We start from the raw sequence: 288,358 nt of genomic DNA, 5'->3' as shown, positions 1-288,358 counted from the left end.
TGTCTGCAGAGGGGAGCCTACTGATAGGGTTGCCAGACTCAATAGAGGACAGGACTTCTGTGCCTTTAATTGCCCTGCTCTCTTTTGAGTCTGGAAACCTTAAAGATAAACCAGCAGACCCTTTGCGTGGAAATTAAACAAAGGGTCTGTTGGTTTCACCAGACTCAAAAGAGAGCAGGGCAATTAAAGGCACAGAAGTCCTGTCCTCTATTGAGTCTGGCAACCCTACCTACTGAACACACATGCTGACTCTCAATGTGATCTAGAACCCTGCGCAATCCATCTGGTCTGCTGGTAATTCCTTATGTTGCATATGTAGCGACAGATAAACAACTGCAGATTAAGACATGAGATGAGTTTCCTTTGGGAGACAGCCTGCAGTTTGGCGTTGTCAGCAAAAAGTCCCCACCAGCACCACCATATCAGTATCTCAAGTGAGATTATCCAGCTAGACTTCCCTTTTTTATGTGTGTGTACGTTGCACAGGTGGGAGACAGAGACCTTGGCGAGGGAGAATTCATGCATGTTTTCCAACGATAGGTATAGCTAAGGGAAAGGACTAGGGCAGTCTGAGATCACCCCTATTATCTTTTTGTTGACACTTTGTCCAAAAGATATATGCTGGGCTCCGGGAAGGTCATTTGTAACCCTTCTAATGATAATGACAACAAATACAGTGCAGTGCCCTCCAACTGACATGGAGACGCTGCACCATTCTTCACAATCTCCCAGCGAATAAATTGGTTGTCAACATATGCATGATGGGCAGGTTGCCCCTTCCCTCTCCCTCCCCCAATTTAATGAGCATAGATCTGTGACTTACTGAAGGTTGCATGCCCTAGTGATCTGGGAGAGGTAAGTGGGGGGGGGGGAATTGAGTGTGCAGTTCAGCTGGGGTGAGGAACAGCACCCCATTCTTGGGTCTGAGATTTGTTGCGACTTTATTTCACCTTCTACAGAGAGTGCCTGGAATCTGGGGGACATTGGTATTCACCTAGGGATGTGGATAACACCCACACCCACACCCCACACACAAAATGCACATGGTCCAAAACTTCTGAGAGAATTCTGGCAAACAACGACAATCATTTAAATGTGACTGTCAGCACTCCCATATGAATGTCAGTGGCGAGGATATTGTGGACCTTCGTTTTAATATACTGTATGTGTGTATTTATGGGACCCAGGTGGCGCTGTGGGTTAAACCACTGAGCCTAGGGCTTGCTGATCAGAAGGTCGGTGGTTCGGATCCCTGTGACGGGGTGAGCTCCCGTTGCTTGGTCCCAGCTCCTGCCAACCTAGCAGTTCGAAAGCACGTCAAAATGCAAGTAGATAAATAGGAACCGCTACAGCGGGAAGGTAAACGGCGTTTCCATGTGCTGCTCTGGTTCGCCAGAAGCGGCTTTGTCATGCTGGCCACATGACCTGGAAGCTATACGCCGGCTCCCTCGGCCAATAATGCGAGATGAGCGCGCAACCCCAGAGTCGGTCACGACTGGACCTAATGGTCAGGGGTCCCTTTACCTTTTACCTTTATGTGTGTATTTAAATATAAGTTCTGCAAACAAACAAACAAAACTTGATCTTTGAGATAGCACAGAATGCTGCTGTTTCCTGACTATTTATTTATTGAATTTGTATCCTGCCCCTCCTGCCAAAGGCACCTAGGGTGGCAAACAGCAAGTGACAAAAACATCTTAAAAACAGATGGAGGTATCTCACCTTCTTATAAAGATGTATTAACACCCTTGACCCAAATGTTTGCAACCAATAATATTTAATTATCCAGCTTGCTCGTTTTCATAGCTTCTTCAAGAGAGGCTAGATCAGGCATAGGCAAACTCGGCCCTCCAGATGTTTTGAGACTACAATTCCCATCATCCCTGACCACTGGTCCTGTTAGCTAGGGATGATGGGAGCTGCAATCCCAAAACATCTAGAGGGCCGAGTTTGCCTATGCCTGGGCTAGATGATCCAAGCAACTGTGACAAGCAGCAGATTCTGAAACTGCTGCTTTAGATTCTGTCATAATGTTTGCATCCAAGACAATCTGAATGTGAATGGCTTTATCAGAGTGAAGGCATCCAATTGAACTGCTGTAGGTTCGCCTTCTGGAACTGCAGCAAACCCTGTGCTGCCTGGAAGGGCTCAAATGGGCATAACTCCATGGATGAAGTGGTGGCAGAAGGAAGAAGAGGAAAACATCGCCGCCACCTCATAATGTGTGTGCTCTGTTAGCTCTGCATACTTGGTAAGATTCAGCATGAGTTTTCAGTCATTGGCATTCGTGCAGTCGGTCCATTCATTTCAATGATCCTAGATCCTCAGTAATGTGGGAATCTTGAGGAAGGTAGAAGAGGATATATTGATTAAATATTAGCCCTCCCCACTCACGCTAGTGAGCAAGCAGCAGAGCACATTCCCTTGCAGATTGCTGGAAGCAAATTGATGGATTTGTTAGAATCATTTCAATTAAGCAATCCAGTCTGGCTTCTCCAGTCTGGATTGTTCCTGGTAAGTTTCCCCTTTCATTTCCCTCTTAAAATGATAATAAAACGACATTCTTCTTTAAAAGTAAGAGTAACGTTTACTTACATTCAGTTCACAGCAGTAATCTGAAGGCAGGCTTTATCTTGTGGTTATAGTTACTGTACATTTGTAGGGAAAAGAAGTCTGAGCTAGGACTCAGACTTTCTACCTTGTGGTTTCCATCCTCTGTAAGGATGAGCCATGTGCTGCTGGCTAAGAGCCAGAAGAGGAGTCCGAAAGGAGAAAATGGAAAGGGGGAGGGTCACGCCCATCTACCTGGTCACACACAAGGGGAGGAGGCTCCAGAACAGGTATGACAGGAAGTCCTCCCTGTCTGGAGCCACATTCCCCTGTGTGCCCACTCTAGGCAGCAGGAAAATGTTGTACTTGACTGCTTCAGTGATGATACGCCCCACAAGTAAACTAGGGTGCTTGAGCCCACATGGTAAGCAGGAAAAGGATATCAAGAAGTGTATAGGCCAGGCATAGGCAACCTTTGCTCTCCAGATGTTTTGGAACTACAATTCCCATGATCCCTGACCACTGGCCCTGATAGCTAGGGATCATGGGAGTTGTAGTTCCAAAACATCTGGAGAGCCAAGGTTGCCTATGCCTGGTATAGGCCAAACCAAGCTGGTATCCCACCCTCTTATTAGCACATCAACAGTCATCATTGCCGCCATCTAGGCTGCACACACACAATACATTTAAAGCCCATGACTTCATCCCAAGAATCCTAGGAACTTTCACTTGTTAGGGTGCTGGGGACTGTAGCTCTGTGAGGGGTAAACTACATCTCCCAGGAATCTTTGGGGGAAGTTCTTTAAATGCATGATGTGTGTGCAGGCTGTAATCAGTCAAAGCATTCCGTCAGCGAGAACCCAAAAACTCTCTTGCACTCGTGGATTTGGGATAATGTGTGTTCTGCTCGGTTCTGAAAATGTACATTACATACCCCCTGCTACACCTCTGCCCTCTCTCTTTTTCTCTTCCCAATTTTCAGGGCCAATTTTTCCCTTTGTTTATATATATAAAAAATAACAACATGCTATTTTTCTTGCTACTTTCCCCAGCCAATTCCCCTGCTGCATGCCTTGCACATGCCTTCCTTTCATCCCTCCTGTTTTGCCCAGTGAAAAATGAAACGCTCTGCAAAAAGGGGACGGGGAGAAGCAGCAAAAGAACCCACCTACGTTATTTTCTCCATGTTAGGGTAGTAGCACCGTGTGACAAAGACAACATATTAAGTGAACCCCTGTTATGATCACCAAAGCAGACGATCAGAATGAAGTTTCCAGACAGATCGATTCTTATCCCTTACTAACGGCAGCCGGATGACAAGATGTCTTTAATTATACTTCTCTTCCCATGGAACATGAAAGATGGTTTGCTACCATGTATTGTGGATATGTAGGACTTTGCCATTTGGATTTCAAAGAGGCAAGCGATAAAGGGAGTGGTTTCCTTTCCTGATGTTTGAGTTGACTGTGAAACATATTAAGCAGCCATTAATGGAGGATGTAACAAAGTTTGAAATTCAACTTGAACCATACGTTTTCATTGGGGCTGCTCTCCTGGTTATGAAACAGTCTGACTTTAACGTAGGGTGGGAAAAGGGGTAAATGGATTTACTGGCCACAAAGCAAATACCTTGAGGTGCTTCAGATCTCCTCCTGGTTAATTTCTACAAAGTATCATTTCAGTTGAAACTTGTTTCCTCACATTATTTTCTAGAGTTGTATTTACAAGTTCTTTAAGAAAAAACCAAAAAACTGAGGTGTTAATAAGAAAAATGTCCCTGTAGCTGCAGTTATAGGGTGGCATTGGGCCAATAACTATTTATACTGTTGCACGTAGAAGAGAAGAGGAGTTTTGGATCTGTTATCTGGCTTTATCAGTACCCGAAGGAGTCTCAAAGCGGCTAACAATTTCCTTTCCCTTCCTCCCCCACAACAAACACTCTGAGATGAGTGGGGCTGAGAGACTTCAGAGAAGTGTGACTAGCCCAGGGTCACCCAGCAGCTGCATGTGGAGGAGCGGGGAAGCGAACCCGGTTCACCAGATTACGAGTCCACCGCTCTTAACCACTACACCACACTGGCTCTCATTTCCAAGCGGTGAGAGACTTCAGAGATGCCTGCACTTATCCAGAGTTCAGTTTCTTTGGAATGGAAGTCAAGGAAGACAGTGGTGTCTTTAGGATATATGGTTTCATTTACACATATTTACATTCCGAGCATAGGGTGGAGGGGCTCACAGCATAAACACTGCAGCAGACCTTGCTTCCCCATTAGGTTTCCAGGGAAGCCCCCACCCACAGCATGGGTCCAGCACGGAGCAAGACATGCCTCCGTCTCCCCAGCTTCCAGCATGAGGAAAACCCACACACGCCCAGCTCCCTGCCTCTTGTGCCCATTCTAAGATGAGGTGGCATCCACCCAAGTGAGATGGGGGAAAGGCCCGTCCATTTGACACTATGGCCACAGGGCTTGCTCTTTGGACATGTAAATTGTGGTACTGAACTGGACAACTCCAGCCATTTTCTCGCACAGAAACTTGTCCAGTGGCTTCAAGTTGCAAGAAAGGAGATGCAAGCTAAACCTCAGGAATAACTTTCTGACGGTAAAAACTGTTTGACAGCAGAATGGTCTCCTGCAAGAGGTTGTGGACTCTCCTTTTTTGGAGGTATTTAAGCAGAGGTTGGATGTCTACTCATCATGTATCCTTTAGTGGAGATTCCTGCATTGCAGGGGTTGGGCTATAGATAACCCTTGGGGTCACTTCCAGCTCTACAATTCTGATTCTGTGTTTAGAAAGTCTTATCATGCTTCCTTAGCAACAGGAGTGGAGAACTGCTTTATCTAGTCTAGGCATCCCCAAACTTCGGCCCTCCAGATGTTTTGGACTACAATCCCCATCTTCCCCAACCACTGGTCCTCTTAGCTAGGGATCCTTGGAGTTAAGGCCAAAACATCTGGAGGGCCGCAGTTTGGGGATGCCTGGTCTAGTCCGCTGGATCAAAAAGTGCCTCACCATCCACAGGCCAGTTTTAGGGCCTGAGTACATCTTAGGATACCTAAGGTCAGGCATCCCCAAACTGCGGCCCTCCAGATGTTTTGGCCTACAACTCCCATGATCCCTAGCTAACAGGACCAGTGGTTGGGGAAGATGGGAATTGTAGTCCAAAACATCTGGAGGGCTGAATTTGGGGGTGCCTGCCTAAGGCTGTGTCTTGGGCAGCACAGAATACCCAATTCATAGAAGAGAAACGGATGCTACTGAGAATTCCCCCTTTAAACATAAGAAAAACTACTCCCCCCCCCAAAAAAAACAATGCCCCCCAAGAAACAGAAAAGCCCATCCTATTCCTATGGTATTGAACTGTTTCGGATTGTAAATTGTTATAACCTGCCTGGGACCTGATGATGAAGTGTGGGTAATAATGATAAAACAACAACAGGCCACAACCACATACATAAAAATAAAGCAAGAAGAAAAGGTCACAAAGTCACAATTTCAAAATAAGGAACTAGAAGGGGCAGAGAGCCTTGGCAGTCATGAGGGGCATGTCTGAGGGCACTGTGGTGCCCCTGGTACCATGTTGGAGGACCTAGTGTAAAAATCAGCACCTTGGGTTGTGCTCAGAATTGTGCTTGGGAAAGGGGCCTCAGCCTTTACCTGACACTTGGCTTCCTCCCCGCCATACAAACTTGGTGCTTTCCGTGGAAATGTTCATTGCACAATGAGGCAGTTGTAGAGAACGGGTCTGCATCTGGGAATATGAGCCAAATCTTCTCTTTAAACGTTATTTTGAGCAAGAGCTGCTGTTAACCTTATAAAGAAGACGTCAGTCAGGGCTCCTGTTGCCGTTTCAGCTGTTCTGACTTTCTGTACAAGCTTGAAAAAGCCCCTTCACGTACGCGCCGTGCACTTTTTGTGTGGAGATTTCCAACCCCAGTGTGCCAAACTTTTTGGGAGCATTCTGTTTAGTAGCATTTCCTCCCCTCTCGCTCTTTCCTCTCATTTCTAGCTTTCCACTCCACCAAACAAGGTTTAAACTGAATCTATTTCTGCGTACTCCCAGGGAGGGAGACCGAGAGAGAAATCCTCAGAGGGAGCGCCTGTTCTGTTGGCCTTCTTTCTTCATTTATCCCGATTCTCCACATGCCACATATGCTAAACGGCATCCTACACACGCTGAAAAATTAATCCTGTTACCACAGCAGCAACAGCCGTCGAGGATTCGTTAAGGAGTTAAGGCCAACAGTACAGCGGGGACCCAGTATCTGACAATGCGTTAATTTCTTAGTCAATCTTAAAGCTTTCTTTTTTATTAATAAAAATCACCTTAAGCAATTGAAGAAATTACAAGGGGCCTGCAGGACCAGGCACTGACTTTCTGCTCCCTAGGGAATATGGCAGCAGTTATAACTGGTACATTCACACAACAACCCATAATTGCCTTGGCCCAAGATATCAGTCAACAGTGATGGCCAAGCCAGTGCCACTGTCAGATAGAAAGCTCCCATATCTTTCGCTTCTACTCATTCTGGGCAAATGGTTGCTGTAGGTTTTCCCTCTGTGGTACCAAATGACTAGCTTTTGGCCTTACTCATACCCTCAAGGGACGCGAGTGGCACTGTGGGTTAAACCACAGAGCCTAGGGCTTGCCGATCAGAAGGTCGGCGGTTCGAATCCCCGTGACGGGGTGAGCTCCCGTTGCTTGGTCCCAGCTCCTGCCCACCTAGCAGTTTAAAAGCACATCAAACTGCAAGTAGATAAATAGGTACCGCTACAGCGGGAAGGTACCTACAGATCGTGAAGCTGAGGCCCCAATACTTTGGCCACATCATGAGAAGAGAACACTCCCTGGAAAAGACCCTGATGTTGGGAAAGATTGAGGGCACAAGGAGAAGGGGACGACAGAGGACGAGATGGTTGGACAGTGTTCTCGAAGCTACCAACATGAGTCTGACCAAACTGCGGGAGGCGGTGCAAGACAGGAGTGCCTGGCGTGCTATGGTCCATGGGGTCACGAAGAGTCGGACACGACTAAATGACTAAACAACAACAACAACACAGCGGGAAGGTAAATGGCGTTTCTGTGTGCTGCTCTGGTTCGCCAGAAGTGGCTTTGTCATGCTGGCCACATGACCTGGAAGCTGTACGCCGGCTCCCTCGGCCAATAATGCGAGATGAGCGCCGCAACCCCAGAGTCAGTCACGAGTGGACCTAATGGTCAGGGGTCCCTTTACCTTTACCTTTACCATACCCTCAAACATTCCTGTGATGAACATCAGAAGATGTGCCTTTTGGTGCTGCGCTCTCGCAGGAGTCAACTGGCTCACAAGAGCTCGGCACCATTGCAAGAGCCAGCACTGGCTGCTTACGGATGGCGCTGTGGTCTAAACCACTGAGCCTCTTGGGCTTGCTGATCAGAAGGTTGGTGGTTTGAATCCCCGCAATGGAGTGAGCTCCCGTTGCTCTGTCTCAGCAGTTCAAAAGCACATCAGTGCAAGTAGATAAATAGGTACCAATGTGGCCGAAAGGTAAACGGTGTTTCCGTGTGCTCTGGTTTCTGTCACGGTGTCCCGTTGCACCAGAAGTGGTTTAGTAGTCATGCTGGCCACATGACCCGGAAAGCTGTCTGTGGACAAACGCTGCACCCCATAGTCGTCTTTGACTTGACTTAACTGGCTTATCCTCTTCCCCGAGCTCAGAGATGTCAGTTCTTGAGGGGGAACGCAGGGCATTCCAGGATCCCGTCAGAACCTAGGATGACTTCTTTAATTCTGGGGTGTCCCGGAAAAATTGGGACGTTTGAGGGTTATGCTAAAACATTGACCCACGGCTGTTTTCCAGGTGGTGGTTATAGCTACATGCCCAGAGTATTTTTGTCCAGCTCTCAGGCCGGCCTATGCAGGACTCATAAAGGACATGGAAAGATAAGGCGAGATCCGCTGTGGGCAGCAAATGCTCCCATTACAGCCCACCTCAATTTGGCAGGCTGCTCGTTCACAATTTCTCTGGCTTGGTTGTTACAATCACGCAGGTGGCACAGGGTCTCTGGTCCGCCTTTCAAAGCATTACCTAAGCCGTTGTTTCGATAGCATTGCTGAGATCTAATGCCGTCTGGAGTTGCAGTTATGGAGTTCATTTTGAAGCACTTGATTATACTTTGAGAAGAAATAGTCTCTCAGTACAAGTCATTTTCTCAAGCACATTCCAAGAAAGGCCAGTCTATGGCTCAGTAAATACAACAGGCTAAGAAGTTATGAGCTATCAGGCTAAGCTGAATTGACTTACTGATATTACCTGCAATGAATGAGTTTTAGATGGCCTCTCATAAATAGAAGGCTACAGAGCCTGCGATTTTTATGGATGTCTTGTACTTATCAATGTATATGAGGAATGATGCTGTCGAGTTTTGAGGTGATACCGTGCGAACCACACCACTGTCAGTTTAACTTTTTATGATTAAATATGCTGCTGTTAAAGGTTATTTAACATTTAATAAAGCTGCTCTTCTCGATAGCTGATAAGTGTCATCTTTTACATAATACTAGTGATGGAAATGGATGAGAAAATCATTTTTTCAAATAAATAAATTAATTAAAATTTACATTTAGATCTGTTCCAGTAATAGAATAATATTAGCTGGTTTTAAGATGCTTTAAATATTCTGATATGCACAAATTTACCTTTTAATGCCAACAACAGCTAGGTTCAATATATATATTTTGTTCAAACCCACAGTGGAAACTTTTACATTTTCTTTTATGAAATGGGAAGTCCCATCAAATTATTTCTGAGGAAGGGAAGAAGGACGATCCAGAAGTCATCAAAATTTTCTAGCCTGATTCTGCAGCTTTCTACTAATTTTCTTTCTTTCTCTATGCATGCCTATTTAGAGGCAAGTTTCGCTGTGCTCAATGGGACTTTCTCCCGGGTATTTATGCACAAAATTCCTGGCAATGGATATTTATGGGCAGCTGTCTAGCACTGCTCTCAGGGCAGCATGTGGCAAAATGATAAAATCACAATTGGAAAGACGCCGTTAAAAAAAAAGAACGAAACAACAGCGAAACAGCACAGTGCTAAATTGAAATGAAATATCAGGATAAAAGCTCCTGATTTTTTTCAGTTGTTCAAAGCCATAGGACACCACAATTCTCTCATCAAACATATGGCCCCAACATGTGCGCATTAACATAACATGCAGGCAAATGCAGGAATTAGGGAGGTCATGTTTCCATCTATATTGAAATGCAAATGAATGTGTACACCCCACAAGTAGTAAGTAGGGAGCCCACATCAAATACCTCATATTTCTCAGTTAGGGACAGACAGATATGTCAACTTTGGTCTCTCGGTTTCTCATTTTTCTGATCTTAAACTGCATTCTCCACACCCCACATCAGTTTGTGTGGGAGAAATGACCGTTCTCATGAAAATTTGTCAGCATTGTTGTGTGACTGCCTCCTACCGTACATATATCTGGTATGGAATTTGCCCTAATGTAGAGTCTAGGGCTTGCTGATCAGAAGGTCGGCGGTTCGAATCCCTGCAACGGGGTGAGCTCCTGTTGCTCGGTCCCAGCTCCTGCCCACCTAACAGTTCGAGAGCACATCAAAGTGCAAGTAGATAAATAGGGACCGCTCCGGCGGGAAGGTAAACGGTGTTTCCGTGCGCTGCTCTGGTTCTCCAGCAGCAGCTTTGTCATGCTGGCCACATGACCCGGAAGCTGTCTGCGGACAAACGCTGGCTCCCTTGGCCTATAGAACGAGATGAGCACTGCAACCCCAGAGTCGGACACGACTGGACCTGATGGTCAGGGGCCCCTTTACCTTACACATTTCTGCAAAGCAACTTCCTCTCGTACAATGCATTTTGTGTGCTGTTCTAACCAGTATATGCTTTTAAATGCATAATTTAATTGATACACAATTTTTGTACACATTGCTTGGCTGGAGAAGTGCATTGCAAAATGGCTGGGTTCCAGCTCATGTGTTCCGATGGAACTGGGGGATAACCCCATAATTCCGTATCTGAAGAAGTGTGCATGCACACGAAAGCTCATACCAAAATAAAAACTTAGTTAGTCTTTAAGGTGCTACTGAAGGAATTTTTTTATTTTACTTCGACCCAGACCAACACGGCTACCTACCTGTACCCATAATTCCCCCTATCTCAAAACAATTGCCCCCACCCTTCCAAAGTGATTGAAAGTCAGGTTGGAAAGGAGAGGTGCCCCCTTCCTCCATTCCAGGTCCCCCCCACTCAATTCAGCCTCCCTCCTCTGTTTCTTCCTTCTCCTCCTCTATCGCAACCTGCCATCCCAACCGAGTTCCAACAGTGGGATGCCCCTGGCATCTAGATCTGTACACAGAACGTGCGGCGGGAGGAGGAGGAAGATCTTGTCCTTCGCCTCAGGCAGCAAAACGTCTTGGGCTGACCAAACTCATGTCACGCCCTCCACCCCCGCCTGGAACCCCGGATGAAATTTATACTTCCCCGATGAAATATATATTCCATTTTGACAGGCAAATGTAGAAAATAAATAGGGCAGAAATACGGATCGCCTTTCCTCATAAAACACCCTGTGATTTCCTCCTCCTCTAATTTTTTTTTTAACCTTCTCAAGCACTTTAAAGGCCTCCCCTATCTCTTCGCGGCAGAGGCAAAGGAGGGCAGCAAATTATGACACAGTAATTATGATGATGGATGAGGAGGCAGTCCGCTATATTAGATACACTCCTTGCATAAAAATCCTGGCGCTATGAGATTGCATACCCCACTAAGCAGGATGCTCGAGATTGTAATGGCCAATATAGATTAACAACATTAGGTTAAGGCAGGATAATTATTCTTCTCTTTCCATTTGCCATTCCTCCTTTGCCTGCCTGCCTGCCTGCCTGCCTGCCTGCCTCTCTCCCTGTGGCCCCTGCGCTGCTTCTCTCCATTCCCGCACTCCTTGTTTGCAAGGTGCAATCTGTAGATCAAGCAGACACCAAGGTGGGTTCTCTGGAGTAAATCAAAAGCAGCTCTGTCAAAATCAGGAGAGACGAACCAGCGTAAAGTAAGGTGCGAAGAATGAAGGATAGGCTTGCCCTGCCTGCTGCTAATTAAAGGTTGTGTTCTGCTTGCTTTCTCTGTCTCGTATAAACAGTGGGGAAGAGCGATTGATGGACCCACAGCGAAATCTCCTTTGCCTTGCTCAAAATGTATGTATTAGGGTGTATGTGGCGGGGGGGAGGGAGGGGGGATCTGACAAACCTGTCTCAGCAAAAGAAGCACCCAGGAGCGTGTAGATTTTCGCAAGCCTGTCGCTGCTTAGGAAAGAAAGCATCATATATTTTCTCCCTTTCCTAATTAATTTAGCCTGCAAGAAGAAAGGCGTCGTCATTTCGCTCTCCCCCTTCTTGCTCCCACAATGCACCTACATGTTGACTCTTCTTATTCATAATGAACCATGATGCGGGCCATTTTCATTCCTTTCTCCCATATAGGGAGATTCCCAGCTCATCTCGGCCCTGGTTCACGAGGATGAGGGACAATGGCAGTACATTCTCCTGGTGGTGTTGCTGTGCTTATCGGGACACAGAAGTGGCAGGTGTTGTCGCAAGGCAAAGGGAGCTCCAGGTGTGTGGTGGCTCTGCAGGTGCATGCACACACCTCCAGGGTCACCACCTGCTCTCTCTACCTTTGTGAGAACCTTCCATTCGAGAGCCAGTGTGGTGTAGTGGTTAAGAGCGACAGACTCATAATCTGGGGAACCGGGTTCGCGTCTCCGCTTCTCCACATGCAGCTGCTGGGTGACCTTGGGCTAGTCACACTTCTTTGAAGTCTCTCAGCCCCACACACCTCACAGAGTGTTTGTTGTGGGGGAGGAAGGGAAAGGAGAATGTTAGCCGCTTTGAGACTCCTTCAGGTAGTGATAAAGCGGGATATCAAATCCAAACTCCTCCTCCTCCTCCTCCTCTTCTTCTTCTTCTTCTTCTTCTTCTTCTTCTTCTTCTTCTTCTTCTTCTTCTTCTTCTTCTTCTTCTTCTTCCATTCACTGTATATAGAGGAACTATTTACAGGCACTCTAATTATAGCGCACAGGTCAAGGATGGAATCTGCCGCCACAATGCCATCACATGCACCCTTATTATTCCCCAGTGGAACCCTGTGAAGAGCAATGATCTTCTTTCATGAAAACCAGCCTTTGTGAAGCTTCTGCTCTCAACCCAGCATTGGATGTTTTTCTCTTACTTCAGGTGCGGAGAACCCGCGACCTTCCAGATATCGATGGACTCTGATTCCCAGTGGGTGGGATGATGGGAGCTGGAGTTTGACAAACACCTGGAAGGCCACGTGTTTCCCATCCCAGTCTCACCTCACGTGGCTTCTCCCTTGTCCTTTGCTACTTGCATCCTTCCAGAAACTAGTTAAAGGAGTTGATGGCTATTAGCCATGCTGGCTATGCTTTGCCTCCGCGGTCAGAGGCAACAATGCTTCTGAATACCAGTTTCTGGAAACTGCAGGAGAGGAGAGTGCCCTTGCCCTGGTTGGCCACTGTGAGAACAGGATGCTGGACTAGATGGGCCATTGGCCTGATCCAACAGGCTTTTCTTCTGTTCTTAAAACCTTCACTGCAGGCATGGCATTTTGCATAGGATGTGGAGCCTGGAGTGCCTCGGTTTATGATGGACACATACGCTTGGGAGCAGACACACTCCATGAACATAGACTGAGGTGTGCAACCAGCGATAACATGCAAGAAAGCCGGAGAAACATATTATGAGGACGTTCTCTCCCTGCTTGTGGTGGCTGCAGAGCCTTTTGTTTTTTAAAAAGGCCCTTAAAGGCTTGTTTGCTTCCTGAGCCAATTTCTATCTGATTATGAGCAGAGAGAAGAAGCCAATTCCGCTAAGGACATAAAGTTAGGCTTGGGTGAACAAGAGTAGCTGATAATTATTCACCCGGCGTACTGGGGACAGTGGATATTGGATAATGCCATGGTGAGATATCACTCACCTCCTGAGAAAAGGCCACAGTAGACATGATACTGAATATTGAGTAATTGAGGCAGCAGTAATGAATCTCAGAGGGGATCATAGCCCCATGGAGGGCAGTTGGCCTCTTCTGAAGGCAGCGCAAAGGAACTTGGAGAATGCTGGACAAATGTGATCTTTGCAAATCCCTATACAAAATAACCCAAGAAAACTTGAGGAGCCCTGCTAGGATTAGACAAAAGGCCCATCGAGCATCTTGTTCTCGCATGGCCCTCCAGATGTTGTTGATGTTACTATTGTTATTGTTATTATGGTTATATTCCATACCCAGCCTTCACCAAAAGGTCCCAGGCTGGGTCATAACAAAACAATGATATCATTAAAATCAATTTAAAACAATGCAGAACACAACACCAAACAAAAGGGCAGTTTAAAACAGAGAATAAAGGTAGGTGCTAAACACACAGGAAGCCCACAAACAGAAGATGGGCAAAAGAGCAGTCTCCTGACTTGTGTTCCCCAGCAATGGATATCCATGGGTATTCCCAGAGTGCTAAACACACAGGAAGCCCAGAGTGGCTGAGGAAACCCAGCCAAGTGGGTGGGGTATAAATAATACAGTATATTATTATTATTATTATTATTATTATTATTATTATTATTCCATCTCGAGTCCTGGAAGCAGTGCACAGCTGTCTTACCTAGCGGCAATTGATCACTTCATCCTCCCTGAATTTGCCCAAATCACTCTAAATGCCAATCAGGTTTATGCCCATCTCTACCTCTTGAGGGAACTAATTCCATAGTTTAACTCTGTGCTGTGTGAAGGAGTACTTTCTTTTGTCTGTCCCAAATCTTCATTGAATGCCCCCAAGTTCTAGCGTTATGTGAGATGGAGGGGAAACTCCACTCTTTGACCACTTCCTCCACACACCATGCATACTTCTATACATTTGTGAGGTCAGCTGGATAGCTCAGTAGGTTAGAGAATGGTGCTGATAATGCCAAGGCTGCAAGTTTGATCCCTGGGCAGCTGCATATTCCTGGGAGTTGGGCCCCATGATCCTTAGGGTCCCCTCTACAATTCTATTACAGTCATACCTTGGTTTAAGTACGCTTCGGTTTGAGTACTTTCAGTTTAAGTACTCCGCGGACCCGTCTGGAACGGATTCCTCCACTTTCCATTACTTTCAATGGGAAAGTTCGCTTCAGGTTAAGTATGCTTCAGCTTAAGTACGGACTTCCAGAACCAATTGAACTCATACTTCGGATTAAGTAAGCTTCAGGTTGAGTACTCCGCAGACTGTCTGGAATGGATTAATCCACTTTCCATTACTTTCAATGGGAAAGTTTGATTCAGGTTAAGTACGCTCCGGGAGGGAGTTCATCACGGTGTGGATTTGCCTAGTGTGCCTTCCTCTTAGCACGTTTCTCCCTTGCATCCTGAGTTTGAGTGTCTTCAAAGGCCTATGACACCTTTGGTAAAGGCTGTTCTCCAACAGGAGCGCTCACAGGCAAGTGTTTCCCAGTTGTTGGTGTTTATACTACATTTTTAAAGACTCGCCTTGAGACAGTCTTTAAACCTCTTTTGTTGACCACCGGCATTACGCTTTCCATCTTTAAGTTCAGAATAGAGTAGTTGCTTTGGAAGACGATCATCAGGCATCCGCACAACATGACCAGTCCAACGAAGTTGATGTTGAAGAATCATTGCTTCAACACTGGTGATCTTTGCTTCTTCCAGTACACTGATATTAGTCCGCCTGTCTTCCCAAGTGATGTGTAGAAATTTTCGGAGACACCGTTGATGGAATTTTTGGAGTAGTTGGAGATGGCGTTTATAAGTGGTCCATGTTTTACAAGCATATAGTAAGGTTGGTAGTACAATAGCTATAGGAACCTAGGGAGATGCATTCTACCTAATCAGACCAAATGGTCCAAGCAGCTCACCATTGTCTACACTGATTGTCAGTGGCTTTAGGGGGTTTCAGACAGACACTCCTTTCCAGCCCTACCTGGAGATGCCAGTGATTGAAGCTGCAACCTTCTGCATGCAAAGCATACACACTATCCATGAGCTACAGCCCTGACCCTATGGCCCTCCAGCCTCTACTTATAATATAAATTGATATGGGAAGAGAGCCCACCATCTTCGAAGGCAGGCTGTCCCACTGTAAGACAGATCTTTCCATTAAAGCATGATGTTCAGCATAAATATATTTCCCTGCAATTTCAACCCGTTGGTTGTTGTCCTGCCCCATGGAGCATTGACAGACAGACAATGTGTCTGCTCCATCCTTTGTGGGATGGACCTTCATAGACTTGATGGCAGCTGTCATGCCTCCTCTTAATCTTCTCTTCTTTCAACCATTCCTTATAGCACCTGATTTCCAAGACCCCTTTGCATCCTCGTCCCCCTTCTCTGGACACACTTTAATTGGTCAATCTCTGTCTTGAAATGTGGCACTCAGAACAAGACACAGTGCTCCGGGCATGGCCTGAGCAGTGCAGAATGGAACGAGTGTTAGCGTGGAACAATTATTTCCTGTGATCAGGACCCTCTGTTAGAGCAGCCAAAGATTGCATGAGTTTTTAGAGCTAATATTATTCATACACAGGCTCACAGGGTAGTCAGAGCCCCAGGAACTGCTTCCCATAAAATAAAAAAAAGCTTCATATTGAAGCATCTCTGAATCCCTCAAGCAGCATGAAAACACACAGCATGTCACGGAAACAGAGTTGAAGCAAAGCCATAAAGAAGGAGAAGCTGTCTGTGAGTTAGATGACAGAGACTGAAAGGGCTAGAGATTACTTCTGTAGTACGTTATCAATCCTGAAGACTGAAGATAATAGAGATGATAATACAAAAAACAGGCTTGCCGTGAATTTATGAATTGGCAAGTCACTTTCTTCTAACAGCCCACAGTAAATCACCAGGAGCACCTCCTTCTCTGCATTCTACTCCTGTTCTTTTGCCTTTCTGGGTTTTGTTTTCTTTTTTTCACCCTATCCCGCTACTCAATTTGCCCTCCCTCCCCTTAAGCTGGGGGGGATATTTCTCAGCAAATGATCTCATTAAGCCAACTTGGTGCTGAAGTTTGGGTTTGCAGTATTGTACCACAGTCCTGAAAAGATTTTTTGCTCGCTTTAATTTCTCGCCCTACTGCAGTCCTTACTTGGGGAAAAGTCGCACAGAAATGGTAGAATCATAGAATCGGCAGGGCTCGCCTTCTGCGTAAATGTGCCAAGGTTTGGGCTGCTCGCTCAACTAATTGGCCAGGGTGAGCAGAATGAAACAAAGACAGCAAGGGTCATTGTTCTGTCCTATAAGAAAATATGTATCACATCCCACTAGGGATGGGCAGATTTTGTCAATACAGGCTCTTTTCCCCCCTCCTTCTCATTTTTATAGGCTTAAGTTCACTTAACAAAAAAATGCACCGAAAATCCACATCTTCATAAAAATTCATCAGTAGTGTGAATTTCCCCTAATGTACACATTTTTGTATGCATGCTTGCTTAATATAATGCATGTTTTTATTATATATATTTCTACTAACATACATTTTTAAAGCTTAAAACCATGCAGAGACCAGGTCTGAATAAAGATATTGGATTCTTATCTCATTATACAGAATAAAGCCATCTCACCCATTGCTTTTTCTTGTAAGACCAATTGCAGTCGTTAACAGTCCTCAACAGCTACCAGTCAGTCAATCACCCACTCCCACCACAAGGAGGGAGTAATACCCCTCCCCACCCTCTCACTATATATAAGCATCTGGTGATTTCTGTTTCAGTGTATCTGAAGAAGTGTGCATGCACACGAAAGCTCATACCAATGACAAACTTAGTAGATCTCTAAGGTGCTGCTGGAAGGAATTTTTTTATTTTGTTTCAACTACGTCAGACCAACACGGCTACCTACCTGTAACTAGTCATACCTCAGGTTAAGTACGCTTCACGTTGAGTACTTTCAAGTTAAGTACTCAGCGGACCCGTCTGGAACGGATTAATCCACTTTCCATTACTTTCAATGGGAAAGTTCGCTTCAGGTTAAGCACACTTCAGGTTAAGTACGGACTTCCAGAACCAATTAAGTACTTAACTTGAGGTACCACTGTACAATGGTACCTTGGTTCTCGAATTTAATCTGTTCCAGGAGTCTGTTCAACTCCTGAAACGGTTCAATGGCCACCTCATGAGAAGAGAAGACTCCCTGGAAAAGACCCTGATGCTGGGAAAGATTGAGGGCACTAGGAGAAGGGGACAACAGAGGACGAGATGGTTGGACAGTGTTCTCGAAGCTACCAAGATGAGTTTGACCAAACTGCGGGAGGCAGTGCAAGACAGGAGTGCCTGGCGTGCTCTGGCCCATGGGGTCACGAAGAGTCGGACACGACTAAACGACTAAACAACAACAACATGGTGCTGCTGGAAGGAATTTTTTATGCCTTTTAAGTCACACTTTACACTAGTTTTTTATTGTTGTTGTTCACACTGCATGGCTGGAGAACCACAAATTCACAGAAGTGCAAATTTTGAAAGATGAATGAGTTTCTGTTTGTATAATTTTTCGGGCACTGCAGATTAGGTAAGCTCGCATTTGAATTTGAACTGAGTTGAATTGCTCCTTCATTCCCTAGCGTCCCACGGTCTTCTGATGCTTCACACAATGACCCAAAGCAGACAGGGGCATCTACTGATTTGGGTCACTGGGATGTGGGTACCTTACAGAGGTTAACACGTTCTCAGGTGCCATCTTACCTTCCAAGTCCCGGACTGCAGAATCCGGGACCGGCAGCCGTGTGACACCGGAAGTTGCGTTGACGTACCTTCCGGTGTCGCTTTGCCCTTCTATGGGCACCAAAAATGGCCGGCGGCGGCTTCGAAAGTCGCTTCTACGCATGTCCGGAAGTGCATCGACGCAACTTCTGATGTTGCTCTGCCCATCTATGGGCACCAAAAATGGCCACCGCCGACACCGGAAGTCCCGTCTACGCACTTCCGGACATGCGTAGATGCGACTTTTGAAGCCGGCGGTGGCCATTTTTGGTGCCCATAGAAGGGCAAATCAGAAAGAAAAAAAATGGCCGCCGGCAGGAGAAAATAACAGAGAAAAACGGGAGACGAAGTGATACGGGGGACCACCAGGAAAAGGTAAGTAAAAACAGGGGTTTCCCGGGGAAAACGGGGTACTTGGCAGCTATGGGTGCCATTGAGCCAGCCAGGGGGAGAGGACTTTCAACACCTGACTCTGCCCTTGAGACTCCATGAGGTAAAAACTGCAATGAAGGAACCAGATGCCATAGTTTTATTTTATTCCTTTCCGATAATTCTTATGCCACCCCTCTTCACAAATGATCTTAGGGCAATTTACATGGATAACAAAACTACGTAGGCTGGTGGTCTCCGGCCTAGTGCAAGAGGTAAGGCCAAACCAATCTTAATTGGCCAAATCATTATTTTGTTATGAAATGTGCATTTACTCTTGATTTATTTTATTTTATTTTTAGGTTAAAGTAAAAATCGAATCGAGTCCAATCATTATTTTCTACTAGCTTTCTCTTCACAGAAGGTAAGCTTTTGACTGCTTCAGCCCTAGCAGCTAACATTATATCTTTGCCATCCTCCTGAGGACTCTGCTGGCTCAATTTTTACAGTTCAACCACATATTATCAGTATTACTTTTGAGCTCTGCTGGAAAAAATAATACAATAACACATACTGAGCAACTATGCCTGGAGATTTGGCCAGTCTTTCCTTCTCTAAAGCAATCATTCGCCTTTTGTGCTTCTGTCTGTTCCTTTAAATATAAATTATCAAATGGTAGCTCAGTTGGTTAGATCAGTGGTCCTCAACCTTGGGCCTCCTGATGTTTTGAGACTACAATTCAACCTTGGGCCTCCTGATGTTTTGAGACTACAATTCCCATAATCCCTGACCACTGGTCCTGCTAGCTAGGGATCATGGGAGTTGTAGGCCAAAAACATCTGGAGGCCCAAGGTTGAGGACCACTGGGTTAGATCACAGGGCTGGTAACACCAAGGTTGCAGGTTCGATCTCTATATGGGACCCTGTGGCACTTTTTTCAACCATTCTGAGCTTTGGCCCGCCTGACCTTCTTGCCTGCAACTTTTGGCTACTTGTGTATACCATTCCTTCATGATTTCTCCTTTCTTCCATTTCTTATACACACCCTTCTTACATCTGTAAGCTCCTTATGCAGCCACACTGGTTTCTTTAGATGCCTCTCACATATTTTTTTCCTTGTTGGAATTGTCTGTCTTTGTGCCTTCAATATTTCACCTTCAATAAACTCCCACCCATCATGGACTCTGTTCTCTTTGAGTATTTCTGACCATGGGAAGCTCACCCAGTAGTTCCCTAAGCTTTTTGAAATCAGCCTTCTTAAAGTCCAGAGTGCATGCAGCTGCGGGGTGATTCACCATGAGATGCACACCATGCCTAAACCTAGCTAACATATGCTTAAGCCAAAAACGTGTTCCTGAATAAGCATCTATTCTGTTTGAGCCACACGTTGGCTAGTGAGCAGCTGGCATAAAAACGAGAGTTTGTTGAGCCCTGGATAAATGTCTGGAGACGAGTTCAGTGGTAACACATATCTACAGATGGGGGAGAAATTTGATTCAGTTCACACGGAAAAGTGAACTTACTTAATTTGCACTTTCCGAAACTAATACGTGAACTGTAACATAGCCGTCCTTTGAAATCCACTCTTCTCTGAATTGTGCAATGCAGTTCCCCGGCCAGGTAATGTGTACCAAATAAAATGTGCATGAAAAGAATGAGAAACTCACAGAAATCGACAGATTTTCCCATCCCTATACCCATTCCGTTTTTTGAGACTAGAAGTAAAGGCCATGTCTGTCTGACTAATAATAATAATAATAATAATAATAATATATTATTATTATTATTATTATTATTATTTATACTCCGCCCATCTGGCTGGGTTTCCCCAGCCACTCTGGGCGGCTTCCAACAGAAATATTAAAATACACTAATTTCTTAAAGATTAAAAGCTTCCCTAAACAGGGCTAAACAGGACAGATCATGAAGCTGAGGCTCCAATACTTTGGCCACCTTATGAGAAGAGAAGAATCCTTGGAAAAGACCCTGATGTTGGGAAAGATTGAGGGCACTAGGAGAAGGGGACGACAGAAGACAAGATGGTTGGACAGTGTTCTCGAAGCTACGAACATGAGTTTGACCAGGAGTGCCTGGCGTGCTATGGTCCATGGGGTCACGAAGAGTTGGACACAACTAAACGACTAAACAACAACAACAAACAGGGCTGCCTTCAGATGTCCTTTAAAAGTCTGGTAGTTGTTTTTCTTTTTGACATCTGGTGGGAGGGCGTTCCACAGGGCGGGTGCCACTACCGAGAAGGCCCTCTGCCTGGTTCCCTGTAACTTGGCTTCTCACAGCGAGGGAACCGCCAGAAGGCCCTCGGCACTGGACCTCAGTGTCCGGGCAGAGCAATGGAGTATATTTTTATTCCTGGATATCTGCACTTTTAACATTCATTCATCCCTGCATGGAAATATTGCTGCCTGGTATTCTAGAAGAAGAAACAACTCTGAGAGCTCCTTAAAGATACTACAGCATTCAGTGGCCATCCCTTGCTCCCCATTAAAAACAAAAACACGCCTTTGCTGATGGCGTCCTTTTCTTTCAATTCACTTCACAGCCCCTGTGCAGCTTGTGCATCCGAATAACTGTCAATTCACTGGAGCCTACACTCTGAGCTTTGGCTGGGTTCGGAGAAGAGGGAGGTGTTGCTTTGTACAAGTGGTTTCTTGAAGAACCTTTTGCTACCCAAGCAGTGAATCAAGTAACAGATAATAAGGTCTTCTGGGAGGCTCTCTAAGGAGGTCCTGGGCTACTGAGAAGGTTTATAGCAGCTTCAGAAATGCAGGAAGCCAAGTGCCTGGGTTTGCCCCAAGAACCCAAAATACACAAATGTGTTCAGTTGGGTGAGGATTTGAGCAATTACTTGATGCACTGGTTAAAATCACTAAGGAGGTTCATGGGAGAATAACATCTTAAATTGCATTCTGACTTGCATGACTGACTTACATGCTAGGGCCTGCATCCCATTAGAATATTGGTGTTGTTTTTCCCCTTTAGAAACACAAGGAACTAATTCAGAGTAAGAAAATTGGATCTTTTTCTAACTGATTGCACTCTTGCAAAAGCAAGAGTCAATTGTGCTTCATGTGCAAATTCCTGTCACATCCAGAATGGTGTATGCTATTGTTTCAATTTATAGAGAAAGCAGGGCATGGTTGGAGGATAAATTGGCCCTTTGCAGATTTCAGCATGTACCTACTGACTTTGCACTTCCTAAACCAGGCATCCCCAAACTGTGGCCCTCCAGATGTTTTGGCCTACAACTCCCATGATCCCAAGCTAACAGGACCAGTGGTCAGGGAAGATGGGAATTGTAGTCCAAAACATCTGGAGGGCTGAAGTTTGGGGATGCCTGTCCTAAACCAACATAGGCAAACTGCAATGCAGCCCTCCTTTGGATTTCACTGCGATGCAATTCTCCAACCCAAGAATGTGTACAAAAAAGAGGCGATATTCGAGGAAAGTGTACCCCAAAAAAATCCTATCTGTGTGAAACAGATGCCATAGCTGCCAAGTTATCCCTTTTTTAAAGGGATTTTCCCTTATGCTGAATAGGCTTCCTCGCGAGAAAAGGGAAAACTTGGCAGCTATGACAGATGCATTAAATGGAGTAAACCTGGTTGCAAAAAAAATGCATATTAAGAGAACTGTGCATGGAAGTGAGCACAAATGCTTCTGCAAACTTCTTTATTTTTTTTAAAAAAATGCAAACAGGTGAACAAATAGGCTGACCTGAACTTACTTAAGATGAAAAATTGAGCAAAACTGAAAATGGCAAGTTTCTCCAAAGTCCAACCTATACAGAGAAGCAAGCAAGAATACCAGTCTAAGCACCCTCAGAACATAAGAAAAGTCGGCTAGATCAAGCCACTGGCCCATCTAATGGAGCATGCTGGTCTCACAGTGGCCAACCAGATATTTGTCATCTGAGATAAGAAGCTATCTACAGTATGTGAGTGCTGTGTGGATTTCTGAAGTGTCCTTTCTTAGATTAGGGTGGGCAAAGGGTACATCATCCGAATCTCTTGCAGGTCTCTGGGAGATTTGCAATAGATCAGCCAGTGCTTCTTTCTAATTTCCAATTGTTTGATGAAAATAAAAGGAATTTTTCCACCCCAATTAAGCTGCTGAAATGAAGACCCACCCCTTGCTTTGAGTTCTGGCAGCCTCTGTGGTGACTGCATGAAAGAGCACACTTGCACATTTACTGTGATTTAAATATTTTGTTGGGAGCCACTCAAAGTGGCAGTCAGATGGGTGGCCTATATAAATAATAAAACTATCACCATCATCATTATTATTACTATTATTATTATCTTCTTCTTCTTCTTCTTCTTCTTCTTCTTCTTCTTCTTCTTCTTCTTCTTCTTCTTCTTCTTCTTCTTCTTCTTCTTCTTAAAGAAAAGGTTAGGAAAAAAATAACCTACGGCAATAATGGAAGTAACAGATTACCATCTCTGGCCTTGATTAAACAAAAGGAAAAAAAGTGAAGTTGGAAAAATTCAAAGATGCCATAGCAAATGAATCATAATGAGCAATGAATAGTGAAACTTTGTCTGGAAGAATCTAGGGATTGATAGAAATGGGGAGAATGGACAGTGGGGTACAGAAATGTGTTTGTTTTTTTTTTGTCCTTTCTTTGTCCTTTCTTTTTCCTTTCTTAAGAGCAAGTACAGTAATCATTGGTTAAGAATGCAGACCCCATATCAGTTTTGCTAACCCCTTGTTAGGAAAGCACTCAGAAAGAGCTATCGCTGAGATCTGCTGGGTGAGTTCAATGGGGGCTCCATTCTGGAAACCGCAAAATAACAATAACTAGCAGCATCAGTGTGAACACAAAGATAAAACAGAGCGCACACATGGGCAGAAAGGAAAGAAATTGTTTTTACTTCTTTTGCCCCGGACCAAGTGATAGGATTAGCAATAGTTGGCTTCAGAATTTAGCTCGACTTAATCCTTTGAAATGATGAATAAAAAATGTTTAAAGAGGCCTCTGACTATCGAATGCAGGGATATAATGAGGGATGTCTCACCAAGCCAAGAGAGAGAGAGAGAGAGAGGAGAGATGGAGGAGGAGAATAAATATTCATAAGGAGATTTAAAGCCATCATATGCTACAGCCACTTGCAAACTTTCTTATTCTCTACAATAAGTATTCAGATTTTTAGATGGCACAGAACTTGTGGGTGTGGGGCACAACTATCCATTTCTATTACGATCAACTCACCACATTTCCACATCAGTTGGCGATTTTATTTATTATATTTTTTAAAAGTCCTCACGAAAATACTAGGATGGTGCTGAACATGGAGTTGTTTCTTTTGGGGGGGGGGGCTTTCAGGGAAGAAGTACTTCTTAAAACCTTTCCCTCTCCTTTCCTGTTCGCTGCCTATTCACTACCCCACCTGTTTCTTACGCCTCTGTTCCTTATGGCTTTCTTCCTCAGAATGTGATCCAAACCAGTCAGGAAATTCAAAGCAAGCATGATGAGATTGTGACGTTATCTGTAGCCAATCGGATTTGGCTTCACGCTGACATCATGGATCCAGTTCAGAATGAGGCAATGCTTCCCAACGTCCCCCTGATGAGTGAAGACTTTTGCCCCCTACCAGTGTGACTCCTTTAAAAATTGCCATAAATTGGGAGGGGGGGTTACTCTTGCTTTAAAGTTTTTTTTGTGAAACACACACACCGTTTCAACACAGCTCTGTGTAGGTTCTGTGCAGAAATACATTTTGTCTAATTCCGCTATTCTTTTAATTCTTGGGGTTTTGTTTTCGAGTCATGAGGTGCCCTGAGCCTTTGGGATAGTGGAGAATTAAAAAAATAAATACAAATGGTGTAAAAAAAACAACCCCAAAAAACCTCCTATTCGGATGTATCCTTAATAATCACCAGGATAGAGGTGCCTTGAAATTCAAGGTACCCCAACAAATTCCTAGCGAACTGATCTAAGGTCTGCAATTGAATTTTAATGCAAGGTTTCATCTAGGTCCATTAGTATACAATATTGCATTTCCCAAAATGTGGTGTGCCCCCCACCCTTGCTCTGTTTGCAAAGTGATTTACAAAGTGCAGGGCCAGGGCTAAAGTGCTTTGCAAAGAGGGAATAAATAAGTGATGAAAGCTCAGATTTGTGGTTTAATCTCTCCATGTGCACCAATGGGTATTAAGCATATTTGGCTGGCATTAGGAAGGGGGGGTGAGTTGTAAATTTGTTTTCCATCTAATAGAGACTAGCCAATTTTATCATCAGCAAAATTATTAGGAGTGCGCTTAAGAACAATTTTTTTCTCTCCCCTGCGTTGCTACATCGAGTTAGTATTATTGGAAGAACACATAATTTGCTTGACACATTTTTCATTATGCTTCAAAACAGCTCGAGTCCACTTTTTTTTAATGAGCTAATGGTTGATATTTTTCCTGAGCACTGTCTGCCCTTTAGTCATTAAGTAGCAAAATGTTTACTCCAGTAAAATGCATCTTTCTCAGGGATTATTAATCATCGTTTATTGAGAAGTAATCAGTTAGATAGTTTACTTTCCCACCCCTTTTTAAAAATTAAAATGCTGAGATATTCATTTTTTGTTGTTGTGATGAAAATCAAACCAGTAATTACCATATTTACTTTTCATTTATGGGGGAATAATCTGTTTTAATTAAGCCTAACTGAAGAACTTTTATCAGATGTAATTATCCCCGTCGATAAATATGTCTCCACTAATTACATTTAACCATGGGATTTATAGCTCTTAAGTCATTTGGTAGGAAACATAATAAATCTTTAGTAATACATGCTAAATTGCTATAAATTAATTCAGATCATTAACATAATAAACAAATTAGGATAATTTCCCTTAATTAGTTTGGGTGGTTAGCACAAAATCCCAGGCAGAAAACTCAGTGGTGGTAATCAAGACTTTCATCCACAGTTTTTGGAGATATGCTTTTATAATAGATCATTCGAAAAATTCAAACAGAAGCAAGATAGTTGCCACTACACAGCATGCACTTCCTTGCCTGAATATTTCATGAACAGACCCGGCTTTTACATTTTACAAACTCAACTAAATGCAAAATCTAAGGTAGTTCACACTTATTACGCTGTAGCACATCAAAAACTTCCCAAAAGAATTAACAAGGCTGCAGAACAAAGCTGCTTCTTCAACATAATCTGTTGTAGTCATCAGGCAACATGAAACAGTGTGTAATTTATTCTACTGCACAAAAGAACACCAGTGTGCCATTTGCAGCAGAACAGGGCTGTCATACTTCAGGTTAGGGCATGGGTAGGCAAATTAAGGCCCGGGGGCCGGATCCAGCCCAATCGTCTTCTAAATCCGGCCTGTGGATGGTCTGGGAATCAATGTGTTTTTACATGAGTAGAATGTGTCCTTTTATTTAAAATGCATCTCTGGGTTATTTGTGGGGGGTTAGGAAATTGTTCATATATTTTTTTTCAAAATTTAGTCCAGCCCCCCAGAAGGTCTGAGGGACAGTGGACTGTCCCCCTGCTGAAAAAGTTTGCTGACCCCTGGGTTAGGGCCTTTGAAGATATTTTGTTTGTTTGTTGCATTTATATTCCACCCCTCAAGATGCTGTATATGGTTTTCCCCCTCTACATTAAATCCCCACAGCAAGGCTGTGAGGTAGGTTAGTCTGTGACTGGCCCAAGGTCACCCAGTGAGCTTCATGGCCAAGTGGGGGATTTGAACCCTGTTTTCTCCACCCCCCCATTGTTCTGCCTGGACACTGAGGTCCAGCGCCGAGGGCCTTCTGGTGGTTCCCTCACTGTGAGAAGTGAGGTTGCAGGGAACCAGGCAGAGGGCCTTCTTGGTGGTGGCCCCAGCCCTGTGGAACGCCCTCCCATCAGATGTCAAGGAAATAAACAACCATCCGACTTTTAGAAGACATCTGAAGGCAGCCCTGTACAGTAAAGGGAAGTTCTTTATGTTTGACGTCTTAGTGTGTTTTAATATGTTGGAAGCCACCCAAGAGTGGCTTGAGTAACCCAGTCAGATGAGTGACTTATAAATAAATCATCACTAGTAGTGCTTTTTTTCTGGGGGGGGGGGATGCAGGGGTACGCATACCCCTAAACATTTTATGAATCTAAGTTTGGCCTCATTGAGGGGCAGTATTTCAATATGAGTAGGGAAATGAGAGTACCCCTAAACTTACTTCTTCTTTTTAAGCAAAAAAAAAAAAACCACTGATCATCATCATTATTACAATAAAACAGCAGCGTAAATTTATCTCACTGCACCACTGGTGGAAAAATGCTCCCAAGTCTGATATGGCTGAATTGTGGGCAGCTCAGCTGAAACCTGAGTTGTGGAAATTAATATGTATTGTGCTAGTTAACAACAGTAGTAGGAAAATTAGAAGCAGGGAGAGAGAGAGAGAGAGAGAGAGAGAGAGAGAGAGAGAGAGAGAGAGAGAGAGAGAGAGAGAGAGAGAGCTCAGCAAGAGCAGAAACACCAAGAAGCATTCGTTAGAGTGATGAAACAATAAAAAAGAGAAAAGATTAAGAGAAGCCTAGAGATGCCCTGCTGTTCATTTGGCACAGCTTGTCATAGGGAAAGAACAGTTTGCAGAAGTAGGTATTGAAAGCTTGCCAAATGCCTGGTACTCGGAGATGAAGACAGGACACCCGTTGGTGCTATCTGCCATGGTCTCTGATGCTCTAGCCCATCCACTACAGCCTTCATACTTTGCCTCTGTGCGCATAATGGGGCAGGTGCCTGCCAAGAGCTCAAACGCATTGTGTACACATGGGCTGTTCGCCACCGTTATGTGCTTCACTTTCCGCGAAGGACAAATCGTAGTCTTTGAGGTTGATCCTGCCTTCCCTGCCTGCAGCGAATGACTTCCGCTTGCAAGGCAGAGCCACACAACTTCTGACCCATCAAAGTTCGAGGCATCCCGCTAGTTTTCGGTGCATTTCCCCATCACTTTCCTTACAGCAAAAAGCCAGTTTCTTTTTTAAAGCGGACTTGCTCCACTAGAGCGGCAGGGTGCTTCAACCCACTTTAATCACACAAACCTAAATATTCTGGTATGTGCTTGAACCCCCCCCCCACACACACACACACAGAATACTGACAATCTGGAGGTGTCCTTAAGATGGATAGGAAGAGACTGCAGACCTAGTTGGATTGGGATCTGCTAGGTGTTATCAGGTCACACACAAGTCCCTTTCATCCATTACCCTCATGTAGGGCATTTCCGTGTTCACTGCAGAGTCTGGCCCCCTTCCTGCAACAACCATATGTTGCCCGTGATGAGGAATGGAGCAGAGATTTGACCCACTTTGCATTTAAAGGTGAACCTACACGTTCTGAAAATTCCAAATATGCCCACCGGCCCCAAAAGGACAATGTTTCCTTCGGGTTTGTTTTTTTAAGCCCATTGCCAAGTGTAGTGGACACTCCAGTCCTGCAACAGATTCATCCCATATGCTAAAAAGATCTAAGCAAAAAAAAAAAGATAACATATAGTAACATGGAAACTTAAAAACTTCAAGCGAGGTATAGGCAGAACTTGAGAGCTAGCGAGGTTCTCTAAGTTAAGCATTCTGGCTTTTGTACTCTAACCTCTAAAGCAGAATTACACACGTTTTCAATAATTACTTCATATGAAGAAATGCAACACCATATTTGCATTTTGGAACATTCTTCTCTTTTTACTCAATTCATTTCCCCCTCCCCCATTGTCATATTAATGGCAATATAATAATATCAGGCCATTAACTCCCCAAATAACGGTCTTGTAAATCAGAGTTAATTAGCTCCCCACAAATTCCACGATGATGACAATGAAAAGGGGGGAGGGGGATGATACCACTTTCACCAAGTATCACATGTACAGTTTTAAGAGGTATCTCAAATATTTGTCTTAATAGCTGTCAGGGAAAATGACGCCATGCGTTCTCCCAGGGAACATTATTTTCCTTCTGTCTCCAGGCCAGAAAATGGTCACCAGCCTCAAGGCAGCTGCACACAGCTGATTTCCCATTAATTTCAGAATAACCAAACCTTTTTCTCTTGAATGTTTCATAGCGAACCATGCTCTAAACCATTTCCTCTCAATATTGCATGCTGGCAAGGTGATCGGGTGCAAAAGATCAGAACAACATAGCTCGCTTTGGCTTGTTCCTGGAAAAAAGGGGGGGCATGAGTCATTTGGGAAGCAAATTAGACATGGAGGGGAAATATAAAGAGCGGGTTTGGTGTAGCAGATACAGGGCACTGAGTGTGAACTAATGTTGATGCCTGGGACTAAAGCCTTACCCAACCTGAAGCTCACTGAAACAATTCCTCAATGTAACCTGCCTCCCTGGGTTGTTTGGAGGATAAAATGGAACAATCCCCTATGTATCCCACATTGGAAGGGAGGGAGGGAGGGAGGGACTGCTAAGTACAGTGGTACCTCGCTTTTCGAACGTCTCTGTTGCTGAACATTTCGGTTTTCAAAGGCCGTAAACCCGGAAATAAATGCTTCAGTTTTTGAACGCGCCTCGAAGTCGAACCGGAAACACGGCTTCCATATTGAGTTTTCCGCTTTGAGCTTTCCGGTTTGAGGCTTCCGTACTGAGTTTTCGGTTTTCAAATATTTCGGAACTCAAACAGGCCAAACGCTACGCCAAAGGATAAATGGACATACTGTAAATCTGACATCAGGAATCACAAGACAGAGAAACCAGTAGGAGAACGCTTCAATGTTCCAGGACATTCTATACAAGATCTCAAAGTAGCTGTCTTATTACAGAAAAATTTCAGAAACAGACTGGAAAGAGAAGTTGCTGAATTGCAACTCATTACCAAGCTGAAAAACCATGGAGAGACCTGGTCTGAATAAAGACATTGGATTATTATCTCATTATACATGATAAAGCTTTCTTTAGCCACCTCACCCCTTGCTTTTTCCTGCAAGACCAATTGCAGTCGTTAACAGTCGTCAACAGGTTTATCACTCCTATCAGCCAATCACCCATTCCCACCACCCTTCTGAGTAATACCCCTCCCCACCCTCTGGCTACACATAAGGTTCTGGTGACTTCTGTTTCAGTGTATCTGAGGAAGTGTGCATGCACACAAAAGCTCATACCAATGACAAACTTAGTTGGTCTCTAAGTTGCTACTGGAAGGACTTTTTTATTTTTTGTTTCGACTACGTCAGACCAACACGGCTACCTACCTGTAACTAGTCTTCCGGAACAGATTATGTTCGAAAACTGAGGTATTGCTGTATAGTAATTTAATTCACTGGAATTGTAAATGCTTGCATGTGTTTGCCATGTGCTTAAATTTGATTGGTTGGTAACTGAATTCTAGAGAGTTCTCTAGTAGTTCTCATGTGATTGGCTAACAGTCACATGGGAGGTATCTAATGATGGAGAGCCTCTATTTTATGTGAAGCAAGATGACTCTGCTTTAGAATCCACTGTGAACACTGCTAAGTTGAACAGAATGTTGGGGCGCTTCTTCTCTGCTTGAAGAAAGAAAGCAAAGCTGCAGGAGATGCCAAAAGTTAAAATCTCTCACAGGAGCTGCAAGGCAAGGCTTAACTGATTTACAAAAGGCTGAAAGTGCTGAGCTCTATAAAGAGAGGAAAATACAGTTGTTTGGAAGTTAGAAGAAGAGACTGTAAGCCAGGCATCCCCAAACTTCGGCCCTCCAGATGTTTTGGACAACAATTCCCATCTTCCCTGACCACTGGTCCTGTTAGCTAGGGATCATGGGAGTTGTAGGCCAAAACATCTGGAGGGCCGCAGTTTGGGGATGCCTGCTGTAAGCCCATGTTTGGAGAAGCACGTCACTGTAATTATTTTGTTTTTAATTCATCTGTAGGTTTCTGTAAGTAAAGTTTTTGAATGTTTTAATTTCCAAAGAAGGGTGTCAGTCATATATAGATATATGATTTAAGCATCTTAGCCATGATTTCGTTACTCTGCTCAGTGCCTGAGGGCCCCAGTCCTGCCACTTACCACCTGGCCTAGGGCAGGGCCTGACGGGCTCCATAAAGGACTGCTGCCGCTGCTGCTGGGCAAAGATGGCTCCGTTTTTGTTTTTTGTTTTTTAAATTGCTGTTATTTTTTACCTACTTATGTCATTTTAAACTGTTCTATTAATGCTGTATTCTTAGTTTCAGATTTTGATTTATGTGGAAATGGTTTTCCATTTGGTTGTGTATTTTTTTGGTGTGGTTTATTTATTGTTTGTGACTTTTGTAATTATGTCAATCTTGTCATGTTGTAAGCCACCTTGAGCACTGTTTTTAACTGTGGAAAAGGTAAAGGTAAAGGGGCCCCTGACCATCAGGTCTAGTCGTGTCCGACTCTGGGGTTGCGGCGCTCATCTCGCTCTATAGGCCAAGGGAACCAGCGTTTGTCCGCAGACAGCTTCCGGGTCATGTGGCCAGCATGACAAAGCCGCTTCTGGCAAACCAGAGCAGCACATGGAAACGCCATTTACCTTCCCACTGTAGCGGTTCCTATTTATCTACTTGTATTTTGACATGCTTTCGAACTGCTAGGTTGGCAGGAGCTGGGACCGAGCAACGTTGCAGGGATTCGAACCGCCGACCTTCTGATCAGCAAGCCCTAGACTCTGTAGTTTAACCCACAGCGCCACCTGGGTCCCTCAACTGTGGAAAGGCGGCATACAAAAAAAATGATGGTGGTGGCGGAAGGGGCTACTGGTGGCTACTAGCTATGATGGCTGTGCCCTGTCTCCACAGTTGGAGGCAGCGACGCTCTTGAAGAAAACCACGGGAGGGGAGAGTGCTCTTATGCTCATGTTCTGCTCCCTGATTTCCCGCAGGCATCTGAATGGCCAATGTGAGAACAGGATGCTGGACCAGATGGGCCACTTTTCTGATCCAGTAGGCTCCTCTTACATTCTTAAGATGCCAGAGACTGAACTTAGGCCCTTTGTGCATGCAAAACAGGTGCTCTTCCACTGAGCCATGGTCCTTAAACAGCCCCAGAAAGTACCAGAAGAGCAAGCACTACTCATCATTCCACACTGAATGTAACTGAGCATTAAAAATCAATAGGTGTGGGAGAGATGGTTTTAAAAAATGCAGGCGCACTGTGCCTTACCTTTGTGCCGATACGGATTTGCATACGGACGAGGGCAGAATTCACAATCACTGTTGGAGTAATTCCTCAATTTTGTTTAAAGGAACAGACGAGAGCAAGACTTATGGGGTGATTTGCACCCTAGGAGGGAGAGTCGGAGGGGTGAGTTGCCATCTCCTTTAAGATCCGGCTGCGTCTTTTAACATTTCAAAATGTAAGTAAACCTCACGTACCAAGGCCTTAGAGATACCAAAGCCCTTAGACCTGGGTTCATGCCGTAGTTTTGACTATTCAGAGGACTCACACACAGCGAAATATTTGTGGCCATTTCCGATGGACCATTCCACGAAGCTGGGCAAGGAAAAGAGTCACTCTTTGAAGTCCTTTCTCTGCTGATCTTTAGTTCACAGGCTGTGTTTATCCATCATTTGGGAAACCAGAGCCTTTGATTAGAGCTGACAAGCACGGCTGTCTCTTGTACCTGATGGAGGAGAAGATTCATTGCTTAGAAGTATAGCAAGGGCTCCTATTAAAGGAAGTGACCTTTGGTGCTTCTAATGATGTAGGAGGAAAATGACTTCTCCATAAAGATTCCTATGGTGCCCTTAATGACAGGACTCTACTCCCATACCAAGTAGGCAAAGGGCAATGGAAGAAGGAGATGAAAAGGGCCCTCGTGACAAATTTTTCAGTGTTATTGCCAGTAGGTATCTTTGTCTTACTTTATTAAAGGCCCTCAGATTTATTTTTTTTATTAGGAGTTTGGCATCAGATCATTCCTTTCAAAAAAAGGGGGGGTGAAGAAGAATTAAATCAGGATTGGCTATGGAAACTAATTTTAGGTTACGAATACCCTATATAATGTAGGGCCTATGGTGAGAATTATATGTATTTTTCCCTAGCTGGCTTCTTTGTTAAAGGTGGGGCGAAACTGGTATACAATTTTTCTGAGAGTAACCAGGGCAAAGTTCTTTAGAATCCAGAAAAAAGCAATGCAAAGCTTTCCGGGTTTTGTTGGGTTCTTAAGAAAATTCTGCAATGCTCCAATGACACAGGTGTGGACGAATGAGACAGGCCTCAGCTTAACCTTCCTCCTCCTCATAATCACCAGGCACACAGCCAACGCCGTCTCGGACTTTCCTGTTGCTCTTCCTCTTGGTACCACCTGGGTGGCCATCACAGGTAAGCCAAAGAGACATCTGTGGGTGGGAATAGGGCCAGATTTAGGTTTGATGAGGCCCTAAGCTACTGAACATAATGAGGCCCTTGATATGTCCAGCTGTCCTTTGTCAACAACAAATTGTCGCTGTTTTTTGTGCTGAATACCTTTTATATGCTATATATATATGGGACCCAGGTGGCGCTGTGGTTAAACCACTGAGCCTAGGGCTTGCTGATCAGAAGGTCAGCGGTTCGAATCCCTGTGACGGGGTGAGCTCCCGTTGCTCGGTCCCAGCTCCTGCCAACCTAGCAGTTCGAAAGCACGTCAAAATGCAAGTAGATAAATAGGAACCGCTACAGCGGGAAGGTAAACGACGTTTCCATGTGCTGCTCTGGTTTGCCAGAAGCGGCTTTGTCATGCTGGCCACATGACCTGGAAGCTATACGCCGGCTCCCTCGGCCAATAATGCGAGATGAGCGCGCAACCCCAGAGTCAGTCACGACTGGACCTAATGGTCAGGGGTCCCTTTACCTTTACCTTTATATGCTATATGGTAATTTATGGACCTAGTAGGTATCTAAAGCCATTTGCACATAACAAATAGGAGCCAACACAACACAAAACACTGTTGCTGTATGTAGGTTTTATTTGATTTGTTTTTTATCTTATATTTTGTAAATGTACACCCAGCTTTCTTTTCCTTTAATTTTTTCGGGGGGCCCCAAGAGAGTGGGGCCCTAAGCTATAGCTTGTTTAGCTTAAGTGGTTAAGAGTGGTAGACTCGTAATCTGGGGAACCGGGTTCGCGTCTCCGCTCCTCCACATGCAGCTGCTGGGTGACCTGTGGCTAGTCACACTTCTCTGAAGTCTCTCAGCCCCACTCACCTCACAGGGTGTCTGTTGTGGGGGAGGAGGGAAAAGGAGATTGTTAGCCGCTTTGAGACTCCTTTGGGTAGTGATAAAGTGGGATATCAAATCCAAACTCTTCTTATTGTCGCGGATCCTTTGCATCCCGGTCATCATCTGTTTGATTTACTTCCATCTGGACGTCGCTACAGGACTCTATACACAAAAATGGCTGCTGGAACAGGAACAGTTTTTTCCCCTTGTGCCATCAAATTGTTAAATTTGTAGTTGTGTAGCGGAAGGGGAGGCCAGTTATGGGTGGGGTTCCTTTGCTGTGCTATTGTAATGTGCTTGGAACAGTGTTCGTATAAGGTACGTTTACATTGCAATGAAGTCGAAGCAAAATTCCAAGTATGTTGGTACTTAGCCAATAAATTATTCCTTATCCTTATCCTTATGTCAGCAGTGGGGGGCAGCGAAGTTGTACATTTCTTCCCCCTATGAACAGCACACACACACATGTTCTTTTAATGTACAGAGGGTCTCCCCCACTACTGATGCACACTCAATGGTTGGACTCCCTCACCTGAGGAAGAATGAAGGGAAGAGCTGTGCCCCATTGGTGGAGAATCTCTTTGCATGCAGAAGGTCCCCAATATCTCCAGGCGGGGCTGGGAGACGCCCCTGTCTGAAATCCGGGAGAGCGTCTGCCAGTCATTGTAGACAATTTGGGGCATAATTTGAGGTTGGCAAGGCCCAGGGTGGTGAAAAAGAATCACACCACTGTGGTTTGGAGTGGCTAGGAGCCTGCGAAAGGCAACAAAAGGCAAGCTTTTTGAGTTTCTTGTCCTTGGCTTTGGACAGCCAAGGGCACAAGAGAACCTAGGTAGACAATACTGGTCTGGATGGCTCTGTATAAGGCAGTTTCCTAATAAGGACATAAAGGGAGTCCTGCTGGATGAGGCCAAAGGCCCATCTAGTCCAACAGCCTGTTCTTACAATGGCCAACCAGATGTCTGCAAGAAGCCCACAAGCAGGACCTGAGCACAACAGCAATTGGTTTCTGTGTCCCCGTATCTGTTTGCTTGTAAATGGCGCTGAAGCTGCAGGGCAGCGAACAGGCAGCGAGTGCCCTTAAAGCAAGGGAGCAGTCTTGAAACTTTCCCCTCTCACAGCCCTAAGCAAGTTCAAGGGATACTCAGATCTATCAGCCCAGAGCTGAGCAGTCCCTGGTTCTGGCCATTTTGGGGCTGTGATCTTGTGTCATATCACACACACACACACACAAACCCCAAATAAATAAAGCGATTTGAGCAGGCTGCCGTGGCGTCAAACAAACCTGTCATTAATTACAGAGAAGAATCTGTGTGCGCTTTCAATAATTTATAAAGCTGGGTCTGGAGGAGCAAGATTCAAGGCAATTACAGCGGGGATATTAAATTTCTAATGAGATGTGTGCCTTTACATTTCCAGACATCCCATGAAAGGCTACAGAAGGGCTTTCTTCAATGATCAACAGGCCTATCCCCTGACAAGCAGCAGAAATCTGGAAAAGCTTCCTCTGAATTGCCCCCCCCCCGGGGGAGGGGGCTTCCTCTCTTTATATGGCAATTTAAAGTGGAGACCCGTTAATCTAATAAACTTGATGCATGCAAGATGCTTCCCTAAGAATTTTATCCCTGTGACAGGCGCCTCCTTAGAAAGAGCTGCTTTGTTTTAGCCTTTGAGGTTTAGCAGGGGGAGATGTATCTATTCGCTTAGGCTTTTTACCTACAGCTTAATTGGGCTGGGTATTATATTAAATATGAATATATCCATATGCAACTGTAGTGCTCTGGGTGAATTTCATTCCCCATAAATGTCTTCTTCCCCTTAACGTGCAAAATTGGATTTAGATTCTATTATCAAACATTTGCAATTGCCTTTTATAGGGAATTGCATTTATTTTTATGGTATTTTCTTTATGCATAAAAAGGAGAGACGGTACGGGGCGGGGGGGGAAATGTAGTCCATATTAATCGCATCTCTTTGCTTTGTTTAAACCGGCTGTCTCCAGTCATTGGCTTTCTGTTGTGTTTCAGTGACGGAAAAGATTTTGCCCCAGTTTCCGGCGCTATGAAGTTTGACGGGCAAAACTTCTTCTTTTTTTAAGGCTTAGCAATTCACAACGTGGCTCACAAGACACTGACAAGTGCCAAATTTGAGTCAAAGCCAAATGCTCCTGCGCATCAGCTTAACAAAGATACTCTGGGGTGTTTTAAAGGTTTGTTCTGCTTGCAGCGCATGGAGCATTTGCATGTAGCCCAATTACTCCAATAAGAAATTCAGTCATTAATCCTCGTGCCGAGCCGCCTCTGAAAAGCTGCCGAGATAGATCTCCCAAGCAGTAAGAAAGGAACTTCTCTCTATTTTTCTTTTCTTTTCTGATTCTGCTAGCTTTTTTAAAATTTGCTTTTATCTTCAGCATGTCATGTCTTTAACTCATGAAAAAAAATCAGGTCACTTCGATGTGACATCTAATGCTTTCTCTTTTTAGTGCAAAATTCACACAATGAAATGGCTAAAACAATGCTTCTCTTTCACCTAAGGTCAGTAACGTCATAGAGGAGGCACGTGGAGAAGAGACTTTCTTTGGGTTGGAAGTAAAACACCATGCACTAGAATGTGTGGATAACTGATGGGCAAATTCTGGCAGATGAATGAGGTGATATTGAGGCTTTCAAGTTTTGCTATTGAAAACTATCTAACTTATGTGCTACCCTGTCTTCTCCAGGCTGATAGGGTTTTCACAAATTATGTTGTTTAAGGTAGAGTCCCTTCGGGGAATATCAGTTGATCATTAGTTTTGAATAAATACACAGGGTGAAATTGGAATTCTGTTCTTCAAGCATTTGTATCCCCAGACAAAGTCCGCCATGCTAACCAATGGCTGCTATCTCAACCGTTGCCAGCTCACTATTCTGTGACGGCAGGAGAAGACCTTGGTGTCTCTAAAGGTCTTAATCCAGCCCTGCAAATAGATCTGAGGTAGAAGTGGGGATTGGTGAAATGGTTGCTGGTGTCACAAAGGTGTTTGCTTCCCAAAGCAGAGGGGAGCCATGATATTCCTCTGGATGGTTTTCCTTGACGGTAAGTTGAATGCTCTCCCATGTGAAAGGTTGCAGTTCCTCAAACGCTCTCGCCCTTTCTGTTGGCTAATGATCTCTTGGAAGCTATACGCAGGCTCCCTCGGCCAATAATGCGAGATGAGCGCGCAACCCCAGAGTCGGTCACGACTGGACCTAATGGTCAGGGGTCCCTTTACCTTTACTTTTTAAATAAGGTGTTTTGTCTGTCTGTCAAATGGAAGGTCACTTTTAACTAGCAATACCATTGGGCTAAAAATAGATTATTCTAGCAGTTCTCTCTCTCACACTCACACACACACACCACACACACACCACACACACACACCACACACACACACACCCCACACACACAGCCCACACACACACGTCTTGCAAAGCATAGCAAAGCTTTTCTTAAATCACGTTCCAACCAAAAGGTCTATTTGTGGGAGGGAAATGTGTAACCATAGCATTCCTTTACTTAAAAGTTAAAGTTGGTTCTCGGAGAGTTAGAACGCCCAAAGAGCATGTATCATTTTAATTATAGTTCTCCCAGGTAACTAAATCAATTTGTTTCTTTTTGTGTAGCAGAAACACTGGTGGTTGTTGTTAACATTGATTTAATATGTAACCTGAAAGCCAGCTCATCTGTTGCAGATCAACTAATTCCCTGGACGTGGGTTGCTGTGAAATACACCACGCTTTTAATTTACCAAAGTCGCTTGCTTCATGTTTGTCTTTTCTATGTGTTATGACCCACAGGAAGGTGTCACCAAAAATGTCCTCCCTGCAGTGAGATGAGCAGTTAAGTCTCTACAAAATCCCTAGCTATGCTCGCCAGAATCATGTTGTAATCGGTCTCCATCCCCTTCAGCAGCAGCCAATGGCATGGAACAGGCTGGGACAATTGGAGAATGGGGCTGATAGAGGTTAGTGTACTCGATCTCCCATCATTCCTGACCACTGACCATGCTGCCTGGGGCTGATGGGACTTGAAGTCCACCAACATCTGGAGGGCTACCCTTGGTCCATGGCATAAGGATGAGCTTATGCATCCTGTTTATCAAACAGAGGGCAATGGAAAATTACTCCTGCTGTGGTCATAGCACACAGTACGTCTTTTTGGCCTGATGGACATGTAACGCTCAAGGCACATCAGCCACAGAAAATGGGAGCGGCACATCTAGCTCAGCCTTCCACCTTGGTATCATCTAGTTGTATTTTTAAATTTTATTTATCTATTAAATTTGCAATAGCGCCCTTCATTCGTAGATCCCAGTTGTATGCTATGGCATCGTGGTCTTCCTGAGTCTCATCAGCTCACAATATTGGCTGCTATTGCTCTGGACAACGCAACAAGGAGCATCATTACATAACAACGCCAGAAGGTACTGCCATTTTTTCCATGCAGTGAGGGAACTGGATGATCGGCAGCGGTTTTACATGCCGAGACACAACATGGGCATCATGTTCATTTTGGATTTGAGCTTCCAAACTCCCTACCACGGTGGTTCCCAATCAACTAAGCACCGCGGGGGCCCTGTTTTTTCAAAAGCCCAAGCCATGGACCCTCTACTTTTGAAGTTTTTGATATTTCTTTGCAATGCCAAATTACGTATAAGCTAAACAAGCTATAGCTTAGGGCCCCACTCTCTTGGGGGCCCCAAAAAATATTTAAAGGAAAAATACATTTTTGTACATATTTGTACATTTCCAAATATAAGATAAAAAACAAATAAAATAAAACCTACATACAGCAACAGTGTTTTGTGTTGTGTAGGCTCCTATGATGTAAGTAATGGTCCCTGCTTGCTAGCCTGCTCCCTAAAATATCACTGGTTTGCTCATTTCTATATATATAGGGTGCCTGCATTTCCCATGGACTTTCATTCTGCAAGGACTTTTCAACAATTACTTTGATAAAATACATATTTTGTTATGTGCAAATGGCTTTAGACACCTATTAGGTCCATAAATTACCATATAGCATCTATTCAACACAAAAACAGCGACCATATGTTGTTGACAAAGAACAGCTGGACATATAAAGGGCCCCATTACCTTCAGTAGCTTAGGGCCTCATCAAACCTAAATCCGGCCCTGTTTCTATGGTGGCTTTTGTTATGTGAATGGTGCCACAGAACCCCTGGGTGGGCTATGCAGAGGCCCAGGACCTCCAGTTGGGAACCACTGACCTACCATATGAAGATCCATGGCATTGTATCTGGGACCCTCTGCATGCCAAGCAGATGTCCTACCTCTGAGCTACAGACCTCTGCAAAGAGCTTGCTGCAGTGCGGAAACGCTGTACAGAATAAGGAAGATAAAAATGGAAAAGTCATACCATGCAATGGTCATGGCTGGGTCATGGCTGCGCGACCGCGCAGACATGTGTCTAACATTTCCCACATGCTGAGCATAATGTACATCCCTCTCATGTTTGTGCTTCCTCTCTCCCACTCACTTGCTTTCCTTTGTTCCTGACGAAGATCCTTTCCTGGCCTTTATCAGCCCAGGAGGGGCTTTTTGAAGAAAAAAAACACCATGAGATTCCTTTCTTTTTGTCATCTAAAGGAAGCTGATCCCGCTCAGCTGGCGCTCTGGCGAACGATAAAGCGACTTGTGCGTAATGAGTTAATTGTTTCCTTGAAACATCAAATTGTCTCTGTTTAATTGTTATACAATAATCCTGCTGCTTTTGATGCTCTGTTAATTTAAGCTTCTGCAAGCAACGCTCCTCCTATCCATCTGCCGCAACTCATTTAGGTGGACTAATCTCGCCGCAGCTTTGTCGCCCCGCTTCCGCTGAAGATTTCGATTGGCATTTTAAAAGCAGTCAATGCAGGTTAACAAAATCCCGTCAACTGATCATTAAGGCACCAAGGCAGGCTTTAAGCAAATCAACTTCCCATGGATCTCAGGCAAAGGGGATTCAAATGTTTGATACCAGCATCCACAGGCTACTCTTTAAATGGCAGCGCTAACATAAGAACCGAAGAAGAGACCTGCTGGATCAGGCCAACTGCCCATCTAGCCCAGCATCCTGTGGCTAAACCACTGAGCCTCTTAGGCTTGCTGATCGGAAGGTCGGTGGTTCAAATCCGTGCAACAAGGTGCGCTCCCGTTACAGGTAGGTAGCCGTGTTGGTCTGGGTCGAAGTAAAATAAAAAAATTCCTTCAGTAGCACCTTAAAGACCAACTAAGTTTTTATTTTGGTATGAGCTTTCGTGTGCGCTCCCGTTACTCTGTCCCAGCTCCTGCCAACCTAGCAGTTCGAAAGCACACCAGTGCAAGGAGATAAACAGGTACCACTGCAGTGGGAAAGTAAATGACGTTTCCGTGCGCTCTGGCTTCCATCACGGTGTCCCATTGTGCCAGAAGCGGTTTAGTCATGCTGGCCACATAACCCAGAAAGCTGGCTGTGAATAAACACCAGCTCCCTCGGCCTGAAAGCAAGATGAGCACTGAACCCTATAGTTGCCTTTTACTAGGCGAACAGCACCTGAGTGAACAGCACTCTTCTTTCCTGTGGCTCCCAGCAACAGATATTCAGAAGCATCAAATGCACAGTGCTTCGTCTCTGTATAGGTCATAACCCTCACCATCACATGCATATACTGTAGAAAGTCTGTTGAAACAAAAAGGTCTTCAGTTGTTTCTAAAAACTACAAATTGTGGGCACCTGCCGTGATCATACCTGCCAAGTCTCCCGCTGAAAAATGCGGGATCAGCAGCAGCGCGGCACCAGAAGTTGCGTAGAAGCAACTTCCGGGGCCGCTCTTCCCTTGTGTGGGCACCGGAAATTGGGCAGAGCGGTACCGGAAGTCGCTTCTACGCATGCCCGGTGGCCATCTTGGTGGTGGCCGCATGGCGGCGGCCATCTTGGTGGCGGCTGTATTGTGGCGGCCATCTTGGTGGTGGCCGCTGCCATGCAGCCACCACCAAGATGGCCGCTGGGCACGCATAGAAGCGACTTCCGGTGCCGCTCTGCCAGATTTCCAGTGCCCACACATGGGAAGAGCAGCACCCGAAATGGAGGCTCCCTGGCAGGTAGGAAATCCGGGGGATTTCCGGGATTTTTCTCCATTCGGAAGAACAGAGGGAAACGGATTAAAATCCAGGGGTTTCCCACGAAAAACGGGATACTTGGCAGCTAAGGCCGTGATGGCCAGGCCAGGCTCGCTCCTGGAAACCAGTTGCTGGAAACCAGAGGAGGGGAAGAGTGCTCTTGTGCTCAGATCCTGCTTGTGAGTTTTCCACGGGCATCTGGTTGGCCACTGTGAGAACAGAATGTTGGACTTGATGGGCCATTGGCCTGATCTAGCACGCTCTTCTTACATCTTTATGTATCTCAACAGGGCAGCTGTTCCAGAAAACAGGGGCAGCCACACTGGATGTCTAGCATCTGATATTAGGCTCTCTGACCCTCAAAACTCTGCTCAGACCACACACTCTTGTTATGGACAAACCGTCCAATCCTGGGTATGACCAGCCAAATAATATCACACCAGTGGTGGAAAAAGAAAAGGTTTATTCAGGCTGCAGTAAGATGATGCAGGGGAATCAAGATCCAAATCCTGCACAAAAGGTAGACAGCAAGTCTCAAAAATTTATACACTTCATTGGTTAGACTTTACTATGATCCTATTGGCTATCAATGTTTAGCAAACCCTACGGCGACCTGCTATTTTTTCCCTTTATTATCTTGCAAAGCCAGCTGTTACCGCTTGGTAACCAGGCAGGATAAGGGGGTGACGGCATGTCTGAGAGTTTTCTAGCTTACTTTGCTGGCAATTTGCTGGTCAGTACAATCTTTAGGGAAGTGGGATGCAGTTAAAAATGGACAAGGTCTAAAATTGTCACAAACTAGGAGATAGAAGGTTAGCAGGCTTCAGTGACCACTGCAATGCAGTGTATATGGGCAAGGAGTCAGGAGGATTAAACAGTGCCAGAAAGGTCTAGCGTTTACACTAGTCCCCATTCGAGCTGGTTTAAAAGGTTACTGAAGAGACCAAATTTATGCTTTGCTAGCTTCTAGTTAATTCCTAGTCTATGATACAAAAGCTAAAGTCTGCTGTATGGAGCAAGATGCCTGGTGTATGAGACAAAATAGAGTTTCTTTGCTTTTCCTAAATGCATGTTCCCATTGCCCCCATTGCTTCAAGCCCTCAAATGCTTTTGGCTTCAGGGCCGTCTTTAGCATACCTGGCACCCTGGCGCGACGGATCCCTCCGGCGCCCCCACCCCGTTTCCCAGCGCGGCCAGCCGGGTGCAGCACAGCTGCCGCCTGGAGGGCCAGAGCCCTGCGCAACCCAGCCTGGCCGTAGGGTCGGCCCTGGACCAGGGGGCGCTGCCCGCCCCCTGTTGCGACGCTCCTGCACGCGGCGGAGGCGGCCCCAGGCTCGCGCACCTCCGGAGAGCGGCCTGAAGCCGCTGAACAGCTGAGAGGCGCGCCTGGGGCAGCCTCCGTCGCACCTCTCAACGGGCGCAGCGGCGCCCCTGGTGGCCTGGCGCCCCGCGCCACTGGACCCGGGCCTAAAGACGGCCCTGTTTGGCTTTCTGGAATATGAGAAAACAACTTTTGCTTGCCCAGACAGAGAGAAGAGGTGTCTAGAAACTTCTGACTTTTGCTTGGCGGCAATACAACCTATTGCACGAGTCACATCTTTTGCCTCTGGCCACTTTTGCCTCTGGCTTGGCCCATCAGCCACATGTTCCCGAGATAATTTGGCCCTCAGGTGGAGGAGATGTTTTCCCATGCCTGCTATCGAGTGTTTGAAGCGTATTGCCTTAGTGCTGCCCTAGGATATTGGATTATAAGGATTCTTATAATTACAATTGTATTCTTGCTAGTCCAAATCGCATGCAGCCAGAAGTGAGGGGAGAATGCTATTTGTATTTAATTTTCAAAGGTGGAGATCTACTGATCATTCCTTCCTCACTTTAAAAAGAAAAGAAATTACACCACTTCCCATGTATTGCTTGTGCTGAGTTGGCCCCCAATGGAATCGCGCTCACACAACATTGTGCGATTGCTGCATCAAAATGATGACATTAATATACGCCATTTCTAGCTCATTTAATTGCTTATGGCTCCTGGAGTATGTTTTGCTGTTGTTCAGAGCAAGGTGTCATTTTCATTCTTGCTCCCCACTGACCTATATGTTCAGCTGTCATCCGTGATAATAGGCCATTTGGTTACAGACTTTTGACTGCTGAATAATTTACTCGAGTTGCATTGCTTTCCAAAGCATTGCCTATTTCACGACTGAAAGGCAAATGTCACATTGTGTACAGGTTTCCAGTTGCACGTTCCCTGGCTTCTCCCCGCCGCCCCCCCAAATAATTTTGCTTGGGTGCGTTATCAATTTCCTGCAAGAGCTCATCTGTTCTACACTATATTACACCAAGTTAGGTGGTGAAATTCTGGACCAGACCATTTCAGGACTCAGGAGGGAAGGTCAGCTCCTTGAACGTTCCTTCATGCCAAAAAGCTTCCTGCACATAGTAAACCAATGAGAGGCCTGTGTTCAACATTTCTCCCTGATTTGCTGGTTTACCACATGATGGGTACATCTACCTGTGGGAAACATTCAAAAAAACGAGATGTTCCCATTAGCAGGTGGGTCTGCCCAGAGTTCCGCCACCTCAACTCAGGCATCACATGGTGTGGTGTTTCACCTCTAGGGGACCAGCAAGAGTTAAGTTGCATGGGAGGTGAATAGCCAATAGGAGCTCTCCAGGCAGAAGCAGGGGTATATAAGGAGAAGCAGGCAGTCAGAAGGGAGAGTTGATGAGAGAGGTGGAGAGGATTTGAGATAGAGGGTTAGAGAAGATAGTGAGGTGAGCTGTGGTGCAGAATCTGAGAGAGTAATAAGAAGGGAACTTCAGTCAGGGAGGAAAATACTAAATGTTAAGTTTAAGGAAAAGTACTTGACAAACTGTAAAGAATTTATATGCTTGTAAGATCATCACCTAAATAAACTTAATTGTTTGGTTTACCTTTCACCTGACTGGAATCCAATATTTGTGTACCAGTATGTAGACTTACTGGTTGGTGGCAGCAAGGGAAGAATATAGGCGAGGGAGGTACTGGGTCATAGACCGTTAAACGTCCAGGGGCCCTTTGCCGGTGTATCGCGCCCATAGCTGCCAAATTCTCCCTTTGCTTAAGGGAAATTCCCTTATGCTGAATAGGCTTCCTCGCGAGAAAAGGGAAAACTTGGCAGCTATGATCTCATCACACATAGTGTATCAAGCAAGGCCTTCAAAAAAGCTGTTGTTGTGTGGAGTGTGCCTCTTCAGGATTCCGGTCAGTCATGACCTTTTCCAAGATGCCCCAATCGTAAGAAAAGTCTTGTGTGGGATCAGACCAAAGCCCACCTAGGCCAGTAGCCTGTTCTCACAGTAACCAACCAGATGCCACTTTTAGAATAGCTGCTCAACCAAATAGATCGAAAGCCTAAGATAATCTCAGCTCAGTAGCACATAACCTTTCAAATTTTGGGAAACAAACTCTCCTCAGCCAAGTGCTTGAGACTTCAAGATACTGAGCTGGATCCTGTTTCCACTGGTATTATTGTATGGTATTACTCTCAAAAGGACTGACGTTATGATCCATCAAACCTTAGAAATACAACTTTTCTTAAAGGTTTCCACGCACTGGTGTAACTACACATCTAGTTTGGCCTCCAGATGTAGGATGCATCCAAATTATAGCTTCCCGCAGTTCTTAAATTATGGGGGAAGAGGAACCTCAATGAAATTTGCAAGCCTGAGCCCTGAATCCCATAGCCTTCTAAAAATTAAAGTGTTGAGCATTAACTGTAAGCCCCTGTAATTTAAGGATTGGATCCCTGTGTTCTCAGTGGCTGTGCGCACACACCAAACATTTAGAAGACCTTTAAAGCAGAAGACTTCCCTCAATGGCACACAGATACCATCCTGGGAATGGTAGTTTACCCCCTCACAGGGCAAAAAGTCCCAGCGCCCTTTAAGCAACTACAGTTCCCATGATTCTTTCGGGAAAGTCAAGTGCTTTAAATGTATGGTGCCTGCACAGTCAGTATCCCTTGAAAGGATTATTAACATGGGTAGGCAAACTAAGGCCCGGGGGCTGGATCTGGCCCAATCGCCTTCTCAATCTGGCCCACGGATGGTCCAGGAACCAGCGTGTTTTTACATGAGTAGAATGTGCCCTTTTATTTAAAACACATCTCTGGGTTATTTGTGGGGCCTGCCTGGTGTTTTTACATGAGTAGAATGTGTGCTTTTATTTAAAACTAGTGTAATTCAGCCCGTTCAGTAAATGTTCAGTGTCCGTGGGGCACATGCGCAGTAGCGCGGACACAGGGACACAGGGACTGGACGCAGAGACACAGGGACTTTATTATATAGGATGCATCTCTGGGTTATTTGTGGGACATAGGAATTCGTTCATTATTTTTTTTTCAAAATATAGTCCGGCCCCCCACAAGGTCTGAAGGACAGTGGACCGGCCCACAGCTGAAAAAGGTTGCTGACCCCTGGATTATTACCTTGCCCACAAGGGAAACACCTAAGAGCAAGAAGTCCACCACATAGGCTGCCCTACCTTCTGCACTGCACAACGTCAGCATCTAATCATTGGTGGTGTCAAGTTAGGACTTTTGAGCAGAAATTCAGGGTTCCGCTCAGCAGAATGAACAGAAGGTCCCACAGATGCAGAAGTGTTGGCTTACTACATATTTAAAAATAAAAAAATTCCTTCAGTAGCACCTTAAAGACCAACTAAGTTTTTATTTTGGTATGAGCTTTCGTGTGCATGCACACTTCTTCAGATACAGTGAAATGGAAGTTTCCAGGCACTTATGTAGAGAAGGGGTGGGAAGGGGTGGGGATGGGGAGGGGGGATCACTCAGAAGGGTGGTGGAAATGGGTGATTGACTGACTGATAGCTGTTGATGACCGCAAACGACTGCAAATGGTTTTGCATGAAAAAGCAAGGGTTGAGATGGCTGAAGATCGCTTATCATGTATAATGAGATAAGAACCCGATATCTCTGTTCAAACCAGGTCCCTCCATGGTTTTGAGCTTGGTGATAAGTTGCAATTCAGCAACTTCTCTTTCCAGTCTATTTCTGAAATTCTTTTGTAGTAAGACAGCTACTTTGAGATCTTGTATAGAATGTCCTGGGAGATTGAAGTGTTCTCCTACTGGTTTTTCTGTCTTCTGGTTCCTGATGTCAGATTTATGTCCATTTATCCTTTGGCGTAGGGTTTGGCCTGTTTGTCCAATATAGAGAGCTGAGGGGCACTGTTGGCATTTGATGGCATACACAATGTTAGAGGATGAGCAATTAAATAGTCCTGAGATGGTATGTTGGATGTTGTTGGGGCCAGTAATGGTGTTGTCTGGGTGTATGTGGCAGCAAAGTTGGCATCTGGGTTTATTGCAGGCTCTGGTACCAGTGTCCATGTTAAGTCTGGTGGTTGTATTATTGTGGGTGAGGAGTTGTTTAAGATTGGGTGGCTGTCTGTAGGCAATGAAAGGTCTTCCTCCCAGAGCTTGAGAAAGGGAGCGGTCATTGTCCAGGAGAGGCTGTAGATCTCTGATGATGCGTTGTACTGTTTTAGCTTGGGAGCTGTATGTGATGACTAGTGGTGTTCTGTTATTTTCTTTTTTGGGTCTGTCTTGCAGCAGGTTCTCTCTAGGTATCTGCCTGGCTCTGTTGATCTGTTGTTTAACTTCATCAGGTGGATATTTTAGTTCTAAAAAGGTTTGCTGTAGATCTCTTAGGTGAGATTCTCTGTCTGTAGAGTTGGAACAGATGCGGTTGTAACGTAAGGCCTGGCTGTATACGATGGATTGTTTGGTATGTTTGGGATGGTAGCTAGAACCATGTAGATATGTTTGTCGGTCAGTTGGTTTTCTGTATAAGGTGGTGTCTATACGTCCATCCTGTATTTTTATAGTAGTGTCCAAAAAATGTATTTCTTGCATAGATTGGTTCATTGTTAGGTTGATGGTGGGGTGAAAGTCATTGAATGTCTGGTGGAAGGTTTCCAGGGTCTGTTGTCCATGTGTCCAGATAATAAAAATATCGTCAATGTATCGCAGGTACAGGAGAGGTTTGAGTGGGTAGGAGTTAAGGAAACGTTGTTCTAAATCTGCCATGAAGATTTAAAAGTCACTGAAGTAGCACCCACAGCCATCTACAGATATATCTCACCACCACCCACCTTAAGAGCATCAAGTCCAGAATTGAAATTACTTAACTGCGTCCCTAGGGACGCGGGTGGTGCTGCGGGTTAAACCACAGAGCCTCTGGCTTGCCGATCAGAAGGTCGGCGGTTCGAATCCCTGCGACGGGGTGAGCTCCCGTTGCTCGGTCCCAGCCCCTGCCAACCTAGCAGTTCGAAAGCACATCAAAGTGCAAGTAGATAAATAGGTACCACTACAGCGGGAAGCTAAACAGCTGCTGTGGTTCGCCAGAAGCGGCTTTGTCATGCTGGCCACATGATCAGGAAGCTGTACACCGGCTCCCTCGGCCCATAATGCGAGATGAGTGCTGCATCCCTAGTCTTCAGTAGTGAGGAACCAGCCCATGAAGGAGACATGTTTTCCATTTTGCTGTGTGCTGGATTTCCCAGCGTAAACAGCTGTTTGAAGAAAAAACCTGTGTGTTAAAAAGGGGTTTCCCTACCAGGATGCATTTCTTAACTTTTATATGAAGAGGGTCGTGATCGTTCTATTCATATAGTTGCTGCCTTTCACCCACATATGCTATTAAAAATTATGCAACATATTTTTTAAAAAATGCTTGGGCAGGTGTGTGTGTGTGTGTGTGTGTGTGTGTGTGTACACGCGCACACCAGTAATTATGTGTTTTAGTTGCTCTAACCTCTCCACATCACAGTGGATGACTTTTGTATTTTAAAAATAAAAAACCAACTAATTACACAGGCAGCCTGGGACAATGGTTGCCTCTCTCAGTTGAAAAATGTCAACACCCCGCACTAATCTGTCACGACTGCTATGCCAACGTACTAATTTTGTTTGACAAACTCTCTGCGAGAGTTTGGCTCTTGCAGTGCAAGGCAAAAGGAAAGGAAAGGAAAAGCTTTCCTTTCGCTCTGCGCTCTATGTTTTTGATTCCCATGATTCTTAAGTAACCATTGGTGGGTGTCATCTCTGAAGCTACAGATCACCTGGGAGGGGCTGGCTCAAGTGGCTTCACACCGTACAATTCACTGCGGTGATTGCATGGGCCAGGCAGGCTCAGGTAGGTCTCTTGAACCCCCTCTTGTTAGAATATTGGGGTGTAAATCACCAATATTCTTGCTACTGCCACTGGCTTCGGTAAGAAGACAGCAAACAATCGTAGGGTGTTAATCTACGTTTATTCAGAGAGTGTGGTTTAAGTGTGTTCGCCATCACTCTCCAGTTCAGAAGTGAAAGTAGAAACAGAACAGAGAAAACATCACATGGCAGGAGATCAAGTTACACTGTCTCCTGTGTGTGGGAAAGTACAGCAATCTCATAAAGTAAACAATCAGCCACATGCAGCATCTGTGCCATGTAGAGGATTTATGCTAACACCTCTGTGTGCTGCATTCCATTTTAGGGGAAGGAACAGGAGTCCACCTCCAGACTCAACCCAAGTCACATGCAGTAGTCCCACCTAAACACCAGTGCATGAACTTGACTGGCCCCGCCCCTGGGTAGCCACATGTTTCACATCAGTATGAATGGGCCCTACATGGATATACAGTGGTACCTCGGGTTGCAGACGCTTCGGGTTACAGAAGCTTCGGGTTACAAACTTCACTAACCAGGAAGTGGTTGCTCCAGGTTGAGAACTTTGCTCTAGAATAAGAGCAGAAATCGCGCACCAGCAGCGCAGCGGCAGCAGGAGGCCCCATTAGCGAAAGCACACGTCAGGTTAAGGAGCTTTTCAGGTTAAGAATGGACCTCTGGAACAAATTAAGTTCTTAACCTGAGGTGCCACTGTACATGCATAGAACATTCCATGCATATAAAAGCAGGATCGCCGATTAGCCAGTGTTCCTGCTTGGATGGTGGAGCCCAATACAGGTGTGAATCTGTGTGCCCAAAGGGGCTCTCCACATCATGTAATCAATTTTATTAACAGTTTTCAACACAGAATACAATAAAAAAAAGCCAAACTAATTTTGATAAAAATGAAACAGAGAGAAAGGATAGGGGGCAAAAGAAGGAGGAGGAGGAAGAGGAGATACCTGGTTCTCTATCAAGGTTGTATCTGAAACCTTATTCCACACAAAGGAGGCGAGTCCTCCCAGCTCTCACCTGGGAGCTTCCCCCTCCCCCGCCAGCTTCTCATTTTCCTCCCTAAAAGTTGCCCTGCTCACTTTTGGTTCTGGACCCACCCACAGTCAGTTTGTGGCCCTCAACAGATTGCAGCTGAAGGAACGCAGCCTTACCTGCCAAGTCTCCCGCTGAAAAATGCGGGATCAGCAGCGGCGCGGCACCAGAAGTTGCGTAGAAGCAACTTCCGGGGCCGCTCTTCCCATGTGTGGGCACCGGAAATCGGGCAGAGCGGCACCGGAAGTCGCTTCTACGCATGCCCGGCGGCTATCTTGGTGGTGGTCGCATGGCGGCAGCCATCCTGGTGGTGGCTGTATGGTGGCAGCCATCTTGGTGGTGTCCGCCGCCATGCGGCCACCACCAAGATGGCCACCGGGCATGCGTAGAAGTGACTTCCGGTGCCGCTCTGCCCGATTTCTAGTGCCCACACATGGGAAGAGCGGCACCCAAAATGGAGGCTCCCTGGCAAGTAGGAAATCCGGGGGATTTCCGGGATTTTTCAGGAGAACAGCGGGAAACGGATTAAAATCTGGGGGTTTCCCACGAAAAACGGGATACTTAACAGCTAAGAACGCAGCTCTCAATTTTTTTTTTTTACAAAAAGGCTGCCTGATGTAGAGAGAGAAAAGGAATCCACTGAACAGTGTGATTAAGCCCTGTATTTCCGGTTCATTTGTGCACTCTTGCAATGTTGATAAGTATGCCATTGTACTCCTGTCACTGCTTCTGGGCATTGCTTGGTAATGGAGGCAAGATGCTGTGGGCTGCAGCAGAGTTCAAAAAGAAATCTTTAGCATCTGCAGATTATGGAAGGGAAGGAATCCCATGGGTGGGGCGAGAGTGTCTCTTCTTCAATGTGAGACCCTGCAGAAGCACCTGTGTTTGTAACCGCTTCCTGATATCATTCATTCACAATAACAGTAATTTATTTCTTGTACCCCATCCATCTGACTGGGTTGCCCCAGCCAATCTGGGCAGCTTCCCACAAATTATAAAGGAAAACACGAAAACATCAAACATTAAAAGCATCCCAAAACAGGGCTGCCTTCTGATGTCTGAGAAAAGTCATATGATTCTTCATCTCTTTTACATCTAACGGGAGGTCATTCCACCACTGCCAAGAAGGCCCTCTGCTTGGTTCCCTGTAATTCCACTTCTTGCAGTGAGGGAATCGCCAGAAGGCCCTCGACGCTGGATCTCAGTATCCGGGCTGAACGATAGGGGTGGAGATGCTCCCTCAGGTAGGATAACTGATAGCTGCTTATTTCCTTGAGATCTGATGGGAGGGCGTTCCACAGGGCGGGTGCTGCCACCGAGAAGGCCCTCTGTCTGGTTCCCTGTAACCTCACTTCTCGCCATGAGGGAACCACCAGAAGGCCCTCGGCGCTGGACGTCAGTGTCCAGGCTGAATGATGGGGGTGGAGACGCTCCTTCAGGTATACTGGACCGAGGCCATTTAGAGCTTTAAAGGTCAGCACCAACACTTTGCATGACACTAGTGTAAAGGAGGAGAGGAACCTGTCCTGAGGAGCTTATGATCTAAACTCAGTGACCCAGGAATGAGGTCCTTATGAGCTTTGGGCCTTGAAGCATCTCCCTCCTCTGAAGAGGAACTTCCCAAATGGATAGGAGCCTTGGCAATTTCATTTGCACATCAACTTTTTAGCATGGTCCATTTTCAGGTCCTGTTTGCGATATCTCAAAAAGTTGGCCAAGACAAGTGAATAAGAACTTTAAAAGTTGCTCGAGTCAAGCCAAGTCAGTCTAGGATTTTGCCTCCTCTTCCCCCAAAGAAATTACATCCGAACATTACCTACAATAGAGCGGAGGAGGAGGGAAGATTAATTAAGCAACAGTCTTTATGATCTCACAATACACTAAAGAAGGGTAAATAATGCAAGGGTGTCCCATTTTCCCCAGCATAATTTAACTAATTACACAGTCGGTCCTGTACCATAACCAATCTTATGTAAACATAATGATCTCTTATTTGCAGAGAATTCCCACAGTTTAGTTAACCAATTGCTTCTGTAATTCTTGAGTTGTCATTAAAATCTCCCTAATTTAAATACAAACAGCTGTGTACCATAACATCATTGTCAAAATGTAACCCTTGATACTTTGGTAAATAAGGGGAAGGAAAAAAATTCTATATTCCTCATGTGGTATTTAATTACATTGCTTGAAGAGGAAATAATGACTGCTAATGATGGGATTAAGAGCCTCCAGATCTAATTTGATCTAGCATGGCAGTATGTTTCTGGTGTCATGCTGTATAATTTAGCCAAATGATTCCATCCGTGTGTGTGTGTGTGTGTGTGTGTGTGTGTGTGTGTGTGTGTGTATGGATTGCAGCACTAGCTATTGAGCCCGTTCCATAGCTGCATAATCAATGCATTGTATTTTGTTTAGTTTATTTTTTTATATCGTTTCTATAAACAAATAGATCATGAAGCTGACGCTCCAATACTTTGGCCACCTCATGAGAAGAGAAGACTCCCTGGAAAAGACCCTGATGTTGGGAAAGATGGAGGGCACAAGGAGAAGGGGATGTCAGAGGACGAGATGGTTGGACAGTGTTCTCGAAGCTACAAACATGAGTTTGACCAAACTGCGGGAGGCAGTGCAAGACAGGAGTGCCTGGCGTACTCTGGTCCATGGGGTCACGGAGAGTCAGACACGACTAAACAACTAAACAACAACAACAATCGTTTCTATAGCACTTTACATTTCCAAACAGATTCCTAAGGGGTTTACAATCTATATGTAAAGGTAATGACAATACTCCGTAGAAGTATTGCCCCAGTGTCAAAGAACGTCATATCTCATTGAGAAGCAACATTGTCCCATAAGATAAGCCTGGGCTGATTCCCCTTTATATGGTAACCTGGTTTGCAGCAATGATCACACTAGTTCTGGGTCCTAGACCCCTTCCAGATTACATCCTATGTTGGTGACTTGGAGATGGCCCATATCAGGGATAGGAAACACATGACCCTTGTGGGGCAACAGCTCCCATCATTTTTCACCATTGGCCATGCTGGCTAGAGTTGATGGGTCCTCTGGACTCTGAGGACCAGAAGTTCTCACACCCCTGATCTAGCCACGTATTTACCAGCAAACAAGTTCCTCTATCCCAAAGAGTCTTGTATGACACCAGCTCTGTGAAATAGGGCACAGCTGCAGCTCACTATTATTATTATTAACTGAATTGAATTTATTCAGTAGTCTTCCCCCCCCCCCCCAGTTATGTCAACAGGCCACATAAGAAGAACCCGTCAGGATCAGACCCAAGGCCCGTCCAATTCAGCATCCTGTTCTCATAGTGGCCCACCAGATGCATAGAGGAAGCGCACAAACAGGACCTGAGCACAACATAATTCTCTACCCAACTTGTACGCAGGTGACATGCATGATGCTATCTCATGCTATCAATGGTTAGTAGCTATTGATACCCTCCAGGTGTCTTTTGAATGTCTTGTTTTCACAAAGGATCGCCACTTCAGCTAAATCAAAAGGGCTGGAGGAGTTGTTTATGATCTGCTTAAATCTAAGGGACACCCAAACTCCTCTTCGTGGGCAATTCCGGTGAATTATTGTGAATCTAAAAAAACAGCAATTATTGGATTGTCATCCAATATTTAGGCTTTCAGGTATATTACAGTTTAGCAAACACAGTAAAAACAATGAACAATCTCCTAGTAAGGTAGATAATGTGCAATGTGAAACACCCTCAAATGGATTAGAACACAATAAATTACTCAATTAGGGTGTATTAGACAATTAACAGTTTTTGAGAAAATGGTAACATTATAGTCTAGGAAACAGTTACCATCCTATTATAGCGATTAATGTAGGAGCCGATTTGTTAAGCTGCTTCTTTCTCCATAATTCCAGCTTCCAACTATCAACTGTTCTTGCTCCCATGCCTCTGAGAATGGCATCTCTCTTTCTCTTCCACAGATGACCTTTCAGACTAAGGAAGAGAGATGATCTTGACCAAATGAGGAAGGAAAGAGATGAGCTTGACCAAATCAGTTAGGTCACCATACCAACAAGGCCAGAGATGGGGGATCTTTTTCACCCTCAAGGGCACATTTCCTTCTGAACAACATTTCAGGGGCCACATGGCAGGGGTGGGGAGCCAGAGGAGAAAGGGGGCAGAGCGAAATGTGTAAATTAAACCTTTATACAGTGAACTGGTTCCTGTAGGGTTGCCATACATCATCTGTCTCTTAGCAGTGTCTGGGCAGAAATCGGTGAAATGTCGGGGCAGGGGGGGGCATACCTGCCAAGTTCCTCTCTGAAAAATAAGGGACCGGACCAAAAGTAGCATACCGGAAGTAGCATGGCGGCCATTTTGGAACTGGGTGGAGCATGCTCAGAAGTGACTTTTGATGCTGCTGTGCCCAGTTCCAAAATGGCCACCACACCAGAAGTCGCGCTGCAGCCATTTTGGAACTGGGCAGAGCAGCATCAAAAGTCACTTCTGAGCATGCTCCGCCCAGTTCCAAAATGGCCGTCGCGCCAGAATAAACTGGGGGGGGAGCAAAAAAATCTGTTTTTTCGGCTGGGGACAGCTGGAAAAACGGGGGTTTCCCGGGGAAAACGGGAGACTTGGCAGCTATGGGGGGGGGGAGCTGAACAACTTCACTGTTTGAAATATGGCAACCACATGCACACTTTTTTGTTATCTATCCAGGCCAGCAAACAGCATTACCAGAGTTCAAAGACATATTCCAATTAAACAAAAACACTCAAGTGGGGTATGAAGCAGAGCTGGTGATGGGTGTGCCCTGGGGTGAGGAGGTGTGGCTGGGTTGGGGGTGTGGTGTGTTCTGGGGAGAATGCTGAGGGTTAGATAGAGAGAGTCGGGGGCCTTGATTAGGTAAATAATACAGCTCTTACCCCCAGATTTGCAAGACATTGGGTTTTTTTCCCTTTTGAATCTTATTGGCATTAAATACATCGCTCCTGCTCCCTTTCTCTAGCAGTGATGGGAAACATGAGGTCTTCCAGTTGTTCTTGAACTACAAGTCCACTCACCTTTTCCAGTGAGTGGCATTGTGGCTGGGGATCTGGGACTCAACGGGGATCCAGCATGGGGACAGAGAATTGATGCCCCCTTCTGTGTCGTCCTGGCCGCATCGCCAGCGCTGACCGGTCAGCGCCAGGAGGGGCAGTGGTCATGGGAGATTTAACTGTGGTGCAGCCAGGCAGACCCCTCGTCTTTCGCCCTTTTGCCAGAACTCTCAACCCACCCACCTGCTTTCCATCCTTTGCTCTGATATGACCTTGCTATGGACAATTGTCAGCCGCCATATTGTTGGGACCAGGTAGGATTTTTTTTCCATTTGGCAGATTTGTACCAGCCATTTGGTTTTCGCCTGCATGGTAGCAATCATCACAACGTTGTGAGGTTAGGCATTGGGTAAGCCTTTGTTTGTTTGTTGTTGTTGTTGTTGTTGTTGTTTTTAAATTTGTATACCACCCTTCATCCGAAGGCCAGCTCTTCCACATTTCCTTGCCAACATGCCAAGAAAACATTTATTTTGCTCTAATGCCATTAGAATCCTCTGGTAGTGTGAAATGGGGGGGGGGTCCCAAAGGCCAATCAGGGGTTTCCTCTAAAAATCCTTCTCAGCCTCCAACTGGCAAAGCCCACACCCTATAAGGAAGGAGGGATGGCGTTGAGAATAATTAAAGGGGAATGGCAACTATAACTGGATTCAGGAATGCGATACAGATACACATACAGGAACAGAATGCAATTCAGTCCACATTGCCATTTTAAATTTTGTTCTTTTAAATTTTGTTCTCCTTAAAAAAAAAAAGTAAACCCTTCTTGTTCCCAGTTAAATCAGGAGATGGGACTCAGGGGCCATGCAAGAAACAGATCAAAGAAGATGTCGTCGTTTCCATGCATTCAAGTTGCCGCATAGAAGTCTAATTATATGGCTTGTTAATTACATGGTTTAAGTGCAGTCTGGTGCAAAATATATCTAAAGTCTTGGGCAAGGAGACCTGCTTGGAGATGTATTTTCTCTCCCTCTCTCTCTCTCTTTCCTTCTCGAAGCCATTCATTACATCTGCCAGAGCGGGTTGGGGGGAGGAATACAGAGGTTCTTTCAGGGACCAGATTTTTAAAAGCCCATAAACATAACTTCCAGGTGCAGAGTTATATAATGTGGTTAAATAGAAGGTGACTAACAGCCACTTCCACAAACCAATTAAGCTAAAGTACTCGGGATTCAAGTTGATTGAGTCCCATTAAAGTCAACAGCAGGAACCTGAGTTCAGTGCAAGTGGAAAAACTAAGATTCTGTTGCCCAGGCTGCCGAGTTCTCTTGCGTTCAAAGGACTCAAATTGCTTCAATTGCTTATTGGAAGTCATGTATTAAACTTGCTTTGCTCAGGGTACATCCAGACAGCAGATTCTGGCATTTCTGATGGCCTAATTGGGAGCCACTGCAGGCTTCATGTGGGAGTTGTATGTGTTGCAATGACCTCTCGCCTTGTCGACACAGCCATAAAGATGATACGTTATTCGGCTTGCATGGTGCGAATGGTTACATTTGTTAAATATAAACGGTCTGCTACTAATCAAACCCATTAACAAAATCATAGTACAGTGGTACCTCGACTTCTGAATGCCTTGACTTCCAAAGGTTTCGACTTACAAAGTCAGCAAACCCGCATGCGCAGAAGCGGCATGCGCGGTCTGCGGAAAGCGCAAAATCGCGCTTCGCACATTCGCAAAATGGAAGCTTCGACATCCGAAGGTTTTGACTTATGAAGATCGCTGCGGAACAGATCGCCTTCGTAAGTCGAGGTACCACTGTACATTCGTACCTTGGAAGTCGAACAGAATTCGTTCTGGAAGTCCGTTCGACTTCCAAAATGTTCAGAAACCAAAACACGGCTTCTGATTGCCTGCAGGAAGCTCCTGCAGCCAATTGGAAGCCGCGGAAGCCCCGTCGGATGTTCAGGTTCCAAAGAACATTCACAAACTGGAACACTCACTTCTGGGTTTGCGGCATTTGGGAGCCAAAACGTCTGCATTCCAACGCATTCGGGATTCAAAGTACGACTGTAATCCGAGCAGGTACGGTTAGATTATATGGAAGGCTTTGATCCCTCTCTGGGGCATGTTTACAGCCACAGTCTGTAGCCATGCAGCAAGGGAGTGGGAGTAGATTCATTGGGTATGTGAAGCTAACACACTTTTCTTGGCCTGACCCTCTGGCGTTCACCAATGTATGAATGCCAAGCCTAAAATAAAGGCTACCCCTAAGAACCACCCAAGCCAAGGTGGTAGGAAGTGACTGAGGAGTGCCCTTCAGAAAATAATGTTTCAGGTTTACCCATCCAGATTTCCAGATTTCCTTGTGGGCCCAGGCTAACTGCCTAATTGGCCACTCCAAAGCCAATTAGAATCACCCGAGGATCTAAAGTGGAGGGGGGCAGAGAGAAGAGGATTCCCAAAGGCCAATCAGTGGTTTCCTCTAAAATTCCTACTCAGTCCCATAAAAGACAACTGGCAAAGCTCACATGGTATAGGGAAAAGAAGGGAGGGCATGGAGAAAAATGGGGGGGGGGAGAGAACAGCTATTATGTGGCTCTTGCAAAAGTGCTATTTCTGCAAATTGAAGTGGTTGAGTGGGCATACATGGTTAAAGTACAGGGAGCACCATTTCATCTTTTGTTGTTGTTTAGTCGTTTCATCCTTTACCTCTGGCCTATTCTCAGATTGGCCCCTTGTACTCTGCATGGTTACTGCATGGTATCTATCAGTAGGGATATAAGAAGGCATCGTTTTCTGTTTTGCCCTCTTTTGGTCACATGCAGCTCTGTTTCTTTTTTGCTGCAGTTCGCCTCCTGCCAAAAACAACAGGTGGTATTCAACTAACTCCCACGCAGAGCAGACCCATTAAAAATAATGGACATAACCAAATTGGGTTCATTAACTTCAGTGGATCTGTTCCAAGTGGAATACCACCCAATGTTATATGCCTCGTTGTCAAGGTCTGCAAAAAGTATGTAACAAATTCCATAAATTACATTGTCGTTGTGCTACTCCATCTGTTTCCATATACAGTGGTACCTCGGTTTATGAACACAATTGGTTCCGGAAGTCTGTTCATAAACTGAAGTGTTCATAAACTGAAGCGAACTTTCCCATTGAAAGTAATGGAAAGTGGATTAATCTGTTCCAGACAGTCCGCGGAGTACTTAAACTGAAGTGTTCATAAACTGAAGCGAACTTTCCCATTGAAAGTAATGGAAAGTGGATTAATCCGTTCCAGACGGGTCTGCGGAGTACGCAACCTGAAGTGTACTTAACCCGAAGCATGGGTGTAATTGGTTCCGGAAGTCTGTTCATAAACTGAAGCGTTCATAAACTGAAGCGAACTTTCCCATTGAAAGTAATGGAAAGTGAATTAATCCGTTTCAGATGGGTCTGCGGCGTTTGTAAACCGAAAATTCATAAACCGAGGTGTTCATAAACCGAGGTTCCACTGTACAGTGGTGCCTCGACTTACGAATTTAATCTGTTCCTTCGTAGGTCGAAAAATTCATAAGTCGAAAAACGCCACTGGAAACGCAATTTCCCATAGGAATGCATTGGAAACGGAAAAATTTGTAAGCTGAAGCAACCCTATCTAAAAATTCGTAAGCCGAAAAATCCCTATCTAAAACTGCCGCGGTTTCCTTTCGGATGTCGAGACATTCGTAAGCGCGCGGCCATTAGCCCCATTTGTAAGTCGAAAAATTTGGTTGTCGAGTCGTTCGTAAGTCGAGGTACAACTGTAAAGGAAATGCAATGGGGAGGGGAGATACTTGCTTATGTATTGTTTGTGGACTGAAACAACAGCAGCAGCAGAAAAAAAATAAAAAATTTAAAAAAATGTGCAGTAGCACCTTAGAGGCCAACTAAGTTTGTTCTGGGTATAAGCTTTCATGTGCATGCGCACTTCTTCGGATACACCTGAATCAACAGCAGCAGCAAATACTGGTTGTATTTGCTAGACTGATTTCAGTTTCAGACACGGGACGAAAAAGCAAACACTAGCAATCTCCGCTCCCGTTTCTGTTTTCATTGGAATTCTCCGACACCCCTATCTGCCAGGGTGGGGGTGTCCCAGACTGTGCCTTGATGCTGTGACCAAACTCCAAGAATCTCAGCCCCTTCCAAGCCTACAGTTCATAGCCAGCTCTTCACTCTCTGCCACATAATACAGTATCACTTTATCGGTGCGTTATCTCCAGAGGAAGGGAGAGAGGTCCGTATGGTGCAAACACCCATTCCTCTTCATCTTGGATTTAAAACCAGGATTATTTATTCTGCAAGGGATGGTGCTAATGGAGCTGCGTGTTGAGACCAATTAATTCTCTCAGTGTTCGTGGAAAACCCATTGCAAAGTCAAAACATACAGCCTCATTAACATTTTCTCTTCATTATCCAAGAGTCATTTGTGCTAATAGTAACAGAGTGGAAAGAAAATATTTGTAGCTTCTTGCTTGTGCTAATAGTGTCTCTGGCTAGTGTTTCTTGATCGTGCTACTAGTGAGCTGATCAGGCCGGCTCTCCATAAATTAATGACCATCTCATTAAGCAACAATAATAGCCTGTAAGCAACTATCCATGCAATTAGTGCCCCAAAGCTTCAGTGGCTGTAACTCCCTATGGGCCATATTTTCTTTCCCCAGTGACACTACTCTCGCCTACTAGTCAGTAAAGGGCCATTACGTTTCCCCCGCTAAGAATGTTTGAAGAACATCATCATCATCATCATCATTTGTTTATTGGTATGCCACACTTGGCGCCCAAAACAGCTCACATCATACCAAGCATTTTTTAAAGAAACAATGGGAAGAATCGCAATACCAATAAGTTAATACAGAAATAATCGGTCCCTACAACATCGTATAAAACTGTGCCAATAACCTAACCTCATTTAACAGCTGAAACTAAACAGGAGAGAGAATAATACCCACATAAATATAGAATAGCAGCATACCAAAGAGCAGATTGTTCCGGGCGATACATCTGGATACAATAGTTTGGATCCAGGACTGAATCGCCAAACATCCAAAGACCCCCCCACTGCCTTCTGGGTAGTTGCCCTGCCCTATGGAAAGCCCTTCTGTCAGATGTCAAAGAGATAAGCAATCATACGATTTTCTGCAGACATCTGAAGGCAGTCCTGTTTCGAGAAGCTTTTAATGTTTGGTGTTTTTGGTGTGTTTATACTTGGTTGGAAGCCATCCAAAGTGGCTGGGGCAACCCAGTCAGATGGGCAGAGAGAAATTTCTTCTTCTTCTTCTTCTTCTTCTTCTTCTTCTTCTTCTTCTTCTTCTTCTTCTTCTTCCTCTTCCTCTTCCTCTTCCTCTTCCTCTTCTTCAAGAATTGTTACATGGAAGATGGAGCAAGTTCATTTCCTGCTGCTCCAGAGGGTAGAACCCCTGAACCAATGGATTCAAACTACAATAAAGGAAATTCTGACTAAACATTAGGAAGAGCTTTCTGTTCAACAGTGGAACAGACAGCCTTGGAAGGTTGTGGACTCTCCATCAGCGGAGGTTTCTTAGCAGAGGTTGGAGGGCCATCTTTCAGGTGAGATTCCTGCATTGCAGGGAGTTGGACTAGTTACACTTGAGGTCCCAATTCTACAATTCTAAATTGATGGCCATCACTGTCTCCTATGGGAGCGAGTCCCCTGGCTTAGCTGGACTCACTCTGGCCACCTTGGGCAGAAGAGACTTTGCTGCTCATGTGGCTGGTCTTCTCGCAGTTTCCTCCTTTGGCCAGAGCTGTGTGATGGCGCACAGACTGAATTACCCCTGCCTTGTATCCTTCCCATTGCTGGTTCAAGACCAGCCAGTCATGTCCCGGTCAAAGGTACCCAGAGGGATTTGCATGCAGCTGCGCACTTATCTCGGGCATCACTTTTGTTGTTGTTGCTGTTGTTGATATTGTACTTTCCTCACTTTTTCTGCAGCAGCAAGGACAAATGCAAATCCACCACATTTTCCAATTATAGCCGAAGTCACTTAAGTGTTTTGCAGTTCGCAGTTTTACGCTTTTGACTTCCATATATATATATATATATATATATATATATATATATATATAGTGTGTTTCCTGTACTTATTACAAGTCTCTGGTTTAATTCCAGCTGAGGCTTTAATGGGACTCATTCTGACAAGATATAGGATCCTGTCCTGATGGATCCTCATTTGGAAACAGGCCATTTGCAATTACCAGTGTGCAGAGCCTGTGTAAGATTAAAAGCACAGCCAGGATAATTTCTTCCTTGTGTCCCAGGCTCTGAGGATTTGTTACTCATCCTGGCTGTCCATCTGGGGAGCAAACAGCATGTACTCCTTGATGAGAAACTCTGGCCAACCGACCAGCTGTGAAAAAAATAGATTACTCTTGTCATTTTTTTCTCCTAGGTAATTTGCTGGGAGTAAAAATATAATTTCTTTGAAGGTATGCGGTTGAAAGAAAACCAGAGGGAGAGGGCTGATTTATATTTAAAAGTTCACTACACTTTTATTTGCTAAATCTCATTTTTAGAGCTATATGCCACCCTCGGAATAATATTTCCTGTCATTTAGGTCAGTGCGAAAGAAAGGGGGGGGGAATGGAGCAGATTTTTCTGTTCTTTGAAGACTTTGGAGGTGATCTTTTTAAACTACGAAAAATTCAGTACAAAAACTCTGGCGTGATTGTTAAAGGGAAGAAAGGTTCCTTGTCAATGCACCAGCACACTTGATAAAGGTGAAACAGGCATTATTAAACAGGGATTAGGAAAATGGCGGAGGAGAACACGACTGGCCCCGCTGTGTCCAAGAAACCGAAATGATAGATTAGTCTCTTATGTGACAGCATTTAGGTAATTCTGTGTGTAAAATTCAGGCGGTCTAGGAAGCGGAGGTTAAGTGCCGGCAGCTGACCCAGAACCATTGCTCAAAGAAGAGAAATGCAAATCGGATGGGAGACGGTTGCAATATAATATGCCAACGAAAGTGGGCGGTTTTTAATGCTCACATAGTGCTAAAATAGAGCAGTTGCAAGGTCTATTTCCCATGTATCTGGGACAAAGACAGGTGAATGGATACTAAGCCTGAACATGTAAGCAAGTGCTAAGCTGATCATCTGTAGCAATGGGTCAAAGCAGCGAGGACAATATTCTTACTTCTCTACATCCGTGAATTTGTCTGACCTGGTTAAAAATAAAAATTGGTAAAATTCTCTCAGCCATGTGGCATTATTGACAGCCAGCTTACTTCTGAGGGGAAGGGGCTGATAATCCTGGTGGGGTCTCAGCAGAAGAGGGAAGAGGAGTTCAATCCTCTCCTCACATGTGATGGTCCCAATGAAAATAGATTATAAAGAAATCTTCTCCTAGCCTGCTGCCCTCCAGATGTTGCTGGACAACAACCCTCATCAGGGCCGTCCCTAGGCCCGAGCTGGGTGGCGCAAGGCGCCAGGGCGCCTGGCCATCAGGGGCACGGAAGGGGCGCCGAACGCTGGTGTCTGCCTCTGTGCACCTCTGCTGTTGAGCGACTTCAGGCAGCTCTCCAGAGGCGCTTGGGGAGCGTGAGCCTGGGGCCGCCTCTGCCGCGCTTCTGTCTCAGCTGTTTAGCGGCTTCAGGCCGCTCTCCAGAGGCGTGCAAGGAGCACTGGCCTGGGGCCGCCTGAACAGCTGAGAGGCGCAGTGCGGCGGCTCCAGGCTCGCACTCCCCGCACGCCTCCGGAGCTTCGTGCAGGGAGCAGGAGCCTGGGGCCACCTCCTCCACACCTCTCAGTTTTTGAGCGGCTTCAGGCCGCTCTCCAGAGGCGCACAGGGAGCGCGAGCCTGGGGCTGCCTCCTCCATGCCTTTCAGCTCCCCGCACGCCACTCCTGCCCGCCTCACTCACGGGGGGCGCCGGAGGGTTCTTGGCACCAGGGCGCCAGATATGGTTAAGACGGCCCCTGACCCTCATCATACCCAGCAAGTGTGGGGAAATATCAGAAACAATGGGAGCTGTAGTCGAACAACATCTGGAGGGCACCACCAGGTGTCATGATCTGGCTGGATGCAAAAGAGTGGTGGGAGGCACTAGCTGGGGAAGCACCAAAGGAAGAAGGCTCAGACTCAGGGGATTGCTGGTGGGATGACGATGGGTGGTCAGAGGGAAAAGACTGGGAAGAGGAGGTGTCAGAAGCTGAAGAGGTAACAGGGTTTAGTGAGCAAGAGGAGGCTGTGTCAGAGAGCAGTCTGGACTCAGAGGCAGAAGCAGAGGCTGGAGGTGGGCCAAGAGGTAGAGATGAGGCAGGCAGGCTCTCCTCCCTCCCCCCTTGTATCCCTGAACCCACAGAGGTATGAAGAGGGCAGAACTAAGACAAACCAGGCAAAGAAGTATTTGGTTGCTTGGGAAGGACCCAGGAGAGGAGAGGAGAAGACTCAGGGAGCTGTGGGAAAGTGGGAACCTTCAGTCCTCACAACTGCTTCATTGGGGCAAGACCTGCTGGGAAGAGTTGTGCTCACTAGGCCTGAGTTGTTTGGCTTCTTTGAATAAAGAGTTAACTTTACTTGTGAGTTATTCCTGACCTGCTCCCGACTCCCGCCTTGACAGGAAGTTGAAGATTGGATTAAACAAAAGGTCCTGTTTTTTCTCCCACACCTCAACCTTTCCTCCCAGCTATGACATGCAATGTGACGCAAACAATATAAGGGGTTCAGCAGCCAGGCATGAGCAGAGCTTCAGACCTTAGTGGGAAGAATAAAGCTACAGCTGGCCTGGCCCAACCTGGCCTGGCTGGCCCGGAGGTTACTTGTTACAGGTAGGTAGCCGTGTTGGTCTGCTGTAGCCGAAACAAAATAAAAAAAAAAATCTTTCCAGTAGCACCTTAGAGACCAGCTAAGTTTCTCATTGGTATGAGCTTTCGTGTGCATGCACACTTCTTCAGATACTTCTTCAGGTTACTTGTGATATACAACTCCTGACACTATCTGATCTTTCCAGTTTGAAGCAGCAGTACTCTCTGGTCCACCCCACCACTCACCCCTTCTCCCCCTTCTCATCTCTAGCATGCTGAAAGAGCTGCAGAAGCAACTCCACAGTCCTCACTGACTGGTAAGATCTCCAACAACACCTTCACTGTCAAAAGAGGACAATCGCAGGGTGCCCATGCTACAAGGCAGTGTTGAGATAACCTCCCCCTGTGATGTCAAAGACAGAACATTTCCAAGAGTGGGGGGTGATGCAGAGGCTGGTGATTGATCCAGTGTACTCTGTCTAAAAATATTCACAGAGGTTTTATTCCACAGAAGATATGACCTTGTATTTTTTTTTTCAGAGAGAGAGAGAGAGAGAGGCTTTATCCCTCTTAAGCAAAGAGTGAAATATGTATCAGCCGAGATTCCTGCATTGCAGGGGTTGGACTAGATGACCCTTGGGCCCCTTCCAACTCTAAGATTCAACGATTCTATGGCATAAAAAATATTTAGCCAGGTTCTCCCATTCTACAGATCCATTACTGCAATAGACAGTTTTATCTCCCCACCCCTGTCCAGTGATATTTAGGCATTCAAATTAAGTGAAAGTCTCATGCCACCATAATTGAAAAGGCAACAGAAAATGACGACTCTCACCCCAGATGTTCAGTTGTCAGCTCATAAGACAACTTCCTGTGTTCCAGGTCCTTTCCCCTTGAAACAAAGACCACTGGAGGCTTCTGGAATTGTTGTTCGTTGCTTTTTTACCATGGTAACTCAAAGCTACCTATCAATATACTGTATAAACAAAGTAAAACTGCATGTGGGGTGTATGGGGCGCTAGGGGAGAACTAGTGCCTCCGGTGGAGGACACATTATGCTCCTTCTGAGGTCGTTTGGCCACTTTTTGTGCCCCACCCTGCACTCAGCTCTCACCTGTGGCTCCTAGGTGTCGGCAGGTGACAGCGGTCACAACCCAGAAATGGCTTTGACTGGCCGGCTAAGGGGGCATCACACCCCAAAATATGCTCCAAGCTCAGTTCCTCCTTTCCCTGCCTGACACTCTTTGCAACTTTCCAGCTAGCAGAAGAAGTGTTCAGCTAGGTAGCAATCTGCTTAATAAGGAAAAGTGCTTGATTGTTTTACCAGAACCACTAAGGTGATCTCTGGCAGCCCCCTGGTTTGGACAGCTTGGCAAAGCTCAGCCAGTGTTATAATCAAGAATCACAGGACCCTGGGCTTAGTGGGCCTTGCAGTTCTGTGAGGAGAATAGGGCATAGCTGTCCAATTTTCCCTTTTCTCGCGAGGAAGCCTATTCAGCATAACGGAATTTCCCTTTAAAAAAGGGAGAACTTGACAGCTATGGAATAGGGGCATCCTAACAACTCTCAGTAAAAGGGACCCAGGTGGCGCTGTGGTTAAACCACTGAGCCTAGGGCTTGCTGATCAGAAGGTCGGCGGTTCGAATCCCTGTGACGGGGTGAGCTCCCGTTGCTTGGTCCCAGCTCCTGCCAACCTAGCAGTTCGAAAGCACGTCAAAATGCAAGTAGATAAATAGGAACCGCTACAGCGGGAAGGTAAACGGCGTTTCCATGTGCTGCTCTGGTTTGCCAGAAGCAGCTTTGTCATGCTGGCCACATGACCTGGAAGCTATACGCCGGCTCCCTCGGCCAATAATGCGAGATGAGCGCGCAACCCCAGAGTCGGTCACGACTGGACCTAATGGTCAGGGGTCCCTTTACCCTTTACCTTTAACAACTCTCAGTACCCTGAAAAAACTACAGTTCCCAGAATTCTTTGGGGGAAGCCATGTCTGTTTAAAGTGACATCATCCTGTTTTGTATGCATGGTGTGGATGTTGTGTGAATCACAGCATAAGATGACACGATCCTCACCTTTTGCCATATTTTTCACTTGCTTCCTGAATATTTTTGTTTCGGAATGAGCAAAAGCTCGCCCAGATTCATGTCAGCAGAAAGGACCAGTGGATTCTGCAAACTGTCGGCTCCCTCAGGAATGGCAGCCCAAGTTCTGCCTCACACCTCATTTCCAGTTCATTAGACAAAGAGAAGTCCCTAGGTGTCTAGGAGTTATCCAAAACTTATGCTAGGAGATTGTGCTGCAGGTGGACGTGATGAATGGTTGATGTTATTTCCTCACAAGGAGGCCACATCCCTGCCATGTTCCCACGGTGGGCCCTGATGCAGCTCCTTCGCCAGATGTTAAGTGTCAGCAAAGAAGGCGGGCAAAGAGCCAGAATCAAGCCCAGATGCTGCTGTTGGGATGGTTCCAGAACTCGGCATCTGGATCCGGCTCTTGCCAAACATGCACCATCTGTAGAAAGAGTGATAAATGTTTTCTCTTGAAGTAGAAGCAGCAATGGGAGGAATGAAGAGGAAGTCAATAAAAGTTTTTTTCCCCCAGCTGAAACTAAATCTTGCTTGCCAGCCCCCCCAAATTCCTCTGCAAATGTTGATGTCGAATACGCCACAGATGTTCTTTGAATACTCGATCATTTGCCAAATACTGACTTGGATGTTTTGGGGGTCTGATAAAGCTTTGATAATGGGGTTTAAATATTTGCTCTTTGAGAAGACTTGGTTAGGAGTGAGGCAACAGTGACAGGAACACTGGGAGGGAGAGGCAGCCATTGCCCCCCTCGGCCTTGCCTTCTGGAAGCTGTGGAGATGGGGGCCAGAGGGATGAGACCTGCAGAAATAATATGTGACTTCAGAGGTGTGTGGCCTGGGGAGATTCCTGAGGATTAGATATGTAGAGAGGCCCGGAGGTCTGCATTTGGTCTCCAGCCAGGGCTGAGGTTCCCGACTCCTGTGATATATATGACTAACAGCATGTGACTAGATAGACAGATCGATATTAAACAAAAAACCACCCAAGAAGTGTAGGTGATGCTTTCTAGCGTTCAGTAAAGAGAGCGTGGACTTCTCTAATTTATTCATTCTCCTGGACTGCTAACACTTTGCTATGCTATTACCTCAAGACAGCAGTAAAATGGTTCTCCTTCTTAATAATAATATTTACAGAGCAATTTCAAGTGTTCAGAAATTACCTTGTTATGATTATTAACAACAGAAGCAACAACAACAACCCAGTAAGGTATTATTCCTTAATTCCCAATTTGCATTATTTCATAGTAGGGCTCTTTTGTAATGTTGATGAGATTTTCTTCGTTGCATTTTGTTGTTGTATCTCGATGCGCGTCAATGTTTTGTTAGTGAATCGTTTTGGTGCTTGTCTCGTTGATGTACTTGCGCACATTGTTGTGAGCTCTTTTTTGTTGCCTAGTTGTGTTACTTACAATGTGGAATGTGTTGTTATTGTTAGCAGCAGTATTAGGTGTGGGTTTTGTGTTCCGTCTTGTTTTTATTTTTATTTTGTTGAGATATGTAAACCACTTAGAGATTTCTGTCAATATATTAATTGGTACGCAAGTTTAAAAAAGACTGGACCATAAAGAAGGCTGATCGCTGAAGGATTGATGCTTTTGAATTTGGTGCTGGAGGAGACTCTTGAGAGTCCCATGGACTGCAAGAAGATCAAACCTATCCATTCTGAAGGAAATCAGCCCTGAGTGCTCCCTGGAAGGACAGATCGTGAAGCTGAGGCTCCAATACTTTGGCCACCTCATGAGAAGAGAAGACTCCCTGGAAAAGACCCTGATGTTGGGAAAGATTGAGGGCACAAGGAGAAGGGGACGACAGAGGACGAGATGGTTGGACAGTGTTCTCGAAGCTACGAACATGAGTCTGACCAAACTGCGGGAGGCAGTGGAAGACAGGAGTGCCTAGCGTGCTATGGTCCATGGGGTCACGAAGAGTCGGACACGACTAAAAGACTAAACAACAACAAGTTTTAAAAATACAAAAAAAACAGTGTGGGAGGGGGTGCTCAAAGAATGTGGTTGCTCCCAGTAATTGTTGGAACCTGCAAATCAGCTGTGCTATGAGGCAGGTCCATGAGGGCAAATGAGGCACTGCCCCACCTCAATCTTTAGCCAGTCCCCACCCCACTTGCCTGCCTTCTTTCTTACATCCAGGCCAAGGGACCACCCCTGTCAGTTTCCTCCTCCTTCGTCTCCTTGTTGCCCCTTGTAGAAGTCAGCAGAATGGGGGAGAAACTAGAACTGGTCTGTCATTGGCTCTGGCGCCACCTACTGTTGGCCTCCCTGCCTGCTGCCCTATCAATCCCAATGGGCACCAGCCACCACCAGCTACTGCCAATATACAGGGGACTTTTCTCTTCCCTTTTTTCCTCCTGTCTCTCTCCTCCTCCACATATGTCCTGTTTGCAGTGAGGCTTCACCAACCCCAAGCACAATGTGGTTGTTACGTGATCCTTTATTCACGCCGTTTTTATGGGAAGCAGCTAAAAGGAAGTAGAGTGTGCAGAAGAAATTCTAAGAGAGGGTAACTTTGAATCCAGTCCTATTTATAAAAAAAGAGACGGGGAAGCAAAGAAAGCAATAAAATACCCTGGCTTTCTACTCTCATATCCAAGGGTTTTGTGCAGTCACCTATTGCAGCAATATCTGAACACCTTAAAGGCAAAACAGATTGGAAGTAATGAGGTCTCTATTAGAGCTCCTTGTGTTGGGATATAGAAAATTCTGCTCAGGGCAAAATCCTCACCTGAAACCGAGGCAGCTGCTTTATAAATCAGCTGTTCAAAACGTTGGCAGTGGAGCTACAATTAACTAACAGTTAACATTTTTGTGCCGTCACCCCTGGAAAATTGTAATTACTTTAAGCTTTTAAGAGAGGCACACGTGAGAAGAAGAAGAAGAAGAAGAAGAAGAAGAAGAAGAAGAAGAAGAAGAAGAAGAAGAAGAAGAAGAAGAAGAAGAAGCAGCAGCGGCGGAGGCGGTGGTAGTTGGGGAGAAAGGGATGAAGCAAGAAGAGGCAGGTCTCTAGGCAGGCAAATATTCTCCATTCCACGCTAAGTGGAGGAAGCCAGGCAAAATCCTTCCACACGTTTCACAGCGAGTGGCCAGAGTTAGTCAAAGGATTTGTAAAGAGGAGGTCACACTCCGAGAAATCTTTTGTGAGACCAACAATAGAGAACTCTCTCAGGAGTGAAGCCTGAAAATTCAATGCGGTTGAACTTCAAGAAGGCTTTTTGTTGAGCGCCCCTTAAGACGGGGATAGAAGGTGAACTGGGATGATATTGATAGTACAATCCCTAATTGGACTCAGTGCTGAATCCAAGGGCAGCAGTTAGAGGCAGATGGAGGCAATTTAGGAGACTGGAGAGCAGAGATAAGCGGAACAATGCGCGGAGCCCAGCGCTGGGCCTGCTGCTCATGCTAGGTATGCCTCAGGCCATGTTCCCACCACACACACTATGATGCCACTTTAAACCACCATGGCTTCACTGAAAAGGATTGTGGGAGCTGTAGTTTGTTAAGCTGCAGTTTGGGGTGCATGGGGCTCTAGGGGAGAGCTAGTACCTTTGGTGGTGAATGTGCTGTGCTCCTTCTGGGGTAGTTTGTCCACTTTTGATCCCCCCCCCTGCACTCAGCTGTCACCTGTTGACTCCTAGAAGCTGTCAGCCTTTACAGCATTTACACACCCTGGGGAACAGCTTCAACTGGCTGGCGAAACCAGGTGAGGGTAACCAATGGGTCTCAAAAACCCTCAGTGAGTTGGTGACTTCCCCCTGCATGTGAAGACAGCCTCCAGTGGATTGAGTGGATGAGACCAAGAGTGGGTCCAATGGTCAAGAAGGTGGTTTCTGCATGTGCAATAAGAAGTGAGGGCAGATGTTGCTCATCAGCCTTGGAAGGTAGCGCCTCTAAAAGAAGGAAAACTCTGGTCCTAAACCTCTGCTGCCTTGTGGGATGTCTTTGAGAGAATAAATGGCTAAGAAGTAAACACAATCTGGAGTGGAGTCCCTAAGACAGTTGGATGGTGCCTTGTATGCCTCTTCCAGCAATTCCTGCAGCCAAGCTGGAGCTAAAAGTATTGCTCTGCAGCCCAGGACCTCCATAGATACTTCCCAGACTTGCGCCCTGGAGAGATCAACTCCAGTGTTGCTAACGCAACGGTTTGGCTTCACCCCCGGAGGTACAACCCATTGTCTCTTGAGGCAGATGGATGCCAAGAACCATGCCAAGAAGTTTGTTAAGAGAGCTGAGAGTTGTACAGAGGGCCCCATTCCCCTCACAGGGCGACAATTCCCAAAGTTCCCTGGGAAGGAGAGAGAGATTGTTAAACCAACAGCAGCTACATATGAAGGGCGCCATTTTGGCTAACACTCTTTTACACAAATGGCCAGTGCAATAGGTTCTATCCAGATTGGGGCCCTAGCTTGAGGGGTTGGGGCCTTTAACCCTTAATGTGCTCCAAATGAGCCACACACACACACACACACACACACACACATAGGCAATTTGCACTGGAGCTGGGGAGGGGAGAAAGAATTTCCCAACCTATTTGCTTTTCCCTCAACAAGTTAAAAATGCATGGTTCTGTTTCTTTCCAGGTAAAGAACTCATATCCACCACAAACAAACCTGCCTCTCTGCTATGAAAATGCAGTGTGCCCTCTCCACCCCACCCCAGGGCAAAGTCATGTAAACAGCCGGCCTATTGCCCCGAGGGTGGAATTTGCCACTCTAAATTATAAAGAGCCAGGTTGGTTGGCAGAAATGGGGAATATTTCTCCCTCAGCCACTTCGTGAGTAGTTTCAAGATACTGCTTGGCAGAGGCAAATCCTTATAAAGTGGAAATCAGCAAGCTGTGTGCTTAACACAGGCGTGGGAGGCCCAAGCCAGCAAGAAATAAATTTCATTATGTTAGCAAAGTCCTTTAATCGACTGGCCCAGATTTTTTTTTAGTAGCCTAAGGATAAACGGTGAAAAGTTACTGGGGATGTTGATGACAAGTGTTGGGATCAGATGGCCATGTGGACGATGCTTTCAGTTCAAGGCCAGAAGAATAACATGAGCACTTAGGCATACTGTACTGTCTGCTTATGACAAGCCACTCACAAGGCTTGGTTCTTCACAAGCACATTCTGTGCTTGAACCAAAAACAGGCCCTCATTGCTGAAACTCCACAGCTCTTGCAATTTTCACCTGAATCTGGTTGGAAAGGGGACACACTCTTTCAAGAGTCCTCTTTGCTTACTAGCTTCTTACAGCGGTGCCTACAAAGCTATTGTACTACCAACCTTACTCTACGCTTGTGAAACATGGACCACTTACAAATGCCATCTCCAACTCCTCAAAAGATTACATCAACAGTGTCTCCAAAAAATGTTACACATCACTTGGGAAGACAGGCAAACTAATGCCAGTGTACTGGAAGAAGCAAAGGTCACCAGTGTCGAAGCAATGATTCTTCAACATCGATTTCGTTGGACTGGTTATGTTGTGCGGATGCCTGATGATCGTCTTCCAAAGCAACTGCTCTATTCCGAACTTAAAGATGGAAAGCGTAATGCCAATGGTCAACAAAAGAGGTTTAAAAACTGTCTCAAGGCAAATCTTTAAAAATGTAGTATAAACACCAGCAATTGGGAAACGCTGGTCTGCGAGTGCTCCAACTGGAGAACAGCCTTTACCAAAGGTGTTGTGGACTTTGAAGACACTCAAACTCAGGACGAAAGGGAGAAACATGCTAAGAGGAAAGCACACTTGGCAAATCCACACCATGGTCAACTCCCACCCGGAAACCAATGTCCCCACTGTGGAAGGACGTGTGGATCCAGAATTGGCCTCCACAGTCATTTACAGACTCACTGTTAAGACTGTTCATGGAAGGCAATCTTACTTGGAGGAGGAGGAGGAGGAGGAGGAGGAGGAGGAGGAGGAGGAGGAGGAGGAGGAGACATAGGAAGTTGCCTTAAATGGAGTCAAACCATTGGTTCATCTGGTTCAGTATTGCCTACCCCATTTGTCTTCAGCTGGTGGGATGGGCCCCGTTTAAGATGTGTCACAAAAGCAGCACTACCACCATACAAATATAAGGCATAGCGCGAATTTGGTCACAGTCTGCCTTAAGTTCTGAACCTTGAGTAGTGGTTGAACTGAAGTACCGCAGTGCTTCCTGGGAAAATCCCTGGTTCAATTCACACATTGGCTATGACCTGATTATTCTGAAGCAGCTCCTCACATTCCTTACTGAGATATGAGAAGAGGTTTGAGTGCTCTCATGTGAAGGTGAAGAAGAAGAAGAAGAAGAAGAAGAAGAAGAAGAAGAAGAAGAAGAAGAAGAAGAAGAAGAAGAAGAAGAAGAAGAAGAAGAAGAAGAAGAAGAATGCTTTAATTTCTGAAGCTTCTTGTCGCCTCAGTGACCTGAGGTTTGTCTTGTCTTAAAGCGAACAGAGATTTATTTCAAGGGAGGGGTGTTTGTGATTTTGATGATGGCAATGATTTAGAGACAGGAGGCCTTGTGTTATTTCCCGTCCCTCTACGGTGCTTTATTGGCACCGATGGGCGCTAACGCAACCCTTCCGAGTTTCCAATGCTGAAAGGCAAAGATTTATATACACTAATGAAAAGTCAAAGTCGCTTTTATGACAAGTCACCGGCATGATGTGTTGCCAGGGGACGGCGTTTGCCGATTAGCGGCGGCAGCAGTGGCGGCACCATAATGCATTGCTGGCAAAGGGCTGAGCACTAGTAATTTCATCCTTTAATAGGAGATCAGGGCTGCATTTCTGTGTATCAGCCAGGGTGAGATTAATGCTTTCTGATGTCAGGCTAGCGCACACAGGAGGGGGCCTTCCATTGATGGAAGCATTAACTAATGTTTGTAACATGATGGGCCCACAATCAGAAATTCTCCCGTCTCTTTAACTAAGGGGGCCTTTGAATACAATAGATAATAAAATGACATTCTGTTTAATCCCTTCACCAACAATTTAAAGCCACGACCTTGTTGTTTACAGCTGTGGGTGGGTGTGCGAGATAGGCTGCGGAGATCTGCAAGTATAAGGAGTTGTGTGTGGGAGGATGCATTGACCGAAATAGTTGCATTTGGGTTTGCTTGTTTTTAGCAAGGCTGTTTTAAAACTATAAGCTTTGTCTTTTCACAGGTGCCGAAATTCCAGCAGCAGGTGCTCATTCAGATTGCTAGGGCAGAAGGCAAAGAGAACAGTGGCAGGCATAGCTGCCAAGTTATCCCTTTTTAAAAGGGATTTTCCCTTATGCTGAATAGGCTTCCTCGCGAGAAAAGGGAAAACTTGGCAGCTATGGTGGCAGGTAGAGGCAAAGCCAATGATGGGGACATATTAAGGAAAACCAAAGAGACTCCAATTTGTCTCAGACATCAGGCATTAGCAAGAGACCCCCCACCTTGCATCAAACAGCAGACTTTAGCAATGCCCTCTCAGCGCCCCAGCTCCAGAAGACTAGGGATTCTCTGGCAAGTTCTCATGGGAACTCAGGTGTTCCCGTGAAATCTCATGGAACATCCCAGAACCTGCACACTGAGAGGCCCTTGTCCCCCCGAGCAAGACAGGGGGCTTAAAAGCTCTTGGGGTGCTGGTTCCACTGGGGTGACCTAGGCTATCACCTCAGCAGGAAGCTGGCCTGTCTATTGCAGGCATTAGAGGGGACTTGGCATACAGCCTACGCCTCCCCAAACTCATAACAATTTGCATGTATATAGTCCCTACATGCTGCAAGTACTGCAGTCCGAAATTCTTCCACTCTTGCTCTCTCAAGCATTTTCCAAGAAACCTTTTTTCCTAGAACAAAACCACTTGCTCAGTAGTTTTACTGTAAAAATAAATAAAAAGAGGGGGAATTCTAGCTAAGCAGCACCAAGCAGATTGTTCAGATTATTGTCATGCAGCCACTTTTAGCTGTGTTATATATCAAAGTTATAGCAATTTATTTGGCAGGGGCTATGGGTAGGGATGGGGGAAGTATTCCTTTGGTAGGCTGCCTGAAGCAGTCTGATCCAATTTGATGGTCCTGAACATGCTTGCAGATCAGAATTCAACTCCTGACTGGATTAGGCACTTCTCAGGATTTAAGTATGAAAAAAAGGGGGGGGCACTTCTCAGGATTTTGCAGCACAGTTTTGGTGTGCATGCAAAAACATGTGTTTTATAGTTAAAATGCATATGGTATGCATTTGTTTAATGGGAAACTGCAGTCGTACCTCGGAAGTCGAACGGAATCCGTTCCGGAAGTCCGTTCGACTTCCAAAACATTTGAAAACCAAAGCGCGGCTTCCGATTGGCTGCAGGAAGCTCCTGCAACCAATTGGAAGCTGTGGAAGCCCCATCAGACATTCGGCTTCCAAAAATAGTTCCCAAACCAGAACAGTCACTTCCGGGTTTGCGGCGTTCGGGAGCCAAAGCATTTGGAAACTAAGCTGTTCAGAAACCAAGGTATGACTGTACATTGAAAAACTTTTAAAGATACATAATTTGTAGAAATGTGTGCACATTTATATGCACATAAATATGCTTATAAGGATGTATGTATTTCATGCATTCCCTCAAAAGGATCCACACAATACAGAACAGACAAGTGCCGGTAAAAATGAAATGGGACAGACTTAGGCCAATCTATCTATCCCCTTTGCTACAGAACGCTAGAAGAGTGTATTTGTGAGACAGAGACAGGCAGCACACAGGTATGTGTGTATTTGATTTGGGTTACTTCTGATCTATTTCTGATCTCCCTGTTCCTCCTTTTCTGCTACTTTCATGTCTCACTGCAAGGCAGTGGCAAAAGTCAAACAAATTTCTGTTGGATTTCTCCCTTAACCACAGTTCACAAGGGGCATCGCAGAGAATAATGTATTTGGCCTGTGGGTAGGGTCTTGGGTGGGAAGATGGGCAGCTGCTCCTTTACTCTCTTTCTCCTGGGAGCTTCTGAGGTGGCGGCCTCAGGACTAGCTCAAAGGCACACATGAAAAGCCGCCTTTCAAGCAGTGCTTGAAATCAGCTGATCTGGCTGTGCCTTTTGAATCCTTTCTGCTCTACCTTTTCACACCCAAAGCTCCTGCCACAGAAGCAAATATCCACCGGGAGAATCGAGGCGGGAGGCGGGGGGGGGGGAGGAGAGGCAGCAAGAGGAGGGAAATAATAAAGAAAAAAGTCTCTAAAAAGAGACTTAGTGTGCACACCAGAAGAAATTCTCTCCCATCACATTCACCGTGCTTCGGTTTCCTGGATTCAGTTTTGTAGATCTGTCCCTTTGGGACTTGTGCTAGCAGAAACAAAAGAAGATGGGTTAAACCAGGAATCCCCAAACTTCGGCCCTCCAGATGTTTTGGACTACAGTTCCCATCTTCCCCGACCACTGGTCCTGTTAGCTAGGGATCATGGGAGTTGTAGGCCAAAACATCTGGAGGGCCACAGTTTGGGGGTGCCTGGGTTAAACCATCACTTGCAGCAGGGCAGTGGGGAGCCTGTGGTGCTGCAGATGTTGTTCGACTCCAGTTCCCATTAGTAGCCGGTGGTCAGAGATGATGGAGGCAACCACATCTGGAGGGCCATAGGCTCCCCATTCTTGATTTACAGCAGGGTTTCCCAAACTTGGGCCCCCAGCTGTTTTTGGACTACAATTCCCATCATCCCTGAGCACTGGTCCTGCTAGCCAGGCATGATGGGAGTTGTAGTCCAACAACAGCTGGAGTCCAAAGGACTCAGTGGTCCAGCATCTGCTTTGCATGCAGAAGGTCTAAGGTTCCGTCTCCAGTTAAGGCTGAGAAAGACTCCTGTCTGAAACCCTGGTCGGTCCCCCCGTCTATCCCAGCATGCTGTTCTTACAGTGGCCACCCAGATGCCTGTGGGAAAACTGCAAGCAGGACCCAAGCACAAGAGTATGCTCCCCTCCTCTGATTCCCAGGAACTAGAATATTCTGGTGATTCACACCAAGAGACATGTTGCATCCAACAGCGGAGACAGAACTTAGCCTTAACCTCCACGAATTTGTCTACTCTTTTAAAGCCATTCAAGTTGTTGACCATCACTAGCTCTTGTGGGAATGAGCTCCGCAATTTAACTATGCACTGTGTGAAGAACTACTTTCCTTTATCAGTCCTGAATCTTTCAACATCCATCTTTAATGGATATCCACAAGTGCTAAGAGAGGAGGAGAAAAGCTTTCCTCTCTCAATGTCCTTCACAGCATGCATAATTTTACACACTTCTGTCAAGTCTCCTCCTACTTGCCTATTCTCTAAACTCAAGAAGCCCAGTTGCTACAACTTTTCTTCATGGGGAAGCTGGTCCTTGAGCATTTTGCTTGCCCTTTCCTGTACCTTTTCAGAAATGCTTAATGGAATGGATACAATTCAGAGGAAGCTGTGTTATATCACGTCAGACCAATGGCCCAGTCTAGCATAGTGTGGTCTACACCAACCTTCCCCAATCGAGTGCCTCCTACGTAGATCATTAAGACTGCAACGCCCATCAGGCCTAGCCAGCATAATCTGATGGAAGCTGACATGAGACTCTAATTGTATGCACTCAACCGAACCATGGTGAGGCCTAGACTCGGGTACATAACCACAGGACGATAATAGGAACATGACTGTCTTATGCCATATCTTACCATCATTTCATGTAGCTCAGGGTGGTACAACACATGGCCCAATGGTCGCATTCATCCTTCAAGGCATTTTTAACTGCCCTCAGCAACATTTGACACCTCTGGCCTTCACACTGCCTTCCCAAAGCCGTTAAGTGAGGCGATGGGCTTTGGGATTGAGGTGGTGAGGCATCTGGCCAACTCTGGCCAGCCCTGGCCAGTAACTGGACTCTTGACCAAAGGCTGTAGAACTGTAAAACTCCATTTTAGCTGTCCGTAAAACTGTAAAACTTCATTTGGGCTGTGTATCTTTGCAAGGTTCAGAAAGAGCTATGTTTGTTCAAGCTTGAAACCAAAACTCATCATGCATCAGCCAAACACCTGTTGTTATGCTGGCTGCTGGAAATTCCCTAAGAACAAATCGAAACAGGCTGACCACAGAAGATCTAAATTCATATGTATATGCAAAGCGATGTACAGCTGCACTTGAGTAGATAACTGCCAGCTAGTTAGGTGCAATAATAGTTATTCAGCACCCCCTGGGGGGGAGCAAAACAGCAATGCAGCTTGAAACTAAGAAGGCACTGATTGGCTAAAGGGATACTGCAGAGGGGTGGGTAGGGGGCAGAGCTTTACTGTATGAAAATCGTATTTAAAACTCTGTACATGCACATGGTTGGTGTGCAAGTAGAGAAGCTTTATTCTCACTGCACCAAATTGCTTTTTGTCTGACAAAAACAATAAAAATTGTTCTTAGTACTTTGAAACTTTGCTGCCTGAAGTTTTTCATCTGGTCTATGTCTGGAATGCTGGAACACAGTGCAACAGTGGGGGGACTCTAAGACCCTTCCAGACCACCATGCCTCGCTTTGCCAACTTTGGGAAGGCAGCCCGAAGGCTGGTGGGGGTGTCAAATTTTGGCCTCGCTCCCCTCTCTGCATGACAAGGCAACAGGTTGTGTTGCAGGTTGTGTGTTGAAATACTCTTGTGGCCCACTTGCTATGAAAAGTCAGACTGTTCTGATCTAGCTCATTGTTGTCTACCCCGACTGGTCCTTGCTCTCCAGGGTTTCAGGCAGAATATTTCCACGGCCCTATTGGAGATGTCAGAGATTAAACCTGGGACCTTTCGCACGCTCAACAGCCTCGCTTCCCCAAACTCAATACCAACTCAGTCCCCCATGAATGCATTTGGTAGCCTCACCTCAGTCTCTCAGTCCTGGGCCTGAATGGAGCCTAAGCGCTTTTTAAGCTTGTATGTGAGCATTGCCTCATCTCTGTAGTTGTTTAGGGCTAATGATTATTTGAAGGGAAAACAAGCAAACGCGCTCTGCAGTTGTGTTCTTCATTCTTCTCCCATTCCCTTCCGTTGCTAATTGGAGGTACTCGCCCAGCCCGATTTGCAACCGGTGGCACCGTCCCTTCCTCATGCCAGTCTTGTTTGATTAATTGCCTGCGTTTGGTAGGACCTCTGGCCTTAGGACACGTCGCTTCTCGCTACAATTAATGCCAATCAAAATGCAATGCAGTCATCAAGAGCGGACACTTGGACGGGCCCGTGAAGGGTGTGGTAGCAACATATCTTTGCATCCATGTCATTTGATTAATTGCCTCGTTGCAAAGCCTCTGGGTGGGAGAGCATGAAGAACTGTCACAACCAAGTGACCTGGAGAGTCGTATTTCACAGATCCGCCGAGTCCATTTATTGAATTTACCAGCCTCCCATTTGCTGTCATAAGCTGCTATAATTGCTGCCACTCAATACAGGTTTCCTGAGTCCCTTTGGCGAGGCCTCCTCCCTGCAAACTTACCTGCAAACATCCTCCAAGGGTTGTACAAACCCAGATACAAGGCGAGGGAACAGTTTTACTCGCTAATTGCTTGAGCCATGCAAATTTAATGCAGTTCTTTAAAGATACCAAGCTTTAATCAGTCAAATTGGAAAATTAAGCAGCTGAAACTTTGTGGATTAATTGGCAGGGGGCACTTTTGATCAATCAGCAAGGATGCAGGTTAAGGGCATTTTTGTTTATTTTGTGACTATTTTGATCCTGGCATGTTCGTGTAATAGGAAAGAGGAGGAAATTAAAGATGGCCTTTCCTTTTAAACAGGACTGTGAAATCATCTCACACTTCCCTCAATACCTCAAAAATGACACCTGCACTGAGGCCTGTGTGGTATGCAAATTTATTTAAATTTGACCGATTAATAATTTAAATGCTGCTTATTAGTCACCGGAAGATCCTTTAATCAGACAGCAGTCCTATTTCCCCCCTGTAAAGCCATGCGTTCCAAATATAAATGATGTTGCTGCAATGTCACAAAGATGAAAAAATGTTAACATTTGGTGCTCTTGGCTTTGTCTCGCCTTATTGATGCTACAGAAATGTTGAATTCCAACACCTGCACCCACAGTTATTTTTCAACATTATTATCAACATCATCATCATTATATGAAATTTGTATACCACCCATCATCCAAAGATCACAATGCAATTCACAACATTGAAAACATTTTTCAAACAAGGGAAATGTTGTTATCAATTGAATATTAGCCAACATGTTTGTTGGGGAATCACAATTCTCTCAGGCTTGCTTTAAGCAGGACGCAGGTAAAAGAATCTGGGCATGCAATCATTCAAGGCAGCCTCGCCTTTTTTAAAAGTGTTTGGCATGTGCACTGGCCTGTTAGCTGGATCACAGATCACTGCTGAGCTTAGCTTAGTTACTTAGGAGGCAACTCTTATATATATATATATATATATATATATATATATATATATATATATATATATATATAAATTTAATTGGGGTTTTTATTGGGTTTTGCACATGTTTTCCAAACATAACATCCCATCTTATACAATATAACAAACCTTTGGCTATCACAGCCTAGGACTTCTGTCAACCTCAACTAATGGTTCTCTAACTTTCTTTCTGGTTTTGCATTTTATTTTAATAGTTATTGCTATAAAATCCAAATCCTAAATAAACTCCTTCTTAGTCCTTTTTCGCAATAATTCATATAGTTCTCCTTACAAAACTTCTTGCAACCCTACAAGCGATGTCAATTGATTACAATTGCCTTTCAAATATATCATCAATTTCTTCCAATCTTTCAGGATAGTCTGGTCTTGCTGGTTCCAAATTTTCCCAGTTAATTTCGCCAACTAGGCATAGTCCATCAGTTTCAGCTGCCACTCTTCTTTTCGTGGTAGTTCTTCTTGCTTCCATCGCTGGGCTACTTAGGAGGCAACTATATGGTGAGATCCACTGGGGTGAGCAGCTTTGCATGTAGAGGATCTCCAACTCAGCCAGACTCAGCCAGTTTTAAGTCCCCAATGCCCAGCTCAGCCAAAGATACATCAGTATAACTTGCTTATCCTTGCTCAGCTGGTGTATAATGAAGGTGCCAGGTGAACTTCCCTGGAGAGAGCATTCCACAGATGGGGAGCCACTGCAGAGAAGGCCATTCTCGTGTTGCCACCCTCCGGACCTCTCGAGAAGGAGGCACACAAAGTAGGGCCTCGGAAGATGATCTCAGGGTCCAGGTCATACCTGCCAAGTCTCCCACTGAAAACTGCGGGAACAGCAGCGGCGCAGCACCAGAAGTTGCGTAGAAGCAACTTCCGGGGCCGCTCCGACCATGTGTGGGCACCGGAAATAGGGCAGAGCGGCACCGGAAGTCGCTTCTACGCATGCCCGGTGGCCATCTTGGTGGTGGCCGCCGGGCATGCATAGAAGCGACTTCCGGTGCCGCTCTGCTTTATTTCTGGTGCTCACACATGGTCAGAGCAGCACCCAAAATGGAGGCTCCCTGGCAGGTAGGAAATCTGGGGGATTTCCGGGATTTTTCTCCATTCGGGAGAACAGCGGGAAACAGATTAAGATCCGGGGGTTTCCCGCGAAAAACGGGATACTTGGCAGCTAAGGTCCAGGTAGGTTCATATGGAAAGAGGCGGTCCTTGAGGTATTGTGGTCCAGAGCCATTTAACTTGCTTATCTCTGCTCAGCCAGGGCTCAACCATCTGAACCACATGAGTCCTGGGGGGAAAGGGTCATTATGGGGGAAGGACCAGAGAGTTTGGACTTAGGCTGGATCTTAAGCCCGTTCAGCTTCACCACCTGACCTGGCAACCTTGCAGGGGCACCATCTATGAGGGTGCCCCCAAAATTTTCAATGAGGGGACCTCCTCATTATTCTGCAGCTGGGGAGGCTCTGTCAAGCCTGCCCCTGGCTGTGGCAGGCTCCATTAGGCCCTCCTGCTGCAGTAGCGGGCTCCGTCGGAGCCCATCGCAGCAGCGGGAGGGCCTGACGGAGCCCATCACAGCCGCAGCAGGCCCTACCGGGGCTTTTGGAGGGCACACAGGGGCTCCTCCCACCATGCATGCACAGCACCCACAATGTTGGGCGGAACCCAGTGCGCCTTCAACTTGGCATGGATAACTATTTCAATACCATTTTAAAGGCTGGTTTTCCTTCTGCCAGGCTTAGGCAGGGGAGGAGCAGCCCTGCTGCTGGTCAGGGTTTGGGTCTGGTGCGACTTTATGCCAGCTTAATTTATACCACCTTGCTTTGTGCCAACCTCTTAGTTTAGTTGTACGCTGCTTTCCCTCAGTTGACTGTTCCCCAAGCAGCTCACAATAAACATCATTTATCAAAATGCAGCATCATATATATGTCTTCTTCTTTTTCTTTGGCGATAGCTAAGTAAGATTGTCTTCCATAAACACGGTTTTAACAATGAGTCCGTAAGTGACTGTGGAGGCCAATTCTGGATCCACACGTCCTTCCAAAGTAGGGACATAGGTTTCTGGGCGGGAGTTGATCACGGTGTGGATTTGCCAAGTGTGCCTGCCTCTTAGCACGTTTCTTCCTTGTGTCCTGAGTTTGAGTGCATTCAAAGCCCATGACACCTTTGGTAAAGGCTGTTCTCCAATTGGAGCGCTCGCAGGCAAATGTTTCCCAATTGTTGGTGTTTATACTACATTTTTTAAGATTTGCCTTGAGACAGTCTTTAAACCTCTTTCGTCGACCACCAGCATTACGCTTTCCAGATACTGTATATATTGTGCGGCGTGGGGGCTAATTTGTTGCCAAACATCACAAAATTCAAACAAGCCCAAATCAGCGATTCAATGAGCAGAGAATAAATTCTGGACATGTTTAGATTGCAATGAAATGTGGGTTGGCAACCTGTTACTTCTTTAACCATGTGTTTAGAGTTGGGCTTTGTTTTGTTTTGTTTGTATTTTCTTTCTGCGAACTGTGTTATGGGCACTGGTTATTTTTTTAAAAAGCTTTTAAATAGATAAATAATAAATACAACTTGATAAGTCGAAGAAAGCTTGCATGCACCGGAGATTTTTGCAGTTATGCTGACGGCCAGCAAAGCGACATAGACTTGTTCCCCTTTGGCGAGCAGCGACTGTGATTACAGTGGAGCATTTTGCTCACATAGCAGTGTGCTTATTTACCAGTTTGATTTGCTAAAGCCTGGTTCCTCAGTGTGTATCTGAGGCTGGCTTCTTCTCCCACTTTTTTTTCTTTCAAAAAAGCAATAGATATTTCTGAGCCTTCTGTTTTCACAGAATGGAGGCAGAGAATCCAGACAGTGATATGGAGGACTCTCTGGCATTTCTGACTTCTGTATTGACATTGACGGAGAAGGTTCCGCCCGCAGTTCATCTCCTCATGGCCGCCATTTGCTGAGACTCCATCTCCTCACGCTGATCTAGCTAAGCAGGCCGTGAGATGACATGGGATTAAAGGGGTGACCGTCTGAGTGGCCGTTGCCTTCACATGGCCGCTCAAGCTCACCCTTGTTACTGCTGACAGGGAGGGAGACGAAAAGGGACAATAATAGAATCATAGAATCATAGAGTTGGAAGAGACCACAAGGGCCATCCAGTCCAACCCCCTGCCAAGCAGGAAACACCATCAAAGCATTCTTGACATATGCCTGTCAAGCCTCTGCTTAAAGACCTCCAAAGAAGGAGACTCCACCACACTCCTTGGTAGCAAATTCCACTGCCGAACAGCTCTTACTGTCAGGAAGTTCTTCCTAATGTTTAGGTGGAATCTTCTTTCTTGAAGTTTGAATCCATTGCTCCGTGTCCGCTTCTCTGGAGCAGCAGAAAACAATCTTTCTCCCTCCTCCATATGACATCCTTTTATATATTTGAACATGGCTATCATATCACCCCTTAACCTTCTCTTCTCCAGGATAAACATACCCAGCTCCCTAAGCCGTTCCTCATAAGGCATCGTTTCCAGGCCTTTGACCATTTTCGTTGCCCTCTTCTGGACACGTTCCAGCTTGTCAGTATCCTTCTTGAACTGTGGTGCCCAGAACTGGACACAGTACTCCAGGTGAGGTCTGACCAGAGCAGAATACAGTGGTACTATTACTTCCCTTGATCTAGATGCTATACTCCTATTGATGCAGCCCAGAATTGCATTGGCTTTTTTAGCTGCTGCATCACACTGCTGACTCATGTCAAGTTTGTGGTCTACCAAGACTCCTAGATCCTTTTCACATGTACTGCTCTCAAGCCAGGTGTCACCCATCCTGTATTTGTGCCTTTCATTTTTTTTGCCCAAGTGTAGTACCTTACATTTCTCCTTGTTAAATTTCATCTTGTTTGCTTTGGCCCAGTTGTCTAAGCTGTTAAGGTCCTTTTGAAGTGTGATCCTGTCCTCTGGGGTATTAGCCACCCCTCCCAATTTGGTGTCATCTGCAAACTTGCTCAGGATGCCCTCAAGCCCATCACCCAAGTCATTGATAAAGATGTTGAATAGGACTGGGCCCAAGACAGAACCCTGTGGCACCCCACTAGTCACTACTCTCCAGGATGAAGAGGAGCCATTGATGAGCACCCTTTGGCTTCGGTCAGTAAGCCAGTTACAAATCCACTGAATGGTAGCATTGTCTGAATGGTAGCATAATAATTAGGGGAATAAAGTTATCCTGCAAAACACACACACACACACACACACACACAGGCCAAAACACCTTTCAGGCAGCATCAGACCTCTCCGCTCCTGTTTGTTGCAGTTATGGAAATCCTGCCACGCAAAATCCAGGCAGGCACCAGTGCTGTTTATTTTCTATTTTTTAAAAGTTTTTATTTATACTTTTCAGGTTTATACATTTCATTAGTTTTACAACCAATTTGACGTTTCAAAGTTTGACTTCCTTCCCCCTCTTTCTGCGGTTCCTTAATTTTTTTTAAAATATCTTCTGCATATCCAAATTCATTTAATTTGCTCATTTAATTACTTACTTTAAATATATACTCTATAACACTACAGGTTATTACAATAATCCTGCCAAGGTTTTTATCTGTTTGCAAATTATCTGTAAATATTCGATAAGCCATTTTGCCATTTCTGCATATTTCATAAGTTTTTGTATTCATTCTTCCTTTGCTGGGACTTCTGCTTCTTTCCACTTTGGGGCGAGTAGCATTCTTGCTGCTATAGTAGCATACATAAATAAATTTCTATACAGTTTAGGTAGTTCTGTCCCTATAATTCCCAAAAGAAAAGCTTCTGGTTTGTTTTTTTAATAGAAGTTATTTTTGAACATTCTTTTCAATGGCACCAGTGCTGTTTGAACACTTAGAGCCACTTTGCCTATATATAGCAGCTTGGGGCGCTCAGATATGTGTCAAACATATTTTGGGAGCACGTGACTAAGCTGTTTTGAAATAAACTGGGCTGCTTTCTCTAGTTCAGTTCTTGGTCCCTCCCAACACAAAGTGCTGGCTGTTCTCGAAAAACTGTGGTGCCCCCAGATGTTATTGGCCTGCGCGTGGATCCAGAATTGGCCTCCACAGTCACTTACGGGCCCATTGTTAAAATCGTGTTTATGGATGGCAATCTTACTTGGCTACGAGTGATCGCCAAAGAAGAAGAAGAAGATTGGGCTCCCATCATTCCTACTCTTGACCGTGCTGACTGGAGCTGACGGAGTCCAACGACATCTGCAGGGCCTCGGGCCTCCAAGCGCTTGCTCTGAAGTGCCAAGGAGCTTATCTAAAATACTGTCTTCGATACATATCAGCCCACCCAGATCTGTAGGAGAGGCATCCTTTCACAGCCTGCCAACGCCTGAATTCTGCTTAGCTGAATTCAGCTAAGGACACTGAGATCCAGCGCCGAGGGCCTTCTGGCGGTTCCCTCACTGCGAGAAGCAAAACTACAGGGAACCAGGCAGAGGGCCTTCTCGGTAGTGGCACCCACCCTGTGGAACGCCCTCCCATCAGAGGTCAGAGAGATAACTACCTGACATTTAGAAAATACCTAAAGGCATCCCTGTTTGGGGAAGTTTTTAATCTGTGATATTTTAATGTGTGTTGGAAGCCGCCCAGAGTGGCGGGGGGGACCTGACCAGATGGGCAGGGTATAAATAATATATTATTATTATTCGCTGGGGTGTGGGGAGAAGCCTTCTCAAGAGCCACACCTGCACTGCAGAACTCCCTGCCGAAGGACACCATGAATGAATGAATGAATGAATGAATGAAACTTTATTTGCGTCAGCGACCGGCCATAGCAGCAAAAGAACATTGAATCATAGAATCGTAGAATCGTAGAGTTGGAAGAGACCACAAGGGCCATCCAGTCCAACCCCCTGCCAAGCAGGAAACACCATCAAAGCATTCTTGACATATGCCTGTCAAGCCTCTGCTTAAAGACCTCCAAAGGAGGAGACTCCACCTCCATTGGGATGTACACAGAACAGAATAAAAAGCCGATTATATAAAACACAGTTTAGGGTCCTGAATCAGCAATCAGATAGTGGACCTTATTCTGATTGCCCCAACTAGAAACCTTGCAACCTTTGCGGTCATCTGCTCCTCTTGATCTGCCAGGAGAAAAGACACTGTGGCAGTGGTTGGGCGACCCGGAACGGACTGTAAAAGAGGGGTGATAATCTCGTTCCTCAGGTCTTTGTAAAGAGTGCACGCCAGGAGGTGATGAATTGGAGGTGGTGGCTTAAAACAGGGGTGGTAACCCTGTTGGACTCCCATCAACCCAGCTTGACCATGCTGGAAGGCTAGCTACCCCTGCCTTAAAATCGCACAAACTCATTAAATGAGCAAATGTAGAAGGCCACTGGGAAAGTAGGAAATGTGCGCCATATCCTGATCACTTGGAGCCCACACACATCCATGGACCCTAAGTATCTAGAGAAGAAATGGAAATGGCTCAGGATGGAAAAACGGCCACTCCCCAAAATGGATTCCACGCTGCTGGTCTTTTCCTCCTGTGGCCAGATAGATCCAGTGAGGTTCCAGCTTAGATTGAAATCGACCAATGACATGCCACCTGCTTCTTTAATTGCAAAATAGGCCAAAAAAATGGAAATATCAAATTTTGGTTTAATTAAGGTTATTAATTGGTGCGCTGCCAAACATAGAAGAAAATGTTGAGACGTTCAGAGCCGAGGCAGGAAACATCAGGTGCCAGACACCTTCCTTGGTGATGTTATCTCTGCTAACCACACACTGATAAGAGCCATATCACCCTGACTTTCCCATTCAGAGGCATCACATCCTGACTTACAGTGTGTGAGTCATTTCACAGTGCTGTGGCACTGCTGCCATCCAGAGCCAGACAGAGTGGTTGTTTGAGAAGCCTTCCCCTTTCCAAACGCACAGCTAGACTTTTTTCCTTTTTAAAAAACGCTAAAGCCTTCCCGAGATTCCTTCCTTCCTATCTTTTCAAAGGTGAGTGCCACATTTGCAATGCCTTTCTTCAGGAACATCTTGGCTGAAAACGGTCCGGTGAGCGATGAGATGTTTTGTGTGCTATGCTCGCGGACGAGATATTTGCCACTGCTCCCTGAGCAGAGTCAATGGCTTTTTTGCTTTCTTGTCTAATGAGCTGCCCGGCTTGGTTTACATGCCTGTCGACATTCTGCTCCCCCTGACCCCTCCCCCTTAGCAATCTGGAGAAACTGGGATCAAAGAGTTCAAGCTGAAAATATCAGAGAGGCAAAGACGCATTTCTGGTTGTTATTTAGCATTCTCTCTCTCTCTCTGCACCGAAGGAGCACATATGGGGCTAAAGGGATGGAGCACATAATAAGCTGCCATTGTATTCCTAGTTAAACCTTTTCCTTTCTAAGGGCAGAGAATTAATGCCAATGTGTTTTCAAATGGGGTGTGTGAAAGTTGTGAGCACCCACACTGTGGTTATGGATCCTGAGAATCCACACAGCAACAACCGAGTTATATATCCTGGTTTTTGGTTAACAGAAAGTGGCCCATAATTAAAACTATGAAAATACATCAGAAGCAAAAAATAAATAAATCCTGCGCATACCAACATGTGTGGGAGAGGGAGAATTGGTCGGGGGAGGTAGAGATAGGTAGGTATGGGTATATGGTCTGTGAGAAAGAGCTAGAGGTGTACCTGAGCCAAGAGAGACAGGTGTATGTGTGAGGTGTGTATGGACTCAGCTATACAGCTGCAAATAAAACGTTTCAAGTGTGTTGCAAAGTGCACTGTAGATGGCAATGGTGAGCTATGGCAAATGCAATATATTTTTCAAAACTTTTTTTTTAAAAAAGAAAGCATTTTCATAGCATTATTTTCTATGTGTGTAGATTCCACCTATGAGTGTGAGAGAGATGCATGCGTGTCTTTAAGTGTGCGGTGAGCATTCACAAGAGAGTGAGGAAGTCACCTTGTATATTTTCCCTGTTATTAGACAACAGCAGCGCCATTTTGTTTGGTGTGGGTGTGTACAGAGGGAAGGAGGGAAGGAGAGGGAGAGGGGGAGAGAGGAGTGGTGGTCTCCACAATCAGGACCATAGAGACATGGCTGATATCCGGAGGCTGTCTAGAGCAGGCATCCCCAAACTTTGGCCCTCCAGATGTTTTGGACTACAATTCCCATCTTCCCTGACCATTTGTCCTGTTAGCTAGGGATCATGGGAGTTGTAGGCCAAAACATCTGGAGGGCCGCAGTTTGGGGATGCCTGGTCTGGAGGGTCTTTGGGGGGGGGGAAGCACAGCTGGCTGTGCTCAGATACTTTAAGGCCTTTCTCAGTGGCCACACCCAAACTGTAGAATATCTTGCCCTATGAAATTTAGATGATTAAGGGCCACCTTCCACTTGGTGGCTTGAGAAAGTGGTTTTTTTAATGATGTAATTTTAATTTTAATTGTTGCAAGCCACTCTGAGTGATGTGTATCCATTAGAAGGGTGGGGGCAGAAAATCTCATAGAGATCAATATTCCGACCCAGCAGGACTCTCCTTATGTTCTCAACGGTAGTCTGCTATTGTGCGTCCGATAGCAGCAAATCAGAAACAGGGTCGTGGGCCGTTAGAAGTCAGCTTGTTCTGTGGTCCATCAACCCAGACAGAACCTGCCGCGATGTTGCAATCCCTGGATAGCTTCCTAATAGCACAAATGGGCCCCACTGTTGCGTCACAGCACCGTCTTCTTAACCAGCATCCCCTTCCAACGGGTCTTAAGACAACTCATAAGTTGCCCTCCAGTAAAATGTCACTAGAGTAGGTGTCTCGGTGATTTCGAAGTCATTCCCCGAGTTTCTAGTGATTGATGTGGGACAGAGATGATTATTTTCCTTTGTGCATTCCTTGCAGAAAGCAATCAATATATGCAATCTGAGAACTGTATGCGAACAAAAGGGAGCAGGCAGGCACCTTTATGTACAACATGTGCAGCTCAATATCAAGGTAGTTTGCTTCATGTGTTAGAAATGTGGGCCATGCCGGAAGCTGTGTTTTCTCAGCTGTTTTTCTTTCCAAAATAACCCGTGCTTAATTATTGTGCTGGTTGAATTAGTTTTAAATGGTTATAATCTGCACAGATTTCCCACCCCACCCCCTTTAAGAAAAAGTATACCGTAAATGGTTGGCATCTGTCTGTCTTGGGAGACAGCCTTCAGGGCTGATTTCACACCATTGGAGAGTTGCAGCAGCTGCTGTGGCTGTAGAGACCAAGACAGGAGAGACATGTTTTGTTGCAGCTGGGGCAGATGAAGGCATCCAGTTGTGCTGATGCAGATGCTGTCAGGAGGTCCTACATACGAGTAGGAATCCGGCAAAGACACATGCCCGACCGGCACGTTCTCTCCCTCCTGGTCGGTCGGGAGCTTCAAAAGCTTTCTCCATCCCGAACATCACAGCGACTGATACCAAGAGGCATCAGCACACTTCAGGATCAGCAGAGTATAGGCAATCAGTGTTCAGACTCAGTAGCGCAGCGATTTGGCTAAACTAGGTTTATTTACATATACACACTTGGAGCATCGTAGCTCAGCTCCTTCCTCTTCAACATCAAACAGCAAAGAGAAAGGACAAAGGACAAAAATCCTACATCACGGAAACACAGTAATATAAACATCCTGTCTTTGTCACTTCTGACAATGTGGAATGAAAACATACACCGTCATGTGATAAAAACAACCCCATGACTGCAACACGGGAAAAGAATCCTAACAGATGCACCATAGTGTTTTCTCTCTCTGAACTCCTCCCAGCGGTTATCCCTTCTCCGGTCACTGCTGTGGATATGTGATCTGAATGATTATCTTCAGGCTCTGTGGTTGTTGGCAAGGGATTCCCACACGGTGGGGTTGATGCTGCCAGACTTCGTGTCATGTTGGCAGACAACTTAGTAACGCAGAGTTGGACTTCCAATGAGCCTGGTGCCTGGAGCCAGCTCCCCACAGAGCACATCCTTGGGGATCCTGCCTTCTTCCATTCTGTGGACATGACCAAGCCAGCGTAGACGTCGCTGAGGCAAGGGTGCGAACATGCTGGGAATGTGGGCTTGGGAGAGCCCATCTTTGTTAGAGACGGTGTCCAGAATCTTCTCGTCACTCCTGGTGGGTGTAAGTTGTCCATGACTCACTTCCATAAAGCGGCATGCTCAAAACGTTAGCCTGGTAGACTCTCATCTTGGTATTGGGTGTTAGCGTCACATTCTCCCATACCCTTTCGGAGAGGCAAGCCATGGCGGCAGCTGCTGTGCCAATGGGCTTGTCCAGCTCAGTGTTGATGGAGAAGTTGCTGGTTATGGTGGGACCCAGGTAGACAAAATTGTCTACCACCTCAAATGTGCGGTCAACCAATGCTGATGCAGGGAGTACTGGTGATGTCCTGACCCAGGGCGCTGGACGTCATCAGGCTCATGGTAAGGCTTGGGCAAAACTGTTGATGGGACTCTGTAGAGCTTCCTCAGAGTGCACTATCAAGGCTGCATCATCTGCAAGCAGCATCTCTCTGATAAGGATCCACCACATTTTTGTCTTGGTGTGGAGACATGCCAGGTTCAACAGACCTCCATCGCTTCTTGGATGGATGTGCACAGTGTCTTCAGTCGAGGAGAGCAACAAAGAGAAGGATATGCCAAAGAGAGTTGGTACAAGAAAAACGTAAAGTATCAAAATTTAAATCAATATGCTAGTGTCTGCTTGTGTTATGGGGAACCTTCTCCCCTGACAGTTCTGAACTGCAACTCCCATTAGCCTCAGTAAGCATGGCAGTCAGCAATGGCCAGAGTTTGTGGGAGTCATAGTTCTGGAACACATGGAAGGACATGGTTTCCCACACCTATTAAAATAATAACTTTGTTATAAAAAAAATAAATCCTAAATTCAACATAAGGATGGCTAATAACTAACAGGAGTGCCTGGTGTGCTCTGGTCCATGGGGTCACAAAGAGTTGGACACGACTAAACGACTAAACAAACAAACAGATAGCTAACTAGTACCAGAGATTAGGGGTTAACTGATTATTTTCAGCCTACCAGAGAACAAACTGTAAGGTGGTAGATTCATTGCAGGTAGCAGGTAGCAGTTGTGAAGGCTGTCCTAGTTGTGAAGGGAAATCTTCCTTGAATTTGCTGTTTTTGTTGACTGCTAGTCATGTACCCAGGGGCCATCTCTGCGAGTAACTGGCTTGGAGAAGTAGATGAAGCCATGATCTCAGGAGAGAACAAAGGATTGTATGCCAGGTTGGAGGGGGTATTAATTGGGCAAGTTGTACATAAGTCTCTAGACTTAGTAACAGCGACAGCCAGATGGCATCTAAATCTATGTTTATTTTGTTCTAAAAGGTGGGGTGGGGGAGCCGTGCGTGCTTGTAACTGATCCTTGTGAATCCTTTTTCCAAGGAACTGTTTTCTTTTCTTTTAGGAAACTTTTAATCCTGGTGCATTCTCTTTGAATATCCACCACTAGCCTAAGCCCAAACCAAGAGGTGTTTTTTTTTGGGGGGGGGATACAAAGGGAATTCTGTTTTGGTGAAAGGCAGCTAGAGGGTAGATAAGGATTTTTCACCTGATAGCAGAAATAAGTTAATGGGAAGGGCTGGGCAAGGAGCAAGCTATAACCTGATTTGGCCAGGCACTGCCTTACTTACACAGCACAGAACCCAGGGTGCATCTGGGGTGCTGTAACACCCCCAATAGAAGCATTCCCATACCTTCTCCTATCTCCCCCATAATATCCATTATCTGTTGTGGTAAGAAACTGAACGTTTTGTGGGGAATCACCTGCATTCTGAAACTCCCTGCCTATTGACATCAAGCAGGCATCTGCTTAAAACAGTTTTGTTTGGCCAAGTCTAACTTGACACATGCATGTTGACATGTTTTAATCTCTCTTTTTTCTTTTTACTGTTAAATTTTAAACTATTTCAAGTGCTTTTCATTTTTAAAAATCTGGGTTTTATCAACAATTTTAATATTTATTGTAAACCACTTTGAGGTTTTACTACAATCAAGTGGTCTATACATTTTGTTATATGAATGGGAAACAAAACTCTTTCTTGGCCACCACTTGCGTAGGGTAGGGAACTCTGTAGAAGAAGAAGAGTTTGGATTTGATATCCCGCTTTATCACTACCCAAAGGAGTCTCAAAGTGGCTAACATTCTCCTTTCCCTTCCTCCCCCACAACAAACACTCTGTGAGGTGAGTGGGGCTGAGAGACTTCAAAGAAGTGTGACTAGCCCAAGGTCACCCAGCAGCTGCATGTGGAGGAGCGGAGACGCGAACCCGGTTCCCCAGATTATGAGTCCATCGCTCTTAACCACTACACCACACTGGCTCTCTGTAGTGTGATGACCTCATGCCCTGCATTTTGTAGTGCCACACTTTACTTGGGACGTGAGGTGGAGATGGTGCCAGACATCTGCTGTTGTCAGCAGAGGCATTGCCCATTTTCCCCCATCCTAAAGTAGAGGGTATGTGTTTGTTATCTGTGCATCACTCTCCTTTCAGTCCAGATGCTTCCATTGCGATGCTGTCAAGCAAACAAATGCCAACATCATGATGGGGGTTGTATTTTTTCCCCCTTTTCAGAAAAAGCGCTTAATTAATAAATGGTTGCGGCAAAGAGGTCATAAAAATATCTTTTCTGGAAGGAACAAAGCTAACTACAGAGCAGCTGGTGTTCACTTCACAAATGCAGCAACAATTGCATATATAAAAGCCTCCACTTTCCCGCTTTGCTAGTGCGACCCTCTAATACATCACTGCTGCTTTTAGAATCGCTGCATGATTCATGCGTGTTGCAGGGTGGCCATTGTGTTTGCGGTTTCAGTGGAGTTCTTGAATGCTTTGATCTGCCTCTTAAAAGTTGAAAGTAACAGGAGCGTGCCAAGGTCTTGACTCAGACTCTGTAGAATCCTCCATGCTGAATGTCTCCATGGGTTTGGCAGCAAGCAGAAAGCCATACTTGATCCAGAGTGGCTCTTTTCGTGGCGATTCATGCCTCAATACTGCCCATGGAAATCGCTGTTGGGAACTCTCTGCAAGTCAGCCAATGTGGTTAGATGACCACAGGAATGTTCACCATTCATTCATTCATTCATCCATCCATTCATTCATTCCATTTATATCCCACTCGTCTTCCACAGAGCTGATTCCTCTTCTACCAGCCCTCAATAGCCTAGTACACATTCTGAAGTATAGTAACTCTGGTGGACTTATTTGCAAGCTGCCCATTGGCTCCCCCTGTCCCTGGGGAGGACTGGACCAAACTGGGATCTGTGCCTAGGCAACAACAATTTTTGATCAATTATGTCTCCTTATACCAAGATGAGGAATATATTGAAATACAGAGAAATTGTTTTAGTTATAGGAAATGAATCACTGTGTGGTCGATGGAAGTCAAAAAACCAAAAGTATAATAAAAAGAGATCCACCCCAGAAGGGTCAGCATTCTAGCTAGAGAAATGACATTCTGGGGTGTCTATTATAGTTACCTTGTATTATACTTATTCACTGCAGATGGTGACAGCAGTCACAAAATTAAAAGACGCCTGCTTCTTGGGAGAAAAGCAATGACAGACCTAGACAGCATCTTAAAAAGCAGAGACATCACTTTGCCTACAAAGGTCCGTATAGTTAAAGCTATGGTTTTCCCAGTAGTGATATATGGAAGTGAGAGCTGGACCATAAAGAAGGCTGATCGCCGAAGAATGGATGCTTTTGAATTATGGTGCTGGAGCAGACTCTTGAGAGTCCCATGGACTGCAAGAAGACCAAACCTATCCATTCTGAAGGAAATCAGCCTTGAGTGCTCACTGGAAGGACAGATCGTGAAGCTGAGGCTCCAATACTTTGGCCACCTCATGAGAAGAGAAGACTCCCTGGAAAAGACCCTGATGTTTGGAAAGAAGAAGGGCACTAGGAGAAGGGGACGACAGAGGACAAGATGGTTGGACAGTGTTCTTGAAGCTACGAACATGAGTTTGACCAAACTGCGGGAGGCAGTACAAGACAGGAGTGCCTGGTGTGCTATGGTCCATGGGGTCACGAAGAGTCGGACACGACTAAACGACTAAACAACAACAACATTATACTTATGTTCTTACTTTTTGCATTTGCTCTGCTTTGCTCTGTTTTTTTTGTGTATTTTTTGTATTCAGTTGAAATGTTTGTATACTTTGTTTCGTTTGTATCTGCATAATAATTCAATTAAAAAAATTATGAACCTTAATGTCACAGTGGCCGGAGTGGACTACTTCAGAGTAACGACGCTACGCAGCTCTGCATTTTATTCTTTTATTGGTGCTGCGTATTTACAGTGCTCAAGTCATTGCTATTTACACGGAGCGATGTTGTTAGTCGGTTTCAGAACCTCCTAATGGCTTTTGGCGCGTCTTTCTCCAACACAAAAGCTTTGGCAGACCCATCCTCTTGCCCCTCCTCTTCCTGCGTAATTCTGGAGTTGGGGGGATGGGTCTTCCCCCCTTACTTGCCCCTTCCTGTCCCACCTGGGACCCTGGCTCCTTTACCTTGCCTGAGCCTCGGACACGACTTCCTGCTTCCCCACTGGAATCGGAGCTCTCCCTGCTTTCCCCTTTGCTCGGGGACGGGCTTGAACTCAGGAGGGGAGGGACTTCGCGATATCCCTTGTCCCTCACATCCACCCCCCTCCCAAGCTCTCCTTCACCCCTCCCCAGGCCCCCCCCATGTGTCGGTGACGACTGGAAGCCCAAAAACTCGGTGCTCTCCGAGCCCGTTGGTGTGAACACCTCCCCCCAGTCCTGCGAGCCCCCCCCTTCCGCCTGGGAGGACGGGAATCCCAAAAAGTCCGTGGCGTCTGAGCTGGTGGGGGTAAAAACGTTCTGCCAATCTGCTCCTTCCTCTGACTGGGTGGATCTCGGTGACACCCATACCTCATCCTCTGGTTCCTCAAACTCCGCTTCCCAGCGCCATGGTGAGCTGCTCTCCCGTGCCTCCTCCTCCTCCCCCTCCCTTTCCATGTGCCAGGGCTTGGGTCTGTGGGGAAAGAGGGCGTGAAATTCTTCCACCAAGAATTCCTCCTGTATCTGAGTGGCTGGGACCCATTCATTCTGGGACGGTGGAGCATCCTCCCATGCCATGAGGTACTCCAGTCCCCCCACCCCCCACCTTGAATCCAGGATGGCCGTGGCCTCATTGAGTTGCTCCCTGCCTTCCCTCTCCCCCCCTCCCTCGGGGGTTAGTTCGCTGTCTCGGAGCCTGCTGCTTTCCCTGTACGGCGACAGCAGCGATCTATGAAACACTGGATGCACCCTCATGTCCTCTGGCAGTGCCAGCCTGTATGCCACCGGGTTTACCTGTTGCGTGACCGTGAAGGGGCCCAGCCTTTTGGGTGCCAGCTTTTTGCACCTCCCTCTGGTGGGAAGGCCCTCCGAGGACAACCACACCTTGTCCCCCACCCTGATGACCTCCCCTTGTCGCCTGTGGCGATCTGCCCCCTTTTTGTACGCTTCCTTGGCCCTCTCCAAGTGTTCTCTGAGCTGCTGGTGCACCGTCTCCAGTTCCTCTGCCCAATCCTCAGCCTGTGGGCCCTCCTCCTCCTCCTCCTCCCTCTCCCTCTCTGGGAAAGATCTGAGGTCGCGCCCGTAATTGGCCTTAAAAGGCGACACCCCTGTGGAGACGTGCACTGCATTGTTGTAGGCAAATTCTGCTAGTGGCAAGCGATCCACCCAGTCCGTTTGCCGCTGGCTGACGTAGCATCTCAGGTACTGCTGCAGAATGGCGTTGACCCTCTCCGCTTGTCCGTTGGTCTGCGGGTGTCTAGCCGTCGACAAGCTGACCTCCACCTGCAGGAGGTTCATGAGCCGCCGCCAGAACCTGGAAACAAATTGGCGGCCACGATCCGAAATAACCCTTAAAGGTAATCCATGCAGTCTGAAAATGTGATCAACAAACAGTTTGGCTGTCTCTTCTGCCGAGACTGCCCTGGCACACGGTATAAAGTGACACATTTTGGACATGAGGTCCACCACCACCAACACTGCAGTCTTACCCCTGGACGAAGGCAGATCTGTGATGAAGTCCATGGACACCACTTCCCACGGCCTGTGTGGTGTGGCTAAGGGCTCCAGCAACCCTGGTGGCGCTGCTCTGACCACCTTCGCCCGCTGGCAGGTGGTACAGCCCCTTACATAGTCTCTAACATCTTCCCGCACCCCTGGCCACCAGAAGTGTCTCATGACTAGGTGAGTGGTCTTGTCCCTTCCAAAATGCCCCGCTGTAGGGTTGTCGTGCATCTGCTTGAGGACCGTACGTCGAAGCTGGGTGGTGGGTAGGTACAGCGCACCCTTGTAGAAAAGCAGCCCTCTGCGTTCTGCAAAGTCTTTTGCCTGCTCCCTCCCCCCTCTCAGTTCTCTGAAGATGCGGGTGGCAAATTCATCCGCTGCCGTCAGTGCTGTGAGTTCTGCCTCGCTCACCACTGCTGCTCCGCAGGACCATGCCGACGGGGGGAAAATGTGCCTTGGGGCTGGTGGCGCCTCCTCCTCCATGTACTCTGGCTTGCGGGAGAGGGCATCCGCCCTGACATTCTGCTCCCCCGGGATGTAGTGGATGGAGAAGTTGAAGTTCGAGAAGAACTCTGCCCACCGTATCTGCCGCTGGTTGAGTACCCTGGCAGTTCTCCAGAACTCCAGGTTCTTGTGGTCTGTGCACACCTGGATGGGGTGCTTGGCGCCCACCAGGAAGTGTCGCCAGTGCTGGAACGCAGCGTAGATCGCGAGAAGTTCCCTATCAAACACTGTGTAGTTGCGTTCAGGCTGTGTCAGCTTCCTGGAGAAGAAGGCACAGGGTCTCCACTCCCTGTTGGCGTCCAGTTGCAACAAAATCGCGCCCACAGCTTTTTCCGAAGCATCTGTCTCAATGCGTAGGGGCGCGTCCTGCACCACATGGAACAGGTTTTGGTCTGAGGCGAACACTCTCTTGAGGCTTTCGAACGCTGCTTGCGCCTCTGGTGTCCACTTGAACTTCTGCTTGCCTCTCAGGCAGTCCGTGATGGGAGCCGTAACGCGAGAGAAGTTCTTGATGAACTTCCTGTAGAAGTTAGCGAAGCCTAGTAGGCGTTGGGCATCTTTGCGCGTCCTGGGGCTGTGCCAGTCCAGGATGGCCTGCACCTTGTCCTTGTCCATCGCCAGCCCCTTGTCTGACAGCTTGTAGCCCAGGAAGTCCACCTCTTTGGTGTGAAACTTGCACTTCTCCAGCTTCACATACAGGTGGTTCTCCTTCAGGCGTTGCAACACCTCTCTGACATCTTTCACATGCTGCACTGGGTCATTCGAGTAGATAAGGATGTCATCTAGGAAGACCAAGCATTTCCTGAAGAGGAGGGACCCCAGGACGTGGTGCATGAAGGCCTGGAAGCATGCTGAGCCCCCTTGCAAACCGAAGGGCATCACCAGATATTCAAAAGAGCCCAGAGGCGTGAACATCGTGGTTTTCCATTCATCTCCTTCCCGGATCCTGATCAAGTTGTACGCCCCCCTTAGGTCCAGCTTGGTGAAAATCTTGCCCCTGCGTGCCGCTGTCAGGAGATCATCCACTCTGGGCATGGGGAAAGCCACTGGCTCTGTCACCGAATTCAGCCGTCTAAAGTCCACCACAAGACGGCGCTGTTGCGTGTCTTTCTTGTCCACCCAGAAGACCGGGCTGCCCCCTGCTGCCTTGCTTTCTCTGATGAACCCCCGCTTGAGGTTCTTGTCGATGAAAGCGCGCAGATCCTCCAGCTCCTGGTCTGACATGGCGTACAGCTTGGCTGGGGGTATCGTCGCCCCTGGCACCAGGTTGATCTGGCAGTCAAAAGGCCTGTGCGGGGGTAGGTGGTCGGACTCAGCTTCGCTGAAGACCTCCTGCAGGTCCCAGTACTGCTTGGGTATTGCCTCACCCCCTTTGATATGCATGGTGGCCACCGTGGCTATCGGAGGCCCCTCCCCTGGTTGGTGCTGCATGCAATGTTCCAGACAAAAGTCTGACCCAAACGTGATGCACCTCTGGTGCCAACTGATGGAGGGGTCGTGGCGCGCCAGCCAGCTCATGCCCAAGACGATGGGGGGGTCTGAGATGGTGGTGACGTTGAACGCCAGTGTCTCTGAGTGCCTTCCCACCGTCATTCTCATGGGGGGGGTTTGATGTGTGATGGCCCCTCCCAGCAGCTCCCTGCCGTCAATGGTTGCTACGTGCAGAGGAAAATCCAACTGCAAAAGCTGGATTTGGTGCTCTTCTGCAAAGCTTCTCGAGAAGAAGTTGGCGGACGCCCCACTGTCAATTAAGGCGAGGACCGTCAGGGGATAGCCATTTGGGAGCGTTAGCGTCACTTCTAGAACCACTCCTGCTCTGGGAGGGGTGGGCTGGCTCTGCACCTCTCTGTGCGGGTGGGCGGGCTGGGGCTGTTGTCTGCTGACTGTGCCTGGCTGCTGCCCCTTGTCTCCTGCAGCCAGGCTTTCCCGTTTCCCTGCTGTGGTGCTGCGTCAGTGGGGGAGGGCACCACCGTTCCCGCCTTTCCTTGCCACTCCCTGCGATGTGGGCAGTCTCTGACGAGATGCTGGGGTGAGTTGCAGAGAAAGCAATTCCCGCCCCTTCCCTCCTTGCGTCTTGGCGCCGCTGGGGTTTGAAAAGCCCGCGCGCGCGCGCTATCAATCTGCATGGGCTCCTGGTCCTGGCTGGCTCCAGGCGTGGCCTGAAAGGGTTGTTGAGGGAGTGGCTTCTCCTGCGACCGTGGGAACCAAGCCCGCTTTGCGCGCGTCGCTTGCTTGTCGTTCCACCGGGATTCCTGCCTCACCCCCACCGCCAGAGCTGCTTTGCTCAGCTGATCCATAGTACTGGGCTTTGGACCTCTCGAGAGTTCATCCTTCACCTCCTCGCTCAAACCCAAGTAAAACGCAGCTTGCATGGGAGGCGAATCCAAAACCCACCCCAGTCTGTGCACCAGCATGGTGAATTTCGCCCAATATGCGCGAACTGTCATATTTCCTTGGCGTAAATTATGCAGTTCCTCCTTAGTCTGGTCCAAATGACTATCGGACGAATACATCGTCCTCAAACCTTCTAGAAATTGTTGGACATTTTTCATGCAAGGATTCTTGGTTGCGATTAATGGTCTTAGCCACTCCCTGGCTGCTCCGGTGAGATGTTCCACAATAAACGCTACTCTGTGCTCATCATCGGGGAACTCATTCTGGTGCAGCTCAAGAGCATACACGATCTCAGTCTCAAAGCCCTGAAACTCCTTCGGGTCTCCATTGAACTTGCTTACAAGGGTCCCTGCTCTCCTTCCTGGCAGCACTTGGACTTGGGGAGCCCCTCCCGCCTTGTTTTTCTCTGCATCCAGCTTGTTTTGGAGGTCTACCGCCACCGCCCTTAAATGCTGCTCTTTTTCCTGGAGCTCTCTCACCTGTTCCGCAAGTTGTAGCCGGTCGTCCTGGACCTTCTTAGTCTCCTCTTTAGCTGCCTTCAATTCTCCCTGCGCCTGCAGCGACAGCTGTTGCAGTTCTAGCTGGGCTTGCTCAGCGATCTGCCGCCACTTCTCCGCCTCGGACACGCTCATCCCGGCAACTCCGAAGTAGCCCAAAAATGATTAGGAGGTTGCTGTCACAGTGGCCGGAGTGGACTACTTCAGAGTAACGACGCTACGCAGCTCTGCATTTTATTCTTTTATTGGTGCTGCGTATTTACAGTGCTCAAGTCATTGCTATTTACACGGAGCGATGTTGTTAGTCGGTTTCAGAACCTCCTAATGGCTTTTGGCGCGTCTTTCTCCAACACAAAAGCTTTGGCAGACCCATCCTCTTGCCCCTCCTCTTCCTGCGTAATTCTGGAGTTGGGGGGATGGGTCTTCCCCCCTTACTTGCCCCTTCCTGTCCCACCTGGGACCCTGGCTCCTTTACCTTGCCTGAGCCTCGGACACGACTTCCTGCTTCCCCACTGGAATCGGAGCTCTCCCTGCTTTCCCCTTTGCTCGGGGACGGGCTTGAACTCAGGAGGGGAGGGACTTCGCGATATCCCTTGTCCCTCACACTTAACTTTATGGTTACTGACACCTGGCTTGCACCTCCAGTTCTTCACTTAACGGCCCAGTTCTGCAGAATTCTTATTAATCCGGACCAATCGGTCACGGCTTCAGAGCTGGATATTCCACATTTGGAGGATTAAAGCACAAACTCCAAGGAAGCAAAACAGGGGAAGAGATTCCAATCAGTACCAATCCTGGAAGAACCTCATTTCCCCAGAAGCTCCACACATGAGAAGTATTGAGTTCCTGCACTACCACTACCTCCCAGAGCTAAGTCGGGCTGTCATTACCCTCTGAGTCCTAGAACTTCAGTCCAGAAACAGCAACAGAGCCACAATGCTGCTCCCCGATGCTGTTGCAGCTGATGCTTGCTAATTCAATCAAGTCCCCTTTAACTAAGTATAAAGGCTTCCTAAAAAGGTAAAGGGGCCCCTGACCATCAGGTCCAGTCGTGTCCGACTCTGGGGTTGCGGCGCTCCTCTCGCTCTATAGGCCGAGGGAGCCGGCGTTTGTCCGCAGACAGCTTCCGGGTCATGTGGCCAGCACGACAAAGCTGCTTCTGGCGAACCAGAGCAGCGCACGGAAACGTCATTTACCTTCCCGCCGGAGCGGTCCCTATTTATCTACTTGCACTTTGATGTGCTTTCGAACTGCTAGGTGGGCAGGAGCTGGGACCGAGCAACAGGAGCTCACCCCATTGCAGGGATTCGAACCGCCGACCTTCTGATCAGCAAGCCCTAGGCTCTGTGGTTTAACCCACAGCTCCACCTGGGTCCCTAAAGGCTTCCTAAGCAGAGACAAAAATAGCGCCAGACATCTAGAGCGCTTGGCCATTGAAGGAACGTTTGAACATGCTAAGTTTGTGTGAAAATACCCAGCCAACTCCACTCGGAGCTGTCCAGGGTTCTGCACGTAGCTGAGCTCTTGCCTGGAGCTGAATGTCTGCTGAAACTCTCCACTTGAGTTCCCATTACTGTAGTTATTTTTGCTGCAGAGAGCCCGACAGTGATGACCAGCAGGTGCGCTGTAATATTACTATAATATAATAATTCCACTGTAATACCACTATATGTCATCTTGTTTTTTCAAAATGTATTGGAGGCTTCCTAATAACATAGACTGGTATCTGAAGCAGTGTGCATACACACGAAAGCTCATACCAATGACAAACTCTAAGGTGGTGCTGGAAGGAATTTTTTATATTTTGTTTCGACTACGTCAGACCACCACGGCTACCTACCTGTAACTAGAACATAGACTGGAATCAGACATGACTAAGCTAAGCATGAGCCTCATTGGGGGGAAATGAACCTAGGGCCACCAAGCAGATGTGGTGGAAGTCACTGAGGTGCTTTGAGAAAAGCGGAGGCAGATAATAATAAATTATTATTATTATTATTATTATTATTATTATTATTATTATAAATTATTATAATACCCCTGCCATCTGTAAAAGAAACAACCCAGCTGTTACCTGCTGCCCCTGAGGCAGCCATGACTTTGGGCACTCAGGTCATGATGATAACCAAAAGAAACTACTCATCTGTGCTCCCTCTTCCACAAGACAGGGAACTATTGTGCATCAATCTTTTCATTTCTCTCTATTTTATTTTTTCCCCTAATCTCACACACCTCTAGCATTCAGGAGAGCTGGGGCTTGTCGATTTCCATGTTTTCTTTTTTCTCCTTCCTGGTTGGGTTTAGTCTCAACACAGATCTGCTAGGTTTCTAAACACCCACCCTATACCTTTGTGCTAGGAACAGTGGGTTGGGTAGCCAGTCTAATTTGTCGCAACTAACCGTTTTACTATTTTATATTCTCATCCAAGGGACAAGAAGCCATTTTATTCTGTTAGCAATCTTGTGTAAATAAAAATGCTAAGCCTACCAAGTTGTATGGTTCTGGTTAATTTCCCTAAGCAACCTGTAATCTACTGATGTTTGCTAACTTTTCCCCAAACTAAGCAAAGCAATTTTAGCATTAAGAGAGCAGCTGCAAAGGAATATTTGTGGAGCAGTTGTATCCACTGCAATAACTTCTGTGGCTTGCAGTCATCTTCAGTAAGAATATTCACATGCATCTGTGTTTAGAGACATGTGCAGATCTGGCAACAAACATAGAATCATAGAGTTGGAAGAGACCACAAGGGCCATCCAGTCCAACCCCCTGCCAAGAAGGAAACACCATCAAAGCATTCTTGACATATGCCTGTCAAGCCTCTGCTTAAAGATCTCCAAAGAAGGAGACTCCACCACACTCCTTGGTAGCAAATGCCACTGCCGAACAGCTCTTACTGTCAGGAAGTTCTTCCTAATGTTCTCTCTTGTAGTTTGAATCCATTGCTCCATGTGCGCTTCTCTGGAGCAGCAGAAAACAACCTTTCTCCCTCCTCTATATGACATCCTTTTATATATTTGAACATGGCTATCATATCACCCCTTAACCTTCTCTTCTCCAGGCTAAACATACCCAGCTCTCTAAGCCGTTCCTCATAAGGCATTGTTTCCAGGCCTTTGACCATTTTGGTTGCCCTCCTGTGGAAATGTTCCAGCTTGTCAGTATCCTTCTTGAACTGTGGTGCCCAGAACTGGACACAGTACTCCAGGTGAGGTCTGACCAGAGCAGAATACAGTGGTACTATTACTTCCCTTGATCTAGATACTATACTCCTATTGATGCAGCCCAGAATTGCATTGGTTTTTTCTAGCTGCTGCATCACACTGTTGACTCATGTCAAGTTTTCTATCCATGTCGAGCAGCAAATTGAAGAGGCCATGAATTGTGTGTCAATGACTTTCAATGTGAGGAATGAGCAGAGGGGGGCAAATTAAAGAGGCCAAACATGCTTAAGTCTTAGGCCAGATATAGTAAGTCACATGCAACAGTTCAATCACTGCCCATAAAACCCTATGCCATGTGATCTGAATGAGGTCCAGATCAGATACCTCACATCTGAATATGCATTGTGATAAAGATAAAGATGTACATGGTGGTGGTGTGTGTGTGTGCGCACACACACACACAGAGAAAGAGAATTCTGCACACAGAGTTCCCAGCTCAACTGGGGAATCTAGAGAGCCAGTCTTGGTGTAGTGGTTAGAGTGTTGGACTAGGACCTGGGAGACCAGGGTTCAAATCTCTACTCAGCCATGAATTTCATTGGGTCACCTTGGGCCAGTCACTGCCTGTCAGCCCAACCTACCTCACAGGGTTGTTGTGAGCATACTGTAAATGGGGAGGAAGTAAGCTACGTATGCCACCTTGATCTCCTTTGAGGACAGCTGGGATATATAAGTGCAATAGATAAAATAATACTAATCATAGATAGAGATGGCAGCTGCTTCTGAATTTCCCCCAGCTGGGTTGAGATGTTGGTACCTGGGCACCAACCCATTCCAAAATCAGTCAGAGAAGTCCACTGCAGATGGAATGGGATGTATGATCCCTTTAATGGGAAGCAGGGAGATTTGAGAGACAGTGTTGCCAGAGCAAAACAGGTGATAGATGGGAGGCTTCAAGATTTAATGCATTTGCAGAATCTTGCTCCACAAACTGCTCATATTCATCTCAATAGGGATGGAATAAGCGGGTCATGCCATGCCAACAGGATAATTACAGGCAAAATGTATGAGATTCTCCCTCCCCCCCCCTCCTCTGTGCAGCATTGGTTTACATCAAGCATGAATGACAAGGAAGGTACAAGAGGTCAGAGCAGATTCATACAGTACAATAAAGAATTTGCAGGCTATTATTGTGTATTAAGGATTTGAGCCAGCTTGCTTTAAACAACAGCAGCAGCAGCAACAACAACAACAACAATCCATCATATTTTTTTTCTTCCAGGAGAGCTTTTCTTTTTTGAAAAAGAAAACAATCTTTTTTCAGGATCAGGCCCACCTCTCCACAGTTTCCAGTAAAACTCAAGGAACACAACACACATTTAAGCAATTTATTAAAAGCAATTGCAGCTGCCGCCCCCAATTTCCACACTTCTGCTGGGACTGCATTTCTCCACATTTTGTTATTTATTTGGCAATTTCGTTCTCATCCAAGTATGCACCGCTCAGACACAGTGTGTGGCTTTTGCAAAGGTCTGGCTTTTTACCCAATTTTCGAAGCTTGGGTCGCTAGAGCATGCAAAGGTCAGGGCAGCGTGTCACTCAAGGCCCCTAATATTTTTGTTCTCGTTATTACTTTTCACGGCTGAATCTATTATTCATGGAAGAGAGACTAATAATTAGAGGAATAATGAGAGCCATGTAGAGAGGTCTTCTCAATTTCCTAATCGGAGCAGAATGGGAGGAAGAGACCTCTCCATCAACCTTCACTTTTAAGAACGTAAGCAGGAGAGCCTGATGGAGGGGGACAATAGGCCATCTAGTCCAGCATCCTGTTCTCATGGGGGCCAAAAAGGCAACAAGCCGCACCCTGCCTTGCCTGTAATTGATTCCCAGCATCTGGTATTCAGAGGCATGCTGCCTCTGACAGAAGAAGTAGAAACAGCCATCATGGTTAGCAGCTGGTGATTGCTTTAGCCTTCATGAATTTGCCTGGTCCTCTTTTAAGGCTGTTTGAGGCAAGAACTCCTTTGCTTTTCTAGAGGAGAAATCTAACTAAATTGGTGGGGCTTTTCACACCCTGTAGAGCAGGCACCCCCAAACTGCGGCCCTCCAGCTGTTTTGGGACTACAACTCCCATCACCCCTAACTAACAGGACCAGTGGTCAGGGACAACAATTAGAATTTATATAAGATTTAGAGTTTACTACAGAGGATATGTAAAGAATCACAGAAGGAGGTGGAATGAGGAAGTCAATAGATTGGAAATAAGGGTTATAGTTAGAATTTATGTTTTTGCATTTTTGTATTTTTTTGTATTCTTTTTGTATTCTTGTTTTTTCTTTTTTATGTTTTGTAATTTTCTTTGTGTGTTTTGTATTTTTGTATGCTTTGTTGTTTGAGAAAATCTTTAATAAATACATTTAGAGAGGGAAAAAAGGACCAGTGGTCAGGGATGATGGGAATTGTAGTCCCAAAACAGCTGGAGGGCCGAGTTTGGGAGTGCCTGCTGTAGAGCAAGGATGGGGAACCTCAGGCCCAGGGAGCAAATGTAGCCCTCCAGGTCTCTCTGTCTGGGGCAGGCATCCCTCAAACTTCGGCCCTCCAGATGTTTTGGACTACAATTCCCATCTTCCCCAACCACTGGTCTTGTTAGCCAGGGATCATGGGAATTGTAGGCCAAAACATCTGGAGGGCCGCAGTTTGGGGGTGCCTGGTCTAGGGCTTGGGACTATTCCCCAAGCCAGACTATCACCAGCCCTGTCTTGCAACCTTCTTGGGTGTTTTCACCTGGCGGGATGTGCCCTTTAAAAATAGGGATAGAACGTGTCCTTGAATTATAATAGTAAGGTTCCAAAGTGGGCAACATTTCAGTTCAAAGAAAGGTGAGCCAGAAGCGCCATAATAGAAGTTCGTGGAAAGTATGCATGGCGAGGAGAAAAGCAGATAGAGAACAGCTTTTCTCCCTCCCTCATAACACTAGAATTTGTTGAATGTTGGGCAATTCAGGACGGACAAAAGGAAGAACTTTGTCACACAGCACGTGTCTAGAACTGTGGAATTCACTCCCAGGAGATGTGGCGATGGTCTCCAGCCTGGATGGCTGCAAAGAATTGGCTGCAAAGAATTATGCAAATGAGGTGCCGCGGAGCATTGTGGGGCAGCACTTTCTGTGCTGTGCTTGCTGTGACTTGAAGGAGTGTGGGCTGAAGTTAGTCCGGGTCTAGGTCCAGGTCCAGGTTTTTTTCAACGGAGGCAGCTTCGCTGCCGCTGCTGCCATTTTGCTTCAGCCAAGCAGGCTGAGGCGGAGCACAGCAGGCAGCGTCCCTGCCTGTCCTCTCCAGCTGCCCTGCTTCTAGGGGGGCAGCTCCCCCCCTGCCCCATGCTGGGTACGCCCATGTGTCATTGGCTGTTGGCCATGATGGCCATCTTTCTTCCAGCATCATCTCAAGAGGGAGGGTGCTCTTGCTTTTTCTTGAACCTGTTTGTGGGCTTCCAATAGGCGTCCACTTGGCCACTGTGAGAAGAGAATGCAAGACTAGATGAGCCTTTCGTATGATCCAGCAGGGCAATTCTTGTTTTCTTATGACTGACAGAAAGCAACAGGAAATGAAACGATATCATTGGAATTGGGGGGATCTCAAACTTGCGGACTCTAGCAGCAGGACTCATGCTGAAGCACTTAAACAGCTGATTTGCTTTGTGTCGAGCAATGGAAACTGCAATAAACGATCTTGCTCCAATCTACACGATGTGAATGCAAAAGGTACCCTTAAAAGATTTCTTCCATCTTCGAGGCTTTAGAATACGCTGAAGAGTCATTTTCCACACATTGAAGAGAAAGAGAGTGGAGAGGGGGAGGGGGAAAGCTATCTCCTTACATATATTTCCAGGGTAGGATACCATTTAAGAGAAAAATGCTCCAGAGAAGAAAAATGTTGGCCATTATAAATCTGTGGAAGCTTTGTTCTCTGGTTACCCAAGCTTTATTTTTTTTTTTTTTTTTGGTTGTTGTTATTTGAAGGCCTGTGGTGAAAGGATGCATTTGCTTGAAGGCCTGAGAAAGGATGTGATCTGTGGAACCGGGGGGAGTGAAAGAAAATCAATTCTGCCCTCCTATGTGCCACTCAAAAGGAAGCTGTGCCCATTTCTTGCTGTTTCATCTTCTGAACTCTCGTGGTGAAAGGAGTCCTTGCCTTGGAGAGATTGTAATGGATGCGGGGGAAATAAATGTTTGTGCCGGGAATCACAGTTGTCACAATGCGGCTGAAAAACGAGCTCATGGCTGGAACATGACATTATGGCAAACGCAGAGCTGCTGGCTAAAACATCTTAAAACCTAATTCAAGCCTCTGTGTGTCAGGAATGTTGCACATCCAGTTTGATAATGTGCAGGCTGATCCCACCTCCTATGAGAAGAACTTAAGAGCTCTGTTGGGACATGGGTGGCGCTGTGGTCTAAACCACAGAGCCTAGGGCTTGCCAATCGGAAGGTTGGCAGGAAGGTTCGAATCCCCACGATGGGGTAAGCTCCCGTTGTTTGGTCCCAGCTCCTGCCCACCTAGCAGTTCGAAAGCACGTCAAGTGCAAGTAGATAAATAGGTACCGCTCCGGTGGGAAGGTAAACTGGGTTTCCGTGTGCTGCAGTCATGCTGGCCACATGACCTGGAAGCTGTCTGCGGATAAACGTCGGCTCCCTCGGCCTATAGAGCGAGATGAGCGCTGCAACCCCAGAGTCGTCCGCGACTGGATCTAATGGTCAGGGGCACCTTTATATTTAAGAGCTCTGTTGGATCAGGCCAATGGTCTATCTAGCCTGGCTTCCTGGATCCCAACAGAAGCTTCTGGGGAACCCACAGTAAGACACAAGTGCAGTAGTCCTCTCTCACTGTTATTCCCAGTCAACTGGTGCTGAGTGGTATGTTGTCCTTTAACTGAGAGGTTGCTTATAGCCAGCCACTGATAAGCCTTTATCTGCATGAATGCGAATCCCCCTTTAAAGCCTGTTAAGTACAATTGTTGAATTGACACTGAAATGGAGAGTGCCTGTGTACTGCTAACACTGGGGATTTTCCATGGCAGCACACTGGGAACTCTTTCAGCTCTTGCTGAGTTGATAATTAGCTGTTGTTGTTCTCTGGTAGTCCTCACATGAGTGTTTAACCTTAGATCACAGGAGGGTATGCAAACGCAAATCTCCATCTTAAGGGAGATGATGATGATGATGATGATGATAATAATAATAATAATAATAATAATAATAATAATAATAATAATATATTTATTCCCTGCCCATCTGGCTGGGTTTCCCCAGCCACTCTGGGCAGTTTCCAGCAAAACATTAAAATTAGCTCTTTAGAAGTCTTTTTCTAGAAGCCACAGTGAGAACAAAGTATGTACAAATGAGCCTCAAGCTGGAATGCAAGGTGGATGGAGGCAGAGAGAGAGAGAGACCTTTGATTCTAGGTCTGTTTGGAATAATATTTCTAAGATGGCGCTGAGCCTATGCTTGAATAAGCATATGTTTTACGGAATTATTTGTCTAAATCATTGATGGTTTTGTACCTGTTTTGAATAAGCTCTGGTTAGTAAAGCTTTCAACAATACTTATGGCTCTGGACAATGCTTTATTCCAAAGGGAATCAGTTTTTAGGCATTCAGTTGCAATATTAATATCTGCAATAAAGACGTTTAAGCCAGTCTGTTGGCATCTGTCTATCTTGGGAAACAATGGGGAAGTGAGCCTTTGGGAGTGAGGTCAAACCGTTGAAAGGCTGTAGCCCCTGCTGTGGTTGTAGAGACCAATGCGGGAAAAGCAGATTTTGTTGCAGCTGGGGCAGATAAACGCGTCCGGTTGTGCTGTTGCAGGTGCACCATGGCTCAGTTAGATTGATAGCTGATCCCCAGTAACTAAATATTCAGGAGGATGTAGATTTTGAAAAATACCTCCAAACACAAGATATCAGAAGCTGTACAAGCTCCGACAAATTCTGGTATGGCCAAAATATTTGGTTGGATCTTGCACGTCTACTCAAAAAGTAAGTTCTACTGAGTTCAGCTGGAACTTAGGTAAATGTATATAGCAGGGCTGAGGAACCTTTTGGTTTCAAAGGGCCAGATCTTTATCAGAATTGCAAATTTGACAGGTGGGAGGCGCTGCAAACCTGTCAAATCCCTTGGCATCACAAATGACATCAGGTGATTTGTTTTTATTTTTGGTCCTTTGATGTCTGGACTTCAGGGCGTGACCAATGGCCAGGAATGATGGGAATTGTAGTCTGACAACATCCGGAAGGCCAGCGGTTCCCCCTCCCTAAACCCATGTGTTAGAATGACTTTTAACAGTGCCATTGTGCCTCCTGCAGATTCAGCTGTGCACTCCTTTGTGTCTGAGCCCTTTCATCACTCTTAATCCCCCTTTGTGTGGCAAGAGCTTTAATTAGAATTATAACTATCTCCCTTCTCCTGATGTTAACTTCCACTTTGGTTTCAGTGGAACAGGAGCCAGGAGGAATGAATAGCATTGCATGTGGCTTGTTAATTAACGGCAGCATGGTAAAATTAGAGTGGTAATGAGTAAAACATTGTTTAAACCTTTCGCAATGTCAGAGCTGCAGAATTTTTGGACTTTTCCTTTCCTTTCCTTTTTTAAATGCACTGCTAATGACTTGCAACAACCCCCGGAGGGTCCAGCACCTTTTCATCACCGCAGTCGGAATGCTGCTTGTCATTCTTGTTATTACTGATCCGCTAATGACACACAGGCTATTTCCAGATGCAATTATTCACTTCCCTAATATCTGGAGCCATGCTTTGACTGCTGCAGTCTCCCTGTCCCTCATTATCCCACCAGGGTCTCAATGACAGCGAGGGTGCACACCCCGTGTAGGGTTGCCAGACTCAACAGAGGACAGGACTTCTGTGCCTTTAATTGCCCTGCTCTCTTTTGAGTCTGGAAACCTTAAAGAGAAACCAGCAGACCCTTTGCTTGGAAATTAAACAAAGGGTCTGCTGGTTTCTCTTTAAGGTTTCCAGACTCAAAAGAGATCAGGGCAATTAAAGGCACAGAAGTCCTGTCCTCTATTGAGTCTGGAAATCCTACGTGTGTCTGCCGCCTGTGGTGATGTGAGCTCCAGGCCTACCTGTAAAAGGAGGCCAAGATCAGTGCCGGATTTACGTATATAAGCTAAACAAGCTATAGCTTAGGGCCCCATTCTCTTGGGGGCCCCCAAAAAAATTAAAGGGAAAAAACTGGATGTACATTTCCAAACTATAAAAATAAAATAAAATAAAACCTACATACAGCAACAGTGTGTTGTGTTGTGTAGGCTCCTATGATGTAACTAATGGGCCCCCAATCATTTTAAATTAGAGCTTAATTGTTGTTGTTGTTCAGTCGTTTAGTCGTGTCCGACTCTTCGTGACCCCATGGACCAGAGCACGCCAGGCACTCCTGTCTTGCACTGCCTCCCGCAGTTTGGTCAAACTCATGTTCGTAGCTTCGAGAACACTGTCCAACCATCTCGTCCTCTGTCGCCCCCTTCTCCTAGTTTAATTATTTCACTATTAATACAGTGGATGCTCGGGTTGCGAACATGATCCGTGCGGGAGGCACGTTCGCAACCTGCAGTGCTCGCAACCTGCAAAGGCGCATTTGCGCACGCACGGGTCACGATTCGGCACTTCTTACTAACTGGAGTCAGTTAGTTTGTATTGGGTTCTGGCGCGGGTGAGGCAAAGTAGCCTCATAGTAATCTTTTCCCTATTAACGGAAAAGACCCAGCAGTTTCACACACCATCTTTTCCCTTCTGAGTATTTCATTACTTTATGTGACAGTAATGAGAACATCCAGGAAAACTGACAGTTCATCGTAGTTTACTGCTCTGCTGGGGCAACCTATCCTTAGCTTTAGCAGTTAAATTAAAAGCTCAGACGGTTTTCTGTGTATCTGCTAAGCAGCTGCTATAGTAATTATACTCTTATTCAGACACCCTATAACTATGTGTCTGAATCAGTTGTTTTATGTCAATAGCAGGTGATGACACGCCGAACCCTTTCCTTGCATTCTAGTAGGCAAATAATAGCAAGGAAAACAACAACTACCGGTATGGGGAGTTGAACTTCATACATCAGCTCACTGCTTAGATTTGTAAACAATGGCTCACATTTCTAAAAGATTCATGCTAGATGCAACATAGCTACTTCTGTCTATTTCTGTCTATTTCCCAAAATTATTATTATGAGCAGTGAGGGAATCCAGATCTTACCCAGGGTTGAGTTTCCTCAGAATGAAGGCCTGCGGAGACAGTGGCACCTTTAAGATATATGGTTTTATTTACACTTATATGGAGCCTGAGCATAAGATGGAGGGGCTCACAGCATTAACATCCACAGCAAATCTTGCTTCTCCTATGTTGTTGATGTTTAGTCGTTTAGTCATGTCCGACTCTTCATGACCCCATGGACCAGAGCACGCCAGGCACTCCTGTCTTCCACTGCCTCCCGCAGTTTGGTCAGACTCATGTTCGTAGCTTTGAGAACACTGTCCAACCATCGCGTCCTCTGTCGTCCCCTTCTCCTAGTGCCCTCAATCTTTCCCAACATCAGGGTCTTTTCCAGGGAGTCTTCTCTTCTCATGAGGTGGCCAAAGTATTGGAGCCTCAGCTTCAGGATCTGTCCTTCCAGGGAGCACTCAGGGCTGATTTCCTTCAGAATGGATAGGTTTGATCTTCTTGCAGTCCATGGGACTCTCAAGAGTCTCCTCCAGCACCATAATTCAAAAGCATCCATTCTTTGGCGATCAGCCTTCTTTATGGTCCAGCTCTGTCTTTGGGTTCCAGCACAGATCAAGCATGCACCCATTCTCTCTTCATTCCTCTCCTCTTCCTCACACCCATTCATTTCCCCACCTGATATTATGCAGTTCCCGAGAACTCGGAGATCCCAGTACATATTAAGACACTGCCTCATCGCCATGTGGAAATATTAGGGGAATGTTTATACCTCAAAGAGTGAGTTCAGCTTGACATCGTGACAGAATGTTGGGCTTTCACCTGTGGCTTTTCTGGTTTTCCACTTCAACAGCAGCCTGATACACAAATAAGTCTCAAACGATCTAATCCAGACCTGTTTAGCTTCAGCACAGCTGCATCATGAACACTCAGACCATACCTTGTCCGAAATCCTATAAATATAGCAGGTAGAGCTCTTCTTGGCCTGGAGATAAGCCACCAAATATCTCTTTATCCAACTGTTACGATAAGGACAGCTACGGAGCCCAAAGGCAAGGACAAAACTTTGCTTAGAAATCTTATGCAGCAGTCTTAGTTTTTCCTGGGTCTGAATAAGAAAGCAGCATGTTTTCGCAGGATTATGTTTGCCTGCACGACATGAATTGCATGGCTTTAATTGCTGCGCTCTGCTACGAGAGGGATACGGATTTCTAGGAGGCCCACTTTAAGCTAATGAGCTCAGTATTCCAAGTACTTTACACCTGGTACGCATAAATGATTATCCTGAGAGGAGACACGGTTGGTGAAGAGCGACATCACAGACCTGCTGGGCAGGGCTGATAGTAGTGCCAGTATTGCTTTTCAGCATTTACCTGTTGCAAGAAGCAGCCTCCTCTATGCCTGTGCGGAGCAGAAACCATCGCAGGAATACAGAACTCTGCTTCTGTGGACAGTGAATATTCTCCCCTTCTGACTTGAAGGCACTTGCAAGGAATGCTAGTTGCCTGGTATCCTTTCATACCTGCTCTTTCTTCCACATGTGCTCATACCTGCCAAGTTCCTTCTTGAAAAATAAGGGATCAGACCGGAAGTAGCAGACCGGAAGTAGCGCTGCCGCCATTTTGGTACTGGGCAGAGCATGCTCAGAAGTGACTTTTGATGCTGCTTTGCCCAGTTCCAAAATGGCCGCCGCACCAGAAGTCGCGCTGCAGCCATTTTGGAACTGGGCAGAGCAGCATCAAAAGTCACTTCTGAGCATGCTCCGCCCAGTTCCAAAATGCCCGCCGCGCCAGAATAAACCGGGGAAAAACAAAGAAAAAATCCGTTTTTTCTGCTGGGAACAGCTGGAAAAACGGGGGTTTCCCGGGTAATACGGGAGACTTGGCAGCTATGCATGCGCTACAAGACCTGGAGTCCTTCTTACCACAAGGTGGGGTGGGTTAGATCAAGATAGAGATATGAGGACACACAGTGCTATTTTTCTAGAAAAAGAGGTGCCGGAACTCACCATGGACACCTCCCTCATTCTCTTAGAATGGCAACGGCACCCACCTGAGATGTGCAGGAACTGAGTTCCGGTGAGTTCCTGCTGAAAAAAGCCCTGAGGTCACATGTTTCTAGTTATTTGGGGGGACTTTCCAGAAGTATATAGTAATTTTGTCCCTGCTACTTTCAGTCAAAGCAGTTATTTAGTTCAGCCTTACCTTGGGTGTTGCCTCCAGCTGGGGAACTTGAGGAACAGCTGAAGGCGGCAGATTTACATGTGGTTGTTTAAACACCATCTACAAAAATAAGAAAGCAAAGAGAAGCTCAGTTTCTCTATAGAGAAACTACAGTGCCCACCTCAAAGGGCGAACATGCAGGAGAGGCCGCCACTGACCCCTGCAAGGCGTACAAGAGCCAAGGGTGCAATGTCCTCAGTTGGAGGCAGGGGGCTCCCCAAGCATCCCGCCCCTTGAAAGGGCAGAGAGATGGAGCAGGGGGCCCCTCACCTTGACCAGGAAGAAGGAGACCCTGTAGGTCTCCGTAGGTCTTGAGGGAGTGGGCCTGCTTTACGTAGTTTGCCCCTGACATGGTCAAAATGATTTAACTGTGTGGTAGAGCATCCATTAGCTGAGTGGTAGAGAACCTGTGCCCACCAGAAGTTACTGGACTCCAACTCCCATCGGCCCTAGCTGCCCAATGGTCTGGGATGATGGGAGCTGGAGTCCAGCAACATCTGGAAGGCCACAGGATATGTTAATAATGGTACACTGCAGAGTCTGTTTCTCCCAGGCTTCGTTAAAACACATAAGCCGCCCATAGCTGCCAAGTCTCCCGTATTCCCCGGGAAACCCCCATTTTTCCAGCTGTTTCCTGCTGGCAGCCTGGATTAAAAAAAAACAACCATAAATCCCCCGGATTCTTACCGGTCCGGGGAGGCTCCTTCTGCGCATGTCTGGAGTCTCTGGACATGCACAGAAGCGATTTCTGGTGCTGCGGCCATTTTGGAAATGGGCAGGGCATGCGTAGAAGCAACTTCCAGTGCTGCTCTGCCCAGTTCCAAAATGACCACAGCGCATACCTGCCAAGTTGCTGTCGGAGAAATAAGGGACCGGGCCGGAAGTAGCAGACCGGAAGTAGCGCTGCCGCCACTGATGCTGCTTTGCCCAGTTCCAAAATGGCCGCCGCGCCAGAAGTCGCACTGCAGCCATTTTGGAACTGGGCAGAGCAGCATCAAAAGTCGCTTCTGATCATGGTCCGCCCAGTTCCAAAATGGCCGCCGTGCCAGAACAAACCAGGAAAAAACAAAAAAAAATCCGTTTTTTCAGCTAGGAACAGCTGACAAAACGGGGATTTCCCGGGGAATACGGGAGACTTGGCAGCTATGCCGTAGCGCGACTTCCGGTGCCGATCCCGGATTTTTCAATCTGGGAGGTGGCACCTTTGAAGCCAGCACACATTTCTTTATATTGTTACTGAGCTCACACTTGAGACCCCAAAATGTGGCATCAACATGAGAAGCATTGCATAATTATATTTATTTCAAAGATCTCTATCCCTCCTTTTGGCTTAATAAGGCACCTCACAAATGAACAAAAAATTAATAGAGGCAAAGCAGCCCCTGCCCCCAAGAGAAAGGCAAACACTTAGGCACTTGTGTGAACAGGATAGTACCAATGCCTGAGAGGCAGCAACCGTGATGTATGCCAGGTGTCTGCTGGCATTTTCTTTTCTCAAAGACTTAATAACACAGGTTGAATTTTAAAAGAAAATTGGTGTGTGGGCTAGGACTTTGTCATGACTGTTTTTCAGAGAGCAGCTTTGCTCGTTCTAACACCCAGGCAAGTCAATGTGGGGGGGAGATATTCCTTCACATAGTTGGGACATAAGTAATATATGGCTTTATGTGTCAGTGTTAATGCCATAAATTGGGCTTGGTAGCAAATTGATAACCAGTGTAGGTGTACAAAACAAGCACAATGTGTCCAGCCAGAAACACCCACCAGTAGCCTAACAGCTGCATTTTGCAGCAGCTGTAGCTCTGGCTCAACCTTCAAGGGCAGCCTCATGTGGAGTATATTATAATAGTCCAACCTTGCTACCAGAGCACTGTGGCATCAGTTTTCTCATCCAGTAAGAATCTAGACTGGAAGCATTTCTGAAATAAACCCAGAGACTGCAGCCCATTCTGGAGACAGCATCTGTAGAGATAGTAAGGCCCAGGGACATCAGTTATCTGGTGCCGTATGTCTAGCAGGATCCAGTGCAGCAACAGAATGGAGGGCTCATCATCTCCCTATTGCACCATAGGCCTTTAGACATATAAAACCAGGTCCAGTGCTCTGCATCTCTAAGCATAAATGTCCAATTTTGAAAAACGCTGGCAGGCTTATGAAGACAGGCAGGCCCTTGACTATAGACATTCCTTAGACCCTTTTCAATACAAGTGTAATAGGAAGCAGCATGAGCAAGATAATATAGTGGCCTCTTTTTGCACTCATTTGTGAAGCGCATTTGATGGCTGTGCATCTTTTCAGGGGTGGGTATCTTGCACCGTCCTATGCAGAGCTAGGGGCACCGAAGCACAAGGGAATCAATGAGCTTAGGCACACCAAACTCCGCGTAGGATCGAGCTGTTAATGTGACCTTTGTAGAAGCAGATGAGGTTGAGAGTGCTGTGCATTAATCAGTTAGTTCAGTGCTGCTTTTGCTTCAGAAACTAATTGATCTGTCAGATGAATGCATAGCAATCAGCCAGATATCTTGAGTGTTTCCCCCCCTTTGGCCTGGAAGCATCTGTCTCAATTGTAAACACAGATAATGTTCTGGATTGTACAACGATGTATGTCTGAGGTGTGGGGGGGAGGAATCCTTGCCCCTCCCTGCCCCTTATCATACAGTTGCTTCCAATGTCTGCATTATCTTCATTTTGTCTTAAACTGCCCAATCCATACTGTGGATGCTTTTTGCTTACAAGGGTAACTTTATTCATCATATCTATAAATAAATTGTTTCTCCTTGGGAAAGATGCCATCTCTACACCAGGGTGGATTGGAGGTCCTCCCCCACATGTTTCCTGCTATTTCTCCTTAGGCTTATCACAACCTGCCCCATTCACACTTAGTTCTGTTGGCAGGACAATGGAAGGCTCATCACCAATGCAGGCCTCCTTCCCAGTGAAGAACTCCTGCAATGTCAGTTGACATGTAATAATGTTGCTTGGCTGGCTCATACATAGCTGCCAAGTTCCGGCCTGAGAAATAAGGGACTGGACCGGAAGTAGCAGACCGGAAGTCGCGCTGCCGCCATTTTGGAACTGGGCGGAGTATGCTCAGAAGCTACTTTTGATGCTGCTCTGCCCTGTTCCAAAATGGCCGCCGCACCAGAAGTCGCGCTGCAGCCATTTTGGAACTGGGCAAAGCAGCATCAAAAGTCGCTTCTGAGCATGCTCCGCCCAGTTCCAAAATGGCCACCGTGCCAGAATAAACTGGGGAAAAAACAAAAAAATCCGTTTTTTTCGGCTGGGAACAGCTGGATAAACGGGGGTTTCCCGGGGAATACGGGAGACTTGGCAGCTATGGGCTCATATTGGAGCTATTTGTTCTATGGTACGTTACTGTGGAAACCCTGTTCTCTGCCTGTGGTCCAACTAGAATATGGATTGCACATATGATCTGTAGCTATCCCTTGATGTGTCTACCCTGAAGCGGGGTGTTGGACTACAAGACCTTTCGGTACCTTTCTGATCATTAAAATCAAGACTAAATCAATTAAGTCTGAACTTAGCTCTGCTCTTCTAATGATAAGAGTGACAGTTCTAAATGGGACCTGCAACCTAATATTGCCATGTGAAATGCTTCTGCTCAGCGTCTGAGCCAGTCAGCCAACCAGCCATGCCCTTTTCCAGGATATTCCATTTCATTCCACCCCTTTTCCACTTCCCCTCCATCATTCTATGACCAGGGAGCATGCCCAGTCCTCATTTGGGGGTGGGGGTGGTGGTGGTCTCGTTTCCCCCATAAATGTTTTTGTAGTTCTGTAAAGCCCGGGGCTGCTGAAGTCCCTCTCTTGTGCATGGATGGTGGCTGCTTTGGGTACATTAGGATTGGTACTCAGAGATTTGAATTCACTTTTAGTAAACAGGACTGTTCTTGTTGTTATAACATTTTCAAAACAAAGCACTCAACAATAAATAAAATTGGGGGCATAGGGTTCAGCAGGTAGAGAAGCGCAGGATTTAACTTGTGCAAGTGGATTTTAATTGAATGTCAATGGAACGTTTTATGTTGGCTTTTAAATATATTGACTGTGCAAGCATTAGATTGCAAGAAGCCTCTGTGTTTTCTTCTTTACGTGCACCCCCCACCCACCTCCTTTGTGGACATCCCTTGTCTCAGCATTTTTGGGTATGCAGACCTCAGTTCTACAGATGACATCCTGATTTGCTCCAATCTGCATTTCATTATTTCTGTTGCTTCTGCATTAATCTATTGGCTTTGGTCCAGTGCGCTGACCTTTGGTGAAATGTGCGCATGATGTTGTTTATAGCCAGTACTTGCATGATGGATTTGTTCACCCTATTCATTTGCACATGGTTTTGCTTCAGTACACGTTGAGCTTACTACCCAGCAGTTAAAAAAATAAATAAACATTTCTTGTGGATTCTGTATGGGTAGCAAAAGCCATACAAGCATTAGCAAACCTGTTCTGTGCTCCTGTGATGTGTTGGCACATTCCTCTCCTCTATTTATGCATGTATTTATTGTACTTGGGACTTCTTGCATGCCACCTTGGGGGATGAAATAGCCATTGTATGGAAAGAACTTTCTAAGCTCTTGTTTAAAATATTTGGGTCTAATTTCCTCCCTGTGTCCTTTTCCTCATTACTTCAAAAAAGTTTAGAAGTGATCACAAAATATTCACATATCATTGAAAGTGATATTATACTAAAGAAGCCTTTCCATATTTTTTTTAAGCTTTCCCAAGAGAGAAATGCCAAATCTAAAGCCATTTGTATTTTTTATATATAAAAGAGTGGGTTTGATGTAGGCTATCTAGCTGATAGATCTTTGATAACAGACATGTTCAGAGACATAATTTTACAGATCAAAACTACTCCTGTAAGTGAACCAGATATATTTCAGAACTTTAATATGTGGCACTGTAGTTATTCAGACAAAGTAATCATGATCTAATTGGATATAATATTGTACTAATAAATTTCAGAGAATCCTGAAATTATCCAAAAAAATTGCTCAATCCTGAAGTGTTATTATTATAACCTTCTAGAAAATAACTGTAAACCGTACTCAATAATATGCCCAGCATATGGGCATTATAAATTGTATTTCTTCTATATCTTATTTCTGAATAATCCCTAAAATTGTGTGCCTTTTAGACATTATAATTGCATTATGATAGCCATGTTCAAATATATAAAAGGATGTCATATAGAGGAGAGTGAAAGGTTGTTTTCTGCTGCTCCAGAGAAGTGGACACAGAGCAATGGATTCAAACTACAAGAAAGAAGATTCCACCTAAACATTAGGAAGAACTTCCTGACAGTAAGAGCTGTTCGGCAGTGGAATTTGCTGCCAAGAAGTGTTGTGGAGTCTCCTTCTTTGGAGGTCTTTAAGCGGAGGTTTGAGAGGCATATGTCAAGAATGCTTTGATGGTGTTTCCTGCTTGGCAGGGGGTTGGACTGGATGGCCCTTGTGATCTCTTCCAATTCTATGATTCTATGATTCATTGGTTTGTAAACTAAACCAAAATGTAAAACACTGTTCAGGACATGTTTATAGCACAGCTTTGAAGAGGTATATTTAAATACATTTTTGGACCACAATCTAAGGCAAAACCCAAAAAATTAACCTGTGGTGCCACTGCCATCCTACACCCCACAGCATCCAAGGTATTCAGTACTGCTGAGCCCCCTATATATACGCAAGTATTGAATTGTATACAGTTAAAAGCGAGGGCTGCCTTGGAACCTTCGCGGAGCGCCCTTCCCTCGCCTCTCGGGTCACCATGGCAACCCAAACGCGAGGCGCCGGCCGCGGGCGCAAATCTCTCGGCACAACGGAGAGAAAACGAAATAAAACTTAAACTATTCTCGTCCCCCCCCCTCCATGTTGAGGGCGGCGGCAGCGGCGGGCAGAGCGGCGTCCCAAAGGTCAGGAAAGACCTGGGCACGGCTGTGGGCACCTTTTCGAGCGGAGCGCCCGAGGCAGGAGAGAAGGACGCGGCGGGTCCCTGGCCTCCTGCGCCCGCCGCCTCAAGGCTCCTCCCGCGCCCGCCGCCATTTTGAGCCGTTGCAGTCGCCTGGCCGGGCGGGAACCGCGCCGCCTTTAGTCCCTTTTCCCTCGCCTTAGTTTGGGGGCAGCTGGTTGCTAGGCCCGCATGCCCTCCCCACCGCCACCGCCACCAGCAGCCCTGTTCCGCCTCCGCCTCGGAGGAAAGCCGGCGGGCGCGCCTGCTTCTTCTCCCCTCCGCCTCCCAGGTAAGCGCCCCCTTCTCACGCCCATCTTCTCCATCCAGGGTGTCATCCCAAACACGCTTTTTCTCGGGAATAAAACCCCACAGGACTATTGCTGCATAGACATGCGTAGGATAACGTTGACACACACACACACACACACACACACACACACACACACACACACAGCGAGAGAGAGAGAGAGAGAGAAACCGGCTCCAGGGCTTGAGTGTTGTTGTTTTAGTTGGGTTTTTTAAAAGTTTTGGTTAGAAAGGCACACCTCTTCTTGATTTGAGTTGAAATCAAATCCATTTTTCTTTGGCTGCACACAAGGGCTGGGCGTCCTTTCGTTGCCCCCTGGAAGAGACACTGTGCCTTTAGCAGCTGTATGGCAGCTAAATCATTTTAGCAGGCCCCCCTCGCTGGAGATGCAGTGGTGGGAACAAACCCTGTTCTAGTACAGCTGCATTTCTGCCTGACACACAACGGTTTTTTAGCAGGACGACAACCCTGTTTAAGATTATGCAAAATCAATTGCAGGTCAGTCTTACACATGTGTTTGCTCCTAAGCAACCCCCAAGTGTGTACAAGTAGGGGGTTGTTCCCAGGTAAGTGTGTGCCGATGATGACAGCACTGCAGCATAAAATCACCCTCTAGGAATTATTATCATTATTTTTGCTATTATTATTATTATTATTATTCGTGCTATTTTACTAGAAAAAGAGGTGCCCACTAGAAAAAGAGGTGCCCAAATTCACCATGAACTTGCTCTCTCTTTTAATGCCAATGGCGTCCACCTGAGGGGTGCTGGAACTGAGTTCCAGTGAGTTCTGGCTGAAACCCCTCCACTGATTATTATTTTTATTTATATTCCCCCCTTTTCCTGGGCTGGGACTCTAGGCAGCTAACAGATAAAAAATAAAACACACACAGGGGATAAAAACCACCCATACACAGATAAAATAGAAAAGACTAAAAAGAATCCAACAAGAAGCCCAGTAAGGAGTTGTAAACAATTCCTTTCCCCTCCTTTCAATATATGCTTGTATGCAAAATAGGGTTTCTACCTCAGACCATTTTACTGAATGTGGTGGTGTCATTTATTTCTGACCCACCTGTTAGGTCTAACCTTCGCAGGGCTGCTTAACACTAGAACAAATAGCTTACAAAAAAAATCATATAAGATAAAGTTATACTGTATTGGGGGGCAGTACTCATATTAGTAAAAAGAATGGTTGAGTAAAAAAATGTTTTAGCATTCAAGAGAGGGCATTAAGTGGAGTTGGTGGGGGGAATTGCACATGTGCGGAGCCACTATTGGAAAGGTCTTCTAGGGATGGGCGAAGGAATGTATGTACGGTACTACTTTTCACTGATCCACACTGCAAGGACATGACCTTGACATGTGGTGTAAATCATATCTAAACTTAGCTGTGCTTTAAAAATATGACACTGGATATCATTGCTCACTTTCATGTTCTTATAGTAGCATATTCTACAGCCTCCATGCAGTTGGATTTGGGGGCAAAAAAAGGCAAAAAAAGACTGTCAATGAGACTAAGATATTTGTGTTTTCAGATATCTGACATGTAGTCTTGGAGAAAAGTTAATGTACCCTGTTTCTCATATTTTAAGACATACCCATAAAATAAGCCATAGCAGGATTTTTAAGCATTCAAGGAATATAAGCCATACCCCGAAAATAAGACATAGTGATAGGCGCAGCAGCAATGCCGGCCGCGGCAGGAGGAGGAGGGAAAAATAAGACACCCCTTGAAAATAAGTCATAGTGTGTTTTTTTGAGGAAAAAATAAATATAAGACATGTCTTATAATATGAGAAACACGGTAGATTACTAGCATAGCAACCCCTGCTGGCGTCTGGGGTGGGGGTGCAGTGCACATGTGTGCTGCGCCATGACGGCATGGCATCCCAAGTGGCAGGGGGCGCCGCCCAAGCAAATGCGTCCCTCCTGGACCAGCGCTGCCAGAAAAGCAGCCGCCGGGAGGGTGCCTGGGAGGGACGTGGCTGGCATGTGCTGGCCTGCAGGATGCCCCAGCCGCATCCCTTCTGGGTGGGCGGCCTGTGGCACGCCCCACACTGCTTTTTTGGACAGTGCTGCGCCCGCTGGGGGGTGCCTGGGAGGGATAGCGACTCGGATGGTCTGCAGCCAGAATGTTGCCCCGCCCCTCTCTTCCAATGCTACTGATGTAGATTATGCAGCAGCAGTGACTAATTTAGGCTGCTCGAGGGTCCTGTTTAAATGATTGCAGCCTTGTTCCTTGTTCTGGTAGGCCTACTTGTTTATTTGATGGCTTCTAAGCAAGGGTACATGAGGCTATAACCATGTAGCTTGCTTATTTGGAATTGAGTCCCAATTGAATTCAGTAGGATTTATCCCGAAGCAGAATCCCTAACTCATCAGAAAGAAAACCCCAAGCCCTCGTCCTCCCTGCTGTTGTGCCTTTTAATAGCACGTTGATCTACTAAAATCAGCTGGTGAATCTTCATGTCATTGTGATAAGCATCATCACCTGCTAATATCTTTATATCAAGCCACTTTTTAAAGAACAGGAACAATGAAGGAATAGGAGCAAAAGCAATGTAAGCTTGCAGAAGATTACAGCTTTATAGTCCAGTCCAATCCATATACTGTGGAAGTAATCTTATATAGAAAGGGCCAACCGAAATGATTAACGGGATGGAGCAGCTCCCCTATGAGGAAAGGTTAAAACATTTGGAGTGCTTCAGTTTAGAGAAATGATGAGTAAGAGGATACATGCTAGAGGTGTATAAAATTATGCACCATGTGGAGAGAGTGGAGAGAGAAATGGTTTTCTCCCTCTCTCAAAACACTAGAACTCTGGGGTATTCAATGAAGCTCAATGTTGGAAGATTCAGGACAGACAAAAGAAAGTACTTCTTCACACAGTGTATAGTTAAACTATAGTTAAACTATACTAAATTATGGTGCTGGAGGAGACTCTTGAGAGTCCCATGGACTGCTAGAAGATCAAACCTATCCATTCTGAAGGAAATCAGCCCTGAGTGCTCACTGGAAGGACAGATCGTGAAGCTGAGGCTCCAATACTTTGGCCACCTCATGAGAAGAGAAGAATCCTTGGAAAAGACCCTGATGTTGGGAAAGATGGAGGGCACTAGGAGAAGGGGACGTCAGAGGACAAGATGGTTGGACAGTGTTCTCGAAGCTACGAACATGAGTTTGACCAAACTGCGGGAGGCAGTGCAAGACAGGAGTGCCTGGCGTGCTATGGTCCATGGGGTCACGAAGAGTCGGACACGACTAAACGACTAAACAACAACAACAAAATAGTTAAACTATGGAAATCACTCTCACGCGAGGCAGTGATGACCACCAAATTAGATTACTTTAAAAGTGGATTGGACAAATAAGGCTATCAGTGGCTGCTAACCTTGATGGCTTGCCTGTTGTAAGCAGTATGCTTCTGAGTACCAGTTGCTCAAAATCTCAGGAGGGAACAAAGCTCTTGTGCTCAGCTCCTGCTTGTGAGCTTCCTCCACTGTGAGAGCGGAATGCTGAACTATGAGCCATTGGCCTCCTCATCCAGTAGACTCTTATGTTCATATAGAATTGTACCTGCAAGCCTTATTTTTATTTCATTGGATTAAGGTGTGCCTAATGGCATATCTAGAAGCCGTAAGTAAGTGGCTTCTAACTCGTCAGCCTTACACACTGATCTTAAATCCATTTACATGGAAGTCAGTCCCACTGACTTCAGTAAACTTTCTTCCAAGTTAAATATACTTAAGATGTCAGCCTTAGTTATTACCTAATATGACTGCATCATATGACTGCAACCACCCCATTTTCAGCTGGTGTTTTCATGCAACTACATTACAAGGAAAGGCAATGGGGTACAATATTAAAATGTCATTTCACCGCACATTCTTTTGTTCTGCATTTTGGCCTGGTGACGTGTTGTAAAGTTGCCATCCTCATATCTATTGTACTATCGCTGTGGCGTAAAGTTGTCATTGCTTTATTGGATATAAATGTATGGTGTTGCCAGGGTTGATAGGATACCCAAAATAAAAATGGAATTGTAACAATTTCATAACTGCAGTTTAAAATACGAGAACTTGTGGATTTATAAATCCTCAAGAAGTTGCTGGCCTTCTTCTACCTTTGATGTTCTTTACCAAGGAACTGAATATACAAGGAAGCAAAATACATATAGTCTTGAATGCCACCTGCTTCTTATTCTTCTCATTACTATTATTACAGTCATATGTGAAGTCAAGTCCTGCCATGATTTGTAAATATATTATTTTATATTATGTTCACTCTGGTGTGTGATCTACATCAGCAACACTCTCTCTCTCTCTCTCTCTCTCTCTCTCTCTCTCTCTCTCTCTCTCTCTCTCTCTCTGGTGTTGTTGTTTGTTCTTTTGAGCCCTTAACCAGCTTTTGATACCAGCAGCTGTGATATCCTTCTGAACTAACATGTTGAATTTTTCTTGTTTTTTCCTTGACACTGATCTATCTAGAGGACTGGCTCTAGAAAGTGATGTTGAGAAGCTACTATTCCTTCCTTTGAGTATTGGCCTATGAGTTACCACTGGATTCCATCTTGTCACCAATGCTATTTAACATCGCCATAAAATGCCTGGGGTAGTTAGTCCAGGGTTTCGGAGTGTGGTGTCATAAAATATATGGGTAGTGCCTAGCTTCTTTTTCATCAGATGCTAGGGAAGCAGTTGAAACTCCAAATTAGTGTTTTGAGACTATGGCATAGCTGTCAACTTTTCCCTTTTCTCATGAGGAATCCTATTCGGAATAAGGGAATTTCCCTTAAAAAAAGGGAAAAGTTGACAGCTATGGGCCATGATGAGCTGGATGTGACTGATACTTAATCAAAATAAGACAGGTACTTTTGGTTAAGAGGAAAGCCAACCCGGAAATATATTCCTATCCTGTGTACCCTGACTGTGGTTCTCGTTCTATGCCTTTAACCAGGAAGTGTACATTTGCTATTGTATACATATTAGTTTACAAATAATGTGCATACATTATACCATATGAAACAAGATGTTATGATGGACCCAAGAAACATTAGTTGTTAAGAGAGGCAGCAGTCAACAATGCAAAGAAAACTGTCAATTTATTGTTGTGTGAGGCTTTGCTCACTCTTATCATAGATCTGTGCCGTAAATGTGCAAATGAAACAGTACTTTCCCTCAAATATAAACACACAGAGGATCCCATTAACATTTATTTTGTCCTATATAGAGGCTTGCTTGTACCGGTAACATTTTTTGTTATTTGCTGTAAGTTACTAGAGAAGACTAAAATGTGACTTTATTTTCTGCATGAGAATTGGTAGCTACAGCAGAAATGCACTAATAATTTGTCTTTAGTGTTATGCTTATATTATGTAATACCAAATGGGAATACTTATGCTACTAACGCTAAGCGGGGGCATTTATAATGCTCTAAACATAATTATGCAGTATACATATTTCCCAATTTATTTCCATAGTGCAGGGTAAAATACTACATAAACAGAATAATAATTCCACTGTATTTTATTCTATTAAAATTAGGGATGTCATCTGATGAAAGAATTCTAGTCAATAAAGCACCTGTCTTTTAACTATACAATCAATTAAATTTAAGCAAATGTGCATATGACCAGAATCTCAATGTAGATACCTTTTTTTTTTGAGATTGTGAAACATAAAATTGCTTGCATCTTAAATAAAACTCATCATTCATTGGCATGGCTCTCATATAATGGTAAATCAAACAAACTATAGTTTACAGTAATAGGAATTAGCAAACATGGTGGTGCACGTTACTGAAGTCATGCCTGCCCCCCTCCTTCCTTTGCCATGCCAGGAGGAAGCAGACCAGAGCACTGGCATAGTGTTATGTGCAAACTAGTTCTCATGGCTCTTTCTCTCTAAACAAACCACAAGAAAAAGCCAAGAATAGATATGGGATGCAGGCGTGATTAACTCAGGCTCACTATTGTGTGCAAAGCCGGCCATTGTCTTATTTATTCACTATTGGAACAGAGTTGTTTACCTTCAACTCACAGGTAAACTTGATCTGGTCTGCCAGATCAATTAATCAACTAAGTTAGTGTTGATTAACAATGCAGTTCTGTGCATGTTTGCACAGAAGTAAGTTCCATAGTGTCCACTGGGGCTTTCTCCCAAGTAAGTGTATTTCCGAAATTACTTTGACTACTAAAATGAGTAATATTTCTTGAAAAGTCATCCTTTTATAAAAAGGGCCTATGATCCAGAAAGAACACAGGGATTTGCTTTGATGAAGTCTATGTCACCTTGAATTTTAATGCCTCCAGCCTTTAGCATATTTTTCAAATAAATTGGCAGCTTATGACATCTTTATAGGATGCAATAAAGTAGCCATTCTCTCATTTTTCAGCCACGGATCAAAATTCTTATTATTTTACTGCCCTAAAAGCATGTACTTTTAGCACAGCATACCAGCCCAACTGGGGATACAGAACCTGAGTGCTACAGTTAATGACAGATTAACGGAACAGTGTTTAAAGCTATGTCCCACTGAAAGACATTTTTTATTTTCTGAAATTTAGACAACCAGACATTATTCATAACCCAACTATCTGTATGTTAACGTTTTGATTATTGGCTCCATAAGGCTTCTAACATTAAAAACAGAGAATATACCCAGGAATCTCTTAGTACTTTTACCACAGACCCTGATTTTATCCTTATTGCACATGTTTGGCTCCCCCAAACATACACTATTTACTGCTAATGCCTGTTTTCCTGTCCCTTTATGTAGACCGGGAACAATCTGTTATGCAGTTTGTATTCATATCAGGGTGGATAAAAATCAATGATTTTTTTTAAAAAATAAAAAAAATCGGATTTTTTTGATTTAAATCGGATTTTTTTGATTTAAATCGATTTTTTTGATTTAAATTGGATTTTTTTTAATAAAATGCTTTTTGAGGAAAACATATTACCATCCAAAGGTTATTCCATCATGAAATAAAGATTAGTTTTTTAATTATGTAGTATAAGGTTGTATATGTTTAATTTTGGGGGTAAATAAATTCCATTAATCCATTCACAATGTCATGTTCTTCCAGAGGTGTTTTTTTTTTTTCAAGATTATTGGGCAGTTTCTCTGCCTACAAGATATTATCACAGGTGCTTGGTTTACTTTTGCAGTTCTCAAAACTGGATTTGACTCAACAGAGATCACATGCCTCTTCTTCACAGCAAAAATGTTATAACATGAACAGAGTTGAGAAAAAGACCTTAATCCTATTGTTCTACAAACCTATGAATACAGAAGCAGCCCCTTCAGTGCTAAGTTTCAAGAAGTTCAGTGAATAGAATAGAAACAATATTTTTCTGATTGTTTGGAGTGGACAGTATTTAAGTTTTTCATGTGTAGGCTGGGCTGACAGTCTAAGTTTCTTAAAATATATATATTTTGTTTTTGTTTAGCCAAATTAGTTAACAAACATGGATGTTTGTTTAAGCAAATAACATTTGCTGAAATGTTATTGTTTCAGTTGAATAAATCTATTTAAATTGTTATTATTAAGGTAATGATTATTTTTCTCCTTCCTAAGTACCGTACAACAGTAAAGTTGTCCAAATATGAATGATTAACCTATTAAACTGGGGATAAAAAAACTAATATGAAAAGTTGTTATTCTAAAAATCTTCATCTACTTGCATATTAAAGTTATACCAGCAAGAATTAGTCTTTATGATTTAAATCAACTATGATTTAAATCAAGCCTTACTGACTAGTGATTTAAATCGTGATTTAAATCAGTTTGATTTAAATCAAATCCACCCTGATTCATATCAACTAATTCCTCCTCATCTTTATTCAAATTTCATAGAATCATAGAGTTGGAAGATACCACAAGGGCCATCCAGTCCAACCCCCTGCAAAGCAGGAAAATTTAATTTAGTTAAGACGATAGCTATCAAGTTCTCCCTTTTTTAAGGGAAATTCCCTTATGCTGAATAGGCTTCCTCATGAGAAAAGGGGAAACTTGACAGCTATGGTAAAGGCCGATAGAACTTTACATCTCTGTTTAAGTTTAGTCTCTTTTGTGAGGATGGCAGATATAGTTAACCATGAGGGGTTGTTTAAGAGATGTGTTTGAAGACCAATGCCTTCAATAACATTCATACATCTTGCTACTATTATTATGGCCAATAAATTGGGCCTTTTCATTTGATAATAAGAACGTAGTTTTCTTATTCGATCAACAACTAGCGCCTACAGCGAAATGTTCCAGTGTACAGTATAGTACTTCTGTTTGACGTTGCATTCAGCCAGCCATACTACCATGAATTGGCAGGATTTTGGGGAGGAGGAAGAGGATCCTGGTGAGGGGTGCACCTGGGAGTGGGTCACACGCGAGCAAGCTGGGGATGGGGAAGGAGAGGTTGTTGTAGACAATACTTACAGGGTGACATGAGTGGGCAGGGGCTAGTGCACAGGAAGCCGAGCAGTAGAACCCAGAGCCAGAGAGGTCCCCACAAACATGATGGGTCCTAAGACGTTGGGAACAGCATTTGGGGCACTCAAGGAAGGAGAGGCAGGTCAAGGCCTGCAGCCTAGTTCACTAGCTGGCCAGGTGGGGAATGAGCCATGTGATTCCTCAGCTGGGACAAGGTCACATGCCTCATCAAGCCCAGATTGCTGCAGTCAGCAGACACAGTATAAGAAGGCAGCAGAGCTGAGTATACTGTGGCTGCTCAACTGCCCATGTTGAAGGGCCTTGCCTGGAATTCTTCTTGGACCTTCAAGGGTTTCTAGTTTGACTGCTGAACTAGCATCTTGGCTTACTGAGCCCAGACTGCATTTCCTGATCTTTGGACTTGGCTTCTAGACTTGGAACTTTGTCGTATGAATTAGCTTCTGGACTTGGAACTTTGCCTTGGCACACTGTCAGCCAGGGGATCAGGACACATACCCTCCTTCATGATACTCTTATTACCCCTCCTACCCAGTTTTCCCTTTCCCCCTCTCTGCCCGTAGCAGTCAGTATTCCATCACTACTGAGCATGCTCAGGTCTCATTAGGATGTTCTTGGAGTTTTTACTCCCTTATGATTCGCGCCCACCCACACTCAATATTTTCTGTACTTCTGTAAACCTTAGGCTTTTACTAAGCCTGCCAATGCCTCCTTCTAGTGTATGGTTGGTGCTGTTTGGGCTACAGAGAAGATTCACACTCGCCTCTGAACTTTGGAAACACAGGGAATGGTGATTAGCAGCATTGGAAGTTGTCTTATATTAAGTCAAGCAATTTGTGCATCAAGCCCAGTATTATCCATTTTGACTTGTAAAAATACTAATGGTGGATTGGAAAACAGCGATTACTGATTTGTTTGTTTTAAGCTAAGGAATGTATAGTAAATTTCAGGTTACTGAAACCACTCCATCTTGAACTTTAGTTTATGCAACTTATGCGCTACTACTAACATCTCCCTGCAGCATACTTTTCCAAAATCAAGTATTTAACAGAAAAGGTCTCTGTCCCTAAAGTCACTGCACATTTCCTGAGAAGGCTCACCCGGGGATCCTGGCCACAGTTTTATTCATATAGATTGATATTATTTCAGTATCATAGGCCTTAAAACAGTGTTGATTTATGTGAAGCTGAGACACAACAGAGGCAACAGTTTATCACATATGAAGGGTCATAGCATCTTTCAGACAAATGAATTCTACATATTGAATATTTAAAACTAAGTCTATCAAAATGACATACCATATATTCCCTCAAAATACAAGCTAACATAATAGATGATCTCAGTAGGGGTGTATTAATGTTCTTTATTGGCTATCATTGTTTCAATATCAAAGCAAAGTAAAAGTAATAATCTTTACAGAGAACTTCAGAAAGACAAAATAACACATGACACTGTTCATGAATTTAAATGCATGTCCTATCAGTTTTTAATACATTGCGGGTTTGTGATGCATGCATAATTTTGGAATGGGATCTGGTCGAGGATTTAGATGTTCTGTTTGCCATGTTCATGGAACAAACTTTGAAGAAGATGAAATTGCTAATGCTTCTGATGCATGGCATTCTGGCTGCCTGGATGAGGTAGGAACTACTATTACTCTTTAGGACTGTTACACTTTAAGAAAGGCTAGTAGCCGTTCAATATTTGCTCATCTGCTTGCAACACTATCCTAATACCCACGCCTATAAAACATTGGGTTTCGTAATAGAGGCAGTTAGTATGCACTATTGGAGCTATTTGAGTTGCTGTAGCAAGTCTTACATTATTATTGTTATCTCCACATAAAGTATTTTTTGCAGTTGAAAAATGAATACAAAACCTCTATGACTAGAATGCATATACGTATAATTAATAAGAGCACACATGGATCAAGACAGATGCCCATCCAGTCCAGCATCATATTCACAGTGGTTAACCAGATGTCTATGGGAAGCCAACAAGCAGGACCTGAGCACTACAGTTCCTTCCCCACTTGTGATTCCCAGCACTGGTATTCAAAGGCATTCTGCCTCCAACAGTAGAGGTACAACATAGGGCTATGAGTAGTTCCAGTCATCATGGCTGTTCTCCCATAGTTTGTCTTATCCTCTTTTAAAGCCCTCCAACTGCGTGACCTGTAATTTCCTGAATTCTATTTTTAAAATTGGTGTTATAATGGGCACTTTCTAGACCTCAGACATGAAGGCTGATATTAGGGGAAAGTCACATATTTTTGTTGACCAGCAATTTCACTTGGAAGTTCTTTAGAAACTCATGGATATATGTCATTTGCCCCTGGTGATTTGTCATTTTTTAATTTATCAATAAGGCCTAGAACGTCTCTATCACCACTATTTCCTCAGTTCTTCACACTCACTTCGAGTGAAAGTTAGTTCAGGAACAGGGATCTGCCCATTAGCTTCCACTGTGAAGACGGATGCAAATAATTTGGCTTCTCTGCAATCTTATTTTCCTCCTTTAGCACACCCTTGTTTCCCTTGTCATCTGTAGATGCAACCACCATCCTAGCTGGTCTCCTGTTACTGATGTATTCAATTTTGTTGTTGTGGACCTTTTTATTTTAGCAATGTGCTACTGTATTTGAATTCTTCACACACACTCCATCTCTTATTGTCTGCTTGCAGAGGATGTGGGTAGCACTGTGATCTAAACTGCTGAGTCTCTTGGGCTTGCTGATCAGAAGGTCAGCAGTTCGAAACCGCATGATGGGATGAGCTCCCATTGCTCTGTCCCAGCTTCTGCCAACCTAGCAGTTTGAGAGTATACCAGTGCAAGTAGATAAAAAGGTGCCGCTGTGGCGGGAAGGTAAACAGCGTTTCTGTGCACTCTGGCTTCCATCATGGTGTCCCGTGTCTAGGGCGGTATATAAGTTCAATAAATAATAAATAAATAATAAGTGGTTTAGTCATGCTGGCCACATGACTCTGAAAGCTGTCTGTGGACAAACGCCGGCTCCCTTGGCCTGAAAATCAAGATGAGCGCTGCAACCCCATAGTCGCCTTTGACTGGACTTAACTGTCCAGGGGTCCTTTACCTTTTTACCATTTGCATTTCTTTTACCAAACTTTATATTTTGTTTTGCGTTCTTCATTTGGACAAGGCTTCCATTTTCTAAAGGAGACCTTCTTGCTTGCAATAGCTTCCATGTCAACAACATTCACAAGCAATGCATCCCAGTCTAAAATTGTTGGCTAGTGGCAGTTGTAAAAGCATCTTTATGGCTGGAGTATATGGGAGGATTTTTTCCCACCAAGTCTGAGAAGCGTTGCTTTTGAACATTTCATCTTTAACTATAGATGCAATGTGGAAGTTGAGCTCCCAGGGCCTTTGCCAAAAAAAAGGTGCTCTTATTCCTGGCCAAGCACTTTGGTGCTCAACACAGAACATGATACTCTGAAAAGGTAGATTCCACCAAGACAATTCTTGTATTATGCTTATTATAGGAAGCCAGCTGTGTCATCACTGGCTCTATGTGTACACTGGTGGAGAATTGGGGCGTGATGAAGTGCCATTTGTTTGTTGGCATCTGTCTGTCCTAGGAGAAAATGGAGGTGCTACATGTCTGGAATGGGTACAAGTGTGATCACCAAAGAAAAGTATGTGCAAGTAAAAGCTGCAGTGTTGACTGTGAGATATGTTTGCTTTCCTTTACTAATAAGAATGCCTTATTTTAAATGTAAGGCACTACCAGACTTTTATTTAAAGAACATAGAAATTTTACAGCACTATTTAACCACATGTTACAGTTTAATTCATGCTGTCAATTTAGTAAAGCAATTTAAAGTAATTGCTAGATAATACATTTGCTTTTTAAATCAATGTCTTAAAACTTTTAGAAAACTGATATCTGCCCTGGGTAGCAGATGTGATGAAGTGTACATCAAAGTACTGGTAATAGACACTGTTGAATCAGTAACATGAAAATATGTACACTAGATTATGATCATAGTGTGACTGCTTTGAGATATTTTTTTCTTTTTAAAGCTCATTTTTATCTCCCAAATGTAATAGTGAGTATTCTTAATGCACTAGCTAAAGAGGAGGCCGTTGTTAATTTCTAAGGTATAGTAGACTTTTATTTCAAAAAGTATCACAAAATAGTTAATGTTAAAAGAAAAAAAATGGTACAGACATCATGTTATGGAAAATTGTTCCATTAAAGTTACTACCAGTGCTGAAGAGAAGCCATGCTAAGGCTTGATTTTCACATTCATGTATATTGCTTGATTTCTCTACACTTGATGACTTGGATACTTAACAACTCATAACTAGATGTTTGAACCATTTCTATTGAAAAGCCTTGCATTTGAAGTAAATGTCAGGTTATTCTTTCTGCAGTGTTCAATGATGATTCATTCATTCATGCAGGTCATCACTCCAAGTCACAGTTATCAAGTGATGGACAAAGCATTTCATAATCAGGACCAAGCTGTAGCCTTTCATGTGAATAGGCTAAATCCCAGTGCTCCTAAATTCCAAGGTACTTCCTTGACTCAAGTGCAGATGCTCTAGCTGAAGTTGCTCATAGAACACAGCAAGAGAGAAGTTTTTGATAAATGTGAAAGAAGCATCGCCATCAGTTTTAGATTGATTTGTTGAGCTTTATATGATATTGGCAGCACAAGCTTGCCCTACTGGGCCGCAAAAGGAATTGGGCCTTTTGAAAGTTTCATTCTAATGCATTGGTCTTCAGTTGGTGTACTGGAGCCCAGTAAAGTGTTGTGGTCTGATCCAAGGTGGGCTGCAACGTAAGTCCTACTACCATAGAAATATATGGTTAAAAAGTAAGGGAAAAAAATCCCCAAGACCATTTTTAGGTTAAAGATGGGTTCTACTTCAGAAAAAGTTGAAGACTACAGTTCTAACACCCAGAAGGGCCAAGTTCCTTCTTCTGCCGCCTAACAACAACAACAACAACAACAACAACAACAACAATAATAATAATATTTATACCCTGCCCATCTGGCTGAGTTTCCCCAGCCACTCTAGGCGGCTTCCAGTACATATAAAAACATAATAAAACATCAGACATTAAAAACTACCGAATACAGGGCTGCCTTCAGATGTCTTCAGTAGCCTGCTACTACCCTATCCCCAAGAGATAAAAACTTTCCTGGCAATGCCTTTTTCACCAGTAATCATGGCCATTGAACTACAGACCCCATGATCCTCAGTGGAAAAAGATGCTGGCATATTTATGTTAGGATGCTGCACTACAATTGCTTGAATATTTGTCAGGATTGATTGATTGACATCTAAGGTTGGATATTTGTCCTGTAAACAGAGAAAGCTGAACTAGCTAGTAAGCACAGCCAGAACCAAGAAGGTTGTCCAGAATAAAACACACTTCTTTTGCTTCAGGTATTACGGGATACTAGCTAGTGCTAGGCAGTATTTCAAACACAGTACCATTTCATATTTTAGTAAAGCTTTTGTGGAATTTCATGTAATGTTTTTTCTTTAGTTCTAGTGACTTCTAGAAGCATCCCATTGCTCACTGATGTATTGAAATAATTATTCCAGCTGTGAAATTGCTGTCAGGATGTTCAAGAATGAATATCAGGTAAAACAGAAATGTTTATTCATTAACTTTTACACAAACTTATAAACAAACTTTAAAAAAGAGCAAAATTTTGAAAACGTTAGTTTGAGCTTTTAGTTTGAACTTTTTAAAAGCTCAATTATTGATGTTCATTTCTGTTTTATAACGTTCTAGATCTTCTTCAAAGACTTGACCAGGAGTCCACAAACTTTTTCTGGCTTTTATAGTTAGTCAGGTTCTAATCATTCCCAGCCTGTAAAGCTGCATATACAATTATTCTTTTAAAGTGTATTTGAAGCACATTTTCCCTTAATGACTCTGCTGTTTCCAGCTAAGATCCTGCTCCAGCCCACAAGCAGGACATGAGAGCAATAGCAGTCTCCCCACTTGTTTTTCTTGGCAACAGATGTTCAGAAGCATACCAAGACTCTAACCCCTTTTAAAGCCATTCAAGTTGGGTGCAATAACATGGCCATGAATTCCAGTGGTGGTTTTTTTTGAGTGTTTTAAAACATTCTTTGCAATATTTTTAAATACTTGTTTTTAACTTTTTAATACAGAATGTTAATATTTTATTTTATATTTTTGTAAACTGCTAGAAGCTTTGTTGCAATGAAGTGGTGTATCACACACACACACTCACACTCCTTTTGTCTGTCTTGAATCTTTCCTAATTCAGCTTCATTGGATAACCTTAGTTTTTAGTATTGTGAAAGGGGGGAAAAACTGTTCATATTCTCTACAGAATGCACAATTTCATATGTCCTTGTTCCAGACTAAAATGAGCCAAATGTGTTTTTTATTACCAGCTCTTTGCCATAATTATACAACAATAAAATATATAATAAAGCAATCAAAACAATTAGAAAAGGAAAAAAAGAAAAGTGTAAAACCAGTAAAAACAAGACCTCTTTCCTAGTCAGTTACAACCAGATGAGACCCAATTTGTTCATATTTGAATTGAGGATCCCCCCCCCTCAATGTGCATAAAATTATACTTGTTCAAGTTGAACAGCATTACCTATTTTACTGCTTATTCACTCAGTTTGGAAATATTCTTTTGGAGCTCCTTGCAATCCCTTGTTGTTGTCACCCTGGATAATTTGGTGTCATCACCAAAAGTATATTTTTTCCCATAAGGGGGTTAGGTGGTGCACCTGCATTAGCATTTCTAATCACCATTGCCACCTGGACATCTTATTACTCTTGGTATCTATATCAGGAATTGGATACTATTTCAAATGGATACCATTATGATTAAATTATTAAGCAATGGGGTGAAAAAAAGCACAAGTGATACCATACTGGACAGTTCATTGTTTGCTTTTCTTACAGGGTGGCCCATTTGTTGAAATCTTCAGTGCTCAAGGCAAGAACCCTGGAATGAAGTGGAAGGTTTCTGGCAGTCCTTCAGTAATTGGGAAGGTACGTTTCATGCAGGAATGATAAGACCTTGGTATATAAACTAAAGAAAATGTACATGAAACTTAACATTAGAAAGTAATAAGGGCTTTGACCTGACTGTGGAAGAGTTGTCACTTTCACTTCTTTTACTGTGACAAAAATAAATGACCACAGAAGTTAGCGCTTCATACAGCTAAAAAATTCTAATGGCAGAAGGCTTAGAATAGTTTTTTCTTATTACTGCTGGTCTAGTCCAGTCTTTTCCTGGCATGAAAATAGGTTCACCGGCTTAAATTCTGCATGTTGGGTTTCTTTCACAAAGGCAGAGGAGGAGGGAACTAACAAAACAATTTTATTTATACCCTGCCTATCTGACTGGGTTGCCCCAGCCACTCTGGGTGGCTTCCAACACACATAAAAACTTAATAAAATGTCAAACATTAATAATAACAATCTGACCCAATACAGTATCCCAACTTTCAGCTTCCAGGGGTGGCTCACAAAACAGAATAAGTACTGAGTCCTGATAGCAGTCCCTAATCTCAATCAAAGACTCATTGTTCATGGAGAAAGCTCTAGGAGAGTGGTGGCAAACCTGTGGCCCATGAGCCATATAGGACTCTCCAAGATTTCCAACCATTTGATGTTGAAAGTGATTTCTTTCTTTTTGCAATCCAGAGAATAAGTATAACACATCATCCTCAGGGGGTTTGCCAATAGCAGATGCAGCCTATGAGTTAAAAAAAGGGTTACCCACCCCAGCATTGACAGTCAATTCTGCTGCTGCCTTTTGCTTGTGATAGGCTTCACAACCAATAAAAATCTTTGTATTTGTAGTAAATTGGTGTTTTGGGACAATTGCTTTGGCCGCCCCAAGTATAATACCTTCTTTGTTCGTTTTATAGGAGTTCGATAAGCAAGTGAAAGGCTTTGTCTTTGTGCTTGAAGGAAGCAGTCAAACAAACAAGATGCAACTTCCTAAGGAAACCAGGCAAACTCGTAAGTGTTGTTGTTGTTTGGTTGTTTAGTCGTGTCCGACTCTTCGTGACCCCATGGACCATAGCACGCTAGGCACTCCTGTCTTCCACTGCCTCCCGCAGTTTGGTCAGACTCATGTTCGTAGCTTCGAGAACACTGTCCAACCATCTCGTCCTCTGTCGTCCCCTTCTCCTTGTGCCCTCAATCTTTCCCAACATCAGGGTCTTTTCCAGGGAGTCTTCTCTTCTCATGAGGTGGCCAAAGTATTGGAGCCTCAGCTTCACGATCTGTCCTTCCAGTGAGAGCTCAGGGCTGATTTCCTTCAGAATGGATAGGTTTGATCTTCTTGCAGTCCATGGGACTCTCAAGAGTCTCCTCCAGCACCATAATTCAAAGCATCAATTCTTCGGCGATCAGCCTTCTTTATGGTCCAGCTCTCACTTCCATACATCACTACTGGGAAAACCATAGCTTTAACTATATGGACCTTTGTCGGCAAGGTGATGTCTCTGCTTTTTAAGATGCTGTCTAGGTTTGTTCACCATCAACTCGTAAGTACAAATGTATTAAATATAGTTGTAATACAGTATCATAAAATGTGATTAGGCTTTGATTTTTAACCAGTAGTGTGCTACAAATATAAAATTTGGCCAGTTGTGTCTTAAGCTAGGTTCTTCCAAAGTTAGAGGGAAATCTCTTTTTCAGCTAGAGCCACTTAGTCAAAAATTACTTTTGCTCTTGATATTTTAACCATTTCCCCCTAGGCCTCCTGCTGCTTTAAGCCAGCATGCTGCAGAGAATAGAGTGTGATGCATAGATGGAGGAGAAATGAATTCAAGCCTTCACTTGGTTATTGAGCAGACTGGTTCACTTTCAGCATGACATACTTCACAATGTAGTTAAAAGGATAAAATGGCAGTAGGAAGGACATGTACCCCACTCTAAATTCTTTGGAGAAAAGGCAGGATAAAGCTGAAATAAATAAGGAATACATGCATCGTGTGAACTCAGAAAATGGAAAGTCCCTTCCTTGTGAAGTCAAATGCTTCCCTGTACAAAGTGCTTCTTTTCTAAGGAACCAAATGTCTTCCTTCCCTGTTGGTAAGTTCAGCAGAGTTGACTGGCCAGATGTGATCATATAGGCCCTCTAAAGATGATGACCAACTGACAAATATGGGCACACATTGAAGAGGGTCTTTGAATTGTTTCTGTGAATTCTGGAAAAAGAGCTGTAATCCTGTATTTTCCATGTTATTAGGCTTGTTTAATTCTTATAAAATTCCTTTATAGGAGGAAATATTTCATAGAATTATGGAGTTGGAAATGACCATGAGGGTAAACCCTGTATAATGCAGGAATCCTTTGCCCAATGTGGGACTCGAACCCATAACCCTGAGATTAAGAGTCTCATGCTCTACCAACTGAGCTATCAGATAAGATTCTTATCATGAATTACCAAGGCATTCTGTTAAACCCTATTGAGGGTTATGCGATCTTTCCTCACATAATTTCAACTATTATATGGCAAGCCTTTCATACAAATCAAGCTACCTCTGTTTATTGTGCAACAAATGCATGGTACAATTATACTAGGCCACTTCTAGGGTTGCCAGACTCAATAGAGGACAGGACTTCTGTGCTTTTAATTGCCCTGCTCTCTTTTGAGTCTGGAAATCTTAAAGAGAAACCAGCAGACCCTTTGCGTAAACAAAGGGTCTGCTGGTTTCTCTTTAAGGTTTCCAGACTCAAAAGAGAGCAGGGCAATTAAAGGCACAGAAGTCCTGTCCTCTGTTGAGTCTGGCAACCCTAGCCACTTCCCTCAAGGAAAACACCTGTGTTTCTAGGTTATTGCCATTTTCCGCTGGGAAGAGAGACACTGCTTTCTTTCACCAGCATATTAATTTTTTCATGTTTCCTCCAAAGTGCCCAGCACCATTTTGTCCTCGCAGCAACCCTGTGTGGTAGGTTAGGTTGAGAGATAGTGAATGTCAGGGCAGTCTCATTATTTTAATTTGGATCTCCATCGTTCAGGCTGACAATGTAAGGTCACAGTAGACTGGCTTCAACAAAGTCAGGGTATAGAATTCATTTCAGATACTGATGTCGAACCTTGCTAGTCTTCTGTATCTTGCATTGTGCCTTTAAAAACAAAGAAATCCCAAAACATAGTTAGCTTGCTCTTAAATTCATCACATATGAGGCAATCAGACACACACACACACACAGAGAGAGAGAGAGAGAGAGAGAGAGAGAGAGAGAGAGAGAGAGAGAGAGAGAAAACAAGCGTTGGGGTTTGGAGACAGAGTGAGGGCAGCATGTCCTGCAAGTGGATGAGCTCTTAAAAACTATGCACTGACAGCAGCTGCGAAAACATGGGCAAAGATATGTCCTAAATAAAAGAAGGTACATTTTGAGCATTAATAGTGCATTTTTTATTTAGTGAGCTGAGAATTCTGGGAACTGAGAAAGTAGTATATGTCTATCTGCTAGTCATATCACAGCTTATTATTGTGCAAGTAAATATTTTCGGTGGTAGTCAAAATTACAAATGGGGTTGTAGCAATGAGTTACAGCATAACTTCATAAGGAAATAGTATTCAATAAATATGTCATTTTTCTGTATATAAAATGTTAATTTAAAAATGTTTGGCAGCATGTGTTTACGGTTTCTACTGCTCCTTTTTGTGCGCTCTCTTTGGGTGTGTTTTCTAAAGATCTAGAAAATGAGCCATCAGTGATTTTAAAATGGTTATATTTTGCAAACAAAGGAATGATTATTTGAGGAATATAGTATCCAGAATGTGGTCTAATAGCTCTGCTATTTTCTCAGGCAAGAAGGATCTGTCCCCATTTCTTTCATGATGACATTACAAATCAGCCTCTAGGCACTGCACGTTGTTTAGTCTATATTGCCTGTTTGTTTTGTTTTGTTTGCTTCAGATGAAAGATGTTAGAAGCAAATGTAAGAGGTAGCTTTTATTTCTTTTGACTGGAGTTTACATGGGCCTTTGTATGTCAAAATGGGTACAAAATTAATTTCAGCACAGGGAAAGAGTAAGCAGCTTTTTCAGCACAGATGAAATGTACTCTGAGCTGGTATGGTGAAGCTACCACATGTGTATTTCATTTTCATGGAACTAAGTTGATTAGAATATTTTTTCCTTGAACCTGTTTGATATCTTGCTATTAGGGATCTAACTCATTCATTGTGGCATATGGGAAAGCCCTTTTATGCATGGGATTCATGCACGCAATGGCATGCTTAGGGTTTGGAGCAAGTGAGATAACCAGTTGGTTAACCAGTTTCATATGCATGTTAGTAGTATTCAAATAGAGGAGAAGTGATCGAGTCTGAGTAAAGTATAAGCTGAAGGTGACTCAGCAATGTTACATGGCTGCTGAAAAAGCTAATGCAATCTTCAGCTGCATTAACAGAAGCGTAAGGTTGTATACTTAAGTTAAAAGGTAAAGGTACCCCTGACCATTAGGTCCAGTCGTGGACTACTCTGGGGTTGCAGCGCTCATCTTGCTTTACTGGTCGAGGGAGCCGGCTTACAGCTTCCAGGTCATGTGGCCAGCATGACTAAGCCGCTTCTGGCGAACCAGAGCAGTGCACGGAAACGCCATTTTCTTAAGTTAGTCATGACTAAAGTAAGCCCATTTACCTCGGTGGGTCTGCTTGGAGTATTTAGATAACAGGAGGTAATAAAACTCTGCTCTATGCTGAACTAGTCAGGCCACATCTGAAGAACTGTGTCCAGTTTGTGAGTGCCACATTTTGACAAAGACATTGGCAAACTGGACCGTTTGTAGAGGGAGGCAACCTTTTCTTTTCTTTTTCTTTTTTGCACCGAGGGACAATGGAATGCACTTCTGGGGTGAAGTCAAAGGGATAGTTTGTCCACTTTTGGTCCCCACCCTGCACACAGCTCTCACATGTGGCTCCTAGAAGCTGTCTGCATGCAATAGGGGAGTCTCCATATACACTGTCCAGGCTTACACCCCAGGGAGGTTACTTTGGTGCTGCTAATGCAGCGGTTTGTCTTCACCCCCGGAGGCACACTGTATTGTCTCTTGAGATAGGTGGATGCCAACAACAACAACAGTAATCTGGCAAAATCAAGCTAACACCTCTCATTGAGTTTGTATACTTAAGGTACATTTGTAATAGGCTTGTTTATAATTATAATTATAAACAGCCTGTTACAAACGTAACTAGAGGGCTACAAGGAGAAGGGGACGACAGAGGACGAGATGGTTGGACAGTGTTCTCAAAGCTACTAACTTGAGTTTGACCAAACTGCGGGAGGCAGTGGAAGACAGGAGTGTCTGGCGTGCTCTGGTCCATGGGGTCACGAAGAGTCGGACACGACTAAACAACAACAACAACATAATAATTATATTTTGGGAATGATTCGTGTTCTTATGTAGCTGCATTGGTTTATACTTTCTGGGTGTCCCACAATCATATTATAAAGTAGCTGTATTCTATGTCAGAAATCAAGCACTGCTAGGGTTTGTTTCTTTTTGTTTTTCAATGTATTGCTTATCAATAAAAAAAATTCAGCGTGTCACAAGCAAATTGTCATTCTGAAAGTGGCCTCGAGAAAAAAGTTGGAGAACCACTGCTTTAAATGCACTGACTCCCCCACTTTCCAAATATAAATCCAGAAACAATAATTAAAACCTATTTGTAGAAGAGAGGGAGGGGAAAATAAAAGTTTAACCTCAGGTTTCTGGATTTATCACTTAAGGCAGTGCTCCCCAACCTTTTTATTACCGCGGACCAGTCAACGTTTGATAATTTTACTGCAGCCCGCTGAGGGGGGAATGTTGATTGTTTATATTTTATTTAGATTGTTTTGATTTAATAATTTTAATTTAATTGTATTTAATGTTCCTTGGGCGGCCCAGTACCAATTGATCCATGGACCGGTCCCGGTCCATGGCCCGGGGGTTGAGGACCACTGACTTAAGGTATATAGAGGGTTGGAAATCAGACTCAAATTCTTAGGATTTTAATGAGAGGTCTCTGGGAGTATTTTAGATGCTGTCTGCTATCTTCCTTTAAGATAAAAAGCCGAGTTTAAACCTATCAAGATGATGGCCCTGTGGGCGAGTGATCCCCAGATCCAGGAGATAGATCAGCTGCTTATTCTGGAGAGGGTTGCACATTCCCTCTAAATCTACAGTTACATAGTTTGAGGGTGCTCCAGGTCCAGTCTTTGTCACTTTAGACACAGGTGGTCCAAGTAACTAGGAGCTTCATTGGCCAGCTTGGGTTGCTAATACATCTAAGAGACTGTCTCACAATATCTCACTGCCCAGAAACTGTGCTGTTCAGATGGGGCACTGATGAGTGTACCATTTGCCACAGAGGTGCACTTAATTGCTCATGGGAACCAGGCTTTTAGGGTTGCAGCTCCATTTCCTTGGAATCCATTACCAGCTGAAATGAGATAGACACCTACCATTGTGAAATTTAGGCACCGACTGTAAAGTTTACTGCCATTTGAACTGTATCTTGGATTGGGATTTGCCATTTTCAGCTATGTGATTTGGTTGTCATGTGATGTTCTGGTTAAAGGGAGCATTCCAATATTTATTGGATAGTATTTTGTAATTACAAATTAACTTTCCAAACACTGGTTATATGAGAAATGAGGCGCTTTAAAGTGTGCTACTGCATTAATGTTTATGGGTTCAATTAATTTTAAATTTCTGCTGTAAAATTTTCAGATCTCTAAATATTTAATGCATCTTTAATGAGAAATGGAATTTTGAATTGTATGTTGGCAGGGTTACAACAAAGTGCTCAGGCTTAATTTGAGAATTGTTAATTACTAAGATTGTTGCAATCTTTGTGTTTACAGCTTAAATTTGAATTACCATTTCCCTTGATTTTGCAGTGAACTGTAGAGTCATTCTGACTCTTACCACTTTGTATTTATTTAGAGATTTATTCTGCAGGTCAATTATCGCATATTTAAAACCAAAACATTAAACTAGGCTTTAAAACTGAAAGCAAAAATGTATCAGTAAACAGCAGGCAAATGTTGGAGAAATTGCTTTAGGCTATGTTAAACTTAAGACATCGGGCTTGTTCTATTGAGTGCTCTTGAAAGAAGTTTTTTGGTGTGAATTAAGGCAATCAAAAACTTTTGGAAAGAAAATTTAAAAAATTCCTTCCAGTAACATCTTAGAGACCAATTAAGTTTGTTATTGGTATGAGCTTTTGTGTGGATGCACACTTCTTCAGATACACTGGATCAGAAGTCACCAAACCCTTGTATATAGTCTGGTGATTTTTTTAGGATCAGCTCAAAGTTGCTGAGATTTCTTGCAAAGGGGAAAAATCCTGTTTTTATGGGGTTCAACTCACACTTCTGCAGCTTCTCTAGGAAAGGAAAGGCACCCATTTCTAATCAGCCAGTCACATGTCTCCCTCTGCAGACAACAATTGAGGCCTAGGCATGGGGCCAGACGGGGTGGGAAGGGAGCTAGCTCCTTTATCTCCCTCCCCAATCTCTTGCAATCAGCTGCTGAGCAGGTTCCTTTCAACACACTCATTCCCTCTTGTTAGCCTTTAGCTCTTTCTTTCTTTCTTTCTTTCTTTCTTTCTTTCTTTCTTTCTTTCTTTCTTTCTTTCTTTTTTAAAAAAGCATGATCTGCCTTTAGCCCCTGGGCAATTCGGCTACTGGAAGGAATTTTTTTTATTTTGTTTCGACTACAGCAGACCAACACGGCTACCTACCTGTAACAAAAACCTTTGGGATATGAACATAGGAAGCTGCCTTCTATTGAGTCAGACCATTGGTCCATCCTGTTCAGTGCTGTCTAAATTGAGTGACAGTGGCTCTTCAGCATTTCATTTCAGCAGGCAAACTGTGATATGACAACAGGTGATTTAAAGATCAAGCCATGGTTGCAAAGGAAGTTTTCTTTGCATCCCAGGCTCTTCATTTGCATCCCAGGATTGACTTCAAGCCGTGCCTGAAAGGAAGAATTCAAGCCAGGGATGCAAAGGAAGAATCAGAAGTGCACTCTGTAGACTCCTCATTGCAGACAAAAGTCAGCAGTTCTTGAATTCTCTGCCTTTGTGTCGCTGTGCGCGAAAAAGTGTAAAATTCAAGAAGTGTCAACTTTTGGCTGCAAAGGCAGAATCAGGAGCACATTGATTTCTTCTTCCTTTAGCTGTAGCGTGTAGCTTGAACTTTCCTGTGTCCAATGTCATATATGATGTCAGGCCCATGAAAGGTGGATGTGGCGAGTCCAAAATAATCTGATAGGGCTGCCATAGTATGGCAGTGCCATACCTCAGAGGTTGTCCAAAATGAGTAAATGGGTTGGCCTGAGGTTTCCCAGCACTGCTTTAAAGAGGCTTGTCCCCAAGGCCACAGTCCCAATTATGCTTACCAGGAAGTAAATTTATGACATTTATATACTCCCAGTTCAGCAAAGTTCTCAGAGGAATTTAAACATAGAATGAATGCAAAACACAACCAAAGTCCTTAAATAATTTTTTAAATCATTGAACCCAGTTAAACAGGCTTCTTAGTTAAAACACAAAATTCACAGCTGCATATCTATTAACTATTAAAGACACTGAAAGGGAAAAGCAAAAATGGGAAAGATTGAGGGCACAAGGAGAAGGGGCCGACAGAGGATGAGATGGTTGGACAGTGTTCTCGAAGCTACGAACATGAGTTTGACCAAACTGCGGGAGGCAGTGGAAGACAGGAGTGCCTGGTGTGCTATGGTCCATGGGGTCACGAAGAGTCGGACACAACTAAACGACTAAACAACAACAACAACATTGGCAAAGAAAAAGCGCTTTATATGTATTTATGCATTCTGACACTAACACCAGATTGCGCAGTGGAGTTCTTTTCTGCTAACCCGATTTCTCATACAGAGTTTGCAACACATTTAACTGAAATGCTTCTTTGTGTCTAGATAAGGGGTAGTCAACCTTTTTATACCTACTGCCCATTAATGCATCTTTCTTGATGGTAAAATTTCCTTACCGCCCACCAGTGCTTGATGGAAGGAGGATTCAGCTTGTGCCGTAGAACCCCCTACCGCCCACCTAGAATCCTGAAACGCCCACTAGTGGGTGGTAGGGACCAGGTTGACAACCCCTGGTCTAGATCATGCTTTTAAAAATAGAGATCCAAGCATAGGGTAACACAATCCGTTGTTTAGGGCTGATGAATCAGTTACATCAAGGATCACAATCAGCTGGTCTTAAGACAGTTGGAAGGGTTTGTTTTTTAGAATGGGGTTGGTCAATTATTCATTCAGTTGGTCATAATACGATAGTAGTACTGCATGGCTATTCTTGTTCATACAACTACAGAAACCTCCACCCCCTCCCTTTTTAAAAAAATTATTCTGTGGCCATTATTAATCAAAATCATTTTGTTTTTTCTGTCCTGAAATGGATTTTGATTTTTGCAAGAAACTTTGGCTTTCTGCTTTCCCATCTGAGCTTACATTTCTGTTTTAGACATCCAGCTTAGAACAAACCCTCAGTTGCCCCCAGCTGTCCTAATCTGAATTCTATTGTGTGGTGAATTGTTTAAGTGGTTCAAATAAACTTTGGATTTCTCATCTATGAGAGTAATCACCACATGCTTTTGCTGGAACATGCCTGTGAATTTTTAGATTTGTTTTTATGTGCCCTTGTAGAGTTATGTGTCTGCTGTCAACGTACTGAAAACTGTAAATAAAGTAATTAGATCTCTTTTTCGTAGGAGTTCCACCTGAGCCACCAATTGCTTGTTTAGAACAGTATCCCCTTTTATTGCGGCTTGATTTGGTTTCCTCCTGTTGTTTTTCCTCTTTTTATATATTGCAACAACCATGGGAAATAAAGTTCCTATCTCTATCTGGAATGCTAAATAATATGTGTAGGGTGTACTTTATGTATTTCTTTTCTCTTTTTCTAGTTGGACTGATCCAGCAATTTCTGGTACTTCAGATTTATGTACCATTGGGACAAGACTTCTCTACTGAATTGCTGTAAGATAATGCTAAACTTCCTATCATGTTCCGTTCATTGTAGACAGTCAATCAATTGAACCAGCACCAACTGCTATTAATTGCAAGTGGCAGCTTTTCCATTAAAGAACAGCGACTAATCAAGTTGACATGGAGTAATTAAGCTAATTTGATCACTATTTCTCAGACTCTTTTGTGGTATATTTCCCTGAGGACTAGAAAACAAATTCTCTCTAATATAATACATCTATATATTTTTAATTGTGAATATATATATGAACATATTATCTAAAACTTTATTATATTGTGTAATTAGAAAAAGTAGCATAGGTGATCAGTTCCTGATTATGAATATGAAACAGTTTTATCACTTTAGAAGACTGAGAGAATTTTGTTTTACTTTTCAGTTGTAATTATTCTTGTTCTTTAAAGATCACTGATTTTGTTTAGTTCCTTATGGATACTGCATTGAAAACTCACACCACAGTTCTTCATCAACTTATGTGTGCTTAAGTCTTAATTGATATCAATGCAATTTTGGCTGCAGTACACACTCACATTTTCTCAGTTAAGGAATAGGGCTGAGAGAATGTAATATTTGCTGCAGCATTTGCTGTAATATCCACTTACACTGCTAGAATGCCATAAAGAGAAAACTTAATTGAAAAACTGTTGTATTGGATGTGACATTATATATCATAGAATGCTGAAGAAGTGAGGCCTGTCTCTTCCTAGTAGTTTAGCTTTTGGGGCATTATGGGCAGTGCATACGGTATTATTTGAATTACCAACCATATTAACAGTTTTGTGGTATTACAATCTGTTGAATTGCATTAAAGTCCATAGTGGTCTTCATAATTTGTTTCACACTTTGTTGTATCAAAAACTACCCTGTGCTTGAACCTGGGGGAAGAGCTGGGTGTTAAAACTCTGCCATATATAAATATCCAAGGGCGCCTGAATGAGATTCTTATCCTATGTGCCTCTGCACAATTGTACACCGTCTTATTTGTAAGATTCTGCTGGATGCAATTACTTTTTCACTGGAAGTTTGAAATATGAGATCATGGCCACTCAAATTATCTTCTGATAAATAGGGACATAAGTGCTGTGAAATCTTGAAGATAAAAACTTGGAAATCTATAGCATAATGCACTACAGTTAGTGGCAGTTTCCCTCTGTACTCTTGTATAATTTAATGTCATATGTTGCATACTTCTATTCTGTATAGTAGCATGCTTTCACTACATGATTGCTTCTTTCTTAAACTGTTAATTTGAAGGAGACTAGATAATAAGCCCATCTTCCTAAACATATAACACCATGCTGGGTCTTACTTCACTTCAGAAGTATCTGCTTTCTGGGCTTCCTTCCAAACTGTTGATCTGACTTTAATTCAAAGTGTCTTCTTAGTGTTGTGCCTACTAGAATCTCTGGAACCAAAGTTGCTTTGATTGCTGTCTGGGGAATGAGTACAATTTCCTCCTAGCTGGCCATTATCTCTTGGGCTCCCTGTACTGAAGAAGGACCAGATGCTAATTCCATCTGCTGTGTCCAGTGGGAGAGGAAGTTGCTAGTAATGTCCTGAAAGACTTAAAATAAGCATTGTAGCCGTTCTTATAAATTCCATATTGGTTTCTTAATCAAGAACTTGGTAAGATACATACTGTGCTATGGGGTCTGAAGTGTTCTGTATTACCATAAACAAATGGTTCATGGTCCTCCTAGCCATAGTGTTCAGGACAAATTAGATCAAGAATCTAAAGATCAAGGATCTACAGGTAAAGCTTACTTTCGTGGTTGTTTGTTTGTTTGTTTGTTTTTTGCATAGCTTTAGTACATAGGAATGCAGACTCTAGCCTTTCCCTGAGTTTATGAAAATCCTATTTGTAAGAGCAGACAGCTTAATGTTGAATTATTATGTCCTGAGAAAAGCATGTTAAGTATAGAACTTGTAAAACTAATATTTTACATCAGTTTCCCCATGCTCATCATTTTTGAGATATTCTGCAGTATTCTACCAGACTTTACTTAAATTCCTTCTTTATGTTTAAATATAAATGGTCTGACACTTTTTGGGTTTTCCCTTGATGTGCGAGCTCCACTGTTAATGTAGCAATAAATGGGAGCTGAGACGGTATATTTCTCAGAGCATTTGATGATATGTTATCATCTCCTGTGTTGCTGGACAAGTCTTTTATGTGAATGCCATCTATCATACTGTTGCATTTTGAAAATACTGTATGCATTCACCTTGACAGCAAGTATTTTGATTCGAGTTTTATTTAATTGTATTTATTTTCCATTTCTGCCCTTTTGTTTTCTTACCTTCCGCCTGTCTTCATATCAAATCGAAAATCTTGTTTCAACTGTTTATGAAATAGAAATGTATGGGAGAGCTCCTTGGAGACTTTGTCTTTATTGAAGAATCGTTCTCTTCTCTCCTGCCCCATTGTGTCATAGGGATGCTAATTTCAGGAAGGCCTCATTACTCGGTCTTCCCTCATATAGCTTGAAATGTCTCACAAAAAGTGATAAAACATTATGAAAACAGCAATTCATAGAAAGAACAAAAACATATTGGAAGTTGCACAACTGTTTTCTTGTTTGGTAGGAAAAGGACAGTCAGATGTTTGCGCTATCCAAGCGACACTTAGCAGCAGCATTTATTTTTATTTTCCAAATTTTTATTGACATTGACAACCCAAAAGTGCAGTAGCAGGGCATTACATCATGCCATATAAGACACAAATAAGCAACACAAAATGAAAAAAGGAGAATGGTGGCTCAGCAATATAAATCAAGACAACCATATTTTCTGAGCTGAGGTGCATGGTGAATATTGAGCATCAAGGTCTAAAACGTAAGAAATAAAATCCCACCAGATGGCGTACAAATGTTCTGAATCTTCCAACCCTTCCGAAAGCAGTATCAACTATGACAAATTTTAAGGAATGTGCACTATAATTCAGAATTATATGTTGAATGCCATTTTCTTTCCCCTTCATATTTAAGCCATTGTCTTACCCTTTTCAATAGGTAGTTCCATCTTTTCCAACTGCTGAAATAAAGTATCCCTAATATCAACACCACGTGTCTCTTCCAGTGGTATGAATGCATATGTTTCTTTTTGTTAACCGGTTGGTTATTGTCAAAAGCTACATCTATGAAGCAAAGAATCATTGTCATTTGCTCACCGTGGCTTACATCAGGCATCCCCAAACTTCGGCCCTCCAGATGTTTTGGACTACAATTCCCATCATCCCTGACAACTGGTCCTGCTAGCTAGGGATCATGGGAGTTGTAGGCCAAAACATCTGGAGGGCCGCAGTTTGGGGATGCCTGGCTTACATTCCATGTTCAGTTTAGAAAGATTGCAAAGTACTTAGCAGTACAAGATGCTGAAAGAATTTTTTCTATGATGGCATTGTATAAAAGCTGAATTAACTCTTTCCCAATACACTGAACATGTGTCTCATTGTTCCTTATTGTACACAAGTGCTGATTCACAACTGGGTTGGGCACAGCTAAATATTTATCAAATCTGAGAAACCTTCTGTTACCAGATGTGTGTACTTTTTCATGTGTTTTCCAAGAGGTCAAATGGTGTAAACCAAGAGCTCTCATTAAAAAAAAAATGTCATTCTAAAATTTGTTGTTGCCAGTATTTTTCTTTTGGCATGTTTTCTTCATCAACAATTTTTTTTTAAAATATGAAGTTCAGCTTCTTTCCATTTGTGAAAATTTTTCAGATGGTCACTACTTCTCTTGTGTCCTTCTGAAATAGCAGGTATGTTTTTCCAATCTCTTGTTCCTTTATCACAAAGAGATCGTGATGTTCCAGTAATGTTACAAGTAAGCAGCTTGCAACAAAACAGAACACAATTATTTGATATGGAATACTGACATCATTGGTGATTAATTATTTCTCATTGGCCAGTGTCCATGTATAATTACAGAATGAGAATTTTCTTCAGTGGATTATTATCCTTAGGAAACACAAATTGTTGAATTGGTCCTGGCCCATGCTCCACCAAAATTTGTTGCAAATAGGCCAAGCGGCAGGCTCACTAAAGTTAAAAATTGTAGACAATGTAGCATTTTCAGATTCATTTGTTTTCAGTTCTTGATCTGAAGTACTTTATTTGGTTTGTCTTCTATGTTCAAGCTATGTTCCTCAAACCAGTAACTTTTGAGACAGTATGTAAAACTCATTTCAGCTTCAGTCTCAGTTTGGTGCTTGAATTCCTTTCATCTGGTTGTGATTGGAGATACAACCTCCTTGTTTGTTTGGATTTCCTTTTCAGCCTTCCATACTGGGAACCAGATAATTTGTTTTTGCCATGTAATAAACCAAACTAAGATTTTTTTTAAAAAAAAAGAATAGAACTATCAACTCCAGTTTTGAAACCAGCTTTGAGTGTATACAAAATTACACAAACAAGAGTTACAAATTCCCAGCTCCACCAACAGTTGAGGAAAAAAACTACAAATACCAAAGAGTATATACAGATATAAATTAGCAGCAATTTCCCAGTCATAGGAAGAGAAAACTTATCAGTTGGTAAGAAATGTTTGTTACAACAACATTCATCAGTAGCTGATTCCAAAATGCTAGTGTGCCAGGGCAGCAGCAATCACCAAGGTGAGCCGATCAGATCCACATATGCTCCTAACATTTCTTCCCATAAACTATTGTGTTGTAAGCAAGTCACTAAAAATAATAATAATATGCTATTATTCGCCTTGCCATGGAGCAATGGTAAGTCTGTCATGTGCCTATGAATTCTGCAACCTTTTGAATTCCACTGCCCTTCTACTTTTGCTGTCCCTAACATTTTGCTACCCTAGGCAGCTGCCTAGTATTTAAACCATCTCAAGCTCTGCAACTGGAATACATATCCCACTGTGTGCCATTTTCCATTGATACACCTGTCCCCTTTGCTTCAGGAAGTCATCAGCATTGGAGAGGCACAATGTCCCTGGCAGCCATTTGGATTCTGTGTGAAACGGTCATTGTTAACTCCTTTCTCCATCCTTCCCCAATGTAATGAAACCTGTTTGCACTCCTCAGCTGTGATTGCTGAAGCATGTTTAGAGAATTGACTCAGCACTGCCACTCACAGTGATAGGGTTTGTTTTTAGTGCTAGAAGAAGGGTTCAGAGGTTCTCAATCGAGCTGTTTTAATCTGGTGTTTATCTGTTGACAAAAACTTCTAAACCTGTCCTGAACTTTAGCAGTTGGGTAGACTTCAAATTGAAATAAATAAAATATACCCAGTTCTGGTTTGCTCCAGGATAATTACATTATTAAGACACTGGAACAGGAAATAGGGCATTATTAATAGTGGGTAAAAGTCTAATCAAAGTTTTCTGTTACTTTTAGGCATTTCATATACTCCTAGTTTAATTTCAGATATATAAAATCCTAATTAAATCATGACCTCTGCATACCAGATGGATTAGATTCCCTTTAATAATCTTATTTATTACAATATGTCATAGTAAATTAAAAAGTCAGCTCTGATTAATTGGTGTATTCTAGAACTCCTTCAAGACATCCAAAATATTACAGAACAGTTTGTCTTCCAGCCTAGGGGCCTCCTGATGTTCAGATAACTAATGAATGTTATCTCTCTCATGGCTCCTATTGTGTTGGTGAGTTAATGTAGAAGTTTTCCTGATTTGACTCCTGCTTCTCAAATCTCAAAATCCAATCTTGAAAAACGGTTGGAAGAGAACTGGTGAATTACTAAAATAGTAAGTGTGTCGAATTAAAATATCATTATTACCTATTCTTCACTTATGCACAATTTATGCATTCAACATAGTTGATTGAGAAATTTTTTCCAATTTTTTCCAATTGCAAGCTGTGTTATGTATAAGGGAAGGAGGACGTGCATGCTTGACTCTGCTCCCATGGGGGGAAAAACACTCTGTACATGTAAAACTAATGTCCTAAGGAGGCATGTTCAGCCCAGCCTTCTGCCGGGCTTGTTATATTTATTTACTTATTTCTACCCTGCAGTTCTGCTTACAGGCTGGACTCCCAGTGCAGCTAATTATCAAATTTATTTGTTTCCATTTATTAATCTTTTACTATAAAATATCTTGAAGGGAGGTTATTGGTTTGTAGTGTGTGTTTTTTATTCTTGTTTTTATTATGTATATTGTGTTTTTATATTGCATTTTTATGTTGTGAATCTCCCTGAGATCTACAAATGAAGGGTAGTATACGAAATAAATAAATAAATAAATAGCAAGGACAATACAACATGAAAAGTGAAATAAAACATAGGGATGTAGAGCAGCAGAAAATTAACTTGTTATCAGGATTGTTGTAATCTTCCATTATAGGTCTCAAGGATCTTCAGAATCCCAGCTTGTCTCTTACAAGTCTTGGTGCTCTTGTCATCGTTGATTCTGCTTGTTGCATGTTTTATTTCCTCCTGATTACAGGACCACATCTTTACTCCAGCATAGGTTCCTTGGCTCAGAATTCCTTCTCAACTCTTGTAAACTCGCCACTGGAGGTTTTCTGGCCCTCAGACCTTCCTCACCACCTCTCATTTCTCTCCATCTTTCTACTTTCCCTGCCAACATGTCCTCCTGTGTCTCCTCTTACGCCTCTCTTCTCTTTCCCCCGTTTACTTTCTCTATATCTTCATGACTCAGAGGCTGTGACTATTGCAGGTGCTGCTGCCAACCTTTTGGTGGATGTAGGGAGGCAGGAAATAGTTTTGTCCTATTCTCCAGCAAATACCAGCAAGATTCCCTGTACAATTTCACAGTCCAAGACTCACGTGCCTCAAATATGTTCTCTTCTATATGAACCTTGCTCTGTTTACATTCAGTGGGGTGGTTACTACTCTTTGTACCCCCATACCATTTGAAGTAAGAGCATCTGTTGCAAGAAGCATCCGCCCTACCACTGTTGAGCCAATGAGGTTTATCCGGGCAGTTCCATAACCTAGCTGTTCAGAAAGGCCTAGTTGTCTGCCTTGGTCCTCTCGTTTGATTTCTATTGCGTTTCCTTATTTTTGGCTCTTATCTGTTGCTACTTCATTCTGTTGAAAAACTCCTTTGGAGAGATTAGGCTTAAGTGTTTTACATAAATTAAAAATTGTTAATCTAAAGTGGGCTGGAAGTTCATTGAAAAATGTCCCATCTACATGCACCCATAGATGGCAATCCAAAGACTAGCTCTGTTAAAATAAACAACACTGCTTCACAGCATGGATTTGTTCAGACATGCCATTCAACATTCTCAGGATAACTTTTGGCACTATTCCTGTTACCCACAGGAGTTACATTTCAGAATATATTTTGAAAACTGAAATGGATCCTGGAATCCTGTTAAATCCTGCTTACACAGCGCTTGAGCTATTTGAGAAAAGTCTTCTTCCTTGATTGGAAGCTGCACTTGTATAGGGGCTGGTACAGCAGGAGAAGTAAGGTTACTTGAGTGCATCTAAAGAAACCCTTGAAGAGAGCCGTATTATTAGGCTAAAAGTAGTGGCGAAAGGTAATCATTTCCTCTAGTTGCCATGGCAAGCTGTTATAAGTGGTACAGGTAAGCTTTGGGGAAGGGAATAGAAAGAACATATCTTTAAAACCAAACAAGAGAAAGGGAGATTGAAAACATTAAAAAGAAAGATTTTAAGTGTCTCCTTTCTCCAGTGCACAAAAAATGTGTTTCCTTTGAGCAAAGGAAGAAAGTGAGAGAATTGTCACTTCAGGCAAAGGAATCAGCCTACGCACCTTACTACCTCTTTTGAATATATTCCATGCTTCTCTCCTCAGCCTGCGCCAAGTCTTCTAATCTTCTAAGTAAAAAACATTTTTAAGTGGAATTTCTTTCCCTAGTGTGTTATCCAAGAAAGTGTTTGAATAGGGAAGGACGTAAAATAAGTGCCTGTTCAGTGGTATTTTCCCACAAGCAGGTTTTTATGGTTTGAAGATTAGAATGCATTCCTTTTTTTCCATCCTGGTGTTATTGGAGGTTAATTGGCCTTTGCAAAACCAAGGTTTATTGAGTAGTTATTTCAGCTGCATCAAACCTGACAGTTAGTAAGAAATATTTTGGGGTCAAAATGTTCATATCAGAATAATGTTCTAGGCAGTCAAGTCAGCATAAGGACTAGATTAAGGTTCAGAGAGGTGGAATGGAGCAGGAAACCCATTAGAAACTGGACACAAAGCAGTTAAGTTGCTATTTGAAGCATATATATCTGCAGTGGCAACCCACGATCCTGGTTTTGCGATCAACAGCTCTTATAGCTGCCTTCCCAAATCTGGTGCTCTCCAGGTGTTTTGGTCTACACATCCTATCAGCCTCAGCCATTATGGTCAATGGTCAGAGGTGATGGGAGTTGTAGAACATGTCTTATGGGGTGTTAAGAAACGTAATAAAAATATTTTCAGTGCATAAAATATACAGTACAAAACAAATGCTTTATTTTTAATAATAATAATAATAATAATAATAATAATAATTTATTTATACCCTGCCCATCTGGCTGGGTTTCCCCAGCCACTCTGGGTGGCTTCCAACCGAATATCAAAAACAGTACAGCATCAAACATTAAAAACTTCCCTAAACAGGGCCGCCTTCAGCTGTCTTCTGAAAGTACTGTAGAATAGTTACTTATTGCCTTGACATCTGCTGGGAGGGCGTTCCACAGGGCGGGTGCCACTACCGAGAAGGCCCTCTGTCTGGTTCCCTGTAACCTCACTTAGCCAATAAATATGTCTCCATACATGCAAATATATTAAATATGTTATAATTTGATGAGGTACAATATGCATATTCCAGAGCAAATAGCCAGTCATGTTTTATTATACCATAAGAAATTACACACTTGACCCAATAAGATAATCAAGTGATAGAACACTAATATGAAAAGCATCTTGTTTAAATGTACATCAGAAGAACTCTGGAAACCAAGCCTTATGAGGAACAGTTGAGGGAGTTGGGTATCTTTAGCCTAGATAAGAGGAGACTTAGAGACAATATGATAGCAGTCTTCAAATATCTAAAGGGCTGTCAATTGGAAGATGGAGCAAACTTGTTTTCTTCTCCAGAGGGCAGGACCTGAACCAATGGCTTCAAGTTACAAGAAAGGAATAACACCAGGAAGAACTTTTTGATGGTAATAACTGTGACGGTGGAATGGGCTCCTTCGGAAGGTGGCAGGCTCTCCTTAATTGGATGGTTTTCAGCAGAGTTTGGATGGCCATCTGTCATGGATGCTTTAATTGAGATTCCTGCATTGCAGGGGGTTGGACCAGATGACCCTCTGGGTCCCTTCCAACTCTGCAATTATATGATACTATAACAGGTGCTGCACTGGTTTGCCAGAAGCGGCTTTGTCATGCTGGCCACATGACCTGGAAGCTATACGCCGGCTCCCTCGGCCAATAATGCGAGATGAGCGCGCAACCCCAGAGTCGGTCACGACTGGACCTAATGGTCAGGGGTCCCTTTACCTTTACCTTTATAACAGGGAAAGTCCCAAGTAGATGGTCTTAAGGAGACAGTAGTTACTATATCAGAAGCAGCTGTAAGTGAGATCAGGATACCAAGTTGAAAACAGCAGTCTGTTTATTGTATAACTAGTATCTTGAAGCCCGTTAAATTAACGGGTGCTAGAACATGCAATCCCCCTCGCCCATTCCCCCCTCCCTTCTTTTCTCCACCCACACGTGCCGGGACTCTCCTGAGCTGCCACCAGCGCTGCTTCTCTGTCGCTGCTCCTCCTCCTCCGCTGCTACGGTCCATGCCTAGGCAGGGGAGGGGGGACGGTAGGGGCGGCCAGGGCCCTCTTTCCTTCCTGCCCTCCCCCTGGGTTCGAGCCTGCTTTTGCGAAGGGTTAGCGGGGAAGAATGAGCAGCATCCCTCTGCTGCCACCGGCTTCTTGCTGAACGCAGCGGAGGCACGGGGTAGCAGAGGAGATGCTTCACGGAGCAGGGAAAGAGGGGCGGGCGGCGGGCGGCTGCCACCCGCCACCCTCCCTGCTCCCTGTCAAACATCTCCTCCCCCCCGGGCTGCTCTTCCTCCCCCCCCATGCGCTGTCCCCGCTTCTGTCTGCCTCTGACCCTGCACCGCGAGGGAAACGGTAAGCAGAGGGGTGGGGGGAGAGAGTGCGTGTGTGTGCGTGACGCCCGCTTGCTGCTGGTAGTCGGGGGGGGAGCGTAGGAGAGAAAAAAAGGGGAAAAGCAGCCTCCTTCTCGCCTTTCCCAACCCACCCAGAGCTGAGCCCGCCACACGCCAGGTGGGGGAGGGGTTGGGATGCGGGGGTGGGGGTGGGGAATGGCGGCAGCGGGGACACAAACACCCCGCCGGCAGTGGGGAACGCGCGCTCGCGTCTCAATCCCTCACGGTCCCTTCCCCTCTTCTCCTCGCGCCATTAATCGGGAGGCGAGGCGCGGAACGGCAGTTTGGAGGGGAAGCCGTTGAAGGAGAGAGAACCGCATTCCGCCCCCCCGGCTCTGTGTGCGTCTAGTTTCTGCGTCCAATCCCGGTGTCCGTGGGGCACATGCTCAGTAGCGCGGAAAATGGGACACACGGAATCTGGATGCAGAGACACAGGGACTTTATTATATAGGATAGGTGAATGTATAATTTTTATCTATTGTTTTAATCCCAGGTGCAACCATAAAAGTTCACATTGGGTTTAGTTAATACAGGTTTAGGAGACTGGATTTTAAAACATTAATTTATTATCCTGCTTAGTTGACTTGCTATGTTGTAAAGCTCCAAATCTTTGTAAATTGAAAATCCCCCCCCCCCAATAAAATATTTTATTGGCTCCCATTGTCAGTGTGGCAAAAAACTTGATAAAAAATCCCTATGCCTGTAAATTCTTCATGCTGCCATATTTAGCAGATTGAAATCCTAAAATCCTAAATGATTATATTAATAATTTACCCCATGTATACTTAGGGGCACAGGTGGTAGCTGTTTACATTATTTCAAGTGGGGCAGTGTTCTGTGAGCTACAGCAGTTGTTGTCGTGGGCATCACATGACTGCCAAATCCTCCACTTAAGATGAGCCATGTATTCCTACACAATCTGTGCCAAGTATTTTATTCCTTTTACAGAAGAAACTTTTTTATTTTAACAATTTTAAATGGCAGGCTGTCTAAATCTTCCTTAGTCAGCCGTTTGACTGCTGGCTATTTTGATAAGAAGATTATTCCTGGTTCTTTATAAGTTCGCTCAATTTAAGCCTAACTTCTCTTTTAAAGTATCTACTTTTATTCCATCAAAATGTCTTACACAATATAAAAGCATTTTAGCAATGCTGTGTTGCCATTAGGACCGGAGTCTACTACAGGGACAAAGGACGAAAGCACCTACTTCACCTTGGCTTCAGCAGAGTCTCGGACAAATTATCAACCTTTTGGAGTGTCTTGATATTTATACATGACGATTATATGGTCCAGCTACTGGAAAATTGCCTTAGAAAAGATGAATGATTCATCTGCAGCTGCTTTCATAATTGAAAAGAGGGTAAATGTTCTTAGTTAGTAGGCATACTTAGATTAACCTTCCATCATGCACATGGAACCAAACATTGGTTCAGGAACAGTTAAAGTTCAATTATTTCACCTTTCAGCATTTTAAGTTGATTGATCTTACGTCACTTTACAACAACTTTTGTGGTGGTATTATTATCAGGGCGGGTTACAGCCATTTAAAAATGCAATGTTGAAATAGTTTAGAACACTCTGGGGAGGTCACTTCGGTCCTGCTAACACAGCAGTTTGACTTCAACTCCAGAGACGTACTCCATTGTCTCTCAGAGACAGACGAAAGCCAACAAAAAATGCCAGCTATATATTTCCTCCTTTCTCTTCCTCCCATGAAAGCCAGGCATTCTGGTCTGGGACCCCTCAATGCTATCCTGATGTAAGCATTAGTTACAGGTAGGTAGCCGTGTTGGTCTGAGTTGAAGCAAAATAAAAAAATTCCTTCAGTAGCACCTTAAAGACCAACTAAGTTTATATTTTGGTATGAGCTTCCGGGTGCATGCACACTTCGTATCTGATGTAAGCATGTTAGTTTAGAGGGACATAACTCTGTGACTGCACCTCTGCTTCCTCTTTCACTATATTAGCAGCTAAATTAGTGCCAGTGGTTCGGCTCAGCAGCTGAGCTGTCCTGCCATGTTTGCCTTTTCTGCTTTAAATGTTCACTTTCTCTGCTAGCACTCTGCTATGCTCAAATACTTGTTCTTTATTGTCATTTATCTGACACGGATGTTGCCCAGAGGGTAAGTCAGGTTTCGGTTTGGTGGTTACCAATATTCACACACTAGAGAAATTGTGAATTTCTTTCTACTAAATACTGAGAACTTAAAGTAACGTCTTTCCATCACAGGGGTGGATGGGTGCTTTATGTGTGTGTGTGGCTTTGGGGGTTAATTATTCTTATCCCTTACTATTAATGAAGTTTGTGAAGGATGGTGTCTTAATTAGTCCTGGGGGACTACTTCAGTTGATTATTGCAGTGGCTTCTGTGTACTCCTTTATTAATAAGTAGGCTGATAACGTGCTGTTTTAACATGTTATTTAGCATTGTCAGTGTGTAAGACACTTTCCTTAAGGTGGGAGTAATAGTGTCCCTCCCAAGAAATCTTAAAATCTAAGTCGGCCAGTTTGAGTGAAAGGAGATGCTAACTTGATGAAGCAAAACAGCCAGGGAGGGGAGAGTTAACAGGTCTTGGAATGCCCATAAAGAGAGAGACTAGGGCAGACCACTACTGGGAGTGCATTTGCAATTATTGGCTATCTCATTGGTGGCATTTTATTTCTGCTGTTCGCCACTGTCATTTTAGCATTGCAGTGACATCCAAACAAAGCTGCAATCAAGACTGTTTGTCAGTTCTCTGGTGCGTAGGGGTGGAACATGAAGATCTGAAAAAAAGAGGGCTTAGAAAAGAAATCACAGTAAATGATATTTGCAAATGTGTGAACTCAGTTTGGACATGTAATTACACAAAGCAATTGCCATTTGGAAAGGGTGAAAATTGTAATTGCATGCTTCGAACAGCAGCCCACGACCCTAAGCCTCCTCAGTTTCTGGAAGTCTTTGTGTACTGAAACAAATAGTAAATGCAACTTCTGTACCCAATTAAGTGCTTGTTTGTCTTTGTATAATGAAGAAGCTCTTGGATATTGAAGTAGTTACAAAATGTTATCATTAACTTCTCAGTTGTTCACAATAATATATCCTGTAGCTGCTTTGTCGTCTGTATTCAATCTTCTTATTCTTTATCCCTGGCCAAAGAGATGCCATCATAAAACTACATGTGCTGTAAACATGTTTCAGGATCAGCAGGACTAGGTGATTGAAATGGGAGAATACAGTAGAACCTCTACTTACAACTGCCTCAGGTTACAAACTTGGCTAACTTGGAAGAGTTACCTCGACTTGAGAACTTTGCCCCAGGATGAGAATGGAAATCGTGTGCTGGCGGTGCAGCAGCAGCAAGAGGCCCCTTACTGAAAGCACGTCTCTAGTTAAGAACACTTTCAGGTTAAGAACGGACCTCCAGAACGAATTAAGTTCGTAACTAGAGGTACCAGTGTAACCAGTAGTAGCCTAATACTGTTGCCTTTTTCTAGAAACTGTTTTATGAGGTGGTGGAGCTGCAGTGGTCAAACTAGGCCTCGGAACCCTTACAGATTTTCATAAAGGTAAAAAGTAATTGTCTCATTTCACTTTTATGAAAATAGATGTAAAGATGTTCCACGAGCTATTTTCACCGTATTTCATATGCACAGTGTTCTGATGAATAGCTACTAAAAGAATCCATGAGATTGTATTTTCATAAACATTTTACTTCATATCTTCTTGTTTGATAGAGTATGTGTGTTTCATGTTGCTAAGGGTGCTTCCACACACAGAGCTAGGCAGGGGCAGACTTCCCATTTTGCCACTTGGGGTGACATGGTAATTTCCTGCTGCTGCCCCTCCCCACACTGCCACCTTGCTGTCCCACTGCCTGTGAAGCATTTCATATCTACATTGCACAGGAGCACTTGTGGAGTGCTGGCAAAAGTGCTGGCTTCTGGAAAGATCTGTTTCGTGACATCTTAGGCACTCCATGACTGTACCGCTTCTCCACTGGCAGGGGGGGAGCGTGCCACCTCTTGGGATTCCACCACTTGAGTGGGTTGGCCCTGGAGCTGGGTCTGGAGAATAAGTAGCCGGCAAGAATACAGAACGTGGGTCACCCTTTACATGGAACCCACCACCACATTTAGTATCCTCAAAGTAAAAAGCATATTGCATAACCCTGATGAGGGAGACCTTTGCCATGAAACTCCACTGAGCTTGTTTAATATCAACTCTCTAGCTTTTTCTGTTTACAGCTTTGCAGTATTTTTCTGACATTTGTACAAAACGGCTTCTAACATGGTTTTCACAGCACCACAAAATGTGTTTAAGTAGTGCTAGCATAAAAGCCCTGCTTATCCCTGAGTCCTAAATACTTACCGAAATAGAAGAGCCTCATATTGCTTCAAGCAGATGTTCATGTTTTCCAGACCAGTGTAAAAGACACATACCATAGCTGGAGAATGCGTAGCTACCAAAAAGGCTGCCTTCACTGTGGGGTTTGTTTGCTTAAGATACAAAGGGCACTATTTGAAGGCTATATTCAGCAAACCATATTGCAACAGAAAACAGAGGGAGAGCTGATGTAGAAAAGCAACTAACACTGCTGTGAGCAGTATAGCAAGCTATATGCTCAATTCAATGAATGGTTGATGATTATATTTGGATACGGCCTTACAGGAATATTGCAAGCATTAGTGAGATACTGCAAGTGATCTATTTCCATATGTAACAGGTAGCTTATGTTCCTTATAGTGGGACAGACCTTTGGTCTAGAATTTTTTTCTCCTGACTATTTTTCCCCCCTCATTTCAAAAAGAAAACAGATTTTTTTTCTGCCTTCCCCATCATCACCATTCATCATTTCCCAAAACATTTAATGCAAAGTGGATACTAGCTTATGAAAATGTAGACTAGCTGATGGGTGTTAAATCCAGCTGCTTTCACTGTGCGAACAGGTATGCAGAATTGAACCCCACCCATCAGCTGAAGTCACCAGCAACATCAGCTGAGGGTCAGCTGGGCATAGCTTGAGGGAAACGGCCTCTTGACCCAAATTGGACCCCTTGGAAGGTGAAGATTTGCCCATCCGCTGGAAGTTCCCCACCCTGACTTAAGATGATGTCTAACAATCATGTCCTGCTTGAGCAGTGGACTTTGGTTTGTGCAAATGTGTTGCATGGTTATGGGGGAGGACATTGGGCTACAGGGAGGAATTGGGGAAGTCTTCCTTCGTGTGCTAGAATGATTTGGATCTCACCCAGAAGCTACAGTAAATTGGTAAGTCTCTAAGGTGTCACAAGCCTGTCTAAAAATAAAAATATTTCCATTTCCTGTAGGCTTCTAAAATCTCATTATTTTTATTGTGAATAGAAGGCTAGCTTACAATGAGAAAATGATGACAAACTGGGATTAGAATAATATTGCAGCCACACTGAAAGTAAGAGAATGCAATCAACAAACAATTAGGAAGTTTCAGTGGAGCAGTTGACAATATGCTAATGACTGCTACACGTTGGTATATTAAACATATATAATTGGGGTTACAGAACAGTAATTGAAGGGAGAACGAGTTGAGATTTGGTCTTTTTTATTTGTTTGTTTATTAAATTTCTATATTTCATCCAAGGATCACAGGGCGGTTTAAAATATAAAAACACAAAAATAATAACATTGTAACAAACAAAAGCAGTGAGAGAGAGAGAGTTTTAAAGGCCATCGATAGTTTAATTATCCAAAGGCCTGGAAAAAGAGGGATAGTTTTGGCTGGCACCTAAAGATACGTGAGCCTCCCTGGGGAGAACATTGTACACAGGGAGCCACATTGTCACTCTCTGGACGGACCTCTTGTGGAGGGGGCACGCAAAGAAGGTCCCTCAGATGGTGATCACAGGGTCCACGTCAGTTCTTACAGGAAGAGGCAGTCCTTGAGGCATTGTAGTTCCAAGCCGTTTTAAGCCCACCATATCTGCTGGGACAGTAAACAAATTGGAAACATCCATGCAGATCTAGCTCTTAATGTTTGCAGACTTCATATCTCAAATCTATACCGTCTGTTTTTCCTCTTAGGTTTATTTCATTTTCCTTTACCCTCTGCATCCCCCCCCCATCCCTTCCATTCCCTTTTCTGACACCTTTATCTACTTTTGTGCCACTCCATAGCCCAGTTTCTTCTGCCTTCTGCTTCCATTTGTCTGCGTGTGGTTTTTGAACAATAATGTTCACAATAAACTCTTTTGCTTTGTTCCAATAAATGTTGGTGCTGCTGTATAACTGCTACCACCTACTCTTTCTAGAAAATGAATATACAAATTTGATAAAGAAAATTAAAATGAGGTATGTTTTTTATGTTAAAAATTATCCTGCTTAACTTGGGCAACATCCAATGATGTCCACGCGCTTACACCATGGAAATCTAGTGATTGTCTTTTCCCCTTTCAGCATCCCCACCCGCACCCCGAAGAACTGCTGTGGAGGTTGCACCATTTTCTTCTTTGCCTTTAATGTTCACAACTACCTTTTAATGTAACAAGCTGTGGTGACCCAAGTGACCTTCGTGGATGCCCCTAAGTCATAACATTGTGACAAAATTAAATGGCATGAGGACAAATAGGACTGTGGGCAGTGGGGGGGGGGCATCAAGAAGAATCAACAGCACTTACAACAAAAGGCAACTGAACAGCACTGGGGAAAAATATGTTCATAATTGGTTAAAAGTAGCTAAAAGGGGAGGGGCTGCTTTTTGAGACTCGTGAAAATAAACAGAAAGCCATAGGAGTAATTTAGGCTCTTCTCTATTTTATGTGTGACAGGTTAAGTTATCTTTGCAAACCAATTTATATAGCATGTTCTTTGCAAATGTCTTTTAATAGAGGCTTTGGTTTGTTTGTTTTTTAATTTTCAAGGGACAGCATTTTAAAACAATGCTGAAGGAATAAAAGAGTACTACCGTATGTATTATTTCTACAATACCCTTTATAATACAAAGTTATTTATAAAAGTAATGCCAGACATAATATGAAATTCTTACTGAATATATTCTTAGCAAGAGTGATGGTGATGTGTTATATAAATACACACACACACACAAACACTTCCAATTAAACTTTACTCAGAGTAGACCCTTTGAAATGAAATGAACCTAAGGTAGTCATGCCTGTTAACTTCAGTGGTCTACTCTGAATTGGATACAACTCTTTGAATGGGATTAACCTAACAAATCCCACCAGTGGGAGCCCTGCATAAGCACTGCCACTTGTGCAACAAGGCTTTTCTCTGTACATCTGCCACATGCCCTGAAATTGGCAGGGTGGGGGGCACAAGGAGTGTGTCAAGAGAACCTTCAGAACAGTGCATGGGGGGAGGAAAGGAGGGGATTGTTCTATTTGGCAAGCTGAAATGCTTGTGCTGACGAAACGATTGCTTTATGTGATTTTGAATTCCTCCCATTACTGTATTTCTAAATCAACACTTGTCAAGATGGTCTAAGGAGTACCTTTAATATATCTTCTTGAACTTCACAAAAGCAGTGGAGTAGCTTTCGTTTTAAACTAGAGTAGGTGAATATGAGTGCCTACTAAACTTTGTGCAAGTCTCAGTCTTACAGTCTTATAGAGACAGATTGTCCTTCTGCAGCAAGTAACCTTATGGAAAGAACAAAATGAAATGGATAGCTGCCAATAAACTAAAGAAGAGAAGCCAGCAGAATTAATTAGAAGCATAAATAGCCACATTCTTAGTTATAAATAAGCTGGTTCTGGAAGACATTCATTAGCTGAACATTGTGCACATTTATACTCATTATAGGACCTTGTCTCTACTGAACAAATTAAAAGCTATTTTGCAGAATTACATGTTCCTAAATCAGCTGGCAAAGATTTCCAAAGCTTGACTAAACAAATCATCATTCCATAAAACTGAATTTAGTAAATAGTTTAAACCGAAAGAAATAGACATTGGAATGACCTAAATTAAAGTTTTGAAATCAAAGTTTTATAAGACTCAGCAGTCTGTGGTGGTGTCCCCCCCCCCAATTCCAAGTGCCTTATGTCTGCTGCATCTTAAACAGCATTGGTGTTTCCAAAATCCCTTGAGGTTTCCACCAGATGTACATGCCCATGTGTGCAAGAATTTGGGGATATGTTTGTTTGTCTCCGTAAGTGCTTTACAAATGTATATGAATTCCCTGCTTTAGTGCATGAAGCACACCCTAACTCATGAGTAATTTCGTTGTTCCTGCAAGGGGACAATGACAATAAAGATATCTTAAATTGAACAGGGCAGCCCTTGAGCATGTGTAGTTCTGTATGAATATTAAAGCCACTACTTGTATTGCAGCCTTAACATTATATAACAACACACTTAACTGCAAGTATACTAGTATTGTTTACAGGTAGGTAGCCGGGTTGGTCTGATGTAGTCAAAACAAAATTTAAAAATTCCTTCCAGCAGCACCATTTCATGCAAAACCATTTGCAGTCGTTTGCGGTCATCAACAGCTATCAGTCAGTCAATCACCCATTTCCACCACCCTTCTGAGTGATCCCCCCTCCCCATCCCCACCCCTCCCCACCCCTTCTCTACATAAGTGCCTGGAAACTTCCATTTCACTGTATCTGAAGAAGTGTGCATGCACACGAAAGCTCATACCAAAATAAAAACTTAGTTGGTCTTTAAGGTGCTACTGAAGGAATTTTTTTATTTTACTTCCAGCAGCACCTTAGAGACCAACTAAGTTTGTCATTGGTATGAGCTTTCGTGTGCATGCGAAAGATGAAGATGGTAAACCAGTGAAGCATTTCTTTCACATACTAGCAAGTAGAGAGATTAAAAACAGTTTCAGGATTCAGTGAGGGCAACAAGAATTCATGGAGAATGGAAAATTCAGTGGTGTAAGCAGGTCTTTGTTATGACCAGGCATCCCCAAACTTCGGCCCTCCAGATGTTTTGGACTACAATTCCCATCTTCCCCGACCACTGGTCTTGTTAGCTAGGGATCATAGGAGTTGTAGGCCAAAACATATGGAGGGCCGCAGTTTGGGGATGCCTGGTTATGACCCACAGACCATGCACTATATACTCTGTTTTCTCTGGGGATGGTGAGTCTCCAACTATATCCTTTAGGGAAAAACTGTTAGGACCATAAAAACTGTGTTAGGACCATCTTCAGCATGCTTCTGACCGGGAGACACAGCCTTGCTTCCGTGATACCTTTGTCAGAGGTGGGGTCTTCCAGGGTACCTGTCTCCCCAGCCCCATAGGAGTCAAAGTGAGGGTTTAAAAGACAGCCAGCTCCTTGAGCAAGTTAGGTTTATTGCACTGTAGTACTGACGGTTCGAATCCCTGCGACAGGGTGAGCTCCCATTGTTCGGTCCCAGCTCCTGCCAACCTAGCAGTTTGAAAGCACGTCAAAGTGCAAGTAGATAAATAGGTACCGCTCCGGAGAGAAGGTAAACAGCGTTTCGCCAGAAGCGGCTTAGTCATGCTGGCCACATGATCCAGAAAAACTGTCTGCGGACAAACGTCGGCTCCCTCAGCCAATAAAGCGAGATGAGCACTGCAAACCCAGAGTCATTCGCGACTGGACTTAACTGTCAGGGGTACTTTACCTTTACCTTTTTTATTGACAACATATGCAAGACTTCTTTTGGAGGCAGAGACAACAGCTCATTGTCCAGGGTCCTGGGAGCTCTTCCCTGGTGCCTTGAACACTGACTGAATACCCCTGGGATTCCCCTGTGAGCCTTGACCTCATACCTATTTTTAAATTTTTGCTGATTTTATTTGTATATTGATAATTGTTTTATGTACAGCCCTTGGAGATTCTTTGAATGAGCAATTTATAAATTCTTCCAAATGAAATAAATAAAATGGTCTGTGGTTCAATTTCCAGCACCTCTGTTAGTATGCACTCATTTCTTTTTCTGTCTTTTGTTGACTTTTATCCCCTGGCTCTGTTTGCCAGAATTTTTTTTAAAGTGTTTCAACAGGTTTTATATTTCTTCCATAAGTGTTCAGCAATATTCATGAAAGGTGATCATCTTTCGCTATAAGGCCATGTACACACTGAATAGTTTATAATAAAGAGAAACAGTTTGTAAGAAGCAGGAAGCCCAATGAACCAATAATCCATGCTGCTGCTTGTTTTATTCAGAGTTCATTTTAAGCTTTGAAGTGAACATTAACAAACTGCCATAAATTGTCATATATACAACAGCAAAATGAATAGGTAATCTGAGTCAATGAGTATATCTGCACTCCTGGGTAGTCGCTACCATTTTAACTCTTGTTTTTGCTGCATTTGCTATCAAGAGGAAAATAGTCAATCAGAGTTGAAGCTATGAGATAGAATTGAAAATTGAATTGAAAATTGAACTGAAAAGTAATTTTGCTTTAAAATGTTTTGCAAATGTAGACGTTAAGTGTGAAATGAATGCAGCTAATGACCATAGCTGGAAGAGTTATGCACCTGCTGATCAGAGGGATATTATTATAAATGAGGTTGATTTTTCCTGTTGACTACCTCATTCTTTCTCAACGTGGTCTCATTATTTTCCTGTCCCATGTCTGACCCCTCAGATAGGAAGATTCAAGCATAAACATAATAAAAAACACATTAACTCCTATAGAGCTTTTTCAAATGTTTTCTGATATGACGAGAGCTGTGTAGTTTTGTTTTTGTTTTTGTTTGTTTTTTCAAAAGTTTTGCATAGGAGCTCCTGGTTTTTTCACAGGAAAATTAAAGGTTGAATTTCCCGGCAAACACCAATCATAGCTCTTGGGTTCATATATTTGCAGATGACAGTCTTAATTAAGAATTCTGAAGGTTTTAAAATGTGCTCCTTTTGAGGAGGGTTCCTTAAACCTCAATGAAGTGTGCTTCTTAAACAAAACCACGCTGACCAGCTAGGATTGTGGTTTGATTTTGCCAGGGCTATAATACTTAGGTTGTTGTTGTTGTTGTTTGTTATTGATGTATTAAGTTGTTTTAGAGATTTGTTTTCACACTCTTGCTCTTCTTTCCTCATATATTATTTGTCAGCTGAGCATCTAAGAAGTGCCAGTCCCCAGCATGACTTATCAGGGGAAGAGAAAGGAAACATATATAGAAGAGTTGGTGTATTTAAAGGACCCAAAATATTAAATGTCTGTGTTGTGAAACCTCCACTGCTACTTGGGTGGTATAATTAAAACACATTATTCTTTAGGGAAACAATGTGACTAACACCTTGATTTGGTAGTCTCTTGTGGCATATTCCAAATTTAGAAGTCTCGTTTAACAAGATGGATTAGTGAACAATCTAGCCTACTACATTGGTTTCTGGCAGTGGCCAACTAGAAACTATAAGAAAGTTGGTCATTGTGATAATACTCATTCCTTGTATTTAATTCCCACCGTCTGACAGAGGTTTGCTGTCTCTGAACACTGAAGTAGCACTCCTGGCTTTCATACCTGATGGAGGTGGGATTGAGTTTACTAATTTTAAAGAAAATTGTATATATTTTTAAAGATTTTACTTAATTTGGATCCCACTTTTCAGACTGAATGATCCCTCAGTAGACCAAGATTAATTTAAGCAATGTACAGTATAACCCTACTTCTGAAAGTATATTAGAAAGACCAGCTACCATAACATTAATAAACTGTTTGGACAGTTGCTTCCATACCTGTAGTGAAACTGGAATCTTGGGTGGGGTTTTTTTGCATTATGCAGTTATTCACCCTGTTTTGTTTCGTTTTTTTAATATGTAAACATATGCGGGGTTTCAGTGCCAACATAGAGTTCTTATTTGTGATGGCTTCCCATTCCCATCACAGGAGAGAATGGATTGCTCCATTTGTTAACTTGTTTTTAGGGCCTGGTGAGTTGTTAAATTTGTTAAAAGGTTTACCTAGGTTGACTTCATTTTTCTTTAAAGCTCTGAATCAACCAACAGATGTCAAGGAAATAAGCAGCTATCCTATTTTTAAAAGACATCTGGAGGCAGCCCTGTTTAGGGAAGTTTTTAATATTTAATGCTGTATTGTTTTAATATTCGATTGGGAGCCGGCCAGAGTGGCTGGGGAGACTCAGCCAGATGGGCGGGCTGCAAATAATAAATTATTATTATTATATTATATTCTTTATTCTGTACAAATATGGCTGAGTTTCATCACACTTTTCCTTTGCTTTTTCCTTGATATACTAGATGATACAAGTGCTGATTTATAAATGTTGATTTATAGAAAAGATAGGGTTACATAGGATGGAATAAGTTATATTAAGGGATGTCAGTGTTTTTTTTTCCTATTCAAATAGCTGATAAATGGAACCCATCTCTCAATAAATTGATTATTTTTCTAATTACTTCATACTTTTCTCCAGTAGGTTGTTTTGATCGTTAAGGAAACTTCCCACATTTTTTTTAGTATGAAGTTGTTGGTAAAAACATTTTCTCTTTAAGGAGAAGAAAGCAGGTGGTAGGAATTAAAAGTTTGGTGGCTTCGATTTCCAATCTAATTTTTTTTTTGTAGTGAGCCATTTTCTGTTGGGGTGAATTCTAGTATGAAATTAAGCCAGCTTGAACATTCATGGAAACCACAGAACATACATAGGAGCTTCTTTATCAATCTGAACCAAAGCTGATCGTGATTGCAGTCTAAATCTATTAATGATGTTCAAATCCAGTGTTCTGGCTGTCACTGGAGGAGCAGCCTGAATAGTTAGCAATAAACTTGTGTGTTGTTAATTCAGGTTTGGAGATATGTGCTTGGGAAGTAAAACCGACATACAATGTTTTGTGTCTATCTTTAAGCACACAAAGAGCGCATATGAAATGGCAGGTGGATTTTTAGAAAAAGAGAACCTATAATGATTTCCTATTTAGTGGGGTGACAGCATGTCCCAAGATAACACAAGCTCAAGGGACTGAAAAAGCATGATTATTAAAGGCTAGTGGCTTCTCAGTTCATACAAATTGAATTCTTTCATAGGTTGAAGTGCTGTGGAAATCTAGTGAAGAGTGAAGAGCATTGAAATAAAATTAGCATGTAAAGTGATTTTATATATTCAGACTTGTAGCCACTAACTTTGAATTTGAGAGAGAAATCTCATTACTTATCTTGTAAAAGGGGTAATACTTAAACTCTCTATTTGCTGTCCTTGATTTAAAGGTTCTGCATAGGAATGATGGTTTTCTGTGGTTGCCCAGAGAGAGTGGTTATTGTACTGATGGAGATCTCTTTTCCTCCCCCCTCTCACCTTTTCTCTTTTACAGGATAACTGATTTAGGAAACATTAAAAGAAGGTTGTATTTATCAACAATCCACAAGGAGTTGTCCATAACCCCCCTACATGCAAAAATTCCTCTTTTTATGATCAAGCGCAAAATTGTAGGTATATTTCCTTCCAATTTATAGTTCCCTTTTCTTTTCTTTTGCATTGCAATACTTCTATGTATCTGTAAGAACTATTAAAGTTGATCACCATGGTCCTGGATATCAGTTCTTATGTCTGCAGAAGACAAGAAGTTGACTTTCTGGTTCAGTCCAAAGCAGTGGTTTAAATTAATTGTATTAATTACATGTGCATGTGCAGAAAGAACTTCAAATTGGAATAGTATTGGGAATTTCTGTAACATAAAGGTCAAGCAGGTGTGCTAGTGAACTCTACCATAGATCCTACTTACCATATTCAGGCTGTTATTTGCCGATCCAAACGTAGGCAGAACTTTGAGTGAGTGAGCGGAGCTCAAATTCTTGCCGGGGGCTCTTGATACCATTTTCTGTCACCACTGCCCTTCATGCCACACCAGGAGTCATTAGAAGTACAATAGTGATCCCGTTTCAACGAAGCTATGTCTATAGCACCAGTGCTGCTTGCTCCAAGCTAGTGCTAAGAATAAGTCTTAGATATGACAATTAAAACATCCTGGAAAATATGCCTTCCATCTGTAGGTTGGTAATCACTTTGTTCACCCAATTGTGTACAGAATGTATAAATTCTGAAGATTAAATTTGCCAGAAGTTTCAGATGTGACCATGAATTTTCCTTAACAAGCAGATGTCTGTCTGATATGTATTGCTATCTAATTGCATATTTTGGGTGAGTATATGGCTTCCCATCTGCACTGCACTGCAAAATGCAACTTCCACCCTTCAGGCTGCTAATCATGTGCAATATCTTCTTGCAAACTACAGGTAATTTGAAGGCATTGGTTTTCATATTAAAGCAAGATCCTGCCAAGGATGAAAACAGTCTTAGCATTTTTATTTAAATAGGTATTTGTAGGCATACGTCCTTTACAAGCAACTACCAAATACATTGAACTGAGAAAGAGAGAATGAGACAGAGACTGTTTGCAAAATACTTATTTGCAAAAGTCTTTTTTCTACAACTTTTTGGGAGGCATTTATATTATACTAATAACTTCATTTTAGTTTTCTCCTTTTTTCAAGCATGGCCTTAAAAATTAATATGTATCAGACAGTCATCCCACTGAGGCAGTGGTTAATTCAAGATCATAGATCAATTGTAGAGTTGGACGGGACCAGGAGGGTCATCTAGTCCAACCCCCTGCAGTGCAGGAATCTTTTCCCCAATGTGGAGCTTGAACCCATGATCATGAGATTAAGTCTCATGCTGTACTGACTAAGTTTTCCTCTGTCCGTGCAATGAATTATTTTCCTGCATCTTCATTTTTGTGGTGACTGTGTCAGATTAACACCAGTGTTTCAAGACTTAAGTATTCCTTAATCTGTAGCAAATTAAATTCAGTCAAAATGTGAACTTTAGTTGTAAGATTCCACTCAAAAGAACAAATTATTTGATAGGGATCTAGCGATGGGACTTTTATACGGTTGGATGGTTTTTGTTTGTTGAGAAGGTGGATATCCTTGTGATGGCCAACTCTAGAATTTGAAACTGAGCAGCTCTGTAGTCAAATGAATACGTGAAGCTGGTAGATACCAAGATCAAACTAGAAATTTTCTGGATACATAGCATGCAATTAAATGTCTAGGTGTTACAAATTAAATTGCAGACACAAGGGAAAGGTGACTCTTGCTGGGGATGCATTATGGGGCAAGGAGGCATCTCTCTTCAGCTATCCTTCCCTTGTTGCAATCAGAACTGAGAGCATCCTCCAATCCCCCACCTGGCCAATGGGGATCTCCTCCCCCAATTCTCCTAGTCATGTTGAGTGTGCATTCTGATTGTACAGAAGAAGAAAGAGATAAGCCTCCATTCACTCTGCTTTCCCCAAAAGCAATGGCTTTTAAGTAAGAAAAAAATCTAGCTGTGTAAAAATATGCCAGTTTCTTAGCATAGTACATACTGTATTTTTGAAGGAATTTTGAGGAAAAAATCTCTCTCACCAGCAAAACAAGTAATTTCTTCATTGGTAATCTTAAATGTTGTCCCTGCATCAAATAATGCACACAGATTAGTTAGAACAATGCCATCAATGTTCCCCAGAGGTGGCAAGCCCATTACGGAATGACATTTTGTACTGATATTAATGAATGATTATGACACTGATTAAAGCTTTCCCGTTACTTTTTAGTTTTCACCCAAATACTTTGTTTTCAAAATATTTTTATTAGTGCTCAGCAGAGACAATTTCCTACACAGCTAGAGCTGCACATTTCCATTAGTACATACTAAAAACGAATATTGATATTTCTTCTGTCAGTATACAGTGTTTTAGTGTGTTTGTCCTCTGGTTGTGACAGTGTGTTTGTCATAGGTAATTTGATGCCATTCAGTATACCTCTTTTGTGGAAGTCAAATGGAACATGCCTAATATTGTCAGGCGCTCCTGGAGAGATTTTCCTCTATAGTTATTTAAGAAATGAAGAACACACACCATTTCTTAAATAACTCTGTAGGAAAATCTGTACAGGAAGACCTGACAATATTAGCTATGCTCCATTTGACTTGCACAAAAGAAACATACCAAATGGCTTGAAATTACACATAGTAAACACATTACTGCTATAGGGGTGAGCTTCACAATGTTAAAGCATTATTGCCTTCCATTTCCAGATTTATATATATTTATAATCCCACTTAACATCCATGGTGCTAATCTTGCTCTTTACAAACACCATATCCTTGCACAGAAGGCATATTTGTACACAACTGCAGGACTGAAACCACATTAACATATCCATATCAACAAACTCTGTCAGTTGTTGGTCACTACTACTGATATTGTCTTTTGATTGGCATTTGGCATGTGGCTGCTCTTAAAAACATATTCTCACTTTTGGTCTTACGGATCCCAGTGCAGTGTAGAAAAGGAGGCAATCTCTTAAGAGTGTTCTGTTTCTTAGGGTAAGACACACAGACTAGGCATGGGAAGCGTTGACTTCTGCATTTACCTCTCCTGCGGCACAAAAGCATAACTGTGGTGTGCAATCCCATGAGTTGCATGGGATAGAGAAGTTTATTTGCCTAATGACTTTGAATGGAGCAGGTTAAGTTGTCCTTCATACAACTGTTTCATCTGCTTACTTGCTTGCAGTAAAGGTAAAGGGACCCCTGACCATTAGGTCCAGTCATGACCGACTCTGGGGCTGTGGCGCTCATCTCGCGTTATTGGCCAAGGGAGCCGGCGTACAGCTTCCAGGTCATGTGGCCAGCAGTACCAACCAGTATAATCAAGATGTCACAAAAGATTGACACAGGCAATTCCGAAGGGCAGGACTTCTGTTCCCTATCCTAGTCAGTCCAATGATTGGCTTCCAGCACTTACAAAGTGTGGAAGAAGCATGGGTTTTTGTAAGATATATATTTAGTGCAACTGGTGTGATGCTGCTGCTGCATCCTCCATCACAGTGAATATGAAAGGTGGCTTCTGTGTTCCTTTCTGAATGCTAGGTCAATCTACATGTGCACATGTTCAGTGCAGAATTTCAGCTTTACCGGATAGCATTAGTCAGTGATGAAGCTCTTGAATTGACCTGGGAGGCGGATTGTAAAGCTGAGGATCAAAAAAAAGCTTGAATATTTTCTCTTTAGGGAATGCAAAACATCAATTGACTATTTCTGACCCAAAGTAAAAGACTTGAAACAAACTTCTAAAATTTTGCTACATGTTTATAAGTTGCTTTTCTCTGGGGCTTGCTCCTTAGTTCCACTAAGATTTCTGTCTCATTTATTGCTCTAGCCCTGATTAGCCTCCTTCAGGGCTGTCTTGATTGTACTCCAGAGACATCATCAACCATAGCTGCCAAGTTTTCCCTTTTCTCGCGAGGAAGCCTATTCAGCATAAGGGAAAATCCCTTTAAAAAAGGGATAACTTGGCAGCTATGTCATCAACCCTGAAGATTGAATACTGTGGGGTGCCCTGCTGGCTTGTTCTATACCTGGGATTGTATTTTGAGACTGTGTCTAGGCTGTGAGAACTCTGTACTAAAGAGATATAAAGCAAGATCTAGCCTAATGTGCAACCTGTATACTTTAGGTAAATTTAAGCCACATGCTCTTATGGGTAATTTCTTCTGCTAGTCATTGAATGAGACAAGGAGTTATGAAAGACCCTGAAGCCCTGAACAACTGGAAATCCTGTTGCTCAGGAAGCTTCACTAGATCTTTCCCATATATCTTGAAGCCAAAGTTTGTTGCCAGAAGGGTTAGAAATGATTTTTGTAAATATAAAAGCTGATAGAATGCTGAAATCCCAAACCAAATTCTGTTCTGTTTTTGTGTGTGTAGAACTGCAGAACACATACATACCTCTCATCATGCGACAGGTTACAAATATGCTTGTTCCCAATAGGAGAAGGCAAGCTTTCCTTCGGGGATAAACATAATGCACTCAAATATAACATAACATTGCACAGACAATAGAGCCATCCATTATAAGAAGCTAGTGTTTGTATGTCTCTTTCGTTCCTGATACTGCAGAATGATATACCCACACAAGATTTGGAAGTTGCAATTTGGAAGTTCATTATCTACTGCCATGGACTTCTGAATTTAATGTCACACATCAATGGTGTCCTAAGTGCTGAGCTACCTGGGCAAAGGCCACCTGGCTCTTCTGTGACTTAAGATCATCAAAACAGTGGCAGTCACAGGGGATATGATTTACTTCTTACATGGGCCTATAGTTACATCAGAAAAGATCAGCCAGTGGTATCAAGGTGTGTGTTGAGACAAATACAGTACAGAGAAAGAGAAAGCAAGCAACAGGAGAGAATTGGATTGCAGTTTGAGGGGATCCTTGATAGTCATAACCATTTATATTGATTGCTCTTTACTAGTTTACCATCAGCCATTAATATGCACAGGCAACTCAGACCCGAACACACTTAATTTGAAAGCAAGTATCACTGATTTCAAGTACAAAATGTGTGCTAAAAGTTCAGACTGGAGGCAATTATAGATCACTTGCATGGCTGCAACATTCCTTGATGTGGAGAAAGCATATATTCCATGGAGCAGCTATGGGAGAGTTGGGGTATAATTATGTTTAGTGGTAAATTTCTGTGCTGATTTCTTTTACAAGACCTGCAGCTTATGTAAAGATGTCATTAAATCTGTTTTCACTCTTTTCTTAGTGGTGCAACCTGTGCATTGACTTGGTAGCATTCACCAGTGAGATATTCAAAGGAGCCGTCTTCCAGTCCTTGGATGGCATTATTGTTTCAGCTAACTGTAAGCTGCGAAAAATCTTCACACTGAAGTCAAAGCCCCTGGATACAGATGATGAAGATGGTGTGTTAACTTGAACCTCCTGGAACTCCACTGAGTTACTGTTGTATCATACAGTTTCAAGCTTGTCTACCAGGCTTCTATGATTAATCATTTGAGAGTTTAGACGATTTCACTCCAATTAATGCAAGTACAGGTCATGTATCTCTCTGGCTCAGGGGTTGTCAATGACATTAGCTAAGTGTGGTGACAAGGTGGGAAGGCACTTACATTTTTATAAAGCGCTGCCTTCATTAAAACTGCATTGTGGAAAAGGTTCCATCTTTAAATTAGCATACAAAACTGCTAATAATCTTCTGGCGAGCTACCTTCAGGTAAGTATTTCATTAAGCAATTTGAAAGAGAGCTTGTTATTTAATTATCAGTGGGCTCTTCTGCTGAGAGATGTCATTTTCTCAAGGTGTCTTCTAAAAAGAAAATTGTCAAGACTACCTACATAAAATCCAGCCGTTATTTTTCTTCATTTTGGAAATAGGACCTCTGAAGAAGGAAAAAGGTGGTTTTTATAATGAGCTGCTCACTGTATTAGTGAGAAGTCCCATTGCTCATCAGCCACATGTTACAGTACTCTTTGAATGCGACACTATCACTGTGTCTAAATAAAAGAAGTCAGGTCCCCCTTGCATTCAACTCTGCTCTTCATAATCTGGGCTGAGTTTCTTCCAGCCAAATGAACTCCCCCACCCCCCCACTGCAATCTGTTTTAGACTAGATTCTTCAGTCTCCCAGCATCCTCTACAAAAGCAGTAAGAGACCTTTGGCAGATAATAATTCTGAGGCTAGTTCTGCATTGTAATTTGAGCTTTTCCTCCATTCTGCTTATTTATTTAAACTTTACGTCGTCTTGGTTTATGCTTTGCATCTTTTTTGTATCTTGCTCTTTTGCTTCAATTATCTGGAACTATTTGCAATTACATTCTGCTCGTCGCTTACAGTGCTCTGGATTGTATAGGTTCCCTTGGGAGGCTGCGATGTGGATATCTCTTAACTTTTAAGGCAGGTGGTTAGAGTAGATGACTCTTCCTTCTATCTCCTGGATGCTGAAATAACCTTTCTTTCGTCAACCTAGCCCCATCGCTTTCCCAAATCAGTTTAGACTTTCCATAGTCTTTTTCTTCCAATCTACTCTTACTACGTGTCCTGTTTGTGGCAATGGAATATAAAGCAGCATGTGCTAAGAGTTTTGATGTGGTGTCAGTAAACCAAGCTAATCTTTGAAAGATCAGAAAGCTAGCTAGGTTTTCCAAGCTCAGCATTTTTTTGGGAAGCCACAGAACTGTGACAAAACATTGTAAGTTGATCAAGTTTGCATCCCAACCCAGCCCCTCTGACTAACTGCAGTGGCATTACTATGAGATGAGACAATTACCATGAGATGAGAGAATTCTTCTGCTTTGAAGACCTCTAGGAGGAGTCAACATTGAGTGAGCTCCTGCAGATAGTTTGAATCTTTCGTTAACTTTGCTTCTCAGTTGTGTGTTGGAATGGAGCTCTGCTTGCCCACAGAGAAGAGCTGTCACTGGCTATTGGAGGCATTCTTGTAGGCTATCAGTGGAAGAGAGGACTGCTTTAGATGATTGCCTGCAGTTACATTCTTCCTGGAACCAGGTGGTCAATTTTGGATGCTCCTGCTATTGAGCAAATGTGTCTTCATTTAAACAGACTCTGTTTTCTCTGTCTTGACTATGCTCTCATGACCCTGATCCAAGTATGTTGTTTTTGTGGGAGGGGAATAATACCATGGAGATGGCATTTTAATTTTGTGTTCATTCTCTCCAGGTGATTTGAATTTGCAAGGCTTTGGTTTTTAAGGGCCAGCATTTTGTTTTGCAGAACTGTGCCATCTGTGCAGGGAGCCTTTCGCCATCCATTAGCTTGTTGATTTGTTATGTGTCAGTCTGGGAGGAAATCTGTCATATTGAAATGTTTATTGAATGGTGTTCACTGGGGTGACAGCTGAACAGGGGGCTCTACCAGCTGAAGGCAAAATAAAATTGGCATTGCTTTCCAGTTAGATTGGCATGAAGGTGGATTCTTCCTGTATGTGCTATACTATGCAGGGCATAAGATCATAAGGATGAAATTGCCATTATCCCTGCTTGTTAGGTTAGATAGTAAATGCTTAGAAGATTGCTAACAGGCCATTCACAGCTGTAAATTAGGAGGAGGAGAATACCTTCATTCTAAATAAATGCTGATCTATTTTAATATCCTGGTACCTATATCTATATTTGCATTGCATTTTAAAGCAGTCAGAATTCAATGAATTCAAAACATTTTATCCTGCATTCTGGTTCAGCATACTTGCATACATTTTAAACCAAACATTTTAATGCAATACAGTAAAAAAAGCAGACTAATAATTCGAAATGCAGACACTTTAACTAGTTTCTAATGAGATAAATGCAGTGCTGCAATTAGGTCATTTTAGACTTTTGTCTCGTGGGGAAGGGGGGGCATCTTTTGATGCTAATGTATATTAACTTATCTTAAGAATGGGGTAAGACAGCTTTGCTGTGTTCAAAATCCTTCCCACGTATTCTGCTGAGTAACAGCTCTGCTCTTTGCAGCACCTGCCATTACAGGGATGAAAGCATGAGGAGCAGGGTCCTTATCACGAAAAAAGTTATTTTGTAGTGGGAAATGCATCTCAAGTCACCCATCAACTTCAGAATGATAAGGGTATGTGGATAAAGTAGACAGAAGTTCTGCTCCCTCATGATACTAGAGCTTTAGTTAGCTAATACTACAGCAATCTGCTTAACAGTGAGCAACACCAAGGGAGGGCTGTTGCCTGCATCTCCTGGTTGTTGGCTTTCCAGAAGCCACTGGTTGGCCACTATGAAACACAAGATGCTTCACTAGACAGACCTTTTGTGTGATCCAAAAGGGCTCATCTTCCATTTGTATCACATCACAAGTTGCATCTTTTTAGTTCCAAAATTTACATTTCATGCCAACTTAGATGTTGCATACCTCTTGAGCATGATAAGCTTGTTTTTCTTTCCACATCTGGTGCCAATTAACATAGCCCTGCTAGGAGCTGCAAAGCTATTCTGACTTAACCTAATCAAAAACACAACTGGGAACATTTCCTGCTCTTTCTCAAGTTCCATGTACAGTATCAGCGAGATTTATGTAAGAGTATTTCCAATTGAACTCTGTTAATATTACTTGCACGGTGTCAGGGTTTCACAGGAGTTGGATCCCAGATCCCACCGTGCAGAGTTTGTTTTGAACCACTCACCTCATCCTGAAACAATAGCCACATCTTCTTGGACGCATTCTCTTGGTCCGGGGGGGGGGGGGGGGAGAGAGACTGTGTCCCTTTGAGCCAGTCCAGAACTGATTTTTGAACAGATAGAAACTTTTGCCAGGAAATGGAGAAGCCATCTCAAATTATTTGAGTATAAATGTTCTTTACAAAAATAAACCTGTAAATTTATTTATTTTTAAATGATCTTCCCATCAGGAAGATATGCCTAAATATACTCAGAGGACCCAATTTTTACACTCCTCGAAAGGAAAGTGTGGGGGGAAAGCACAGTTATGGCTGGATATTTTTACAAAAGGAGGGTACAGAAGATGGCTTTATTTGTAAAACAATGCCGGCTAATTATCTTGCACTGTAGTTGGAAACTTGCTGTTCATTTAAAAGGGATTAGAGCAGTGAGCCTTTGGAGCGATCCATGGAATTGGGAATCAGGTGGATAAGTAGATTTCTTTCTGCAAAGCTCTTTGGATATTTCTCTGGAGGTTGAGCTACATCCCCACATTTTATTTTATTTTTTGGTTCAGCTTTCTTCATTTCTCATTAAACTGGGAAGTTGATACGCCTTGTGATACAAAATGATTGGCGTACTCAGCCGGTGCTTCTCCTAGCATTGCTTCCTTTCTCCATTTGGGAATCTTGTTTGTTTGCTTGCTTGCTTTCCAGCAATGTGGCTGATTATGTAGAACGCTGTGTTCCAAATGTGTTTTGTTCTTCCTTTATAGTTTTGAGTCTCCATTACTGATATCAACACACTGCTGTGGAAGCTGGGCTTGTCAGATAATATGAATGTCTGGGAGGCTTGGACAGAAAAACCCAATACAGGCATTAAAGTAATACAGTCTGTTTAGAAAGCAAATTATGTTGTTTAATTTCTTAGATTGCATGAAATGAGCAACAGACCAATACTTGTATATCTCTGACGGCATGGCAGTTGGCTTGATGCTGGCATGGGGAGCGCCTGCATTGGGAATTGTAAATGCTATGGAGCGACATTGCAGCAACTCGGTGATGCAATAACTGGGCCAAAATATCCTGTTCTGCCCACTTGTTTGACGGGTTGCAGAGCTTTCTCAGATGTAACAACCACATGAGATTAGACAGTAACTGAATCTCGGGCATGATCTAAATTGTGAGGCCAGCTAATTGCAGGTGGAGTTTAATTGCAAAACCCATCCACCCTGAAATCTGATTAATTCTTAACCTCACACATAAATTATTTTAACCGTAAGTTAACCGCAATCAGGCATCTGCAATTACGCTTCCTAGAAAAGATATAACAGCTGGTGATTGCTGTGGTAGATTTATGGGACTAGAAGGACTGAGATCATCATGTTGTCCCACCCCCCTCTAAATCCCCGGCTCTTACATTGTCTGTACTCTACCAATTGAAATCTTAACTTCTATTGGGGGCATCCAAACTACAGCCTTTAGGGAGTCCAGCTGTAGCACACAGTCCAGGAACCATTTTGTTTACCTTACACAGGAATACTTCACTTTTAGCCTGGACCTGTCTGCACTCAATCCACATGTCTCTTCATTCATACCCGGTACTTTTTAATGCATGATTGACTGAAAGAGGTGTTTGCCTGAGGGAGCATCTCTTATTTGAGGTGGTTCTGATTTAGACAGTATTTATGCTGCTGCTGCTGCTGCTGTTTTAAAAAACAACCTTCTATTGGTAAGAAAATGTTAAGTTTGAGGTCTTGTGGCATTATTAAAGGTTTTTCCTGAATGCTGGGGGCTCTGGCACATTAGTTATTGATTAAATCCTCCTGTCCAAATGAGGTAATGAAGATCTCTAGAACTGCTAACTCCCAGTTCAGAAATAATGAGTCTTGCCTGGAAAAAATCATGCCATTGAATGAAGAATCAGATGGTTTGAACATCAAATGAATAAATGAGCTTTTGTTTTCTGGTTCATAACGCTTGAGGCAGCTAGAAGTCTCTTCATTTTGTAACTATGGGGGCTAGAGGGTTTTTAAAATATCAATGAAAATACTGTAGGCTATATTGTTTCCCTTGTTTGTTTCAGCTACCGGGTGTGTAGAAAAGTGAAGCCTTCGCTGTATTTTACTCAGACTTGTATTGATATTGCATTCACAGCTGATGGGCCAACAGATACGATTCCTCGAGCCTGTCAGTTAAATTCAGATGTGCCGCAAGTCACCCAGCTGCTGAATATGAACAAGCTACGCCCAGCAGAACAAAAATGTGGAGGTCGGCTCTTAACTTCACCGGAATTAGGTAGGTTGTAAAATTAATTTGTACGTATTGGATATGTTGGTGGCCTCATGAGAGCATCAAAGCTGCTTCTTGGTGCATGTCCCCTGTTTAGAAACATTATGTTAAATGCAGGTCCTGCTGCTAAAATCAAGTGTTAGCAATCTTATGGATTTTACATGAGGACCAGTTTACATGTTCCCCTCTGAATGAGAAAGTACATAGAACCCAACAGCTACCACTGGGCTTATGGCATTATCTCCGTGTGTCACGCTTTCTTCTCCTCGGAGCGTTCAATTACACGTGAGAAAATGTGTAATGCACATGCATGCACTGTTTTTCACCCTGGAAACTTCAAAGCCTGTGATAGGTTTTGTCCCTCTCCCCCAAATCGGATCTCAGATTACATGCATTTGCTCTGAGCAACGTAACTTAGTAGGAGCCTTTGAGAACTGATTCCGTCTCTGTCCATAGTCTCACCTCATGAACTGCATAGCCTGCCCTTAGATTCCATTTCTTGGTTAGGTTATGGTATAATGAATTGTTGTGAAGTGGGGTTTTTATAGATGGATTTATGATAACAGTTCTAAGCACCTGCTGGTACCGGGCCAGGAAGAAAAGAAAAGAAAAACCTCATAAAAGAAGATGGACTTTGGCTAGTCTATTAGAGAGAAAGGGCATTGCATAAATACGTCTTTCTATAAGCCCTTCTTATAGCTTTGCTCAGATACGGCAATGTGAAATGCTCTTGGAGTGCATTAATAAGGTAGTGTGCTTATCCATGTTCTTAAGCTTTGAAAAGAGGGCCCAGCATGGCTGGCCCACCCTTGAGGCAAAAGGAAGCCCTTGGGCTGGCAGGCTTGAAACCATTGGGAGGGATGGCTCACCTCCTCCCCCACTCCCTAATGCCTACTCTAATTATAATCATAATCATAATTTATACCCCGCCCATCTGGCTGGGTTTCCTCAGCCACTCTGGGCAGCTTCCAACAGGATATTAAAAACACAGTAAAAGATCAAACAATAAAAACTTCCCTAAACAGTGCTGCCTTCAGATGGCTTCTAAAAGTCAGATAGTTGTTTATCTCCTTGATATCTGATGGGAGGGAATTCCACAGAGCAGGCACCACTACCGAGAAGGCCCTCTGCCTGGTTCCCTGTAACCTCATTTCTCACAGTGAGGGAACCGCCAGAAGGCCCTCGGAGCTGGACCTCCGTGTCCAGGCTGAACGATGGGGGTGGAGACGCTCCTTCAGGTATACTGGTATACTCCTCCCCCCTCGCCAACACCACCTTGATCACTACGCCTCACTGTCTGCTGACTCCTCCCCCTTTGCCGCCTCTGCCACCTCTCTCACCACTGCTGTCTTTGCTCCCTGGGCAGCCTCCTTTTTCTCCCCTTTTTCTCAGGCCCAGGGGGGTGGAGAGCAGCAGGTGAGTTGGGGGGGCAGGAGAGGAGGTGGCGGTGGCAGTGGCAGCGAGGGAGGGGTGGGCAGGGGCACTTTCTGTTTTGCCTCAGTGGCAAAATGTGCTAGGCCAGCCCTGGGGCTCAGTATAGCAAATTGCTGATGGGCTGTTTTGGAAAAGCATGAAACAAGCACAGTATGAAGTTATTGGAGTCACCTGTTCTTTAAAATTGTCCTTTGAATTTGCCCTTTAAGAGGAAATGGTCAAGTATGTAGTCCCCAAGTCATGTACCAAATTTTGCTCACAGATTCCATTTAAAGGGGGAGGGAATACTTACAAAGCGGTTGCCTCCTTTCAAGACCAAAAGAAGAAACCCTGCCATTAAATTCTGTAATGAGAAAAGATCTTTATTAATATGAACTACAACAAAATAAGAAAGGTGAATAATTTAATTTAAAATACTGTGGCACTACTCCAGTGCCTAATTTAATGAAAACAAAAAAGGTAATAGAGTTCATTTAATTTTGGATAACCACTTAGGGGTATAATTATTTTTTATTTTTATTTCATCCTCTGTATGACAGCCTGTTCTACTTTAATTTTACAAGACATTTAATTATATGTTTGAATAAAAATTCAAGACTACACCCAAGAATCCCAATGTCTTTTATCTTAAAGTTCAAGGACACTATGATGCATAACATAAAATGTAGGGGGGCAAGGGGAGTTGAGTTCATTGGGGTAGATTCATTGAGAACTTCTAATGACTCTATTAATTTTTTATGCATGAGATAAAAGCTACCTTGCTGATTATTCAACTTAAACATGTCCTTTATTAAGTGAATGTGCATTGCTATGAACCCATGCAAGCCAGAGAGCATAGGATAATTTCTATTTCATAAGCTTGTATACAATAACACAGTAAACATCAGCAACCTTAGTTACCTTGGTAGTGGGTAACTGATACCTATATACACCACTAGGACTTGTGGGGTACTGTATCGAGTCAGTGCTTTCTGAATTCATGAAACACCATCCAGTCAGGCCTTGCACTTTTCTGGGATATTTTTTTTCTGGTCCTAGTCTTTTCCATCAGTCATTTATTTTGAATGGGACCAAGAGTTGGTGTCTGATAATGATTCTGCTGATTACAAATAGAAGGTAATGGGATAACAAACTTGAAAAACCAATTGTTTTGGATTGGGTTTCATCAATCTAAGTAATTTCAGTACCATACAGATGCAGAGAAGGTACATTCTGCTTGCCAAGAACTTTACATTTTAGGAAAATAAGATGGATTACGTAGATATAATCTGGAAGTATATATAATTGAGAGTTATTTGGGAGGAGAAAGCGTATATAACAGTTGTTTACTCTTTCATATAATGCCTGCAGTATTAGAGATAGAGGTGTGGTTCTTTACATATATGCAAGATTTTAAATCACTCTGTTGTGTCTATGTATAGTTTCTCATTTGGTTGTGGACATAGGCAGGAATCAAGGTGTAACAGTCCAAACCTTGAAGCTGTTTGCCAAGCAACAGTGCAATATGCCAACAATAAACAAAGTCTTAAAAGCAATGGTGCCATGCTTCCCTGGAACAGAACATCAGAGCCAGACTCAAGGCTGTCTTCCCTGATACTGAGGATCTCTTCAGTATGCGAATGGACAATGCCCTAAAGAAGCTTAAGGACCATGGACAGCGATTTTGGATGCTGCTTCACACATACATGTACAGTGGTACCTCGACATCCGAATGACTCAACTTCTGAAGGTTTCGACTTACGAAGTCGACAACCCCGGAAGTCTTTTCGCCCCGCGCGCACTGCACACACGTTCTTTGCAGAAGCGCAGAATCACACTTCGCGCATGCACAGAACAGGCGCTTCAACATCCAAAGACCTCGACTTTTATGAAGAGCGCCGCGGAACAGATTGTCTTCGTAAGTCGAGGTACCACTGTACGCATCTTGTTGGCTGGCAGCTGAACATGTGAATTGGCACCAGTGGATTACACTTTACATGATACGAAGGTTCAGTGTGTAGTGGTAGGTCTGTTACGGTCTGTTCGCATTTGGAAGTCTTCACATAATTCTCCATTAATCAAGTAATCACCATGAATGTATGAACAATGGAAGCTTTCCTGGTGCCGTCATTACATATATTTAGGCACCAGGCCAAAACATTCTTATTCCACCAGCAGTGGAGTGGCAAGTTGAGACAGATGGGGAAGGGCAACAGAAGGAAGACCGAAGGGAGGGCTGAGGCCAGGGAACAGAGGCAGGAGGAGGCAGACACCACCCCATCCCAGGATACAGCTGCTTCAGATGGGAAAGCTGGGCTCCCAACTCTCCTCTCCTGGGATGCAGCATTGGAATCTAAGGAGGACATCAGCCAAGCATTGTGGGCAGTGCTGTATTTCTATGAAAAAAGGTGCCAGTATGCATCATGCCCCCCCCCATCCCACCACCACCATCCTGCCGCCATTTGCCTGCCCACCCACTCACTTGCTCCCCCTTGCAGCTTTGCCTACCGCTTCCTACACACACCCCTTCCTTGCAAAACGGTTTTCTATTCTCTCCCTCCCCTCTAACATTTGCTAGACCGAAGTTTGTAATTCATTGTGTACAACTAATTTCCCTGAATTACAAATATAATGATATACTGTTGAAGAGCGATTCTGTGTTTTGAATGCTTTCAACAAAATTAATAAAACCAGCATGTATCCAGTTAATCATTGCGTGTGTAATTTGACTAAAAATTTTACGCTGTTAATTCCTTCAATTCCCAGCCCAGATTAAGTACTGACTGTTAGTCAATGTAGGACTGTAGGAAGTAATTCTGCACCCCCTTCCCCATTAACGGGACTGTGGTTTAATTGGACACAAAATCAAGTCTGGTTGCTTAAATTGAGCAGTTCAACTTGCTAATGACAAGATGTAGTGGTCCACTAAGCACAAATCAAAACTGGTAATTTACTTAAAAATTAGCACTCTTTGCCTGAGTGCTTTTGTTTCCACAGAAGCAATGCTTTGAGGCTCCCCCTCCCCCCGCTTTTAACTCTACATAGGTGCACAATACTGTCCACTTCTAAGTGTGACTCATTCTTTGATAGCATACCTTTTTGCCATCCTGCATATCTTTGTGCTGCATATTATATCCATGTTTGCTCATCCGCACACCATGTCATTATGCTTGTTTTCCATGGATTTAAAAACTGGGATTTCAGGGACCGTTCAGATGTATAAGATGATGCGTAGGAGTCAGTCCAGAATCACCATGCCTGACACATGAAAAGCAGCTTCACCTAATTGAAGGTGCCCTACACAATAAAGCCCAGTAATACTAATAAGGGCACTTGCCAGTTTGACTGCTGTTTGTCCTAGACAAGGAACAGGGAACATTTGACTCCAGTTGTTGTTGGACTGCAGCTCACATCATTGTTGGCCATGCTGACTGGGACTGATAGGAGTTAAAGTCCAGCATCTGAAGGGTCAATGGTTCTCTATCCCTGCTCTAGACAAAGCCTTCTGCTGTTGTGACACCTAACATTTCTAGACCTCATTATAGTTTAAGCTCTACCTCTGAAATAAAGGGTGGCATGCACATGCAAGAAAAACTTAACTGAGACCTTCCAAGCATTATCTTCAGGGCTTTTGGAAGATCAAGGTTGGTTAGCAGATCCAGAAAAGATATCATGTTCTCTATTAATGGCTAGATGGCTAGACCTATCTGATGTTTTTCTTGCATCAGTTCTGGCCACTGGGAGTGGGCTTACTATCTCTGACCCTACATTGTTTTGGGGCTACATGGTACTTAGTGCTACGTGTGCAAAGGTATGTCCAAAGTGTATCCGTTTGCATCCAGTAGTATGCCAAAAGATAACATGCTTTTAAAAGAGGGTCCATTTTTTGTGTCGTTGGTTCTTACTGTTTCATCAAACCAAAGGAATCCTGGTCTATTAATTTTTTTAACATTTTCAGCATCTGCATTTGCACATTCTCACCACATCCTTTCTGACAAACAGCAAACCAGTGCCTTAAAAACTGAAATGGAAAGCTTACTTAAGTTGGTTTAAAATGTGGCTAGCTAGTAATAGGTATGCTTCCTTCATGGAGAGCATTTCTGGTAATAGATGCATTGCACTAACATAGATGAGCTGCTAAGCTATAAAAAATATATCCCACTTTTGTGATTTTTGTGATTGTCAGGTCTTCATAGTTTATATAGGACTAACTCTTAATAGTTTAATATTAATCAAAGTATCCATAGGTTGATAATTATAGTTCCAATTTTGATTTTGAAATTTGTTTAAAATTGTAAATCGGCTGTAGAAGTTATCAGCCATAGCCAATTTTACCAGTCAGATCTGCCTGCATTTAACTGTGCAAGCAATGAAAGGTGCTTGTCTGCATAGAATTCCATTAGTTAGTTGCCTGCATGCAGTTCCTTCTTACCTATAGCTACTAGGTGCATGCTTAAGTACAAGATGGCACAAATACTCAAGTTTACAGATACACAACCTCCCAGAGTGTTGGTATGTAGTAAAGAGAAGCCATGAGTGCAACCATAGCTCAAAAAGATTGCAGTTTTGGGAAAGAAATACAAAACGAAAACATATTTGGCTAATCTAATTTTTATTCAGCCTTTCCCCAAACTCAAATTATCATAATCCGTAAATATAATAACAGTATAATTGCAGATCCAAAAATACCTATACTTATTTCCTGAAACATTACGGTAAAAGAAGATATTATAATTAAATAGCTAAACTAATGAGAATGGTGAATCTAAAGATTAAAAAATGACTATGTTTTAAAAGGCAATTAGGCAGTGAACCCCCAAGTTTTACCATCTAAACTATAGCCCTTGGTAAAGTGGTAAAGTAATTAGTGGGTATATTCCTGACCTATGCCAAGTTCTTTTTTCTTTTCTTTTTTGTTAACCACAGAAAATAAAATGCCTGGAGCTTCAGAGTTTAATCCAATCTTTAGTTTTAACCTTGCACTATGAATAGGAGATGAGTTCTGCTACTGTCATTTCCTCTCTTTTCAAAGACCCCAAATCAGGCCTTTATGGAAGTGAGCACTTTGATAAGTTTAAGCTTCAATTTATTTATTTTTTAAAAAATCTTTTAAACTTTCTTTTTTATGTTGTTCCGGTCCTAATCAAAAGCCCAAATTACTTTTTACTTTGCTTTTAACTATACCTTGTTGCTCAATATAGCAGATGACTTGTACGTGTTGATGTAGCCAATTAATTGCAGTCAGTTAATGTGATCATGAATGGAAACTATTCATGTTAATCTGTTTTTATAATTGATAGGGGGGCAGAGAACATCACAAAGCAGTCAGAAAATTAAAGAAGCCGATGCTTAGCTGAAACAGGTCACCTCTCCTGAGGTTGCTATTGCACCACTCTTTAAAATGTTTGAATCTCCAGTCTTTCTTGTATGGGCAAGAGCCATCAAACAGTGGGAGATCATTCACTTTCATGAGATGAAGAAAAGTTGTGAAACAAATTTGGTGGGTAATATCAGCCAGTCCTGTTTCCATCAACAGGGAGCAAATTGGAATCCCAGGAAGAAAGCCTAATGATGGCTTGCCAATGTCCCTTGGGCCTAGCAAAATGGTTCTTATTCTCTCTCTCTATCTATCTGTCTTAGCATAGCATCTTCCTCACTACTCAAGCATGGGAGGGAGGGGCTAAAGGCACCTGTCTACAGAATGAGGAGGGAAGCATCTTTTGGAAATTTCACCTCCCTTTTTAAGCCCCATCTTGTTCTGCTCTTGAGATTTGGGGGACTGGAAAAGATGGGATGGGTACATGGATTGCTACAGGAAGGGATGAATAGTCAAAAGTTGCCTCCCTCCATTCTACTGACATATTCTTTCTTTTGGTTGGTAGGGATCCTGGTTGAATAGCACCCTCTTGTCTTACAGTTTCATACACAATAAACGTATTTTAGAAGGAAAATTGAATTTATTTAAGCTTCAAAGTTTAATACTTCTATTGATGGCCAGTGTTTGACAGTATACTCAGCATTTGATAACATCTTCAGCAAGCTATCCAATAGTATATCTAAGCGTTTCTCTTTTTCTGTTTAAATGTGCATTTAAAACTGATTTACCACTAGTGACATAAATGGATAGCCAAACGTGTTCAATTCAAAATCACAAATATACAGTTTGAGTTCTAAATTATTGCCCATTGCCAGTTGCTGTGCCCAGTCCTTGCTCGCGGCACATTTTTGTCACATCACCTGACTTGTACTGCAAGAACTTCATTTGAGATTTTCATTGGCGTCGTTTAGCCAGAGTAGATGCTTATGACAATACATATTATTTTTCTTTGTTAAATTATATGCACTGCTATTTATAAATCAGTATGATCACAATGACAGTATTAATTGTCTGCCTTATTTTTTTTAGCAGACCATCTATTAAACCGGGGGTTGACCACAACACGAAACAGTAAAAATCAAGACGTATCCCATATTGCATTTGGATCTAAGGTTCTTGGACCGCCTCCCCCTTCAGGCCGAAGGTTCAGCTCAAGAGCATCTGGGGAGGTAGGAAAACGAAGAGCCTGCTGAAACAGGCCAAAGCAACATATAGTCCAACATCCTGCTCTCCTAATGGTCAATCATTTGCCTATATAGGAAGCCTGTTTCTTTAAACAGTGAGCTTCATTGGAAGTCCCCGAGTTTTAGTAATCTATACATTTAATTGACACAACAAAACTGGTGCCATTAATAAGGAAACAATTCTAGGATATATAATAGCTGTTGGTGGAGATGATAGAAGCTAGCCAAAGGAAACAGTATGTGTCAAAGCATAATATCAGGAAGCAGTGCTCTCTTTTTTTGTAATGGTACTGTTACAGGGTACCATCACTATTTTGTTGTTGCCCGTGGCAGCCATGTTGTGCCAGCACTCAACATTTTTATCAGGGTGTGAGTGATGGCTTGGATAGCACAGTTGGTAGAGAATGAGACCCTTAATCTTAGCGCCGTGGGTTCAAGCCCCATGTTGGGCAAAAGATTCCTGCATTGCAGGGGGTTGGACTAGATAACTCTCATGGTCCCTTCCAACTCAACAATTCTATAATTTTATGGCATATCATGGGGGAACAGGCTTGTGGGAGTATATGTTCCAGGCGTATTCTGGGTTGGAGCTGGTTGTGAAATGAAGTAAGAATTGCCCTTAAGGGGCTGGATATGGAGGGACATGAAAATGTGCTTAGCAATCTTTTTTAAATAGCTGTATAAGATTTATCTCAACAATAGTTCTAATATTGGAAGAGGGAGAAAGGCAGAAAGAAGTAGGAGACACATAATTTAGATTGTGACCCTTCGGAACAAATTTTAATTTGCCCAGAGCCCTTAACATAGTTGGACATAATTTCCATGGAGATGCAAAAAAAAAATTTGCCCGTGGACTTATTTTTATGTTTCTTTCAATAGTTCGTTTTTGAAATATAACTATCTAAAACCGATCCAGAGCGAGAGTACTACCTCCTGTCCCTATCATAGCTGTCAAGTTTTCCCTTTTCGTGCGAGGAAGCCTATTCAGCATAAGGGAATTTCCCTTTTAAAAAGGGAGAACTTGACAGCTATGGTCCCGATTGTGAATTGGCTTCTTTACTATGCCAAGCCTTTGAAATATGTCACATGTTCAGCCTCCATCTTGAAGAGAGAGAAACAAGCTGACCAGGAGACACATTACGCAGGAGGCAAAAGTATTTGGGAAAAGGAATCCTCACCCACAGTAACGGTCCAGGTTTCTTGCAATACAATTATATGTAGAAGTACAATAGAGAGCTCAGAACATGTGAATGTAAAGTATTGCTTTGTTTGAAGTGCCACCAACATGTTGAAGTAAGTGATACCTCTATTTACATTGCCCCCTCCCCCCCAGTTATGTATCCTTCGGGATACACACACGGCAAACCCGGAAGTATATTTCCGGGTTTTGCTGCGCACACATGCACAGTAATGCTCTATTGCGCCACGCGCATGCGCAGAACAGGCACCCCCGGTTGTGGAAACCTTGGGATCCAACCAGAGCTCTGGAACGGATCCTGTCCTCAACCGGAGGAACCACTGTACTATCAACATTTCTTTGCTTGAAGTACTATCAACACCAATAGCAGTAATGGTATTGCTGAGATTTTGTGGATGTTGTGTGCTTAACAAAAGTATGTGTGCATGCACGAGCACAGACCCAAACTGACTTCGATATATTTTACTATTTTAAAATATTTTCTGGTGCTTTTAAGTTTGAGCTGGTTTAATTGCTGATACTTTGCCTTCTCTTTTCCCCCCTGAAAGGTAACAAAATCTGGCAGCATCAGAACTAACAGATCATGCCAAATGCCCGCTTTGGAAAAGGGAAGAGAACCAATTCACGACATCATCAACTCTGAACGATCTCCCTCACCACTTGATATGGCTTTAGATCAAGGAAACAAAGAAAATGTTGACAACACAAGTCCAATATCACTGGACAAGGGTAGGGCACTAATGTGATAACTGTAAAGGCTGACATGTGGCTGTAACATAGCTGCCAAGTTATCCCTTTTTAAAAGGGATTTTCCCTTATGCTGAATAGGCTTCCTCGCGAGAAAAGGGAAAACTTGGCAGCTATGGGCTGTAAGAAGGTTTTTTGTATATGTGATCTTTAAAATGTTTGTTGATTTGTTGTGATAGCTTCAGTAATTAACAACATATTGATAGCTCTAATTGTTGTAAGCAGTGCTTGTTCCTTCCCAGCTCATCATGCTTTTCTCCTTGACCTAATGTGCTTCTAGGATAATTGTGTTAACTTAGTTCCATAATCATTTTCTAATAACACTTTTATCTGCTTTACTGATGTTGTTTTATGCTACATTAGAATATGAGATTTATCGTAGATGTGAACATTATCCATTGTGCATTCCCATCCGTGTAAGACTATTAGTCATTTGTTTCCTGTATAATCATCTTCCCATGATAAGCCTATGAAGTATTCAGTTGGTAAATCTGTAGTAGTGGTTCAACAAAACTGCAACTTGTAATTTGCAAAGCTCTGCTTTCAAGACATTTTTTTTAAGTGACAGTGTGAACCAGTCCTTAGATTTCTGCATCTAAGATCAATCAAGAATATAATTGAATAGAATAGAATCAATCAATCAATAAGAAAGTGGAAGTGCTGCTATAATATTACTATCATTACCATCCCATCCTTGTACATGATACACTACAGAATTACATAAGCAAGAGGGATTGGTCCCTGTTCCCAGTGAACTTGCAATTTAAAATAGACTGTGGAGGAACAGCAGAAGAAGAGACATGGGTAGTGGGAGAAAATTGTGGGAAATGCATATAGATAGATTTCAGCTGGGAATAAGCAAAGGGCCCCATAGAATTTGGGTGAAGTTGTTTAAGGAAGCATGAGACCTTTGGTTGGTGAAGGATGAGAAGATCTGGAAGAGTATGGAGAAGAAAACAAGAAGCAAGGATGAATATACATCCCAGATAGCTTTAAAAGTTAAGACATGGAGTCTGTGCTTGATACGGAAGGGAAAGGGATGCCAGTGAAGGGGTCTGAAGAGGAGCATCACATGGCCTGGCAGAAGGAACAGATTCATTTTTTTGGCAGCTGAGTTTTGTGTAGAGATGAGAGTACTGAGGTATGAGACGGGAAGGCCAGAGTAGAGGAGGTTTCAGTAGTCCAGGTGGGAGACAATTGCAACAGGAAGCAGACCGTTTGCTGGGGGACAGAGAAGAACAAACCCATTGTTTAAAACATTGTACAACCCAACTTGACAACTGAATGAATGTGAGAAGTGATGGAATAGAATCAAAGGTGATGGGCAGGCTGTGTGTCGAATCAACAGAGAGAATGGTAACATTCTCAATGGATATGAAAAGACTGAGCAAAGGAAAATCATTATTGAGCATGTTGAATCTGAGATAGCAATGAGACATCCAAGTGGAAATATTAGGCAGGGAAACTGAACACTGGAGGAGATGTGCTGTTGGGAGATGTTTTCTTGCAAGTATCAAGAGAAGGGTGACAGAGATGCTTAGAAGCCTGAAGATGAAGTCCAACGAGGAAAGGTTGAAGGAGTTGGATATGTTTAGATGGAGAATAGACAATGAAGATGATATGAAACCATCTTCAAAAGGCTATCACATAGTGATGGAGCAAACTTGTTTTCTGTTGTTTCAGATGGTAGGACCTGAACCAGTGGGTTCAAATTACAAGAAAAAGGATTTAGACAAAACTTTAGGAGGAACTTCCTGATGGTATGGCCTGTTCAGCAGTGGAAGAGATTGCCTTAGAAGGTGGGGGACTCTCCTTCATTAGATGTTTTCAAGCAAAGGCTTATATAATTCCCTATCAAACATGCTCTACTAAAGGATTTTCCTGCATCAACAGGGGGTTTGGACTTCCAACTCTATAGTTCTACTGTTCTGTTCTGTTCTAACCTTGTAAGGGTAGCTTACGCTGAGAGATCGCCAGTGAGCTGCATGACTTGAACCCAGATATCATAGCACTTTTATTCATTACAGCACACTAGCTCTTAAAGATCCCTTGAGAACTATATGCTGCTACTCTGGATAGATATCCAACATTTTCTTCATACAGTACATGCATATGCATCACATTATGCTCTGCCTTGGATTGTTTGCACATGCATATAATGTGAAAAGCACATTAATCAGCATAAAAAATAGACAGCTGATTGGGTGAAGTGATCCCTCAGTTGATGAGGTGGATGAAAAGAGCAAAGGGAAAGGGAAGTGTGTGATGATGTAATTACAGATGCAAATCATCACCAGATAAGCATGCAGTTATGAACGAATCCTATTTTTTAGGCTCAGGCTTTTATGTATATTCCTTCCAAATTTGCTTAAGGTTGCAACCCAAAACTTTTGTGTGTGTGTGTGCTTATCTCTACATACTATGCAGCCACACCCTCCTGCCCTAGTAACAGAGAGTGGTTGTGGAAGAATATGTTCAAAAAGTGATGGCCGAAAAGGCCCTGAGATAGTGCTCTAGCACAATTTTTATGTTCTTTAGCATCTCTGCTGTCCCAGAATAAAAGAATAAATCTCTTTGTTTCAAAGGATTCTAAAGCAATTCACATAAATGTCTGCACTGCAGGGATTATGGAAATCAAACACCCAGCAACAGAATTTGCTTCAGAGCATTGATAAAGATTTGCAGGATTAAACGAAGACTACCAGAGCAGTGCATATAAATAAAGAACTCCCATGCTTTCATGATTAAAGAGAAAGAACTAAAAATAAATTATTCTTGTAAGCCCTTATTAAATTTAAGCACCAAAAGAACCCAATCATCAAGAATAGTGAAACTTTTTACTTGTCCTAGTTAGTTGCTAATGTCTGCCTTTCATACTATTACATTCGATATCTCTATGGAGCAGGTTTCATTTTTAAAAATAAAAAGCCAAAGTGGTTAGCTTGCCATGCAGTTTGTCTTCTGGGCAGTGAGACAGCTACTTAATGAACAATTGGTCTCCTGTACATACCAATCAAACCTGTGCCACCACATTGTTAGCTCCTAGTCACTCTGATCAGCTTTATAATGACCTAAATCAACTAAGGTGTGTAAAGGTGTACAATAGGAAACTCCAGATTCATCACATGGTAGGCAGGAAGAGGCAAAATGGAGACACAAAGAAATTAGGACATTGCTGGCAGCATGGAATTTTCCCCTCCGCTTTTCCTGACCCACCTCACCTCTGCTCCAAGCAAAGCATCATCTTCTGTTATTTACTTAAATTTATAACCTGGCTCTTGTCAAAGTCTCAGAACAACTAACAGAAATATTTGATAATTCAAATTAAAGTCTGTTAAGAAATCTAATTGCTGAAAGCCTAATGTTAACTTTTTCAGCCTCTACCAGGTTAACTTTTTCAGTGCCTCTGAAATATGTATGCACAAATTCATAATAGTTCTCTAGCCGACGTTTGTAGAATTCATTGTGGTGGTCTCATCTCAAGATTATGTAAGCCTCAGTAGCAGGGACTAGTTCCAATCTGATTAGAAGGTCTGCAGCCGTTTGAGTTGATTGAATTGTTGAGAGGAGCTTCTGGTCATCAGTGCAACTGGAGTCCAAGACTCAGAAAGTATGGAGCAGACACCTTACTGCCAAAAACCTTGTGGTCTGTGACCCATCCCATCCTTAGCCCCACAGCTTTCCTAATGTGATTCCTTCCTCTCCAACACCTCCTTGCCCTCACAAAGCAGAAAGACAAGTCACGTACATGCCCAAATCTCCAAACTTCAGCCTAAAAGTTCAGAGAGAGAGAGAGAGAGTTGCAGGACTTTTAGAAACTTGGAAGAACCTTGATTTACCACTCTTGGTATTACCTCCTGTCACTTATAAAGGTGTGGGGAACTTTTGGCCCTCCAGACGTTGTTGGACTGAAGTTCCAATTGGCCCCAGCAAGCATGGCTAATTGTCAAGGATTATGGGGGTGGTAATTCAGCAAAGGTTACCCACAATTGATGTAAAATGTGTAAGTCCCATTCTGTTAGGAGCATGGCTCAGGCCCAAAAGGAAAACCCCTAAGGAACTTGCTTTTTGTTCCTTGACATTCTTCCCTTGATACTGCAGTCAATGTGTCTATAGTGAATAATATATGGACAACAGAAAATGCCTGAATTAATTTGCAGTCTCATGTTAGAATCCTTAGAATACTGTGTCTGTGTGTGTGTGTGTGTGTGTGTGTGTTGTTTCAAAGATAAATAACAGGACAGCATATTAGGCAATTAAAAAAACATAAGGAACACACTTAAGTTTGGAGAAATCGGGGATGTAAAAGTCATGCCAGAGTATTGAAGAATATATATTTGTCTCAGTCCTGGTTTTCATCTTGGTTTGACCCATAATCAGAGATTATCCATATTGCTTTGTATTAGGTCCATTCAAATTTAGAATTGAAATTCTTCAGATAGGTGGCAGAGAATACATAAACGTATCTTCCAAAGCAGGTGTGGAATTCCATTACAAAAAGGAAATTGTTTGGGGGCAAAGAAAGAAATAAAATGAATGAATATTGTGTATCGTTTGTCAGTCTTATTTATGCCATGTTGAAACCTTCATTAAAATGTTAGGCTGCAATTAGAAGCTCCAGCATGAATCTGACTCTGCAGAGAAACTAATTAGACATTTAGGTGATCATTCTTGTATTTATCTTGTTTGCTGCAATACTGTGATTACACTGTAATTTACATATTTTTCCTAAGAAGATACACGAAATTATTCATTACAATTGATATGGAAACATTTTATTTATTTTTTCCAGTGGAAGAATTCCAGTAAATTCATGGCTAAAAGATAATAGGATTTAGTTTGTTCTAGAACACTCATCTTGTTCACTTGTAAACAAGTATATACTGACTGTGTTGTGTTGTTTAGTCGTTTAGTCGTGTCCGACTCTTCGTGACCCCATGGACCATAGCACGCCAGGCATTCCTGTCTTCCACTGCCTCCCGCAGTTTGGTCAAACTCATGTTCATAGCTTCGAGAACACTGTCCAACCATCTCGTCCTCTGTCGTCCCCTTCTCCTAGTGCCCTCCATCTTTCCCAACATCAAGGTCTTTTCCAAGGATTCTTCTCTTCTCATGAGGTGGCCAAAGTATTGGAGCCTCAGCTTCACGATCTGTCCTTCCAGTGAGCACTCAGGGCTGATTTCCTTAAGAATGGATAGGTTTGATCTTCTTGCAGTCCATGGGACTCTCAAGAGTCTCCTCCAGCACCATAATTCAAAAGCATCAATTCTTCGGCGATCAGCCTTCTTTATGGTCCAGCTCTCACTTCCATACATCACTACTGGGAAAACCATAGCTTTAACTATACGGACCTTTGTAGGCAAGGTGATGTCTCTGCTTTTTAAGATGCTGTCTAGGTTTGTCATTGCTTTTCTCCCAAGAAGCAGGCGTCTTTTAATTTCGTGACTGCTGTCACCATCTGCAGTGATCAAGGAGCCCAAGAAAGTAAAATCTCTCACTGCCTCCATTTCTTCCCCTTCTATTTGCCAGGAGGTAATGGGACCAGTGGCCATGATCTTGGTTTTTTTGATGTTGAGCTTCAGACCATATTTTGCGCTCTCCTCTTTCACCCTCATTAAAAGGTTCTTTAATTCCTCCTCACTTTCTGCCATCAAGGTTGTGTCATCTGCATATCTGAGGTTGTTGATATTTCTTCCGGCAATCTTAATTCCTGCTTGGGATTCATCTAGTCCAGCCTTTCGCATGATGAATTCTGCATATAAGTTAAATAAGCAGGGAGAAGGAATTGGCAAGCCACTCCAGTATCCCTGCCAAGAAAACTTTATGGACAAAGACAACAGGCATATACTGACTACAGGTCACATTAGTTGCAGAGCCGTGTAACAAGTGTGAGATAGTATTCTATAATCCTACATGCTATCTTCTTTTTTCACTTCGTGAAACCCCTAGGTTAAGTATATCTTCCTGCTCAAAATATTTGTCTTAAAAGGGAGAGAAAAGACCACCACTACCCATTTTCCAAACCAATTGCTGCTTTAATTACTGAATGAAAGAAACTATGCATTGCCAAGTGTACATAGGGCATGGTGCAAAACCCTGGCTTCCTCTTAGTTTTGCAAAGAGGGTGCCATTGAAATGAATACAAATGTCAGAAATCAGATGTGTTTCTCAGATGGTGTGTCCTCACCATCGGGTTAATGTTGATTTGGGGCAGTGCCAGGGCTGCCAACTTGAATAACATATTGAGGGGAGCAGGTAAGCCCCACTGTGCATAATTGATCGCATGATATGGCGCACACACCCCATTTGAATGCCCATGCTCATCAACTTGGGAAGGATAGCCCCCTCAAGTATTTTATTTGGGGGGCAAAAGGACCTCGGCCCCTAGGAGTTGGCTCCTATGAGCAGTGCTGAACATCGTGATGTTGCAAATTGGGATAAATTGGGATGCAGGGAGAGACCTCTGTATTGGAATGTGATTTTCAGTGGAATTTACCTGTGCTGTGTCACTCAGGCTCAGTGACAGTGCTATCTCCCTTATTCCCTACTGTTAGCAGCAGGTCATGGTGTTTTTGCAACTTCCAGTTTAGTATTTTATGTGAATTCCCCCCCCCAAAAAAAAAACCTTGCTGGTGGGTAATATTGGTTTATGGAGCTAGGGAGTTCCAAGCTGTAGTGACCAAGCAGCACAGTGCTTCATCTAATGAAGATAAGGGAATGATGAATACTTGAGCAGTTCTTCTTTTCCCTAGATGTTGTTTGAGATCCCCCTTAATCAATCCCATTGACATTTTCTTCTAACATAATTTCAAACAGTAAAGTATAATTTAACAACGAGATGGTAAAACAGCTCCGTCCCATGTTTATCTGGCACAGTCAATCTTTAAATCCATTTCATTGGCTTTATGTTTGTTTTAAAACAAGAAGATTAGCACTGCCTGCTTGCAGGGGGAATCTGGTGAAATGGATATATTTGTGCATTTTTTCATGCCAGCTCAAACCTGCACTTTTGAGATTCAAATATAAATTGGACAAGGGTGTGTGGAGATGAATGTAGAGGTTGGGACATTCGACTCCTCTTTGAAGAGGAAGCACATCATATGATTTTTAAGGAATCAGGCACTATTTATATAGATAACCCGGTAACAAAGCTTTTGTCTTAGTCCAGCATGACAAAGAAACAAAACAGCGGATGGGGCCAGGTGTGCAGAGGAAGGGGTTTGTTTATGGACACAGGGTGGGTGTGGTGGAACAAGAGGTAACAGGCCAAAGCTGGGACCGATGTGGAGGGAAATAACTTTCTAGCTGACCATATACTTTGTGCACAGAAGATATTAATTTATTAATTTATTTACCAGATTTCTAGACCTAGATTTCACTATATATGGTACAACAACATTTGGCATGAAGCCACGATAAAATACAGTAATGAATCAACTCTTTAATAAAACACAGAACAACCAGGAATGTTAGGCAGCACCGATTAATTTTCTCCAAAAGTTCAGGAGATCAAATGTGTCTTAACTTGGCAATGGACGCCCAGTAAAGTTGTCCCCATCTGTCTCTCCAAGAGTTGGAGATTTCCAAAGTCAGGGTATAACAGAGACTATCATGTACCACTATACAGTAAATGCTGCCTACCCGTGGGGCAATGAGAAGAGCCCTGCACACCACTGACTGCAGGGTCTAGATCAGTTGATAAGTGAGGAAATGCTTCAACAAATAACTGCGTCCTGCATTATGCAGTACTAACACCAGGTTCAATATGACTAGAAATGATGTATGATGTTCAGTTGTGGGTCAAGAACACCCAGAGAGCCATAGGTTCCCCATCCTTCGTTTAAGACATCCACTTATATTCTGTAGTAGTAGTATTGTTATAGCTTCTTTTTATGACTTTTGACAATCTCCATTTTATTTCTCAAGCAGCACTCAATGTTTGCCTTCCTGAAAGATAAATTTTATATAGAAACAGTTACCATCTGTGTTGCTTCTCTCCCCCCTTTATTTACAGATGAGTGGATATTCCCTGATAAAGAAACTTCTCAACTGGATTCCACCAATCTGTTGCTAAAGGATAGTGAAACATCTTACAGTTTTTTAAACTTGGCATTGAGTGATGTTCAAGCATGTGAAAACAAGCAAGCAGCCGAAGACCGACGAGAGGATGTTTTCACCTATTCCTCAAAACCTAGATCAGCACCTCACGGGAAGCCCTTGAACCTGTCATCAGAAAACTGCAGCTTTTCTGTGGATTTAAAAGAAGAGATCAGTGGGGTTTGGCGAGGAGCTCAGATGGAAGATGACTTTTATGGAAATGAGAGCAATGAAGAGGTGAGTTACTTCGGTGGTTGTTGGTTTGATGTAACTGTACTCAACTGGCATTGGCACTATCATCTGTCATTCTTCCTCGTGAATAAATTGTTGTGTGGGAGTGGAGCTCCTTTCAGAGAAAAATTGTTGTGTGTGTGTGTGTGTGTGTTAGAGAGAGAGAGATCACTTGGCTGCTCTAGGCATTGAACTGACACTTAACAGTGACATCAGCAAAAACAGATCTCTTGAAGAGCTTAAAATCTAAATTTCATCAGGGAACAAGATGACGAGGTGATGTGGGGATGGAAGAGAAAAGCTTAGCAAGTAATCAGGTTCACTCACATGCACATGCCATTTGTGAATGAGAAATCACTGATCCGAGGTGCAGGGTCTTCTTTCTCAGAGTGTTGCCCCTGCCACAGTGAAGCTCTGGAAATGTGTGAGAGCCTCTTCAGTAGAGAAACTCTACATAAGGGAGTCAGTGGCCAAGGCCTGGATCGAGGCATTCCTGTAGAAATATATAAATAACAGTGAACCCTTTATTCAGCCGAACACTTTTAATGAAACATCTACGCATTTTCAGTATATGGAAATCATATCAATACAAGATAACTGATTTGAAAGCAACTTAATCTACTCCTGCTCTCAACTGTGTGCCTGTACAACGTTGTGTGATGTTGATATTTTGGCCTGTTCAACCACCACATTGCATCTAATATAAACTGCTTTGTGGCATACCTAACATAGCTACCAAACTGTCTCGGTACTAATGTTGCGAGCAAATGCATATTGAAAATGTATTCTAGGCTATCACGGTCTATTGACCCTCATAAACACCTATCTTGAATGGTCAATCAATTTCAGTTTTTTTTTCTAGTCTTCACCTTGTTAAAAACGTGCAACACTTCTGCCACACGTGGACTAAACTGATGCATAGTGCAGACTTTTTGCACTTGTTTCCTTGTTAGTTGGTGCACCCCCCTTTTTTAAAACCTTTAAAGAGAGAGATAATTTCTCTATTTTAGATTTGCATTATACATTGCCGATGAGAGTGCACAGTGCAGTGGCATGTGAAGAACATGATTTCCCCACCCCCCCAAAAAATAATCTGATTTTTAAAACAAACAAAAAATGCTGGTTGTTTAGACTCACCCCTTAACATGGGTAGCACCTGCATGAGTGTAATGAAGGATTTTGCTGCTTTGGCAATATGAAAAATATTGAGCTCTAAGATGACTGAAAAAGAACCAATAACTTAACTGGAAACATCAGCTGCTGCTATAATTACTAAAAATTCAGCAGATTGTCATGTCAATCAGCCATTACATCAGGTTGTTATGGCAACCGTTATGTTTCTCTGCCTTTATTAACATTCCAGACTGTTCCCTATTTAATTATGGAAATCATTTCTTATCATTTGAATCTCTTTCCACTAACTTAGAAGTACAAGAGAGTTCTATTGCAGCTAGGAAGATAAAACTTTTTTTTTTTGCAATATTATGTCTCCCTGAGAAAATTGCATTTTGCATGCTAAATATAACCAAAGATATAACCCTAACTTCCTGTATCTCTTGGTTATTTTTTCACCTTAGATTTGACAGGTATCATTAGTTATATTACAATGCTATGATTTTAGGGTTGAGCCAGGTAAAGTTGACATACTGAATCTTAAATCATGGCCATCATCTGGTCTCTGTTTTTGGAGTTCTTTACAAATACCAAGATATTCCCTTTGCCAGTTATAATCCAGAAAGATAAGACTAGTTACTAATTAGGAAAAGGACTGAATTATAATGATGTTTCTTCTTATAGATATTTTTGCTCTTTCCCATTTAAGTTTTACTTTGGTTTACTTTATTTCCTACATAAAAATAAACTGGAATGGGTATGCAGTGTGGATTTTCCCTTGGACACAAATCATCCATTTTCTACACTTAAATCAATGGCAAAACTCACATTCTTGTACACATGAACAAAAACTCTGTCCTGTGCCAAACAAAGGTGAAATGAATAATGTGCAATCTGTGTTCAGGGGCCAATACAGAAAGATTTCTGAACTCTGCTTTGAAGTTCAGCTTCATTATTGGCTTCTCCTTCTTTTAGGTAAGCAGTTGGATCTGTAGACTTACCTAAAAGAAGGAGAATGTTTTCCATTCATTGAAAATGAACGGGGCAAGCCAAGTAAACAGACGTATCATCTGTGCAATGACATACACAAGCAAAATGCTAGATCAGGGGAACAGCCATCTGAAGGTGCAGAAAATGATTTTGCTTTGGACGTAAGGTGGGGCAGTGGAATTTGCCCTGTTTACCACCATCTGCCTTTGACCGAAGAAGAGAACTACAGGGAAACCAAGAGCAATTTTTCTGTAGGCCAGAGCAATTCAGATGGTACCATGACCCATTTATAAGCTTCTCTGTATGGCTTGCTCACTGGCATGAGCAACTTGGAAAACTTACCGGTACTGTCCACAGAGTGCCTTTGCTTCCCTCGACCTCCCAGCACCATCATCTTTGCCTCCCTCTGACCTACTCTTCAGGGGATCCAGATCTGCCTATTTTGCTGGGGGAGGGGACCAGGGTCAGTGTTAAGATTTGGCCCACGTCCTCATTGTACTCCTCAGGTTACAATTTCTGTTGATCCCTTTAAAAACCTATGGGATTTACATTACCATGACATTGTGCAGCATTTTAGCCCTCACCCTATGAAGCTCTCCCCACTCTTCTCATTCACATTTAAATGAATAAGACTGTCTTCTCTTCACAAAGCATGTTAACTCTGGCTTCTCAACATTAAAGATCTGGATACAAAGAACTAGGTCCCATCTGCTCCAAAGTGGGCTCTCAAGAATGATCTTTTAGAAATTACAACTCCGCAAGAGCAATCAGTTTTCTGTATCCAGAAATTATTGTCCAGATACCCATCTGCATCTTCTTTCAAGGAATGTGGCACTGCAATAGAAGAGCCATATCCTTGGGGAAATCAGTCTCTTCAGTGTACATATGCCGTGCTACAGTTAATCAGACATACTTTATTGAAGCTTTGGCACTGGTGCATGATTGAATAGGGTTTTTTAAAAAATAAAAAATAAAAAAATCTACAAGAGAGAGTTGCAGAAATAGAAATGTGTATTGGTGGGTAGTGTGAAGGTAGAGGGCAAATGTCAGCTAAAATGTGACATTGCAGAATATGATATTGATGTATATACAATCTGCCAAATTATATTAGTGTATGTTACAGTATTTCCCCATATGGTAAATAAAAGTGTGTTTAGCTGTAGAAAAGAGAGGCCTTGTTGAAGTCCCTACTAAGGGGAATGATGCAACTCTCCATGAGGAATGTATCTAAGCATTGTGTGTAAGCGTGTGAAGCTTGTCGGGGAAGGGGAGAATGCAGAAAAAAGCAAAGGTTTACAAAGCCTGGGGTACAAAAATGGAGATTTAAAGCAGGGTTGTTGTTTTTTTTAAAAAAAAAAAGTATTACTTTGCCTCCCTAAAAGCCACTTGAAACAGAAAAGTTAGGAATATGGCAGACTTTCACATGTCAGCAGTGGGGAGGCGCGACCCTCTCTCTTGTGTATGCTCTGCATTTATGATGAATGAGAAAAATAGTAAGAAATTGTGAAACAGGCAGTATTCGCGTATCATTCATATTTTGTTGTCTTTCTGTATTCTAGGATGATAACGACAGTGAATTTATACAAGAGGCTCCGACCAGCCCCTCATTATTAGGGTCATCTGAACTTGCAATTATCAAAGAGATCCCACTCCAAATGACATGCAGAAGTCCAGAAAACAGCACAAACAAAGAATATGCAAGACACACCAGTGAGGAACTGTCGCCAACAGCAGAAGATTCCATTGTGATGGCAGGAAAGGCAGATAGCATCCAAAGAAACTTGTTGCCGACTTCCTGCTTGTCCCCAACAGGAAGCATGCCTGTGCCCAGGAAGGAAGCATCTTTTGTATCAAAGGGTACATCAACCAGTCCATTAAGAACTTCCATCAGCAGAAAATCCCTCAAAGAAATCCCACAGGAGAATTCACATCTGATAGTCCAAATTCCTGTAAGTGTTTTGGAGCATGGAAAAAATATTAAGGTTTTCTATATATATTGTTTGAATAAGAGGGTATTGCAGGTTCTGTGTATCCCTGCATGTCCACTTTGCACCTAGTGATGCAAACTTGGTTTCATATATTTGAACTCATTGGCACAGTACGGGGCAGTGACCAATAACAGAGCATGATAAATCTGTGAAGCAAAGATAAATTAATAACAAATCAAGGTCACAAAGGAGCAGTCTAAATTCATGGCAGGTAGGGCTATCAATAGCAACTGGATAACAGTACAGTCCTAAAAATGTCTTCTTATTGGACTTACTCCCATGTAAGTGGGTTAGGATTCCCGCCTAAGATCAAGAATGAACAGCATAAGCCATAGACTACATGTGGCCTGTGAAGCAATTTAATGTACCGTTATCCAGATGCGGGTTTAAGTTGCTTGCCCATAGGCTGCTGAATCAAATTCAAAAAATGTTACAGCAAATGTATTGAAGATAGAAAATACAGAGACAAAGTTTCTCTTGTCCACATGCCACAATCCACATGCCAAGATTTGTCAAAGACTGACAAAAGTTTAGAACATTTGGAGGTAATTTTTAAAAAATTATCTATTGAATAAGTGCAATCTGTCCAATTGTAGTTTGACATTTGTTACAAAGATGACAGTGAGAGAAGAATGTGGGTAGAAGAACTAATGAATACCAATTGGCCAATAATAAATATAGCTTGTAAATCAAGACAGGGGGTGTAAATGCCTGGGAAAAGCTCACTGGAACAGTTGAAGAAACAAACAAAATTGTTTAGTTTCAAGAAAGTTATGAAAGTATCTCAGATTTTTGCTTTATCTCTTAGCTGGAGTCTTCCTGGGTCAGAATCCAACCAAATAAATATCCCTAAGATCTTGGGGACTCTTCTGTGCCATTGCAGCTTTTGGAACTGTGATGATTGAAAAGGGGATGTTGAGTGGGTGATTATATGTCCTGCTCTCCTTGGTGAGCATGAAGGAAAAGCCATTCACCATCTGATTGAATGCCATCTGATTCTTGGCTGCGAATAAATTTCTCGTCAGTTCATGGATTAGTGGCAGGCCCAGAAAGGATTTTTTGGCACTTGCCTTGTATGAGCCACTTGGAACTGTCTGCTCTGAAAGGACCATCACGTAACACATTTTGCAGTTGTGCTAAGGGGAATGTATTTTTGGTGAGCCTGTGAAGGTTGGACCCAATAGACTACCTGGTCCATTGCATGTGCAGTGCAAATATGCAAATTAACTCAGTGGCTCACTCATGTAGGTTCCCCCCATCCTCCGTAGCCGTCATTAATGAAAATCATGACTGAACAGGTTTGTTACTTTATAGTCTGGGCAACAGACTCACTAGCATGATTCCTTTTTCCTTAATGTGAACTGGGGGCCAGTTTATGTCCCTGTCAATTCTGCACGCTAGCCGGGGTAGATGGAAGTTGTGGTCCAATGTCATTTGGAGGAAGCACCATGTTGGCTGCCTCTGTCCTAGTGATAGTTACAGATAGGTAGCTGGGTTGGTCTGACGTAGTCGAAACAAAAAAAAAATTCTTCCAGCAGCACCTTAGAGACCAACTAAGTTTGTCATTGGTATGAGCTTTCGTGTGCATGTATCTGAAGAAGTGTGCATGCATACGAAAGCTCATACCAATGACAAACTTAGTTGGTCTCTAAGGTGCTGCTGGAAGGAATTTTTTTATTCTGTCCTAATGAGCTTGCCATGGGCTGCTGCTCATATTGAGCATGTATGGGGGGCACTGCACTGACCTGGATAGTCTGATGATCCAAACCAGTTCTTATTTTTCAGTTCTACTCTTCTGACTAATTAGTCTTCCAGTTGCTACCATAGTGGGGGTTCCAGGGTGGGGGAAATAATATGACTCGAAATTTTCATTACAAACGGTGGTAGCTCAGACTTCCAAGCAGGGCAAGTTTATTGTAATCACTGGCAAACTTTTGAAGTCTGAATTACCAATGCAGGTTCAGTTTAGACGACTGAAATCCTGGAGAGGAAAATTGACAGATTTTCAATAGCAATCTGCAGGCGAACTCGTGAGATCATTAGTCTCTACACTTCATAGTGTCGCTGCAGCCATCCAGAAAAATAATAAATGACATGATTGAAGGCTAACAGTAAGGTAGTGTCATATACCAAATCCCCAAGCTATTTTGGGGACTATGCTCATGCCCATCAAATTGATTCTTCTCCCTCATGTGGTTTTACTCCCTTCCCCACTGTGTACTCTCATTACAGCAACAGTTACGCAAGAACAAATTAGTCCACTGCAAATAAGGTGACAATACTTTGTACCTTTTTTAACAGTTAAGATTTCCTCACTCAATTTATGTGCTAAATAGTCTGCTATGAATAGAGAGTTTTAAAATGGAATGTGTGTTGTGTTAAGAGGTGGCCGCTCTTAAGCTGTCAGATTCTTCTGACACTTTTTGGACAGTTAAATGTCTTGCAGTGCAGCATATACAATTTTATTGTAATGTTTCTTGACTCTTCAGAATCCTTTCTAGTGGACTGTATTTGTTTAATGCATGCAAGCCCAGTCACTAACTGTGCTAATTGTAGATACAGACTCTGTTCTGTGACTTACGCCACTGCTTCCTTCTTGATCGGGGATGTGGCCCTCCAGAGGTGATTGGACTCCCATCAATCAACATAAATTTTATGAAATAAATTCGTGAAAATAAAAAGACAGGATTCAAAACTGAAAATGCTACTTGGCATGCTAACCAATTTGCAGAACTCACCATATAATCATAATATTTCCTAAAGTGGTTGTGTTGCCTGAACTGTGTCTCTGGGCTGGAATTGATGTAGACAAACTCAATAGCAGAGACACGAAGAAGTCTGCATAGCTGCAACAGTAGGCTTGGCACTGAGATGGGTCATATCATACTATCCCTGCTTTACAAAGTACTTCATAACTCAGGGCTCAGGATCACACTGCCAGGGGTCTGTAGTTTGCCTAGTTTGGTCAGAAGAGGAAAATGGTGGGCTAGAACTGTTACCTGAGTGAGACAACAGTGGACCTATGTACACTTCACCCTAACTCTTGTAGCCCAGAGTGTAGAAAGCAATGAGAAGCAGCACACCTGGGAGGTCTGCCCAATAGATCCATCCCCTGGTGGTCTGGTAGTAATATTGCGAAAAAGGGGAAGCCTTTACCCAAAAGCATACTCATTTGAGACAGTCCTAGGAGATGATAGAGGACTGGATCGAAGCAGACAGAAAGAAGCCAGTTTTAAAGGGACAGCACCTTATTTTGTCAGGGATGGAGTGTAGCTGACTTCAAGAACCCAACAGTGAGGCAAGTTCTTAATTTATAAAAGTTTCTCTCCTGTCTCACCTTGAGGAGATACTTCATTTGCTACAGGCGACCACCAGGAAACCTGCAATTTACAAGCTTGTGATAACTCCTCTTCCATTCCCTCCTTTGTCAGAGCAAGGCAAAAGGATGGTGTAGATACGGCCTAATGTGTAGGGTTTCATGTCAAAGGAATTTTTGCAGTGGAAACTTGGTGTGAAGAAGTCTGCTAATCCCCACGTGTACATGACTAGTGAAAAAATGCTCAAACAACTCTTAATGAAATTGATTTGCTAACTACTTAGTAAACTTTAAGGACCTGCATGCTTGCAATGTTTTATTCATGTTTTAATAGAGTTCTCTATTATTAAGTTCAAATATTTTTTAATTAAGAAAGAAGTGCAGCCCTCTGGGTAATATTGCAACCAAGTAGATAGCTGGTAATTAAACTTTTCCGCACGTATAACTAAATTTAAACAATTCTGGGTAAATCATTTGAACCTAAGAGAATGCAAATGTCATTATGTGCATCTCTAAACTGGGAAAAAACTGAGGAAAAATGGCTTTTTATTACAGGTTTTGTCAATCCATTGAATGTTTTAAAAGCTTAATAAAAATGCTTCTTATCGTACGGAGAGGATATACAGAAAGACAAGATAAGCTTTTAATTGCCAGCCGAAGTGTTGCATTTAGAAGAATCTTGGGAGCCGTGTGAAATTACTTTTTGCACGGAAAACCCTTTGAGAATAAAAAGGAACTTCAGTTTGAAATCCGTTTTAGGAAATCCCTATTTAAATATCACCAAACATAAAGGGGCTATAGAACACTAGGGCTGTATTACAGACCAAGGAGAGCATTTTCATGGATCAAGTTGGTGGGTCACGTTCTCAGGATTGTGACCTAACAAAGCATTTCTACTTTCCTTTAAAGTTGCAGCATTACAAAGTATTCCTAGGAAGTAGCCCTTAAGAGGTAATCTCAGATGTCAGATTACAACCCTGTGCCTGAGACAAATCTAAATAAAGGTCAATATTACTCATCTTCCTCTTGTGCAGCTGGTCTTTTGAGTATAGCATACTTTCTAGCTGCCCCCTTCACCATTGCCCACATAACTATACATGCAGATACTGTACATTTGACCAAGAAAAGAAAAGTGGGGCATTTATTTATTTATTTAGCCAAGAATAGTAATGTTCACAAGAGATATTTTGAGAAAATGTATGGTGAGATCTTGTCCAATGCAAAGCACAAAATCTTGGAAGCTTGGTTTTCTCACTTTCCAATAGTTTTTTATTGTTTAAAGGAGGCACCTCTCAGACTGTGTCTTGCACTGCCTCCCATCATTTGCAGCTGGTGACTGTGCAGCTTCCAAGCCTCTGTGATTCCTGGTTGCAGGTGACAGCCAGGTGACCTCCGGCCAGATTCAGTTCCCTACCCAAATTTATAATTACAGTACATAGTTGCACCACTGGCAGTCGTGGGGAGCTATTGCATTAGAGTCTGTATGCATCTGGTCTTTGCTTGTAGCATACTGAGCTCCAGGTTGTGTATGTTGATTTGGCGGTAGAGAGGGAGATAAAGAGGCAGGTTGTCTTATCTTGTTTTGAAGCATGGAATTAGACTAGTTGGAGTGTCTTTCCACCCCTAAACTGCTATTAAACATGATAGATCTCCTCTCCTCTGTATAGGGTTGGTTTTTCTGATTATTATTTTTAAATATTTTTTATTAAAGATTTATTGAATTACAAAGGTGTGTGCAGTGTCACTCATATTTTAACATGTATCATTTTTGCAAATCAGTTTCATTTGTTAAGACACTAAGAAGAAAGAGGGAAAACGAGGTAGATAGGGGATGGGAGGGTGGATGGGGGTGAGAATAGGTGACGATGTTTCTGTTTTGCTTAATATATGTAAGGCTTGATGTCAGCTTTGTTTGTGTTGGTACTCCTTTATTCACTTGTGTTCTTTTGATGGTGAGAGAGATTTGGGTTGGCCAAGGGTGTGGTTGTTCATTTGTGATTGGCTCTGATGGTGTGACGACCCTGGTCCCACTCTCCCTTACTATCACCGCGACACAGGAATCCAGAGGGGAAAACACCCACCCTCTGCTCCTGCCGCCTCAAAAATCAACCCCTTTTACTGATGGGTTTCTTAGTAAGGAGAGCCTTCCAGCTTACGTGGCCTGGTACCTTAAGAAACTCTAGGCTGTCCCCCAGGAATAACCTCTTGCCTCCTGTAAAGGGTCTCCCTCAGTTGGATTCCCCCACTGTAGAAGTTTGCCCTAGGCACTCTGGCAACTTCTTGGCACCTCAGGTTACCCTTCTAAGCCTCCTCCATGTAACTTCAGGACACAAACCACCACCTCCCTGCCTGAGGTGAGTTTGGCCCTCTCTTGAGTCACCACGGCTGTGAGTCCTGGTACCTCGCTGGAAAAATACAAACGGACCTCTTGTTGGCAAAAACAGAGATGAAGTTTTATTGTGTTAAAAACATAAGTGATTCTTTAACGTGTCATTTATTAATTAGCTTTGTTCCAGTTGTACAAAATAAACTCAGTCAAACATTTAACTTTAAGTTGTCCTAGCCTCTTCACTGTCTTCTAACAAGCCACCTCATAACATCACACCACACCTTCCTCCCTCTCCCTCCTAACTGACCAAACCGACTCTCCCTCCTTTTTTTAAAACCGGGCACAGTCCCGCCCCCATCAGAGTCAGGCTAAAGGTGGGTTAACTCTTTGCCAGCCGGACAGAAATAAACATTTCAAAAGTGTTTCAATTTGTCACAGATGGTCTTTGTTTTCATGTGTGAGTGGGGTGGGTGGGTATTTTTGGGTCAGGTTAGCCATACTGATTTGTACGCTGGTGGTAAATTTTTGTCATTATCTTGTTGGGCTGCGTGTGTGATAAAGGTGAACCATATCGGGGTGAAGGCATCCTCTTCTATTTGTCCCCGTGCTAGTTTCAGCTTGTTGGTTAGTTTTTCTAGTAAGGCTGTTTCCCATACTACTTGGTACCACTGGTCCATGCCTACTCCTGATAGGTCTCTCCAATGCCTGGTTACGACGCTCCTGGTTGCTGAAATTAGGTGAGTTATGAGGTCTTTGTAGTCTAAATGGGCATTATTATCTTGAAAGATGTTCAGTAGGGCCAATTCTGGGGTAATTTCTATTACTTGTCCAGTTATTTTACATATTTCTTGTATGGTTGTTGCCCAGAATAATTGAATTTTGGGGCATTCCCACCACATGTGAAGTGCATCCTCTCCAGCATTTTGGTGAGGTTCCAGGGAGTATTAGTGCTAGCTTTCTTGGTGTGAGGTACCACCTGTAGGTGAGTTTTAGGGTGAGTTCTTTTCTTTTCATTGATACAGATTTAAAGGGGGGTTTAGATCACATTCTGTTCCATTGGGTAGGGTTGATTTCATATCCTATGTCATCCTCCCATTGTCTTTTTATTGTATCTAGGGGGTTGGTGGGATTTTGGAGTAGTATCTTGGTATATTGCAGATACCATTCCTTTGCCGTGTCCTTTTGTCATTAGGAGGAGGTTTTCAAAAGCCGTCAGGGGTCTAGTTGTTGCTGATTTTACTGTTGGGTTATTTAGAAAGGCATGTAATTGATGTTGTGCTAACCAGGGCATTGGGATGTCTTCTAGTTTGTCCTGTATTTCTTGTATTGACAAAGGTTTGTTGGTTTTATAGAAGTCTATTAGGCAGTGTAAACCTTTGGTTTGCCAGGTTTTTATCTGGAGATTTTGTGCTGCATGATGGAATAATGGGTGGCATGCCAGGGGGATTAGTGGGGATGGGGTTGGGGAAAGTTTGCTTATTTCTGCTTTCCTAGTTTTGAACATGGTTTGTTGAGTGTTGTGGGAATCTTCCTTAGTTTGTTCGGGAGGAATGGGTATGCTGTGGTGCAGATATTTTCAATTGAGTCCCTCTCTAGGTGTACCCATTGTTTTGTCTCATCTTCTAATATGTATGGGATTATATGGCGTATTTGGTTGGCGTTGTAATATGTTTCCATGTTGGGGATTCCCCATCCTGCTGAGGTGGGGAGGTGAAAATATTTGGTGCTTATTCTTGGTTTTTTATGTGAGAAAATAAAAGAGTGTAATTTTCCCTGCCATTTGCGAAGTTGGGCTGGGGGGATCCAGATTGGGAGGGTTTGGAATAGGTAGGTGGGTTGGTTTTTCTGATGACTCAGAAGCTGCTGGTGTGGGGTAGCCTCCACTCCCCAATGGGAAGCGACCCTGTACACTTTTTTTTAGCCTAGCTTACATCACTTCCCTAACAAATTTACACAGAAAGGAGCACTGAGCCCATGATAAGAGCAGTCAGCTGTCAGACACTCCCCTCCCCAACACACCTTTGCAGAGGAGGAGGTTACAACAACTGGTGGGTCTCCAACTCCTTTACGACATGGCTACCGAGAGTCTGGCCTCACATGCGGAAAGGTTGATGCCAGGGCCGTCTTAAGCGGCCCTGGCGCCGTGGTGCGCCGGATCTCTCCGGCACCCTCCCGCCCCATTTCCCAGCGCGGTGGGCGGGTGGGCGCAGCACAGCTGCCACAGGCGCTGCTGTGCGGCGGGCGGGCGGGCAGGCACAGCGCGGTTGCCGTGGGCGCAGCTGCGCGGCGGACCGGCCGGCCAGCAGGTGCAGCTCGCGGCGCCCTCCTGGCGGGCCGGCGCCGTGGTGCCCTGCGCCACCCAGCCTGGCCGTAGGGCTGGCCCTGGTTGATGCAAGGCTACTTGCTTGCTGTGTTGATCAAAACTACATCTGGTTTATTCCCAGGTGTCAAGGAAAGGGCAATAGCTTGCTTCATTAAAGTCTAGACCTTACAGAACATAAATATTCCATGGGGGAAACTGCTAATCCTTGTACAAAATACAGAAAGGGCCTTAAGATATGCAATTAACCAAAAAGCAAAAGGACCTGCAAAATAATATGCCTCTGTCTTAAAACTTTTTTGTGTACAAATCAATGCTCCAATCATTTCTTGGCCACTTCAAATCATAGAAGAATGAACTTTGGCCAGGCATATATTTTCCCCTCTGGCATATACCGTATTTTCCCCTCTCTCAAAGTACTATGTTCACACCATTCTTTAAATTTCAATATTGTGATTAAAAGTCTTGAGTGCACATTGCTATTTGTGATCAAAAAGGCTCACAGTGTGTGCTAACATTTGGACTGTTAAAGAATAGAGAACAACATGACGAATTTCTAAGTTCCTCCCTGTCCCTCAGTTCTTTCAGCCTACTCTTTTTTGCAATATAAAGGAACACTAATTATTGGTTCTAAGTGAATATATATAGAGAGGGAGAGGGGGAGGAAAGTTGTGGTCCAAGCTGGGGGTTCATTTTGAAAGAATGTTCATGATTGACTCTCAGGTTGGGTAAGTGGACCAGGCTTATTTGAATTGTCAAATGCAAAAGGCTTAAGTACACACCCACTAAAAAAAAGGTTTCAAAATGGATTGTGTGTGTTTTTCAAGCATGCCTAAGGGAGGCTTGGAGACTTTGTCTTTCTGAATGTGTAGAAGGTACCTAGAATGTTATAGGTATTACTGTAATCCAAGTAATAAACTAACATTATGAAAGAACTGGCACATGTTGTGGACAGTTGATTGAGTTGTTGTTGTTGTTGTTCAAGCAGCTGAGGGGCAGTTTATTTTAAAAGCCTTTTTCAAGATTGAGCTGCCAGTGACTAACAACTAGTTATCAAGACTAATAAGCCATGATGTTCAGGGTGGATGTAATTTGGCCTAGAAGCATTCAACACTTTGGCATGATTTTTTTATGTACCCTGGTGAGGGCTGAAGCTGCTGAAAAGGGAATGGATTTCTGATGCCATCATGAGCCGTAAGTGCAGTCTAGGGTGTTAAAAGCCGAATTGCTGACCACTTTCTTTGAAAGAGTTTTTGCACCAATTTCACTTGTTATTGTGAGTGCAATAGGGCAAAGAGAGCACTCAGATGTTCAGTGAAACCCCTGGGCCAATGGTGGTGGTGGTGGTGGTGATATACACCCTACTTTTCCCCGTGATAGGAATCAAGGCGGCTTACAGATAAAAATAAGAACTGCTGAAAAACATTTTTAAACCATCATTAAAAATCAATGAAACATTAATAGAATTAAAACTGCATACATGCATAAAATATATGCATTGACCTACATTGGCTCCCAGTACGTTTCCAAGCACAATTCAAAGTGTTGGTGCTGACTTTTAAAGCCCTAAACAGCCTCGGTCCAGTATACCTGAAAGAGCGTCTCCACCTCCATCGTTCTGCCTGGACACTGAGGTCCAGTGCCGAGGGTCTTCTGGCGGTTCCCTCGCTGCGAGAAGCCAAGTTACAGGGAACCAGGCAGAGGGCCTTCTCGATAGTGGCACCCGCCCTGTGGAACACCCTCCCACCAGATGTCAAAGAGAAAAACAACTACCAGACTTTTAGAGGACATCTGAAGGCAGCCCTGTTTAGGGAAGCTTTTAATCTTTAATAAATTATTGTATTTTAATATTTCTGTTGGAAGCTGCCCAGAGTGGCTGGGAAAACCCAGCCAGATGGGCGGGGTATAAATAATAAATTATTATTATTATTATTATTATTATTATTATTATTATTATTATTATATTAAAAACATACCAAAATTACAATAAAAACAGCATGGCACAAGCCCTTTCATTAAAAGCAATCAGTTCCCAAAAACCTGTTGGAACAAGAAAATCTTCACCTGCCAGTGGAAGGACAGGGAGGGAGCCAGTCTAGCTTTTGTAGGGAGGGAGTTCCAAAGTCTGGGAGCAGCCACCAAGAAGGCCCTCTCCAGCATCCCCACCAAGCATGCCTGCGAGGATAGAGAGACTGAGAGAAGGGCCTCCCCTGAAGATCTCAAAACTCAGGCAGGTTTTTATGAGTATCTTTAAGATGGCTTGGACCTAAGCCATGTAGGGCTTTATAGGTGATAACAAGCACTTTGAATTGTGCCTAAAAACAGATGGGTAGCCAGTAGAGCTGTTGTACCAAGGGAATAGTATTCTCCCTGTTACCATACCATCTGTATAAAATGCATGTAGAAAGTTTTCCTTATCATTTGAAGCAAACAGGGTAGCCCCTGCTTGCATAATTTCTGTGTGAACACCAGACCCCTTTAGAGCTTGGGAATAGATCTGTAGGTACCTTGTTTCTCCAAAAATAAGTCGTAGCTATAAAATAAGACGTAGCAGGATTTTTAAGCATTCAAGGAATATAAGCCATACCCCGAAAATAAGACATAGTGATAGGCGCAGCAGCAATGCCGGCCGCGGCAGGAGGAGGAAAAAAAATAAGACACCCCCTGAAAATAAGCCATAGTGTGGTTTTTTTGTTTTTTGGAAATAAGACAGTGTCTTATTTTCGGAGAAACACGGTACCTGCAGTTCCCATAAAGCTTTTGTGCAGAGTGGCTGCAGCTATATATATACAGCTGTGTTTCTTGTTGTTGTTGTCTAGTTGTTTAGTCGTGTCCGACTCTTCATGACCCCATGGACCAGAGCATGCTAGGCACTCCTATCTTCCACTGCCTCCTGCAGTTTGGTCAAACTCTACCCGACATTTAATGAAACTGAGATTCTGTAATTTGAGGAGAAACATTTATGTGAATTTATCAGACTTAATTCTGTTTTGAAAACTTACTGTTTCAACTGGGAAAAGGGTGCTAGAGAGGGCTTTTGTGAGGAAAAGACTGTTGTGAAAGCTAGCAGCTTGCTTTATCTGGTTGTCTTTGCAACACAGAAGGAAGTTGCCCTCTGTTGACAAGTGCATGCAACTTCACTGATTCTAACCCATCACATTTGCTTGGGAGTAAATCACATTGGATTCAGTGGGATTTACTTCTGGGTAATTGCAGGGGGCTTGACTACATGACCCTTGGGGTCCCTTCCAACGCTACAATTCTATGATTCTGTGAATAACAGCTCTTGGTTCAGATCTTGGCCATCACCACAGTGTCCCCCTTTTTCCTTTTTTTTAAAACAAATGAAAGAATTCCTCAGACCCAAAGTTGAGATTACACATGGGGTGAAGCAGATATTTTAATAAGTAAATGTTAATGTGTAGAACATTTACAGTTTCACTCAGCATGTGCATACTGCTTTTCATTTCTTCAGCTCGGGATTTAGTTCTAAATAAACCTACTAAAAAACTTAGTTGGTCTTTAAGGTGCTGCTGGAAGGAATTTTTTATATTTTGTTTCGAGTAGAATCTTAGTCATGTAATAAACAACTCACCCACTACTGACTTCTGTTAGTGACAAACTTTGCTTTAACTTTGCGTCCTGTTTTAATAAGACATGCCAGGGGTTCATAGTGCAATCCTTCAGAATTTACTTAGAAATAAGTCCTATAGAGTTTGGTGGTTATTTCAGGTAGACAAGTGTAGAGTTTTAGCCCAAACTTGAAGTCTTACAACATCAAAACATGTTCTGTCTTGAAGCTATAGTCCTTTCCATTCTCTCCCCCCCCCCACAAAAAATAGAAATAAATATGAGAATAAATAAATATGAAACTTAGGTGGATTCACCTTCCAACTGATGATCTTGTTTAATTTAATTCATTGGATTATAGTAATTAATGAACCTTGCAGTGTTTGCAATCTATCCCAGTTCAATTAGTTTTCTCATCTCTTATACTCATTTATACAGTATTAATCAAACATTCCTGGCAGCTTTATACACCATGCAAGTCTCAAAACTACTAGAATACAAGCTGTCCCACGTAGCTGTATTTTTATTCAATGTCCTTTCTGTTAAGTTGTCGATGCAGTTATTACCCATAGCAGAAGCTGGTGTGTATATTAATGAACACTTTTCCCTGCTGCAAATATCACATGACCTCCTTTCCTTGCAAAAAATATTGGATCTTTTCAACTGCTGTAGAAAAGTGTGCATGTCTTCTCCATAGTGATTCCTTCCAGTACCACCCTCACATTTCATTTCATTTCAATACAATTCATAGGAGTATGACTGGCGAAACTACCAGCCGAGCAACATGAGTGCTTCTGAACTGCAAATGTTGGCTAGTATGAAGAGGCAGCAGAATGAAGAGCTGGAAGATAACGGACCTTCACATGGGTTGAGTGCATCTCAGATAGACAACTGTAATATCAGCATCAGTGCAAGCAGTGATGACACAACCACCTGGAACTCATGTCTTCCAGCGGTAAGCTTGAGCATACCTTCTGTATGTTTTCCTAATGGAGCCCCTAATTCTTCTGGGCTCATTTAAATGTTTGTGTTGGCTTGAGAAGGTTCCTAAATTCTATAGATCCTGGAAAAATACAAACTTTTTTTCCTGTATCTTTATGTTCTTTTAGGGTTCTACCTTTAAGTGTTGTCCGCATAGATGCTCATGACTCATGAGTGAACTCTGCAGCCGTGCGTTATTGATAAAACTTTCCAACAGTGACAGTAAGGTTCTTAGGAGAGTTTCAAACACACTCAAGAGGCCTTCCATGGAATAATAATGTGCAGGGTGCAGCTACAACAGGCATCCCCAAACTGCGGCCCTCCAGATGTTTTGGCCTACAACTCCCATGATCCCTAGCTAACAGGACCAGTGGTCAGGGATGATGGGGATTGTAGTGCAAAACATCTGGTGGGCCCGAAGTTTGGGGATGCCTAAGCTACAGCATCTGTGTCAGATGGCTCTGTTTAAATGCCTCCAGCAACAACAAAAACCCATCAACTCCTAAGGCAGTCAATCACACTGCCAAACAGCTCTAACCATTAGGCTGTTCTCCTAAAGTTTGGCCAAAATCTGGCTTCCTGCAGTTGCCTCCCAGAGCTTCTGTTTCTGCACTCTGGACAACTGCTCTATCGGCGGTCATCACTGAAGATAGTTGCTTCTGAAACAACTCAAAGCTAGTGCTAGAATGACGTGGGACCTGTCTTTCTGAATATGAATGTATATTGAGATACATGCTGTCCATTCCTGAGCATGTTTACTCAGAATCCCTCTGTGTTCATTGGGCCTTACTCCTAAGTGTGTCTAAAGAACAGGTTGAACTATTAGACCATCAAGCCCAAATATAGCTTACCATGACTGGCGGAGGTTCTTAAGAATTGTGAGGCAAAAGGTCTTTCCCATCACCTGCTAGCTTGATCTTCTTAACTGGAGATTTAAAGTATTGAACCTGAGATCTTCTGCATACAATGCATGTGCTGTTATCTCTGAGCTTTGGTTTTGCTCCAAAAGGATTTCAGTATTACTCTATATCATTCTTCAAAAGCAAGTGATCGGAGTAGAAATCCTATATTTTTGCAAAGTGGGCGGAGAACCATAAGCTACCTTTTAAGCTGAAATAATCTTTTCAGGCTAGAAAGATAAGGCTTGAATATTCTTCTTTTCCTTGGGGGAGGGGACGATTACAACATTTATGTTGACTTGAAAATGTCCTAATGTTCAGTATATACTTTAAAATCATTTGATTAATTTGTGCATTCTGCTGGTGTTTTACAGTTGCATTCCCAAAAATTAATAAACATATAAAAGGGAATGTTGAGGCTACTGCTGAGCTGTGAAGGCATTTGAGGCACCTCAGGAGCCTATGACAGAGCAAGCACTGCTCATACATCTCATGCAACCTGTCTTCCCATCATTGTTAAGCTTCATATGCCACCCACCTGCTCTCATCGCTTGTTTCCTTCTATTCCATGTCGGTCACTCCTCTTTTCATATGAACACATGATTCTGCGTTATTCTAATTCATTTCTTCCAATCAATCTAGTCCAGTACAGTCTGCTATGGGGGTGTGCTACTGTTTTTGTTACTATGCTTGGTATTTTTGTCTTTTTAAATTATAAACCACCCTGTGATCATAGAATTGTAGAGTTGAAGGGGACTCAGAGGGTCATCTAGTCCAACCCTCTGCAATGCGAGAATCTCAACTCTATTATTATTATTATTATTATTTACATTTTTATAGCACCTTTCATCCATAGATCTCAGGGTGGTTCACAACATAAAATTACAGTATAAATTTGCATCCAATCTCCTCCAAGGAAGGAGAGTCCACCACCTCTTGTGGGAGTCAGTTCCACTGTCAATCAGCTCTTCCTTTCAGAAAGATTTCCTGACCTTTAGTCAGAATCTCCTTGTAACCTGAAGCCATTGGTTTGGGTCCTACCCTCCAGAGCAGGAGAAAACAAGCTTGCTCCATCTTCCATGTGACAGCCCTTGAGATATTTGAAGATGGTTATCATATCTCCTCTCAGACTTCTCTTTACCAGGTTAAACAAGCCTAAAACATACCTCAACTATTCCTCATAAGGTTTGGTTTCCAGACCCTTTATGATCTTTGGATGGAGGGCAGTATAGAAATGTAATAAATATGATAAATAAATAAAATTTAAAAACATACAGTGTATCCTTACCAATGTTCAGGAACAAAGCACTCTTGAATGCTTTTCTTTTCTTTTTTCTTTTTTGCATAGCCTTTTGCACATGTCTGAGTATTTTGTAAGTGAGTGAGAGAAAGAAATCTATCAGTCTGTAAAATGGGTGCACATCTCTGTTTCCATGTAAATGTGATCCATTTAATAACAAACAAACAAACAAAACTCTTACTTCCTCTGGGAAACCCAGCTCAGGCTATCACCCATCTCAAAAAGAATATACTGGCTTCCAGAACTCAGTTATCCCTGTTATGTGATTGATTATACATGCCCATTTTAGTTTTGCATAATTTTAGAACACAAATACTCAGAATAAAATGTGTCCTGGTACTCATGTTTGGGTTCAAAGTGAGGACTTTGTTCAGCTTCTGTACACTTTGGACTAATGTATTTTTTTAAAAAAAACATTAAGATATAATGAATTATTCATTTAAAAGTATAATTAGATGTAGCTGCAACTAGTGATGAATGTTTTGTGTGTGCCTCTCTACAGAAAACTAGACCTCTTTATGGATTTTTCTCTCTCTCTGAGTTTTTAACTTGAGACCAAAATTTTGTTAAGACACTTTTCAAACAAATGAACCATTCAGAATCCAAGTAATCATTCAGTGGATTCTGATGTTGCCCTATCTTTACACATTGCAATCTATGAACTTGACTTTTGAAACTGTTTTGGTTCAGTTTAGCGGAGAGTATAAAGTTTTATGCGATGTCAAGTTGACAACACTGGCAATTGAAATTCGTTGCTTGTTCAAAAAGCCACTGAGGAAAGTACAGCTGAAAGGCAAGTTTCCTTAAGCTGTCCTTCCAACATGCTTCAGCTTTTTGCCTAGTAAAAAACCTTTCTGTAAGAAAAGTTGACTCCATTATTCTTTTCCAAAGCCTGCTTGATTCCATTATTCTTCCCAAAGTGGGCAAGTATAAATGACCTGCCCTTCTGTAGATCAGCTGACTCTAGAGTTCTCCCATGTATTTTGGTGACTTCTGTAGCAATGTAAGGCAGGTAGCAAGGTAACACATCTATACTATATCCACAATTGTGCATGCATCCAGTTTGCACCTACAATTCCAGACTCATCAAGTGAAACGTTGGCAGGAGTCTGCTTCCTTGTACAAATCTCATTAACTGGATTGGGGCAGATGTTTGGCAAAGTCTAGAACCCGAAATGACAACTCTGTGCCTCAGTGTTCAGAAAATTATTCATAGAATAATAGAATTGTCAAGTTGGAAGGAACCATGAGGATCATCTAGTCCAACCCCCTGCAATGCAGAAATCTGGGGCCTGAACCCATGACCCTGAGATGAAGAGTCTTGTGCTTTACTGGCTGAGCTATCGCAGGTGCAATAGCTCCTGCAGGTGCAATAGCTCCAGCCCCACCCACAAACTCATTATTCAGTCGTGTGAGATGACAGAGGGCCTATTGCTGCTAATTCCTGATATTCAAAATCAATGAGTAATTATGAGACTGGAAATGAAATCGTGAGACCTGACAGCATAATATATATTTCTGATTACTGTCACTTTCCACTTGTGTTCTGCAACTATGAAGGCTATAGATTCTGAGGTTCGTAATATGTGACCTTCCAGACTGCCCTCTCTGGAATGAATTAAGAATTATCTTCTGCATCAAACAAAAGGCATCTCACTGGCATCTCACCCCAGGTTAAGATATAAGGTACATGCCCATTTTGGATGAAAACACCATGGAAACTATTCACTCATTACTCATGTGAGGGCAGTGGCATGTTTTCTCCAGAGTGGGGTGGAGCTTTTATCCCCACCCTTGACTTTGCATTTGTTTCCTGCAACAACAACACATTGTATGTCGTTGTGTGTAAGGAAAACTTGATACAGGAGGTCCTGCTCACTTGTGACCACCATGCAATTGGGACACCTACACAGCCAAAATGTGCACAGTCGTTCTAAAGGGCATATGTGACGTTGGTGGCAGGTCTAGAAGTCATCACATGCAAATTAATCATCATTGCATGCAAATAATGCATGAATAGGGCTTATGAGTTTTTTTTCCATTCTGTCTGCTATCTTGAATTTTTGCTATTAGGCAAGGCAGATTTTGACTCATTTTTTGTTCTCTTTTACCACTCACAGCTCTAGGGGCTGCTGAAAATTAAACCCCACATAAGAATTATGTTTTATACAAGTGAAGCAAAACAGCCATGCCCCAATGTCATTTTGTATTCTGCAGTGTGCAACTGTTCTCATACATGTGTTTAACAATGAAGGGAACTTATCAATAAGGGGACTTATTTGTAAAGTTTTCCTTGCATTGATGATCCTGGAGAAAATTGTATTTTGTGCATTCTTCTCTTGTGTGAAACAATAAAATCTTGTCTTTTCCAATTAATCATATTTCCCCCACTGTTACTGGCTCATCAAATCTTTGCTAATTTTTTCCATATAGATTATAGGCAGCGTCTCACCAGAAAACAAGGCTTTCTGTTCTAAATATTGGCTATATTTTACATAACCTCTTTGTCCCTTGGCCTAATCTATGGCAACAGCACCACCAGAAGGCTGTTTTTTGTCTCTCATTTATCTTTGCTGCAAGATTCCATTCATATGCTTTGTACATTCTTGAATAATAAATACTCGGCTTTATGTATCCAATTACTTTCCCCATGTACTTTAACCTTAGTCCTATACTAGGTTTAGCATTTTCATCTGTTATGCAGCTTGATTTTCTGTTGCCCTTCTATTCGTATCTTTAGTCATATTTGGGGGTTGGGAGTAGAATTGTCTCCTGGCTGTGAAGATACCAGGATGCAAGGCAAATGCATGAACAAATGCTCTCAGGCAACTTGCAAAAGTGATATAATAAAAACTATACTTTCTAGCCAGTGATAGTTTACCAAGAAATGAAATGTAATAACTAGGCTGTCAGGGAAAAAATGTTGAATTGTTTAGCAGCTGCTCCAAACTGTCAGTCCAAAATGAACATAATAGCTTTGAGAACTACATATTTCTCTGCTTAGCTGTCAGGTGTAATAATTTCTTTAAAGTGACTTTTAAATCTTCTTAAAATATATAAAAAATGCCTTGTTTCTAAATCAGAGCATTTTTCTGAAATTATGAATATTTAAAATGAGAATTTAAATGTTAAAATTGAAATCAATTATACCTAGTGTTTTTGTGCATGTGGCCAACTGATGAAAATACAGAAATTTGCAAAAGTGCAAGTGAGAGAGAAAATGCAAATGATTGCTGCTGCTGAATATTAGCAAATCATGAATATACTCAGACTTTTCTCCCATCCTTCAGACAAGCATGACGTTACTTTCCTTTCATATATACAAAATGTTGTATTATTTTCCTGACTTGGGGAGAGCACCTATATTAAGGCACGGTCATTCTACATGGATTCTCCCATTGTTACCCTTCCCTCCTCATTCCTCCCCTCCCTTTGGTGACCCCCACCATTAGGAAGTAGGGCCTCATCTGTTTACTTTTCTAACTCTGTAAGCACTGCATATATATTGATTGCGTGAAGTGGTTAATAATAGCTTCAAGACTGAAAGAACATTGGCAAAATACATTTCTCACTCCTGCTTCTTGTCTTCCACAGCCTGTCAATCAAGGGTGTCACTATCAGAAAGAAATGAACCCTCTTTCCCATTCCAACCCACGGTAAGCTGCTGTTTATAGCCCAGGCAACAAGGATGTGTTCGGAATGTTCTAAAGAACTGATCAATATGACTTTTCTTTGGTAGACTCTTAAATCTTGTTTTCAGCTATTGTGCCTGAGAAAGAGATGTCCACCCTCTCCGCCTTCTCCATGCACACGTGAAACTTTGTAGCTGCTAACATTCATGTGTGCATGTCTGAATGCGAGAGGAAGACATGCAAGGAGGGGTGCAGATGTGGGGTTCAACACTGTTTGGGGTAGGTAGGGTCCTTATTCCTAGAAGCCGCAATGCAACATTAATGTTGATAATAGAAAAGAATCATATTGGAAAGAATTGTTTGGAAGTCTTTGGTGCTAGTCAGGTAATGAAACACTAGAGGGGACTGGAAATTTTGGCATAGGGCACAAGAAGTCCTAGAATTCTTATCCCCACATTCCCGCTTGTCCTGCTGCTTTTCCCTGGGAAAGCCCACTGTCCGCTGCTGAATCAGAACTATCGGTTTTTCTGCAGATAAGCATTTGTCCCGATTCAGCGGCATACAGGAGAAAGCAGCGGGACAAGCAAAAACCACTCTGATATGTGCCTAGAAAGCACGGAACAAGCAGAAAACCTTTTGGACCTGTGCTTTCTAGGCATGGGACAAGCAGAAGTGTGAGCAAGCCCACCAGGAAAGGGGGGGCTAGGAGAGAAAGCCCACCCCCACAGGGAACCTTTTTAGCTTGTGTCTCTCACGGGGGGGGGGGGAATTCCCTGTCCCTTACATTTCAGGCAGCAGCTCTGCATAAGAACTATATTGAAAAGCCATTAAGAAATGTCCTCGTGGCTTTGCTGGGAGACTCTTTCAAAGAGCTGCCCTTGGGGAAAATGGAGGGGAGGCGCAATCCCGGGGGTGGGGGTGGACCCGAGGTAAAAGGGAAAGCTGGGATTTTGTGTCCCACTCCCAGTATCTGTGGGAGCTACTCTTTGAAACAGCCTGCTTTTAAACCACAGAGGAATGTCTCTGTCACTTTGGTAGGCACCACATTGAAGAGCTGCCTGGATTGGTTCAGTAAGGAGTGAAGTCATTTTCCAATTCCAAGGGAAATAGTATAACTCATTTCTAAGCCGATCCAATGGGAGCCAAGGGAAGTTCACCTGTCTCTCTTATTTCTGCATCAATCTCTGCCACAGCGACCGCTTGCGGAGCATACTGTTGAATATTCAAGGGGCACAGTCATTCACATGGACCTCTGGTCCAGGCTCATTGGGTTTCTGTGTGAACTGAGAGTGCACACCCAACCTCTTCTACAGGCACATATTGCCGCTGAAAAGCTGTAATGGAAGCTAGCTTTTAGGGGTTGTCCTCAATTACTGATATTCTCATTACAGAAGCCTAATAAGCTTCCAAGAAACCCCAGGATTCCTTCAAACACAGTTTGAAAACCTCTGGCCGAGAGAGAAATACAATTTGAGGAGTCATGCTGACAATTCACAAACATATCAGAAGGGAAAAGAAGACTAGTATATATCCACTCAAGTCAGAACAAAATGCAGTGGGCTTAATTCTGCAGATTAAGGTTTAGTTTAGTTCCATTTAGGGATTCAGAACCATATATCAAATGTCCTGATGCACAGCTCTCGCCTTCCCTTGCATGTCCCACTCGACCACTTCAATTGGTGGAATTAGCACTACTACAGGGCCACATATTACTCCTGCATTTGTAAGAACTCGATGGTTTAGTCAGTGTGACAGCACCAAAACTTTGGAACTCCCTGCCTGTTGAGTTCAAGCAGATGCCTTCATTGTACTCTTTAGTTTAGACAAATCTAACCATGCGCTTCAAAAGTTGAGGTCTCTTTTAGTATTTTAATTTTTGTCTGGCTGTAATATTTTTTATTTTATTTTTTGCAAAGTGCTTTGGGGTTTTTTTCTTTCAATCAAACTGCATACATTTTATGAAATAAATGTATAGATCACAACTCAGCCAATAGATCTTGCACTTATCAGAATCATGAAACACAGTTCTTGGTATTTCAGACCTATCAAAATAAGCATCTAAATGTGTGTATTGATGTGTGTACAGGCCTTGAAATAGGTATTTGGAGAATATTTTAAAAATACAGATTCATGGGGGAAGGGAACAGAGCAGAATAATAGGTTAAAACATGCAAAGGTGCCATGGATGAGAAACAGGCAGTTTCATCCACTCCTGGTTTTTGTGTCGAGGTTAAAGCTAACCGTCTCCAAAGGCATATCTGTGCAGCTCCATCGGAGGAGTGGGACGTGCGTGTTTCAGCACACCCAACGTACTTCAGGACACACAAGAAGGGGTACTTCAGCCCATATTGGTCCCCTGCCAATTGACAGCTGATGGTAACCATATGGTTGCCTTTCCACAGTGAGCGCAGGGATGCCCAAAGGGACAAAGTGACAAATTGCCATATAAACTGCCTACAACAGCAGAAATACATTGTAGAGGCTAAAACAGGCCAGGCAGAGAAAGGTGAGAGTTTAGCTTTAGAGCTGAGAGCTGCAGAACACGTGAAGCAAGAGCAAGGCTCCCAGATGGAGGCAGGACCATGTCCAACCCGGAATGTTTTCACATATGACACTCAGTGCACCTTGAAGCCTCTCTCGTGCTGTTGCATGCAACATGGTCACATCATTAATGTGAGGCACATAGAACATTCATTCTTGACGGTGTAGATATTAGTATTTCAAATGTAGATTTGAGAAATTAAACCAATTTAAGGCTCATTGGTGAAAATGACACAAGTCTGTCTGGAGTTGTAGATAGCTGTATTTAGTCATTATGTAATATCTTGCGGAATTTTTTGTTTGTATGTGATCAATCTTATAGGCTCTGTAGGGCAGAGTGTACACCAGACATAGGCAAACTCGACCCTCCAGATGTTTTGGGACTACAACTCCCATCGTCCCTAGCTAACAGGACCAGTGGTCAGGGATGATGGGAGTTGTAGTCCCAAAACATCTGGAGGGCCGAGTTTGCCTATGCCTGGTGTACACCATAAGGCTGCAACTGAAATTACCTGTTCCTATTTTCAGCTTGTGCTACACTGGGGTTGGCTCCAATCTAGCTTTGATTGGAAGTAGTCTTCTACCTCTTGATGTGATGATATTCCAGCTGAACTATTTAAAATTCCAGCTGAACTATTTAAAATTTTAAAAGATGATGCTGTTAAGGTGCTACACCCAATATGCCAGCAAGTTTGGAAAACTCAGCAATGGCCAGAGGATTGGAGAAGATCAGTCTACATCCCAATTCCAAAGAAGGGCAGTGCCAAAGAATGCTCCAACTACCGCACAATTGCGCTCATTTCACACGCTAGCAAGGTTATGCTTAAAATTCTACAAGGCAGGCTTAGGCAGTATGTGGACCGAGAACTCCCAGAGAACTCCCAGAAGTGCAAGCTGGATTTCGAAAGGGCAGAGGAACCAGAGACCAAATAGCAAACATGCGCTGGATTATGGAGAAAGCTAGAGAGTTCCAGAAAAACGTCTACTTCTGCTTCATTGACTATGCAAAAGCCTTTGACTGTGTCGACCACAGCAAACTATGGCAAGTTCTTAAAGAAATGGGAGTGCCTGATCACCTCATCTGTCTCCTGAGAAATCTCTATGTGGGACAAGAAGCTACAGTTAGAACTGGATATGGAACAACTGATTGGTTCAAAATTGGGAAAGGAGTACGACAAGGTTGTATATTGTCTCCCTGCTTATTTAACTTATATGCAGAATTCATCATGCGAAAGGCTGGACTAGATGAATCCCAAGCAGGAATTAAGATTGCCGGAAGAAATATCAACAACCTCAGATATGCAGATGACACAACCTTGATGGCAGAAAGTGAGGAGGAATTAAAGAACCTTTTAATGAGGGTGAAAGAGGAGAGCGCAAAATATGGTCTGAAGCTCAACATCAAAAAAACCAAGATCATGGCCACTGGTCCCATCACCTCCTGGCAAATAGAAGGGGAAGAAATGGAGGCAGTGAGAGATTTTACTTTCTTGGGCTCCTTGATCACTGCAGATGGTGACAGCAGTCACGAAATTAAAAGACGCCTGCTTCTTGGGAGAAAAGCAATGACAAACCTAGACAGCATCTTAAAAAGCAGAGACATCACCTTGCCGACAAAGGTCCGTATAGTTAAAGCTATGGTTTTCCCAGTAGTGATGTATGGAAGTGAGAGCTGGACCATAAAGAAGGCTGATCGCCGAAGAATTGATGCTTTTGAATTATGGTGCTGGAGGAGACTCTTGAGAGTCCCATGGACTGCTAGAAGATCAAACCTATCAATTCTTAAGGAAATCAGCCCTGAGTGCTCCCTGGAAGGACAGATCGTGAAGCTGAGGCTCCAATACTTTGGCCACCTCATGAGAAGAGAAGAATCCTTGGAAAAGACTCTGATGTTGGGAAAGATTGAGGGCACTAGGAGAAGGGGACGACAGAGGACGAGATGGTTGGACAGTGTTCTCGAAGCTACGGACATGAGTTTGACCAAACTACGGGAGGCAGTGCAAGACAGGAGTGCCTGGCGTGCTATGGTCCATGGGGTCACGAAGAGTCGGACACGACTAAACGACTAAACAACAACAACACCTCTTGATGTGGGGGTTTCCTCAGTGTTAATCATATTTTAAAATAAGTTTTCTTTATTTCGCTTCTGGCCAGAGGTGTGCCTAGGATCCCTTGGCAAGGAGCTGTATCAGCGCTGGCACCCCCAGAAAAAAAAAATCACTTTACTTCAGTAGCTACATTACAAATCAGTACATTTCACACAAACCAAGTGTCTGGAGTAAGGGCAAAAAAAATCACACGCCTTTGTGCCACGGTGTGAGAAGGACAGGAAGCTTCTCCCATGTTTGATCTTTTCACGGCAGCAGCAGTGCATCTCCACACACATATGCATCATGCAGATTTTTGCGCCTGCGCCCCCAGTGGGGGCCAGTTTCACTAACCCCTCTGTTTCTGGCAGCTTTCCAATATACATCACTTTTCCCTTTTAGGCAAAATCATTAATTTCCCAACATTTACTCACAAGATACCATCTAAAACTGACGTTTATCTCACTGATAAGGCCTGGAATTGATTCCATCCCTTATCAGACACTTTTGAAATCAGTTCCTTTTTATAATCTCAGATACTGTGGCATAATGTCTCTTTGAGCGTGAATTCCACGTGACATTCAACTGCATGGACGGGGGAGCAGGGTTGCACCCACTAGTACCGCTCAGTTGCCTCGCCCCTCAACCCCTGCCATCCATCTGCCCATTTGTTTGGGCACTTTCATCATCAAACCCATTTGATGCCGTATGTGAGCCTATAGAGATAGAACTATTAACATTTAGAAAAATGGCTGTCGGCCAAACTGAGCCATGGTATGCAGCGGGACATAAATCAAATGCATAACAAGATGGTTCCCCTCTGCAGTGTGGCCTAAATTGGGTTCAAGATTTCTGGCAGACAGGTTGACAATGGGAAACAAGCGCCATCCTCTCCCACAGGCATCTCTGATAGAATTGTTCTTGTAAGGACAAGGAAGGGAGCTCTCAACATTGGTTCATCCTTTGGCGAGCAGGTATTATGTACTCCTTCCACTCTTGACTTTTCGTGGGCTGCTTCAAGGCAGCTGATGAGTCACTATATGAAACGAGATGTTTCCAACACTACAGTTCTATGATTCTATAAATACTGAGGCCTTTTGATTGTCTTAGACTTCCACCCTCCTGTTTTCATTGGACAGATAGCAGGGTTTGTTTGTTTTATTCTGCAGATAAAGAATCGAGGCTTAGAGGGTGACCTTTCCAAAGCTACTAGTGTGCAGTGTTATTTTTTTAAAAGGGGGGGATCTAAACCTATCTCTCCCGGTCCTTTTATCCACTGTGTCCAGGTGAAATTTTATTCATTTTAGCACTTTGAAGCACATACTGTAGCCCAGTGACATTTGGAGCACATGGATTGAAGCTCTTCTATTCCCACTATAGCCTGTAGAATTAATCTGATATAGTCCAAAACACTCCATTGTGGCTGCAGTCCTGGGTGGACTTGCTAAGAGAGTAGGCTCCATTGACCTCATTTCAACCTACTTCCTAGTGAAATGCTTTATTTATTTAATTTGATATCTTAAAATACTGCCTTTCTCTCAAGGCACCTTACAACTTTTAAAAACAATGTTATAAAATATGAAGTAAAAACAAACAAGCTTAGAAACAATAATTGAAATACATCAGAATACATTTAAAAACCTGCAATTATGAACAGGATTGCACAGCTTAACTGTGTTGGAGATTTCCTTTTTTTAAAAAAGTTATCTGCAAAAAAAAAAAAAACCATGGCGAGGGGAAGCATAGTAAAGATACAAACATTGTATTCCAACCACCTCACTTTATAGTCCTGAATTTATTTATTTATTTATTTATTTATTTTATTTCTGAGATGCACAGGCAATCTGTAAAACACCTGACTTGTTATTGCCTCCATAAATTCAGTGGCCCTTGTGAACTGCCAGAAAGGTGTTACTGGGCTGTAAATATAGAGGATGACACAATTATGAGGTCAGCTTACATCATGGTATAAAAACTGGAGGAGATGAATATAGTAAATCTGTTATATATAGCCTGAAAAGGCAGGGTCCACGTTGCTACTCTCTTTAAAACAGAAAAACTGAGCTGTTCTTCCTGAAAAGGAGTGATAGTGTTCCAAAAAGGAAGTAAGGAAGGAAGGAAAAATTATTGCTTCTCCAAGTCTGTGATCTAGAGGTATTCTTCTAAAACCTTTTCACAGAATTTCCTCCTTTAAAGGAGAAATCAGAATCCGACATTCTTGGGAAGCACATCTTGGAAGCAAAAGAAGATACGCAGAAAATCAAATGTGATTTGGAAAATGAACATAATGTGTATTTGCACATTATACCAAGACAACTCAATCAAAAGTCTAAGAGACTTAATGAGCAAGCATTATATAGGATGTTACCAAGGGGTCAAATGGAGAGGGGCAAAGAGACTGGGAGATATATTTTCAGCAAGATTAAATCCCTTTTGAAGGGATTTATTTTAAGAGTAGTCAGTTTTATTTTTATTTTTAAGTATATGCATATCCATTTGATCAACACAGGTGAAACTATGGGGGTTTTTTTTATATGAGCAGAGGGATTTCTCCATTTAACATACATGCCTAGTGGATGGTCCGTTTAAGTGTGTGTGTGTGTGTGTTTGTTTGTTTGTATCAGTCAGCCAATGTGTAGAACTTGATGTACCAGGTTACAATCCATTTCCTGTCTCTTATTGGGCTTGTCTCTTATGGTGCTGGAGGAGACTCTTATGGTGCTGGAGGAGACTCTTGAGAGTCCCATGGACTGCAAGAAGATCAAACCTATCCATTCTTAAGGAAATCAGCCCTGAGTGCTCCCTGGAAGGACAGATTGTGAAGCTGAGACTCCAATACTTTGGCCACCTCATGAGAAGAGAAGAATCCTTGGGAAAGACCCTGATGTTGGGAAAGATTGAGGGCACTAGGAGAAGGGGACGACAGAGGACAAGATGGTTGGACAGTGTTCTCGAAGCTACGAACATGAGTTTGACCAAACTGCGGGAGGCAGTGCAAGACAGGAGTGCCTGGCGTGCTATGGTCCATGGGGTCACGAAGAGTCGGACACGACTAAACGACTAAACAACAACAGGGCATCCACAAATAGACACCAGGGCTTGTGGCAGCCATTTTCTAGCCTTGCAACAGCATGGCATAGTTAGCATTTGGGGTTGATGTTGAAAAAAGCTGAGGTAAAGTTTTTGTGTTTTTTTTCCGGGAAATGTTTCAAAAAACAAAGTAATGTTCTGTCACTTTCTATTTAGGAAAGCATTTTTATAAACCTTGGCTCTGCCTGCTTCTCGTCAGCTGTCCTAGAATTGAATCAGTGTCATTCCAGGCTCTTCCCAAGTCACCAACTGAAATTCATGCATCCAAAGATCAAACAGCTGTTTTGGGTTGTTCTTCTTGTTGTTTTTTAAGGAACTGCAGAAACAAGCTAAGATGGAGCATCAATATTTCAGGGTGTTTTGGTCTCTCAGTCAAAGGAAAACTTATCGTGTGACCTCCAATGCAAGGCAAATTTCTACAAGTTTTGAGTCTGGCCTATAGAAATGGGCCTATAGAAGAGTCAGAAGGGTCATTTGAGGCTGCCTAGTCCAACCCCCTGCTTGAGCATAGGATCTGCCATTCAGGATGCAGTTACAGCATCCCTGAGAGATGGGTCTCTTTCTTCTGCTGAAATACCTCCAGCAAAGGGCAGCCCACCAGCTCCCAGACTGACCCATTGTCAAAGAGGTCTTCTTAGTAGGGGAAATGGCTCCCCTGAAATTTCCACCCATTTGCCTAATGATCTCATTTTTCAAAAGAAATTTCACTAATACGTCACACTTTTTGTATGTTGCTTTCACTAATATGCACATTTTATGCACCCCTTGCCCCAGGATATGTTTTTGTACATGTTACTCGCCTAGAGAAAAGCATTGCAAAATTTGGAGAAGTATGGATTTCAAAAGGACAGCTGTGTCTGGCTTCACAGATAGTTTTGTAAAGTGTAAATTAGGTAGGTTCACCTTTAAATGTGAGCTGAAATAAATCCCTTGCACATTCCTATTATGCACATGCTTTTACAGAGTAATCCAAATGCATCTTGTGTCATCGTTTGTGCAAGATTGCCACCTGAGCAGACGAGAAATAGCACACGTTATCTTACTAGCATACGGTGGTCTTGAGGAACAGTTTCTTTGCCCAAAACAGAGCCGTTCTTCATCCTTACTTTATCATTTTTGCCTTGTGATGCTTTCAGATAGCCACCCTACCTCCTTCCGCAAATAAGCTAATGGCAAGCAAGGCAACAACACAGCTAGGACTATAGTCAGATTCAAGTTGTTGGAGCACATATAATTAGGAAGGAAGCGAGATCCTGAAAAACAGTCACACCTTCCTTTCATGTTGAAGGCTGATTCACTACTGAATCTACCTAAGTGGACAGGCAGCATCAATAATCACACAAACCAGTGTTTTAATTGTTCCCCTTGTAGCAGAATGTATTGTTCACATGCCAGTTGAGCAAAAACATGGGTGACCTGGTTACAGCTCATGGGGATGCACAGCTTGTTAGGGCAAGAATGTCTGTAGCCGTTTTCTTCTTTGACTGTAGCTTGTAACAGGCCTGGCTCTCATTCCAGTTTAACCCTTGCATTAACTTAGCCACAGTGCAGACAGTATTCAGATCTTCGCTCTTTTCTCCCTCTTGTTTATAGTGTTGTATTGCAATGCAACAGTTTGCTACCTAAATTATTTAATGTACTCTTGAATGCCAGGCTCTGAATCAACTTCTTTATTTCTTTTCTGTTTTTGCATGAACCAGTGATTCCTCAATTGAAAGCATGGCCACTGGGACTGCTGTCTTGAATCATAGTGCACGTTAGCAACATATCCAGCAAGCTAGCATCAGACACCCTAAATGGCAAAAAAAAAAAAAAAGAGGCTGGTGCTCTGATTACCAGTTGCTGGAAGCTGCAAGGGAGTGGGGAATGCTCTTGTGTTCAGACCATGCTTGTGTGGATTCCCACAAGCATCTGGTTGGCCACTATGAGAACAGGATGCTGGACTAGATGGGTCACTGGCCTGAGCAAGCAAGCTCTTCTTGTGTTCTTCCGTTGCCTCAACTGTCTGTTGCAGTCACAGCAGTCAGGGTGACATGCAGCAATTTCAAAAGGGAATATTAATAATACTGCAAAACATTTCAGAACAGGTACAGCAGATGAGGTTTTAAAAACTACTTGACCTGACAAGCCAGATGATGGAAGAGGGGGCCAACCGAATTTCCAAGGGAAAGGAGTTCAATAATCTAGGTATGGCCCTCTCCAGTGTCTCAACCAACCAGGCTTCCCCCACTGCTGTAATGTAGAAAGGAGCTTCTTCTGCATGGGAGGAGATGGTTTATTAGGTATGTTGGACCCAAACCATAATGGTAATAACCAGCACTTTCAATTCATAATATACACATGCAGTAGATGTGCTCCAAGAATGTGGTCTCTGTTGATGTATCAAGGCTAGTTGATGTTCAACTTTCCAGGGTCGGGTGGGGGACTGGAATTCCCCCAGTTGCATATATAGTCAGTATTTGCACTAATCAGACTGTTTGAAGTGTATTGCAGTTGTCTGAAATTTCCCTACAAACCCTGTGTCTTGTCTTAAATATTATACCTAGCATCTCTCTTTAGAGCACTTTTTGTCCTAGGGTATGCAAAGGACCAAATAAAATAGTTCCTAATGTTTACTATTTTCTTAAGAAATCTTTCTAAAATGAGGTCCCTTAAAAACATTGTACAGCAAATATATATGTAAGTAAGCATTTATTTATATTTCACGAGAGCCTCACCTACGAACTGAGCTGAGAAATCAACACTACTGCGGGGTGGGGAGCGATGAAGATTTAATAGCAGAACAGCTCAAGGTTGAATGTGTACATTTTAAAAAATGAATTCAGCTATACCAAAAAGGCATATTCATTTTTATGATTCATTAGATGAGTGAGGTCATATAACTTCATTAATCATATGCAACAGCCTACACGATGTTATGAAGTATCAGAGAACTATCTTGCAAATGCCAAAATAAGCGAGCAGCAATAATGTATCACAAAATGTACTTTACTTTTATATTGGGCTTGTTCACTAATTCACAAAATTCAATAATTTGCAACAGGGCTGTACAACCATTAATCTGAATTAGTACTGTTCCACTGTATTCATCAGCCCAGCTCATGCATCAAAAGAAATAGGATAATAAAGAAGATAGTGGATCAGAATTGTCTCTAATAGTTTGGAGACTTTGTCATCTGGGTAATTTATATGGCATGAGGGAGAAGGATATCGTACCCTTTGGCATATCCACACTAAAGTCTTGTACTGGTTTATTTCTTCTTCTTGGGAAACTTTGAGAATTATAGGGAGAGCCTTAATCCCCTTTCCTAACAGATTTGTTAAATTAAAACTAAACTATTATTCTCATTATGTTATGATGGACACCATCATAGCTAAAGAAGTATAAAACCAATAGCTAAAGAAGTATAAAACCAATACAGGCATGTAATTTATTTACACTAGTCTTTATGTAAATAAGCCCACAAAAGCTGCTAGCCTGACTTCTTCTTCTATATATAACTAACTTGCTGATAGGCTAATACTTGCCATAGTAGCCTTCAGTTGGCACATTAACTTTGTTCACAGACTGCGGGGGGGGGAGGCATAGTGTTAGACAAAAGTATGTCCTTGGTACCATTTGTAAAAGCAACATCAGTTTGTGCTTTGTGTGGGTTCATACCCAAATCTGTCTGGTGCCGGGGGGGGGGGGGCACCCGGGATTTAATGCTTAAAAAACTGAGCATTTGAGCAGCATCCTGGATACACTGAAGTTATCAGACACTGGACACTTGAGGAATAGGTGGTTTGTGTTGCTTCCTCTCTAGCCAACTATAAGAAGCTGGCGCTGCTCTTTGATATGAATCCCATTGAAAGCCATTTAAACATATTTTGAAAGAGAAGTTGGGGGGGGGAGGTAAACTGAGAACAGTGGGTCCCTGTTTTCAAGTGAGTTTTGAATGGAAGCAGGCCCTAATGATTGGGCTCCCTACTCCAAAGTTACTTGAAAATTTGTAAAGAGTAAATGGGAGGGGGGATCCAGTTGCTATTTTTATGCCAATGGCATATTGTGGATGCTGCAAAGAACTTGGCATGTATGAGGAACACCTTTTCTATCCTGTTAACGAATGCATGAAACCAACTCTGATTGTACTTGAGAGTAATCCTGAAACTTCAGTCTGTTGGTTCACTACGATCAATAGAACCATCATGCTTTATTTTATTTTATTTTATTTATTAAATTTTTATACCGTCCTCCACAGCATAAAAATACAAAATAAAAACACAAAACTCATTTGACTCATTTGGAAATCAGGCCTATGTTGCAGGGCAGTAGTTCTTAAACGTTTCTCAGATTACCCCTCCAGGGAACCCTCTATATATTTCCCATCAAGTACTTGTTTGGCTTGTTGGGTCTCACTCCTGCGGTGAATGAACTGAGAGTGCAATCTCTAGCGCATTCTGCTTCAGCTTTTTGACAGTAAAATCAGCACTGATAACTAAATAAAGGCAATGAGCACGTGTGAGTTACCAGAAAAACTATTGCTGTACAGAAGGCAGAAGTTCTGCAGGCTGCATATAGCTGATCTGATTATGCTAACATAAGATATTGTTCTATTGACTCTGTTGTCCATTGATTTTGCTTGTTTTCCTAACCCTTTGTTCTCTAGTCATCCATTAAGAATAAATGGGTGGCAATCTATAGTACAAGGCAGCAGAAGGCTCTCAGGCTCAAGCCCGCAAGAGAGAAAGCAAGCTTTGTTAAACGTGAGGCAGCTGGTTATTAGAAGACAGCTTCAGGTGTTTTATGAATTGCTGAAGCATTCAAACATAATTCCTAAAATGAATGGTTTGCTTGTGCTCAGATTTCCACTAAAAGAGAGAGAAGAAATAGCTAATTTACACTTTGTTAAATGTGTGGGCATATGAAGCAGCAGACAAGCAAATCTAGGCCTTGACAGCTCATAACTGATATGCTTCATTATCGCCTGTTTGACTGAGATGAAATGAGAATATGGAGGGATCTTGCCGAGTATCTCCTTTCCCCTGTGCAAGTTCTTTAATGCAATTTTTATATAGCTAATAAGCTGATAAACACATGAATCAAAGTTTGCAAAAGGGACAGGACGGGTTTTGTTGCTGCTGCTGCTGCTTTTGTTAAATTAGGTAATAAAACATGGGGCTGCTTTTTCTTCATTGGCACCATTTATATTGTCACCAAGCTAATGCTGCAATATAGTTATAAAATATAAAATACATAAAATTGCACTTTAAATCCTCAATCCAAAGCCTCCACAATGGGAACCCCAGCAAGCATCAACGAAAGTATTCACATGAGTCTACAGTTAGCTCAGCTGGTTAGAGCGTGGTGGTGATAATGCCGAGGTCGTGGGTTCCATCCCCTTACGGGTCACCTGCACATTCCTGCATTGCAGGGTGTTGGAGTAGATGATCCTCAGGGTCCCTTCCAACTCTACAATTCTATGATTCTTCCAACTTCCATAACTGTAAGTGGGGGGAATGTACTTCTGCCTACAAGTCTTACTGAACTGCAGCCATAGGGCAATTCTGTGCCGCCAACTTCTTTTGGTTGAAGCCAGTTTAGGACTGGATCCTGACTAAGTTAGCTACAGATAATTCCCACTGGTTTCTAATTAGGAAATTAGATCCCATTGGGATCTAAGTCATGATTGTACTATGCATTTCAGTGGAGTTTAAGTAACTTGGCCTAGAAACAACTCATCCTTTTCTTCAAAGACCCTGAAAATTGTGGTGCAACAAGGATGCTGAGAGATCTTTGACAGTGGTTCCCGGCCTCATCACATAAGCCCCCCAAGTAACATGTTAAATCTGCAGTGTAGCTATTGTTACACCTCACCCCAACCTCCGCCGAGCTGCCGCATGAGATTCCAGGGGTCCCAGGCACTTACCCAGGCATGTGTTGGAAAGATTGAAGCACACTGAAGGCTAATGTCTTTAAGAAATATGGTCCATTTAACCCATTTTTACACCTGGAAGTCTGCAGTGGAGGGGGTACAGAACATTATACCCCCTAGAGTGTCTCTCATCACCCCCTCATAGCTTCAGCAAGCTTGGGACCAAAGCAGTAGTCAGCCATAGCTCCCAGTCTCTCAGTGCAGCTTCCTCCAGCCAGAACCAAGATGCTCTTCACTTGTTCCTCTTTTCGTTCCCACAACACATTTTGCCAAAAACCCAAGTCTCCTGCAAAATGAAACTGCCCCCTCCCCTGTTTTCCTACTCATGGAAGCTGAGATTGTTTACTTTTCACCAACAGTAGCCTTAGCAACCCCAGTTTTGCACAGACCCAAAGACCTGTTTTTGATGTGCTAATGACCAGCAATCAGCACATTTGTCTGTTAATGGCTTATCCCCAGCTAGCTCTGTGAGCTGGCTGTGCTAATAATCCTAAACTATAATGCCAACAGCACTTGGCATAGTTTTAACAAAACTTTGCTTAACTCACGGATGTATGAGTTTGCTCAAATTCTAACCCTTTATCTAGGGCAGGGGTGTCAAACTCAAATTCATCCGGGGCCGCATCAGCAGTTTGGTCACCCTCAAAGGGCCGGTTGTGTCTGTAGGACTATGTGTCCACTCTTTATTATCATAAATTATTGTCACTGCATTCAATTATTACTGTTTTTTGTAATAATGTAAGCTCATTCCCGCCCCCACGCGGGAGGGGATGTAAACGAGGGAAATTTGAACAAAAGGTGGGGATTGACGGCTTCCCGGGGGGGGGGGGGGGGGCTCAACTAAACCTTCGGCAGGAAGGAGAAAGCCACTGCTGGGATTAAAAACCTGCAGATGGAAAGAGGGCTTTCCTCTCCCGCCCTGCACACACCCAAACCCCGCTAGGCAGGATGCCACACGCTGCTACCCACCCCATGCTTTGGAGAGGGGCAGGAACATGCGGTGCAGCGCCAACTCCCTGCTTTGCTTTTGCATCCTCCCTCCTCAGCGCCAGAGTCCCTTCCCCTCGCACTGAGGGAGTGCAGCGGATTTCCTGAGGAGGAAGGCGGCGGCAGCCCCAGCGGACGTGCATCTTCGCCTCAGAGCTGCTCTTCCCCCCACCTGCGCTGTTGTCGTCTTCGCCGCCGCCTCTCCCTACCGGAACTGCAGGCAGAGGAGGCTTGAAAACCTCCTCCCCCCCAAAAAAATTACCCTCCCACCTACTCAAACCGCGAGGCAATTCCATCTGGAGCCCTACATCACGAGGGGCTGAGAGGAGGCGGCGGCAGAGCGAGAAGAGCAGGAACCCGTGCTGTCGTCGTCGCCTCCCTCCCAGCCGCCCCCCGGGGAGCAGCTCCGCCGGAACTGAGAAGCCAAAGGGTGGCTCGGGGGTGGGGGGCAGAGCAAAAGTCAGGCACCCTCCCGAGTGTCTATGAGGAGAAAATGGGGAAGAGGGAAGAGAAACCTGGCTCCATCAAGAGAGCGGCTGATGCGCTTCGCCTACTTCCCCCTCAGGCTCACTCCGCGTCCCTTTCGCCCGCTCGCTCGCCCACCTCCCGGATGCAGCCGAGGAGAGGAAGGGAAGCGGCGGGCGGCGGCTCCCCAGTGCCGCCTCACTCTCGGAGACAACAGCAAAGCCCGCCAAAAAAAAAAATCCAGCGCTGCTCCGTCCCGGCACCAACTTTGCCGGCGGCGCCTGTAGGGCTTTCCTACCTCCTCGGCGGGCTTCCTCCTCCTCCTCCTGCATCTCACTTCCCCGTCTGGCCGCTGTGCCACCGCCTCCCTCAGCCTCATTCGAAATTGAAATTCCCTGGCCAAGGCCGTCAGCGCGGCTCCAGCGCAGCCCGCAGCCCCGCCCCCGGTTTTGACCCTCGGCCAATCGCAGGCTCCAGAACTACTGTCAGCGGCTACTGTCGGTGGCGGCTACGCGGGCCACATGACGAGGTCTGGCGGGCCGGATTAGGCCCCCGGGCCTTGTGTTTGACACCCGTGATCTAGGGGTTACAGGGAATCTGCCTCTCTCCCAAACTTATAACAATATATTTCCAGTAGCAAATGTACAGAAGACGCAACAAGAATTGTATGGTCATAGTTGAGGAATGCATAGACAGAGAGCATGTATACTTCCCCTCTCTCTAAAATAACACTGACCTACAAATTTTGCCTTACCATGCCAATGTAAGGCGATACACACATCTGTTTGTAATAAGCTTGTAAAATGAGTCTTTAGACTGAAAAATATTCAACCCTCCTTCCCCTTCCAAATAGGGCCAACCAGCTCACAGAAGGACAAGACAAAAAGTTGTGGAGATGGTCATCTAACAGAGTGTCACAAGCTCTCCCACCCCACACTGACACCACTTAGGCTTTTTCCTAAGTAGACTTAGTGCCTCATGATGTAGCTCATCCATGTTGGCATGCAGTAGTGTGCACTCATGCTGCATGATGCAGAAGCATCAGAGCAACCCATGGGCCAGTCTACAATTAACCCACCCCTCTGCAACCTTGATATAAGGGCCCAAGTATATGTTCTTAGAGCATATGGTGCAGATGTCTTGCTGTGGTCAGTGCTTTCTGCTGGTAACCCCATTCCTTCAATGGTGGGGAAAGCTGGTTTATACATTTATTAAATACTATAAGAAGCCTGCAGCTCCCATTTCACTTTGCTATTTGCAAGTAGCAATGTATATTTAGAGGGCTGATTATCAACGCATAAGGACCAGCTCTCACATTATTAAATCCCGCTGAACACTACTGGAAATATTTCCAGAAGACTGTGGTGAACCACATGGTGAGTGTCTATAACACACAGGATGTTTTCTTTTTGTTCCATAACACAACCAGCCCCCAAAAAGAAAAGTGTTCCCCTAACTTCCAGCCCTACCAATTAAAATTTCCCTCCTACTGGTTAATCAGCTAAAGCTTTAGTTGATGAATCTACCAATTAAATTGATGAACATGATTGTGTCCCCGACCGCATCGGAGCTGATGTCAGGTGCTGTGCAAGTTTTCTATGTGGTGTTTGATTTGTGATGGCCATTTCACACATGCGAGTGATCATTTGGTGCCTCAATTATCAGGAGGTGTTCATTCACTGTTTGATATCCCTGTGGAATATTCCTATGGGGCCTCTTCAGTTATCTGGGCTGTTTGCATCCAATTCCTTCAAAGTACAAAAACAGCCCCTCCTGAATTCAAAGGGATTTAAGGGCTAAATGGTCTGAGGATTGTGGTTTCAAGCTATTAAAAATGCTGGACGTAAATAAATCTTTGCTTAGATTAACAGTACTTGAAATTTAGTTGGCTGGACTTTCTGAAGTGGTGCAGAAAGAGGCAAGAGCAAGGATTGTGACACTGTGTATTTGCTTGTGATTTTCTAAATCTCAGTGCTAGCAAAAAGAGAGAGAGAGAGTTTCCTGTAAGGCACATACAGTAAATGAAGATATTATGTATTAGGGATGGAATGAATCTGTCACTTTGACGGATTGTGAGGCAAAGAACAGATTAACAGATTACTCATAGTCAGAATGCAGCTTACTGTGAAAAATGTGCAGGAAATGATAAGTGTTGGTTTGTGCTGATTTAATGATATTTTAACACTACAATAACACTCTAGAAGAGTAATATAATGTCATTCTCGCCTCGCATTTTTAAATCATCAACACGTTGCAAGTTTTGACCTTAAAATAATTTTAAACAATATATGGCCCCCCACAAAAATGCAAACTTTTAATGCAATTTAAAGCCCTGGGAAATGTGTTTACATATTACAATTGTGTAGTCCCCTCCACACACTTTTGTTTGGTTTGTGTGAATTTACTGTTCTCCATGCAGATAGGTAACAACATTTTTAAATATAATTTTTCTTTTTTTCATATACGTTTTGTCATTCATTATAGCATTCTGTTTGTTTAGACTTGGACGTGGGTGCAGTTAAGCAGCTCCCTGAGTTAGGAACTTATTGTGAAGCATTATTCAGTTTCATTTCACCTTTTGATGTAAGAGATTGTGGGAGCAATCTTGTTCACAATAAGATGGCATAAAGTAAGCCAGAATAAAGTGTGCTAGATACAAACTCCTTTCAGGAGCAGAGCCTAGGCCTGGCAGAGGGAAAACAAGCCTTTAAAGAGAGTTTGAGTTACACCAACCTTTGTGCTGGCTTAATCTACAATGGGTTGCCAGGTCGCATGGCGAAACTGGATGGGTTTAGGACCTCCCATGGCAGGTCCTGACCCCACCACACCCCTTTATCAGGGCTCATGCTCTGCAGTTATTTGAGGTGGTTAAGCCATCATATCCCAGCTGTGCCGGGAACCTCCCAGCTCAGCTGGGGGTCTGCTGTAGCCTAAACTGCTCATCCCAGCATATCTTGCTATAGGGTTTGTTTTCCCCCTGTAAGGCTATTTTAAAAACAAAAGCACTGCTTTCAGTGTGAGATGTTTTCAGACACCGGGTGCATGCAGTCCAAGAGAACTGTATGTACTCCAAAATGCAAGTAGAATATTAGGTTAAAAGGTAAATTTCTGTCCTTCATGCCTATGGAAATAAGCTTTAAAAGATGGCTGCACCAGGTACCTACAAATAAGAGTGCAAATATAAATAAGCTGAGTTTGATCCTTTCTTTCAGCTAAGGGACAAATAACTTTATCTTTCAAGAGATTGCATCAAATAGGAGTTGGGGATGATTCTGCATACAGGTCACCTTTCACCCGGCATGCTAACAGTTTATAAATGTGTGGGTGGAAAATATTGTTGATAAAGTTACCTGTTCTTGGTGTAAGATATAGGTACCATTAGCAGATAGTGGCAACCTGAAATGTCATATCCAGATGCATTTGATGAAATGGGCCCTGGCCCATGAAAGCTTGTGCCTCGTTAGATTTCAGCACATCAGAAGAGCCTAGCTGCAAAAAGGCCCACTAGTGGCCAACCAGATACCCATGAAAAGTCTACAAGCAGGACATGAGTTTATTAGCGCACTCCTGCTCATATTCCCCAGCAACTGATATTCAGGGGCATGCATTTCTTTAGTCCTTAAGTTGACACAAGACTCCTTGTTGGTCTTACACAAGTACAGCATGTCATCCTGAAACTCTGTATTCTAAGGAAGCATTTCTGGAAGCTGGTAGGGACTATGCCAGAATACAAGGGTTTTATCAAGACTAATGAGCTAGAAGTTGCCCAGAGACTCTCTTTATTCCTTCCTGTTAATAAATTTTAGGCATATGGGCTACCAAGTTTGTGCATAGTTTTTTTCAATATCAACACCCTACTCCAGAGCCCTAGGTGTGCTCCAGTGCACGTATGGATTTTCTGCACCATCAGATTTCTCCGTTCACTGCCAATGGAGAGGGCAGCTCTTTATACTCAAAGGATGTGCATGTGTAACTGTGCCTGCTCTTGAACTGAACAAAGGTTTTGGGAACTGGGTATATGCTAGAGGCTCAATACCTGCAACAAAGTTTCGTTCCTGTCAATGGGAAATAGGTTTTCTCCTTAATGCCTGTATGCAAAGAAAGAAAGATGACAATTCTGCAAATTATGAAGACTATTAGCAAGACAGGGAAGGTTGTTTGTTTTACAAAAAGAAACCCAAGAGCAAACTAAATGTTCATTTATCATATGCTCCAAGGCTCCTTTAAAACTATGTGTTTTTAATACCTAGGTCACCTTGTATTGATTTATATACGGTACCAAGTTGATCAATGCTAATATACCTTAATTAGAATATACAAACAGATGTGCAGCTTGAGAGTCCTTTATCATGTCTGAACACGTGCATATAAATGTTGAACTTGACACCACAGATTCTATTATGCATATTAACCTCATATGACGGGTTGCTCCAGAATCAATTAATGTTCTGATGAATAAAGACTGCTATCACTATCTATCTAATTTCCCACACTCATAACTCTCTGTCTGTATGTTAGTCCAACACTTCTTAACATTACCAGCTGTAAAAGTGAAGTCTAGGAAGATGGGAATGAAGAGAGTGTCATATGCTGTTTTGGAGAGGGGGTTTCTGTCCTGTCACCTGGGGAACAGCACCCAGTATGTTCCTCCTTGGAACATCAAGGCTGTTTATGCAGACATATCTCTCTGTTATCAGCAGTCATTCATTCAAACCTTTCCCTCGGTCTGGACCAATTTGCAGAACTGGAAATCTCCTTAAGGATGGCCTATACCAGGAAAGAAGAACTTTCAGATGAGGTTGAACTCCCATCATACCCAGTCTGTAGGACCAAGAGTCATGAATTTTGGGGTTTGTAATCTGGCAGCATCTAGAGGGCCACATGTTTCCTGTCACTGGCCTTTAGCCTAGTAAGGGAATAGAGACACGAGCCAATGCAGATAATTGGCAGAAGCCAAGAGCAAGAGGGAAGAGGTGATGGAGGAAGCCAGTGTAGAGGAAAGAGAACCCAGCAGAAAGGAAGCTGGAGCAGGATGGTCTGGGATCTAGGAAAGGAGGAGGAACCAAGAAAAAGCAAATGGGGGCACTGAGTGCCTGAGGTATTAGGAACCAACGGACACTAGAAAGAAGCAAGAGATCTAAAGTTGGACTGGAAGAAGACTTAAGCAAGAAGACTTAAGAGAGCAGAGTGGGAGAAAAACAGGTCTAAGGAATGGAAAGTTGGGCAAAAGCCAATGAGATGCAAGAAAGGGTTGGGAACTTCCTAATCCACACAAACCATCGCTCATTGTTATTATCACATTTCCAGCAGGTATGCTTCCATCCAGCCCAAATCTGCTTTAAAATGCATTTGGTGATCGCCTCAAGTGAACTGGCCTCTGTTGATTTCATTGGGGAAGACACCAGTCGCAGGGACGTCCCAGCACCATGCTGGGACTGTGTTCATGAGCAGTGGGCCCCAACATCACACCACATCAAGTCATCACCCTGTAGAATGTATTGGTGGTCTCTGCATGCTCAACAAAATATGCAAGGCATTCCAAGCTCCATTTTGGAACGCTCCACAAGAATGCATATATATGCGTAGGTCTAGTGTGGAAGGAGGTCCAGCCTGACATATGTAGCTCTTCCCCACAGACTGCATCCCTTTTTCTATGTAGCCAGCTCATAACTTTGTGTCCTAGTCCCTTCAGTGGAGATTCTTTGGCGATCACTCGTAACCAAGTAAGATTGTCTTCCATAAACACGGTTTTAACAACGAATCCGTAAGTGACTGTGGAGGCCAGTTCTGGATCCACACATCCTTCCACAGTGGGGACATAGGTTTCCAGGCGGGAGTTGATCACAGTGTGGATTTGCCAAGCGTGCCTTCCTCTTAGCATGTTTCTCCCTTGCGTCCTGAGTTCAAGTGTCTTCAAAGCCCATGACACTTTTGGTAAAGGCTGTTCTCCAATTGGAGCGGTCGCAGGCCAGTGTTTCCCAGTTGTCAGTGTTTATACTCCATTTTTTAAAAAATTACATTGAGACAGTCTTTAAACCTCTCTTGTTGACGACCAGCATTACACTTTCCATTTTTAAGTTGGGAATAGAGTAGTTGCTTTGGAAGACGATAATCAGGCATCCGCACAACATGACCAGTCCAACGAAATTGACGTTACCTAAACAGTGAATCCAGCCTCAAGTGAACTTAACTTTGACTCCTTATAAAACAACCCTCTCTGTTCTTTAGGCAATGTCAATCCCAATGTCACACAGGCTCCTGAAGTTAACTTCTGTTATCAGGAAACCCATAGATAGCTCCTTTTGCATGTTGATTATATTGATTTTGCTTGAGGCTCTGATAACATAATGAGAGTATGTCTCTAATTAAACAAAATCCTTGATTAGGATTGGGAGGGTTTTTTTGCTGTTTTGAGAAGATAAAACTGGCTCCCCTTTTTTAAAGAAGCAAAGTATTTTCTTCAGTCAGTGTAGGAAACATATTAGATTGTCACATGTTGATTGTCACGGGTTGTAAGTGCACACGCGGGCAAGTGTGCTGTTTGTCATACGGAAATGCTTTCCGTGTAAGAAGTCTGCCTTGGTTGAAACAGGCCCAGGAATAAATTAGAGAGACTGGTGGCAATGCCCACGGGGCTACATGCCTGACACCTGAGATCTTACACAATGCGTTCTCTTATCTTCCTTCAAGAATCAGGTTAGGGCAAGCTGGCGGGTGTGTGTGTGTGTGTGTGCAGGGCATGGAGATAGCTCAGTGGTAGAACACATGCACTAGATCCCAGGTTCAGGCCCTCAAATTTCCATGTATTGCTAACAAAGCCCCTGCCCTGTCTGAAACCCTGCAGAGCCGCTGCCACTTGCCCAAGGCACATAATGCTGAGATAGATTGACTAAGCAGTGGTGTCCAAACCTTTTTCCAAAGAGGGCCAGATTTGATTGACATTGTTGAGGTTTTTTGTGTTTTTTTAGGATTTTACCCCAGGAAATAAACTGCCACAGCGGCTGGATTAAACCAACCGGCGGGCCAGATTAGGCCCCCGAAACGGACTTTGGACATGCCTGGACTAATGGGTTGACTTGGTAGAAACCAGCTTCCTATGGCCCTATCTATCCTGGCAAGGAACTGTATATACCTTTCACTGTCTCTCCCTTGCATATATGCACGTTCTGAAGCACTTGCTAGAAAGCTGTTGCAACTTAAGAGGCAGTGTGCCTAACACTTGTCTTGGCTGCCAGAACAGAGCATCTGTCAATGTTTCCATGATAAACCGGCTTTTTCAGTGGTTTATCCATCAACTGTAGATCTTTGCTGAAGCTCGGCAGATAAGATCTCAGCACAGATGTGTGTGCATGTGTGTGTGGTTTGTTTGTTTGTTTGTTTGTTTGTTTGTTTTGTTAACCAATTTTAAAGAGAGTTTTGCCATTTCTTTTTTTAAAAAACGCATTGGGAGGAAGAATGGTAAAAGGGCTGATGGCATCATTATCCAGGAGAACCTGTCTTGTGCAAGCCCCACTGAAAGGGATGTACCTTACACAGCATCACCATGTGTGTTCTTGTGCACATTGTATACATTCTGATTGGATTTGTGCAAGAGAAATTCCTGGTGAATTCTACCCTTAGACTTTAAAGCAGGATGGGCAGCATCCTGTAGGAACTGTATCGGAAATCCATCTCAAGCTAGGTGGCCTTACCTTACTATAGATTTTATGTGCTTGTAGTTGACATAATTAGCATTTGCTTTCCATGACCGTAGTTCACACCAAACAATGCTTGATGACACATTACCATACTCCTATTTAGAATTATAACCCCCAGATACAATGCAGGTGAGCCCAGCCCTTTGAAATGTTGAGATCATTAGAGTTGAAATGCACAATAAAGCCAGGTTTCTTGTGATATTTCCAATCTTGCAGGACTTCATAATGTCAAATCTATATAGTCATGAGATCTGGTAGCTTTTTTTTTTTTAAGCTGAGGTTTTGAAAGTTTAAATAAAGGCTCAGAGCTCCTTGGAGAGTTGTGTATGGCATACACATTGTGCCCTGTCTAGATGGCAGCTTTTGATTAATGTATTTTATCTTCAAAGATAAATATGTTGTTCATTATTTTTTTAGGGGGGGAAAGTTGGTAGTGATTCACAGTTACGATAACATTTGGGTAAAACTTGCAAGCGCAAATTGAACAGCTCCCAAAATATCTCACTATTTTGTGACCCTGCAGGCAGATACAGAGGAAGTGACGTATAATTGCTTACCTGTTGTGGGTTTTCAAGAATGTGATCTGATAGATGGGGGGAAATTCTTGTTGTTTCCCCTGTTTTTGTTCTGTATTGGTGGGTATGGGCAAATAATGGTCCAAATGCAGGGTTTCTGGGGTGCAGGGGGTGGGGAGTTTGGGATTTAAAAACCTTATGAGGGAGATTGTTGTACGAACCAGGGGTGAATTGTTAAGCAGAATAGAGGTAGAGGAGGCGTAGTAGACTGAGTTTGAGGTGGGTAGAAAGAAGCATTACCTGTCATGCAGATAATTAGAATAATTTTTAAATGTTCAAAGCACCTTCTTCACCTGTACACATACTGTGAGCTCTTCAAATCCTTCCAGCATCCACCTCTCTGTTCTAAGAACCCCCCTAGGCATACCTTTGCCTGTCTGTGCTGATTCCCACTGACAGGGAAGGATTTATTTTATTGCCCACGTTAAACGAACAGTTAATTGCTGGAATTCATTGCCACAAGATGGGATGGTGGCCGCTCGCTTAGATGCCTGTAAAAAGGCCAATTAGAGAAATCCATGGGAAAAATATCTGTCAGTGGTTATTAGTTATGAGGATTAGGCAGAATCTCCAGATTGCCTCTGAATACAGTTCCTAGGAAGCAATGGCCGCAAAAGGCTGTTGTCTTCGTGCCTTCCGTGTGGACTTCCCTGAAGCAACTGGTTGGCCAGTTTGGGGAACAGGATGCTGTATTAGAGCGACCTTTGGTCTGAGCCAACAGGACTCCTCTGATGGCAATATGCTATGTTAAAGATTTCCACATCAGCAGTTTTGTTTGCTGAGGCAGAATATTAGAGGGGATTCCCTACCCCCCACCCCCCACCCCGCATCTTGGCTGAGAAGGAGCAGGTATTTGTCCTTAGATTCACCCCAGATTGTGTATATACACCAGCAGCAGATGATGTGGAATCAACACCCGGTTGCACTAGCAGCAGAGGAGCCAACGGAGAGATGGCAAGCCAATGGCAGGTTTGATCTGCTACAGCGTTTTTGATGCCTGCCAAGATTTTCTGCAGGGAACAAATCTTATCGGGAATCAGCATAGCTTGCCGGAAAGCAGAATAGGCACCATATCTTTCTTTCTTAAAAAAAAAAACCTGTGTAAGATACCATTATGTAAATATGAGATTTCTCCTTATTGAGTCAGACCATGAAGAAGAGTCACTGCAAAAATGCTGCAGCACATGCGTTGCATGAATGATTCTCTAGTTAGGGCTGAGGAAGATTCCCTGTCTGAAAGCATGGGAAGACAGAGTAGGGTCGGAGTCAACAGGACTCCGTTAGATGTAGCAGTGGTCTGACTTGGCATAAGGCAGCTTCCTATGTTCCTGTGTGATGGCAACCTAGGATCACACTATCAATAGACCTCAGGTGTAACACTGTACAATCATGTGTCTTTCACCAGGAGGTGAAAACAGATGTTCATCATCTCCTGTAGACACTTGTGTAGGCAAAGACTTAAGAATGGCAAGTCGTCCACAGAGTTTGCTATTTGGCAGGTCGGGAGTCACAAACTCTGTGAGTCATCTCTTGCTGGTGGAAAAAATGATAGTATTGGGGCAGGGGGTTGTCCCTTTTTAACCTGGCACATAAAACACCGGTTCTGAGAGACCTACATTGACTCCCAGTACATTTCTCGAGCACAATTCAAAGTGTTGGTGCTGACCTTTAAATCCCTAAATGGCCTCAGCCCAGTATACCTGAAGGAGCGTATACCCACCGTTCAGCCCAGACACTGAGGTCCCGTGCCAAGGGCCTTCTGGTGGTTCCCTCACTGTGAGAAGCAAAGTTACAGGGAACCAGGCAGAGGGCCTTCTCAGTAGTGGCACCTGCCCTGTGGAATGCCCTCCCATCAGATGTCAAAGAAATAAGCAACTATGCTACTTTTAAAAGACATCTGAAGGCAGCCCTGTTTAGGGAAGTTTTTAATGTTTAATGCTGTATTGTGTTTTTAATATTCGATTGGGAGCTGCCCAGAGTGGCTGGAGAAACCCAGTCAGATGGGCGAGGTATAAATAATATGTTGTTGTTGTTGTTGTTGTTGTTGTTGTTGTTGTTGTTATATACAGCCCCATTTTTAGGGCAAAGAATATGAAGGTCCTTGTTGCACCCTCCATCGCTCTTTAAGAAAAGCACAAGCACTCCTAGTAAAAACGCATTTAAAGTTTCACATAGCCCCTATCCCCACATTGTGTCAAATGTGTTGCACCTTTTAACTTAGCCCGCACTTGTAGGGGACAAGTAGAGGACTATGCATCCTTGGCAGTGTTGAAGTAGCATTCCGCTCCCTTCTGTACATGGGATGGGGAAGAAGCACTCTTTTGTCCTCTGCCTCAGGTAGGAAAATGTCTTGGCCTGGCTCTGAAATTCTATTAACTTTTAGGAGTGTCAACAATTTCAAAAAAAGCCCGAGAAGCAGTGACTTAATATGGAACTTTCTGCAGAACAAGTTTCACAAAGTAGATCAGGTCTAATAAGGTAATAAGCAAACAGTATGTGGAATTGTGGATTAACCAACCCAAACTCCCTTCTTAATTATAGGGCTCCCCAACAAATCTTGTGATTTACTGGAGCAAAACGCTGCCTCTGCAGCCATTTCCTAGAGGAGCCATTATCTGTGGCTTTCTGTGATTCTCTCTGTACAGCCAGGAGAATGGCGGTGGGTTGCTTAACTGTTGTGGTGATTACAAGAAGTTTTAGTTAAACTCCCCTGACATTTTCTTTCCTTTTTTAAAAAGAAAAACCAGTCTATAATCTCTAAAAGGGAGCCAGAGTGGAGAGGAGGGTGCATCAACCTCTTGAATCAACCTCTCGTATTTCTCCCCCCAATATTTTATCCCCACCCCCCACCCCGTACCTTTTCACCCATGAGGCCAAAACAGCTTGAATGGGCCTGTTTTGACAGAGGAAACCACCAAGGTAGAAACAATAAGATGGCCCTTGTTGGTCTCCCTTCAAAGTCCTATCACCTGGGTAGCTGCTTTAGTGTTTTGTTCTGGCGTATTATAAGGAAAGAAAGCATATGGGGTGGTGTAACTACCCTTTGATTTCCATCACACTGGACTTTACTATACGAATTCCTGAACCAGATTTCTGCCCCCATCCCTGCCCACTTGAACATGCAGCTTTGGAAGGCTGCCTGAAATATTGGGGGACCTGAAGCAGCAGCTCTTAGCCTGGGAGCTGGGTGGGCTGTGGGGTGGCAAGCTAAGAAAGCAGGCTGACCAATGTGAGTTGCCCAGAGAGGGCTGGATTCATCCTGCTGATTTGAAATTGGGCACACGGTTTAAGGCAGGCCTAAAGGTTGGGGGAGGGGGGTTGAAATGAAAGTGTATGTCAGCCTCACGGTCTTTTTTCGGATGGTTCTGGGATAATAAATCAGTACAGTATGGTATCATTTATCCAGATGCTTTGGCAGATGGGAAAGACTCCACAGTGAACAGATGCCCATAATATTATACATAATGGGAGGAAGGGACAGAAATACATAGCTGTCACATGAACTGATGGGCAGGATATTGGAGGAACAGATAAAGAAACGTTGGCACTATAGTGTGGCTTTAGTTTGCCACTGTGCTTGATTTTCAGCGATATTTATATCTTGAAGGGGTGTCTGTAGCTGTTAGTCCTGGCCATCTCTGAAAATCACGCTAAAACGTGCCTGTCTGCCTATTCATCTTCATTCAGCTTCTCCCCAGAAAACGTTCCCACTGCCTTGCAAGTGTCGTCAGGCTCCTGCAGACTCTGCAGGCTCCTAATAACTGGTTCAGTAACTCAGCTGATTATTATCATTAGTTCTCATTGTCTACGATTGGAGCTTTAAGATCGTTAGAGAAGCCTTTGTGTGTACAAATAAAATAGTAAAGGGGGGTAGCTTTTATGGGACATTGTCTGTTCCAAAGGAACATAGATAGAGGCCTGAAACAGAGTCACCCCATTTGTCCACCTAGCCAGGGGCATAGCATAAGGGGGGCTGTGTGTGCCAGGAGGGTGTGTTAACCAGGTGTGTCCCCCATGCATGCACAGCCTGGTACACTTCTCTGCCCACTAAGGGCTGCATTGGTGAGCTGGGCTCCCCCCCCCCCTGCTTGGGTGGGCTGGCAGCTCTGGTGATGGCTGGGGATGCTTCAGCAGCAAGAGCTGGGCAGGTGCACCCCACCTGGAGCACACCTGCCCACCATAGCTGCCAAGTTATCCCTTTTTTACAGGGATTTTCCCTTATGCTGAATAGGCTTCCTCGCGAGAAAAGCAAAAACTTGGCAGCTATGCTGCCCACCCCAAGCGCAAGCAACCAACGCTTTGTCACTGCAGATAGCTCACTGTTATCTTCACTGACTGGCAGCAGCTCTCCAAACTTTCAGACGGAGAGCCTTTCTCAGCCTTATCTGGAGATAGCAGAGATTAAACCAGGCATCCCCAAACTTCGGCCCTCCAGATGTTTTGGACTACAATTTCCATCTTCCCTGACCACTGTTCCTGTTAGCTAGGGATCATGGGAGTTGTAGGCCAAAACATCTGGAGGGCCGCAGTTTGGGGGTGCCTGGATTAAACCCAAGACCATCTGCATGCAACGCAGGTGCTCTGATGCTGAGCATATAGCAAGTATTAAGCTGCAGTCTGATACAGTTTCATCTAATAAGTGAGGGTTTTTTTTTATATGGGGACCATATTGCCAGTTTAAATAGCCCCTCAGCTGTGCGACAGACCATGCCAGCTCATGCTTTTTCACAGCCACACTACCATCCTTTGAATATCTACTCAAAAGTAAATGTAAGAAATCAGTAAATGAAAACAACTTGATTCCCGTTGGGCTCAATGAGACTAGTTTACCTTCCAGATGTTTTGGTCTGCAATTCCCACCTGACCACTCCCACCTGACCATTGACCATGCTGACTAGGACTGATGGGGAAATGTATTTCAAGACACCCACAGAGCACCAGATTGTGGAAGGCTAGTATATAGGATTGCAGCCTTGCTTGCATTCTCCAGCTGGAGACAGAGAGTTATAAGAGCTGAAGTTGTTATGGCGGAGGCATTCTTCCCTATGGTGTACAAACCTTTACTTTATCCCACTAGTAAAGGTTTTGCAGGCTTTTTGAAGCACCACAAAGACCTGGAAAGCTGATTGACCAGAGACCATAGTGCCTCTTACATGCCATATCTTCAGCTCTTTGAACTACCTGTTGACAAACTCCAGCCTTTCTTATACCACATCTCCAATCTCCCTGAAAGTTAAAGGGGCCCAAGAAATCTCCTGAATCAAAAACAATGCCGTTCTAGAGCTTGGGTGGAGGTGAGGTACCTGTGCTTGTTCTCTGCCTCTTTGCAGCGATAACAAAAGGAACCGGTATACATTTTTATTATGGATCTGATTCTTAACTAATGTTTCAAGATTAAATTCTGGAAGCTCCTGGCTCCTATATTTGCTGGATCAGCTTTAAATAGTGCTGCACACTATATTGAAACAATGTCAGTATTGAATTATTTTCACAGGAGAGCATTTTGTCAAAGAAGCATTTTCTTCAAGTTGCATTTCTCTGCGGACTGGGTCAAATGCTACCTTAAAGAAGCAGTACCTTTTAGAACATTGGGTTTTTTTCCTGGGCTAGAATTTGCTAGTCTCACCAAATACAGAGCGGTGGTTACAGTGGATTATCCTTATGTGCCCATGAAGCGCAGTAAACAAAAAGTGAGATGATACTTCTTCTTTGGCAATCACTCGTACCCGAGTAAGATTGTCTTCCATGAAAACAGTTTTAACAATGAGTCTGTAAGTGACTGTGGAGGCCAATTCTGGATCCACATATAGCTCAGGGCTTCCCTAAAAAGCAACACTAATATTGCGTCTGACTTCCTTTCTTTTCTCACTCCCATTTTTTTAGCATATCATTTTACTGCCCTGCCAAATTGGAACTAGTTAAGGAAAGGAGTGGAGGTAGCAAGGTGGAAGGGGGAGAGTTGGATGTTCAAAGGGCTCATGTTACACAAAGCCATATCTTCTGCTACATAAGCTATACACACCACCACAACCGAGCTTTAATTATTTAAATTGTGTTATTCAGGGATTGGTTAAATGCATTCAGCCCTCCTATAATTCCTCCAAGCCAGCAGCTGGAAGAACATCCTGAAGTGACAGCACACCTGAGCACTCAAGGTAAGACCAGTGTGTGTGGAAGAGGTGTGGAAGAATTGGAGGGCAGCTGGGAGGGATGCCCTGAGAGCCCAGTGCCGCTCACAGGGGCCCGTGTGTGCCTGTTGCATCCTTCTTGGCCACCAGAGGGCAGTTAGGCGAAGAAGAAGAGTTTGGATTTGATATCCCGCTTTATCACTCCCCTTAAGGAGTCTCAAAGCGGCTAACAATCTCCTTTCCCTTCCTCCTCCACAACAAACACTCTGTGAGGTGAGTGAGGCTGAGAGACTTCAGAGAAGTGTGACTAGCGCAAGGTCACCCAGCAGCTGCAGGTGGAGGAGCGGGGAGGCAAACCCAGTTCACCAGATTATGAGTCCACCGCTCTTAACCACTACACCAAGCTGGCTCTCAGGGGAGATACAGCAGCTTGGGTGCACTGCAAGCCCATCCCTGCACAGCTTTTGCGAGTGGTGCATTGGGCTCTCAGGGCGCCTGGGCTTGCGCACCACCTTGGGCTCCGTACCCGTTGTGCCGCCCCCAAAGGTAAGTGCTGCCTGGGGCGATCCGCTTCCTCCGCACACACACACCCAGCTACACCACTGCTCTCTCCTCACATTCGCCATGACACTGCTCTCATGATCACAATGGGCTCCTTTGCTTTTCCTCCAAACACGGAAAATTCATGCGATATCTCAGTATACCTCCGCTACATCTTTTTGGCTACCCTCAAGAATGAAGCCATCTCAGTGATTTATTCTCTAATATAGACAGTGCTCCTCAAATTGGGAATCTTTTCATGGAAGTGTAAAATTGCTGTTGCTTTCGACAGCAGACTAGCTGACAAGGCAGGACCTTGCTGTGAGGGATCTGGCAATGCTTTATGCTAAGGGCCCTAAACACGTCAAAGGGAAAGGATGGTAATCCTTGAGTTAAAGACACATTACATATATATATATATATATATATATAATAGGGGCCTGAGAAGATTCTTAACAGCAACCTCATGACATCAGTTCTTCCTGTACAGTGGAACCTCGGTTTACGAACGCGATCCGTTCCACGGAGGCGTTCGTAAACGGAGGCATTCACTCCCCAAAGGCACGCTTCTGCGCATGCGCGAGCTGCACAGATTGTGTCTGCGCATCCGACGCGGCAGAACCCGGATGTAAACACTTCCGGGTCCGCAGCGTTCATAAACGGAGGTGTTTGTAAACGGGACTGTTTGTAAACCGAGGTACCACTGTAATCATGCTGCAATTCCTGATTCCAAAACTGCTAGCCGAGGAGCTGGACCTTAGAAACTACTTCATATGCAACCAGAACAATTCTGTTCATCTAACCTGCCTTCCAAATCTTATTTTTTATTGTTACTACCATTACTATTACTTGAATTTTAGTGGAGGGGAGGTTTAAAACAAAAAGTGACTTACAACATAGTCCAAACACTAAAATCAAATATAATAGCCAGAACAGAATAAAAGCCAAAAATGCACCCAAATATACATAAAAGGTAGGCATACTGCACCCCACCCCACTAAAAGGTAGGCAAGGAAGGGGCCACAAATATAACTAAAACCAGTTCTTTTTTCTGGGAGTACTCAAGGGCATGGAGTACCGGCACCTTTTTTTTCCTAGAAGAAAAGCACTGGTTAAAAGTGTGGCACTTACTGTAACAACTTCATGGTAAGTACCGGCACCTTATTTTCCAGAAGAAAATCACTGCCTAAAAACCTCCAAATCAAAAGCCTGGGGAAAAAGAAACATTGTAGCCTGGCATCTAAAAATAGTTACTTATGCCCTGGTGATCAACTTCTTGTATGACCATTGTAGGAAAAAGGATGTTGGACATAGATGGTCTGAATTAGATGGGCTCATTTGATGTTCTTTTCACAATCAGACATGTAGAATCGGTACAAATGTGTAGGATAAAAATGTGTTTTCTTTCTCCGCCTTCCCATTTTTCTCCTCTCTCTTTCTTGTTGTTTTGGTGCCACTATGTTAGGGTTAAGATGATTCAAGAACTAGAAAGGGGTTTCATCTCACAAAGAATCAGCAACTCTCCAAATACGTAGTTGAGAGGTTCCGCAAACACATCAGCTGCACCACAACCCACAAGCAACATATAGATAGCAATTGCAGTTTGGGGCACTTGAACAAGAAAGTGGGCAAACAGCTTTTCACCCACCCTGCTTACACAGCAAGCGCTTAAGCACAAAATTAAAGCAAAGTAGAAGAAGACACACTTTTGAAGGTGGGACCTCTCACCAGGAGTCTGAACAGAAGACATCATCCTAAATTTCAGATATAGAATCATAGAATTGTTTCACCAGCTTATAAACCTGCATAGATATTTACAGCGTAATCCCCTCAGATGTGATGGCACTCATCTGTGCCTCAAAACAGAGTGGAGACATGATTAAATCAACCAAAGAAGTTCTTTTACGCCACATTTTTAAAAAGTAATGGTCGCTTATGTCCAACCTGATCCATGAGACAAGTTTAAATGCCGGGGCTGAAAAGATAGATGCACCTTCTTTGGACATACCCAGTGAGGTTGTTGACATTTTCCTTTAGAACAGAAGGCAACATCACAAACTTTTTATAATTCCCCTCAGTTTCTAAAGACTCTTGGGCATATGGGACTAGTTGTGCAATCCCTTCGATCCCCAGCCCCACTTTCCACCACTTTAAGGCCACATTATAAACTCCCTCCGTGTCATGAAAAGCTTTGCAACTGGCATTCTCTCCTTGCTAAATGTAGCTGACAGCTCCCCTTGCAGGGACTGGGGTCAGGGTCACATCCCTTGTCTTAGCATAAGTACATCTCCCCTGAGTTGCATGGACTATTTCTGCAGTGCAGTGGCCCTTGTCACTGAGTCGCGAATTACAGACATAGTGGAAGCTGCAGTGCAAAAAGCAGCTGCCATCCGAAGGAGGTTGATGCCTCCTAAATCACAGAGACACAGAGGCTCGAAGATAACAAAATCAAGTTATCAGGCAAGAAAACCTGTGGTTATTTACTACTCGGTACAGAATATCCTTGTCAACTTTTATATGCATCTCTAATGAGATCCTAAAACAAAAACTCAATTTTGTTGTTCATGCTAATAAAAGATCTCTGTGATATCCTTTATTTGGAGCCATAACTCACGGCTAACACATGAAAGGCCCGTTTTTCCATTTTATAGCTCCCTGTTTGTTTGGTGAGCATCTGCTTCTTCAGGAATGTATCTTTACTTAACCAAGGGGTGTATAGATTTGAAGGGATAGCATGGACTGGGGGGAGGGGGTGAGTAATGCTTCTTTTGTAAAAAGCCCCCATTATTATTACAATGACCATGTTAATTCTCTTTTCTTCCCAGCTTCAGAATTACCATCCCAGGTCAGGCCCTAGAAGGGTCCATCTGGTTCAGCACTCCGGTTCGGAGAGTGGATAGATAGACAGACAGACAACTCTAGGTGCTCACAAGCAGAGTATGAGGACAATGTCCTCCTCCTGTTCCTTGTTCCAGTATGGGATGTCCAGGTCCATACTGCCTTCTCTGTCTGTGGTGGCTTTATTTGGCTGCTTAGACAGTTTTGTGGTGCTGCCCAACCAACTGGGCATACTGGCCCCACTGGTAGAATATAGGACTCCTCCAGATGAACTATTTATTTTGCATTTGTTCTGATTTGCTTACATGGAGTTTAGCATTCATTCCGGCTTGCTTACAGTGAGCATTCATCTCACACCCATCTTGCTTTGCTTATAGGATGTTTTCAGGTCTTCCCATTAGTCCTTCATCCATCCCACGTTTTCAAATGCATCCCCTCACTACCCTTCAGACTGCAGAAAGGCCGTGTGTTCGAGTGGATTTGTTGCACTAGGGCAACAGAGCACTTTAATCCGCTCTAATTGTACAAAGCTAAAAATTCTGCTTCACGCTTGAATCCCTCTCGCAAAATACTGACAGCCTGGAGGTGCCCATAGTGTTATGAGCTGTGAAAGAGCAGTAGGTACCAGTCACCCGCTGCTCATAAATCTCATGTGGTGCCATGCAACAGAAGCTCGCTCTCAAGCCAGTTTAGCTACCAAGCTTTTAAAATAAAACGCATCATTCAGTTCATCTGTCACCGCTCCGAAATGGTTTAATCCAGCCCCCTAGGGACGGGGAGTTGTGTTTCCTTAAGGATGTAAAAAGCTAGTTAAGGAACAAAGCATGGAGGGAAAAGCACACTGGAACGGGACTGGGGTATCTGCACACAATCTGTACCCTCCTATTTCCTATAACCTGTAACTTGCCTGGTCTCAGCTGTAAATACATTCTAAACATTGTGAAGCCGCTGCTGTTGGCATAACAGGCCATTACTCTGAGTCGGCAGAGCATACAATGCAGTTACTTCGCACTGTCATTCTGAGAAAGAGGTGAGCACTTTAGATGAAATGTAGAATACAGCCTGCATTCAACTGTGAATTATTATTTGCCATCAGGTTATTATCCATCATCTACCTTACTTTTTAGCTCTTATAAAAAGACTTTTCGTGAAATGGGCTCATAGCTCTCTGCTGGCGTTCTTTTTCCAAAAAAATGTGTTTGATGGAATAAAGAAACACAGGGAATTTCTAGCCACAGTTGTGGGTTTCTCAGCAGCTGCTACTCAGCCTGGCGTCTTTGTGTGCCCAGTTCGAGGTCATACCAGAGTCCCATCTAGTCCAGCTACCTGTTTCTTGCTGTGGCCCACAAGATTCCTCTGTGAAGCCCACAAACAGGTCCTGAAGCATGTCCCATTGTTGTTCCCCAGCAAGTGGTATTCAGAGGCAAGCAGCCTCTCAACACTTGATTAGTCATTGTTGATCGCCCTAACCTCCATGAATTTGTCTAAGCCTATTTCTAAGTTGGTTCCCATCCCCGTACCTTGTGGTAGAGAATTCCATAGCATAACTCAGCTATGTGGGAAAGGACGGTACTTGCTTTTGTCTGTCAGTCACCCATCATCAAACTTCATTGAATAATTGTGTTCTAGTATTCTGAGTCAGGGGATGCAGGTAGCGCTGTGGGTTAAACCACAGAGCCTAGAGCTTGCCGATCAGAAGGTCGGCGGTTCGAATCCCTGCGACGGGGTGAGCTCCTGTTGCTCAGTCCCAGCTCCTGCCCACCTAGCACTTCGAAAGCACATCAAAGTGCAAGTAGATAAATAGGTACCACTACAGCGGGAAGGTAAATGGCATTTCCATGCGCTGTTCTGGTTCGCTAGAAGCGACTTTGTCATGCTGGCCACATGACCTGTAAGCTGTACGCCAGCTCCCTCGGCCAATAACGTGAGATGAGTGCTGCAACCCCATAGTCGGTCTTGACTGGACCTAATGGTCAGGGGTCCCTTTACCTTTTATTCTGAGTCAGGGAGGAAAACCTATCTCTGTCCCCTTTCTCCATTCCACAAGTAATTTTACACACTTTACAATGCCCTCCTTTGCTTCTGTTTTTAGTAAACTATGAAGCCCCAAACTTTCTCATCTTCCCTCATAGCAGTCAATTGGTTGGCATTTCCAGCACCTTTTCCAGTTTGACAATACAGTGGTACCTCTAGTTAAGAACTTAATTTGTTCCGGAGGTCCGTTCTTAACCTGAAACTGTTCTTAACCTGAAGCACCACTTTCGCTAATGGGGCCTCCTGCTGCCGCCACGCTGCCAGAGCACGATTTCTGTTCTCATCCTGAAGCAAAGTTCTTAACCTGAGGTACCATACTATTTCTGGGTTAGCGGAGTTTGTAACCTGAAGCGTTTGTAACCCGAGGTACCACTGTATCCTTTTTGAGACATACTGGTCAGAATTACACACATTCTTCCAAGTAAATTCCTACCATGGATTTGTATAAAGCAGGGGTTGTCAACCTAGTCCCTACCGCCCACTAGTGGGCATTTCAGGATTCTAGGTGGGCAGTAGGGGATTCTGTGGCACAAGCTGAATCCTCCTTCCATCGAGCACTGGTGGGCAGTAAGGAAATTGTACCATCAAGAAAGATGCATTAGTGGGCGGTAGGTATAAAAAGGTTGACTACCCCTAGTATAAAGGCTTTACAGTGTTGGCTGTTTATTTGTGATCCATTTCCCAATGAACTCTTATATGGAATTCACCTTCTTCACAATGGCTGGAGAGATGCAGAGGCAGCCCCACAGTAAACAGCTTAATTTTCAATAATAGCTAAGAGTGGTTCCTGTATCTACCATTGCAGTACACCTCTATCAACAGGGGAAGAAGGGATGTCAACTTATGCCCTGCTTGTCAACTTCCCAAAGGCCACTGCTGGAAAACAAATACTGGGCTAAATGGACTTTTGGTGTGAGCCTGTGAGACAGTTTAGAATATCGTATCTCCTCCACCTGTGGTTGTTGTTTTCCTGGTCAAACCAGAATTAATTGACTCTTCATTTCATTTTAGGTGAAGGGGATGACTTTGAGGCTGAAGAAGATGAAGTTCTCACTCTCTTGTATGACCCATGCCTAAACTGTTACTTTGATCCTGAAACTGGGAAATATTATGAGTTGGCGTAGCCAGTTGCAAGAGCAGGAAGCGTGGCGCTTGTTTGGCGCTGTCCCAGAACTTGGGTCATTTGCAAAGTACTGATGCAAAGCTAACTCTTTTCTACTCTGCGGTCCAAAACCTTACATCAGTCCATAGTGTGTGTAGACAAACCAAGTCACTTGCAAATATGATACAATCTTATTTTTATAGATTTGTGCTATATTTTAATAGAATGCTTAAGCAAGGTTTTGGGGTTTTCACATACATTTGTTTGGCTGGCTGGTGTTATATAAAATTTGGAAAGGTTTGTCTGTATGAACAAATTACGCTGAATCAAATATATTACCAGGTTCATCTATGAATGATGGTGTGGTACCAAAAAAAATCACTTGTTCTTTCATCTCTGTTAATTTAAGAGAATGTAATGCATCTTTGTACTTTCAAAAATACAGTGTGATGTTCAAGGGGAATTGTCTCATAAAATGTCTTTTCACTTTTTTTTTTGTTGGATAAAAACATTTTTTTTTCTCAAGTGGCATTCCTGGGGAGGGGGGATATCAAATCACCTTACAGCTTTTTTGACACATTGCATAAACCTTGAAAGGATGAATACACAGCCCTTTTATTCCAGAGTAATTAACCACCCTGTGCTAATGCCTATGAGAATTAAAACAACACATATAAAACGGGGGGGCAGGGGGGTGAAGTCCACACTCTCACTATACTTAAACCAGAAAGAGCACAAAGAGCATTGTCCAGAGGTCAGACATGCATACAATTGCCTGACATCGCAACACGCTGGCGGAGATGTGACATTGCACACTCAAATCTCTTGCTTGCCCAACAGTGTCTTGAGAAATATGTGAAGGTGCTTTGCGTAGTTCTGTCTCTGCAGCTAAGCTGGTCAAGCCCAGTATGTGCAACATATACAGTTCATATGTACGGTATATAACCTACAAAACTAATTCCAATCTTAATACATTTTGTCTTTTCTTATTGTTTCTTCTTGTAAGTACCTGTATAACACAATCCTTAGGTAAAAATACAGTCATACCTCTTGTTACGAATGCTGCGGGTTGCGTACAACACGGGATACGAACGCGCCGAACCCGGAAGTACCGGAACGGGTTACTTCCGGGTTTGGCAGTTCCCGCAGACGCGATGAATCGCGTCATGCACAGAAACGCCGAACCGTGCCGTGCACATGCGCAGACGCGGCACTTCATGTTGCATACTGCTCATGTTGCGTACGGGGCTCCAGAACAGATCCCATAGGCAAAATGAGGTACCACTGTAGAAAAGTCCTTAAGGTAACGAGAACAACACAGCTGATCTAGATTGCTGGCACAAGCTGGCTGGTGCAGGTGCAAACTGCTAACTTGGGCAGAACAAGGTTTCCAGATATCTCCCTTGTTTCACCCCGAAGGGCTTCCTCAACTGATATTAGATCTATACAATGTAAATAAACGCGTGGTAATACGATACTTGGTATCCAAGGTACAGTCATACCTCGACATCCGAACGCTTCGACTTCCGAAGGATTCGACTTCCGAAGTCGACAACCCCGGAAGTCTTTTCGCCCCGCGCGCCCGGCGCGTGCAGTCTACGCCTACGCAGAGCGGTGTGCACAGTCGGCGCATGCGCACAAGCACGAAATCGCGCTATGCGCACAAGCGGCGCTTCGGCATCCAAAAACCTTGACTTACGAAAACGGCCGCGGAACGGATCGCCTTCGTAAGTCGAGGTACCACTGTACAATAATAGTGAATCAGATATCTGCTGTATCGTTACTGAAAAATATAGTTGTTTTTGTTTAGTCGTTTCCGACTCTTCACAAATATTATTAAGTATTTAAAAAATACAGAAGCTGTACATACCGTCAGTGTGTATAACAGGTGCATAAGTAATTGTACATGAATGATTCTCAGTAGTAATGCCAAATACATCGCAAAATACTATAAATAGGCAATACCATCTGATGGAACCTAGGAACACCACCTATGCCAGTGTTTCTCAACCTTTTTTGAGTGTTTCTCAACCTTTTTTGCGCCACGGCACACTTGTTCCGTCAAAAAAATCACGCGGCACACCACCATTAAAAGACGGGGCAAATCCTGGGGGTTGGGAATGGGTGGGGGACTGAGGAATAGGGAGGATGAGGTTGGTGTACTTGCTGAGAGAGCCCTTGAGCACCGCCTCCGTCCTGCCTGCCGCCAGCCCCCCGCTCCCTCCTGGGCTGGCCGCGGCTGAGCTGGGGCTGCTGCTGCTGCCGCCGCCGCCGCCTCCCTCCGGCCTCCCCGCTGGTGTAGCCGCCGCCGCTGCTCCTTGGCGGCCCGAGAGCCCTTCCCGGCTGGCGGAGGACGGCGAGGAACCCGCCGAGGTGGGGCGGCTGCTGCTGCGGCTGCTGCTGCTGTTACTGCCGCCGCTGGACAGGGCTGCTGCTGCTCCAGAGTCCCCGCCGCCCTGCGCCGCTGCCGCCGCTGCCTTCTCCATTGAGCGCGCAGGGAGAGCGAGAGGAGGCGGCCTCGGCCATGAAGCGCTGCCTCGCTCAGGGAGCGAGCGCGAGGAGATGACGAAGAAACACCCTCGCGCCCTCCAGACTTACCCGGCCGGCTTCCTTTCCGGCGGGTCAGCGCTGCCTATTGGCGGCCGCAAATCGCCCTTCTCGTTGCCTCATGATGCGGCACAGCAGCCACCGTCTCGCGGCACAGTAATGTGCCGCGGAACAGTGGTTGAGAAACGCTGACCTATGCCACTTCTTACATGAAGGATAGCTTCCAGACATAACAAATAATGGGAGAAGGTGGTAAATGTGAATTTGAGAGTAGCTGGGCTTGTGTGGAGCAGCAGAGGTGGGGGGGAAAGTATAAGAAAAATTGTAGTTGGTGGCAGATCACTGTAAAAGTGAGTGAGAAGCTTGGAAGTTTATGCAGAGCGTTGTGTTTATCATTTGGTTTCTGAAGAAAAGAAATGCAGGAAGGAAAGATATCATCAAAGGTAAGACACAACCAGAACATAGCCAAACATTTTGGTACCGGTAGTTGATAGAAAGAGGAAAGGTTGGGTTTTAGGGATGCAGGCAAGGCAGGAGCTGGCAAATCATTTGATCCTGGGGAGGGACACCGATACCATTCCTCTGAGACACAGGAGACGATGAAAGGTTATATTGAAACAGTGGCAGAAAAAGGAAGGGAAGTAGCACAGGGGCAGGAATTTCTTCATTGCCAAATTCTGAGGGCCTGTAGTTAGTTCAGCTATTCTGAAGAAGTGTGCATGCACACGAAAGCTCATACCAAAATATAAACTTAGTTGGTCTTTAAGGTGCTACTGAAGGAATTTTTTTATTTTGCTACGATGGTCTTCGTTTCAAAAACCGGGTCTCCTACGCTAGCTCAGCTCCTTTTGGCTACAGGATTTGGACAGGCCGTGGCTGCCACAGTGCACACACAGAGCCCTACATGCTGCCAATTTTCAAAACAAGGGAAGTGCAGACACTGCTGCTGCACAGGAGATCTCATTTGACAAAGCATCAAACTTTCTGACAGTGTCACTTACAGGATGTCACACCAGCTGTGTGCCTGGTTACTGTGCTCCATGGCTCACTTGGCGTGTGGCATATGAAAAATGACAAGGGAAATTCTGACGCGGCCTTTGTGTGTAGGAACATCCTGGAACTGGTGGTTTGTGACAATATACTTGAGGCTTTGAGCTGCCTGCTTCCTCCACTGCGAGGAGGCTTCTTGAAAGAAGAAATGCAAATGTGTCACCTGACAAGCTTTCCCCCCTGAGAAATAACAAGGTCACAGACAATAGAAAGGGGAGGAGAGGAAAGGGAATTAAGAAAAACCATGTGCGTGACTTGTCGGAGGAGTGAATTGAGTGTTTTGGAGGTGGGAAACTGGAAGGGGAGAAAGGGCAAAAAGATTAATAAAATCCCCATGCATGGCTACCTTTGAGGGATGGGATTACACCGAAGGGTGGGCTTTTCGCATCTTGTTGGAAGTTAAACGGATAGTAACATGGCTCCTCCAAATCTTGCTATTTGTAAATATGTGACAATTGGCTGCTGTCTTTGTTTTCAAAAAGAAGGATGGGTGTTTTTTTTCCTGAATATTCATGAAAATATTTTCCCCACAAGAAAACTACCTATAGATGTAGGCTGGAAGGCAAGCGGAGGGAAATGGCCAAGGCAAGCAAAAAGGAAGAATGGGTCGTTTCAGATGTAAGCTTTACTAGGTCTGTCCATTTTTGTTGCTGCTGCTGCTGCTGGAGTTACTTCAACCACCTTACTTTGAAACGAGATAACCAGGTTGTACCATCACCTTTTGAGGCTTTTTAATGAAAACCCAGGCATCACAAAAATAGCAAACATTTAGAATACAATTACATACATGTTGTGAGAATGATACCCTGTTTCCCCTATTTTAAGACATAGTCATAAAATAAGCCAAAGCAGGATTTTTAAGCATTCAAGGAATATAAGCCATACCCCGAAAATAAGACATAGTGATAGGCGCAGGAGGAGGAGGAGGAGGAAAAAAAAGACATCCCCTGAAAATAAGCCATAGTGTTGTTTTTTTGAGGAAAAAAAAATATAAGACGGTGTCTTATTTTCGGAGAAACACTGTAGGTGTGTACATCTGCTTCCAGATGCCTGATATAGCATAAGGATATCAACATGGTGCCCTTTCCTAATCAAAAGAGCCTTGCCAGTTTGGGCCAGGGGTCCTGTTAAACACCATCTTGTACCAGGGCTCACAGCAGTCAAGTCCAGCACCTTATTTCTTGTGCCACCGTGAGTGATTTTTGCCACAAGCCTATTTCAAAGATGTGAAATAGGGCATACCACATGGCTGGGCACTGTTAGCTGACCCCGTCGCAAATGAACAATCTGTCTCCACCAGAGTTTATAAAATCCCATTCTCAAGAGTCTTCATTTCAGACTGAGAAGTTTTCTCGCAGCAAGAGCACCCAGCCAATCTTAGGTTTTTCCTTCCACCACATGACAGCTTATGGAACTCTCTTGCCAATCGTACATCAAGCACCCTGCTTTGGGCACTTCTGATCTCAAATAGCTCCAAAACATCTGGAGGGCTGAGTTTGGGGGTGCCTGTCTTAAAAGATAAGGTTGATTTCCCTGTTACATGCATTTAGCCCCCAGGAACTCATAACGGTTAGGAACATGAGCTACATGTATGTGGTTCCAATAACAGCCACAAATTCACTTAGAAGACTTAGGCAAGCAATAATCTATTGGCTTCAGCTTCCTGTCTGCAAAGTGGGGAACAAAATAGTAGTCTACCCTATAGTGTGTTAAAGGTTACCAGCATGGTGTGTGTAAGAGCACTTAAGGTAGAGCTTAGCAACAGGAGCTTTTTGGGTCAAATGCATCCCCCTTAGGAGTAGGGTACACCCCGCAGTTGTCAACCCAGGAGTATTGTAAGTATTGTAAGGAGTAGGGTACACCCCAGCAGCAACACAGGAGTATTGTAAAGCCTAAGGTCTCCTCCATTCCTGACGGCATTCTTAAAAGTAGTCCTCTGGGAAATCTAGCTGTTAACCAGGAGCTCAAGGTATAGTGCTATATAAATATTAAGTACTATTAGTACCCTATTCAGCCTAATGAAACTATCAAAAGGAGTTGGCTAGGTTTTCAGGAAGCGAGCCCATAATCACACTGGCGTTTTGAAACGCAATCCATTTTCATAAGGCCTCATTAATGTGCCGCGGATGTGCTCTGGAGCAGCAGGAATTAGAACAAGCTTGGGAGAGCGCTGCCTGGAGTCAGCATATCTTGACAGAAGGTCATCAATCACGGCCTTTGGTTCCATTCTGCATATCCCTTGTATGTGTCAGGAGTGATAGACTCCTCTGCACATTTCAAGCTGCACAAGTTGGCAAATCTCCCTTAAACTAACAGGCTTCGAGAGAGAGCTTCATTCCTTTCTCCCACCGCCTCACACCTTTTGTAAGAAGGATCTTACAAATGCTTGCCTCCCAAATGCTTGCCATTTACCTGATTGAAACACTTTCTGAAATCACCCAGGATGGGCTACTTCCGTTCTTCCTGGAATGACATTTACAAGCAATTTCTCTGCAGTGCAGCCATTTTGTTAAAAGTTCCATCAGCCCAGGGGGAACTGAAACGTTACCATCTGTCAGACTCCTCCAGCACTGCAAAAGTAAGGGGGAAATCTCATACGGCTGTGAGGTCAGGTGCCCCCCCCCCAGTTTTCCTTCCATGAAAGATTGTTTGGCTGGGTGTTGATGGCCATATTATTCATGAGGCACTAAGGCAGGGGTAGGCAACTGAAGGCCCGGGGTCCAGATGCAGCCCAATCACCTTCTCAATCCGGCCCGCAGACGGTCCGGGAATCAGCATGTTTTTACATGAGTAGAATGTGTCCTTTTATTTAAAATGCATCTCTGGGTTATTTGTGGGGCCTGCCTGGTGTTTTTACATGAGAAGAATGTGTGCTATTATTTAAAATGTATCTCTGGGTTATTTGTGGGGCATAGGAATCTGTTCATTTATTATTATTTTTCAAAATACAGGCCGGCCTACCACATGGTCTGAGGGACGGTGGACCAGCCCATGGATGGAAAAGGTTGCTGACCCCTGCACTAAGGGTTACAGGCAGGAGTGGCGTGTCCCATTTCGCAACGTGGACCAAAATGGGAATGTGCTGCTCCCCACAATGCTGCTGCCACCCTCATTCCACACTTCTCTTACCTGCATCATGCAGAGCTACTGCCAACAAAACTGAAGCACTGGTTTTCCAGTGAGATCTTGGCCAAGTCTCATGAGATTTCTCATGTTCCGTGAGAGATCTCATGAGATTTCGGTGATATCTCACCAGAATCCACTGATGGCAGAGACACCTGGACAGAGGCAAGGTAGGCATTGCCTCTTGGGCTTCCACCACTCAAAGCATCAGTGGGCCCAGCCTGGTTATAAGCTAGTCCCTGTCATGGGCAGTTGACTCTTCTGGAAGTTACCCCACATAGATATACATGGGTGCCATTTCTAGAACCAATTATAGTAGCTACAAAATGCCATATGGGTACAGCGCAGCTCCCTTGTCACCCGCAATTAGAAATTTGCTGATGTTGGTCAATTCCTTTCCCCCCCTGCAGCTAATAAAGGAATTTTATTTTGAGGGCAGAGTTCTGAGCAATACAAGAGGGTTGTTTTAAAAGCTGTGGCATCAGTATGAAGGTATAAGGATAGGGTTATTTGTTTGGAGGCACAAGCACAAGCTTGCCTTCAAAATGAGGGGGGGGCAGCAGGGAATGAACACATCTCTGATACATTTCCACAGAGGACTAGAAACTTGCATTAAAAAAAATCTAGGAGTCTCAGGAGTCTGTGCCTTCTAACATATTTTGTCCAAACTTTCACATGTGGAATTATGACAGAAAATAAAAAGCTCAGCTGATTGCCAAATTACTTTTTGCAACTTGGAGGAATCCCCTGTTGCCTTCCTCTTACCCATATTTGCACAGATGACCTCGAAAGAGTTGTAGGCGTGACTAGTTTTCATTGGCACGTGCATGTTCTGCCGGAACAAGGCCAGAGTTTTTGCCATCTCAGGTCTTTATGGGATTATTCACAGAAGATGCTTTAAAGTGGAAGTCATTCATCAATGAAAATACAGAACAGGTTGTGTGGGTTGCCGGTTCACATTCAGACAAATACTGCTTGAACAACTTGGTACACACTGCAGTATTATCTAAGTTAGAGAGAGTAGTTTGTTGGATGGGGCCCTTAAGGAAATGCAGTAGCCCTAGCTGATGGAACAATACTATGTGCAAACAGATGTCCAGAACTCTCTAATATGATGATAGCCACATGGAGCTCAACTTTTACTGGATCCAAGAACCTGAATTTGCCTAACAAATTCAGGGGTGATATGATAGCCATGTTCAAATATATGAAAGGATGTCATATGGAGGAAGGAGAAAGGTTGTTTTCTCTTGCTCCAGAGAAGCGGACACGGAGCAATGGATTCAAACTTCAAGAAAGAAGATTCCACCTAACATTAGGAAGAACTTCCTGACAGTAAGAGCTGTTCGGCAGTGGAATTTGCTACCAAGGAGTGTGGTGGAGTCTCTTTCTTTGGAGGTCTTTAAGCGGAGGCTTGATAGGCATATGTCAAGAATGCTTTGATGGTGTTTCCTGCTTGGCAGGGGGTTGGACTGGATGGCCCTTGTGGTCTCTTCCAACTCTATGATTCTATGATTCTAAGTGTCTTCTATCTACAGAACCAGTTGTCATCATCCTTGAACATACATTGCAATAAAGCACTAGTCACCTCTATCATAGCATACACTTCCTGTCCTCCAGCCAAACTAGTTTGTGGCGTGTTGGTCTAATCTGCTTTGGCTCTTTCTGTATCTCTCTGCTCAACAATATCATGTGGAGTTGAGAAAATTCTGTGACACTCTGTTATAACACATTAAAATTCCTCGGCACTTCATGCTGGAGTGGCATGTAGCACATACAGTACTGAGGTTTTCACCCATGGTGATGGAAATGTGCCAACCAGACTGCCATAGTCCATTGACTAGAGATGAGAAAATCATGCCATTCTTTATTTCTCAATAACTAGTGGGACTCTTTAAATGCATTCTTTTCTTTCTGTGTGCGAAAGTGTGAATGCTTCTTCAGTGAAGTGTCCAGCAAAGAACGTCTGGTGGTTTGTTTGATTTTCTTCTCCAAAGGACACTGAACCATTTCCAAAGCGTGCTTACAACTGGGAAATAGCCAATTCCCCAAAAATCAAAGTGTTCAAACTCAAGGGCTGGAACGGAAGACAAAACTTGGTTACTTTAAAACACCATGGAAACCAACTTTATTTGTCATAATAATAGCAAAAAAAAATCCAGCACAAATTTGCTACTGTTCAAAAATCTATAACAAAAAGCGGATATTTGAGCAATTCCAAATCATGGATGATAAAACAAGATGTAGACAAAGCATCATCGTTTCAGAGTTTTTGTGTGTCGATAGGGCTGTCATAATTAAAATGAACAAAGCAAATCCAGTTACAGGTTGGTCTGCTGCAGTCGAAACAAACAAAAAAATCCTTCCAGTAGCACCTTGGAGACCAACTAAGTTTGTCATTGGTATGAGCTTTTGTATGCATGCACACTTCTTCAGGTACACTGAAGTGTACATGCACACAAAAGCTCATACCAAAGCAAATCCATAAATTGATGGAACCTGCAAAGTTAACCTAAGGAAGTCCATGGAAGAAAAGTTTTGCCCCATTATTAGAAACTTAAGAAATATTCCTGGTGGGAAATCTAATCATACATACATACATACTACCAGAGGAAAGATGGAAGACAATGGCATGCCATTGCCACTTCTAATCATACTCACAGTTGATAACATGGACTAGTGGGGTTTGATGCCAACTCACAATTCCAACTCGCATTTATTCATGTGGGCTTCTTGGAGGCATCCACTGTGAGAAACAAACAACATGCTGGACCGTATGGGCATGGAGAACAGAAGAAGAGATCTGGTGGATCATCAGACCATAGGTCCATGTAGTCCAATCATCTGGCCAATCAGGTGCCCATGGGAAGCCCCCAGGCAGGACCCAGGTGCAGCGGGACCCTCCCAGTTCATGTTCCCCAGAAACTGGTATTCAAAGTCTCTGGCAGCGGACGTAGTAGACAGCTATTACTGATTTGTAGCTCTATCAATAGTTCAATCCACTGTGAATTTGACTAGTCCCATTTGCCATTATCCAAGTTGGTGGACATCACCACATTGTCTGTAGTTTAACTATGCACTGTACGATGGTATTCAGTTGTGTCTGTCCTGAGTCTTCCAAAACTGAGCTTCATCACACCCAAATTTCTAGTATTATGAGAGGAATAAAACCTCTCCATACTATGCATAATTGTACTGTATACATCACTCTAATCTCCCCCATTGACTCACTCCTTTACTAAACTAAAACTCTCCAAATGTGGCAACCTTTTCTCGGGGGGGGGAGATTTGGCCAAACCCCTTGATCGTCTGGGTTGCCCTCCACTTTCCCCCCATCTTTACAATATCCTTTTTGAGATGCAGCAACCATGGATCTGTATAACAACACTGTGGTAGTTCTGTTTTCATTCTTAGCATTCACCATTTTTGTCACAGTTGCCGCACACTGTGCTGACTGCCTCACTCAGAGACCTCCAGGTTCAGCCAATGGGGCTCTCTTTATGGACTTTCCATTTTTCCCTTTCATTATGCTTCGTCTTTCTGCTCACAGCAGTTACGGATGCTACCTACCCCCAATGTTAAAACAGCAGAATTCAAGACCGCCAACTCATTCGATTGATTTAAGGCGGCAAGATTCTTTAAGACCTAACACACAGAGTTCTTTGTTATCATTCCCTATTCCCATCTGAGCCTTTTATACATATACTGCCATGATGTTTACAAGCTTTCCTCGACCTGCGATTTTCACAGTTCAAGCAAAACGCCAGGGGATGGAAAAAATCTTTTCCTCTGCTGATTTGTTTTATAACAGGCTTTAAACAATCCAAACAGGACATTGTACTTTACAAGAGATAGAGGTCTATCTTCCCCCCCAACATGACAACATTGCTAATTTCCACTTTCCCCCGGTATTTCACGGAAACAGCATCTTCCAACAGCCACCTTTTTGTTAGTGCTAAAAAAAGCTGTTTCAAATCGGGACCCCCTCACAAAGTGGGAGCTTTTGCATCCAGACTCCCCAGCTAGTGAAAGTGCTAAAATGCCTGTGGTTTCTCGTCGCCAGTTTAACCTGCTTGTTAGCGGCGTGAATTGCAGGATCTGAGATGTTTCTGGCACCCTCTTCCTAGCTTTCTAGCAGGTCTAAACATATCAAGCTTAGCAAAGAAACCAGAAAGTGGCATGAACTCTTTTGAGCATCCAGACATTTCGCAGGCTCAAGTTTCTGCAAAAGAGAGCAGAATACGTAAGTATCATAGAATTGTAGAGTTGGAAGGTGCCCCCGAGGGTCATCTAGTCCAACCCCCTGCAATGCAGGAATCTTTTGCCCAAGGTGGGGCTTGAACCCACAACCCTGAGATTAAGAATCTCAGGCTCTACCATGGTGGGTGGGGGCCAGAGGCAAAAGTTGGCAGAAGTGACCCCTCTGATTCTCAACGCCCACGGGTCCTACTGGTGGCAGAAGTGGACTTGTGGGGGGAGGGAAATTGGAGGGACAGATTTTATATTGTGTGTTTTGTTTGTCTTGTTGTATAAAAAATCAATAAAAATTATTATTTTTTAAAAAAGAATCCATTGCCGTCCTCTCCTCTCTGGTTTGTTGGGGGTTGAAGGGTCCACGTCTGGACTCTACAGTTCAGAAGTGCACACCCAGCCTTGCAATCTGATGCATACCGATTTGCCCAGACTGAGGAAAGATGCCACGACACTACAATAGTTTCTAACATGAGGCCTCATTCAAATTAAACATCCCCAACCCTTGCAAGACGTTCACTTCATGGTGACCTTCCCGCTTTGAAAGCAACTTGGAAATTAGGCTTTAGTTACATAAGCAACTATTACTTTTTCACACACACAACAAGGACATTCACATTTTGCTTGAATGACAGGGAGAAAGATGAGAGCGTGGAAGAATGGGCCTCCTTCTGATCTTGCATATGTAGTTTGTTTTTAATAACCCTGCATATTTATTAGGCCATCTGCTTCCATGGCACTAGAATTTGAAAAACAAAACAAAAACCTTATTCCAGGCACCTTATTCATGGCTGCAGTTTTGCCACTCGATTTGCAAAGCAAAAACAATATATGAGCCCAACAGACTTGGTCGTGTTTATTCTGGCAGAGTAATCAAGCATTGTGAGGTTTTTCTTTTGTTTTTTCAGGGAGTCGAAAGTGATCTGACGGAGCTGCCGCAGCCCGTTGGGCTGTTCTTTTTGGGGGGTGGGGAGAATTGTGTTTTCCTAAGAACACCACATTGTGTTTGGTTGTAGCTCAGTGGTAGAGCATGAGCTTTGTATGTAGGAGGTCCCAGGTTCAGTCCCCAGCATTTCCATATCAAACTGAGAGTGTTCCCCCACTATCCGCCAATCTAGAACCCTGGAGAGCCGCTACCAGCCATCATAGGCAATACTGTAATTGGACGAAACAGTGATATGATTCAGGATAAAGCAGCTTCTTATGTTCCTTGTGGCTTAGGAACACAGGAAGCTGCCTTATACAGAGTCAGGCCATTGGTCCATCTAGCTCACTTGCACTGACTGGCAGCATGGTTCAGATAGGGAGTTTCGCCCAGTCCCCTCTGGAGATATTCAGGGTTGAACCTGGAATATTTCATATGAAAAACATATGCTCCCACTGAGCCATGGCCCTTTCCTTGGGGCGGGGCCCTGCCCACCTCTCAAAAGTGGCCTGCAGATGGTAGGTCAGATCTGGACCCATCCTACTTGCCAGATCCAGTTCCCCCTGCCACCGCCCTAGGATGTGGTCTGTGGTCACATCAGGCAGCCATCTTGCTTAGAAAGCTTAGAAAATATTCACGGCTCGAACGAAAGAACACCTGAGATCACCAAGTAGGCTGTTTTGATTTCCATGATTTCCCAGTATGTTTCCAAGCACAATTCAAAGTGTTGGTGCTTACCTTTAAAGCCCTAAATGGCCTCGGTCCAGTATACCTGAAGGAGCATCTCCACATCCATCATTCTGCCCGGACACTGAGGTCCAGCTCCGAGGGCCTTCTGGCGGTTCCCTCGTTGCGAGATGCCACGTTGCAGGGAACTAGACAGAGGGCCTTCTTGGTGGTGGCGCCTGCCCTGTGGAACGCCCTCCCAACAGATGTCAAAGAGGAAAACAACTCCCAGACTTTTAGAAGACATCTGAAGGCAGCCCTGTTCAGGGAGGTTTTTAATGTTTAATAGATTATTGTGTTTTATTTTTCTGTTGGAAGCCACCCAGAGTGGTTGGGGAAACCCGGCCAGATGGGTGGGGTATAAATAATTTATTATTATTATTATTATTATTATTATTATTATTATTATTATTAAAGGACAGCATGAAATAGGGCTGCAGACTAGGGCTGGGTGATATATCAACATATTGTCCAAAACCGGTTTGAAATCCATATCGTGATATCGGTTTCATAATTTTTGACCTGGCAATACATTGCGAATCATTGGGGGGGGGGGGTGCTATGCAAAAATCACTATGTGAAGAAAACAGTGAAGTCAGCCAGTGCTTCTCTCGATTCCTGCAGCTCCTGTTAACTGCTGGCTCAGCTCCCCGTTGCCTCATGCAGGGGGCACTGAATCACAAGAGCAGGAGCCGGCAAAACTCACGATGCAGGGGAAAACGTGAAGCCTCTACATCGCTCCATCCTTATTTCAAACATTGTGATATATTGATATATCGTGATGTTTAGCTGGTGATATACCACAATGTTGAAAACCATATACAGTCATACCTTGGATCCCGAAAGCCTTGCGAATCGAACGTTTTGGCTCCCAAATGCAGCAAACCCAGAAGTGAGTGTTCCGCTTTGCGATCGTTCTTTGGAACCCGAATGTCCAACGTGGCTTGCATGGCTTCCGATTGGCTGCAGCCAATCGGAACCCGTGCCTTTGTTTCCAAACATTTTGAAAGTCAAACGGACTTCTGGAATGGATTCCGTTCGACTTCCAAGGTACGGCTGTATTGCCCAGTGCTAATGCATGATCACTATATTGCTGGATGCACATTTTCCCCCTCAGAGAATTCTGTGCACTATAGTTTGTTAAGGGTTACTGGGAATGGTAACTCTGTGAGGAGCAAACTACAGTTCCCAGAATTCTCTGAGGGAGAGAATGTTTGTCGAATGTGCTCTAAAGGTGTGTACGCAGCCTATGTCAACATGATAGGTTTGAGAACCTCTATTTTTAACTCCAGCTGGCGGAATGGCGCAGAGCTGTGAAAAGCGCTTCGGTTGGACTTGCCTCTCCCCCCGCCTTTCCCACCCGTAAACCAGAAATAACAGACGTATGAAATGTTTATTAGAAAGCGTTTGCAGCAGATGGCTCAGTGCCCACACAAGATGCAGAGGGACAAAATATTTATATAGAACCATTATGGTCAATAAAGCGCGAATTCGGAAGGATTTACATGATAGCCTGTGAAAGTGTTTTAAAGTGCTCTTCCCATCCAGGAGAGCTTCCAATACACGCCCTTGAATGGAGCTCTTAAAAGGCTGTTACGGACCGTTGCGCGGGGAGAGATGAAGCACCTGAAATATTCAGAGCTACTAAAGGCACTTAGACTTCCCCACACATTTACTTTGTTTTACACAGTGCATAAAAAAACAATTGTCAGAATGTCTGGAGAAAACGCAAATCAGGATGAGCAAAGGTTTGCTCACCTCGGTGTGCCTGCGCCCATGTTTAATGGTTTGGAATACTAATGTGAGTAGCTCAAGGAGGAGACAGAGAGGCGGGCGCCAGGAGGAGCAGCAACAGGAAAGAAGTGCTCCTGAAAACTGTAACCCCAACATTGTTCCCCCAGTGAGAGGGGAGGGGGGGGGGACCGACAAGATTCATGTTTGATTCCAAGAGCTTTTAAAGAAGAACCAGTATGGAATAATGCCCTCCCAGTGAGAGAGGGAGGGCGGAATCCATACTGGGGCCAGAGTTTAAGGGTAGGAAACATTGTGAAAGGGCTAACAAGTGGGAAAGCAGTTGGATGGTGTCTTGTAACATTTAAAGAATTGAGGAGGCAGCAGGGGATGACCAAGGAAGAAGGGTGGATAGGAAGGGACAGGGTGGGAGTGGGGTGAGGAGCAATAATGGATGTTACTTTTTGATTGCCTTAGATGGTCCGAAACTGGAATGACCTATGGAACTCGCTGAATCATCTGGGAAACCCTGAATCCAGGGGAAGGGGGGCTGATTTAGTTTTAAGTGATTAAATGTTATTATGTCAGAAAAAATAATATTTGAATTCATGGAAAGTTTTTGGTAATACATTTTAGGCTAAGGGGAGAAATAAAAGATAGAGGATGGGAAAATATTTTTTTTTATTTGGATTAATTGATTAATTATTGGTGGAGGATAGTGGACTTTTTCAGAATAGAATAGTTGAGAGATAATGATAAAATATGTTAGAATGATTTAAGATACAAAATGAAAATTGCTTAATTGAGATTTTAAAATGGACCCAGTGTGGGGGGAATTGAGGAAGTCAACAATGTTAAGTAAAAAATGTAAGAACTGTTATGTGTGTTTTTTCATGTTTTATTTTTGTTTTATTTTTGTGTGATTTTATTTTTGTGACTATTGGGAAATGAATAAAATTATTTGAAACAAAAATGAAAACTGGAACCCCTGGTGCTTTTTTAATATCGCAGAGTTGGGAATCGGAGAGAAATTTGGTGCAGTTCGCATTTACCTCATGCACGCTTTCCGAAACAATACCAACCACAGTCTGCTCTCACCAGCCCCCACCTGCCTGCCTTCTTCCTTACACCCAGTCGAGAGGGTGACCCTGGCTGTCAGCTTCCTCCTCCTTAGTCTCATTTGTTGCCCTTGTAGAACTCAGCAGGAATAAGGATGGAGGCAAAACTAGAACATGTTGGCTCTTGCCTGTCATTGGCTCTGGCTCCCCCTACTGTTGACCACCCTGCATTCCACCCTATCAGTCCTTGCAGGTGCAGTTTCCCAATCCGAGTTACAAAAATTCTTGATTGACCCAGAGTAATGATGTCCCTTCATTCCCCCGCCCCTCCCTCAGATCTCTCATTTGGATTCCCTCCTCCCCTTCTGAGGCTTTTGCTTTCTCCCCTTTGATTAATCCAAATCATCTATGCGGTTTCAAACACTTCATTATTAATGCCACAAGACAGTTATCGATACCAGCAATTTTGTCATGGCCGCAAATGAACAAGCAAGTCCTTCGGTGCAGAAGGTCAGCGTCCTGTTACTTAACTCCAGGAGAAGAAATGAGTCAATTAACTGGAACTTGTTCCCTTTTGTAGATGGCATGGATCAGGGGTCACGGGCCCCTCCATTAGGAGGCTGGGAGGCTGGTGTCAACGGTGGCCTTTGGGTGACCGCTCTCACCTCCATGAATCCTTTATCGCTTTGGCTACCGAAGCCATCCGCACATTGCTTTGGAAGCCTGTAAATATTTTATTCTTTCCTTGCTAATAAATATAGCAGACTTTGCTTAGAGCATTATAAGTTTGCACTTGGAATTTGCAAGTTTGGAAGTGACCAGGAGGCTGTCGACATTGAGTCCAGATCAGTAGGAGTGAATACCCTAAAGCGATGCACATGTACCGTTCCAAGGTCATTTCAGATTGTAGGACTTTTGCTTTTGGGCAGGAGTGGGGTGGGGAACCTCAGGCCCAGGATCTGAATGCAGCTCTCCAGGCTTCTGTAGATGACTCTCCCTAGGCCACGCCCTCTCTCTCCAGGCCACGCCCCTCACTGGTCCTGCTTTGAACCCCAAGTGTTTTTGCCTGGCTGGAATGGGTCTTGGGACTAGGGTTGCCAGACTCAATAGAGGACAGGACTTCTGTGCCTTTAATTGCCCTGCTCTCTTTTGAGTCTGGAAACCTTAAAGAGAAACCAGCAGACCCTTTGCTTGGAAATTAAACAAAGGGTCTGCTGGTTTCTCTTTAAGGTTTCCAGACTCAGAAGAGAGCAGGGCAATTAAAGGCACAGAAGTCCTGTCCTCTATTGAGTCTGGCAACCCTACTTGGGACTCTAATAATTACCCTTGCTAGTCCAGGCAAAGGATAGAGCGGGGTTGTGTGTGTAGAAACCAACCTTCTGCACAAAGGGGAAACTAACATTAATTGTTCCACCAATGTGCAAAAACATTGTCTTCTCTTTTGCACTTCTCGCAGCAGCAGCAGCAGCAGCAGCAGCAGCAGCAGCAGCAGCAGCAGCAGCAGTAGCAGCAGGGAAGGAGCATGGGAGGACAAAGGGGAGAAAGACTTTCTCCACTTCGCTCCCCTCCTGCCTGTGGTGAGTGCAGGAAGGCTCACAAAGCCCACCGCATGCTAATCCCTTCGACCTTGGACACCAGAGGCTTAGTGGCACACATTTGGTCCACGAGCTGGAGGCTCCACATCCCTGTTGTGGTTGGTGGGTGAGTAGTTCTGTGTGCAGCAGGGTGTCAATGCCTTGGAGCATAGCTGCCAAGTTCTCCCTTTTTTAAAGGGAAATTCCCTTATGCTGAATAGGCTTCCTCGCAAGAAAAGGGAAAACTTGGCAGCTATGCCTTGGAGAGCTCACAGCTGCCAGTGCTAGCTAGGACTCATTTTGGGAGAGTTGTTGCCTCAGCAGCACACTGAAGCCTGCTGGGGCCTCGTGAACACTGGACGGCCCAAAACTCCTTTTACCCCACCTTCTCCGAGAAGCTGCCTGTTCTTTTAAATCAAGTTTGTGGAAGCTGTGGCCCTACGAGTTTTCCTGAACTGCCTGGGCCTCTGGCCATGGTGGCTAAGGCTGATGGGAGTTCAGCAACATCTGGCAGGCCAGTGGGTGGTGGAATGGGTTGACCATTTCCACCATTTCCTGAAATGATTTTGATCAGAACTGGACAAGAAGAACTGGCAATTAAAAACTAGAACTGCATTTTTTAAAAAATCTTATATGCAGGGAATAGTATAAAATCGCAGAACTGAAAAGAGACATGAATATGATGTAGTCCAAAGATGCCCAACGGGGGACGCGCAAGCTGGGTAAAATCCTAGCCCTCAAGACAAACTGATTTTTATTTTATTTTTTACAATTTTTTAAATTGATTTTTGCAATTTACATTTATATTCAAATAATAGTCATAATCATACATACAAAGGATTCCCTGAATCATTGAACTTCCCTCCACCCCTCCATGGGTTCCAAGATCCTTTTTCAACTGGATCTTATAAGATTTTCCTTTTTCTTAAAATCCCCTATTTTCCCATAGTTCTTGTGACATTACAAGTGTTGTTACAGTCCTGCCAAAGTTTTTAGTTGTTTACAGTGTTCTCCAAGGTAGCTTATAAATTTTTCCCATTCCTTAGTAAAATTTCTATCTTCTTGGTTTCTCACCTTCCCGGTCATTTTCGCCATTTCAGCAGGCATAATCCATCATCTTTATCAACCATTCTTCTCTGGTCGGGACTTTGTCTTCCTTCCATTTCTGGGCCTCAAGACAAACTGATTTAACTCTAGTGTTTTAGTCCAGGTTTGGTAAGGTTTTTGCTGCTTCTCTTTACACCAGGCATCCCCAAACTTCAGCCCTCCAGATGTTTTGGATTACAATTCCCATCTTCCCTGACCACTGGTCCTGTTAGCTAGGGATCATGGGAGTTGTAGGCCAAAACATCTGGAGGGCCGCAGTTTGGGGGTGCCTGCTTTACACCCATCCGAGCTTTACACACTGTTGTAAGAAAATGATGCAGTATTGCTTTATGAGTCAGTTTCCCCCAAATTAGTCTCTTTTCCTTCCCTGGTAGCTCACAGCATTTCTCTTTCCTTTTGCTGTTGTTGACATGTGCATTGCTCTGAATGGATGTTTGCAGCCAAATACCCACAATAGCCTCCAGCTAACTTTGAGCCCAACATTCTCCTATCTCTAATTAGCATCATTTGCTTCTGATGTACTTTTCACTTATTCACACCAAATTCCAGTTGCTTTTCTGCAGCTTGTCCTCCTGCGCCTTCTGCTGCACCTCCTCTCAGTCAGTTTTGTACATCATCTATTTGCATGAAAAACTCTTGAAAACATTCCTAAGCCACCTCAAAGGTCAAATAAGCACACACACAAGACCTGCACCCCACCCGTGACATTTCCTCTCCCATTTGATAATTTCTGAAAACAATTTCATTTCTCATTAATTTCATTTATTCATTTGTACAATTTACTTACTTATTTATGCAATTTCTTACTTATCCTTCACCCATTGCGAGGCGGATTACAACAATATTATATACCATGACAAAACCATTACATGATGATGATGATGATGTTGATGATGATGATGATGATGATAGGTAAAGGTAAAGGGACCCCTGACCATTAGGTCCAGTGGCGGATGACTCTGGGGTTGTGGCGCTCATCTCGCTTTTTTGGCCGAGGGAGCCGGCGTTTGTCCGCAGACAGCTTCCGGGTCATGTGGCCAGCATGACTAAGCTGCTTCTGGCAAACCAGAGCAGCACACAGAAACACCGTTTACCTTCCCGCCGGAGCGGTACCTATTTATCTACTTGCACTTTGTGCTTTCGAACTGCTAGGTTGGCAGGAGCAGGGACCGAACAACGGGAGCTCACCCTTTCATGGGGATTCGAAGCACCGACCTTCTGATTGGCAAGCCCTAGGCTCTGTGGTTTAACCCACAGCGCCACCCGCGTCCTGAATAATAATAATAGAAGTAATAATAATAATAATAATAATAATAATAATAATAATGTTTAAAAATCAAAACAGTTCCAAATGGAACAAAACAGTATAAATTCAGCAAAGGAGGCAGGTCCCACAAAATCCCTTAGCTGTCAAAGGATTTCTCCCGGGCTACCCTCTCCTGGGCTTCCCACTAGTGGAGAATAGGAGATGGGGGAAATGATGGGGGGAGGAATGTCACCACACTAGCTGCAAGATACCCTCCGTGTGGTGTGGAAACCCCCTCTCTCATGAGTTGATTTGGTGTGTTCCTCAGCTTTCCTGATGCATGCAGTGTTCTGCTCTAATACCACACTGTGCCCTAATTAAGCCGAATGTAACAGAAGAAACATTTCCACCCTGTTAGAGTTAATGGACCATTGCTAAAAGCACATTTCTAGTTGATCTTATCATTTAATTTCCAGAGCTACAGCAACTGGCCTCAAAAACCCGTGTGTCAAAGCAGTGCTTTTGAAAAAGCAACAGCTATAGCAGGTTATTGAGGGTGGGTGGGTAGACCCATCTATGGCACCAGAGGTGGTTGGTGCTCGAAGATCCCTGCAGTAGGTGAAGCCACTGACAGGCAGAGCCAGCTAAGTCTTGCTTTCTCCTCATGCTTACTCCGTGCTGAGTTCTCAAGGAGCAACGCAGAACCTGATGAGATGATGCCACAGAAACTAAGTAACAGCTGGCCTTGTGTAAGTTGCTGCACAACCAAAGTGAAGCCCTCTGAACCCATCAGTGCTGCCCCAAAGCATTCTGCCATAAAGCACCACTGCTGCTGAAAAAGACTGTGAACTCCCCCCCCCAAACCCCCCCCCCCCAAATTCTGCGTTAAGGGCCCTTCCTTGGCAAATGCACTTACTTACCAAGTTCCTTTCTCTGTCTAGGACAGGGTTGGGGGACGTGTGGCCTTCTAGAGTTGTTGCACTCTAATTCCCATCAGCCCCAGCTAGCCTGGCCAATGGTTATGGATGATAGAAGTTGTAATCCAGCAAAATCTGGGAAGGCCACAGATTCCCTACCCATGAGCCAGGTGTTCATCTCTTCCCCCTTCTTATATGAACACATGAACGTATCTTAAGGCTGCAATGCAGACAGGTGAGGGAGCCATAGCTGCCAAGTATCCCGTTTTCCCCGGGAAACCCCCGTTTTTACTTACCTTTTCCCGGTGGCCCCCCGTATCACTTCGCCTCCCGTTTTCCTCCGTTATTTTCTCCTGCCGGCGGCCATTTTTTTCTGATTTGCCCTTCTACGGGCACAAAAAATGGCCGCCAGCGGCTTCAAAAGTCGCATCTATGCATGGCCAGAAGTGCGTAGACGCGACTTCCAGTGTCGGCGGCGGCCATTTTTGGTGCCCATAGATGGGCGGGGTGACACCGGAAGTTGCGTTGACGCACTTCCGGTCATGCGTAGAAGCTACTTTTGAAGCCGGCGGCGGCCATTTTTGGTGCCCATAGAAGGGCAAAGCGACACCGGATGTTACATCGACGCAACTTCCGGTGTCACACGGCTGCCAGTCCCGGATTCTGCAGTCCGGGACTTGGAAGGTAAGGAGGGAGCCAGATGTCGGTAGACACCTGTTCCAATACCCTGTGGGGCTCGTGGTGACAGGGCAGAAGTGAGGGTGGAGCAGTGGTCTTACGCTCCTTTCCAGGTTTCCCCCAACCCCTTTCTTGTACCATCTCCCTAACTTTGGCAACAATAGGAGGAGATGACACCAGCTCCAGGGCTAAGGTAGTTTGTCCCACTGTCCAGCGGTATATGGGAGGATGCGGTGGGGGACTGTGGCTCTGTAACTGACCACATAAGAACTGTCCCGATGGATCAGACCAAAGGCCTACCTAGTCGTCCCCTGTGCCCTCTCCACTGTTGATGAGGTACCAGCTGCGGATCTTTCTACAGCCGCACAGAAGAAGACTGACGTGTTGGACTTCTCTCATTCGCTCCACCCTTGGAGAAGGTGATCAATGGCTACTGGTCATGATGGCTATGTTCTTCCTCGACTGCTGGGGGCATTGTGCCTCTGAATACCAGATGCTGAGAATTGCAAGCGAAGAAAGTGCTGTTGCAGTCAGGTCCTGTTTTAGCGCATCCCAGGGACATCTGGTCGGTCACTTTGAGAACGGGACGCTGAACTAGATGGCCCGTTGGTGTGATTGAGCAAGCAGCATTTTATGTGATCCAATATCTCCAGTGTTTCCTGAGATGCCCTCCCATGGGGTTGTAGGATAAGACACTTTGAAGCGCTGTTATTTTGCAATGGCAAGATTGTCGACAGTGGGTGATGCCTGAGCATAGACTGGGTGAGATTTCTCTAGTTAAACAAAAGGAGCTCCATTGGATACATTTTCTAATGTCAGGTGGGGCAAATCTGCTCCTCGATGAACCCAGAGAGACCACTTAGCTCTCTCTGTGTGGGAAGCCGACTGACATTTTATCTCTCTCACACACAAAAGCTTCACTACGTGGAGAGGTAAAAAGAAACCCGAGCAAATGGTCTAGAGAGGCTGATCAAAAAAGATGAAGCTCATCTCCATAAATCAGCTGGAATAATAGAGTAGGAGATGTCCTATAGCCCAAAGATGCTGACAAGCTGGGTGAGATATTGGAGGAAACTGAAGAAGAAAATTATATTACTAATGATTTTCATTACCCACATTATTATCGACGGTAAGCCACCAAAGATCCTAAGCGTCAAGTTAATAATCCACAGTGTTCATTAATTCATATCAAGGAAGCGGATATGGTGCCTGCTTTGGACAATGGCTTTGCCATTACATGAAGGCAACTTGGCTCAACTTTATAAAATATAGCTGGTTGGGTGCAGAAGATCAGCATCGAGTGGCATCACTCATCGCCAGTAGTTAACTCAATGAACGTTGTCAGGATACATATAATGATTGATGGCCAAGGAATAAGGCTGGCCACTATCTCCCTGTCCTTGGACACAATGATGGCTACATTTATTATTCCTCATAGTTTTCAGCTTCTTAAGTTACATCCACTTGCAAATGTTGCTCTCATCAGAATAGGCAACTTGAGGCAGATGCTCCGCTCAAGTCAAGGGTGGGCCCACGCCTGTGGGGCACCGGATCTTGCTGCGTTAGGAAGGCCACCAGCCCTAAAAAAAAAAAAAAAATGATTTTTAGATGATTTGGCATAATATTCAGTTTGATTGATATATATGTGTATAATTTGAAATAACGAATGTGATATAATTGGTTTTAATTGGAAAATTAATAAAAATATATTTTAAAAAAAAAAGGAAGGCCACCAGCCCTAGCCAGCACGGCCAATGGCTGTGGGAGATGGGACTTGCAGTTCAGCAACACTGGGAGAGCCACTCAAATTCCTTACAAATGGCACCTCATAAGACTATTATTAAGAGACATGTGCATTCACACTTCAGAGTCAGAAGGGCATGTCTCTAGTACAGGAATGGGGGCTGTTTTCGGAACAAGAGGCACGGTCCCATTTGAGCAGGGGCTGCATTCTATGTTGGGCAGCAGGGCCGCCTCAAGCATTTTGGGCGCCCGGGCACCATGGTGCGGAGATTGCTCCGGTGCCCCCACCCTGGTGGGCGGGCGCAGCGTGCAGCGCGACAGCACCCTGGCGCCCTGCGCCACCCAGCCTACCCCTAGAGCCGGCCCTGTTGGGCAGCGCCAGAGGCAAAGCAAAAATGGACAGAACGATAAATGTGAATGTTACCTTTGCACAGGAGGCTCTCTCTCTCTCTCTCTCTCTCTCTCTCTCTCACACACACACACACACACACACACACACACACACCCCACCCCTAGCTCCCCAGCACCTACTTGCCTGAAATTGTTCAGATTTTTATCCACTCAGAAGGAGATGCTATGCCTAAAAATTTCATCCAGCCCCGTCAAAAAGTTTATTAGGCAAAAGCTCAATTGCTTAAATCTGCGACAACCAACATAACACAACTCCTTATTGGCACTGCAACTGCGGTCACCCCCGACCATTGACCAAGCTGGCTATGGCTGATGGGAACTGAAGTTCAAGAACATCTGGGAGACCCCTGGTTTAAATTGTACAGCTATCCTTCACAGACCTGCAGGAAATGTTTGAAGACATTCTGCTTTGCTCAGGACACTGCAAACAGGTAGCTCTTGCTCGCCCCAAGATGAACATCATGAATCTTTACCTGCTAAGAGTGCCTACCCTGGGGCTCTTACATGTGGATGAAGTTAATGGTGGGTAGGATGGGCCTAGGAGAAAGTGTTTTGTGGGAGACGTTAACTGACTTCTGTCTTGAGGGGCACACACAACTTACGTGGCAGCTGGCTGGCTGGCTTTCTAGGAGGAGGCAGTATCTGTCTAAGGATCCATGTACTAAAATGACAAAGGTCCCCTCTGACCTTAAGCACATCTCTGAATCACTGGAGGCCGAAAGCTGCCAAAACTCTCAATAACAGGGAGACACCTTCAGTTGCATAAATAACGTTTCCTCAGACCCCCGAAGTGAAGTTGTAAAGGCTCAGATGCCTTAGTATGAATTATACACTACAGCAGAACAACGACACCTTGCCGCAGATTTTCTATTTATCTTGGTAAGCGAGCGCAGTGGTATGTTTCATCAAACTATATTGATTTCTTTCCCCCAGGTCTTTTCTTTTTCTTCATCAATATAAATTTTCATATCACTAATTCATGTTTTGCTTCCAGTGTGCACAGATTAAAAGCGTCTAGAGTTCAAAATGCTTTTCGGTCCCAGGAGTTCCTCTTTTTGACAGAGCAGAACGTCAAAGGGAGAACTATCTTCAGAAGCTCCACATAAAGAATGCTTTATTCATGGCATATGAATGGCCCCTAAGGGGCCTTCATTAGGAGGTAATCTTATATGTGGGTCTGCATCCAGTTCATAACCTTTTAGGGCTGTTTGCACTGAGTGGGTGGGCAGGATTACATTTACAAGAGATCGAGTTCTGCAGCTCCTTTCCACTCTATTCACAGCCTCTCAGCCTTTTCCAAAATGGCGGATGCTGAGAGAAAGAGGCAGGTACTTTGGCCTGAAAACTTATCTGAAGAAGTGTGCATGCACACGAAAGCTCATACCAAAATAAAAACTTAGTTGGTCTTTAAGGTGCTACTGAAGGAATTTTTGAAAACTTAATGACATACACAGTGGGGAGAAGCTGGCCATTCCCTCCCTTCTCCCACATAGGCCAGGCTTGACAGGGCAGATTGCACACCTGTCAATCACTTGATTTGTTCTATTTATATAAATGACCGAAATTTATATGCCACTTCCTAGAACAAAAGACCTCTAAGCGGTTAGTGGAACCTCGGTTTATGAACACCTCGGTTTACAAATTTTCGGTTTACAAACGCCGCGGACCCATCTGGAACGGATTAATTCCCTTTCCATTACTTTCAATGGGAAAGTTCGCTTCAGTTTATGAACGCTTCAGTTTATGAACAGACTTCCGGAACCAATTACACCCATGCTTCGGGTTAAGTACGCTTCAGGTTGAGTACTCCGCGGACCCGTCTGGAACGGATTAATCCACTTTCCATTACTTTCAATGGGAAAGTTCGCTTCAGTTTATGAATGCTTCAGTTTATGAACAGACTTCCGGAACCAATTGTGTTCATAAATCGAGGTAGCACTGTATAATGGTCTAAAATATTCGTTTAGAATACCAATGAAAAACAACCATGTAATCAATGTTACATGTTTGTGTGTGTGTGTGTACCTTGTGACCACAGCAAGATTCATTTGGAGCCCCTTCAACACCCCTGGACGCTCACTGTCTCCTGAGTCCCTAGAGATCTGATTTCCATGCACTTATACTACAGCAACTGAGGCTGCACCCACAGCCTACCCTTAAAGCACATGACTTCCCCCAAAGAATCTTGGGAACCAGCTGTTGCTGAGAACTGTAGCTCTGTGAGGGATAAACTACAGTTCCAATAATAATAATAATAATAATAATAATAATAATAATTTATTTATACCCTGCCCATCTGGCTGGATTTCCCCAGCCACTCTGGGCGACTTCCAACAAAATATTAAAATACAATGGTGTATTAAACATTAAAAGCTTCCCTAAACAGGGCTGCCTTCAGATGTCTTCTAAAAGTCTGGGAGATGTTTTTTCTCTTTGACATCTGGTGGGAGGGCGTTCCACAGGACGGGTGCCACTTTATGCTTTGGTGGGAATCTTGTACTTTAAATGTCTGGTTTGTACACAGTCTGAGACCACTCGAGTTGCATTCTCTTTCCTGAATGTCCCAAAACAGATTAGGCAAGGATTTTTGCCTTGTTAAGGAACCATTCTCAAAGTATAAGTCTCTTTTCCCTTAAAAAACAAACATTATTTATTTACAGTGGTACCTCTACTTACGAATTTAATGCGTTCTGAACGTACATTCGTAAGTAGAAAAAAATTGTGAGTCGAATCCCATAGGAATGCATTGGGAGAAAAAATTCATAAGTCAAAGCAACCCTATCTAAAAATTCGTAAGTAGAAAAAATCCTATCTAAACCGCATCCAAGATGGCGGACAGAGCTCCATTCGTAAGTAGAAACATTCGTAAGTAGAGTTATTCATAAGTAGAGGTACCACTGTATCTGTAAAACCTGTGCATTGGTTCTAATGAACTTGTCTAAACAACTGGAGGAGATGTCAAAATTCAGCCTCAGACTCACTGGGGTATAAAATCCCACCTCTTGCTCCACAGATCTCCAACTAATGTCTCTGTTATATAACCTCGCATAGCACTGTAATACTACCGGAGTTTAATGCTTGCCAGGCAAACTCCAGAAAGTAATTGGCTCTGCATCACAACTGAGCATCAAAATCCTCCATCTTAATAAGGATTACTTGCAACTCTGCACCGAGAAGATTTCCTCTGGTGATAAATCAGGAGCAGACCGGGATACCAATGAAATAGTGATGTGGTACCACAGGGCAGCAGATGGAAAAGTTAAAGTTACAAGGTTTTCAACCTAACCCTTAGAACAGTTTGGTTTCTGAGACTGGATCAGGCGTAGCACATGTATTTCTCCCCTCCCACTCCCCCAAGCTTATTTCTGCATCTAGAAGGACTAGAAAATTGCTTTTCAAAAGAACTGAAAACTGAGTTTTAGATTGTTCCAGAAGCCACATTCTCACAATTGCACCATTCAAGATGGGTGCGTGCTAAATAGTGTACAAACAGCCCTAGCCATAGATGAATTTTCTGCCTCTATGGGCATTGAAACCAAATTGCTACAGTTTATTTTTGGGTTGTTTTTTAATTGAGGCTCTTTTTGTTTCAATTAAGTATGTGCCTTCTCACTGAACATCCTTCTGTCAAGCTGAATTTACATTTTTATCTGATAAAAGCCCCTCAGTTTATCTATTGAAAGTATTGAATTATGCTGGAGCCACCTCCCCAACCTTAATGAGACTCCACAGTGTTACAAAATCAAGCCCTAAAAAGCAAGGAAGATTGGGGGGGGGTAATCTTTGCTTCTTTTTTCATTGCTGAATCACAGATGCTTCAGGAGGACAATTGAGAATGAGCTACTGGAAAGACCTTTCTCCTCTTTTGACCCTCATTGCAAAACATGAGGCCCCTAAGCGCACATCTAGGTGCCTCAATAAGAATGTCCAGATGTGCTCCTGCAACACATACATTCTACTTTTAGGCCAGCTGGTTCGCTCCCCAACTGTACAACTGGAAATGTCCAAAACAATATACCAAATGTCAGAAAATTCACACTTCTTTGAATTTTGCAATAGTTTTCCAAACCCCCTCAAAATTTGGTTTTTAAAAAAGCATCTATCGGGGGGGGGTGGACATTCAAATTCAGATACTGGTGAAAAAAACACAGAAAATGCATTCTATTTGGGGAAGTTGCTTGCCAAAAAAAAACCCCATACACTTGTTTGGTAAAATCACATAGAAAAACTGGGTATAAGAAATTTATTTATTTCATAACCACCTGATTGTAAAAACAAAAACAAAAAACACTTAAAGAGAATAAAACAATTAAATGACCGATTAAAAAGAGTTAAATGTCATGGAATTCTACTCAATATTGATCCAGAGCATAACTCGGACGTATAGTTAGCAGAGTAAAAACTTAAAACACATTGCAGGATTCCCAAAAAATAGACTAGAGGCAATTATATTTCGTCCAGCAGAGCTTTACTGCTGCTGAAGGCAAATGAGCATAATGGGCACAAATCCAATACATTCAGGATTGGCACTGTCCATAAAAAATCTAGTTGCAGCAAACTTAACTTAAACTTACAATAACTTAGACCAAACCTTAACAGTATATACAGAACAACGCCACACCAGAAGGAAAAAAGATAGAAAGAAGAAGTGGCCTTACTTTTATAGTCAGCATGACCTTGACAGAAGAGATAAGAGAACCGGTTTAAATCAGCTGGACTCAGCTTCTCTGAAGGTATAACCTTACCTTCCAAGTCCTGGACTGCAGAATCCGGGACTGGCAGCCGTGTGACACCGGAAGTTGCGTCGACGTAACTTCCGGTGTCGCTTTGCCCTTCTATGGGCACTAAAAATGGCCGCCGCCGGCTTCGAAAGTTGCTTGTACGCATGTCAGGAAGTGCGTCGACGCAACTTCCAGTGTCGCTCCGCCCATCTATGGGCACAAAAAATGGCCGCCGCCGACACCTGAAGTCGTGTCTATGCACTTCCGGACATGCGTAGATGCGACTTTTGAAGCCGGCGGCGGCCATTTTTGGTGCCCATAGAAGGGCAAATCGGGAAAAAATGGCTGCCGGCAGGAGAAAATAACGGAGAAAAACGGGATACGAAGTGATACGGGGAACCACCGGGAAAAGGTAAGTAAAAACGGGGTTTCCCGGGGAAAACGGGGTACCTGGCAGCTATGGGTATAACCCCAACATCAGGAACCTTCTGTTTGTTTCTTTCACACAGAGAAGCTTCCAGAACCCTCTTGAATTAAGTAGAATAGGAAATATCTCCACACATCAGATCAATACTTTCTGCACTAAGAAATGCAAACTGACATTAAAAACCATTAAAAACATTCAAAAAATTAAAAGCAGCAATAAGCTAAGCAAATCGAAACACACATTCACATTCTACATATCTGGGAATTGTACATTAAAATGCCGGTGGGTGTTTCTCTTTCCTTACTTTAAAAAAAAGATGAGCTGGTGCAGAAATGGAGCAAACTGAACTGAAGAATGAGAACACGAGAAACTCAGAGAAACCAACATTGGCAGTTTCCCCCCAGTCCCCACCTGTGGCTGATAGGGATGACTGCAGGCTGCCAAGCCGAGGGACTCTCATGCTGAATCATGAATGTGGGCAGCTGCCACGGAGATGGCTCCCAAGGCAGCCCGCCAGCAGCACATGCACATAAAAAGGCAGCATCAAAGGCTGACACTCTAAATCTTTGAACTGGTAGAACTTTAAAGACAAAGACTTCCTCGCACAACAAAGAGCACCACAAGTTCAGATGGGGAAGGCTTCGTATGCATCGAACCGTCCCAAATGGCACCTGGATGTAAAATCCAAGTCACTCTTCCAAAGTCTTTCGCGGGTTGACAACAGTTCGTTGAAGATGTACAGTAGTTTGCTTTTGGTGACCTATAGCAGCTGTGCAAGGGATGAGAAACCTGTAGCCCTCCAGATGCTACTGAACTCCAACTCCCATCACCCCCCAGACAGCGTGGCCGATAGTATGGGGTGATGGGGATCGGAGTCTAGCAATATCTCAAGGGCCAAAGGTTAGCAGCTCCTCTTGATATTGCATTAGTGGTCTTCATGGCACTAGAGTCTTGGCTTCCTTCAAAAGACTCGAATTTGCATTTCCCCACTTACACTGTAATACGGATGATTAGCTTCCCAAATTGACCAGACGAAAACAATTCAGGCAGTTTTCTATACCATAAACAGATTTATGGTAGAAGTGTGAAGTCTGAAGAAGTGTGCATGCACACGAAAGCTCATACCAAAATATAAACTTAGTTGGTCTTTAAGGTGCTACTGAAGGAATTTTTTTATTTTGCTTCGACTCAGACCAACACGGCTACCTACCTGTAACATAAACAGATTTATTAGATTTGTCAGACAAATGCAATAAATTGTTGCAGTGAGAATAACAGTTTCTCATTCTGCACACCCGTGCATGTGCAGAGTGTTGATTATATACCTTTTTGACAGAGCGAAGGTCAGCTTTCCTGCAGTACTTCATCAACCAATCAAAGGAGAGTATTTCAAGCTGTAAAGTCATTTACCTAACTCCACTAAGTGGCGTTATGTACCTGGTACCTTTCATACCCGTGTCTATATTTCTGGAATTTTACAGGCACAATTGTGGTTGTGCCCTACTTAGAACTTGTGGTTTTGTGGCGGGCTGCATCCTCTGAGTCAGATGGAACAGGACATCTTGTGGCTAAGCTAGCTTCCTGGGTTAGATGTGCAAAGTGCTGTCTGGTTTGCTTTCTATCAGAGACAGAGAGATTTAGAACTGAATAGACAAAATGGAGTTCCTCTGGCTAATGGTCAAGGGACCTCCCACACTTGTCCAGAGGCTATCCCTTCAACACCTCACCTGGATGTGCTGCCACTGAAAAATTTACCAGTTTTCCCAAGGATCCCAGTCCAAATTGTGTCAGAGAAGGAAACGTACAGTAGATGGCTCTGGGATGCAGAGTAACTGCTTCCAACTTCTCAAATGGAAACTACAGGCTAGCCTAAGGCTGACTTTGGTGTCCTGGTTCACTGACAGACCAAGGGCCAATTTATGGCGTTGTGTCTGTCAGTTCCTGGGAATTTAGCAATGAATGCTGGCTTAGACAAGTCTTGATCTGTTCTAACAAGGCTTTTCCCACATCCATATGCAAAAGTGTAAATGCAAAAGCGCATATGCAAACCTCATTGGTGGTTTTCAAGCGGAGGTTGGATTTCCATCTGTCTTGGACCTTTAAAGCCCTAAATGGCCTCGGTCCAGTATACCTGAAGGAGCGTCTCCACCCCCATCGTTCTGCCCGGACACTGAGGTCCAGTACCGAGGGCCTTCTGGTGGTTCCATCTGCGAGAAGTGAGGTTACAGGGAACCAGGCAGAGGGCCTTCTCGGTAGTGGCGCCCGCCCTGTGGAACGCCCTGCAATCAGATGTCAAAGAAAAAAACAGCTACCAGATTTTTAGAAGACATCTGAAGGCAGCCCTGTTTAGGGAAGCTTTTTAATGTTTGACAGACTATTGTATTTTAATATTTTGTTGGAAGCCACAACTCTACAATTCTATGACCGCTGAGCAGATATTAGTTTGCCTTCCTTGTTAAGACATTGTGAGCATGCATTCTTGCCACAGGGATTCTAATAATAAAAGAGCAGAATATGCAGGACTGCAGCCAGACCGTTACTTTGGTTGGATTCTGTGTCCTTTCAAGCACAAGGTCATCCATATTCCCTTAATGCCTGAGAAGGAAAACAAGAGCCAGTGCTGGAAGAGAAAGAAAAAGAGTGCAACCATAGAAGAGTTATCCCAGCATGAAACCACAGCTTTCCATTAGGGCAGGGTTGGGGGAACCTCGGTCCAGTATACCTGAAGTAGCGTCTCCACTCCTATTGTTTGGCCCGGACACTGAGGTCCAGCACCGAGGGCCTTCTGGCGGTTCCCTTGCTGCGAGAAACCAAGATACAGGGAACCAGGCAGAGGGCCTTCTCAGTAGTGGCACCCACCCTGTGGAATGCCCTCCCACCAGGTGTCAAAGAGAACAACAACTACCAGACTTTTAGAAGACATCTGAAGGCAGCCCTGTTTAGGGAAGCTTCTAATGTTTGACAAGCTATTGTATTTTAATATTTTGTTGGAAGCCACCCAGAGTGGCTGGGGAAACCACTCTGGAATCAAAAGTTTTGTGTCTCTTTTGTAGGAAATGTATACTTTTTTGTGCATTCTGCAAAATTATTTTTGGGGTATAAATTATTATTATTATTATGGGCATCCCGATGTTGTTGGACTCCGACCTTCATCAGCCCCAGAGAACCTAATAATCTCTGGGGAGGGATGATGGCAACTGTAACCAGCCAACATCTGGGAGACTACACTGTCTCCTTCCTTGAATGAGGGTGGCAGGCTTCTTTCCACCTTTTGCCACCCTTAAGCAGAAGCATGAGAATCAAGAACAGTGCAGCTTCCATATAGGGAGTTCCTGTTTTTGTTATTTGCAGAATGGAAGCTTTTAACATTGATTTTGGGGGGAGTGTGTAGCAGAACGAATGTGTGACCAGTGTTCTCACACACACCCCAATGGAATATTGTGCCGGTTGAATGTGGGAGGTGAAAAAGTAGCTTAACAGCAGCAGACACAAGAGGAGCCCATTTGCTCAGCTTAGAGAATCACAGGAGAAGTCCCCAAGAATGTGCGCAGGGAGGCAAACCCAGCCTCTTTCTTTCCTGGATCTCGGTTATAAATCTGCCAGTTGATTCAGCCCAGGCAATGTAGCTTATTATATTTAGGCACAAATGAGGAGGTAGGGGAAGAAGAGTGGGTGGGGGAGAGGATGCAATTTCATTATCTTGACATGATCTTCAAAGGACGGGGAGGCAGGGGGTTCAATTAAGTGCCGGCAACCGCTCACGGGTGGTCTTCACTGGGCAAAACAAGTCATGTTTGTAATAAGGCCCCATGGTGCTTGGCATGAATAACTCAGAGCTCATCTAAATATCTTTTAATGGCTTAAAAGAAGCTGCTCTAGGTGGGGATGTTTTTGTGTTCTTACCCATTCAGAAACTCTTTCATCTCCAGAATCGTTTTAAACAAAAATTATCTCTCTCTCTCTTAAAAGAAAAGGGAAAGTTCCAACAATTAATTAGATTTGTGATGCTATATTTCACTTATATGGCATTTTTAAAGTTATCGCTGTAGAGGGAAAGAGGGCCATCAGCATCTCGCAGAAATGTGGAAAGAGCGTGGTTTCCTGATCCATTGGCCAGAAAGTGATTTGTCTGAGGTAAAAGATTTGTTTGGGTTTGGGCTAAAGAAATATAGGGCCTGCTTTGTGGGAGTATTTGACTGTTAACTAGGGGTGGGTGGGTGTGAATGAGAATGAAAATTGTTTATTTAATTTATATACATCGCCTTTCATTCGAGGATCCCAGAGTGGTTTCCAATATAAAAACACAAAAATGCACAACATAATAACAAACAAACCACTCTCTCCCTTCAATGCATTATTAGCAGTTCAAAATTAGCCTTGCTAGCATGTGAAATGGCAAGCTGTATGGTTTCTTAATGTTTAAGTGCATTTATTTATTTAACCACAGAATCATAGAAATGTAGAGTTACAAAGGCTCCCAATGGTCATTTAGCCCACACCCCTGCAATGCAGGAATTTGTTTGTTTGTTTGTTTAGCTTATAAAATTTATGCACCGCTTGATTGCAGCAAAAAGCACAAAGCACTTTACAGAATTCATCCATCTTTCCATTGAGAGATTTAACATCTTTAATTTTTGAGAGGGGTTCTAAATCCTGAAGATGTACCCTAGCAAGTAATATAGTGGTATATAGATATTTTTTATGAATAAATAAAGGTGTAGAAAGCATCACCAATGAGGCGAGAGTAACCCCACTGATCCTATCTCAACCTTCACCCAGGATACCAAAGGTTGGCGATGTCTGATGTTCATATATACAGGCGTGGAATATTTCTCTCAGAGCACAAATAACAGACACATTAAATATGGCCACTTTAAACTTTCCTTCTTATCACACAAGCATCTGAAGATGACTGTTATTAACGTGGCTATCTGCTCCGGTTAGCAGGATCCAAATAATAGTGCTACCGAGCCGAATGACTCAACATCCAAGGATCATGGAAAACAAACTCTAAAACAAACCAAGGAAACGCTCTTCTCTTTTTTAAAAAAAAATCTCTCTTATGAAAAAACCAGCCATATGATTTCTAGATCCATAGCCAAGATGGCACTTTCCTGATGTTGTGGTCCACAACTCCCATCTACCCTGCCCATTGTTCATGGCAATTGGGGCTGATGGGAGTTGTAGTCCAAAACTTCAGGAGCGCGCTCCCTGCCTGAATCCCTGGAGTCAGTCAGTGTAGACAAAACTAAGCCTTAAGGAAAATTTAATGAAGATGATGTATAGGCGGTATTTGACACCGTCTAAACTTGATGTCTAAACTTGGCCACGTGACCCAGAAGTTGTCTGCGGACAAACACCGGCTCCCTTGGCCAGTAAAGCGAGATGACCGCCGCAACCCCAGAGTTGTCCGCAACTGGACTTAATGGTCAGGGGTCCCTTTACCTTTACCTAAACTTGCTAAAATGTATAGAAATCAAAATAAGGAATGTTGGAAATGTAAGGGATAGGAGGGGAATTTCTTCCATATGTGGTGGACTTATAAAGCCTACTGGGATATGATATACTGTACAATGAACTGAAAAAGGTTTTTAAAAATACCTTTATTAAAAAAACCAGGGGTGTTTTTGTTGGGTATAATTGGAGAAGATATTCCCAAAAAAGATATAAATTTATTTATGTATGCTACCACAGCTGCGAGGATACTTTTAGCCCAGAAATGGAAGCAGCAGGAACTTCCAACAGTGGAAGAATGGCAGACTAAAATGATGGGATATGCAGAACCGGCGAAGCTGACAGGGAAGATACGAAACCAGCGCGACGAGCTGTTTGAAAAGGACTGGAGT

At 43.6% G+C, this 288,358-nt stretch overlaps 1 protein-coding gene across 8 annotated transcripts; it reads left to right on the top strand.

The window, feature by feature from the left end:
• Positions 1–117,410: 117,410 nt before the first annotated feature.
• CFAP20DC (CFAP20 domain containing) lies at positions 117,411–254,734 on the top strand. Of its 8 annotated transcripts, none has more exons than XM_035106806.2 (16): positions 117,415–117,800; positions 131,797–131,889; positions 133,204–133,293; positions 134,178–134,271; positions 143,202–143,274; positions 166,638–166,752; positions 171,928–172,084; positions 177,459–177,599; positions 185,416–185,552; positions 187,314–187,494; positions 195,527–195,846; positions 199,503–199,892; positions 212,218–212,421; positions 218,241–218,302; positions 247,699–247,790; positions 254,187–254,734. In XM_035106806.2, exons 2-16 carry the CDS (start codon positions 131,869–131,871, stop codon positions 254,297–254,299), a joined length of 2,190 nt encoding a protein of 729 aa, XP_034962697.2. In that variant the 5' UTR covers positions 117,415–117,800; positions 131,797–131,868; the 3' UTR covers positions 254,300–254,734. The 8 variants fall into 8 exon arrangements, with proteins under 8 accessions (XP_034962696.2, XP_034962692.2, XP_060127268.1 ...); XM_035106802.2 differs by having other exon boundaries at positions 185,413–185,552; XM_035106801.2 differs by lacking the exon at positions 254,187–254,734 and having other exon boundaries at positions 117,414–117,800; positions 247,699–248,706.
• Positions 254,735–288,358: the final 33,624 nt, after the last annotated feature.

The sequence above is a fragment of the Zootoca vivipara genome, chromosome 2 (genome assembly GCF_963506605.1).
Source record: "Zootoca vivipara chromosome 2, rZooViv1.1, whole genome shotgun sequence".
Lineage (NCBI taxonomy): Eukaryota > Metazoa > Chordata > Lepidosauria > Squamata > Lacertidae > Zootoca > Zootoca vivipara.
The sequence above is the reverse complement of the archived record's forward strand: the minus strand, read 5'-3'. Positions and strand labels throughout refer to the sequence as shown.

Bases quoted from the DNA above. Each gene is read 5' to 3' on its own strand.
- CFAP20DC (XM_060271285.1), top strand. From the start codon at position 131,869: ATGTTCAAGAATGAATATCAG. The intron at 143,275-166,637 runs GTAAGATAATGC...TCTCTTTTACAG, and splicing joins GACTTCTCTACTGAATTGCT to GATAACTGATTTAGGAAACA. The intron at 172,085-177,458 runs GTGTGTTAACTT...TTGCATTCACAG, and splicing joins GGATACAGATGATGAAGATG to CTGATGGGCCAACAGATACG.